Source organism: Phasianus colchicus, chromosome 1 (genome assembly GCF_987193195.1).
Source record: "Phasianus colchicus chromosome 1, bPhaCol1.hap1.1, whole genome shotgun sequence".
NCBI lineage: Eukaryota > Metazoa > Chordata > Aves > Galliformes > Phasianidae > Phasianus > Phasianus colchicus.
Window position 1 is genome coordinate 8,623,249 of NC_143436.1, and position 288,358 is coordinate 8,911,606.

Consider the following 288,358-nt stretch of genomic DNA (forward strand, 5'->3'; position numbering starts at 1 on the left):
AAATAGTACTGGGTTGAAGATGAGATTTGAAGGTGGGAATAGATGCCTTATTTCCACTGTAACCTAAGGGAGTGACTGTTTTGGCTTTGTTACACACAGGGTGTAGGGTGAAAGGGCAGGATTGCTATTATGTTTGTGAATTTAAAACATACTCAGATCCATATGCTTTTAAAATTACATAGCTGGAATTATCTAAAACTAATCTGATTTCAATTATCACTAAATATAGGTTAACAAATTCTAAGCAAAACCGTATGGCATTGCTTTTCACTGTAACTCATCTAAAAATGAATTTAATTTAGCTTTTCCTTAACTTGCTCTGGCTGGGTAAAGGTAATAAATTGCATTGTCTTCTTTTCTTTTACCTTTAGAAGCTTTATTTGTCCTTGAGTTGATTAGGAAACAAATGTTTGATTTTAACTCCTTATTTTTTTCAGACAACTACAGAAAAGTATATGAAAAAGGAACAGTGAAGTTTTGGGAAGCTGGGATTTTGGTAATTCAGAATGTGTTTTCTGAAGTCCTTTTAAATTTCAAATAAGGCATATAAGCAGAATTTACAGGACTTACTGAAGAAAAGAAGCTGTTTTCAACAGTAACAGAGAGGAATTCATTGTTGTGACAGCGATGTTCCCAGCTTCTATGGTACTCTATCGCTTTAATATATTTCTGTGTACACAGGAAAATTTGAATACATACAAATCTTGTCATTTTTAGTGGATACTTTGGACAGAGCTCACATGTATTGTTCCAGTAGAACTGAGATAAATAAGATTACATGGAAATGCGTGCCATTTTTGCCAGAATACCTTTTGGTACTTGCAATTTTGTTAGCTTTTCTGCCCATTGCTCTGTTCTTTTGGGGGAGTAAGTAGTGGATTTCTTGTTAGTAGTAAATTTTTAAAATCTATATTTCTTTGATAAAAGGACTACTCCCTATCAGAAAGGTCAAGGAGATCTGCCTGTTTCAGAAAACTGAGCTATATTCCTGCCCACACTGTAGAGACTTCCCATCTTGATGAGCTGGAGAAGCTTAGAAACCTGCAATTAAGACACAGTTCCATTTCAGAAGTGTTCTGCTCCTAGAAATATGGTTTGGTTTTTGGGTGGTTGTGTGTAATGCCAGAGCTGGAATCAATGATTCTTGTAGCTCCCTTCCAACTTGAGATATTCTGTGGTTCTATGTTGGTCTGCCTCACCTTCCTGCCCCTGCTGACGTACTGCCTCAGTTTTCTGAGTTGATTCTGAGCTTGTCTATTGTCATGGCCCAGCCTCAAGCAACACCTTGTTTGTCCTCTGGCTAAATCCTATCAAGGCTGGAGAAATTCCTGCTCAGCCACAGCAGTGCTTCTGCAGACAAGCATTGTCATTTATTTTGAAATGATTCAGATGGTATCTTAGATTCCTAATCTATTTTTTTTGGTGTGTCTTATTTCTGCTGTTTTAACTTTCTACTCACTCTTCATTTTGCAGGGTATTCATTTTGCAGTCCTACTATTTGGGATATTAACTTCCAATTTGCAGTCTATAGGAAGAGACTCTTAAACGCTCCTCAAGTAGACAGTTCAGAGCAAGAGCCATTTCTCTGGATCTGACCCAAATCTTCTCTTTATAACTGAATACACTCTGAGTACACTTCAGGGTTTTCTTCTGTGCTGGTAACAAACTCATCCCATTTGTGGGGAAGTCTCTTTTTATTGCTCTGAAAGAATGAAATATTGTGGGCTTTTTTTCCTTCTCAGTTACTATGGGAAAGAACTGAGGAGCAATTCTGGAACTGACAGCTTTCTGTGAGGCTGATCTGGATTCCTGATTCAAAACTCTTAAAGTCACATTAAACATTAGATCAAAGTGTTTTGGGTTCCATTATCATGGATTTCTTAAACAGAAACAGATGGCATTTTACTGTGTGGAAGCATTGAGATTGCTTGCAGTTCTGGTTTTACCTAGGGGAAATACTGTGCATGTGAATTCTTATGTAATTCCTAAAAAAAAAAATCCAAACAAACAAGAAAAAAATCCAACAAAACAACAACAACCCCCCAAACCCACTCTAACTTTGCAGATTTCTTCCTGCTATGATAACACATCCATCTCTGAATTACTCTTTATTGCATCTTCCAAAACAGAACTTGGAAGCCTCTGACTCCCTATGATTAAAACACTAACATTTATGAAGGTTTCATACAATTTCTATCTTTTGGTCCAGCAGTGTTCTCCTTACAATAAAATTTGAGCAAGAAATCATGGCTGTTCTTAAGGATTGCTGTAGAGAGAAAGTAGGTAGGAAGCAAAACAAAGTTGCCAGGGTCATGCTGAAGTCCATTCTCTTATAATTTTAATGATCACCTGAAATTAACCCCCTGAATTCTATGGAAAGTTGGGCTTCACCTGAATTCCAAGCTCTGCCCATGCAATCAGCTTGCTGAGAGAAGGCTTAAGTTCAATGTTTTCCTCCTGTAAAACACTCTTTTTTTTAATCAGACACAGGAACAACACTGCTTCCTCCCACCAACTCTGCTTCTGCTTTATTTATTCCTTACCATTGTGATTCACAGAACTACAACTCAATAGCTTTGCAGGTCTACGGGTTTGCTTCTCTGTTTTATGAAGGAATGTGTGCTCTGGGATTACAATACAGACTGAGAGCAATTTATGCCATTCTCTGTCCAAAGCCTCTCTCTAAGGCAGTGCAGGGCAGCTCCATGTTACCACAGATCTGTGAGGTGACTCTTGTAGGTGGTGTAATTAAAGACAGAACTTCAACGGGTGACAGAAGTGGAATGTCAAGGGAAGAATTTGAGTTAAGCAGGCAGGACTTGTTCTGTAAGCCAGGATTTGTCCCACCTGCTTTGAACGAAAACTGAATATTTTTCTTTTTGCTGTACAAAATAATTAGGAACACTTCAGGAGTGCCAGATTATTACCACGATGGATGTAAAGTGAATCCTGGCTCTTGATGCTCTCTGTGTCTATGCATTTTGTGTAGAACTCAAGAAAGATAATGCTCTTAGATAACGATCTTTGTAAAAGCAGCTGCCAGAACCATAGCATGAGGCTGAATGTCAGTGCCTGGAATGTGGATGAGGGCCCTGTGCTCTGGAGGTTGCTTCCACACCTGCCTTCGTAAGATTAGCAAGGGTTCTTTTAGCTTTGGCTATCCTGCAAAATGGCACTGTGTCAATGGGACGTGTTACTTTAATATAATTGTACGTAACAGTTTTGAATAAAAACAGAAGGGGCAATTTGTGGCCAAAAATCAAAGTGCTGTTAAAAATTACGAAGTATTTAAAATTCAATTTACTGTGGGGAAAGGTGCAGATTTTGCACTTAGGAGAACAAGGAGTTCCACCCTCAGCTGAAGGAGATGTTTTTCAGCTGCTTCAGCAATGTCCTGTTCTATGTGGTGGACCCTGACTTGGAGAAGCAATATCACATTTGGACAGCCTTGGTGAACACCACAGTCTTCACATGGGCTCAGTTATCCAAAGACTTTGTAGGATTTTGTAGGGTGGAACTATATGAAATTATATGAAATAGAAGTGGAAATAAGCTTAGCAATGTCAGTGATTTTCAATTAGCCTCTAAAACTAGCACTAGTTTGGGATTCACCTCAGCAAGCATACATATACAGCACAGACACCTGCATTCCAGCTAGCTGCCAGGTACTTCCAGTGGAGAGAGAGAGCCATTTACTGGACATCATTCATCCCATTTTAGTCCAGATATCTCAAACAAGCCATGTGAATCGGAATATGTACAGCAAATGACTCTGAAATGTTTGATATTCAGGCTGTTCCACCTTAAAAATCACAGACAGCTTTAGTCTATTTTTAGTAAATCACTGTAATGGGACAAAAATCCTTAGGAAACTCAGTGCATAATAATCATCCCACAATCTTTTTCAATCAAAACGATGGTTGACGCAAAACACTTGTCTTGCATAGTAAATATCTGTTATAATCTCAATGTTACCATTGCGTGGACACCCCCCACTCCTCTGCACTCTTCCCCTGCAGCCTTGTTGAACATTACAGCAGCTTTGGTTAACACTGCTGATGAGAGTCCTTTCTCCATCAGCTCAGCTGCCAGCTTTATAGCAGCTCTGCCAGAGCCAGCTTGGGGACTCCTGACACCGCTTCGGGATTTTTGGCATGGAAAGCTGGCTTTATTTAATATTGCTCTTCCTTGGGTGATGCTCTGCCAAGAATTTTTCAGATCTTTCTGAAATGATTAAGGAAGATTTAAGGTAAGAGTGAAATGAGCAGCACTAAAATGCAAAATAAGAAATCTGTTATTAGATTTAGTCATATATCTCATAGTTACCTATGTGCTAGCAATGGGATGTCTGAGTATTAGGTGGCAGAGCTTAGAGGCAGAGAAGGTCCTGTCCAGCTGTTTTGATCCAAAGCTTACAGTCTATTAGCATAAAACCCCACATTTGTAGGCCTGCAAAATGTGGCATTAGACTTTAAGGTAGCTGTGAGCTCTCTCTGTGATACATTAAACCTCTGGGGGATTTTTGAGCCTGTTGTGCTTCTGCTGCCTCCAGGTACCTGGGTTTGGTTGTTACTTTATTGATGTCTCACTCACCTGTGTTTGATGGAGTTTGCTGGGGACATGTAAAGGGATGCCCACGGAGAGTTGTCTTTTGGGAATGTGGGTCTTTGTGTAGATGTTCTCGTAGGGAGGAGAGCTTAAAACTGCCCATCCACAACTGGAATAGAAGGAAGGATGCAGTTCCTCTTCAATAAATGCCAACAAAATCTTTGTATTGTCTTTCTGTCAGGGGCTCAGTGACCTGAGGCTGGTTTTCCTTGTTTTCTTTCCAAGGGGAATTAATTATTTTTCTGAGACTTCCTGAGTAGAAGACAGGGAAAGACAGATGCATTGACTAGATGGGTATGTTGCATTTGGAAAAGAATTAAGCTTTCCTCATCCTATATTTCTGACATCAGGCTTCATGGTTTGGCTTCACGCATTTTTGACTCCTGTGCTTCCATCGTGCTCAGCACAGCAAAGACCCATCATCATCAGCCTCAAGCACTGCTGGATTCCCCACACAATAGCACACTCAACCCAACCCGTGCATCTGGAGGTGTTGTCTTTCTCAGCTGAGCTGCTGGATGAGGACTGAGTCATTCCTGTTGTCACTGATTCTTGAAGGTTGGATATTAGGCAAAATTTCTTCTCAGAAAGGGCGGTGAGTCATTGGCACAGGCTGCAAAGGGAGGTGGTGGAGTCACCATTCCTGGAGGTCTACAAGAAAAAGGGTAAACGTGGCATTGATGGACATGGTTAGTGGGCATGGTGGGGGTGGGATAACAGATGGACTAGATGATCTTAGTGGGCTTTTCCAACCTCCATGATTCCATGATCTTTGTCTGCCAGATTGTCTGGAGCATTTGGGGATCAGGTGGGCTGCTTCTCTTTCTTCAGCCACTTCAGCCACCAGAAAAATGGAGGGTAATTTTTATAGAGTTCATGTTAAAAGCATGTACCCAAAGATATCCCTCATCCCCTAGGCTGATTGCTTTTCTGTGTATTTGTTAAAAAACAGACCAAACCACATGTATACAGGTGTATGTTGTATAGTATATATATGTGTGTGTGTGTGTGCTAGTTAAAATAAATAAAAAATATATGTGTGTAGTTAATTAATGCTGACATTTAACTGAGATATGCTTGGAAATAAGAACCACCAGTGTTCAGGATTTGTTCCTGAGTTTTAAGTGAATTGTCCAGCTACTGCAAAAACATCCGGTGATTACTATGTGTGAGCTGAGCACAACCTCCCATCAGCTTTTGAAAATGCCTGTAGTATTTTCATTACTTTGATAAATATCAAGGGTCACTTTGAATCTTAAAACAGAGATTGCTTCAGCAAAGCTTTTAACTTAAGGCTGACATTTTACTGTACCTGAACGGTAAAGATTAATTCAAATGCACAATTCACTTTGCAAGGTTAATTTCAAATTCACTCAGGCTGATCTCTTTCAGGTCTGGTGGGTTTCTAATGATGCTAATATTTGTATTTGTTGAAGCCAGAGATACTAAAGATTCACCTTGCCCTCATCTTCACCATTTCTCTGTAATATCTAGGGATGAGTTAATACATGACCTCACAGAGGGGTTAAAAAACCTTTCAAGCCCTCAGTAAGTAATGAAATAGAAGTAAAACAGAAGCATAAATCTGCTATCTCTTCTGTTGGAGATGGTCACATTCTGGCTGTCTTCATCCCACCCTGAAATGCTTTGTTCTTCTCAAGGACCTGAGGTCTGGGGAGCTTTCACCAGGCTCGTGGTAGGTTGTCCTAGATCTCTCCTTAGGCAGGTAAAGGCTGGAATGATTATCCAAGTGCCAAGGGCAAGCACCCAAGGTCTCCAGCATGAGATTCTGTGGTCTTACAGAGACTTGAATTGAGGAGACTTGCACTCCAGCTTCACTTGCTAGGTACTGTGCTTTTTTGGCCACAGTCTCCAGGCAGAACAACCCTTCTGCTTCCTTGAGAAGAGTTCAGGAGTTCCTCCTGAATCCCTTCGGAGCAGCTCTGCTGAGGAAGGACTTGGGAGTCTAGGTAGATGAAAAACTTAACATGAGCCAACAGGGTGCACTTGTGGCCCAGAAGGCCAACAGCATTCCTGAACTGCATCAAAAGAGGTGGCCAGCAGGGCCAGGGATGTCAGGGGGAAATTTTTCACTGAAAGGGTGGTGAGGCACTGGCACAGCTGCCCAGAGAAGCTGTGAATGCCCCATCCCTGGAGGAACTCAAGGCCAGGTTGGATGGGGCTCTGGGCAGCTGAGCTGGTGGGGGGCAACAAGCCTACAGCAGGGCATTGGAGATGGGTGGGCTTTAAGGTCCCTTCCAAACCAAGCCATTCTATGATCATTCTATGATTCCATCACATGAACTCCTTCTCATCCCAGCATCTCAAAGGCTTGGTAAATACTAATTTACAGAAATTGAATTAAAGAAATGTAAAACAGCTTCCTAGAGACAGCAGAAGCCATGGTTCTGTCTGGAGAAGAACACCCATTAAAAGCATCTCTCAAGTCTATTGAAATCCCATCTTGGATTTTTAAGTAGAGACTAAATAATAAGGTATAGGATGAGAAGAATATGTTTTTTGGAATGAGCCAGTGGCACTGATGGGTGTGGAAAACACATCCCTATAGTGCTTGTGAAACCAGGCAGATACAGTTGTCTGCAGGGACTCCTCCTTACTGCACTGCTCTGCATCTCAGAACCGAGGGGTTGGCTATGAAGTTGAATCTCTACCAGGAATCAGGATTTAAGATAAACCAGAAGACCAGGTTTTTCATTCCAAACATTTTAAGTGAATTTGTAGGCAAAGAGGGCACTGGGAAAGTAAATATTTAGGTAAAGCAATACATTAAGCTGCAGTTTAAGGAAGGGAGTAATCTGACATCAAGAAAAGTAGTAAAGAGAAAAGCAAATATGTAAGGAAACAACTAATAATATAATAAAATGGTACCTACAAGTACTCTACTTAGCCTACTGCTAATATATTAATGGTGTAGGCTGCAATAAGTCACTTCACCCCTTACAATGCAAACTTACATTTGCGTATTATGAAGTATATACTGTGATGTGTTACTGAACTTAAAGAAGATGACAGAGCCATTGATATTTTGTGGAGCAAATCAAGCTGAGATTTGTGTCTAAGGAAGGTGGAAATGGTAAACAGGCACAGTCAATTCCCTCTATTCAAATACTGCCACATTTCCTGGGAGTGAAACATCTTTGTTCTCCTAAAGAGGTCAAAATATGCTTTAGACTGCAGGACTTACTGATCTGCTTAAGTGATGGTTTGTCCATGAATCATGTGTGGAGCATCTGACATTGATTCTGAGGCATCTATTGAAAGTGGGGACAGTATTGCAGAGTTACACCTGCATCTGCTCTCTCCTCCTGCAGAAAGCCCAGGTCCAGAACAATGAATCCTTCCTCAAATAAGCAGACCTCCCTCCTGAAAGGGATGAAAGCACCCATGGAGTAACAGCCCCCAAATGGGGGGCTACTCCTCTGCTGGATTGGCTCCAGGTCTCCCTTTTTCCATGTAGATCAATAGTGAACACAGAGAGAAAGGAGTTAATGAAGGAAAAAATGTGGAAGTTTCAGGACAGGAGGTCTGGAAATTCAGCCAGGTAGGCAAAGAGTTTATGCAATCTTTATTTTTGAACATGCACTATCTGAATGGCTGCAGAAGTTGTTTTCAGAAATTAAACTTAACTGGGTCCACTGCACTGGATAAATGCTCTGTGACTCATCCAAACTGCAGCAAACCTGCATGGTGACTGTAGCAGTGATAGGATGTAATAACCTCTCAAATATATGATACATGTGACAGTTAGATGCTCTCATCTAACTGCAATAAATAAAGAATAGGTCATTACGAAGGTTTTGCTTTTGTGAACACCTTTTATGGGATTTATTGCTTCCTGGACTGTTGATGATGGAGGTGAAAACAGCTTAGACACTGACAGAGTTGCTAAAAGTATTGTGCATTTTAAGATATGCCTACCATAGCTGCACCACCATCTAATACCATGTACTCTGCTTTAACCTGTGTGGATCTCTACACATAGAAGCACACTTTGCAGCATTACTTACATTTGCAGACACTTTATACACTTTGCAGCAGAGTCAGATGTTGATGATGGAATGTTTGTGGCTGCAGTCTCCTTCCTGCTGAAGTCCCTTAAGCATAAATGGGACTTCAGGTTGACTTGTAGGTCAGCTTATCAGGGTAGATCAGGCTGCTCAGTCCTGGCATCCCCTTGGAATCACCTTAAAAGGACGTTTTTGGGCTGCATGCTGGTGTAGAGTCATTGCAATTTCACATCCATGCATTTGAGATCCGAGTTGGCTTTTCACATCATAAATTATATCTCTGACTTCTATTCAAATGACTTTCTTACAATCTGTGACATTTAGTTGGGCGCTTATTATTTGGAAAAACTGTTCTATGAAAGTTTACAAAAGCTCTTCCAGGAGCAGAAAATCAATACTGATGTTAATACTGAGTTACAGTTGTTTGCTGCCGTTGTGTGTGTCAACACTATTGGCATGTTGGTGCAATTAATTTTGCTGCCAACCATAGCAACAATATGGTAATAAAATATGTCATATCTACAGAAGTTCCTGTTTATCAAGCAGGTGGGACTTTCAGAAGCATTTTAATGTTGGCTCATTGTGGCTCACACTGACTTCCTTGGCAGAGCCAGGCATTGCTTTCTTTAAAGATTCTGAAGAGCAACGAAATGTTGTCATTGATTCAAGGGGCAGAAAGACCTTTGAGAAGACCCTTGATGTACTGTTTTCATCACTAAAGTCTTGATCAAGATCAAATTATTCAATGGAAAATATGAGCACCTTTTCCTTCCAGGGGACACTATGACATGGATGTTCTGCCTTCTGCTCTTTCCTATGGCCAAGGAGATGCATTTGCAAAGCCCTCACTAACCTAAAAAGAAGATGATCAGCCTCAATATTCATAGAATCATAGAATCATCAAGGTTGGAAAAGACCACTAAGATCATCCAGTCCAACGATTAAACCCATCCCCACCATGCCCATGGACCCATGTCCCTCGATGCCACATCTCCTCTTTTCTTGAACACCTCCAGGGACGGCGACTCCACCATTTTCCTTCCCAATATCACTATGGAAATGGCTACACGACTAGTCCAGGTAACCTTTCCTTAAAAAGTTATTTATTCAGCATCATCCATCTCAACTTATTTCATGCACCAAATCCACAAAGCTGGAATGTATAGATTTTATCTTTTAGCTTTCTGAACAGAGCCCCACTGCTTTTCAGATGGCTCACCCAAACTCCCAGACCACGTGTTCTCTTTGGACATCACCATGCCAAGAGGGAGCCTCAAGTGTCATCTAATAAGGCTTGTTTTCACATGCAAAGTCAAGGGAATCATCATTACTCAAAACACTCCTACTAGCCGAGAGCAGATAAATAGGTCTGCTGGGAAAAGGCAGCTGTGGATGGATGACTGAGAAACTCTAATGGCAACAGCAAAAGAGTTTGAAAGCTGATCCTGCTGTTTGTCATCAGTCATCCTGGAAATATTTACCACTGCTGTTCTCCTTACTCAAAACAAACATGCTAACTGATTTTAATGCAGTGGTTGCTACTTTTTGTTCTAAATACACTGGGGGAAAAAAATAACCTGGCCTATATAGTTTAAAATGGAACATGAGTGTTTTCCCTTTAGTCTGGAAAGCAAAGAAGGTGCTGTCAAATCATGTTGATGTCTCGAAAGCAGAGAAATTCCTCTCTTCTAGCTGAATTTCTTCTGATTCAGATTCAAGAAAGGCAGCTTAGCTCTCTCACCTCTCTCTTTCAGGTCTATAAGATTAAACAGGCACTGAACACTTTGGATCTTTTGTGTTTAACCTTTAAAAACCCATATTAAATTGTATGCATTCAAGGAATTCTTCTAATGCCAAGAACGAGCATGATTTACCAGAAAATTCACCTAAAGTCACAAGGAGAGAAAGCATGAACAGATCACAACTGGAAGACACACGGGGAGATGCAAAAGGAGATGCAAAAGATGAAGTTTGCTGGAAAAGTAAAAGACAGGCATTCGGGGCATCTCTAGGGAGATGAGGTCAAAATGCAGTAATTGGAAATGTGGGCATTAAAAAAGGAGGGAAAGGGATAAGTGCTGAGTATTACACACCGGAGTGGCAATTAAAAAAAGGCAGCAGAAGCTGATCCTGATTTTTCTCTAGCCAAAAAGCCAGTGTTTTTGCAGGGTTTTGCAGGTGTGGGTTTACATAAGGACACCACAGCTACGTGATAAAGCCTGCACAACCCAGATCATGTAGCCCAGCAACCACACTGTGCTCTCCCTGGTCCATTTCAGTGTGCTGTGCTCTGGTTTGGATGCAAATGGGACTGTGGTTTGTGTTGTATAAGCCAGGCAGAGACGTGCCACGTAACACATACCCAAGTTGGAGAACACAGACCTCATCCAAGGAGCACCCTAAGCAGAAAAAGAATGGTGGGATTCATTTGACTATGTGTAGGTACCCGTGACTGGGTTAGGTGCAAGTTAATGGAGAGAAAAGACATTCCTAAGTGACATTCAGCCCCTCTTAAAATATGTGATTAAAGCATATCAGATGGGCACTATCGTTGCTTGCAGCCCTGGACACTTTGGGGTATCATTTAAAGCTGGTTCTAAATGTTTAAAACATGCTTTAAATTCCTCATCAGTGCTGACGGATGGGTAGCAGCTTCAGGTTGGGCACTCAAGGATGTGAGGAGCATCATGGACTGGGCAGGTGGCATCTTCTCCAAATGGGATTGGCAGATATGATCCCTCTGGTGCCCTGCCTTGGCTGCTGGGCTGTCCTAACTGCACCATACTGCTATATCTTACTGTCATTGAAGGGTCTCAATCTTACATTTGCTTCCAGGTTTGACGTGGCTGCTCTCTAGCTCAAGGGGAACCACATCTGGATCTAGCACTGAGCTCTCCATGTGTGCCCCTGCTGCAGTGTAGGACATACCCCAAACTTCTTCATTCTTCTGTGGTCTGGTTGCACTGGGAGACGGGTCCCAATGAAGAAAACCCATTCATATTGATCACCTTTCCACCAGCCACGAGTTTTATCAGGAGCAGGCAGAATGAAAAAGGGTTAACAGTTTCTTTTCCTCTGTGATATATTCCCACGCAAGCCAATGTCAGCCTACAGGCCTGACTAATCCCCAGTGTAGTTACTAATTGCTGTCTCCAAACAGTAGCTGGCAGCCATTTAATTTTCCCTTTCACTTGGTGTCATTAAAAGCAACGACATATGGCAGCTCCTCCACCACGGTAACTGGCTACGGGAGAAACCCATGGCTTAAGCTCTGTAAACACCAAAGTCCATCATTAACTTTAACATCTCATTGCTGGCAGGAAGAACTATTTATAGATTTTTGTGCTTAATGCTTAAAAATGATCAGGTTTCTCTAAGCACAGCTGTGACTGCAGTATGAAGGTGCACTTTTAAGAGCATCTTTAGCTTACACTGCGCTCATGGAGAGGCACAAGAAAGCTCAGGCAGTTCTGGAGATGGAGCTTGAAACAAATCTCACAGTGGCTGCAGTAGGAATTATTACTACTTGGCTTTCCTCCTTTTTTCTTTTTGTACTTTGAAATAGAAGAGCAAGGCAATTGTTTGTAACTCGACTGTGTGGTTCTTCTCTATTACTTTTGTATCCTCTCACTTGGATTAGGTTGAGATATTAGATATTAGATCACATTAGGTCAAGATTTTAGATACATTCTCTGAGCTCCCAGAGACATTTACTGCTATGTATTTTTACTAAATACAAAAAACCTTTAACTCTGCTCCTGTATACATACTTCTTACCTGTTAGTGTGTGTTAATTATGTCATGCTTCCTAAATCCAGCACAGCCTTCCTCTGCCTCATTAGTACAAGTCTACCTGAGTTGATTAATTTTTAAAATAGTATATATATATATATATACTATTGGGGTTATATATACATAGACATATATATAAATTCTTGCTGTCCTTGTGCTCAGTAGGCACTGCAGAGTTTTTGCCATGCTGCCCTCAGGTAAGATTTGCAGGATTTAACATCACAGGCATTTTGGATCCTATTCAAATAATGCAGCAACCAAAGTGACAACATTGCTGTTAAAGCTCAAGAAATTTCTGGATCTTCTGTCACTTTGAAACACAAAACAAGAAAAAAAACCCACCCTCTGATCTTACTGTTTTTTCTTGCTAGGAAGACAGCAAGTTTCAGAGAGGAGAGCAAATAGTTTTTGACATAATACTCGCCACTGGAAGTCTCCAGCCCTTTAGTTGTAAATTGGGTTTTTCTCTTTCTGAGTTTTAAAATTAAATAATTGAGTGAAACAAAAGGGTAACAGAGCAGCTGATAAAGCCCACTCGGGGACTCACTCCCTTTCCTGACCCATCCCGATATCGTTGTATGGGAAGGCTGACTCCTGCTGCTGCTACACTAGTGGCTCCATTGCCTTTCTGAGCATCCCATGGAATCAGCAGTACACTGGGGGCAGCAATTCCCCTGTTATTCCTCTGTGATTCTTAAGCACAGAATCAGAGAATTGCTCAGGTTGGAAAAGACCTTAAAGATCATCAAGTCCAACTGCAACCTAACCATACTACCCTAACTAATAACCCACAGCTAAATCACATCTCTGAGCACCACATCCAAATGGTTTTTAAACACACTCAGGGATGGTGAATAGGAAGCAATTCTGCATGCAAACCCCCAGACTGCCTCCCAGCCCAAACTTGGTCTCTAGGCCAACAACCGGAACAAGCTGAGCACTTTTCTGGATGTTAACCTTACACCCACTTTCCGGGTATGAAAGGCATGCTGAGTCCAACCAACATCATTTTCTTCTGTGTATTTCCTGCTTTACTCCAGTGCTACAGGCCTAGGAGTGCCTGCAGCTTTGTGCTTTGTTTCAGCAAATGTAATTGCTGAACTCTGCCTAAATGGCTGCTTTCAGACATCTCACCCCAGGATTCTATCCCACAGTTATGGGGAGCAGTGAATCTGTGGGACTGATTTTGTGATCTCCCCAAATCTGGAACAATGCAACACTCACAGAACAGAAAGCACCATCGCAGTTTCTCTCCTGCTCCTCACTTCATCTGGGGAGAAACATAATTTGTCATTTTGTGTAAGAGTGTACATAATGCTTTATTTGACATCCTGGCGAGGGATGAGGACCATCAGCCTGAGAAGCGATAATCTGTTTTCCTTCCAGCAGCCAGAGCTATAAGCAGAGCAAGGCAGGCTGAGAACAAAAGGAAATTTCAGATTCATTGACGTTAGCAGAGCATCACTGAGCTCCCTCCAGACTGCTCTGGCAAGATCCCCAAATGAATAAAATGAGCTAATGATACCATTTTGGTGTCAGCATGGAGTCGCAGTGATGACAGTGGGTAAGGATGGTGAGATGGGTCACACAGGTCTGCTCCTGATCTCTTTGCAACAGATGAATAAAGGCTGAGTCAAACATGCATCACAGTGAGCAGGACTTCCAGTGAAATTGCCAAAGGAAAAAAAAAAAAAAGTCACTCAACAAATTAGAAGTACAAAAAAAAAAAAAAAGGCATTATGTATTGGAGCAAGAAAAGGTAGATCAATAGGGACAGGAACGTACTGTGCTGGTGACGTGGAGTGTGCTGTGCTGTGCTGGGTTTGCTGTTAGGTAACAGGAGGCAGAAAGGAAGGGACAGAAGGGGGCAGGAAAATGTGCAAGCACAGCAGAGACGCCTGCCAGGGTGAGTAGCATTTAAAGCACTAAAACATGTCATGGGGAATGAGCAGTTGGGTATTTCTGGGGAAGGAGAAACAAAATCTGGCCTGAAATGCAACCAGAGAGAAGTCTGCATAATTTTGGGTATGCATTTGGGTCAGGCTTGAGTTGGAAGGGACCTCAAAGATCATCCAGTTCCAACCCCCTGCCCCACGCAGGGTTGCCAGCACTAGATCAGGCTGCCCAGGTCCCCGTCCAACCTGGATGAGCTGCTCTTCTCCCATCCCACAGAGAAGGGTCACAGTCACCATGTGGTGGGTAAGTGAGTGATTCACCACAGAGATCTACCACGCATCCACCACGTCCCACCGTGATCCATCATGATCAACTACGTGTCCCACCTGGACAAGCACCATGTGTCCCACCGGGTGGGATCCCAGCTTAAGAGAGGAAAACGGGTAACGCTAGGACAGAAGGAGCAAGGAGATGGGTGCCAGCTCTCACTTTGCATCCTGCAGCCAGGAGCAGGGCAGGCAGGCAGGCAGGCAGGCAGGGGCCGCAGGCTGGCATCCCACAGCAGGAATTTCATCCTTTGGAGATGGCGAAGGTGCAAGCAGGAGGTGCCCTCCGCTTCGCTCCAAGGCTGGCCGAGCCTCGGCAGCATGCGCCTGCGCTGCCTGCCCGCCTTCCTCCTCCTCCTCCTCCTCCTCCTTTTCCTCCCCGCCCCTCCTCCTGGCTGTGGCGGTGCCGGCTGCCGGCACGGGGCTGGCGGGGCCGCTGCGCTCCGTGCCAGCTCCGTGCGTCTCCCCGCTGGGTTATGCCCCGCTGCAGAAGCCGCAGCCGGGAGCGGGGCCGCTGAGCCCCGAGCGGCGGCTGCCGAGCGGGGAAAGGGGTGAGCGGCCGCTCCGCTGCGGGAGCGGAGGATGAAGCGGAGGATTTGGTGCCCGGGCACCGCCTGGGTGTGCTGCTGGCTGCTGGGCTGGCAGGCGGCCGCCCTCCAGCTGCCGCCCTGCGAAGAGGTGAGGTTTTTTTTCTTTTTTTTCTTTTTTTTTTTCTCCTCCTCGCTCTGGGGTTTTGGCCGTCGGTCGGGATGAGATGCGGGAGGGCACCCTATATGTGTGTGTATGGGAGATGGCTGGGTACTGCCGCGCCGTAGGGCTGCTCGTGGGGTCGGACTTGAGGAGATGGGACCCCCCGTGGTGCTGCCGCTGTAGCCATCGCGAAGTCCCTCCAGAGGTCATCCCTGCGAGGAAATAGCAGAGTACACAATCAAACAGGGAGATTCGGGTGGCCCTTGCTGCTTTTCTAAATACTGTGCTGAATCAGTGCAGATGAGGAGGAGATTAAAGCTTTTCTGACCCCCCTGTGCCAGCCGAGAGTGTCCATGCCTGTCAAATCAGGAGAGAAACTTTCTGCCTCTGTCCTGCTGTGACAACCCCAAAGAGAACTGCAGGGTTGCTGCTGGGATGCCCTGGCTCCAGTGCTGGCTCCAGTGGCCTAGATGGAGGGGCCCAAGGCTGCTCCTTTACTCCAAGGTTTCCATCCTCATCCCTACGTGCAGGCATATCCTCTCCAATACTTTTTGAGAGCGGCTGGGTCTGTGTCCTTTAAATCCAGGTGTAGGGGATGAGGAGGCTATGGGCCACCATCCCAAACGGTGCTCCATAGCTGGGAAGAAGGAAGCTGCTGGTGACTTGGCAGCAGTCAGTCCCCTTCTTCTGCCTCTCTGAGGATGCTCACAGTGCCTTCTGTGGTCGCAGTGTTTAGCAGGGAATAGTTGTATATCCTCAGACCAGGCTGCTCCGGGTGGCAGTTCTATTATAGGTGCTGCTCAGCAGGAGGTGCAGAAGCCCATGCACTGAGACACAATCCCAGGAATACTGCCTCTGTTAGATCTCTTGTTTTTTGAATCAGAGAGAAAATTTGATATTAGTCTGGTGTGGGGAATCTTGCAGTAAGGGGGATAACCATATATTGGCTGTTTTGGGAATGCTTCTCCTAAATGTTGATTGTCCCGAAAGAAGAAGCCATCTGCTTTGAATCACCCATCTCCTTTTTCAGTCCAGAGAAACGGGTCCTTTTAGAGCTGATCTCATCCCAAAGTCTTTGCTTGAAAGTTGGGTCTCTGCAGATGGCTAAAAGTGATGGCTGAACCTCACAGAGGGACCAAGAGGGTATGGGTGGAATTCTGAGCATTGCATCCTGCGATTTAGGTGCCCAAAATCCCAGCTGGGCTCCTTCTCTGTGCCAGTTTGAGTCTGGACCTGAGTGTTTTTCCTTTGTTCCTTTACAGAATGACAGATAACGTTGTTTACTAAGTTTCACTTAGTGCTTTTTGAGACAGAGACATCCCTCACTCATGTGGTTAAGGAGTTGTTTGATAGCTTGTGCTGGTGTGTGTGTGCTGCATGCAATGGAATATCCTAGGGAATACAATTACAAACATGTCTGGATGGAGGAGAAAAAAACACAAACAAAAACAGCTTGCAAAGAGCCAAGGTAGCAGAGCAGCTGCTTTGCAAAAGGGAAGAACAAAGTAGGTAGCTTATCTGAAATACAGCTAATGCCCAGCTATTACGTGTTGGTCTCAAAACTTTGTCCTTTGCTGTAATTCAGCCTGATTTCAATGATCCTGTTGTGATCAACTCTGGGTTGAGCAGACTCAGGGCCGAGGAGCTGCCTGTTACAGGGTATTATGGTCCTTTGAATACTTGGTGCAGGTCTTACTGGTTTATACCCAAAAGGCTTGAGAAGCACAAGGCTTAGTGCACTGGCAGGTAGTTAATTCTGAATCTACAAGGGATTTTGCCTTCTTCTTTGTTTGACAGCTTGTTTTTCTGTCTCCTCATTGTTCTGAGGAATACAGGCATCTGCCAATTTGTGGGATTTCTGCACTGGTACAGCATTTGGAGCGGTGGGATCTGGCTATGCCTGAGGCTCTGTGGCTCTCTGATAGCATAGACAGTAAAATAATAACGTATTGCAATGTGGCTTTCTGGAAACCTTTTTGACATTGGTTTCTTTCATCAGGGATGGTAGTAGTTCAGCACATTGCATTTAGGAAGAGTGTGTCTGTGCCGCAGACCAAACGAGCAGCAGCTCAAATGAATTTTCCCGTGGGTGGCTCTCATGATGTGCCCTGATGGAGCCACGGGCTTCTGGAGTAATGTGGTTCAATCCTGGCTGTGATACCCATTTGTACCATGAGGTCTCTCAGAGCCCTGCAATGCCAGCAGCTGCTCTGCAGGTGTGTTAGGTGCATCTCTAGGAGATGGGCTTGGTTGACTGAATTACCTTTGGGGTGCAGATGCTGGGGAGCCATTGCTGCACCCTGTGCTTCTGATGAGTTGGTAACTTAAATTAGGATGAGAATAACTGCTTGGTGATTTTTTTTTTTCTTCTGCTTTCAACATTTGCTAATGTTGAATGGGATACTAATGCACATGTTTCATGTGTTGCATAAATTCCGACTTTGAGTGGAGTTGATGACACCCATGTTTTTCACTGGCATTAAATACACATTCAGCTATCATGATGGAAATGATGAGATATTCATGCCCATCCCCCTGCCATCCCAGGGTGCAGTTTTATTATGCCTTGTATTCCAGTGCTTTCTTGATGCTTTTTCTGGACTTTCCAGCTGAATGAGTCTTTTTTGGTTTTCTCCTTAGAGACTCTTGCAAAAATGAACAGATTTCGCTTTAAGGAAATTTTAGCTGATACTCTGTCTAAATAGAACTTTTCTTCATGTAATCGTTCCTTTCCTTCTGTTGTTTTTGCATTTGCAGTAAAAAATCATGAGTGACTCTTCTGCTTTCCATTCAGTCAAACTGTTTGCAGAGAGATAAGAAGTATCAGAGCTGCTGTTTTCTTTCTTTTTTTTCTCTCAGTCACCGTGCAAGTTGAGAGCAAATATGTGTGCTTTTGAAATAATAGAATCATTAAGGTTGGAAAAGGCTGGACTGGATGATCTTAGATGTCATCACCCCATCCTCACCGTGCCCATTAACCTGTTCTGCAGTGCCCCATCTACACGTTTTTTGAATACCTCCAGGGGCTGTGACTCCACCACCTCCCTGTACAGTCTGTGCCAATAAATTTTGATGCACCTAATACATGTAATACTGCTATATTGGATATTTTACTTGTCTACTGGAAAAACAGCGAAATCAGATTCAGAATTATAAAATGAATAAGTGAATGGAAAGGGTGATTCTAAATTCTTTCTGTATGGGAAAGTATTTTTGTATGAATCTGCTGGGATAGTTCTGGAGAAGAGAGAAGTGATAGAATAATTTATCTGGACAGTGAAAAAGTCTTTTATGAAATTAGTTGCAAGACAAAGCCAAGAAAATCTTGAGGAGAGATGTGAAGCATGAACTTGAAACTGGGTCAAGTGCGTTATTTCAACCTAGTTGAAATAATGTCCATTTTTGTGATGAGAAAATGTTAAAAAAAAAAGTGGTGTGCCTAAGCTAAGTATGAAGTATTTTAAGAATATTAGTGTCTTGAATCAATATAATAGGTAGTAAGATGAACAGTTTGAAGAGAAGTGAAACTCTGTCCTTCTATGTAAGGATGGAGAGAAGATATGTGTCAGTCTTGGAAGGATGTTATGTAACAGAACCAGATGAAGTCAGCATACCTGTCACCAAAGATAGGCTGGCAGGAATAACAGGAACATCTGCTGGAAGAAATCTGAGTATCTTGTATGCTCCTGTTGTAAGTGAACTGTGCCTGCTTGGAGAAAGGTTTGGTGTCATTGTGGGGGACCATGTAGGGACAGCATCCAGTGTGTCATGGTGGAATAAGTTGAGTGGGTGATTTAAAAACAAACAAACAAACAAAAAGACACACACATTATATTTATACATACATACATATAATTATATGTATAATTAATATATATATATATTATATAATATAAAGTAAAAATATATATAATGTATAACTGTTCTTGTGTCTTATTAATACTCAGGAACTGAGGAACTGTATAAATGGTTAAGAAATGTACAGTGATCACAGAAGACGTTGAGGCTGTTGAGATAAGAAAAACATAACTTGAGGGAGGAAAAGAAGAACATTTGTTACGTACAAGGGGCAGAGAAAGCTAATGAGATGTGAGTCTGTAGGATAAGGTAGAAATGAAAATGTGCACTTGAATGGTTAAATACTATTACTGTTAAAAAGGTATGCTTTTATTTTCATTTAGCTTTCAACAACTTGTGGAACTTGATCTCTGGGACTTAGTCTCTGCTGGGTTTAAAGTCTCAGAAGGGATTACCTTGTTGCCAAATGTTTAGGAAGGAATACTTCTGGATAGGTTCTGTTGCTGTCCCTTCTTGCTATCCTTTTGTCTTTCCCTGAAGCATCTACACTGGCTATTTTGGCAGCAAAAGAGCAGCTATCTTTACCAGCTGCTGGGATGATCTAGTATTGTATTCCCTGATTTCTAAACACCCTAAAGGATTTTAGACCCTTAATTTATGAGTAATTCATATTCAGCAGAAGAAACTGTGGGAAGATTCCTAGACAGATCGTGTTATTTTTATCCCTTCCTGCTACAGAGACTTCTTTCTCTGAGATGAAATGAGAAATGGACAGCTACCATTTGCCAATGTGATGGAGGGTCGTAAAGATGAGGAAAGAAGAGTAATAACCATGCTATAAAACTGTTGACAATAAAGTCGATGGAGTGGAAACAGATGCATGAAAGGTGAGAAGACAGATGCCAAGGCATAGGTACTGCAGAAGAAAACATTACCATTTAGCACATAGGCAGACCAAGGGATTTGGAACCCAAAAGGAGGATGAATAGTAATTTGAAAAGTGGAAATTGAACCGTGGTCTTAACGACTCAAGAATAAGAAAACTAGATGCAGTGGAAGGTGCAACAAGACTATAAACTCAAAAGATGAGCAGACATTAAACAAAGTAAGGATTACACTCTTCTACCACCAAACACTACTTGATCATTCAGCACGAGTATTTATTGTAAAGAATGCTGAGATTTTCCCTTTTTTTAAAATAATTTTTCTTTTTTTACCCCTTTGTTCCTCCAACCTTTTGTAGGTTTAGAGAGGATGAGTAAGGACACGAGTTCTGCTGGTATTTCCAACACATCATAGAATCATATCAAAGAGCCATAGAATGGCCTGGGTTGAAAAGGACTGCAATAATCATCTAGTTTCAATCCTCTGCTGTGTGCAGGGTCACCAACCACCAGACCAGGTTGCCCAGAGCCACGTCCAACCTGGCCTTGAATGCCTCCAGGGATGGGGCATCCACAGCATCCTTGGGCAACCTGTTCCAGTGTGTCACCACCCTCTGTGTGAAAAACTGCTTGTCAGGGGAGTTGTGTTGGGAATCCTGGGTGCTGGGTCCAGTATGTGCAGAGATGTGGGTTGTGTTTTCCACTGGTCATCAACTTTGGCAGTACTGTGTACTGATTTGTGCCAGTTGAGGACCTGAATTGGACATCCTGGATTTTCTTGAAGGAAAATCTGTGTCTCTGTGTCTGACCCCTGAGCCACTGACAGGGTAGTTGAGTGCGGATTTGGGCATCACAATGTCAGAAGGGCATAAAACTGTTAGAGTGTTCAAAGGAGGGCTACGAAGATGGGGAAGGGCCTAGAGGGCGCGGTGTGTGAGGAGCAGCTGAGGTCCCCCAGAGCAGAGGAGCTGAGGGGAGGCCTGATGGCGGCTGCAGCTCCTCACAGGGAGCGGAGGGCAGCGCTGAGCTCTGCTCTGTGTGACAGCGACAGGGCCCAGGGAACGGCATGGAGCTGTGCCAGGGGAGGGGCAGGGGGTGTTAGGGAAAGGGTCTGCACCACAGGGCGGTGGGCATGGAACAGCCTGCCCAGGGCAGTGGGCACAGCACCGAGCTGCTCGAGTTCAAGGGGTGTTTGGACAGTGCTCTCAGATGAAGAGCTACAAATGTGCATTAGTCTCCACTGATGCTTGTTGAAGGAAGCAGTAATCACAAGTTAAGAGGTATGAAAGTAGTGAAGTGGAGGATAGATCAAAGTAAAAGCCTTGAGCCCTTCCTTCTTGAGATAGGAAAGGAACAGTGCTTGTTTGAGGAGTGTCAAGGAACATGTCCCCCCTGTCTCCCTGTTGTGGTTAAGGTCTTTCCATGGGCAGCTGTTGTGAAGGTGCTGTGCTGATATCCAACGTGGCTGTCTTTCCTGACTCTTCATCTAGAAAGGAGCATCCCTCATATTCCTGTTAGTAATATTTCAGCGATTACCCTTGACCTGAAAATCTGTTCAGGTTTTGGTTGCTGGCAATGAAAGCTTTTGGTTTTCAGTCTTTTGAAATTGAATTTGTGTCTGCATGAAGGAGAGAAATGGTTGGAAACCTTTTCTTTACAACCTTTTTACATTACAAATCATCAACCAAATCTAATAATGACCTTGTTTCAGAAACTTCGTGATGCTCAGTTTTATAAATTGTGCCAGACTGTAATCTCTGTGTATTTGGGAAAAGGGCTCGAAATATTTTAAGATGATTGAAGATGACACGTGAAACTGCCTTGTGTTGATGCTGGAGATCCCATTACTGAATCAGAGGGAATGCTGATAATGCTGATTCAGAGGAAAATGAAACTGCCAAAAAAAAAAAAAAAAAAAAAAAAAAAAAAAAGGAAAAAAGGAGTGTAAATCACAGAGATGACTCAGTGTTTAGCCTCTGGTGGGACAGAAGTAGTAGAGGAAGGAGCCTTTTGGACCCACCAGATTGGTTCCCTCTAGTTTCAGTTGTGGAATCTAAAATTGTGGTTGGGTAGATTTTGTGTGGATTCACTCCGAGCTAATGGCAAAGAGTGTATTTTCTGGTGAAAGAAGGAGAAGAAAATGAGATATTTGTCTGTTAATTTGTTAAAGGTCTGAAAGAACTGTATTGTAGTCCTCCATTGTGGAGCTGTGTGCTCTGGCTTCAGAGATGCAAGCACCTCTGCAAGGAAAGGGGTGTTGGCTATAAGGTGTGCTTTCATTAAAAAAAAACAAAAAAACAACAGAAAAAAAAAACAGGTGTTGAGCTGTTCCCAACTAGATTTCTTTGACAGAACATCTTTACTGCTACAAAAAGGAGGCAAATAACTCGTCTTATTTGGTATAGTATTTACCGTTCTTATCTGTTCATGTTTATTGCCAAGGAATACATCATATTGCAGAAATGGTTCGTGGTGGTATTTGAAGATTTTTGGAAGTATCTAAAACAACAACAAAAAAAGATAAGAACTTTTGTATTTGGTGGCGAAAATACTGGGAAGCTCAGCTTTTGTCTGTTTGGGTTATATTTGACTTTAGAGGTGCAAATATTTTCCAGGGATACCTACAGGAAAATGTCTTAGAATGTCTGGAACTGGATGAACGTCAGGCATTGGAGCAGGCTTCCTGGGGAGCTGGAGGAGTCCCTGGAGGTGTTCAAGAAAAGGATAAATTGGCACAGGGTTGTGGTTCGTAGGCATGGTAGGGATGGGTTGATGGTTGGACTAGGTGATCTTAGCGGTCTTTTTCAGCCTTCATGATCCTATCATTCTGTGAAAGCTTAGAGGTACTTTTATTATAGCAAATAAGGTTAGGAAACTAACTGTTACTGGTTAACCAAGCTCAAGCAAGAACCAACAGGGAGTGCAAAACCTTTGCATACCGCTAATATAACTGTTGCTCGCATGATAATGTATAATACACATTTAACAGTAGAGAAATCACTGCATATGCAGTGACTATGCACTCCTGGAAAATGAAAATGCACTGACATGGTGAATCCCAGCAGCAAACTCAAGGGTAAAAATGATTTAGACTTTAGCTGCTGACTCTTAAAGTGTTAAATTCTTGCAGTATTTCTTGCAGCATGTGACATCCTTCTGGTTTTGTACTTGCTCTCTGAAGTTTCTCAAAGGAGTATCTTCATATAGGCTGCCTGGGTTTAAAAAAACATGCAAGGATAGCTCTGTGTCTTTTGAGAGATGCATATTGGAAAAGGATGCCTTCTGATTTTTTCCCAGGCTTTTATATCCATGGCTCCCTCCTGCTGGCAGGTCAACAGTGCTGATCAAATGCTGCTTGTTTCTGGTTCGCTCCTTTTTATCCCCAGCACTGTTCCTTAAAGCAAATGAAGGAGAAGAAAGATTTCCCAAGACAATTCTTTTATTCTCCTTTTGTTTGGTCTTATTTCATCCCATTAAAAAAAAAAAAAAATCAGACATTTCTCGGAAAAAAAGCAGGGACCTTAATTAGACTCCTTTATAGCAGGATTTATACTTGCATCTCAAGGATGCTAGGGGGAGGCTTCTGAGTAGAACTGGAGTGGAAAAGTGATTCAGCTCTTAACACTGCACCTTTTCTGGCAAGCATCCACCCTGAAGGCCTGCAGATGAGCAACTCATCTTGCCTTGTGACTAACGTCAAGTGTCCTGGTTAGTAAAGTAATGGCTCTCTTCCCTAAAGCTGCTCAAATAACCCCTGAATCCAGGTCAACTCTTTCCTCTTCCCCTAGACCAGACAGGGTGACTGTCCATTGTTGCTGTTATTTGATGCTGAACATAGGATTCACCAGGATTCTGAATTTCTCTCTCTCTCTCTCTCTCTATTTTATTTTATTTTTTTTGTTAGAAACCCAGTGAGCATTGTTAATCCCTGCACTGAAAGAGGCAGGGGATCCAGAGGCACTGCTCAGTCCTGTGCCAAAATGACGTTCCCTGTTAGTGTTGAGGATCCTTATTGGGATGCACACATCAGTCATCATAAATAGTTCACCCTGCCCTCTTGATGCTTTACCTAAGAGGAGCTGTAATGTAATGAAAAAGAATAAATTTCCTTTTTTTTTTTTTTCTTTTGCACTATTTTTAACTGTGCTTGATGCCAACCCTGCTTAAATATTTGATATAGCTTCTCATTTTTAGTTCCTGCTTTTAAATAAACAAATAAAAACAAAAAGCTGTTTTGCAGCATTGTCCATTGTGGTACTGACCTGCTAATCTTTGGAACTGCTTTACTAAATGAGGGAAAAGATTGCTACAAAGCCTTGTCATGTGCTTATGCAAGAATCATAGCTTTCATTGAGAGGAGGAAGCAAAAAAAAAAAAAAAAAAAGCCTGCTCCTCAGGATTGCAGAGAGGTTGGAAAATGTGAATAGTTAAATGATCTGGAGCTAAGTTGCATAGTGTTTTAAAGATACTGTGGCACTTTAAGTTGCTTGGGTTTTATGGGGATGCAGGCAATGATGCTTGACTCAAGGTTTTGGAAGGCTTTGTGTGGCTGTTAATGAAAGCATGATTTTTGTTAACAAACTGTGCCATTACTCACCTTAAGTATTTACAGTGCAAAGTCTGATGGAGACTCAGTGACACCTCATTAAGAGCTGCAAGTACTGGGAATAAAAGTAAATTATTCAGACAATATCCTGCTTTCTTAGGCAGTCTCCATCCTGCTAAAAAAAAAAAAAAAAAAAAAAGCTGGCCTTTTTTGATTAGCATGTTCTCTAGCATGGCTTTTGTCCATGGAAGCTGGTGCAGTGGCTGAACTGCATTGTGTCCAAATCCCATCAGCACATCTCCTTGTGTTTAGCCCAGGACCTGCCACATGTCCACTGAGTATCACATAACATTGCTGTGATTCGACAGGTCTGCAACGTGGCCCTGTGGTTACTTCAAGCACTTGGACTAGAGAGAGTTACATCTGCAAACTGCTGTTGACCCAGGACCAGATGTTTATGTACATCTTTTACCATGAGCAAGACATATCTATTTTAATTGTGGAAGTCAGGTATCTAGCCTGACCTAAATGCCTAATTGTCAAAAGAGACGGTTGCCTTTCAAGGCTGTTTCCTTTTCCCCATCCTGAAAGGCTGGTGTGATTCTGTTGCTGAATGCACCCATATTTTTATATTGACTACAGAGGGACTCTGGTTAACATCAAGCAGACACCCTATTCTTAGTTAAGTAAAAAAAAATCATCTGGTCCCATCAGTGCAATTAATCTCTGCTGTACCAGAATTACAGCAGTTATTTAATAAGAACCAGTGTTGCTTACAAGCTGCAGAGACAGGCACGTTTTGATAAGGGTTGGACATCACTGTGATGGAGCTAGGTCCCCACAGTGGGCTAATTGCAATGGAGAAGGGACCTGAATTTTTTTGCCTGTGAACTGTTGAATTGAAATGGAAATGCAGCAGGAGTGCAGCCTTGTCTCTTGGTTCTGAGGGGCTGTTTGTTAACGAAGAGCTTTTTTTCTTCTGCGTTACAGAAGCTTCCTCCTAGTGATACATTATCACACAGCAGTGCCCCTTTTCTATGCAAAGAATAATTAATACTAAGCTCCAACCAGTATAAATTTTTGTTTATGACGTATACAGGACTAAAATTGCAATCACATGTATAAAGATCAGATTGTGATTTCTTTGTCAAATGGGCTTGACTTGTATTTGTTTTTTTGTTTTTTTTTTCCGGTGTGAAAAGGCAGGTGTTGAATTTATGGTTACAGAATTTATGGCTTACAGAGTACATAATTACAGGCTGACTGCATTACCAGGGCAGGAACACCAGCTATGAATGCATTTCTTAATGTTGTAGACTGTATTGTATCTTGCGGGCACAACTGATAACAAGGAACAGCTTGGGAACTGTGCTTGAGCAGAGCTCTAATCTCTTCCTTGTCCTGCCTTTCTTCTGAGTCACTGCTGATTGATTTGACTGATCCGGCTATCATGATAAGCTGTGACCCTGCCCCTTGAGGGATTTAATTGTGCTATGGCCTGAGTTGGGCCTACTGCTGTCACCTTCACCTCACACCTTCAGCCCAGCGTGATCCTGTGTGAGGGGGAGCTTGGAGCTCCTGGCATTGTCTGGGTGCTGGAACTGCTGCTGAATCTCTGTTTAAAGCTGCCCTAGCCCTAAGGGTAGATCTGCATTTAGAAGAGGTATGCAGTGAGCAGGGCTTGGCTGAGCCCGACTGAATGTCATCTGGACTGGGGTCAAATGATGTGGGTGCAGAAAGGAGGCTAGGAGCCAAACAGAACCTACAGCTGAGTTGAACCTGAGTTGCATTTTCACTGTTGGTGGCTTAACTCAAGCTGCCTTAGTTTGCTAGCTTGTCATTGGTTTTATTTATTAGTTATTCTCAAAGTGGGAATAGACTCTGGAGGCTTGGAGGCAACCCAAGATGGAGACATTAGATTAGATTTCTTTGTAAAAGTATGTGGCTGTGTGTTTTCCGTGTTAGATTGTGATTGAAAAATCTTGCTTTAGGCACTGCAGGAGGTAATTTCAGATACATAATGCAGTAGAGGACTACTACAATTGGTATGGTCCTGGGGCAATGGGTTGCAAGTCAGGCAGAAGTTCCTGAACTCCGGGTAACTATCCATTGGACAAGAGGTAATGGCTTTAAGTTGCACCGGGGGAGGTTTAGGTTGGATGTTAGGAACTCTGCCTTCTCAGAAAGGGAAGTTAGGCATTGGCACAGGCTGCCCAGGGAGGTGATGGAGTTGCTGTCCCTGGAGATGTTCAAGGAAAGGGTAGATGTGGCACTGAGGGATATAGTTAGTGGGCATGGTAGGGATAGGTGGATCATTGGTTTAGATGATCTTCATGGTTTTTCCAGTCTCCTACTGATTGATGCTACAGGTTGCCATTAGGCTCTTTTTTTCTTTTTAATTTAATTATTTTTAGGGGAGGACAAAGCAGGAATATTCATTAAAACATCCAATAATTCCGAAGTTCAGTACAGATGAAGATTCAGCTAAAAGATGCCTTAGTTGCTGTGAATTGCTTTTCTTCTGTGTCCCTGTTTCAAAATACGCAACCACTTGGTCAGTAAACAAACAAAATGCTGTGTGATACAGAGCAAAGTATACGTTGAAAACCAACTAACTGTGAAAGAGAATGGGTTTTGGTTTTGCATTCCTTCCCACCTTCTCGGAAGATTCCTGAGTGAAATTCACATTTGTAATAAGCAGAATCTGGTCTTAGTTTTCATATAAGTAAGTGCAGCTTTGGCAGTAAGAGTCAATAGAATGTTTCCATCTTTACTTCTCTGCAGGGATTTGTTAGGCTCTATAAGAGAAGACCATGTTTTCCCTCTCTGTCATTATCCTTAGCTGGCAATGTTATATATAGGCGTAACAATTAAAAGTCCTGGTTAGAAACAGGTTCCTTGTCAAAACAACTACTTTGCTTAAAATTCTGCTTTAAGGCAATATGCGAGTTTATATTAGTGCAAATCATTTGTATTGACACAGAAATGACTCACTTCTGTAGCTGTTATCCCTCTTCTTTTGGGACTGTAAGCTCTGGCTGGAGAGCCCTTGTAATGGGCTGATGCTGGGGCAATTCCATCCACGGTGAAGGTTCATTTCAGTGCATCTCTCTCTTCATGTACCTAGAACTCAACCTCTTAGGGAGCGAGAGAGTCTGAAAGTGAGAAACTGAGAGCACTGTAGTGAGCCAGATCTGTCCTTCCTCATAGCCTGAGTGAGGAATGCACCAAAAGTACATAAAACTGTGTAAATAGTGACAAGGAAATGAGGGCTGTAACCTGCTCCTGCTCTGCCTGAGTGAGCTGGCTGATGTTTTTCCATATAGTGACATTTCTCAGAGGAGAAAAGGAAATGTGAAGTGAATGCATTTGGTAGGAAATTGTAGAGGAGGTGACAGGGCATAAAAATGCTGCAAGATCAGATGAGGGAGCATCACCCAGACTTCCCTCTAATAATGGTGTTGTTCGTTTTCTAGTATTTTCCTGCTATCTAGTGCCCTATGAAAATCCACACATCTGATGGGAACAGATAAGCAACAGCAGAAGGGCAGAAGCGGAAGTTTTGCAGAATGCTCTTGCATCTAATTTTAAGTACATGAGTTATTTGACCAAAGTTTGAGGAACGGTGTCTTATTTAAAACGAAGTTTCTGCTTGAATAACTGTGCTGCATTAATGTCAGGGAATTCTGCAAATTTCAGAGTCAGTACTCTGACATAATCAAGGTATATTACTGAATTTAAACCTTTTCCTTCCATTGCACTTAAGGTGTGGTGCTGAAAAAATGCATTTACTGATGTTTAAAAATATCTACATTTTAAGTAGGTTTGATGGTAGTTTAATGCTGTCTCTCATAGATTTTCATACAAATACTACTTTCGTGCTGTATTTGTTCAATGAACATTTTCAGACTAACCGACGATGCCCTTTTATAAGCTTTTTAAAATTTAATTTGTGTAGCAGATTGGGCAGGATGCTGCCGTGGAACTCTGTTGCTGGAGAGGAGATGCAGTGAAATGGGATCCATTGATTTCTCAGATGATGAAACCTGGCCATAGTTCAGGTCCTCACTGGATGAGAGTGGACAACTTGTAACATTGGATTACTGCTCCGCATGAACCTGCCGTGAGTTCTGCCAGGATGAGATGGGTGGTTTGGTGTTAGTTGGTGAACTTGGTCCTTGGAGATTTATTTTCACCATGTTTGCAGTAACTATAGAAGTTAAACTAGGCTCAGTGATGCAGTGACCAGAAGGAAGGAGATGCGCAGGCTCTATGATGTGCTTGCGCATGCCCAAAGCCACTGATGTTGTCCTAAATGCTTCACTTAGATTGGAGAAGCCTTGCAGGTAAATATGCTGCAATGTTTACAGTTTGCTCCATCTGTCTTGCTTTTCTCATGTACATAGGGATATTTTTTCCTACTGAAATTATCAGCTCAGATCTTCATTTGAGGTAATAATTTACCCTACTCAGCTGTTTCATATCCAATTTATTTCTTGTTTGTTGACTGCACCCTTTCAGGACTGCACACAGTAAAGATTTTGCTGTGTCCTTTATGTTGAGAAGATCAAAATTGGGCCCAAGATTATAGTCTTTCCTTATATCTGATAAAGAAAGGGTGTGAATAGACACAATGAGATGTGTTCAGTTGGCTGGTGCTTGAGGAACTGCTGTCACTGGGCACAGCACAGGGAAAACTTGCAGATGTGTTGAATGGAGACTCTTCTCAGAACGTCTCACTGAATGCTGGGGGAAAAATATATGCACAGTTATCTTGAAGCAGTTGACATATCTGGTTTATGTCTCAGTTCTGCAATCTCCAGCTGACCTTTATTCCTTCACAAACAAAAGCTCACCAAGTTTCCCTGTGATTTTAAAACGTTAATTGTGATACTGTGGTACCTTAGCTAATGGCTTTCTTGGGATTTGCTTGTGGGCTGTTAAATAGTTGCAACCTGTACTCTTTATATGCAAATTGCCTTCTGAATAAGCAACAATCAGCAACATATATATGTACTTTAAAAAAATTAAAAAAAAAAAAATAGGAGCTTTTCTTTTCATTTACAAGTCTTAAATCTTGAATAGCTGGGTATAAAACATCAAGGTTGGAAAGGAGGAGGAATGAATAAAATCCAGCCTATTAAAAGTTATAATTAGAACTGTGATCAACTTTGTTATTGTCGGCCTTCTCAGCTGCAGTAACTCCACAGCTCTTTATGAAAAGCCTAACTGTATTTGCAGAGAAACAAATCTTGCTCTTGGAGAATGCTTTGCTTTGTTGTACCGTGCCAGCGTGTGTGGATTTCAGTATGCTGCACTGAGATCATGTAGGTGGCTTTATCTCGTATCCATATGCACGCAGTGTTTGCATAAGACATACCATGTAGGTGATGTTTGTGTTTAATAGGCAAGAAAATGTATTTTCCTGAAAACTAAAGCTGTTTTTTTTGTGTGGGAGTTGCTTTGTGACAGTAGATCTCTGCTGGTGTATCTGGAAGGTGCTCAGTACAGAGCAGCTGATGGCAGCTGGAGACTGATTGTCCTGGTGACACCACAGCACACAGGCAGTCTCTGAGCTAACCAAAGCCTTCCTTGCTGTCAGAGAAGACAGGTGTGTGTCATCAGCTGGGTGAGGTGCCTTCAGTAGACAGCATGGACATCAATGGCAGCTATTGGCTAAAGTGGGATTTGGAGACTCCTTGCAAACGTGGCACATGGAGTTGATATGTCATCATTCTTTCTGCAGGGCTGGCTGTTTGCTTTGTGCTGTGTTTGTTCAGTAGCAACATTTGAACAACGAAACATGAGGATTTTGTTTGTTTGTTTTTGAACCTAGAAATTTATGAGAGTGGGTGAATGATAATTCTTTATCTTTCAAACTAGTTGGAATTTTCTGTTGACTTCCATATTGCAAGCTTAAGTCCTGAGATTCTATTTTAACAAGGCTTTTAAGGGATTGCTCTTTTTGCCTTGAGGCACAAGTGTGCCCTGTACCACTATGTCCTTGTTCTCCATCACAGACTTGCACGTGCAGTTGCCTGAAAATGTCTTGGCACAAAGAAGAGCAAGCAAAAAAGTGTGCTTTTTGAAATACTTTTATTAAACATTGGAATAGGGCTTTCTGCTTTGGAAAAGAGAAGAAAAGAAAATACACTGTCACTGTAAAGGCTGGTTTGGAAACACTGGGTTCTTGTAACTCATGTGAGAGCTGATCCAGATTTACTAGCAGTGAAATGGTCACTGAAGAAGTTCAGCTAATTAAAAAGATGTGCGGGCTTGTTAAACTTAAAATATTACTACATTTGCATTAAAACGTTTGTAGTGAGACTCTCTTATAACAAAAACTCTTCATGGATAACCTTTAAATTGTAAAATTTTCTTGTTGCAAATAGTGCAGAACAGTTGTTATGTATTGGTTGGTAGCAATGCGCAGGGAGATGGTGGAGTAACCAACCCTGGAGGTGTTCAAGGAACATTTAGACGTGTTGAGGGACATGGTTGAGTGAGAGCTATTGGTGGTAGGAGGATGGTTGGACTGGGTGATCTTGTAGGTCTTTTCCCACCCTGGTGATTCTACAATTCTATAAATAAAGCCATTCTTTTATACTTGTGTACTGGCTGCAAGCATAAAAGAAAAATTACAGCTCATAGTAAGCTCATTACAGTTAATGGAAAAATCTTCACTTTATGGAACTGGATCAAATCTATCCAGATATTCCTACTGGATGACAAAGACTGAAAGACTCAATAACATAAGGACAATGAAGATCTGTTTATCACCATACTGTTTTCAGAAGATTTAAGAGCTTACTGGAAAAAAAAAAAGTACGATTTCCTGATCAGCCTTCTCTTAAATCTTTTTGAGTAACAGTAGAGATTTACAGGGACATTTTTAGGTTTTGAGACTGAAGAGAAGGGAAAAAAATCCACAACTCAGACCCTGAATTTCTGGGATCATTGGAAATGCCCTCCTGATTGCGAAGAGAGCTTGACATTCTTCACCTTTCTGTTGGCATTGGGCTTGATTTAAACTGTAACTTCTGTGTTAGACCTTAAGTCTAGTGTGTCTAGTCTACTAGTGTAGGAAACTTGGGTTTCATAAGAGGGAAACTAAAGCAGTGGGCACACACTGGTGCAGAGACATTTGAAGATGAAACATCACAGTACTAAGAAGTAATTAGGGTGTGCAATAAGCTTTCAGAGTAGGGCTTGAAAGAGTTGACTGCTTCCATTTATTCAGAATGCAATGGTCAGGTTTTCTGCTAAAGAAAACCCCAAACTGAATTAACACATGCAGACAGTGCTTGCTTTTTCTTTTATTCATTTTGTGGAATCGGAGTTGCCGGGTTTCTTTCTGTGGGTGAAATGGAGTGGGATTCATCCATTTGAGCTGTGTCTTGGAGATGCATGAAGTGTCAGAAGACTTGGTACAATGAAATCATTTTCACTGAGGTTAATTTTCAAGAGGAAAGATTCTGAACTCTCCTTTGGGCACTTTTAATATTTGTAGAGCGTTATTGGGATGAAAGACTGTGTTACAGTTTGTAGAGACAGAAGAGGACATACTGCTGCCCTGTACTAAGCCAATGTACTGCTGACAAGTCTGTTCCAAGTCTGACTCTGGCTTACTGCATCCAGTGCCTTTTTACAAAGGATTAAATGTTTTAAAGGGTTTTGTGGGAGAGCTGTCACAAAATGATTGCACCAGCTTCCTTGCGCTAAAGACGATGCTCATGTCAAAGTAGCTGACTCCTTCCAAAGCAGTTGTTACTGAAGGCCAGGAATTGTAAAATCTGGCCTCACAATCAAATCCAGTATGCTGTTTAGGCTGAAAGGTCATCCGGATCAGGATGAGCAAGACCCTGAGTGACTTAAGCATTATAGCTGGATGAGACTGTATCAAATACATGAGGTTAGTGCTGGGAATCCTGAAAGGTGAATTGCTACATCTCAGGTTGACAAAGGTTAGTGAAATATTACAAGTAGATCAGGCACTGGGGAGAGCAATAATTAAGTGTGTGGCAAAATCCTGACTGGTGAGAACTCACTACATCAAGGTTTGTCAGGGTGAGGAGATATAACGAAGTGGGTGAAGAGATGGGCAGTGGAGCCCACTGCAGCATTTGAACTGCTCCCTCATCCCAGAGACTGACTGGCTGTTGGATGGGCTGTTTCTCCCCCTCCACAAGTTGTATACATTTATATTGTAAGCTAAATTATATATATATAATTTCAATTTAATTATGTAAATAAGCTGTTACTCTATGCTCATAAGGTTTCTTTGTATTTATCCAATGAATGCTGTTGGGTTTCAAGGACTAGTTACTCAAGGAAGGACTGTGAAAAGCTTTGGGCTTGCACCTGTACAGGCTGGGAAGGACGTCTGCTCTTTGCTGCCAGCCCCTCTCCTTGTTGAGCTCAAAAGCATGAGAGCTGTGTTGGCAACCATCAATGATGCAGGGATGAGACTTGGTGGTCATGCTGCAGATGGAAGGAGGAGTGGAAAGGAGTGAACTAGGAAGTTTGGAAGGAATGGAATTTTTGAGCCATGGAGAAGCAGTTTTGTCCCACGTGGTGATGGACCTGTCCAAAACTTGGGGACAAAACTAGTGTTCCCTGAGCCTTGCAGCTAAAGGAAAAGATGACAACTTTGTACCTTATAGGTCCTCATTAAAGAATTAATTAGGTGGACTTTCAAAGAGATGTTGACAGTCTTGAGGTTCTTCATTTCAAGTTATTATGATCTCATGGTTTCATCTCCAGTATTTCACTCTAAAACATTGTTTTCCCAAGTTTGGGCAATTTCTGTGTCAAAGCTGTAATTTTCCTTTGCTGTCATGATCTGATATTACTTCTTCCTCCAATCCTTAAAAAGGGGAAAGTTGACATTTTCAGTAAAGTTTCTCAGTCTTCTATGCAAGGTCATGCAGTATTTGCCTTTTTTTCCCCCAGAGTAGCCAAGGGAGTTAACAAAAAGTGAAGTGTGGTCGTCACTTGTTATTGGAAAAGCATCCATGGTCATAAAAATGACAGGGGAAATTGCTGATTGTGTGCTGTTATTTTTCCTTTAGGATTAAGCAATGTACTACTGAAACTGGAGACTTAATGATGGCTTGTTCTATTGCCTTTTCAATCAATCTCTACTTATTTGAGATAGGGCAGTGCATAGGTGTTCCCTTCCCCCATGCAGGCTGCTCAAAGAGGAGGGACTTGCACAAAGTCCAGTATAAATCCTGGCACTATCTGAGTGAGTTAAATAGGAGCCGGAATTGCTGATAGGAGTGTTGAACTCCACAATCTTAACAAGAATGAACATTCAGATAAGAAGTGCTTTGGATACTAAGATGAATCCATAGTGAAATTTTAATTATGCCCTTTTGTGACTAATCCTAATTTGCTGCTTTAACAACCTTCCAGTCATTAAGGCTACATGAAATGATGTTAAATAACATTGCTTTGTGTTAGCAGTTTATCACTAACATTTCTTTGGAGCAAGGCTGCTCTGCATTAATTTTCCATAAGAGGCATATTGTATCATTTTTCTCCTTTAATCTAAGTGCTGTTGATGCCAGTAGGTTGTTGCTTGCCTGTGGGATCTGACACCAGCAGAGAGCTGCTGTCATGATTTGAGAACTTTGGGGTCATCTCCAGGAAAAAAAAAGCATGTTTTTTAATTTCTTAAAGGTGGAGAGATTTAAAAGAGTGGCCCAGGGATTCTCTCAAAGCCACACAACAGTTAAGGCTGGTGGCAGAACGAAAGTCAGAAGCTGTAAGCCCTATTCCCAGGGCTTGCTCTAGACACTAACAAATGTGTCTTTTCCTAATGCAAAGCCCAACTATAAAGTCTGCATTGTGAAATCTCCAAGGGAGTGAAACTCGGGAAGTTTATAAGTCTGTTCTCTTTAGCCCCTCCAGACGTTTAATATGGAGCCACAGCCCTGACTCACCCTTCTATACCATTATGAACAATCAAGCTGATGACGTGATGGAAATATCACTGAATACTCACAGTAGTTCTGGATGTTCAGGGGAAAACATACAGCTGATGTGCAATCTAAGGTGACTTCTACAGCCAGCTTCAGCTCAAAGAGCAACAGTGTGTTCTTATATTTACGTTTTGGTCATATTTACTCATGCAGGATGGAAAATAAACACCTGTGATTTGATTAGATGGGATTTTGGATAGAGTATGAGCTTGTTGAATCTGTAGTTGTTATGGTACCCAATGTGTGTTGGACAGGTCTGTAGTTTCATTTGAGTTCATGCTTGTGAGTAATTCCCTCTCCCCTTCTGCCATGCAGAAAGGAGCATATGTACTCTCATTTATTATTTATCTAGGAGCAATGTTTTTCATTTAATTAGAAATGTCAAGGTAAAATGATCTTTTCTGGGAATAGATTCGGCTTTTGTACTTAAAGGGTAATGTGTGCTTAGGAAATGTTAATACATTTTAATTAGTGAAAATCATGCTAAAACTAGTGTTCTGCAACAAACCTTGATAATGGTTTCGAGAAGTTTCATAAAAAAAAATCGAAAAAGCCTACATTAGTTTTGGTGAATCCACATGGTCACTTGTTGGTAATTAATCAGCATCCTTTTTATGCACACAGAATCACAGAATCACAGAATGACCTGGGTTGGAGGGGACCTCAAGGATCATGTAGTTCCAACCCCCCTGCCTAGCAGGGCCACCAAACATACACCTTTACTAGATCAGGTTGCCCAGAGCCTCGTCCAACCTGGTCTTGAACACCTCCAAGGACGGGGCATCCACAACATCCCTGGGCAGCCTGTTCCAGGACCTAACCACCCTCCTAGTAAAAAACTTCCCCCTAACATCCAACCTAAATCTTCCCTCTTTTAACTTAAAACCATTTCCCCGTGTCCTGCTATTATCAGCCCTTATGAAGAGTTTACTCCCCTCCTGGGAGTAAGTTCCCTTCAGATATTGAAAGGCTGCAATGAGGTCGCCCCGCAACCTTCTCTTCTCCAGGCTGAACAAACCCAACTCCCTCAGCCTGTCCTCATAGGGGAGGTGCTCCAGCCCCCTGATCATCTTCGTGGCCCTCCTCTGGACCCTTTCCAAAATCTCCATGTCTTTTTTGTACTGAGGGCTCCAGACCTGGACACAGTACTCCAGATGGGGCCTCACAAGAGCAGAGTAGAGAGGGACAATCACCTCCCTATCCCTGCTGACCACCCCTCTCCTGATGGAGCCCAGGATCCCATTTGCTTTCCGGGCTGCCAGAGCGCACTGCTGGCTCATGTTAAGTTTCTCATCTATCAGGACCCCTAGGTCTTTCTCTGCCGAGCTGCTCTCAAGGACAACTCCCCCCAGCCTGTACAGGTGCCTGGGGTTCTTCCGGCCCAAGTGCAAAACCTTGCACTTTGCCTTATTGAACCTCATTAGGTTCACCCGAGCCCAGCTTTCCAGCCTGTCAAGGTCCCTCTGAATGGCCTCCATTCCCTCCACCGTATCGACTGCACCACTCAGCTTGGTGTCATCAGCAAACTTGCTGAGGGTGCACTCCATTCCCTCATCGATGTCATTAATAAAGATGTTAAAGAGCACCGGTCCCAAGACAGACCCTTGAGGGACACCGCTCGTTACCGGCCTCCACCTGGACATAGAGCCATTGACCACCACCCTCTGTCTGCGGCCTTTCAACCAATTGCTTATCCATCTAGTTGTCCACCCGTCAAATCCACTTCCCTCCAGTTTGGAGATGAGGATGTGATGGGGGACCATGTCAAAGGCCTTGCTCAGGTCCAGGTAAACGACATCAGTTGCCTTCCCTTCGTCCACCAATGCCGTCACTCCATCATGCATCATATGCAGTACAGTATCACCTGTTTGTTATAAAGTGCTTCAGTTGTGTGGATTTATGAATGTGTAGGGAGACAACGTACGTTATACCCTTATATCCTGCCTATGCTTTGCAATTCCTTGTTTTGTCACATTTCACATCTGGTCATGTCCCAGTTTGCTGTTGCTGTCTGTAATTAATTCTCAGTGGCCAATTTCTGAATTTGTGTGGGGTTGAACATGTTCTTCCTGCATCTTCTTGAATGGTACCGCAAGAAAAGCAAGAGTGCACGGAAAATACATTGGTCGTCTCTAGTAGAAGTCAAGGAGGGAAGCATGGGTTGGGTAAGGACTGGTCTTGCCAGTCCTGCAGACATTAAGGAAAACACATTTTGATTCAAGGGAAGTGCAAGCATCAGTTGGGAATTGGTGCTTCTTCCCTTTCTCCAAGCAGCAGGAATCTGGGAAGGGAGATGCTGAGGACAGTCCTGTCAGTGGTTCCATGATAGATACTGGAGCAGAGCAGTGCCACGAGGGTTGTGCTTTTAGTGTTAAATATCACCTGGTGGCATTATCGCCTGGGGAAGCTCAGGCCCACCTGTGCTATAGGCAGGCCTTACCGCCTGGTTTCCGTTCTTTCATGTGTCCAAGGGGAATTCACAGGCTGTCAATCTTTGCTAGATAGCCCAGTTTCACCATCAGTAAATCTTTTAACAATTTTAAAACAGGAGAATCTATAGTAAGATTAATATGTTTGAAGGCGTCCGTTAATGAGAAATGGTGTTTTTCAGCACCTCTGGCTCACAAGGGCAATTTCACTGAAGTCAGTGGAATGACTTGCTTGAGGAGGGCCCATTAGTCAGTAAGCCTGGCTCCATACATTCTTAATGAAGTGTGTTGCTAAAGGAAGGTTGCTGCTTTGAAGAGAAAGACACAGCTTCAAATTCACCGAATAGACAGCAATCATCACGCTCAGTAGCTTCATCATTTTAGGAAACATGACTCAAGGAATTGTTTCAGTCAAAATTCCCATTATAGTTGTATTTGGATGAGATTAGATGGTAGTGATCAGATGGAAGAAGTCTCCATTAGCTGAAGAGCCGTGTGCTTTCTTGCCATGGATAATAATCTTTGCATTCTTCATTTGTCAGCCAGCGACTGGGTCCTGGATGGATATGGCAGCCTTACTCTGCTGGTTTCAGTAGTTGCAGCACATCTATCAGGTTAAAAAAATGAATACGGACTGGGACTTAGAGAAGCTACTAAGGAGAAGCAGGGCAAAACAAGCCATCCGGGTGATTGTAATGGTTCCAAATTTACCAGACATCTAAATGTGAATTTTCTTTGAGTTGCATTGCATTTTGCTTTGTTGGGAATGGCTGGAAATGAGTCTGCAGGCACAGTTGTGCTGCCTTTGTCATACAGAGCTTTTTTTATAGAGATCCAGTTCACTAGATATTTTAGTATGGGGCATTGCAACATGCAGTTAATAGCACTGATAGGATGCTTTCCTACAAGCTGTGTTTACAGCAAGACTTGGAAATTTGTAAAGAAAAAAAAGATTGACCATAGGAAAACTGGACTTCAGAGGCTGGAATGCTGATGGCTGTGCATGGAACCTGCATGTGAGCTTTGCACAGCTGGGACAATGTGATGGGACAACTCAGCTGGCTCTGGGGCTACACTGGGGATTCCTTTGCAGACACTTGTGCTCTTACTGGGAAGCTGGAGAGCAGCTAGAAAATTCGAGTAGTAGTGAAAGAATTCAAGTTTTTTTTTGTAAAATATCACAGACCAGCTATGCAGAGCTCTTGTGAATAAGAACTGAATAATAAGAGTAACGATATTAACAGAAGAGTGATGTTAAAAATATCCATGTTGGGAAAGGTTAACAACCAGATGAAGTTCTAGAGGCATCTCTGATTAATGGTAGAAAACCAGCAAACAAAAGGAGGAGTTTTATTATATAAAACAGCCAGTGCTGGGCAGGAATGTTGGCCCAAATATATCCAGGAAATTGAGCGAAATTTTACAGTCTCTTTGAGAAAAAAATAATGTTTACTTTACACTAACTCCATTACTGATAGTGTCTTAACTGTTTTATGTTGGAGAGATACTAACGTGTGAAATACCTTCATGGAGAATAGTTAGAGTGTGGTCTAGAGCTTGTAAAATAATTGAAAGGATGATTTGAACCTAGAAAAGAAATATTTGATTGAGGCATATAAAGAGTTTGGTACAATAATGAGTCAAGGATTTTCTGAGAAATAGGGAAAAAAATGCTTTACTATTTTTTTTTCAAGAAAAAAGAGACAGCTTTGGCTATCACTGGCTCATAATCCTGACTAAAACAGTGTAACAAATAATGGGGGAGAGAAAATCATTATCTAGTTAATAGCAAAAGCATGGATTTCACTGGAACAAATGATGTCAGATAAATTTCATTGCTTTTTTCTGATAAAGACAAATCAGGAGATGTGAGTGACTACAGCTCCCATTATTTACGTCTGGCATGTGATGAAGCACTTCGTATTGCATTGCATCGAAACCTGCTCATAAAAGAAATTGAGCCTGTGTTTTGAATCCCATCTCATGGATTGATAAGAGGCTGAGGAGCTATAAACAAAGCAGTGATGCATCCAGGCAGAGATTCATAGCAGGGCAATGGAGCAAAAAGCCATTTCTATTTAATATTTCTATTGGTAAGGCTAAGTTTAGGCTATCCTGAGAAACTGTGTATGGTGCTAAACTGATAGGTGTAGGAAACAATGAGGAGAAAGGAATAAGTCATAGCGTGGAGGTATTTGAGCGATGGATGGGGGGCTTAGTGACAGCATCCACTGAATTATTTTTACATCCTCAGCGTTTGCTCCATTTTTTGGTTTAGGATTTCAGGTGTATTCAAACAACAACCAGATGAAATGGTAGAAGAAGATAGATGCTTCGTTCAGAGACTGAGCTGGAAGAATATTGTATATACTGGAAAAATATATTATATTTTCAGTCTAAATGAGTGGAAATGTAGACATGTACTGGAATGCTCTACTGAGTAACTGAGTGTGAGAAAGCTTTCCAAAATGACTTGTTTTTTTTAATGCCAGCTGATATCAACCAATAGTAAGAAATGACTTTCTAATGACTTCTTAGAGAAGCAATGATTATATTAACCAGAAAAAAAGTGACCTCCAATGAATTATTCAAGTACCTGTAATAAAAATAATCCAAAAGTCCAGCTCAATGGAAAGCAGAAACCTGGAAATCTGGAATTTCAACTCAATTCAAATATTAAATCCCAAGTGAATTTAAAATAGGTTGCAGCTGTTTGTAATGGAGAAGGAAGACACAACATCTGTTTTCTTCTGGTGTTTATGGCCCCTTAGCAATGAGTTAAAGCCTTCACTACTGACAGCACAAGGCAAAGATGTCTCACTTCCAATAGTGTGACGTACTGGAGATGTAGAGGACGATCCAGAATGGCTGCTTTGCAAATGCAGGTGCTACTACTGAAACGACGTTGATACAACTTCCAAGTCTTTTCCATGTTGCCCTATCAAGGCACCTGTAGGTGCCATGGGAGCTCCGGGGGATGAGGTCTCCCTGTAGGCTCAGCTTTCGTGGCAGTCTGTTGCTAAGGCAGCCTGAGGGCTGAAAGATTTGTCCCTTCCTGACTCACATCTCATGTTTGAAGCTCTGCAGTCTTTAATGAGTCTGCCTATCACCATAGCTGAGATGAAGAGCCAATTATAGGAGGTGCTTGGGTGTCTGGATCATTAAATTCATCAGGAAAACTCATTTGAGGTCTTGTGAGGATGTTGTGCTTTGTAGCCAGATGAGTGACTGTGGAGACAGTTCTTCCTGCTGCTTTTGTCCATAGCTTAGGAACAGTGAGAAAAGCTTAAAAAAAAGTCTTGTTGAAGGAAAAAATCATGAATCGATGTAAAATTCAGTAATGTAGGATAAAGCCAACCAGAAATGTGGGCTGTGCTGTTGACTTTGCATGACCATGCTGCAGTAATATGTGTCTAGTTTTCTCTAGAATATAGAACATGATAGCTGATATTTCTCCCTTATAATGTGTTTTGTGCAGTTTAAACAACCCCTTACCTTCACTTTGGCAGTGAGGACTTTGCCTTCTGCCTGCATCTTCGTTCTTTTTTCCCTCTCCTTACAATCCTTCTGTTTATCTCCTTTGTCTCCTGGCCTCGTTTTCTCCCCTGCTATAGCACAGCTGAGTCTAGAAATTATTTCATGACTTTAACTTTACAGAGATAAAAAGCCAGCTCCTCTGCAAGTCCTCTGTACATAAAAGACCAATTAACCCTGAGAATCGATCCTGAGGGAAACCGGGGGAGATTTCTGCATTCATAAGCTTACATCTAGATTTTTCCCCTCTTTTCTTAAAGTTGAGTCATTTGACCAAACTGTAAAGAAATTCTGTCGATTTTCGTGGTGTAAATTAAATTGCATTTTAATAATGAATTTGACTGACAGTGGCTTTCTTTGAAGAACGCATGCTTAGGGAAAGAAAAGCCACTGTGATAAGTTCTGTAACAATGTAGCAGAGTGACTTTGGTCCAAAGAAATGTCAATTAATTTAATTAATCAAGGGAGTTACAGAAATATTTCTGATTTAACGTTTTCCACTGCTTGTTCTTTGGAGCTGAAATTTAGGCTTGGTGTAAATGCACCAAGGGTCATTTCGCAGTCTGCTACTGCAGATAGGAGCTATCAAAATAGAACAAGTCGTTTGTTTAAAGAACAAGAAAACAGGCAACGCAGACAGAAAGTAGCCAATATTTTTCTGAATTATGTTCTGTTGGAAGGATAACGTGATGAAAATACAAACAATTTAAATGATAAGTTGTTTCTGGATTTGTGATGAAACCTTTACGTCTGTACACAAGCTGTGGAACATACTGCAAGCTCCCTGTGCTTTCTCAGAGCCTTGCTGTTGTTGATGTACAAGTGTGTTTTATATATCTGTGTACATATATATATATGTGTGTGTGTGTATGTTCCTCATTTTGGAAAACAGTGGATTCTTGTTCTGGAGAGCACTTCCACCAGTCTAAATAAGACCTCAGTTCTGGCATGCTATAAATAGGGAAATCTATGGAGTTTATAATTTTCTGTCTCTTTAACTTTTACATGACTTCAATAAACTCAGCTGAACTATCAGAATTAACATTTGCATATTAAATCATATCAGGGAATTAAAGAAAAAGGTCACATTGGGGAAATCCAGGAAGGAAACTCTTGCTACTAACAGGAAGCTGATAAGAAAACACAAGTGAAGCCAATTTGTAGGAATCTGATAATTCATAGATATTTACAAACTGCAGTGTGACAATCCTGAAAAGCACTGAAGTTGTCCTTGAAGTTGACAGGAAATGAGAAAGTTCTCCTCAGTTGAACTCCAGGACAATTTCAAGCTCTGCAGCAAATATTTTTTTAGGTTTTATTAAAACATGAAATGCAAATCATCCTCAACTTATACAGAAGGAGGATGGATTCACAGTGTTTTGAAGAGGGATTTTTTTTTTGACTGATTGCAAGGTTTTCTGGCCTGTTCCATGTGCTCCCCCCATCTCTATCTCTCACATACAGCTCCTGCTCTCATTTCTGTAGCTGTCACAACTTCTTCACACTGGAAATGAAGAGCTGCTCTTTTTATAGCTGGCTTTGCAACTGTGTCATAAGATGCTCTAGGACTAACATAGATTAGAAAGAAGAGAATGTATGAACAGTTCAAAGCTGTAATAATAAACCTTGTCTTCAGTCTTTTCTTATGTATCTGGTCATTTTGTGTGTTTCCAGCTAAACACAGGAGTAGGGTGCCTGATATACCTGACATTTTCAGTAATTGGGATAGCATACAAATACTGTGAAATCACTGATGATTACTGCTATTAAACCTTTTCACCAGAGCATTTCAGGAGCTGTGAATGGGGACAGAGCTGTTTCTCCCCTTCATCTCTCTGGTCCTTTGGTTGTGGTTACTGTTGTGTGATGTCCCTTGGAGATTGTTTCTGCCCTGAAGGGTTTTTTTTTTTTTTTTTTGTGAGGATGAGGTGGGGACAAGTGGGTCCTACTGGTCCATTTTCTTGCACCTGCCTGGGGAGTGGACACCTATATCCCAGACACTACAATGATTCTCTCTCTTGTTTTACTCGTGCCCTGTACACAAGTCTTTGGTCTGTGTTTTACTGGGAAGAAGGATTCCTGCAGCTTTGGGAAGGATGGGAGACCATGATGCAGCAGGGCTGCTGATTTCTCAGTGTATAGATCTAGCAGCAGCAGTGTCCTTTCCCCATGCTGAGGTGATCCACTAGCCATGCCCATTATCAGGGGGACTGTCAGATACTGCAGGCGTAGCTGTGTAGCAAGATGTGGTGGAAAAGATGCTGGTCAAAATGACCAGGTGCAAGAGAAGGTCATTGGCAGTATTCACATTGGCAGTAACTGCACATATAATGTTGAATTTCTGGCTTGCTATGTCAGCCGAGGGGCTCCACTGCTTTTGTGCTTGACCACCCGTTTCCAGGAAGGATTTTTTTCCTTCTCCCATTTAATTTCTTTGTGGCAGTGCCTGCACTAGAAGTACACCTTCACAGAGCAGGGTTACTGCTCTCAACTTTCCTCTGCTCACTTTGGCTTCTTTATACTGATGTGGCAAATGCAGTCAGACAGAAAATAGCAAAGCAGAGGACTCTTCCAGACACATGAGCGCAGATAACACAGGTTTTGCAAACTGTTCCTCTGTTGAGAGATCACATTTCAGTCTTTCTAGGCTAATTTATAGAAGTGCCAAATCCCCGTTGGCAGGAAAGACATTGGGTCGGATCCCAGAGCTTCATCTTTGAAGAGTGCAGCTCTCTAACACCATGGAAATCATAGAATGGCTTGGGTTGGAATGGACCTCAAAGATCATCTGGTTCCAATCCTCTGCTGTGGGCTGGTTGCCCCCCATCAGCTGAGGCTGCCCAGGGCCCCATCCAACCTGGCCTTGAGCACCTCCAGGGATGGGGCATCCACAACCTCTCTGGGCAGCTGTGCCAGTGCCTCACCACTCTCCCAGTGAAAAATTTTCCTTGACCTTTAATCTAAATCTCTCTTGTTTTAGAGAATTTAGTGTGGTTTGGTCCTGAGTGCGAATTTATATATGGTTGGCCTGCTTGATATTGGTTGAAGTGTACTGACTTAGTGGATTTGGATGGTGGCCCTTTTCTGAGTCAGTTAAAAGCTGATCGTTTCTGGAGACAGTTGGTAAAAGCACTGAAAGCTCAGAAGGAGCACAGCCCAGTTCATTATGAAAGCAAGTTTCATTTTTGAAATAAAAGTGAAAAATCTGGAAATGATTAGATGTTAAAAGTTTATCTACTTAGATTTTAAATATTCTGTACCAGGTGACTGAAATGTAGATGACATATATATATAAAATACTAATATACATATATATAAAATACAATACTGATTTTTTTTTTTATGTATAAAATACAGTACTGATTTTTCTAAATTGCTGCAGTTTGAGAAGTTTACCAAAACGTGGTAATTTCCCACAAAAGATCTCGGCAAACTGATGCTTTTCCAAGTAGCAGTTTTCACACAGAAGCTGCTAGCTGGTTCCTCTCCATACATCCAACCTTCTGACAAACCAGAACTTGTGCCATGGTCCAGCATCAGATGAGGTCCTCCTGGGTAAGAGCCATGGCCATGCTGTGCTCTGGAGCATCTCAGAAGTGTTGCAGCTCCCATTCTGCCATTCTCCCATTCTTCCCAATTCTGGGAGCAGAGCAGAAGTGGTTTTGTGCATCCTGGATATATTTGCTGACTAAGAAAATGTTCCCTGAGAGGTGATAACGATCTCTGGTAAATAGTGCAAAGTGCTTCCCCTCTTAAGGTTAAAAATGATTGTTTTTCTTACAGTTTTCCTCCTGTTCCTGAAATAATTTATTTTCTACCTTTTTCTCTCTAGCATCTTAGCGTTAAGCTTACAAATGTGGTTGTGCTGAGTATGAACTATTTAAAATGAAATTATTGCCTGAGGCTGAAGATTTTAGCTGAGCATTGGGCGGGCCTAATTCAGTGACGGTGCCTGTTGGCCTGAAAAAACATTTCTCTTTTTTCCTTTTGTTTTTCTTCTTCTCCTTTTTGCTTTCCTGGCTGCGTAGATGTTCACAGAATCCTTGATCATGGAGTAGAGCTTATCAGTCCTCAGACAAGTCTTCCTCCTGTATGTGACTCTTCATGAAAGCATAGTCTAAACCCAGGAGAGTTTTCTTGAGAAGTTCGTAGCCTTCTGCTGAGGAAAGCACATTACTCCCCTAAAGGAAAGACCACCAGAGCTGCTGTTTTTTAATATTTTCCATATATATCCTAACTGTGATACAGACCTGATTGTCTTCACTTTGAAAAATTCAATTGTTTGATTGCTGGGATTCTACCTAAAACAGGGAATGCTGACCCACCTGCCTCCATCTTCCTGCACCTACACCCAACCTGAGCACTCTGAGCACTGATGGCTGAGAACTGCTGGGAGCTCCCTGACTTTTAGCACTGTTTGATATACCAATAAATCTGTTTCTCCCTCTTTTTGCTGCTTAAAATTCTTTTCATAAAGAATATGGTTTTAGCTGCTTGGGCTCGTGATAATTTGCACTCTGATTTGTCGGGATTGCAGGGGAAGGTTAGTTAAGTGTGACTGAACATACTTACAAAGAGCTTTTTTTTTTTTGCTTTTTTTTTTTTTTTCTTCCCTAAGGATGAAAGGATTGAGGTTCTGTGAATTGCAATATTGAATAATGAGACTATTTGTAGCAAGAAGAATTATATGTGAGATCCTGCTTGGTAAAAGGACAAATTGGCCTTGCATGCAAGTAGTAGGAAATCTTTGTACTTTTCAGATTTTCTGATTAGATCAGACATTTTCCTCCCCGAGCCACCCAGTTAGGGTTGTATTAAGAACATGAGCTCCAAACACAGGCAATTACAAGGCAAATGCTCCAATTGTGAGTGCAGAAGTGCCATCGCCTTCCTTAGAGAGCCTGTACAGACTCACTGTCCACTTTGTGACCCCAAGTACAGCTGTGTAGGTAACTTCTTCCCCTTCAGGTGTACCTGAAGCCTCCCAGATCACCTTCCCAAGGCCCTGTGCACCTTCTTCTATGCATTCACACCATCCTACAATTACTCTGATGCATAACACACAATAGATGAGTTTTGTCTGCTTTTCCCAAGTGCACTACTTTCTTGTTAGCTGAACAGGCTGCAGATTCACCTTCTTACTATATGAGTTGTCTTCAGATGATTTCCCCCTTGAGGAGCCCTACTACAGCTACAGGAGCAAGGGCATGTGAAGCATTGAGGATTGGGTGTACCCTAAATAGCCACAACTCCCTGAGGGGAGGTTGCAGCAAGGAGGGCATAAATGTCTTTTCTCAGGTGACAAGTCACCGGATGCAAAGAAATGATCTTAAATTGTGCTAGAGGAGGTTTAGATCTGATATTAGTCAGAATTTCTTCATGGAGATGAACGCTGAGCTGGAACGCTGAGTTGGAATGGGCTGCCCAGAAAGGTGGTGGAGTCTTCATCCCTGGAGATATTTGAGAGATGTGAGGATGTGGCAGTAAGGAACATGGCTTAGTGATGGGATTGATTCTGTAGGACAGGTTGATGATTCTGTAAAGGTCTTTTCCAACTAAGACGATTCTATTATTCTGTGATTCTTAATCAGCTGTGCTCTTGACTGTGTCTTGTAGGCTGTGGGTTTCTCCCTGGTGACCCAAAGGTAGGGCCTTTTGCTGGGTTCCCCATGGGTGAGGACACACTTGAAAAAACAGCTTTCTTTTTCTGTTGGCCATCACCTAACATTTGCAATTTGAGTAGCCTGTGTTTGGAGGAGAAAAAAGAAAAAGAATTTGCAACTGGCAGCATTATTTACATTGTTTTTTTCTTCCTTAAAAGTACTCAGAGTATGTGAGTGCAGTGCCATTCCTTGTGTACATTTTTGTCTGCAAGGGTCAATTAAATGGCTAATGCAATCATCTGTCTGCCTCGATGACTCCCGAGCTCCTGACATTTTGCTGCGTAATAACACAGAGGCACTTATTTCTTTAAGGCTGTCTCTGTGGATCACCGTAACGTATGTGAAGAGCAAAAGGGATTTGGAATTAATGTGGTGCAAATCACGGCTATTGATTTAGCCCTCCTTTCTGTTTGACAGCGTTGATGCTTTTTTATGGGGATCATATCAGCCATGCAGTTTGTGTTGTGCTGAATCATTGTTCATAAATCACCTGGTGAGATTTTTTTTTTTTTAATTTCAAGCACCCTGTCTTGTCGTTGGGATGGCCATGCTCCCTGGCAGCTTAACTAAGCCCTGAAGGGATTGGCTGTTCCTGCCTTTAATTTCATTGTGCTTTACTGCAGCATCACATAGTTTAAAAAAAATAAAATAAAAGCAAACCAAAGCCCCGAGCTCAGGCAGATGGCCTGTGCTTGTAATCCTTCATCGTAATGCCTCCTGACAGAGCAGCTGTAGCTCACTGCTTGCTGGTGTTTTCCATCAGAAGCAACAATTTTCCTGGGATATGTAACTTGGCTGTAGCAGTTTGTTTCGCTCAAGCATCTCTCATATGAAAGGACAAAGCAGGAGAGGGGAAATACTCTTTTGAAAAGGGAAGCAACCTCACTCACTTCAAGGTAACCTTCTGGCATATGATTTTTTTCTTTTACTCTGTACTTGTGTATTTTTGTCAAAAAAAAAACCTCTCAAAAAGTATCTTTTTAGAGGTTTAGATTGGATATCAGGAAGAATTTCTTCAAGGAGAGCATGGCCAAGCATTGATCAGGTTGTCTCCATCAGAGTCTCCATCTCTAGAGGTATTTAAGAGATGTGTGGACATGTCACTGAGGGACATGGTTTAGTGATTGGGTGCAGTAGGACAAGCTGATGGTTGGACTTGATGCTGAAGGCCTTTTGTAACCTCGATGATTCTGTAATTATATGAAAATACTCAGCCAGCAGCAGTGGATTCATAATTATCTTCCTCTGTGCCTCGTGGTGCATGGTTGGTTATTGCTTTGCTGTAGCTGACTAATTACAGCAATTCATTGTGAATGCTGAGTTATGGCAGGTCACACCAAGCACTGGGCAGGCAGGTGTTTTGTGTTTGACAAATCATGGACAGGTAGAACAGGGCATTGCACAAGGGAAGGCATATGGAAGGTGGCATGCTGGGAAGCACGGGGTGCCTTTCAGTGACTTACCTGGGCTGGGGCTGCCCTCCTTGGCATTTCCCAGGAAACTACAGGAAGTTCTCTCTTTATTGGGTGTCTTCCACATCAAAAGGATGCATTTTGGCAAGCACATTTTTAGCTGGAAAACAAACCATCTCCTGTTGAATTTATATTTCAGAATGAAATATTATCCTTTGATTTTCAACAGAAAAAAACCCGCAGTGTTCACAGTCCTCCGTCCGCCCTTCTTTCCTGCCTCTGTCTCTCTTTGCAGTCTTCATAGTGAATGACACTCAGAGTGGTTTCACCTTAAAAAACTTTGCATGGCAGAGACCAATGTGAAGTGACATATACTGTCCTCAGGAAGCCTTGCCTCTCACTGTGAGAAGAGACAGTTAGTCTCATTTAAATGAAGACAGCAATATTTCAGACTCCCAGGTCAGGGTAGATTTTATACTGTTGAAGTAGGTGTTTAAAAAAAAAAGGTGCAAACATGAGTATGCTGTGCCTGTGCTTAATTCTGTTTTTTCAAAGCCAAATAAGAATGCATTTGGTTGCCGTCTTAGAAACATCTGATGCCCATAGAACAGTGCTTCATTCCCACTTTCCTTCCTTGAGTGCTGAGTCTTGTATGACTCCAGTACTTGTGAAGTGCCCTGTGTTTGGTGGTGGGAAGATGGTGTGGAAACTCAGGTCAGCATTAGTCAGGGAAATGCAGAGTGTGTGAAAATCAGTTACTTTCTGTGCATGCTGCCTTTTGGTGTATTTTTTTCCCCCAACATCCAGTTTACGTTAACCTTGTGCTGGCTCCATCACACCGGATGACATGACTTAGATGCTGCAGTGGCCTGGAACAATGACCTGCATGCCAAGTGCCTTCCAACAGCCTCTGCTGCCTTCAAAGGGAGGAAATCCATCAGCATAATGCCAGCACGTTGAGCAGCACCATCTACTTAATTGGTTGGATAAGATCATGTCCCTGGTTTTATGTGATGAGTTTGCCTCAGTGAGAAGACAGATTGTTTATCAGGAAAGCTTCACAGAGCTACAGAAATTGAGCTAAACGCTCTGAATTTAGTCCTTGGAGCACTGCTAAAGCGCTGGTAGGATTGCTATAGCAGGGACTGCTCCATGAGATTGTCTTCTGCTGGGAAAGCACTCCTCTTCCTCTCTGCAGATTTAGAATGGTCTTGAGGAAGAGACTAACCCATTTAAACCCTCAGGAGACTTGCATTCAATTTTCTTATGTGCCACCTGACTTGGGGCATACCTGAAAGCTGGTCTGGAGCCAAGCTGCAGTGACAGTTGTTGCCTGGGTAAGGAGCAAAGCTTTTAAATACCTTTTCAAATAGGAGTATTAGGTCCTGGGCCTGAGCTTCTATGTGGCATTAAATTGGGAATAACAACACTCCCTTTGCCCAGGAAGGTGCTATGACAATATCTTAGAATGAGATATCTTAGAATCTTAGAACCATATTATGGCTTGGATTGAAAGGAGCCTTAAAGCCCATCCATTTACAACTCTGGGGCTGGTTGCTGTCCACCAGATCAGTCTGCCCAGGGCCCCATCCAACCTGGCCCTGAGCACACAGCTTCTCTGGGTAGCCTGTGCCAGTGCCAAGGTGTGCTTTGATATTCTCTATCATAAGGAAACATGCACACAAAATATTGAATTAAAAATTTTTTCATAATTTTTCACTTTAAATTTCAGATCTGGAAACTGAGAAGGGCAGGAATTGATGTCAAGAATTAGAGTAGGATGGGAAACTGCAGTAGCCTAGAGGAACATGAATGTATGTGCTGTGAGCTGGTCAAGAGCTTGACTGTTTATCTTAACTTGTGAGATAATGCACTGAGGGCCATGGTCAGTGGGCATGGTTGGGATGGGCTGATGGTTGGACTGTGTGATCATAGTGGTCCTCTCCAACCTTAATGATTCTCTGATTCTGTGGTGCTTTTTGGGGTTGATTCTTGTATTTGTTTTGGTGTTGAGATGCTGGCCCTGCAGTTCCTTCCACAGCTGTTCCCTGTGACGGTGAAGCATCCATCATCAGTGACCTGGAACAGCGCTGCAAGACCAAACCTTCAGCCTTGTAAATTCTTACAAAGCAAGAAGTTCTGTGGTTTTGATTTAGAGTAGGTAGTGTTAATTTACCTTCTTATGTGTTGAAAATGCTTGAAAAACTTAGAGGGAATCAGATGAAAATTCTGCAACCTCAGGACCAAATATGATGCCTGCTTTAGCTCTGCATGCAGTCAAGCATGTGTTTTACTGCAACAGTCCATGCAGTCTTGTTTCTATTTAGAGCCTTGACTGACTGAACTTTATTTGCTAAGGGCTGGATTTCAGCTCTTCCTCAGTGCTACCTGGGGAGGAACTGGGGGTGTGAGCAGTTTTCCTTGGCTATTGTTGCTGTCTGGGGGCAGGTCCAGCTGCTGGGTCATCCCACAGAGGTGGTCACAGCAAGAGGCAGGGTGGGGAGGCTGCGACCTGTACCATGCTGGGGAATGAGGCTGGCCTGGGTGTCAGGGACACAGGGCTGGGAAGTGTTTGGTATCTTGGATATGGAGGAGGAGGGAAGAAAGTCACTACCAGCCCAGGCAAATGCTTGTAATGTCATTCTTTCCTTGCTGAAATCTCTGTCCAAATCTTTTGTGACCTCCCCTGGGAGTTTTGTGTGTAAATATTAAAAAATAGTAATAAAAATAATAAAAAAAAATGAAAGGGGCAAAACAGTTATGCATTTAAGTGTTACTGCAGTTGTTTCAGCTGGAGCTTTAGGTTACTGACTTTAAAGGAAGAGGATGAGACTTTGGTTGCTCCTTCTGTCCTTGGCTCCCAGTTTCACATGCAGGTCTAAATGCCCTTCTGCCTTGTCCTGAGTTATGTTTCTGGAGCACTTGCAACCCTTTCAGCTCTTCAAAAACCTGATTTTGTCCTGGGACAGGGTAAGGTATTGTTCTGCTGGCAAACACCTGAATTCACAGCAGCACACACTTAAAGTGTGCTTTTAACCTTGTTGAGCACAAACTGAAGTACTCAGGGTGCCGCAGTGATGTGTTCTCACCTCAGTGTCCATCAGGATGCTCCATACCCAGCCCTGCAGACCTTAAATGCTTGGAAAACTATTTCCTTGCTGTTTGTAATCCCTTGGCAAAAGTAATGGGAGTCCAGCAAATTTGTGTTTATCTTATTTTTGTGTCATATATGTTGGAGTGCCACAGGGACAGCTCTGACAGAGGCTATAGGAGGAAAATAGGAAGCTAGGTTTGTGCAGGATGAGGAAAAAAAATCTGTAATCAAGAGGGAGCAGATGGATCTGGTTGTTATGTTTATATTATATTTATATTTAATGTTAAATTTCCTCCTGGAGCCCCAGCACTTCCATAATATGTAACACAGCACAGAATCATCTGGGGAAGGAAGGGATAAAGGAAATGTGTTTGTCAGGTGTTGGGAGGAAATCCAACTATGGACTTTGCTGTGTGCAAGTGAAGAAGGCAGAATTTTGTTGTAGCCCTCATCTGGAGCACTGTGGGCACTGCCTTAATGTGTTGTGCCACAAACCTTTAGGAACCATGATGGGACCCCATACAGGAGCAGCATTTGTGCCTGTGGTACCAACTGGAGTAAGCTCTTGCATTGTGGAAGGAGCAATTTCTGCTTTAGAGCTTTTCTTTTTATTCCAAGATAGGTAAACAAGTCCACGCTCTGCTGTCCTTGCCATCCATGTCCCTGTGGGAGCAATCCCATCCTGTCTGCTTATTCAAGGTCCATGGTAGGATTTACTGGCCTGTTTGGAGTTGCTTTCTGAATGCAATTAGTCAACAGCACACAGTTGGAAAAGTTAATTCTTTAGCATCTAATTAGCTGGTATTGCTGGAAGGATTAGAAAGCAGAGACAAAACATTGCAGTTCTGACTGTACATTCAGGGAATGCTATGGAGCAGCAGTGAGATATAGCCTGTTTCACCCAAGACCTATGTGTTATCTTTAACGACCTCCTTCTGTTTGGAGATAAGCAAGAAGCTTTAGTCTCTTCTGGCATAAATCAGTGGAGCTCTGTTGGATGCGGTGGAGCTCTACTCAATTTTATTGGCTAGGGAGAGATGGAATGCAAAAGTTGGTTGCTCACAGAATTACCTTCATGTTACTTTTGTGTGTGCCAATGAAAATGTCCATATAGGGATGTATGTGCCCACACACAAGTTAAAGGTAACTGTTTATTTATCTGTTTGTACTTAGTACACCTTGGAGGCCCTGCCTAATGTCGTAAAGGTAATGTCATCTGATTGTTAACATGTCCCCAGTTTGTTCACAAAATAACCTCATGGTTTGTAGTTAAAAAAGCCAATTAAAAGACTCGCTGAGTAATATTCCTTCCAGTCCCTTGGCACATGCATATATTAGAAATCTATCTAATGCAAAGCCTAGGACAAAAATGATCGATAGCAGGTTACAGTGCTCTTTATTACAATGAATTAATTGTTCATGTCTAGCAGATTTTCCTCCCAGAAGAAGCTCTGAGTATTGAACACGTTTCTCTCTTCTCTCATCTACCCTTGCTGTTGGAAACATTCCAGGCAGTTTTGTACCATCATTTAAATTTATTTATGACCTGAGAATGTTGTGTCACCCTTGAGACAGTTAACTTCTGACTAAAAAGTTTGGTGACATTGTACGGACATGTGGAGTTGGATATTACAAGAAGTTTTCTGATGATAAAGTGGAACTCCTTGATCTGGTCCTGCATCAGCAGGTGTCACCTGAGGATAATAAAATCATTAAAGTTAGGAAAGACCACTAAGATCATCTAGTCCAACTATCAAACCATCACCACTGACAGCTGGGTTCATTTTTTTCTTGATCTTTGATCTACTCTTACTTGACTGGCACAGGCTACCTAGAGAAGTTGTGGATGCCCCATTCTTGGAGGTGTTCAAGGCTAGGTTGGATGGGACCCTGGGCAACCTGATCTACTGCCTGATTTAGTGGTTGGCAACCCTGCCTATGCCAAGTCTTAAATGTTAAGAGAATAAATGTTTCAAGCCTTTCACTCTTCTGAAGCTACGCCAACAGTGGGTAAAATGTGGTGCCATTATATTAGCTAATTCAGATGTGTTGTGATTTTGCTCTTAACTTGTAGAGTAAAAAGTTTTACCTGTTCAAGAACTGAGCCCTTGGATGCTGCTCCTGACTTGTTTCATAAATTGACTTTAGGGAAGGCACTCAAAATTGTAGTCTAGCTCCCAGAATGATCTGTAGAGAAGTGCAAAAGGAGGTTAGACTTGTGGGGCAGGTAAGTGAGGTAATTTCTTTGTGACTCCACAGCAAGCCAGTAGTTGATATTAGAGAACTCAGACCTTTGGTCCAAACTAACCAGTGTATGCATTATAAAAGATCTGTAATCCTACTCTGTGCTTATAAATCTGGGCTTATAAATCCTACTGTTCCTCAAGGGTATTATTTACTACCTTCATCTCATATTCTTCATCTGGGATGTGTCTACATTCTTTACTCCTGCACCTCTGAATGATCCAAGTCAAGATATAGGGACGCAATGGAGTACGGTGTGAGTGTTTAACTCCTACTTTCTCCATTAGGAAATAAATATTTCAGGTCTGAAGATGTCATGCAAGCACATATCGCTGTGTTTGAATTCTTGAAAAAGGCTTTCCTGAGAGTTGCTTTACATAAAGAAGGAGGGAAAATAATAAAAGAAGAGTGAATTTCACAAAAAATGCAGTCAAAATATGAGATTATTCTTTAAGCTGCTATTCTTATCACCCAGTTGGCATGAACAAGTCTCTTTTTGATGAAGATTTGTATGGTTTTCTCTCTACGAATCAGAATATCAATTTGGAAATTTTGTTGACTGGCTGTGGATATAAGTACCCCAAAAGACTATTTTAATTTCCATATTTATTAAACTGTTCTGTGTCTGTGAGAGACCGAAACCAGAATTCCTCTACACCCTGAAGCTTTAGTGTTTAGGGTTTTGCTGCCTTAGCAATAGGATCTTCAGTTATACATAGCACCAGATGGCAGGGTAGCCACGTCTCACAGAAGATGTGTCAGGAAATGAGGTTTCATGTTGGAAAGAATAAAGGAGTCACAGATGACACGCACTTGCGTGTCTGTGACATATTTCTTCTGCTGCCCTTTGTCCTCTTCTTGCACATTCTTAGACTGCTCACAACCAGAAATTGCTATTCTCTTCCTTCTCTTTGCATCTTGTATGATGGGGGCTGCGTTCTTTACCACAGGGTATATCATCCTATCCTGTTAAGGGAATGGATTGAGGGAACTTACTCTGGCTGAAAACTGTTGAAAAAGAGTGGTTTTCTGATGGATAATGTTTTTTCCTAAGCACAAATGGTAATGCTGGCACCAGGCAGGAGTGTTGGGAGAGGAAAACTGCTCTATCCCTGTTACTATCAATAAGCTATCACTGGAGAATCTTTCACACATACAGTTTATCTGCTGAAGATAATCTTTTCCATCATACTGTAGAATTCTGTATTTGGTATCACCACCCATGAAATGCAGTGAGATGATCTTAAAAGTTAGCAAAGTTGGCAAGTTAGCAAAGTTGTCAAGTTAGCAAGTTACTTTTTCTAGAGTTTTATTTGCGAAGATGGCAATGCTTGTTGTCTGCTATTTAATGCTTAGTGTTGTGAGTACATGAACTGATCGACTGTGGCTCATCCTGTTGTTCTTTAGAATCAGTGGATACCTTTTATTGACTTAGCTGGGCAACAGATGAAGCCTGGATCAAAGAGCCACTGTTTTACTAAGAAGCACTTGTATCTTCAGGATTCAAAAGTAAGCAATCCCAGATGCTTGCAAAATGGCTGGACAGGTGCTACACACAGCTTGCTTGTGAAGTCTTGTTTAAAGGGAAAATAATGTTTTTCAGTCAAAGGGCTGCTGGCTGACCTGACCTTTACATGCTGCAAATGATCACTGAAAGGATAAATAAGATAATGATAATAAAACCTTCCCTAGTCATTACTGGGCTGATAATGAAAGGGATTTGGCAAAGGCTGAAGAAATGGCACTGTGTTATATGGACATGCACTGTCCTCAACAAACCATGTGCAGAACGCAGTAGATGGAGTTTCTTGGAGGGGCACAGCCAGCCTTGGGTGCCAGCCATTCTCTCTGAGTCTGCTTATGTGTTGAGATGATGCTGCCTACTGTCAGGTGTGTGCTTTTCAGCAAATAAATCCTTTGCTTTCATATCTGGCTCCTTGCTTTTGTGTTCAACTTCTTGGATGATGATAACTGAGTAGCTGCCTGATGAATGGCCCATGCACATTAGCACCATTTTATCTGAATGGTAACTGGGAGCTTTATTCTGGTAGGCTGCTAAACATCCACCACTGGAGGTTCTCTATCAGGTTAGGCAAACTTCTATCAGGAATGGTTTAGGTATGATAAAAAGATGGACTAAACAGCTTTGAAAATACCCTTCAAGCCTTACTGTCTTTTGTTTAAAGCTCTGCAATAGTAAAATCACTTATTTCTATGGCAGGTGTTTCTAGGAAGGATCTAGGAAGAGTGGATGTCTCTTGGACTGGAGGTTGGCCAGAGGCTGCACCAGTGCAGCTAAAACTGAAATGGTGTTCCAACATGTAACAGCTGAGTGAATAAGTATCTAAGGAAGGACTTGTCTCACCTGACTTCAGAAACTTTGTGGAAACATATGTGTCTAAGCTAGGCAAATAGCTCCTCCAAGTCTAGCTGACTTTCACTGAAGGGTGGTTGGGCAGTGGCACAGGCTTCCCTGGGCAGTGGTCAAGGCATGAAGCTGACTGCAATTCAACAAGAGCTTGTACAACACTCTCAAATTTGTTAATTTTGGGTGGTCTTGTGTGGAGCCAGGCGTTGGATTTGATGATCCTTATGAGTTCCTTCCAATTTGGGGCAGACTGTGAATTTATAATTCTCCAGATCCAGACATCAGAAATGTGTAGGAAGCACCTCGTCTGTCTGCTGACCATCACCCCATGGTGCAGTATCTTAGCCAAGAGCAGGGCAGTTCCTTTGACCTGGTTGGTATGAGAGCTCAGTACATTTCTCATTTCATCTAGGACAAAGTATTCACCCAAACATTTTTCTATCAGCTGTTTGTTTCTAAACATTGGTAAGAGTTGTCCCTGTTCTACTGACAGAGCTGCTTGTGGCTCTTTGAATGTACCCTGTTGTTCTGCAGAGGTCTGTCTATCTGTAAATATAGATAACGTCACTATACTCACTGGCCTAGGACTAGCCACTTGTGTTAACAGTTTTGGGCTGGAATCCTAGAAATGATGTTTAAACAAATTAAATAAAAATTTACCTAAAATATCATTTATTCTGATTGCTCACAAATATTGATGATATATTTTTGCTGAATTTTGGCTTTTATTCAGTAAATCTCTTCAGTTCATCTTTAATTTGCAGATGGCTTTGGCAGGATTTCAACCTAAGCTGGTTGTAGAAACCTGGTGCTTGAATTAGGCTCAAGATGCAAATAACCTGATTTTCAGAAAGTCTGAATCTCTGCAGCTGCCTTGTGGGGTTCTAAGTAATGCAATTAGGGCTGGGTTTCTCCCTGCCAAAAAAGCCACAAATAAATTGGGATTCTGGAAAGAGAAGTACAGCAGAACACACAGAAATGACTGTAGGAATTTCGGGATTTAGGAATAAAGGAGGAAATAATTAAAGCCCAAATCAAGTTTTCAGTTGAAAAACACCAATATAAGTAATTTCAAAGGAGATAAGGAAGGAGAAGCTTAGAGCTGGGCATTAAGTCTAAATGAGGTGAACCAGAGCCCTGCTAATGTGTGCTGCTCACTGATGGGCTTGGAATGGTAGGAGCATGGGGAAAGGTGGGAATATTCATTGCTGACAGAGGATATACTTAGAAATAATGAGTGCATTAAAAGAGGGGGATGGGCTCGATGCCTGAAACTAATAAGAAATTTGCATCTCCTCTTTCAAAACCTGAATTAGGAAAGGTGACTGATGGGCAACCCTTTAAACACTGGAGTAGTCTCAGTGTATTGAAGGTTTTATCCTTGAATATGGTTGACATTATGGAGGCTAGATGTGGGGAAGCACAGATTGGGAACTACAAGTGCCATGTTTCTGTGTCCTTTGGGATATCATGTTCTAGTGTACTCCCTTCTCCTGACTTCATTCTGTTGTTCAAGAGGCTTTCATTTCACAGAATCACAGAATCACAGAATCACTAAGGTTGGAAAAGACCTATAAGATCATCCAGTCCAACCATCCACCTGTCACCAATGGTTCTCATTAAACCATATCCCTCAGCACAACATCCAAACGTTCTTTGAACACCTCCAGGGTCGGTGACTCCACCACCTCCCTGGGCAGCCCATTCCAGTGCCTGACCACCCTTTCAGAGAAGTAGTATTTCCTAATATCCAGCCTGAATCTTCCCTGGCGAAGCTTGAAACCATTCCCTCTAGTCCTATCACCAGTTACACGAGAGAAGAGGCCGACCCCCAGCTCACTACAACCTCCCTTCAGGTAGTTATAGAGAGCAATAAGGTCTCCCCTGAGCCTCCTCTTCTCCAGACTGAACAATCCCAGCTCCCTCAGCCGCTCCTCATAAGGCCTGTGCTCCAGACCCCTCACCAGCTTTGTTGCCCTTCTCTGAACACGCTCCAGGGCCTCAATGTCTTTCTTGCAGTGAGGGGCCCAGAACTGGACACAATACTCAAGGTGCGGCCTCACCAGAGCTGAGTACAGGGGAACAATTACTTCCCTACTCCTGCTGGTCACACTGCTTCTGATACAAGCCAGAATGCCATTGGCCTTCTTGGCCACCCGGGCACACTGCTGGCTCATGTTTAGCCGAGCGTCAACCAACACCCCCAGGTCCATTTCCTCTACACAGTCTTCAAGCCATTCCACCCCAAGCCTGTAGCGTTGCTTGGGGTTGCTGTGGCCAAAGTGTAGGACCCGGCATTTGGTCTTATTAAACCTCATCCCATTGGCTTCAGCCCAGCTCTCCAGCCTGTCCAGATCTCTCTGTAGGGCCTCGCTACCCCCAGGCAGATCGACACTTCCAGCCAACTTGGTGTCATCTGCAAACTTACTGAGGGTGCACTCAATGCCCTCATCCAGGTCATCAATAAAAATATTGAAAAGGACAGGCCCCAGCACCGACCCCTGGGGAACACCACTCGTGACCGGTCGCCAGCTGGATTTAGCTCCATTGACCACCACTCTCTGGGCTCGACCCTCCAGCCAGTTCCTTACCCAGCCAAGAGTGAACTTGTCCAAGCCACGGGCTGCCAGCTTCTGCAGGAGAATACTGTGGGAGACAGTGTCAAAGGCCTTGCTGAAGTCTAGGTAGACTACATCAACAGCCTTTCCCTCATCCACCAGGCGGGTCACTAGATCATAGAAGGAGATCAGGTTGGTCAAGCAGGACCTACCCTTCGTGAACCCATGCTGGCTAGACCTGATGCTCCAGTTGTCCCGCACTTGCCGCGTGATCTCCCTCAAGACAATCTGCTCCATAACCTTCCCTGGCACCGAGGTCAGGCTAACAGGCCTGTAGTTCCCCGGGTCCTCCTTACAGCCCTTCTTGTAGATGGGAGTCACATTGGCAAGCCTCCAGTCTTCTGGTACCTCACCAGTCAACAAGGAGCGCTGAAAGATGATGGAAAGCGGCTCGGCTATCACCTCCGCCAGTTCCCTCAGCACTCTCGGGTGAATCTCATCCGGCCCCATGGACTTGTGACAGTCCAGTCGGAGTAGAAGGTCTCTGACCGTTTCCTTCTGAATCATGGGTGGTTTAGTCTGGTCTCCAGCCGAGACCACCTGGTCGAAAAGTGGAATATCCTGAGGATAACTGGTCTGACCTTTAAAGACAGACGTAAAGAAGGCATTCAGGACCTCTGCCTTTTCTTTATCCTCAGTAGTCACATTCCCGGCTTCATCCAGTAAAGAATGGAGATTCTCCTTAGTCCTCCTCTTACTGTTGATATATTTGTAAAAGGATTTCTTGTTTCTTTTTATTCCAGTGGCCAGGTCGAGCTCGAGCTGGGCTTTCGCCTTTCTGATTTTCTCCCTGCATATCTTAACAACTTCTCTGTATTCTTTCTGAGTTGCCCGTCCCTTCTTCCACAGGAGGTAGATTCTCTTTTTCTCCCGGAGCTTCAAGAATAGTTGCTTATTCATCCACGCCGGTCTCCTTCCCCGCCGGCTCATTTTGCAGCTCAGGGGGACAGCCCGCTCCTGCGCCTGTAAGACTACCTTCTTGAAGAGCAACCAGTTGTCTTGGACCCCTTTACCCTCTAAGACTGAATCCCAGGGGACTCCCCCTACTAGTCTTCTAAACAGTTCAAAGTCCGCCCTCCGGAAGTCCAAGGTAACAGTTTTGCTGTTCTTCCTCCTGGCTCCACCAAGAATCGAGAACTCTACCATCTCATGGTCACTCTGTCCAAGACAGCCCCCAACCTCCACATCTTCCACCAGACCTTCTCTGTTTGTGAACAGCAGGTCTAGCGGGGCAGCTCCTCTCGTAGGCTCTCTCACCAGCTGCATCAGAAAGTTATCCTCTATACACTCCAGAAACCTCCTAGACTGCTTCTTCTGCGCTGCGTTGAATTCCCAGCATATGTCAGGGAAGTTGAAGTCCCCCATGAGGACAAGGGCTGGCGACCTCGCAGCTTCTGCCAGCTGCTCATAGAACACCTCATCTGTCTCCTCATCCTGGTTCGGCGGTCTATAGCAGACACCCACCAATACATCTGCCTTGTCAGCCCTTCCCCTGATCTTTACCCATAGGGATTCAACCTTATCATCCCCAGCCACAAGCTCAGTAACATCAAAACACTCCCTAACATACAGAGCCACACCACCACCCCTTCTTTCTTGCCTATCCTTCCTGAAGAGCTTGTAGCCATCCATTGCAGCACTCCAGTCATGGGAGCAGTCCCACCATGTTTCCGTAATGGCGACTAGGTCATAGTTTGCCTGCCGCACCATGGCTTCCAACTCTTCTTGTTTGTTGCCCATGCTGCGTGCATTGGTGTAGATGCACTTCAGCCGAGCCCCTCGCCTCATCCCTAATCCCATTGCCGCTCCCCCAGGCTCATCTCTAGCAGGCCTGGTTTTATCCCCTACCCCCTTCATATCTAGTTTAAAGCCCTCTCTACAAGTCCTGCCAGCTCTTGGGCAAGGATCCGTTTCCCCCTTCGAGACAGGTGAGACCCATCAGCAGACCCCAGGCCAGGAGCCGAGTAGACCGCCCCATGATCAAAGAACCCAAAATTCTTACTTTTGCACCATCCTTTCAGCCATGTGTTTATAAGGTGTGTTCTTCTGGTCGTCTCAGCGTCCTTCCCTGCCACTGTAGGAATACAGGCAAATACTACCTGTACGCCTGTTCCTTCAACTAACCTCCCCAGTCTCCTGAAGTCATTTTTCATAGTTCTCAGGCTTCCGTCAGTGACCTCATCACTGCCAGCCTGGACTATCAATAAGGGATAATAATCGGAGTTGCGAATCAAACTAGGAAGTTTCCTGGAAATATCCCTGACTCGGGCCCCAGGGAGGCAGCACACTTCCCTGCGGGTGGGGGCAGGCCGACATATTGGGCCTTCTGTTCCTTCTAGAAGGGAGTCTCCTATGACTATTACCCTCCTTTCTTTTCTGGAGGAGGCAGTCATTAAGCGTGGAGCTGGATGCCTCTTCTTGGGAACACTTGGAGGCAGTTCTCCCACTTCACCCTCAACCACCGCACCCTCCAGTTTCAGGGCTTCAAACCTATTACATAGAGGCACCTGGGGAACCGAGGTAGGTCGGGATGGGGGTCGCCCGTATCGCCGAGCTGGGACCTGATGCCATTCCTCCTCTGCCCTCAAATTAGCTCTCTCATTTCGATCGTGGCAAGGGAGAGGGTCCACTGCTGTTTGGGGGGTGCAATCTCTCTGTCTTTCACGCAGAGAGTCACACCACCAGTCTATCTCCCGCTCGCACTCTCTGATGGCTCTTAATCTCCCTACCTCCTCCCTAAGCTCCACCACCAGGCTGAGAAGCTCGTCCACCTGCTCGCACCTTGCACAAGTGGCATCCTTCCCATTCTCCCCTGGCAGCAGCAGGCTCAGGCACTCCCTACAGCCAGAGACCTGAACTGCTACATTTCTTGGCAGGCCCTCTGTCTGGGTCGCCACAGTCCTCTTGGGGGAAGCCCGCCGCCTGGTAGAGACCATGTTTGAACCTGCGGTCTCGAGGTCTGTCAGTAGGAGAGCTGATCACCTGAACAAAGACAAGGACAAAGCACTGATGTGTCCTGCCACAAGTCACAACTCCCACACCAGCTACTGCAGTAATGTATGAGCAGTGTGGGCTGCGTTCACACTCTGACCACCCTCTCCAGTGTCAAAGGCGGGTAACACCTCGTTCTCACCTGGAGCCGGCTCCTGCCCTCCCAAGAGCTGCTTTTAAATTCCCAATGAGCAGTCAAGGTCAGGTACAAGAGATAAGGGCCAGCTGTTTAAATTATACCGCGATTTGGGCCAGCTCCACCCCTGCTGCCTCAGCAGCCCGCCCACAAGCTGCCAGCTCCCGGCGCCGACCACGTGCTTTTTGCTGCCTTCAAAACCAGCCCTAAAAAGAGCTTTTTCGTCGGCTTCTTTGCTATAGATCCCTTCCCCAGCGCAGTCTTACCTGCTCTGAAGCTGGTCTCCTCAGCAATTTGTGTGATGTTGCTTTTTTCCCCCCTTTAAAAAAAAAAAAAAAAAAAAAAAAAGAGCACAGATAATCTCTATTGCACATGTAGATATAGATAGCACATGGGTCTGTAAAGATTATGGGTGCTCCTTTTGGCAAACGATATCTTTTAATAGCATTGTATGCAGTTAATCGGTTTAAGCAAATGTATCAGTGGAACAAGCAGTGCAAGTTCAGGGAAGGAATAAATGACAAACCTGAGAACAGTTGTTCACTTACTTGGTGATATTATGGCTTTTTTTCAGTCTTTTTTTTTTTTTTTCCTTGGCTTATTGATGTCTGTGTTTGTAAAGCAACATGAGCAGAGCAAGCTGTTACATTACAAGAGACTTGCTGTTATTTCTGTTATTTCATAACAGTTCCTGGTATTCATCCACTCTTTGTACCCAGATCAAATGTTTGGCATCAGGAACTGGTTAGAAGGGTCAGTGCCCTCTCTGTGCTTCAATTTTGGTTAAGTGGAAAAGGCTACAGGACAGCTCCTATGTAGTTGAAAGGAGGGAGTTAGAAAATTTGTGCAGAAAAAATAGAAGATGCATTGAAATGAGTGTTTCTACTCATCCTGGAGAAAGCTCAGGTTGGAAGGGACCTCAAAGCTCATCCAGCTCCAATCCCTGCTGTGGGCTGGTTATCCTCTACCAGCTTAGATTGCCCAGGGTCCCATCCAACCTGGCCTTGAGCACCTCCAGGGATGGGGCATCCACAGCTTCTCCGGACAGCAGTGCCAGTGCCTCACCACCCTCTGAATAAATAATTTCTTTCTAATAGTTAACCTTAATATCCCCTCTTGTAGTTTAAAACTGTTCCTCCTTATCCTGTCACTATCTACCCATGTAAAAAGTTGATATTGCTTAGAAACTGGAAGGCCGTAATGAGATCTCCCTGCATCCTTCTCTTCTCCAGGCTGAACAAGCTGCATTCCCTCAGCCTGTCTTCATAAGAGAGGTTCTCCAGCCCTCTAATAATCTTCATGGCTTTTTCTGTACCCCCTACAACAGCTCCTCATCCTTCTTGTGCTGGGACCCCAGACCTGGATGCGGTACCACAGGTTGGGCCCCATGAGAGCAGACTCAGTCCTTGGAGAGGAAACCAATACTTCTAGAGTTTCAAAAATACTCTGAAACAGACTTTTACTTTTAGAACAGAGGAGTCTGTCAGCTGTCACAAAGGACTGTGAGGTGACAAGCCCAGATGTAGAAGTGTGTGCTGGAGACATCTAAGATGACATACACCAGGTCCCAGGAGCTCCTCACCAAGTTAAGCCCAGCATTGTACGACATGAGGGGCAGTGATGTGGGGTGGCACACAGAGAGGTATTGCAATGATGTGTCACTCAGAGAGCTCCGGGAAGCTGGTGGCCAGAAGAGAGCCTTTGAGTTAAGCCTGCAGGGCAGGAGATGTGGGTGCCCTGGCTGCAGGACTTTTGCACGGGAAGCGTGGGAGAGTGGTAGGCTCAGCCATTGATCTGGTACTGATGCGTTAGGAACATAACTCATTGGACCAATTCTGCTGTTTTTTCTCCCCTTGGAAGAGCTGTGATCAGTCCATTACCCCTTTGACGTCATGTGCATGCACAAGGGCATCTATTTTGGATGCAGTGTCCTTCAGAGTGAGTGTACGTACGTCAGAGGGTTTTTTCTTACAGCTTTGTGTGCAGTAGTGCACATGTGATTTCACTGATTCTCCAAAAACAACAAGGCAAAATTCAGCACAGAGTGAAATAAATGTTCCTGTCTGATTTGGAGACATTTTTCAGGTTACTATTAACCTTTTATTTGAAATTTAATGCTCAGGACTACAAATTGATTCTGAGTGGCTTCTTGGAAGAGCATCAATTTTCCATTTAGAAAATTATCCATTTATTTATTTATTTATTTACTTACTTATTTATTTATTTTTACCTTAACCCTATATGGAGTGTTCAGAGAGATATTTTCCTATGGAAACGAATTCTTTGGGCCTGAAATTCAAGCCAATTTCTTACATCCCAGGAATTCTGAGCACTAAACCAGAAATGTTATCAGAAATAACAGCTGAACTGGGGGAGGGACAAGTTAAATCATTAAGGGCAAGCCCATAAAAGTAATAAAGCAGTCAGACTTGTTAAAATTAAAACAGGCCAGTGGCCAAACTTAAAGATATTCTATGTCTGGATGAGAGTGGGGAAAAAAACATTAAAAGCAAAAACAGAGTAATAGGTGGCTACATCTGGCAATGGCTTTGCTGTGAAATGTTTTTCAGAGAACAGGTGGGAAGAAATTTCTCAATTGGAGAGGAGAAGAAATCACAGTGTAGCAGAACTGTGATTTTTAGAGGGATGCAAAGGAGTTGGAGGCTGCTCAGCACCATGGGGTGCTTACTTTATCAACCTGCTATATTTGGAAGCTCAGATTGCTGAGGCAGATTAGAAACTCTGAGCCTGGTAAGCCATTGCTAATGGGAGATTTCCAGTGCTCACCTATGTCACGTTGGCTTTGAGGATGTTTCTGCTGTAGCTGAGGTGTGCTTCCAGCTTGTAGGGATGTATCTGAGCTACTCTGGGTGCTGAGGATGGAAGCTAAAGCATCTCATGATGCTGGATTATTTGGTTGAACCTGAGCTCTATGCAGGTATATTCATCTTCTACAAGTAGCCCAGACTACTAGTTTAAACTACTAGTTTAAAGCTGGCCAATGGTGCAGATGGAGCTGTGAGCTGCAGTGGATGTCTGCAATACAGCTACCAAGAACTGTGCTTGTTCCTTGGTAGAACTGTGTTACAGGGGAGAGGATTTTGGTGATGGTAGCTAGCAGAGCTTGGGGGTACATGTGTGACCATGTGCAAAAATCCATCTGTAGAGTCTTCATTACAAGCAAATACCAGAAAAAGTGACAAATTCCGTGCAGTGGTTTTCAGTTGTACAGTAGAATTGAAAGTCAGGTAGAAAAGAAGTTAAAAAAAAAATAAAAAAAAATCCATCTCTTCCATGAAGGAACTTAGCACAGTAAGGGCAAAGACAATGGAAAAACTCTGTTCAAGAGCAAGGCCATGCTGCATAACCCCCTTGTGAGCCTTGAAGCTCCTCTGTTGACATGGCTACCCACACACAGGCTTAGGGCATTCAGGGGGAAAGACATCTATTGGGTCCATCTCTCCTGGAAACTTCATCTGGCTGCTTAAAGCTGGAAGGATTTACACAGAAGAAAAAGGGGAGATGGAGACTTGAGTCTTCTACCCAAATGCAGAAGGAGAGAACAAAACCACTACTTTTGAGGATCCCTCTGTCCCCTTCCTGCCTGCAAAGGGGTCTCATGCTGGGGCAGATCTCTGAAGTGCAGTTTGAGACGGTGGGTGTGAGAGCAACCTGAATTGCTGACACCAGGCTGCTCTCTATAATTTCAATCAGTTGTCCTGATACGAAATAGAAAAAAAAAGTTCTGCACGTGAGGCAGATTCAGAGGGTTTCAGTATTCTTTGCTTTGCTTTTCTCCAGCCTTGAGTAGATAATAGATAATTTTTATCTTATGTGATATGGATGATGGGATGGATCTGTTTCAGATTTGTTATTTATATATTCTGGTTGCTTTATAGGCGGATTTCAACATGACAATTAACGACTGTTTTTTTCTGTTCTTGAAGGTTGTGTAATGAGATGCAGAGGGGAAAACACAAATTTATTTGAGTATATTAGGGTTATTGAGAATGTGTTATATTTCGTGTATGGCTGTGGATTAGATAGCATCTTCTTAAGTTTGCTGTATTTCTGAGACAAGTAGTTTTTCTTTCCAGTGTTCTGTTAGTTGGGCTTCTAAACCACAAGTTGAGCCATAAAGACGTTTTTTGAACCATAAAGATATTAATTCCAATGCAATCAAGATGTTACTTGCAATTCCATGCAAAATACGAAAGGCTTTAATGATTTTTAGGTAGGACTTTATTAACATCCAAATGGAGAGCTATGGTTAGCAGTAAGAGAAATATTAATTCCATTGCTGTTAGTTTTTCTGTAAGTAGAGGAGAATTAAAAGTGTTCTCTTTGTGAGCCAGCAAAATATTTGCAGGGATGCACTAACCTGAGCCAGAGCCAGCGTGGGCCTCCCCTTAGCCTAAATTGACCAAGGTGGAAGTCTGTCTGGCTGCTGTAGGTCAGAGACAAAGCACTGGGACCAATCCTGCTAGTAAACAAAAGCATATTGGAATTTGTGCCCCCTTTCTTTTTCAAATCCCACCTTCTGCTTTTTTTGTGCTTGCTCTGCAATGATCCACAGTGATCATCAGAGCAGTAATAGTTCTTCATGTGGCAGCTACTTCCTTTCTCGTTTAATTATAACTGAGTTTGCTAATCACAGTCTTGATTAATGATCTTAATATGCAAATGCTATGATGAAACTGAAACTCTTTGTAATTGCTTGCAGACAGATTACCACTTCGAGTACACGGAGTGTGACAGCAGTGGTTCCAGATGGAGGGTGGCTGTCCCGAATCCGTCGGCAGAGTGCTCTGGACTACCTGACCCCGTGAAAGGGAAGGAATGCAGTATGTTGGCACTTTCCATATTACAGATCGCTCCTGTCTGTTTCTGCTAGTTTACCCTACATGGCAGTGATGCTAACAAAGCCCTCTTTGAAAAGGGAAGAGCTTTTAACTCATGATTCTACTTAACTCTGTCGCCAATGTCATGAGTTAGCCCTTCCCTTCTAGGCTTGTATGACCTTCCAACCCTTCCCCTTGTTTCTTGGAGCTGTTGAGCAGGAACTCTCCTTGCAGTGCAGTTCTACACCTCATTAATACCTGCTACAGGTACCCCTGTATGCTAATTTACAGAAAAACCACAACATCCATTGAAGAGTTGTTGTTGCTCGTCTTGAGCTGCGATACCTTTAACTGCTGCAGCTCTCCTGTTTATCTGTAGTAGCAGCCAAAATGGTGACCAACAGTGGCCAAATTGTATTTGCCATGTTCTCATGTCCATGTTCTCATCACCTGTATTATTTAACTGACAATAAGTTAAATGCGTAAGTAATGGTAAATGTCCTATTTTCCAGTGTTATTTTCGTGATGAAGCTCTTGCTTTTTTTATCTGTTTATTTATAACAAGTCGGAGGGTTTGCATATCACTTGGTCCTCTTCCTTTTCCAATACGTTAAGACACTTCATCTTTGCACCTGGGTACATAAATGAACTGCTGCTCTGTAAATACATGTGAACTATTCCTCGCTATTGCAGCTTCCCAAGCTGAATGCCCTTTCCCATCTCACATCCTTGCTCTAGCAATTCTCTTCACAACAAATCTTAGCAGTACTTTATTTTCTCAGTAATTTCTACCAAGGGCTGTAAATCATTATGTCTGACAAACGAGAAGAATGATGGCAGTGTCCTTTCAGTTCTGCTGTAGCAGAGATGACTTTTTATTCACTTCTGACTCTTCCTGTAAAGGTTTATTGCTTGTTTCATTACACGGTGTGCTCCAGCATTGGGCACATAAATGTTTTTTGTAGCACTGTTGACCACAGTAAGATTTCTGACTGCCTGCAAGCATCAGCTGAAAAGTTGCATGTGTCGTTCCTGGTGCTTGGGTTTTGTTTCTGAGGTTTTAAATGTGGAATCTCTGTAAACCTAAGGGATTTGTTATTCAATTACAGAACTGTAGAAGTCGGTAGCACTTCAGGGGAACCCATAATTCATCCCTCACCCCAAACAGCTGTAATACCTGTGATTGTGTAATTTGTGGCCAGGGTCCTCTGATGATGAAGTGCCCACGAACTCTCCAGATATTTACTCATATATTTTGTTCTATTCATTTTTCCCTCCAGTTACAGTTTTTTTCCTGCTTTTGAATCTCTCTTGCTGTACTTCAAGCCTTTTACTTTTTCTGTCTGGGCTGTAAGGAGCAGTTAGTGTTATCCCTCTTGACACACAGTCACTTCTGGTGTATGCTGAAGGATGTGGGCATAATTTGTTTTTTCTGATGTACACTATTTCTTTGTAAAAAACATTTTGATAAATGGTTTAAGGTCTAGAAGCATGACATTCTTCACAGCTTTCTGGTACAACTTTCAACAAAGGGTTCATATACTTTGTTTCATCTTCACTAATTTGTGTGTTGTTGCTCTTAAATCAACTCCAGAAAAAATTCGTCTGTTTTATAACCATGGATGAATCTTTGTCTGTTATATCTTTTTCTGTTAGACAGAGGAGATCTTTACTGTGTTGATCGGCTGTGATATAATATACAAAATACAGGATTCTGTTCAATACACTGGAAAACTCATCTCAGTAGATGCTTTTCCTCCCTATAGTGTTGCTTTTAAGTCCCATGGCAATTCAGCTGGTTTGAGAAGCAATTGGATAGTTCTGCTTTCAGGGCTTCTGGGAATGCAGCAGAATTAATGTAGGTTTTTTTTTTTTTTCCTCCTCTTTTCCCTGTAGTATATTATAGCTTCAGGAGATGTCTGGCTATATCCTGATTGCACAAGTCATTTTAGATTTCACATCTCTTAGTCTTTCACCTTTTGCTTTAAGGGCAGCTAATCTATCTGGCTGAAAACATGGTTCTACCAGCAGCAGTTAGTTACTGTCAGAGTACGCTTGGAATGTCCCTCCCATTTGGCCTGGCTAACCTGATGGGTTTTATTGCAAAATGTCTGAACCTTTTCTAAAATCATTTTGTCCTAAAGCACATCAAGAACTGCTGTAAGTTTGGCACATCCTTTGAAATGAGTCTTTCTGGCCTTTCTACATTCTTCAGATTCTGATGCATCTTGTAGATTCTCCCCTATGCCTGAGTGTCCTGATTGGTCTTCTACTGATGTTTGGTGGAGTCCTGGGCTCCCTTAGATACTTTTATCTTTCCTTTAGCCTACAGACCAAAGGTCTGCAGTATAATCACCACAGGTAAGATCATGTCCAGCTTTGGATATCCATTATTTTTAGAAGACGTAAAATCATTAGGGTTTTGGAAAGATTATCTAGTCCAACCATCAGACTATGCCTGTGACTGCTCTAGATCATGTCCCTCAGTGCCATATCTACCCTTTTCCTGAACACCTCCAGGGATGGTGACTTCACTACTCCCTGGGCAGCCTATGCCAATGCCTCACCACTCTGAGAAGAAGATTTTCCTAATATCCAACCTGAACCTCCCCTCGTGCAAACTTAAGGCCATTACTTCTCATCTTATCATGGTTAGCTGGGAAGGAACTATATAGGATCTAGTAGTCCTAAGATATAGTTGAGCCAACTATCCTACTACTTTTAAGAAGGGATTACAGTTGTAGAGTAGCATGAGTTCTGAGGGCCTTTTTTCTTTTTTTTTTTTTTTGTCTCCTTGAGGCTGGCAAAGCCCTCAATGGTCCCTGCTGGTGTTAAGACACAGTAGATATAGAGGAATGTGAGTGGGAATGTGTTTTTTTTTCGAACACATCTGCTGTTGCTGCTGATTTCATGATGTTTTGTTTGCAGTTGTTTTCATCTATTTGGAAATGCTTGCCACTTAAGAATATCTTCTACTGATCTTTGCTGCTCCCTGGAAACAGAATTGACTTGTAAGCTGTCATTAATTTTGGGAATACTGCATAAACCTCTCTAGTTTCCAACTGCTCAGCAGTCACTTTGTTTAAATTGTGCCTGAACCCGGAACTGGAAAGGTGATACAACAATATGTTAAACATCTCCAATCATCTCCATAAATATGCCTAGACTGTGGTCTCCAGTGGAGTGCAAAGACTCTTTGAGATTGCTAAAAATGTATTAGATCAGGCGTTCTGCATATCTGGAACAATCTAACTGTGGCACAGAGCTCAGCTGGTGTCTCAGGATGTGCTCATTTTCAGGATGTTGTGCTTTACTGCTTTTCATTCAAATGAACCCATTTAAAATTAGGTTGGGTGTCTCCGAGCTCTGCTGCGTTGTGAAGTGTATGCTGCCCTGTGGATGGTGACTCACTCACAGTGCCTGCCAGCATATCCTGGTGTGGCTCTTGTCACCAAATTGTGTCAGGATTGAGACTTTTTTTGGGTCTTCAGAAACTAATCATGACACTTAGCTGCAGAGAAGATGGGGCCCTCTGAGAGCTAGTCACAGGGTTTGGAGTAGGAAGGACTGTTATATTTTGACTGCTTTATGGTCTCAGTATTGGATGAAGGATTTTTGGCCTTTTTTTCTTGTTGTGAGAAGCATAATAACCCACCTTCCTCTCTGGCCATCCTTTCCTCTTCATCTTTACACTCAGTTAGAAAGGAGGAAGGACCCTCATGCACAAGGTGTTTGTGGTGCTGTAGGAGGTGCTGCTGTGCCATGACCCAGATGTGAGAGTGATGATGCAGGAGAAGCTCTGCAGGACAGAATCTCACTTGCAATAATGTGCTGGGACAACATGACCTCTCTAAGATTGACTCCTGCCTGGCAGGAAACCTTCCCCTCTTTTTTTTCTGATCTCCTTGCCCTGTGAGGCTGCAGTCATTGCTGTTTTCAGACTCTGCATTGGGACCAGCCTGCTTTTTGACATTCAGCACACCGTGTTACCTCCAGGCATGGCCACATTAGACTGCTAGGCCACCTCTCCCAGAGGGCACTGCTTTGCTCTTTCTTCCCTCCATGCTCATGCTTCAGAGATGACTCACACTTCTGACACCAGCTCATCACAGTTGCGAGAAATTCTGGAAAGATACAAATGAAATGTGTAACAAAGATTTTGGCTAGGTTAGAAGGCAATATGTGTTACTCCTGAAGCTAGTCTTCATGGATCTCTGCCTCATGCTTACCGTGTCCTCTGCAAGCACCTTGTTGAGGGCCTTTTGGATGATTCTGTGGTTCAGTGGTCATGGTGATGGTTGACTGACAGTTGAACTAGATAATCTTAATGGTCTTTTCCAACCTTTTATTTTTTCTATAGAAGAAAGTGGAAGGACAGAGAGCCTTCTTCTGTCAGTGAGGTTTGGAGTGTCTGAATCACTCCATTACTTCTTGATGATTGGTAGTGTGCTTAACTAATTTGGTCTCACTCATTTTTAATTACCAGAGGTCTCACTCTAATCTCCTTGTGGATCTGATAGCAGCAAAAGAATTTAACTGATAAGGATCACTGCCATCAGAGCAGTATACTTGGCTTTTTAAATGGAAAACCCTGGTGACAGTCAGTGGGAGGAGTTTGCTTTTGGGGCTAAGTCTGAAGACCCATAAGGCTGGTATCTCAGAAGGTGGTTCATTATGGTGTGTGGGCTGATGTAGTTTTTTATATGTACCTTTTGGCCTGATGGTAGGAGCAGAATTTGGTAGTGTTCCCACTGACTCTATGCTACAGTGTGCCATAGTTGTGCTTTTCTGCCAGCCTGAGTGTATGCTGCATGTTTTACACTCAAATTAAATGTCTGAACTCAGAGCCTTCCTTTTCTCCTTGTCTCCTTCCCTACGTCTCTTTGTCTCCTTTCATTCCAGTACAACCCAAATATCTGGTTCAGACAGTGCCCTTACTGTGTACTGGTGCACTGATTTACTCGTCAGAGCTGTTTTCATCAGCGGAAAGGGCTTACAGATTTCACATTTTGACCTCAAATTCTTTTTAACATTAACCCTCTTGTTGCACATCCAAATGCCGTATACAATTACAATGCTTTCATAAGAAAAGAGGCACAAAATTATTGATAATATGGAAGAACTCAGTCATGTTATCAAGAACTCAGTCATTCACAACTCATACAGTGCCATGCAGTTATTAAGGGTTCTGGTTAGAAAATTCCACCCTTACTTTGTACTACTAAGGCAAAAGAAACTTCTGAAATCAGAAATGTGCTTCCATTTTAAGGCAAGGTGTGCAAGTGTGCACTGAATGGTAATCATGTGAAAAGCTCCACTGGCTTTGGAAAACACAATATTCTTAATTACAATGGACTTTTACTGGGGCCTAGGAGCAAATTTTGTCCTGATTTATTGCTACTGAGCTGTTTGTTGAGTTTATTCAAACTTGTGTAATTTGCTTCTAGGAAACACAGGAGGAGATATGGATCTTTCTGCTAATTACAGTGTACTTTAAACACAATTAGGGCAACTGACCTCTTAAGACTTGCAAGTTTTATAACATTTTATGGCAACTGAGATCTGCAGAAATTTTTGTTTTACCATTCCGCTCTTGCAATAGAAGTGTAGAAGAAGTTTAAACTTAACAGAAACATTTAAAGTTCGATATCCTTTCCGTCTTTGTTAAAATTTGGTATCCTGAGCAAGTAAGGAGTGAGCCAGATTCCTATTCCGTAGAAATCAGTGGGCATGTGTGAATTTTATAATGTATGATATATGCACGTACACATCTGTGTGGATGGGTAATATAAACTGAATATGTTTATACTGGGAATACCAGTGTGCTTGTGTTACAGCCTTCTGACATAAAATGTTGGTTTGTAACTGTTCATTGTCAACTTGTGCTTGTATTCAAGCAAATTCTATGCAGTTCTCATGGTACATAATTTGTACTTCCAGGTTTTTACCTAGAATTTTGAAATTTGACTGATGAAGCCTTGAAAATAGCAACAAGAAGTTTTAGTAGTCTCTCCAATGTTTACGTTTTTGTATATGTAGATCATAGTACAATTGAATGATTTGTGTTAGAAAGGAATTTAAAGATCATCTGCTTCCACCTCCCTGCCATGAGCATCACATCAAGTTTCCAAGGGCTCCAATCCAAACTGGCCTTGAATGCCTGCAGGGATGGGACATCCACAGCTTCTCTGGGCAACAGTGCCAATGCCTCGCCACATATAGATGTGAATGTATATACAAATACCCTCAAGTGAATAATGATCCTTATTAATGGCATGTATTTATGTTATGTCAAAATCATTTATTATGGAATCAAAAAATTAATTATCACCACAGTGTTTTTGTCTTAATATGTGAATATAATACCTACTTTTTGAAAGACGTAAGGAAATCTAGAGTTATGACCTCTTGAAGCAAACATGTACATCCCACAAATCATCAGAGAGGTTATTTGCTTATTTGATATTAATTGAGGATTATTTTTTGGTCTCATTAAAGATATTTGAAATGACTGGGATATCTTTTTTTTTCAGCTGTGAAGAGCAAATATGGTAACATCAGCATAGCTCTGAGGACTAGGCATATATATTCTCATTTTTTCTCATGGCTTCAAAGCACTAGATCTCGCCTTCATCAACCTTGATGCACTAATTTTTTTTTTCTTCATTTTTCATGTCATTCAGATATTGCTGCTTTTGGTATTCACCTTGGAAGAAATAATGAGGTCAAGCTATTAATGGCTGCTGGTGTTTAACCATGTCATTTAGTTCTGACATATGCACTTAGATACTTATATGTGGTGACAGATGTTGTTGGGTATCCTGAGCTGTAGGAAAGTGCTATTTTGAGGCAATGTTCAAGTGAAGTATTCAGAAATTCTCTCATTCCTCCATCTTTGAGATCACTTATTCTAACACCTTCTCTTCTCCCCTCTCAGCTGAACAGCCTTCATGAAGCCGCTTGTCAACATATAAGAATCCATCCTTGCGTATGGAAGGTTGCTCTCTCAAACCTGAAAGCTAAAAATATGGATTATTTATGGGCATGATTATTGAGGAAATCTGGGTATTTTTCTGTATGCTTAAGATTTGTCCCTTTTCCTGTTGTGTTCTACCTAGCAGATAAAGATGCATGAGAGAGAAAGACAGTACATGATTCTGGCTTTACAGCTAACTCTGATATGAACAGCAAAGAATTAATACAATAATACCATGAAGTGAAGATGTTGAGTTGGCAGTGGCATGCATGGCAGCTTGAGGGCTGCTACTGAAAGCCTCCAACAGATGTGTATTTTCATTTCTTTTCAAGCATCACTGTTAATGAGCTAATTTCCTGTGTGCATGAGCAATACAGTGTCTCTGGGGAAAAAGTCACACTGTTGACTTTTCAAAGATCCTTTTAGATAATTGTTTTAAAAGTCTGAAGAATTTGCACTGAACTCACCGAGTTTAATTCCCAGGGAAGAGTTACTGAGAACTGTGTGTTGGTTTATGTATTGAGGCTTCCAAGGAGAAGATTGGTCTTAGAGTCTTCCGATGATTCCTTTGCTCTATTTTTGTACACAATACAATTCAATACGTTAGACACATAATCTACTGAATCTGATTTCTATTTTAAATGGAAAGAAACTAGCAAGACCTTAAGATTTGCTGAGGTTGAGGTATAAGAGGCAAACAGAATGTGTGTGTGAGGAAGAGACTGTGATCACATTGAAAATTTTTGCACATCAGCTGAATAGGATGGAGGTAGTTGAGTGTAGACATTTTCATGTGAGTCAATATTTGAGGCCCAGTTGCAATCCAGTCCCTGGATACCTCAAGCTCAAATATAGCTCTTTAGGATCCATTGAGATTTCTTAGTGTTTCCTATCGGTCTACAGTTGCTACACCAGAAGGACATAAATTTCTTCTCATACTTGGGTTGTGTTTGCTAGTCCACTGCAGAAGACATTTCAAATGTCATGAGAAGCCATTTGCACCAACTGCTTTGATTGATGGGCAATTGAAATGGGCCCAGTGGCATCAGTCAGTAGGGAATGGAGGGTTACTCACCTCTAGGTACATTTCCTCTTCTGTTCCCCAACTTTTCCAGTGCTGAGCCATTAGGGTGACTGTAACAGTAGCTCTGTTTGCTAACTTCCTGGGCATGACTGTCTTTCTTCTATGTTCTATTCCTTCATGAATTACCTGAATATTCCAATTCCAAAACCACAGCTGTAAGTATCCATTCGATGAAATAAAAGTGATAATAAACTCCCATATGCCAAGCCAGCTGGGGAAAGTGGTATTGCTCCTGTCAAAGAGGACAACTGGAGAGAACACTGATTTATTTTGTCATTTCTTGGATAAAAGGAAAAAATATTTACACTTAAGAAAAGGAAGTGTCACTTCCAAAGAAGTTACTCTTTTCCAGGTTACCTCCGATTTCAGTGTGATCACATTCCAAGCCCAAAGAAGGCTTGACAGAGTTTTTCTTTAAATTAAGATTCGGCCTGGTTCCTGATAACACATTGGGATATAATGACTGAAGAAAACCAACATCAATTATTCACAGTCTATTGGAGAAGCCTCATATAAATTATTCACGGAAGACATTCTGAAGCTGGCTGAGATTATAGGAAACATTAATAATAAAGCAATGAGTTGTTTCTTCCTTTGTTTTTTTTCTGCTCCTCCTGTACTGTGGTTGGGTGTTGGTTCCATGTTTTGTGGACTACAGTGTCCTAAAGTGGCACTGAACAGATGGCTCAGTTTGCTTTCCCTTGGTCACGTCTTCCCTTCTAGGCTTGTGGCATGCATCTGTTGAAGCCAGCAGCTGTTTGGAGGGACAAATGCTGCCAACCTTATATTGTTTTTCTCGCCTACAATTTTTTCCTTTGCCTATGGGAGGCTAAGATAACTGAGCTCAGTCTGCCTGCAGGAGGTGACAGCATTGCACCTGAAGCCCAGGGGTTTGGCCTCTGAATGAATAATAAAAAAATGGGGGGAGAGAGCTGGAAAGCCAGAGTTTGAGGTTATCTTTGTGTGTACTTTCCCTGATTTAGGTACTCACTGCAGCTCCACTGCTCCCCTTCTAATGTTGTAATCAAGCAAAATCCAGTCCTATATTGTTTTTGTTTTTTAATGGAATGTATTGTGAGCCAGGGGAAGGAAAGCATGCAAACATGCCCACGCTCAGAATAGCTGAAATAATTTTAATTATCACAACTAAGAAATGTCTGAAGGAGAATGTCTGCTGAGAAGGCTGATGGAGAGGGAATTACTGGGCCCGAGTGGTGTGGGGTCAAACTTGCTGAGGGAAGGGGTGACACAGGGCTGCATAAGGGAGGGCAACAGTTGAGTTATGTTGTGGATTTGGCGTTGGAGGATATTGGTCATTGAGATAGTTTTGATTTACCTTGAAGTCCCAAATATTCCTCTTACAGAATAGCAGTATCTGAGAGATATCTGACATGAGAAAACACTGCAGAGGCAAGTTTCGGACCTCAGAAGGAGCAATATATATGTGAGCATCTACTCTTGTTAGTCCAGCTTTGTTCAGTGACTAGCATCAGAAGACTAAGCAATGTGAAATTGTTAGGATCTCTCACTAGAACAAAAACACGCCAAGCAAATTTGACTTAGTCCATTGAAATCACTGGGAGGGCCACAGCTGTACTAAAATGCAGAACATGACCCTGGAGCCTGGCAGTCAAAGAGCATGTGAGGCAAGCCTGCTTATGCTTTCTTTTGCCCTCTGGGGAATCATTTCCATGTCTGCAAAATGATTCTAATGTTCTGTCAGATCTGAAAAAGTAATGTATTGTGTGCACTCCTTGGAAGCAGTTATGCAGGGGGCAGGGCTCCCAACTCAGCATTTCCCGTGTTCATGTCATGTCCCAGGAGGGGTACAATACCATCACTCTTGACTCACAGAGCTTAAGAGGAGGGGGATTAATTAGTTTCACTAGCTTGACCTCAAAGGTCATTAAAATGCATCCTGTTATGCCAATGGTGTGGCAGATAATTTGGTTTGTGTTTTTCTTCCTCATGATATCCATTTATGGTATAAAACACTTGACAGACAGAAGGTCCATCACATACCATGGCAGATTGTTAGAGTGATCAGTTATTCTTGCTATTAAAAATGTGCATTCTAATGTGCTTCCAGTTTGAATTTGTCTGGCTTTAGCTTCTAGAAGGTAGCTCTTCTTATGCAGTCCTCTGGTTAAAGGGTCTGGTGGGGTCCTATGCCTTCTTCCTCTAGAGTTATTTATTTTTATCAAATTGACTCTCAATCTTCTCTTGATAAACTAAACAGACTAACCACTTCAGATATCTCACTGCAACACATTATCCCTAATTTTGAAAGCATTTAAAGTTTTGTTTGTTTCTTTTTTCTTTTCCTTTTTTTTTCATGCATTAAAAATGCAGAAGCAGGACTGTATTTAGTATTGGAACAACCCTCTTGCCTCTGATACACAGGTTTCATTCTACACGTTACTTCTACCTGCAGACCTCATTAGCACCTTTCTGCACATAGTGAAAGCTCCTGATGAATGGTGGGTCCACTTCAGCCTTCAGATTTCTTCTCTCTGGGATGCATTTCTATCTTTTGAAAGCAGTGCTGGAGCTCCTTGACTTGGAGTTGGCTTGGGATCACCAGCAGACCCACTTGTGCTGCTTCTAGGCTTACCACTCAGTCTCTCGTAAGCCAATTTTAATCTGTTTTTTTTTCTGCAGACTGCTGATAAAAACGTGACTCAGTGCCGTGGCAGGCAGAACTGCTTCCATCCCCCCTGCTTGGCGGTGATCTCACACTGACAGCTCTGTTTGAGATCAGTTTCTCATGCATTTCTTAATCCATTTAAGCTGTGCTTTACTGGTATTGTGTGGTGCTACCTTTTTTTTTTTTTTTGTCAGAATGACATGCCAAACTTAGTTAAATGTTTTGGAAAGCTGAAGTCTATTATATCCACACAGTCACCTTTATCAAGTGACTTGTAATCCTTTTAAAGAATGGAGTGAGGTCTGTTTGCCAAGACTTACACAATGGTTTTGGTGAGTATTAGCACTGTAGCTCTCTTTAATTTTTCATGAAGTGAATTTGTGTCAGCTTTATTGCATACATGGATGGATGTACGTGGCTGCACGTGTCTACCTAACAGTACGTTGCAACACCCTTTGTGACTGAGGCTGGTTCCCTGTACAACCCACAACAAAACTTTTTCACTTTTTTTTTTTTTATTTCATAGACAGGCAAAAGATCAAATACGTTCTTCCCAATGTGCATTGCTTTGTCAGTCAGTGTGTTACACTCAGGCTGATATTTGAAAAGGTTAACAGAACAGGGAGGGATTAATATCAGGGAGAGAGAGGTGATTATCCCCCTCTACTCAGCTCTTGTGAGGCCCCATCTGCAGTACTGCATCCAGGCCTGGGGCTCCCAGCTCAGGAGGGTATGGATCTTTTGGAGAGGATACAGAGGAGGCCGCTAAGATGATCAGAGGGCTGGAGCACCTCTCCTATGAGGAAAGATTGAGGGAACTGGGATTGTTTAGCTTGGAGAAGAGAAGGCTCCATAGAGACCTCATTGCAGCCTTCCAGTACTTGAAGGGAGCGTATAAACAGGAGGGGGCATGGCTGTATACAAGGGCGGATAGTAATAGGACAAGGGGGAATGGCTTTAAACTGAGACAGGGGAGGGTGAGGTTAGATATTAGGAGGAAGTTTTTCACTCAGAGGATGGTGAAGCACTGGAACAGGTTGCCCAAGGAGGCTGTGGATGCCCCATCCCTGGAGGCATTCAAGGCCAGGCTGGATGTGGCTCTGGGCAGCCTGCTCTGCTGGTTGGCGACCCTGCACATAGCAGGGGGCTTGAGACTAGATGATCATTGTGGTCCTTTTCAACCCAGCCTGTTCTATGATTCTATGACAGCTTGCAGTTGGAGAGGGAGAGCAAGGATGTGCTTTACGGCAGCGATGTCCAAAGCTGATCAATTGATTGTGGAAAAAATTTTGAAAATTGCCAACGTGATTCAACAGCCGTAGTTTTATTTTCCAAAAAAAGTATACATCTAAGGAACTATTCAGTAGAGATATTGTCTCCAAAAAGAAAGTATCAAATGCTTAAGCAAAGTGTCCCTGGAGCCAGGGATGGGTGGTGGTCACCAAAGGTACATCTAAGCAGGAGGATTAATCTTCTCTGAAGCAAGAGAGGATGACAAGTGAGACAGTACACTCAGAACAGTTAGGTTGCTCTAAAAGTAATGCCTTCAATTTTTTCTTTGGAAACTACAACAGGTAGAAAGAGCATAACATTATTTGATAGAGCAAATTCTCGGCTGCAAAACGTTTTTCAACATAGTCACCACTATTAGCTGTGCATTTTCATCAGCAATGAACAAGAGCTTGCATGTCACGCTCGTAATAATCTGCACCAGCAGATGTGTCCCTCTGTTTCACAGCTGCTATGATTGCATCATTGCTAGGAAAATGTTGCCCACCAGTCCATCTTTCGTTAGCTTGAACAGAAGGAAGTCAGAAGGTGCCAAATCCAGACTATATGGTGGATGTAGATGACAGTCCAGACAAGATTGGCAGTGTGCTCCATAGTCTTCAAATTGATATGGGATCTGGTGTTATTGTGTTGCAAGAGAAAGACTGTCTTCTTCTCTGGTCTGACTCTGGAAGTGTGACCATCCAGCCTAGTCAGTGTTGTGATGTGGTCAGAGTGGATGGGTTGTTCCAGTTCCAAGAAATACAGCAGGATCACCCCTTTCCTATCCCAAAAGACAATGCACATCACTTTACCCACTGAGGGCTACATCTTGAACTTTTTCTTTGATGAGGAATTCACATATCACCCCTCTGTGAATAGCAGTTTGGACTCTTGCTTGTAGTGGTGACACCACAACTTATCACCAGTAATTATGTGATTGGGGAAACTGTCACTTTCAGCCTCGTATTGGTTCAATAAGTCCTGGCAAAGTTGTGTATGGTGTCCTTTCTGTTCCTATATGAGCACTCATGGGACCCACCTGACACAAACTATGATGCTTAATGTTTCCATCGTTGTTTCCAACTCACTGAAGTCACTGTGAGTGACATCTACTCTCTGGGATCCCTCTTGGCACGGGTACAGCATGCCCTCTTCCAGCTGAGATAGACTCCTGAATTGATGTTGCTGAGACAGCTCTTGGTCTCCCTGCTTGCTGGAAGTGCAAGCTGTAGAAGAGAACATCTCAGTGCTTGGCACACACTGTCTTTCCTCCCCATCCCCCTGCTACTGACCACCTGGAACGGGACCAAATGGTGCATCTGTTTCAGTGTCAAAAGTGGTTCTTGTTGCTATTAGCCACGTTCAGCCCCAAATTGAACCTGGCAAGCAGCTGGCATGCTCAGAGCTAGTTTGCTTGCAGATGTGTGTGTTTTGACAGGAAGTGCTGCAGCCTTTGAAGTGTGATGCTTAGAAAATAGAAAGAAGGTAATTTCCCACCTAAAAAGGTTCATCTCTCACATGGGAGGTGAGCAGTGGATGGCAGTGTAGTCTGCAGCAGCCAGTTTGATTTCTTGAACACTTTTTTACTCTCTCTAAAATGATCAAGCTGCAAGGAGTTAAAAGATCTTAATTCAGTTAAAGTAATAATCTCTGATCAACCTCACTACAATTGAGGAGGCTCTGCTGCCTGCTGCACCTCCTTCATGATAGCAAGATTCCCTTGATTACTGTCTTCTTATTCAAAATTCACAAATCTGGATGTGTGGTTAAGCAGCACTCAGTTTCCTGCAATTGAACTTTCTTTAAAAAACGCTGGAGCTGTTAAAAGATCTGAATGTCATAAAAGAGCTTGCTTTTTTATTTCCTTTCCTAATGGTTTATCTCTGGAACCTTCAAGAGAAAAATAAGGCAGGATTTATCAACAGTGCTAAAGCAGTGAGCAGGGACACCACTGCAAATGTAAAAAGCTGTACAGTCGGTGGTCTCACTTCAGGCAGACACATAGGAAAGTGCTTGCTGCTTTTCTCTGGGTGCTTGAAGAATGCATACATCCCAGCACCAGCTCTGCTGGCTCTTTCCTTCTTGGTGTGTCACTCATGAGTGATGGGTTAGGAGAACAGGTTTGTTGACTTGATTTTCACTAGTTGAGATTGAGAGCATGTCAATATGACCAAGAAGAGATAATGACCCTTTGGCAGAGCTTTCAATCAAAATGGACTTTTTATCTGCATTCCAGTGTTGCCTGTCAAGGGCAATTACACAAAGAAATGCATTGGGAGGCCAGCTCAGAAGTGGGAGCCTGAGCTGGAGGTTGGATTTGGGTAGAAATTGCTATTACGCAGCCACATCTTTATCAGTGTACTTAACAGTCAAACAAGTTTTTCTGCAGTTAGATAAACGTCAGCACATCCATAAAACCACATATGCTGCAGCTTCAGCTGGCGTCAGTTGTTTTGGGCCAGTTTCACCACTTCGGCTAGCAGTCCTACAGCTTTTCAGACTGTGAGTCTCTTAAAGTGAGTTTATGGAATGTCTGCCACTGCACAATGTAGCACACATGAAATATTCAGTAAGAGTTCCCAGCATTTCTTGGGCTGAGTTGTGTGATTTGCTCTGAGTCCTACTTTGGCTAGACTGGCAGAGTTGAGTTTATAAACCCAGCAACACAAGAGATAAATGCTGCAGAAAGTGCTCATTTGGTTTCCATCCAGGGCATTCAGTCTCAGAGAGGATGTGATGCACTGCAGGGCTGGAAGAGAGTGGGATTATCACTTTGTGAACGTGTTTTCTAAATTATACTTCCCCTACTTACATATGTTTAACTACTCTCTTTGCTACACTGGTAACCAGTATGTATTTTCTCAGCATCTTAATAGCACCACAGTCAACCTCATTTCTTAGATGTGGGCTATTTGTTGGTCTTGGCTGGTCTGTAGGATGAAAGGTAATGGCTTTAAGTTGCAGTAGGGGGTGGTTCAGGTTGGATATCTTCTCAGAAAGAGTGGTGAGGCATTGGAACAGGCTGCCCAGGGAGGTGATGAAGTCTTATCCATGAAGGTTTTCAAGAAGAGGGTAGATGTTGCATTGAGTGACATGGTTTAGTGGGCATGGTTGGTGGTAATGGGTTGGTGATTGGACTAGGTGATTCTGCTGCTCTTTTCCATCCTTAATGATTCTATGATCAGGCAAGATATTCAAGGGTTACTTGGCAGTCCATGAGAAGTGTAGAGAGTTGTGGATTAGGTGTTCAGCTCTCGGCCTGGATTTGTAGTGTTATATTATGCTCAATGGGACGCTGTGTTTCTTAGCTACCATAAAGTGGGTAATATGAGTCTGCTCTGTCTCTCAGGTGCCATAATTTTAACTGAGTTCAAGATGTAGCAAGTAAGTGAATGAGAGCGAGAAAAACTCTATTACAAGCTTTCACTTTCACAAATTGCTTTTGAGAGCAGTCTGTGGCTAGAGATTTCATTTCTAAACCTTGTTTTGCCAGTGGAGACAAGCTGTGAATCAGGAGCCATCAGGAGATTTGGTTCCAGTGCCACCATACTGGTGAAAAAGTACGTACAGGAGAGCATCTGAATTTTGTAGCCTTTGTTGAGGGATCACCTATTGTGTTCCTAAGATCTGGACATTCCCATTTGGTTCCCATCGGTTCACTCATAATTCATTAAGTAGCAAAGAATTAATGGAAATTAATTGGGATTTTTTTTTCTTATTAATATGTTGGTAATGACTGTCTCCCTAGCTTTCTCCTGTGCCTCTGGCGAATACTTGGAGATGAAGAACCAGGTGTGCAGCAAATGTGCTGAGGGGACCTACTCGCTGGGCAGTGGGATCAAGTTTGATGAGTGGGACGAGCTGCCAGCAGGATTTTCCAATGTGGCAACATTCATGGACACAGCAGTGGGCTCAGTTGAGAATAAAGCCAACAGCTGCAACAAGTAAGAAGTTCTGCGTGTGCCTGGGTTATGCAGCAGTCACGAGCCTGTGCTTAAAATGAGCTCCTGGCCCACATGCTGCAGATCTTTTCTCAGCACTTACTGTGCATTTGGAAGAGGGGTCCTACCTTGGGTGCAGGTGTGGTGTAGACACAGCTGGTGTGAGAGAGCATTTTGTCTTGCATGAATTTTAGGAGTGCTTTAAATGTCATTTGTCTTGTAGTAAATGGTTGATCTACCAGTGAAGTGGTGTGGCCTTTCCAAGGTGTTCTCTTGGGAACAGTATTCAGAGTCCTTAAGGTTTGGGATTTGACAAAAGCAATGTCATTACGAAAATCTCAGCTCCAGAAACATACAGGGAAATTACTTGTCTATCTGAAGTGAAAACCCATACCAAACCACACAATACAGTGGGAGGCATAGGTACAGGGAATGCTGCAGACACTGCAAAGCCCTGCTGTGGTTACCTTGTTCCTCTCAGCTGCACAAAGTCAGCTTAATGATTTACCTAAGCTCTCCAAGAGGGCAAACAGCCCCAGTAATGTCAGGACTGGGAAGGAAAAGTTTTAGCCATTTCTTTGCTGTAATTATGGTCTCCTTGGACTCATCAGCAGATCATGAGCCTAAGACCAGCCTGGAGCTGTGCTCTTTTGTAACTGGAAAGCTCCAAAGTTATGGTGTAGTAAATGTGGCTAAAAGGTACTTTCAAAGCCTATTTAGAGACCCACGATGGCTACAGAAGGCTGTTTCTGAATATGACTGAAAGTGTCTTGGACTGGTTGCTAACAAACCTTTCCTGTGCAGATTGGGTCCTAAATTTCAGTAGCATATCTGTCCTCATACACAGTTTTAATGATAAATATTATTTTTCAGTGAAAAACAAAAGGCTCCTCAGTAATAAAGCTATAAATCCACTGCATTTAGCTACTGTGGGATTTGGGGTTCTTTATTGTGTTAATACATTTTTGTACTGTATTGTAAGAAAAGTCTCCTCGGTGCCTACGATCTGAGCTCAGGCTTGTTTTGTTTGTACTTACCAGTTCCTCATGGACACCACGAGGGAATTACATCGAGTCAAACAGGGATGATTGTACAGTTTCTCTCATCTACGCCGTGCACCTGAAGAAGTCCGGTTCTGTCTTCTTTGAATACCAATATATTGACAACAACATCTTCTTTGAATTTTTCGTAAGGCCTTTTTTATGATGAACCCAACCTTGCATTGTAAGATTTCAGTCTGGAAAAGAACAGCAAAACTAGCTTTTTCATAGGTCTGAAATAGGAGCAGCCTGGCTGGGCTTTCACCATGTTGGATCCAAATTATTGAAATAATCTGATGGGACCTGTGTGGGAAAGGCATCCTCCTCTTCCCATGTGGATGGACTGGTTGGGGTATGGGAAACCAGGAGGTTCACAGCACTGGGCTATGTGGTGCAGCGTAGTTGCCCCAATCTTCCCTTCTTCTTGGTAAGGAAGTAACAAATATGCATTCTGTTGTCAGATGAATGTAACAAGATCGTGAATCTTAGATCCAGTTGCTTTAATGGCTGACTGATCTGCTCCCACAAAGGAACAAATGTATTGGTTCTCTGAATGCTAGATTTGAATATGGCTTTTTGTTACTTTTGGCCATGTCCCTCTGATTCACATCCTTACATTTGTCATTTCCTTCTCAGTGAAGCTGCAGCCTTTCACAGAAATGCCTAAGTAAATAACTTCTGGTGGTCCCCAGTATTTCAGGGAAACTATATTTGAACTCCTCTAAAAGCTCTTTTAGTTTTTTTTTTTTCTTTTTTCTTTTTTTTTTTTTTCTTTTTTTTTTTTTTCTCCAGCAGGTATTTTTGCTGAAATATATTTAAGGATGATATTCATCATCCTTAAGGGATGGGATGGAATGTAGGGAAGGAACGCCATCCAGAATGATTTTGGCTGGCTTGAGAGGTGGGCCTGTGCAAATCTCAAAGCCAAGTACAATGTTCTGCACCTAGGTCAGAGCAGTCCCAATCACAAATACAAACTGGGTGATGAGTAGATTGGGAGCAGCCAAGTGCTGCACTGCTGGTCTGAGGGTAAACAAGGAGATGTCCTCCAATATGGGATGCAAGTGTGGATACTTCTTGTTAAATACTCAATGCTTCCCTTCCCTTCCTAGGCCTTTTTACATAATAAAGCCCTTTGATTCTTGTGAAAAGATAATGTACTATCTCCATTTTCCATATAGGAAGTCAGACACAAAGATGCTGAGACTGAAACCGTGTAAGATAATTGGATCTCTGCCTTCTATTTAAGTGCTTCTCCCCATTTTGCTTCAGTGCAGTGAGTCTAGATGAGAATTAAGTGTGAAGATATGCAGTTATATGACTTACTTCAGGCAAGATGCGAAGTAACTTTGAGGAAGAGTCTTGACCTCAGATATACTGAATTTCAGCTGAAAGCATTGAAATGACCTTTCTCCCTGCTGGAAGAAAGGCTGAGTATTTGAACTCATGCCTAAAAGGGACTTAGTACCTTTTCTGTAGAGAAGATAGCTGTGAGAAGAAATGAGTGGAAAGCTTTGAGGCCACGTGCCAATCCCTGCTGTTATCCTCCCTGGATTTGGGGCCCACATCCACTGGATTTGAGAGAACTGGGAGTTTTAGGGCTTGGAAGAAGGGAGAAGCAGCCAAGACAAGATGAGCAGCATCCAAATCTGACCAGACAGTGAGAGGGCATGGCTCTTCCTGCCCTTTTTTCATCTGCATCGGGAATGCCATCAGTGGAGGCTGATAACAAGTTTTGAAAGTTTTTTTTCCCCTGTAAATAAGGCAGTTGCTGTCCTAAATATATAGCAACGGGAGCAAAGCTGAATCTTATCATTCCCAGCCAGCAATCGTTAGGCTGACTGAGAGACGTATCTGATTGTGGTCACTGATCTTGTGTTTTTAATTAACAGATACAGAATGACCAGTGCAAAGAGATGGAGTCCACAGCAGACAAATGGGTGAAGCTGACAGACAATGGGGAATGGGGCTCTCATTCTGTAAGTAAAAATTCGTTCACAAATATATATATTTTTTGCATTCATTAATGACTGTAATTTCCTCTGAACAAGCAAGGATCAGATCCTATGAATACATATGAGGCACAACTTGCCTGCTACTGTGGGCAAGGCCACTGCGATCTCTAAGGAGCTGATCCTGAAGCAAATGATAGACATGCAAGAATTTCTATTGATTTCCCTTAATCAAGTGCTGTGTTTATGAGGCTGAACAGATTTACGCAAATCCACATGCCATGGTCACTTGACACGATGGTAATTGAAATCTTCTGCAACATTTGTTTGCTCATAAGACCCTGCCATGCAGCCGTGGGCACAGTGTGTGATGTGCAGGCAGGCAGGGCTGGCTTTTTGTTCCTAAGTGCATGCAGCCAGCTTGTGCTTTCCAACTTACCCTGCTAAAAAACAAGCTGGAAGCACTGAGGTGGCTCCTGTAGCAAACATGAGTGCTCACGTTGGGAACAGCAGCCTTTTCCTTGGCCTATGGCCCGGCCAGCTGAGCTTGCTTAGTGCACAGACCACGTGCAGACTCATTAGCTCGTACTAATGCCTGATTTTCACTAGACTCTCATAGCCCAATTCCCAGAGCCATGGCAGCAAAGGCCCATTGTAGATGACGTGATGGCAGAACAAGAAGGCTTTTTATTGGCATGGAGAACACTCCGCTCTGTTTTCTGTTGTCTGCTTATCTTCCTGGAGGATAAACTGTGTTCCTGAGCCAGCTCTAGTTGGCAGTGCTTGGTACCTCAGGTGCAAGCCTCCCATGAGTCATGTTTGGAGGTGAGAGAGATGGATCAGAAGGAGTGAGTGACACAGACTGAGGAGTGGATCTGGGGCCAGGCCATTGGCTTAGGTGAACCAGAAGATCGACTGAGTTTAAATGGGAGATGGTGCCGTTTGAGCTCGTTGTCTGGAATGTGCACGTGCCTCCACTGACTGTGAGGGTGGCTTGAATGCCTGGCTGAAATGTAGACATGAGCCAGGTGAGATGGCTGTTCTGGCTCCCCTTGAGGCTTTTGTCTGTGCTGCAAATCCTGCCAGCTTCTCTGGTCCCAGTATTCCATTCGCTGCAGCCTCTGCTTTCAGCATGCTAGGTCTGTTACATCTCAACATCTCTATGCCACAACACGATGTTTGGTTCACGTGGTCCAACTTTGGCTGTTACCTGTGGTAACCTAGTTCTCCCCTGGATTGAGGTTGCCTGCGGAGTGGGGGATACAATGTGCTGTGTCTCCTTTTGCTGAGTTTTTGGACTCTCTATCCTGAGTGAAAAAAACTGTTGTCCTGCCAGGGCTGCGCTGCACTGCTGTAAATCTCAATATCCTAGACCCTTGTGCTGGTAGAGTTTATCCCTTTTCTTGGGTGAGGATTGTTGTACAAAAATACAGCACCTTTAGACCAACACTTGTGCTGGCAGAAAACAACTTGTAGAGTACTGGTAGGCATGGTAGAACTTTTCCCAGTTTACAACACAGTCAGAAGCAGCTCTTGGTGTTTTTCCATAAAATTGGAGCATTGAGCAGCTTTTTTAATTACACCCACTTTAGCACTTTTCAAAGATGTTTCCACAGCATCTGCCTAATTGTCTCTCCATTACTTGTCTCACTAAGCAGCTTAGGAAAAGCTTGAGTTGCTGCTTGGATGCGCAAAAACAGAGCAACAGAAGAGAGAAATAAGATGTTTCTTGGAGAGGAGATGCAAACTAACTGTTGTACGTATTGTTGCAGGTAACCTTGAAATCAGGTAGTAATATACTATACTGGAGAACAACAGGGATTCTCATGGGGTCCAAAGTGGTAAAACCAGTTCTGGTGAAAAACATCACAATTGAAGGTAAGAGATATCTGCCTTTTAGGTATTATCTCACTCCTTTGTCACGGTGCTTGACAAGTGCTATTTCTACTGGTGTGCCCTCAAAACCAAAGTGGCTTTTTTAGCCGCCTTGTCCCCTTCCTCTTATTTTAACGCACAGAAACAAAACATGAAAACTTCACTGTCCAAAGTGAAAAGGCTGAACAATGAATTTAGCTGGTACATGAGGCCATCTACTGGAGAAGACTAGCTTGGCAAGCAGAGAGAAAGGAGCAAGGAGGTTTTCTATCATAAAAAGGAGAGGAAAGGAGCAAGGAGGTTTTCTGTTATAAAAAAGGCTTATTGGTGAGCCTCTCAGCAGTGAGAAATAGGCTGACACTTTTATCATAACAGTGGTAGTTAAATTACTGTTTAAATAATTCGTTTAATCTGGAATTGCTCTTTGGTGCCTTTCTGTAAGGGTAATCAAGCTTGGAGTACTTTGTAAGATTCTTACACGGGTCAAGACTTGCACTGAGCAAAGATTGATCAAGATTCAGCACAACCAAAGTTTTTAGAGTGCTTGAAGACTGTGATTTTTAATCCGTGTAATGGCTTGTTTTCCCAGGTACACAGGTTGTTAGTAGTTGGTAGAGCACACATCTCTGTATTTTATTGTTTTACCTGCAAATTACCTTACAGGAGTTGCATATACATCTGAATGCTTCCCATGCAAGCCTGGTACTTACAGCGACAAACCTGGTTCATCTGGCTGCCAAGATTGTCCAAGAAATACTTATTCTGAGAAAGGAGCTAAAGAGTGCACCAAGTGTAAAGAAGAAATCTATTATGCAGGTACATAAATCAAATGGGATTGAGAGAGTGAATATGTGAGGTGTGTTTCTGTATACAGCTGTGAGAATTATCCAACAACAAAATTTAGTGTCCAGTTGATCTGAAGAATGGAAATTAATGTGGAGCTTCTCAAAGCTGCAGAGGACACGTGTGTACGTAACAGGCTACAATCTTGGGCAAAGCATCAAGTGCTAACATGAAGGGACGGAGATCTTTTTCGATCGCTAGGGGAGCCCACTTTCTGAAGGCTTGCTGTGCCCTCTCGTGGTAACTTGTGTTACTGGTCGGTGGTTCCTCTACTGCCTTCATCACTGCCTTCAGGCTTGTGTTTCTAGGAACCTCATTCCCAAATAATAATCTCCTGGCCCATTCCTGTCTCCCTTGTGGTTGGACGATGTGGTACATCTCAAGTCTTCCCAGCTGTGGTTAGCTGCTGATCATGAAACAACATGAGCAAAATCAATTTTTCATAGGCAAAATGTCTCCAGTTTTCTCTCTTGCAATTATCTTACAAGAAAGTTGTTGAAGAATCAGTTACCAACCATAACACCTGCTATAAGAGTATTTTTCTTTTTAGAAGAGGGATCCAGTGCGTGTATAGAGCGTCCTCCTTGCACAAACAAAGACTTTTTCCAGATCCACACTCCGTGCGATAAGGAAGGAAAAGTAAGTAAAAAGCTTGATCTTATTTATGATCTCACTGAGCTTTCTGTGATGTCTGAATTTGAAAACAAGGTTTTCTAGGAATCTCTTACTCAATTGCTATCCCAGTTTTGCTTCCAGAACTGAATCTCTCTGAGACTGCTGGCGTGCCCTTTAGCTGCTTTCTCTGTTTGTATCCATTTCCATTTTATCCTTCTGTAAGAATTTGTTTATGTCTGCTTTAAAGATCTGTTGTCATGAAATGCTAAGCTCCTTGCTTTTGTGATCAGTCTGACTGGGACCCTGGTGCTGCCTGTGTGCTCATAAAACTAAAGTTTGGAGCACAGGCTGAAGTGGTATCCTAAATCTTAATGTTATGTTGTTTGTTGTCTTTACTGGAAAAATTTAGGCTTATGTTAACATGCTCTGTCCCGACAGTGCTTAGGCATAATTCAGGTGCTGGCATGGCATAGGAGCACTGGATGTGGCCACATCAGTTTTGAGTGGAAGGGTGTTTAATATGTGATATGCCCCTTGGTTTTAGTGTCAAAGAAGAGTCCACAATCTGTTTAAATATCAGCTAGTTATTGTGTTCATGTACTGTGGCACAGTGCAGGTAATGTGCTTGCCTTATGGGATGCCTCGAAAAGCCTGAACTCTCAGTAGGTAATTCCCCCCAAATCTGATGAGTCTCTCATAGGAAGTCCTGTTGGTGGAGCAGCCTGGCTTTGGAGCTCTCCTGCCCTTTGTTCCAGCAGTTGCATAGGGATTTTGGAGGAATTTGGAGAAGAAACTCCCACTCTGGGATATGCCCACATGGGCATGTGGTCAAACCTGTTTTACCTCTTCATGTTTCTGTCTTTCTCAGATCTGCATGAGACAGAAAGTACACAAAACCTGTAGCACCTATGGGTTGTTGGCCTAATATTTGCTGGCATTGTGGACTATTTTGAGGTCTCCTGGTCAGACAGTTCCAAAATACAGCTGAGAGATGATGTGCTTTAATAAAGAAAGCATCTGTGAATTTAGTTCCAGAGCTCACAGACTCTCCAACCTGTTCTTGTCTCACTGATTCTTGCTCTTTTAACTTCTTGCAATGACTTGAGGAATTAGCAACAGTATTTAAGTGCAGCTTCCTACAGGTTACCCTGTACCTGCCATGTGCAATTCAAGGCTCCTTGGCACTGAGCAAACTTCCACCATTGGCTCTCTTAGTGCCTCCACAGTGGCCCTTCCCTTCACTGAACATCATCAGAATGCAAAGTGGGTCTTTCAGCAAACACCTTTCATCTTCAGGTTGGAATAAGAACATACCATTAAAGCAATGGCATACTGGTCTGCAGTTTTTGGCATCTCTGGAAATCAGTCAAGGTTTGCTTCACTCCCTAGTTTTTTCTTTTTGTGATGCTGTCCAATGAGGGCTTGACTCTGTGCCCATCTGCAGGTCAACAGTGGTTGTAAAGCATCAGCCTAAGGGCATATCGACCCATGTCTTACTACAACCATCCAGGTTTTTCACTGGATGTCTGATTGTTGTCTCCTCAGCATCTGTGGAAGTGGCCTTGGGAGATTCATGCACTTGTCTCCTATCGATTTTCACTCATTTTCTGCTTTGAAAATCCTGTGGTGGTCACTTTAGTCTCAGTCTTAGAAACCCTCACCACTGTGACTATGGGCACTGCCTGACCCCTTCCTCTCTGCTCAATTGCTGTAGTTTTATTTTAGTGTCTATGGTGTGTCTGGGTTCTGGACAACCACACAGGTACTTTGCTAGCTTCTAATCCTTTTTTATTTTAAATGCGGGCACTCATGATGCTGCTAAAATAGATAGCAGTACTCCAGAAAATCCTTTAAGTATTTGGGAGCAGCAAGAGAAGGCTGGAGACAGGAATAAGGAGACAGGAGCCAAGGAGGACAGCAAGGCAAGCAGAGAGACACTGGGAGCATTCCCACTGTACCATGTTCTCATGCTTCTGGCCTCGAGGATTCCTGGTTGCGCTGCTGGGTCTGAAGAGTAGAAGTACCCAGAGTGTGAGCTCTGACCAGATTAACTTATTAACACTTGCATTTCTCTGAAACTCAGCTAATATTCATCTTGAGATATTAAACCCTTTTAGGGATAGACCTAAAGTCAGATGAAAATTTGAAACTCAACTGTATGAGTGATTCATCTCACTTGTGTTGCCAACAAGAGAAGGTGGTGAGGCAACACCATTATATAGGTAATGGTACAGACTTACTCATATCAATGTTCACAAATTACTCCTTAAGTAAAGCAGAGGGACTAGAGAGGAGTTGGGGAAGTTCCTGTTTGTTTTTGGCTTTTGCTAATTGGATGAAGATGACCACTGAGAACTTGGGTTCTTTGCAAAGAATAGGCCACTTTGCAGAAAATGCAAAACTTACAATTTTCTGCTGACAAATGCCTTCCAGATAAAGGAAATTTTATAGTGGAAAAGTTGTGTCTAGGGATGCTATGGCCAAGATTATTTATTAACTTGTTAGAATTATTTACATAGCATTCCACAGAAACATTTCTATGGGAAAATTCTCTAGATAAATAGTAATGCACTGTAGTAATTGTTTTAAGCTTTACATTTTTTCCTTTGCTCTTTAAGACATGAGATCTTGAAATTGCTTGTGAATCCAATCATTTGTGTTTCCCTGCTTTGCCCTTATTATTCCAGATGTGCAAGGTCTGTATTTGGCATAAAACATTGGGAATACCCTAATTCAATATACAACCCTTGTATGGTGCATGCAGTCCTAAAGCTTTCTAACACATGATGTGAGCTCCGTGTCTTCTCATTCCAGACTCAGATCATGTACAAATGGATCGAACCCAAGATCTGCAGAGAGGATCTCCCTGATGCATTGACTCTACCTCCTTCTGGAGAGAGAAAGGAATGTCCACCCTGCAATCCTGGCTTTTACAGCAATGCCTCATCTTCCTGTACTCCTTGCCCACAGGGCACGTTTTCAGATGGGACACGGGGTAGGAGTCCTGAAAATGGCTTGTGTCTCCAGAATTAACTGTCTATTTGCGTGTGACTGAGTTTAATGACACATCATCATAAACCAGAGTTTATTTTCTGTAAAGTTCTTAGTATTTGCCATTGGTGAGAGTATATTGATTATCTACTTTTCCTCTGAAATCTTTTTTATTGGAGTTTGCTGCTCTAAATTGACCTGCTGTGTTCTGGATACATTTCTCAGCTGGTTTAAATATCCTAGGGGTAATTTCAGTGGTTTCTGAGGAAGAAATCAGAACTTTTGCAGTCAGTAATTCTTCATCTATGCTTCTGTCCATGCTATGATCTTCCCTGTGCAAATTTCGTTTCAAGCACTGTCAAATGAATATTCAGCCAGCATTTTCTGAGCACAAATTCTGGCTAGTTGATTCTAAGATGCATTGACCCAGTGATCACCTGCAGAATTTTATGGGGACTTGTGTTCACCAGCATGCTCAGTCTTTCAACTTAAGCCACTAAAAAGGAAGTGTGGCATGGGTCTCATTGCTACTCTTCTAATCCTGATGGTGAGGCACTGGAACTGTTTGCCCAGAGAGGTGGTGGGTGTCCCATCCCCAGAGACACTCATGGTCAGGCTGGACCAGGCTCAGGGCAACCTGATCTAGCTCTAGCTGTCCCTGTTCTTTGCAGGCGAGTTGGACTAGATGACATTTAAATGTCCCTTCTAACTGAAACAATTCTGTGATATGTCTTTTGTTATCTAGGTATAAAGAAACAAATGATGTTACTTGCTCATTATATGCTCATTATTTGAGATGTGTTTACACTGTGTGATTTCCTTTTCCTATCCTCTCTCTGTTTAGAGTGCAAAGCCTGCCCTGCTGGGACTGAACCTGCTCTTGGCTTTGAGTACAAGTGGTGGAACATCCTACCAAGCAACATGAAGACTTCTTGCTTTAATGTTGGCAACTCAAAATGCGATGGAATGAATGGTGAGCCAAACTCTCTTCACTGTTAAGTGCCTTTCTCCTCTGCAGGTTGCTGTTGTAGTGGAGCAGCCATCAAAATGGCTATCCTCTTTGCTGTGATTTGCAACACAGTTTCCCTCCTTTTCTTTAATTTCACCAGACTTGATAATTCCTGCAGGAAGCAGTCACTAAATATCTCTTTTATATCAGAAAAGGGCAGAAGATGCAGTTTACATCAGGTCCCTCAGCTGAAGACTTATACTGCCACATACACTTGGTAGCAGACTTTCAGTATCTAAAGGGAGTCTGTAAGAAAAAACAGGTCAGGCTCTTTAGTAGGGTCTGTTGTGATAAGATAAGGGGAAATGGTTTTAAACTGTAACAGGGGAGGTTTAGACTGGATATAAGAAAAAGGTTTTTTATAGTAAGGTTGGTGATGCACTGGAACAGGTTGTCCAGAGAAGTGGTGGGTGCACCATCCCTGGGGACATGCAGTCTGGAATGTCAGGCTGGACAGGGCTCTGAACAACCTGATCTAACTGTAGGTGTCCCTGTTCATTGTAGGGGAATTGGACTGGATGATGTATAAGGGTTCCTTCCACTCTAAATGAATCTGTGATTCAAGATTCTGTGATACTTTGAAGCATCTGAGTATTCCCATTGATAAAAACACTATTTGACTTCTCTCTAATTTATCTCTTTTCATGTTTTGTGACAACTGTGACTTTAAAAGACACACATAACTCTTTTGGAAAACGTAATTGAAGTGTATGGTCATTGTTCATTTAGTTCTCAGAGCTCTCTCTCTGCACATGTGCTAAGATTACAGCAGAGAGCAGTCACAGCTCACTTGTGAAAATGGTTCTGTTCTGGGTTTCTCTCAGCTCTAGTCTTCACTGAGAAATTCCACTCAGTTTGATCTGCCTTGTCAGTCTGATGCAACTCAAGCTTTGAATTATACGTGTTAAGCAGAGGTGTACTGAGGTATGTGCTTTATGTTTAATGCATAGATTTATTCATCAATTTTAAGGCTGGAAGAGGTCAGATGGATCATCTCATCTGATGGAATGATCAGCACAGGTCAAGGAATTTCAATTACTTTGCTGATTCCAAATTGACATTTGCCTATGAAGTCAGCAGCTAATATAATTACTAAAATTTTTCCTTCAAAAGCATTGTTATACCATCCTACAGTTTTCACCAGACATCTGGTGTGAAAGCACTGAATTGATTAAAAATGTATGGTAACGCAGATTTTTTGTTTGTTTGTTTGTTTGTTTTGTTATGTGACCTATTTCTTAAATACCTGCTTTTTTTTTTTGTCCTGTGAAGGTTGGGAAGTGGCTGGTGACCACATCCAGAGTGGAGCTGGAGGCTCTGACAATGACTATCTTATCTTGAACTTGCACATCCCGGGATTTAAGTAAGAAACAAGATTTTTTTCTATTTATTTTTCATTTATCTCTGTCTTACACCTGTGTCACATTAACCGAGGAATGAACAAAGTTTTCAGTTTTCCATTCTGAATTAACAAGCTAAAGATGCTATGGAATGGATACTGATCCCACGTGACTTTGCTATTCTAGGTAGGCTACAATGCTTCTCCTGGAGTCAATGGAGAGATGCAGGAACCTCAGGAGGACAGAGCGTCCCACCTCTCCTGGTCTCACAGATAGGATGAATTAACTGCTAGATGTGCTTGTATCTCTTCTTTTTCAAATGACTAACTTTAGGCTCCTAGCTCAGACCAGGTGCCTACTATTATTATTATCATAAATGATTATCATTATTTATTTTTTATTATTATTGTATTATTATAACATTATATATTGCACCTTGAATATTGTGTTCTGCTTTGGTCCCCTCACTACAAGAAGCATATTGAGTTGCTGAAGCATGTGCAGAGAAGATCCGTAAAGCTGATGGAGGGACTGTAAAACAAGAGTTATAAAGAGCAGATGGAAAGAGCAGAGGGAACTGGGATTGTTTAGTGTGGAGAAGAGGAGGCTGGGAGGAGACCCCATCACTCTCTACAACTACCTGTAATGAGGTTGTAGCAAGGAGGTTGTAGCAAGGAGGTTGTTAATCTCTTTTCTCAGGTGACAATTGATAGGATGCAAGGAAATGGTCTCAAGCTGCACTAAGGGAGGTTTTGATTAGACATTTAGAAGAAATTCTACTTGGAGGGGGATATCAAGCATTGGAATGGGCTGTCCAAGGAATGGTGGAGTCCCCATCCCTGGATGTATTTAAGTTGTATGTGGGAGTATTTAAGTGGACACAGCACTAGGGGATATGGTTTAGTGATGGGATTTGGTAGATCAGCTTGGTAGTTGTGCTTGATGATTTTGATGATCAACCTAGATGATTCTATGATTCTCTGATTTAGACGGGCAAGGAATGGTGTATCTCAGCTGAATAAAGTTGCTACTTTTTATAACAGATAAGCAAACCCTAATTTTTATTTTACAATATGTCCATACAACAAAGAAGATAAAAAAGAAGCAAGAAAAATACCAAGGGAATAGCCCAGAGTGTCCCCAAATTGCTCTACTGAAGTAATTCGTGAGCTGCAGTCATTTCCATTGCAGGTGTTTCTGACTATTGCTCCAGTGTAATCATGTGAAATTCTCCAAAGTGGTCCCTGCTATTGAGTACTAGGAGTGTCAAGGGTATTTTTAAGTGTTTAATAGATAGCACAAGAGCACCCTGGTTATTTAATGAAACTCCTGATTGCATCTTCCACCAGTAGATGCAGTTGAATCAGTGCAAATCACTTAAAGCTACTCCTGTGTAACACATTTAAGTAATAACATTCTCTACCAATGCATTCAAATTTGGGTATTGATGATAGTGAGGGAATTGTACCATAAAGAAATCACACACTTTAAAGTAGTTCTGCTGTGCTCAATAATGCAAAGCAGAGCTGCAGTGCAGGCCTATCCTCTGTAGTTCTGTAAGGGCAGGTTTTATGTGATAGTATTTTGGTAGTTCCCCTGCTGTATAGAAAGCAATTGTAAGGATTGACTGCCGTGTGTCTGGAGAGCACCTTGTAAATGTTTTATTCTTCCTCTCAAATAGACCTCCGACATCAGTGACAGGAGCATCTGGGTCAGAACTAGGACGGATCACTTTTGTTTTTGAGACCATCTGTTCAGCAGATTGTGTGCTGTATTTCATGGCGGTAAGTGAGACCCCTCTCTCCATGACTGACGACTGAGCCTGGTATTTCACATGTCACTTTAATACCTCTGCATAGGTGTGATTGGTTGCACTTGGTTTATTATGACTAAGATTAAGCATGATATTAGTTTTGTATCTGGGGTGCCCTTGCAGAAAGGATTTAATTAATAGCCCAGCAAATTTCCTCCACTGCTAGAATTCTGAGCTGTTGTTGATTATTTGTTTGCTTTAAAAGAGATTATTTGTCACCAAAAAGCCACATTTCCCTTCTTAGACCAACTGATAAATCTCTTGTTGGTTTTCCTCTATCAATTCCAAAGCATTGCATATGTGAAGGGATGATAAGAAAAGGGAAATCAGGAAATTAGTCTTAGTCTGGTCAGTGATTTGGGGAATGTACAGGGCAGCAGACATTTGTCAATGAAAACCAAGTGTCATGGTTTTTTACTTTTCTTGTCCATCAGCTGAGGAAGGTAACCAAATCTGTGACCACTCCCTTGTTCCTTCAATTACAGTGTGAAGCTGGTGCTTTTTTTTTGTATTGAGTGGTAATTTATAGGAATCTGTTCCATCTTGGAGTGGATCATATGCCACTGATGGAGCATAAGAAACACAAAGATAGGCTGGACAGGTTTTTCTTATGTAAATTTTAGAACTGTTTCACTAGAGACATCAACAAGCTGGATATACTGAGATGGTAGAAACTACAATATTTCTTTGAATTTTAATTTTCTTCTCTCCATGCTCTTGGACCCACATGTTTTATACATAAACAGAATTTGAAACCTCAGCCATTGTGCTGAATCTTCCTTGTTCATAATTAGCCATAGGACTTTAAACAACTACTGTGTGAATAAGAGCATCTTTTAGAATAGATGCCTGTTCTCAATTGGAATATTGCCAGTGATAGAAAGCAGGATAAATATGTTTACTTCCCTTTATTAAATGTTAAATGCAATTGTAAAATCCTTTATATATATTAATGACTATATTATAAAATGCTAATGTTTAGTATAGTATGACTCCACTTTTGTGTTTTTTTAAAAATAAATTATTATGACTTTTATAGGATATTAATCGAAAAAATACTAATGTGGTGGAGTCATGGGAAAGAAGTAAAGAGAAGCAATCCTACACTCATGTAATCTCTAAAAATGCTTCCTTCACGTTTACTTGGGCCTTTCAGAGAATAAATGAAGGCCAAGATGTAAGTATTGTTTTACAGCACAGTTTCCTTTGGACACTCACTGTCTGTGCTCTTACGTTCTGTTAAAGCTCACAGGCTTCTTGTGAGGGCTGAGTGGCTGTTACCATATAGGTTGTTGTGGTTTAAGTGGACAGGTGGCTCAGCACCACACAGTCATTTGCTCACTCCCCTCCTGCCCTTCCCAGTGGAATGGGGAGAGAACTGGGAATAAAAGAACTCATGGGCTGAGATATAACTTTTGATCCAGATAGAGAAAAGAAACAGGATAATAGTTATGATTATGTGTGTGTGTTTTTGTGTGTGTGTGAATGTATATAACAAGTGATACACAAGTGGTTGCTCACTGCCCCCTGACTGATGCCCAGCTAGCCCCCCGAGCAGTGGAAGAGAGAGAGGTGAACTCCCATCCACTTCAAAATGCCTTCTTCATGATGACATATGGTATGGAATATCCTTTTGTCCAGTTGAAGTCAGCTGTCCTAATTCTGTTCCCTCCCAGCTCCTTGGCTCTTTTTCTGAGAATGGCCTTGTCTCTGTACAACAACTGCTTAGCAGCAAATATAAACATCGGTGTGTTATCAACATTATTATTGTCCTAGAAACAAAACGTAGCATCACACCAGACACTCAGAAGAAAAAACTGCATCCCAGCTGAAACTAAGACATAGGGTAACTCAGAAAGGAGCTGTGGGTAAACCACCCATGCTGGAAGTGCATGCATAAATCAGTGTCCATGTGCAATGATGTGGTGGCACCAGGGTGGTTTCTTTGGGTCTCGTTCTAGAGCAGGCAGTTCATCAATGATGTGGCAAAGATCTACTCCATCACAGTGACTAACGCGGTGGATGGAGTTGCCTCCTCTTGCCGTGCCTGCGCCCTGGGCTCTGAGCAGTCTGGCTCATCCTGTGTGCCCTGCCCAGTGGGACACTACATCGAGAAGGAGACCAGCCAGTGCAAGGAGTGTCCAGCCAACACCTTCCTGTCCATCCACCAGGTCTACGGCAGGGAGGCCTGCATCCCATGTGGGCCTGGCAGCAAGAGCACCAAGGTATGGAAGCTGTGATTGTCTCAGTGAAGGGCAGACTGGGTAGGTTGGAACATAAGCACTCAAAGAGCCAGCTTGGCTGCTTTTACTGCAGGTATGTGTCTTGTTAGCGTGGGAGTATTATTGTAACCAATGAACCCATTCTTCCAGTTATGTCCTTAGTCTAGTTTTTGTTTCTACACATATGATAAAATGATAACATTGACCGCATTGGCTCAAAAAATGGTCCATTTCAAGAAGGTACACTGGGATAGTGTATGAATAAAGTAAACATTTAAGTTACTTGAACCTCCAAACTCTTGCCATTTTGAACTCATGGACTTCACCAGCTGGATGATGTTACCTTCCCTTTAGAACTTGCCTGTAAGCCTTGATAGATGTTTACCATGTGAGTATTGTTCAGCAAGGAATTGCACGGGGACTTGAACAGATCCGTTTTGTTCATATTCTTCCTGTTTTTGGTTGGGTTCATATTTTGTTACTGTTTCTTAAGCTCTGCTTCTTGGGTTTGCAAGATGGAAGTGTAAGCAAGGCTGTGGTTCTGGTCTATCTAGAGGGTTTTAAGCTTGGACAATGAGATCGTAAATATACCCACAACAAAACAAAGCAACTCTATATTTTCTTGGATAGCAGAAAGGCAAGGTTTAGGAACATCAAAGCCCTGCTGAGATTTGGTCGCAAAGAACTGAAGCAAGGATGGGAATTTTCTCAGGGGAAAGATGAATCATGCAAACAGGACAAATTCCCTTTTGTCCTTAGCAAGGAAAGTAGTCCTGTCTGCTCCTCCTTGCTTTAACTCACAGTTGCCAGCTATATGGTTTGCTGCTGGTCCTCCATAATTTCTCTTTTATGAATTTCTCTCTATCTCTGAAGGACCATTCTGCCTGCTTCAGTGACTGCTTGGTGTCATACGTCAAGGATAACCAGACCCTGAGTTATGATTTCAGCAACCTCAGCCAGGTGGGCTCCTTGATGAGTGGGCCAAGCTTCACTTCCCGTGGGACCAAGTTCTTTCACTTTTTTAACATCAGCCTGTGTGGAAATGAGGTGAGCTCAGTGGGTGTTGAGGGTTGAGTTAACCAATGTGCAGTCCATGTTGATTCTTGATGGGATCACACTGAGGCAGTGTGCATCATCACTGTGCAAATGCTTTCCTCTGTATCTTGCCCCCTGTCAGATTTGGAGTGTACCAGAGCATATTGCCATATACAACAGTTGACATTTTGGAGTAGTACCAGATGATTATCCCTTGAAAGCCAATGCATACAATTTACATCAGTGTTTATTCCTGTAAAGTTAGGAAATCTCTTCTCCTTATACCAAAGGGTTTGCATGAGATGAGATAAGCCAGTAATCGTATTTCTTTAAAGAATTTTGCATACTTTTGGGCTTAAATGTGTACATACCTATCTGGATTACAGCTGATGACAGATCCATAAAGATACTCCCCTGTAAATCTGGTCTTCATTTCTCAAACATTTTTCCTTGGTACTGCAGTACTATCAGACTCAGAGGACCAGGTCTGTGTGCTTGGCATTTTGGAGGGTCAAGCCTGCCAAATTCCTTGATTTGGCTTTCATTGCTGCTGTTCTGAGATTCTTACATTTGTCTCAGTATGTGACATTAATGCAGTCCTGAAGGCTGTGTATCTGCTTATGAATTTAATGTAGTCGTGCTTTGAGAATATTTTATCTGGTTTAAATTCCAAATAAAGAGGTATTCTACAGTGCATTATTTACAGGCAGTATGTTTTTTCCGTACAAGTCATTTTATTATGCTCTGCAAGTAAGCACTGTGCTGTCAAGATAAACAGAGAAAAGTGCTTCGTAGCACAAGTTTCTGATAAGACACATACTGGAGGTGACATCTTGTTTCTGAGTCTAAACGAGGCTTTAATCGGAGCCTTCAGAATGACACAGTTTATTGCTGCAATTTGTTTCTCTCATGCTGGAAACATCGAGTTCTTTCTAAGACGAATGAAGCTCATACAGTTTGCAGTGTCTCCCGAACTTTTCCACATCCTATCAACAACCAACAGCTTCCCCATTTTTCCTGATTGTCTGCAGGGTAAAAAGATGGCTATTTGCACTGACAATATCACAGATGTTACCCTGAAGGACATGGTTGCAGAATCAGAAGATTTTTCCAACTTTGTGGGAGCTTTTGTCTGTCAGTCCACCATCATCCCATCAGACAGCAAGGGCTTCCGAACAGCCCTGGCTCTTCAGTCCAATAGCCTTTCTGACAGGTTCTTAGGTACGTGGTTTGTGTTTTGCATATTGCTGCTAGTGAGTTATCTTAGGGCTGGTCAGCTCTTGTCTGTATTAGTATTTCTTCCCTGTGTTTGGTTTTGTGGGTTCCATGGTGCATAAAATTTCAGCATAAAAATCCGAAGAATGTAATTAAAAGGATTTCATTTGCTGTCATGTTTCCCACCCACCTTGTGTAGAGCAAGACCAGTCACTCTAGCAGTCCCATTAGTCCAAGTATCCCTGCCCATGCCAAGTCCCCACTCAGGCAATTTCAGAAGAAGGTGTTACTGGGACATAATTAGGTGAGGGCAGCATGAGGCAGTGTACACCATTATGTCTTGCATTGCTCTGGCTCACAAGTTTGCAGAGTCTAAGGCCAGAGCAGACAATGAAGTCATCTAGTCTGCTCACCTATCCATTACAGGCACAGAATGCTTGTACTTGCTCCCTGGCATTGAGCCCAGAAACTTGTTTTTGACAAAAGCACATCTTTGCAAGAGCATTCAAAACCTGAACTTCTAAGACTAATAGAAATGAAAGCTTTTCAGTGGTTGTTATTATTATACATTTCACTGGACAAACACCATCTCCATATTTTGTATTAAAGCAGCTATTTTTCCTGTTTGAATTTACCTGGCTTCAATTTTCAAAACTTATTTCCTGTGATTTTTTTTTTTTCTCCATTTCACAGCTACTTTCTCCTGCCTGGAGAATTTTTTTGCACTGGGCTCATCACACCTCCTCACACCATCACACCCTGCTCATCTGCTTTCTGATAAACTAAGCAGACCAAATTCTTCAAAGTCTCTTGCTAACATGTATTTCTCTCAAGCATCCAAATACCTTCTGAGGCTCTTTCTGTGGTATCTTGTTATTATCTTTTCTTAAAGTTTGGGCACTACAGCAGCATTTCATTCGCTATAAAGACAATGAGAATCACTTTCATGTTTGTATTTACATGCAACAATTGAATCTTTGAGCCCTTCCGAACTCATGGGATTTCATTATGTCCTCTTGGTTCTATTGTCCAGAACGTTTTCAGAGTTACAATTTTCAAGGGACAATCTCTCTTTTTTAGGACTGGCCTTCATCTCCTGCAGCACAGTGCTGCACTAAAAGATGTTACGTTTCAGTGGGACCAGCTTACCAAGTGCATGAAATCACCCTTATTTCTATTCTTCTTGATCTTTGTCTCATCTGCACTTTACCAATAGTGATTACATTGTTACCTGCAGATCACTGATGAAAATCTTGCATTCTGGGACATTTTGGGTCAATGCATAGAGAAACCTGGGGCCGTACCCCTTTTGATGACAATTTGCCATGGACAGATAATTTTGTAATTGATCAGCTAAATAACTTTTAATTCAGAGTATACGCTTAATTGATAGTACACTGCCAACTCTTTAATTAAAATCTGACATTAATTAGTGAAATACTTGATAAATGTACATAATTTTCTTTAGCAACCAAATTTATCAGCACTAAAGGAAAGAAATCAGATTTCTTGAACAGAAGCTGTTCTGCACAAATTCATGTTGTCTGCTTTTTTAAATGTATCTATGCATTAACCAAACCTCGCCTTTCCTTCCCATTCCTTTTGATCTGCCACATCATGTTAGCCACGTTTTCATCTGTGGTTCAGTTTTGTCCTTTCTGAATTTCTACACTGTATTCCCTTTCCATCAACCTTCTGACAGTTCACTATCGTTAAATGTTCTATTAAAACAGATATTTCTAAGTGGGAAATCTTGTTGGCCTGATTTACTCTTAGATACAGGTTTGCTAATTTATATGTGCATGCCAGGTAGTTGCCAAAATCCTCTCTTGCTAGTGAAAAAATAAGGTGTACAAACATTATCTTGGAAAGGATGCAGGTAATCCTGATTTTCTCTTTGTACAGAGAAAACGTATCAAGATCTTCTGCATTTTCTGTACTGCAACTTTTACATTTTAAAATGCTTGAAGTTTGCCTTTGACATCCATAAGGCATATTTCATTTCTAGTATTTTTTAACAGGTCTCAGACTTAAAATTTTTCTGGTGCTGCCAAACATGAGCTTTTCCCTGAAGTCTTTAGCATCCATTATCACTTTTTTTGTAACTGAAACTTTGGATTTAGATAGATTGCTATCTGATTCTCTATTCCCTCTCTATGAAACTTTTGCTGTTGTTTTTTTTTTCTTTAAAGGTTCTTTCCTGCTACTTTATTCCAAGTGGACTCCTAATCAAAACAGTTGTCTTTCAAGAGAGAGCCGTTGTGGCTTTTTAGCTATCTAGTTAATATCTTCTGAGAAATACCATCTTTTTTCCTCACACTTGATTTTGCTTCCAGTGTTTCTATTTTTAGAAATGGCATTTTGGGATGCCAGCTTTGCAGTACTACCTATGGGATAGGAATATTCTCTCATTACCTCTGGAATATATTAAAGTACCTAGGAGCTACATCTTCCAGTCTACTGAGTAATGAATGTTTGGTTGAGATCCAAATTTAAGATGCCCTGTGTTAGACACAATATCTTCGATTAGAGGAAATATTATTAAAGGGACTCTAGCCTGTGTTCTCAGGTTGGAGACTCCTCCACAACAATGGCGTCTCTCTGCATGTGTTCCCCATGGCTGCTGCAACAAGGTTCTTTGCTTTTTCTTTGTGTTGATGTGATGCTCTGTGGCCATTCCTCACCTGCATGACTAGGCAGTGTTACTGAGCACATTGATCCATGTACTTACACGATCACAGGCTTGGACAGACTAAAGAATGCAGCCAGGGTGTCTAAACTCTTGGAAGAACAAGGGGAAAACTCTTGTCTTCAGTCTTCCCATCAGTTGCTGGCTGCTTATCACTTTGCTTTTTACAGTTCTAGCAGTTTTTCACCTCAGTAAAAGGGTGCAACCTGCCCCATTTGTACAGCTCCCACTTCTGAAATGTTGTGGTGCAGGATCAGTGTTTTCCATCTTCTCTGGTTCATGGGATAAAAAGGATCTCAGAATTTGCATTACTTGAGTTTTCCTCTTTCTCAGGTCTTCTCCAAAGTCCATGCAGACCTGTGTAACCTTTATTGCTCCATGCATCCATCTGTTTGTTCCAAAATGTGCCATCAAGGCTTTCCTATGAATCCATAATCCTTCTGAATCTTTTAAATGAAGTTTTCTTCCTTCAGTAGTACGGATTGCTCTAGATGTTTTGATTATGTTGTGTTAGAGTTATACACAAAAGCATCACATGCAAGGCATATGGTTTTAGCAGTTGATAGTATCAGATTATTTCCAGAAGTCCTTTGCCAAACCGAGTTATTTTATTATTCTGTTATATCTCCTGATAGATGTAAATTCAGGCAAAAAGAGTATAATTCATGTCCACTGTTTTTATTAATATTTTCTGTATGACAAAATCAGACTGCATGAGGAACATACAAATCTGCAATCTCAGAATAAAGGAAAATGAATAATATATAACAATGCCATTAAATGCTATATTAAGTGAGAACCATACCTTGCAGACAGAAAATATTGCATATGAACCTCTCAGAAATCCATCCCTATCTTGTCCCTTTCATTTTTATTTTCCTAAATTTTAGGAGCTACTGTTGAAACAACGCTGGAAAATATCAGTGTCAAGACAGACATGTTCCCTCCCTCTCCAAGCAAAGTACCTGATGTGCATTTCTTTTACAAGTAGGTAAAGAGTCCTACTAACTGGTACCTCAACTTTATTTTGTTTAAAGGAAACTAAAGCTCTGAGGGAAGATCTTTAATGCACCTCTAATCTTTATTGCTTTAGCCAACATTTGGCTGATATGGGTTGACATATTGAAGAATATTTTATAAAATCAGCCAACACTGTTTGCTTAAGTCTAAATTATACTTGATGGATAGACAGTGATACCAGAACTTTGATTAATCCATGTGCCACTTCCACTGTAATGTTGCTTTCCATAATTTCTTGTATGTGACTTTGGTGTGTTCACTTTTCACTATGTATTTTCTTTCACAATCATTTGTATTTTATGATGTTACAAAAAAGAATGTATTAAAGTTAAAAATAATTGTTCCAAGTTGCTCAGTTGTTAGCATACTTTTCTTATTATTCACTCTCCTCCATAAAAAGAATTTGGGTAATAATTAGATCAAAAATCACCTCTATTAAGATGTCTGTGTGCTGGTAGACAACATGTGAACTGAGTTTCTGTGTTTGCTCTTTGGAGCTGTGGGACTATGCAGGTTATCCTAAGGCACGTACCTACATTTGCTGTACCAGTTGGCTCTCAGTGTTGACTTCAGTGATAGATCTTAATTTGCTATACCACTTTAGGTTTCAACACTTCATGAATACTCAAATACATTTTCTTGAAGGATATTGCAGACCAAACCCCACAGCAGTGACCCTACTTTGAGAATATTATAAACTTGACCAACAATGTTAGTTTTTTCAGAATAACATCCTCCTTACCTTCTGCTGTTTCAGGAACAGTGTAATATAGAGTTCCTGGACAAGGAAAAAGCTATCATGAACTCTCTGTCAGAGTAACACAGCAAGCACAACAGTGCCTGTAATTCTGTTTTTTAATCTTTCTTATTTTGTGGGTGGGTTTATTTCTTTGCTCAGCAGAAATCAAACTAGCTAGAAAAACAGAGCAGTTCCCCAGGTGCCATCTCAGAGTACTTTGAGATTTGAATGATGTGAAGAAGCCTAAGAAGCTTCTATTCCTCCTTTTTGTTTTTCCAGCTGACAATGGCAAAAGTGCCACAGCAAAGATTATTACATTATTATTGCAGGTTGATGAATGATGTAGACCTATGAAACAGCAGCATGTATTTACTGTAGTGGAAACATTCCTGACCGCACATTTTTCTTCCTGTTTCATATTAGATCTTCAACAGCAACAACCTCTTGTGAAGATGGTCGTGCAACTGTTGTGACAGTGAGATGCAACCCCAACAAGCCAGATCAGGGAGAGCTTTCAGTGCCCAGGTATTTAAGTGGTTGTGTCCCAGTGGTGCCTGAAAACTCGATAGGAAGTTTATACTTAACAGCAATGAAAAGTGCTGTTCTCCCTCATTTAACCTTCTGGGAAGTCTCACTCATTTCTCCTCCAGAGCTGTTAAAGCCCATCATATATAATATGATATACAATCTTTATATGATATTTTTACTTATATACTATATATACAGTAATGTCTGTCTGGACATTACTATTGTATTGATCATACATACCCTCACTCATCCTCCTTCCCAAAGCTAACATTGTGAGATGTGTGGGATCCTCTTTGGAATGGGTTATCCATGCCCACCTGAGCAAAGCCAAAGAGGCAGCTTCTTCACATGTGACAGGTGAGTGACTGATGTTTGAATGCCTTTGGAGATGTTTAACCAGTTTCTTAAGGCCTTGACACTCTGCAAATGACGCTAGGCAACAAGTTACCATCTATTAAATACTGTGTGAATCTCCTTCAGATGTGAGTCCTTGCTTTCTAGCATTTTGTGTTTAACACAGTGTGAGCTGTGATAACTTACCAGTAGTGAGAGGAGTACAATTCTGCTTTTAACAGCGTGGGCATAGACAGAAACATCACACAACTGACGCTGACATGACGTACTTTATTTCATTTCCCGTTGACATCTCCCTTCCTTGCCCCACTTTGATTAACTCAGCAGTCAGACAGCTATTTTCAAATAAGTAGTGAGGTAGCTGATAAATGTCAAGTAGTATTGCATGTAACTCTTTGATCTCCCAGACACAGCGTTTAGTATCACGTAAAGTTGCAGTACAAGGTGAAAGATATAAAAGAGGAGAAAGATCTGTCAATGATCATGTATGGCAAAAAGTATTACATTATCCAGAGATGATAGTTATCAGTTATTCAGATTAAGGTAAGCCAGAATTGGCTTTTAGTTCTTTAGATCAGAATAACAGATTTTTAGTCCTTTAGATCAGAATAACAGATTCCTGGATGGTACAATAAAAACGTTTACCTCAATTTTTCTGCATGGGTATATATCAGTTAAACAACCCAACTTCTTGCATGGACTGTGTGTCACTACTGCTGTTATTACTGCTGCAGTTGTCAGGAGGATAAACTGCACGAATGCCCTAGCATTGCCAGTACAACTCTGTTCTTCCAGTTGAATGCATAATGAACTCATTAGTCTCTCTTAGACAAAGAAAAACTGTTATCTCTTCATTAACTGGTGAACATCTTCCTAGTAATTAACCATGACAAGTCCATTCCACATGGATGACATCACCCAGGCATCATTTTAACAAGAGCAGGAACCAACTTGTGCCATTCATAGGGAACAGTCACACAGTGCAGGAGAAAGTGAGAGGCACGCACCAGTCTAGCTCATGCTGGTGAAACGCTAGAGTAGTTCTGCTGCCCCAGGGCTTCTTCTCTTCATTATAGGTGCATAGGTCGCAAACACTGCCAGGAACTGTACTGTTTTTTTAGACCTTTGTTAGCCCAACATCTGTTATTATTTGAGAGAGCATTTTGTAAACTGGGAAAAATTCTTCCCCCAGATTTATCCATCTGCTGACTTGATGGATGTTTATCTATTTGTATTTGTTGTACTTACCAACAATAATATAGTGAAGATGCAAACTCCAGAGTGTTTAATAAATGATAACGATGCTTTGCTCTCCTCCTAGCTCATGCCCTGCTGGCACCTGCGATGGATGCACTTTCTACTTTGTGTGGGAAAGTGCAGAAGCTTGCCCTCTGTGCACAGAGCAAGACTACCATGAGATTGAGGGAGCCTGCAAAAAAGGATTTCAGGTACAGCATCCCCAGCTCCGAGTCATGTGTGTTCATTTGGGTAAAACTTGAAAGCTGTTGAAATTGTTTGTGCAAGTGGACGTGTTAAGTGCATGTAGACTTGGGGATCTCCGGCTGTGTTGAGACTCAGGAATATTTGTGCCCATGGCAGCTTTCCTCTAACCTTTGTCTGTATGGGTAAGACCTAAACTCTAGATGCATTCCTACATGCAAGCATGCTGTTTGTAGAATGGAATGCCTAAAGGACATCAGTCCTTAGGTAGCCATAATCATCATGGCAGACTAGACAGATTTCAGCTTAGAAATTCATCTTTTCTTGTTTGCAAAGTTTTTGTTACTGCCTCGTCTAATCAAATATTAGGAAATCCTTTCACTTGTTTAGAACTGCCCTGTTGACAAACGTTTGCAAAGCAGGCACAGCCAATTTACAATGCCTGTACAAACTAAAGCATATTAAGTGAGGATCAGTAAAGAAGAGGAAACCCTTTTGCCACGTTTGAATCTACAGCTACAATCAAGGGGACGACTGAGTTGACAATATGACTGAAAACCAAGCACTTGCTTTGGTTTTCTTTTATTGAAAAGATGTCTAACCCATTTACCAAAAAGCAGCTTGTTTATTTCAACTTTAAATAGTTCTCTGTTTTCCTACAAACAGCTCATTTGCTGGTGTTCTATGATTTCTATTTGAAAGGAAACCTTGTATGTATGGAATGAACCGAAGCATTGCATTAGAGGGGTTCCCTTGCCAGAGAAAAGGACCAGCACTTGTGAAACGGTGGATTTTTGGCTAAAGGTTGGAGCTGGTGTTGGTGCTTTCACTGCTGTGCTACTGATAGCTTTGACCTGCTATTTTTGGAAGAAGAACCAGAAGTAAGTTCTGCAACTTGTGTTGCATATAAAAGTAAGCTTGAGGTATTGAACAAAAAGACGTTTCATGGATCTGACCTTATGACGGTGTTGATGAAAAATACGGTGCTCGATCAGTTTGTTGATTGACCAAGCTGAGTTTTCTGCTAGCAATGTTTTTCAAAATGCTAGATTGAAAAATATAGAAAATCCCCAATAATTTATTATGGGATGATTTCCTGACAGGAGCTGTCTTTTTAACCCCTAAGAGTTTGAGGTTGACTAAGTCCTGAAGCAATATGGTTTTCTCAAGGTATGAAGACCAAAAGGGTATTTCTTTAATCTAACTCATACCTTTCAGCAGGACTTCAGATAATCTAAATTATAAAATATTTGAATAGGGGACACTCATAAAAAAACAAAACAAAACAAAACAAAAAACAAACAAAAAAAAAACCCAACCCAAACAACAACAACAACAAAAACCCAACTAAATGAATACCTGTATGGCTTCCTGTCTTCAGGCTGGAGTATAAATATTCCAAATTAGTGATGACAGCGAACTCAAAAGAGTGTGAGCTGCCAGCTGCTGACAGTTGTGCTATAATGGAGGGGGAAGATAATGAAGAAGAAATAGTATATTCAAATAAGCAGTCACTGCTGGGGAAGCTGAAGTCCTTGGCAACAAAGGTAAGTGGTAATCAGTACTATTAATACTAAAAATAATTATTACCATTATTTATCACTGGACGCGATGAGGCTGCGATGCCAATTTGCACAGTGCTTTGTGTAGCCTCTGGCACACATATCGCCCAGTTTGCTCTCAACCTGCTGAAATCCACAGTGTGAGTAATGATAAGTGTTTCAGGGAATTAAAGAAATGCTTTCTCTTCTGCAGGGAGCTTCCCGAAGCATTCTTTATTGTATGGGCCATGCCTAAAAAGAGGCATGGGAAACCTCTCTTCCTGGATTCCTACCAGATACCTCCACTGAAGCAAACACAGCTATAATAGATACAGGAAATTAATATCAGGAACAGCCATCAGTCAGCTGCTTGTATACCTCATCTGGGCTGACTTCATGGCTGACTTGAGAGCCATAATTTTCAGGATTATAGTATTCAGATGAAGAGAAGCATCAGCTAAAGCCCATCACCCAATACAGCAACCTCCTCCATTTTGTTGGAGAGCAATAGCAGTAAGCATTTTTTTGCAGCATGTGATGCAGCATTGTTATATGCTTGAATTCCTAGCACAAAGGTCTTTTATGTCCTTTGATTATTTCTCATGGGGACAACAGAAGTCATGGTAGATACCATAAGCATTTTGATCTTTTTCCAAACGCTTTGCAGTCAGTGGGAAAGTTGGTGTTGTCTTTAAGGGGGTCCAGCTGGGGCATCTGTTATTACAGGAAAAAGGTGAATGACATTTTCCCTTTCACACAGTTCTGCTGAAGAGGGATGTTTCAAAATAAGAAGGTTTCTTCAACAATAATAATACATAGAAGCTTTTGAAAAGTGACTTCTTTGTTTCTTGTCTGAATAGTATTTCAGAAAGTTGAATTTTGAGATTTTTTTCTCATGTTCTTTGTTTTCCTTTCTGTTATTGAGTGCAATGCAATGTAACTGTGTGTCCTTTCTTTTCCCGTAGTTTTCCTTTCTCTTGGTTGTCTTATATTTTTATTAGAGTGCTTTCTTCTTTCCACATAACTGTTCCCCAGATCTTCCTCCTAGGACATGGCACACAGCTAATGTGCAGAACTTCCTCTTGCCCCTGCCTTGACTATTTGTCTTGTAAAGTCAGTCCCTTTCCTTGTGGAAAGGTGAAAAAATGTAATGCTAAGGATTTTGAAAATGTAAATAAAATGAAAGCACACAAAATTTTATGCAGCTTTCACAACAATGGATATAGATTCCATTTTGAATCCTATGGGAATAAGTTTCCAGTAGAACTTTGTAGGATATAGGGTGGTATTTTTTTGTACGTGAAGTGGCTTGGCTGGATGTGGCTGGGCGTGATGACCAGTGCTGCTGAGGGTTATGTTTTGCTGTACGCTTGATAACTGTAAAAGCTTTGCTGATTCAATCTGCAGCACCAACCACTGGCTTCTGCCTGATTAGAAGTATAGAAATGAGAGTGTGGGAGAAATGTTGGGTTTTTTTCCTTTCTTTTTTTTTTTTCTTAAAAGTAAGCATTAGTGCTATAGTATTAGACCACTCAAATGGAAAGAAACTCCAAAAGAGTTTTTTTAAAGTTTCTACATCCATTGTAACAGGTTCCCTGAGTATTCTCTCCTTTTTAAATAAGCCTGTCAGATATTTCTAAGCTGATTCCCTTTTTTCCTAGTAGATAATCATAGCTGGCAAAGTCAGCTTACAGTATTTCATTAGCTTACTGAAATCTGTGTCCTGTATCCCTGCAGATAACTGGAATTTAATATATATTTCTCCAAAACAAATGTTATAGGCACTATTTTTCATTTATGGAAGAGATGAAGAAATTCATCTCCTGATGTATTTGCATGTAAAATACAGAAAAATAATAGAGAAAAGCAGAGGAGAAAAAGAGAAGAAATTTAAATGGAAAAAACAAAGAAATAACTATCTTAACTATATGTTCAAGCTACGGGCAATGGCATTTCTTTGAGACAAAATATCTAATGAAGCTATTAATGGCTCTGAGAACCCAAGCAATTTAGGGCTAGGACTGTAATATAGTAAGAAATAACTATTATTTTTAATGAGAATATGGAAGTTAAAGAATCATGAAACTGCCTGAGGTTGGAGGCTGTTCTAGTTTCATCTGTTGTCTGTAGCATAACAATTTCGGATCCTTCAGAAGAAGAAATATATTCTCTGCTGTAGGCAAATGCAGGACAGTTTTCTCCTGCTCTTTCTCACACGTGCACCAGACTGTCCTGATCTCTGATGGAGACTGCTTTAAGGACCAGAACATGAGTTAATGTAGTTCCCATTGTGTTTGTGTACGTCAACTAATAGAAAAGATAGGTGCACAATGCAAGAGCCAGCACTTCCCAGTGAGTAGCTTTGGGATTTTCAGTAGCTCCAGTATGGACTGTCGGGTTGTCCTGACTTTGCACCCTAATACCTTCTGACAGAGAGGCTGGGCTGTCGCCCAGCAGGAAAAAGATAGGAACAAATCAATCTTCTGTCCCTGATTTTTGTATGGCAGAGAGTTTGCAGACTTTTTGTCTTGTCCAGAAGAGGATTAGGAATGGCGATCCAGGAGCGGGGCAGAAGTGTTCAGATTCACAGGCTTTACTCTAAACATTTTCTTTTAAGTATCAAACAAATTACTAAATAATCATAAACATAGATATGGTTATCTTACAATTCCTTAGCTCTGGCTGTCTTCTGCTATGAATATGAAATGCAAACCTTCCCTGTACCCTCTAAAGAAAATACCATGGAAAATTTTCTTTTTGTCTTCCTGGCAAAATTTTTTGCTTTTCTCTTCTTAGCATAACTTTGATAATTTTGCATTTTTTTTCACAGAATTAGTGGTGTTATTAAACAATAGTCAAACTGTGCTCTTCGTTACTGTGGTAGAAACAAAATCTTTGGCAAAGGCTGCTCTGAAGTTTTTAAGAGAAGTGACTGTAGCAACTGGTGCAGTGAATTTGAGAATCCCAGCTGATGGGAACCTGTCTTTTCCATTGCAGGAAAAAGAAGATCACTTTGAATCTGTTCAGCTGAAATCCTCAAGATCCCAGAATATATGAAGAATTAATGCTGCCTTCAAAGAAAGAAACCTGATTTCTATTTTTACAGGACCATATTTTAAACATATTCTGGCACACATTGCAGTAGTGATCTCGGTGAGAAATGCTCAGCCATTTAGGAAGAAAGAAGACAGGAAGCAAACCATAAAATTGGATTGCCTTATCACGTGATTGAGTACCTTGCCAAAAAAACCCAAACAGATGCTTGGATTCCATACTGGGAATGAAATTTAACTCAGGAAGAGATATACATACTGCAAATAACATTATTTTTTTGCATTCGCCTGGGCATTGCTCAGGCATGCCATGTGATTTATAGGTACCTTTCATTTCCTATCTCTCCTTCTACACATATTCGTAGGAAATGATTTTCAGACAGGCCTGAATCCTCCTGCAAAGGTTGTGCGTAGTCCTTTAGTTGCATACCTGTGAGTTCTCTTAAAATCAAAGTTGTGAATGGTATGGGGAACAAGCTGCAGATGAGTTCTGAGCTGAAGAGGATGCTTTTGATTTTAATGGTTTGGAGGGCTTGGTGGTCTGCCCTTGGCATCTAATGCAAGAGACATGCTTCTGCACCTGTAAGTTGAACCCATTCTGTTGCCTAATTCATGGCAAGCAGGGTTGAGGTAAAAGCTAATGTTATTGAGTTTAGACGTGCTAACTGCTGCTGTGTAAATTGCAGATCTGGGCTCATGAGTTTATAGGCAGAAGTAAGATCAAGCTCTTTAAAGACAGGGAAAATGATAGCTGCAGTACAGTTTGCACTCATCGCTCTCTGTGGAAGCTTGTCCTTTCAAGAGAGGTTGGTGGCAGTTTCACTCCCCTCCCTTGGGCTGCCAATATGCCACCTTCCCCTTGGGTGCAAGCCAGCAAAGCCTGAACTGTGGAAATAAAGCATGAAATCTCCACTTTTGGAGATCAGGCATCAGCTTTATCAGCTGATAGACTTATTAGAAACACTCAGCTGCATCTGTTCCTGGCCCCAGGCAAGGAATGAGGATGAATGCCCAGGGAAGCTGAGTGTGTGGTTGTGCACTTAGGCAGCTCAGCATCTAAATGTTTTCTACTGTCAATACAAGTACCTTCTTTGAAAGAAGGGCACAAAGTGGTTCCTTGAAAACTGGAAGCTAGATGGACTTCTTCATGAAATCAGTCACATTGTAAGCATGAGTTCTTCATAGAGCCAACCCCAATCATGTCCTGGAATTCTCACTGAAGTCAAACTCAAAGGAGTCTGAAAATAAGGCAAAAAATACTTAGGAAAAAATATGCAAGACTTGTATAGAGCCAGGAGAAAATGAGGAACCAGTTTTGTCCTGACCTCTGGTCAGACTCGTATTTCCATTCCAGTAAAATTATGTAAATGGTGGAATGCATCAAAGCCAGAAGAGACACATGGGCAGAAAAGGTCTTTTATTACGAGGAATATAGATTTTTTGGTTTTATATGACTGAGCTATATCTGTAAAAGAGGGCCTGCTTTTAAGTAAAATTTAAATTAAATTGAATTTTCTGCACTCTGAATACTTTATTATGCTACAAACGTGGACAAAAATTTATGAAGTTTAGATTTTTTGTTTCTTTAGGGAAAATTCAGCTCAGTTATTTTATATCTCCTGTCACGGAACACAGGCGTTGCTCTTTTGCTGGGAGATACTTCAGGCATCTTTACAGAAGCGGTGTACATTTTTTGTTCTTCTTGGAAAGGCACTTCACTTTCCCAACAAAGATTTTTATGGGGTATTGTTGAATGTATATTAAATACGCATTCTTTTTTGTATATTTTGTACCATGGCACACTTATTGTACATTGTATTTGTCGTCATGATGTCATTTATATATGGTTGTCAAAGATGATATGCTCACGGAGTAATTCGCTATGGCTTTGGGATTTCACTTCTTGGATCTTTTATGAAAAGGGTTTTTATGTTGTTGGTTTTTATTCAACCGGTGTGCTGTAGCATCAAAGATATATATCTGATGGGCATTCATAAAATAAAGTGAAAATATATTTGAAATTTTGGACTTGAGATATTTGATGGAACTAAAGCCTTTTCTGACCATTTGCAGCCTGCAGTAGTGACTAGAGCTTTTTGCTGCCACCAAATTGCTTGAGTCAACATCTCTTTTTTTCCCCCTTCTCATTTCGTATGTTTTCCAACCCATATTGCAGTGCATTCTCTAGAACAACATTTATTCTTTCAGATATCTGCTGTGTAAAAATGCCTTAATGTTTCTGAGCTGTACAAAATTTTACATAATAGCACAGGTTTGTTTGGTTCCTTTTCTCCTTCCCTTTTGTTTTCTGAATCAAGCAGAAAGTGGCTATTTTTTGTTCGCTCTGATAGACTTTGCTGGATGACCGTTTGCAGCTCTGCTTCCAAAAGGTTTGTCATGATATTGTTCAAAATTCTTCCAGGCAACTTTATAGTGTAGCTGATAACATAGTTAAAACTGTCATATTTTGCTGACCTTTATGATCTTTTCTTTTGGTTAAAGACATAGCAGGAAGGGGAAGTTTTTATTTTCCCATGAGAGATAAATTTTGGAGCCTTTAGCATTTCATTAAGAAATCATCTGTCTGTGACCTGTTCTAATACTTACAGCAACCTCCCTCTTTTCTCCCACATGGAATCACATTAGGATCTGTTATTTGATGCCATAAAACAATGTGAATTGGTCTGTTATGTGTTTAGTTGATTAAATGGAATGCATTTTATTGCTGCATTTGCATGCTTTTCTTTGAAATCTGGAGTCAAGCAACTGAATCTCTTTGAGGATTAAGCACATTTTATGGTGTCTCTTTATTAATTATTGGCAAATTAAGCATAATGTCATTGTTTTAGCTTTGACAGCACTTGCTAGGGGGTGAAATACACAGAGAATGTATTCTATCTGGGTTCTGATTATATTGTTTGATGTTTGTTGTATATAACAGGATTTATTTTAAATCTAGGTTTTGGGAAAATTAAATGTCTTAGAGCCACAAAGAGGGTTATTGAGTAGCTTCAAAGAGTTGCCATCTTTGTTGAAAAAGAAGATTACTCTTTAAAAGAAGTTTTTGGACCCTTCATTAGTAAAAGGGAATGTTTTCAGTGTTATGTTTGCTGTTCAAGCCAGAGTCAGTAAGGCCCATAAAACAGAGACAGCTGATTGTAATCACACAGGATAGGAGATGTTACTATTTAGGAAACCATGGTTGTTGACTCATCTCCAGTAGTGATCATAACATGTGCTTCAATGTAAGAGTAAAAACAGATGTGCCAATGGCAAAGACATTTCTTCTGAAGCAAGGAATGCTGCTGGTTGGTCCATGTGAAGAAGCATGAAGGACTTAAATTGATGTTCTAGGCAATGATAACCTTAAGAGAAAGCTTCAAAAGTTCTACTTATCTTCTAAGAGAGAGTGGTGCTTTCAAGTCTTTCCCCGTGTGTAACTTTCTCACAGAATCATTTGTTTCTGTTTCTCGCTGCTTCTGAATGCATGGGAACTGTGCTTCATGGGCAAATATGTAAGGAGATAGATGGAAATAGAGATAAGATTTGCAAGGTCAAACTCATCCTACCATATATATTGTATCACAAAAAGTGCTGACATCTCCAGACACCTTATTGACACTTCCCACACTGAGTATATGTAACAGGGAAGAGACCACCATGTTTTGGTATATATAAAGTTGGACCTTAACAGGAAGGTCCCATGTGCTGTGAAGCACAACTCTAACAGCACCTAAAAGCCTAATTGAGGTAGTGTGAGTGGGTGTTCTGTGTGTGTTTGCTTTAATAAAAGACAAACAGGAGAGACCTCTGCGAGTGTTGGTGTTATGTACAGCCCCAAATGGCCTCCAGTTGCACCAAGGAAGGTTTAGTTTGGATATCACGAAACACTTCTTTAGAGACGAGGTGGTTAAGCACTGGAATAGGCTCCCCAGGGAAGTGGTTGAGTCACCATCCCTGGATGTGTTTAAAAACCGTTTGGATGTGGTGCTCAGGGACATGACTTAGTGGAGGGTTGTTAGTTAGGGTAGTATGATTAGGTTGTGGTCGGACTTGATGATCTGGAAGGTCTTTTCCAACCTGAGCAATTCCAGGATTCTATGATTCTTGCCTATGCCATTTACTTACTGTCAGCAGAAGAAAGCAAATTGACCTTCCCAGCCTCCTCCCTGCCACTGATTCCTACCCATCCTCTTCCTATTGCAAGAAAAATCCAGCCTGGCTCTGACATCTTTAGTACTTAAAGTAACAACAATGAGTTTTTGTCTGGCTGTTGAGAAGCTTTGAGGGGGGCATACATCTCTCAGATTGCAGACTGCAAATGCTAATGGTAGACAATGTCATAATGTCAGCAAGCTCAGCACCTGCACTTGGCGCTGAGCTAAGGAGTTGTTTCCATCTCCCTTTTCTTAAGAGTGCTAGTCGTGAAGGGTTGCATCAGAAAAGTTCTTATCCAGAGCTCAGATTTCTGGGTGGAACAGTGTATTTTGGACTCTTTGCATGGATTTTTTTTTTTTTTAAATTATTATTATTTATTTTGTTCAAGGAGAACATGATATTTTTAAGTAGGATCTGGTCATTTGGAAACAAGTACTAGAGGTTTTTACTTTGAAAAAATGCTTCCTTTTGGAATTTCTTAAACTATATTTACTTTATAATTAATACCAGGAAAAATGACCACTGAGAGACAAAAGGATTATGTTTTTGCTTTCAAATTTTGGTCAGGACTTAACACTTCCCCTACCAACCTCCACCTTCTCCACCCAAAAAAAAAACCTACAGCCACCACTACCAAAAACACATAATTTCCTTTACTTCAGATAGAATTCTGATGGTTTTATTTCGTCTTATTTTTCTGCTCAGCCAACTGATTTTTCAGGTTCCCAGCTATGGTGCTTGGGACTCCCATACACCATGTAAGGAACAATGGCAGGATCCTCTGTGCTTTGAGGTGATTTACTTCCCTGTTTATATATGATAGGAGCACTGAAGAGAAGGGTTTTATACAACTGGAAACAAAATCTTTTTATTGTTTAAAATTGAGAAACACAAATGATGATGTGAAAAGACAGAAATAATAATTAGAAGAAATAACTAATAATAATATGATGTTTCTCCAAAGATTTTTTTGCTTGTCCAGTGTGCAAAGCTTTTGCCAGACTATGATATTTTCCTTTTTGTTTTGCTCTGTTTTGAAACTGGATTACTTGAAGTATGAGATAACCTGCATCCAGTAGAAAGCAGTGAAAACCTTGCAAAAAACAGATCTAAGTAAAATATAAGTCCAGAACATTCAGTAGGGATGGAGGTTCCTGTGTTTTTTGTTGTTGTTGTTTGTTGTTTTTTTTTTGGTATGTGTTAAAAACCCACAAGCTAATGGCTTTCCAACCACCTGTGTTAGAATTCAAAACATGTTCTAACACAGACATTGGGTCATTTTCTCAGTAGTGCTATCAGAATGAATGAAACCTTTGGGACAGTGAGATCCTCACCTGCTATAAATTGATGCCAATTTAGATTCTAGGGATGCTGTTGGTCTGACACAGTGCCTGTCATTTCAGTGTAAACTTTGTGATCTGAGAAAGCTTGTTTAGGGATATTTATCTTGCTTAGGGATATTTTTCTCAGTCTTAAGTAGCAGTCTAAGAAAACTCAGGAGACTCTCCACAAAATACAAAGGGAGTAGAGGTTGACTATCTCATAGCTCTATATTGCAGATAGTGAATCTGAAATAGATGATATAGATCTGACCCTGCTTGTTGCTTTCCATACAAATTGATAAGAAATTCTCTCTGGCTTGGGCACTTTTAAGATATTCGTAAAGATAATGTTGATAGAAGGACATTAATATTACAGTCAGATACTCTGACCTTTTGGCATACTTATAAACAGTTTCTTAGCACACAAAAGAGCTTACAAAAGTCACATGAATGTCACTGCGCAATCTGAGATGCTTTGAGAAGTCTTGATTGAGAAAACAGGACTCCCAGTGTGTCAAACTATGACCCCTGTGTCATGTATCAAGGTAGGAACCAAGCCTGAAGCACTTGGCACTTTGGAGCTTGTAGAGGGAAAGAAACTGACTCTGTGGGCTGTGCAATGTCTGTTCTGGGCAAGTCACAGAGATTTTGGTACTGACCAGCTCTATGATGCAGAACCTGAGGGTGTGTAGACATCAAAAGGTCTTTACTGGTGAACACATGGATCTGAAAAAAAAAATTATCTACCTACGAGTAGGGATTTTAAGAATCTATGTTTTGAATTTTGCATTCAAAACAGCTGCTTTCTTCACCAGTTCAGCCCTAACAACTTGCACCTTTCCAAAAGTATGTAAAAACATCTGAGATTGGGCTTGAGAGAACTTGTGCATCCAACAGCACGTATCTCTGGTATCTGCCTTTCAAGCCTCAGTGGTGTTGCCTTTGAAGTCAGTGAGAGTTTTGCTATTGACCTCAGCAGGAATGAGATCAACGGGAACAAGCCCTTAGGTAAATATGCCCAGGCACATTAATCAAAGGTGTATTTGTTTCCTTAATGTCTTACTGGACTGGGAAAATTGAGGATTTCAGATTGAGACAGACTCTGAGTGGCTCTCAGAGAGCAGTTACAAAATCAGGTATTTTGCAGTGGTCTGAGTAGCTGCTATGTGTGTATTGAATTGTTTGATTTGAATGCGAAGGTCACCCCAGAGACAGGTGTAGATGTCTCCTGGTTTGCTCTTTTGTTACTTTTTTAGCCTCTGTGTCTCTGCGGTGCTCCAATTCCTCTTACAGCACTGGTGATATGGAACCAGCTTTGTTTTGGCTGGAGGTATAAAACAGTCTAGGCTAATTTTCTGACACATCTCCTTCTATCTCTTTGCCAACATAATCTAAAATGTCTTAGCTTTTTATATGCTACCAGTCTGCCATGCACATGGCAAATTTAAATCATGCCAAATGGGTGAACCAGTGATGAAAGTTTTGTTGCTAATGTCTCACTGAGATGCAATTAGACTTTTTCGTGTTTGGAAATTATCCTGCATTTTATTAACAAGAGAAGCACTTGAGATGCTTTAACAACGTGCTTATTTTTTCAGTGAGAGGGAATTTATACTTGGCCCTGACAAAGCATTCATCATAATCACCTGCTTTGTGACGTGGATTTTGTAACACAGGCACACTCCCATACATGTATATGTGTATACATGCACACTATTCATGCAGGCTTTTTACCCTTTATACCTACCCTGGTGTTAAAGGAAAGGTTTCAAGGAGATAATGACCTTAAAGGAGGAAGAAGCAAAAATGAAACCATGCTGAAAAACTTTTATCTTTTTATTATTGGTGCCTTTACATTAATACTGCTGTTTTGTGCTGAGAAAACCAGTCTGTTACATGTAAGGTAACTGTAATATACAACATAGAAATGCAGTCTAAGTTAATTACAACAAGGAACTACAAAAAATATCGTAGGAAAGAAGTCACCTAACATTGCAACTGTGCTTGCAACAAATCACTCCCTTACTTTAGGACTATGCACATTGTGAACCATGGTTATTTACATGTCCCTTATGACCATTAACAACAGAAGGGCTAAAATCAGTCTAAAAAGTTCCAGAACGTCACTATATACTGTACAATCCTCAAAAATAATTTATTACACTGTTTCTAAAAAAAGGTACTAGTTTTCTTTTGATTTCTTTTGTTTTCTGGTGTTTTCCGAAGTGCACAACATGTGCAAAGTTTTGCCTAACAGTCTAAAAACTCAAGAACTGAACCGCATGTCACAATCACAGAGATGAAGTGGTGGAGTCCAGGACTTCCCTTCCGTTGCAGACGGTTGGTACGTACATACTGGCAGATGCTGAAAGAGAAAGAGGGGAATATCAACTGATGTCATGAGGGACAGAAAGTCACAGCAACACACAGGATTAGAATTTGGATGATCTCAACCACGTCACCCAATTTAACCAAGATGCCCTGTGGAAAAGTGAGTACAGGTGACACTGGCAGTGGAGCTGGCGGAGGTGTAGCACCTCTACAAGTCATTGCAGATCTGAGGCTGAAACCTCCTGGAGGAACCTGATTTCTATTTGCTGAGTGTTATGAGGGGTTGGGATGAGTAAGCATGTCTACGAAGTGCCTGAATAAAATGCATTTTGGGGAGGATTTTGGACCACTGAGCCTCACATAATAGCATTTGCATAGTAGTGTGAGCCAATGTAGCTAGAGTGATACAAAGATGCCTTTTTGGGTTAAAAAGTGAACCTTTGGATTTTTCATTCATTATTGGCAGAAAATGTAAGGTCTGATCCTACAAGCTTCCAAGTATTTGGAATGGCCATTCCTGAAATAAAACATATACATTTTTAAATCCAGGAGATAATCTACCTCTGCACATCAGGACTGTGTGCTAATCTAATTTTGAATTAAAAAAAATTAAAAATTGATGTGCATATTGGATGGATGGAATGATGAAACATTTAAATAACTGAATTTTAAAGCAAAATTATCTGTCACCTAATCCCAGATTACTTCCTGGCCATAATCCCCTGGATTTCTGGGAGCTCTGGATTAGGATTCAGTAGGTAGGCCCAGATTCTGTTACCCTTGTCTGCATTGCCTAAAATTTTATTCAACAAGTTTTCATTGCTTCATTGATATGACAATTGAATCTGAGTATCACAGTTTGCTTCTAAATGTGTTTGTGTTTTCACTGTAAGAGATATTACCATTCTGCCAAAGCCTTGTGGTTTCTAATTTAAAGGCAAGCTAGTTTATCCATCTTTGTAAAAATTATCCACTGGGCATCAGCAATGTGTTTTCCAATACTCCGTGACATATCTGCTTACAGCACCATAAAGCAGCTTTTTGAAAGACACATTAGGTTAATGATAACAGTGACCCAGAGAAATGTGATGCCTTCATCAAAGAAAACACACAGCAAGCAATGACTTGGTAAACCCAATCATCCACTGTAAAAAGCAATTTATGCAGCTGACAAGGGCATGCTCAGTCTTCCAAAACTGATGCTGGCTGCAGTCCCTGTTGCAAACTGGTTCTCTAAATACTCTTAGCATCATGTTCAAAATTGATCATTATTTCTTCAGATCAGATAGTATTTGCTTTTTTATTTTTTTTTCCTTGACTGATTAAATATTTCATATGGAAAATACAACTATTTTAACAAGATGAATTTAGAGGTATTCCTGGACTAACCTGTTAATCCAGGCAGCATATAATGCTAGTAAGCAGAAGAATCTAGAGTGAACTCTTGCTGTGAGTTAGGTAGATGGAGTTTCATCTTTCACAACCTATATACATGCTGAAATCTGATATTTTAAGGTGGAAAGGCTTCAAGTCATGATTTTATGAAGATTAACTGTCAAGTTCTACATTCAGTTTTCAGCTGGTTAGTAATCTGGCAATACATTGATCTGAAAGTTTTATTATCATGTTTTGTATTACCACTTACTGTTGGCAAATAGAAAAATCAGTACTACTTAGGAGACTTGTTTTGAGTCCTTGTTCTTCTGCAGTATGGCTACGGGCAAAAGCATTTTGCTGCTGTGAGCATCACACACCCAGAACTTTTTTAGCTTCTGGGGTTCTTTGAAGTCCAACCCACTGAAGGGTATGAGTAGCTTGAATACTGCAGGAACTGGATCAGGAGGATGCCAGAGTTGGACAAGAGGAATCTGGTGGTAGGTGAGGAGTGAGTGGCTTTGCCTTTGGAGTTCCCAGGCTCCCTCCTCAGCAATTACTTCTCTTGTAGTGCCGGGAGGCAGTGTTCACACTGAGAATCCAGCTCTCAGTTCTCTCAGAACAAAAGCTTTGACTTCTCGCTACAAAGCTGAGCAATGTTCAGCACTGGCACTGGACAGCTCTGAGTTTCTCTGTGTTGTAAAGCAGGAGCCTGAAAGACTGCTGGACCTCCTAGAGACACCTCAGCTGCATTTTGCCATGCACACCTGCACAGGCAGGCAGACTCAAACTTGGGCGCACAACTTTCTCTACTCATGCTCACAGCAAGACAGATGTGAGTTAATGATGTAGAAAAGCCATAGTTTGGAGTTAGGGCTGGGCAAAAGATGTACTGAGAGAAAATTAACCAGCTTGGCTGTAAACAGTTCTTTTTCTGACCCCGCTAGAGAACACCTGGAGGAGCTCACGTCTGTGTGCAGCTCTCCATGTGGACAGCACTTGAGTGAATGACACTGCAAAAATAAGCTAAAAGAGTGTAAAAGCTCAGCCCAAGTCATGCAGGTGCTTAAATCAGCCCTGAGCAATCTGGGAAGTTGTATAAGTGCTGATCTCCTGCCTTATGAGAACACCTCTCATGCCCATGGAACAGACCCCAGGAAAATGGGGCAAACATCTCAATAGGTGAAGCAGCAGTCTGCCAATGGTGAATTTTTAGACCCAAACAAATATGTATAGAAACAAGAATGTCATCTATCAAGGTATACATATATCCTGCCTCTCTTCAGCTTTGAAGCTTTGATCTTCTATAGTCCAAACTTCAGCTGTTCTGTGATCAAAGCTTGGTACTTTTAAGTCACGTTCCCTCACTCAGCAGCATTCACCTCTACTGCATTCTGCAGAGTTTGTAGCAAGACGAGGAGCTGAATTCAGGTAACTGCATTTGGTACTCCAATTAGCTCTAAATTTGACTACACTGATGCTTATGTGGCTCACTAGCTTCAGGCCCTCCCTCCATGTCATTGTGATACACATTTAGATCATAAAATGAATGATGTCCAAGAGTGGTTGTAAGATATTTTTGCTTTCCTCTCAGTGCTTAGCCAGTTTTCATGACTGACGAAAACACCATTGACACAAAAGGAAAACCAAGCTGACAGCTCTGGGACTGGTGAAAGGAATATTTTAGATTTCTTTTCTTTTTTTTTAATAGATGCAGTATGGTTATTGATATTCTCTCCCTGTTCTGCTGCCATTGAGGGAATGTACCACATAATAAAGTGGGTGCGGATAGATGTGGGCTTGTAGCAGTTTAAAAAGAAGAGAATGTATTTAAATTGTTTACAAATAAATGGAAGGGTGTGGAGGAAGGTTTTGCTGTGATTGACAGTGAGTTCTCAGTGTTATTTTTCTAAAATAATCTTCATAAATAGAAACAATGCTTTTGTTCCATTGTACTGCATGGGACTTTTACTCCCTCTTCTGTGTTCTTTCTGCATCTCATTGAGACCCAAAAAGGTCCCGAAGATCAGCATATTCAGTTTGGTGTAAGCAGGAAAAGTAAATGACTGAGGCCACCCTTCTAAACAGTGAAGTAGCAAGAGGTTGTCAGGCTTGATTTTTATGCTTCCCTTAATGCCTTAAAGACATTCATAAATTTGAAGAGGTAGACTTTTAATCAAAAGATATGCACTGAGGATGTCTTTCAGTTGCATACAGGCACACACCCAATGTGTTTCAGTTTATCATCCAGCCATTATAATACAAAAATTCAGTCCTGTACAGAAGTATCCATGAATCAAAATGGTTTCTGAGTTAGCTGATTTAATAGTAAGAAGCAATAAAAAAAAAAAAAAAAAAAAAAAAGGAAAGATTACCTTTTACAAAATTCATAAGGGACAAAATAATCCCATGAGACTTACCATTTTGTCAAAGGGCCAAGCTTCTAAAAGTTGTAGAGAAACCACAGATATTGGAAACCCAGCCCCTTTGGGAGTGCTCTGCATTTGGGACACTTCGAGTCATCTCATCTCTCTTCATCTAAGTGTTCCAAAATACCAAACAGTTTTGGTTTCTGGAGCGTACTCTGCAGCTCCCCTTTTCCCTCTTTTGTATTTCTTGCCTCTCTCTACCTGTAGCATGTATTTCAATTAGCTTCTAGGTTAGACTCTGTTGGCAGAGCTCCGTGAACAAGGTGCTGTATACTCCCATCAGCTCCCATCATTGCTTAGTTAAGCTTGACAAACAAAACTCTATGGGTGACCTTTTTTTTTTTTCCTTTTAATCCAAAAAAAAATCTTTGACCAGCTCACCCAGAAAATGAGCAGCAGCCACCTAACAAAATCACAGATGTGATTCTGCTTGGGATGAAGAGAATGACAATGCAGAGAAGGCAGAGCAAGTGAGCTGTGCTTGCCACGCAGCACTGTGTCGTCCCTGATGTGGCTCTTACAAAGAGTTTTGGTCACACTCCACATACAAAAATGGTTTATAGCATTCTCTCAGTGTGTTTGCTGTAGAACTGAGCTTTTTCTTTATAACTGGCATTGAGATAGAGGCGCATTTTGGCCCAGGTCCTGCCAGTGTGTCACTCTGACAGGAGTACTCCAGAGCAATCTGTTGCTGTGCTGCTGTCAGAGTGACAGCGAGTGGTGGGTCCTCCTTGCTTTGTGCTGAACAAGCTGGAGCCTGCTGCAAGCTTTCTGCTGGCTTAAATAAGCTTCAGAGCAGGCTCTGACCTCATTCCCATGGGAGGAGAATGAGTTTTTTCCTCTAGTCACAAACGAAGCGATGCTTCCATATCAGCCCAGCCTACAAAAGGGCTTTTTGTTGCTTGTAAAAAAAAAAACACCACCACAGCTTTGCCTTTATTTATCCAAATGCACTGCATCCCCACACCCTTACAAGGCAGCAGTTTTTCTACTTACACTGGGAGTACGTGGTTCCAGTCCCACTGACACTGAACCTGTTGAGATGGAGTCTGTGAGTGACCACGTTCTTCTGGGGCTGGAAGAGGATGATGTGCACCTTGGGTGCGAAGAGGCAGCCCAGCACCACGAAGCCGCTCAGACTCACAGAGATGCACATAGTAGTCGTCTGCACCTGGAAGAGAGCGTGTGCAAAGTGCTGTGTTTTTGGTATGGAATCTCTGAAATTCAGAATGTCAGAAGCATCAGAATATAACAGTAGGAACTGCAGTCCTGGGCTGCACTGATGCAAGTGGGTTTGAACATCTGTCTCATTCCTACCTTCCACATGGTCGTATGACAGATGTGTTATGTTGATGGTACACTCTGTTTCTCTGCGTATCATAGAACCATAGAATCATAGAATGGCTTGGGTTGGAAGGGACCTCAAGGATAACCTAGTTCCAACCCCCCTGCTGTGGGCAGGGTTGCTGACTGCTAAGTCAAGCATGTGATCAGGCTGCTCTGATCATCTTCATGCCCTCCTCTAGATCTTCTCCAAAAGCTCCACACCTTTCCTGAGCTGGGGCCCCCAGACCTGGATGCAGTACTCCAGACGGAGCCTCGTAAGGGCAGAGAAGAGGGACAATCCCCTCCCTCTCCCTGCTGGTCACCTCTCTTTTGATTCAGCCCAGGATACTGTTTGCCTTCTTGGCTGCAAAAGCACACTGCTGGCTCATGTTAAGTTTTTCATCTATGAGGATCTCTAAGCCCTTCTCAGCAGAGCTGCTCTCAAGAGATTATTTTCCCAGTCCATACACATACCTGGAATTGTCCTGATCCAGGTGCAACCTTGAACTTGGCCTCGTTAAACCTCATTGGTTTTACACTGGTTCACCTTTCGATTTTGTCAAGGTCCCTCTGCATGGCATCCCATCCTTCTGCCATATCAACTCTGCCACTCAACTTGGTGTTGTCAAGGGGTACTTGACTGAATATGATCTCCTTCAGCTTTACAGAGGAATGAGAGTGCTCTGTTTCTCTCACCCTCATATACTTGATTCCTAAATTGGTCAGGAAGTCCTCTGTAACACAGCAACTGAGCAAAGCCGGCTTCAGTGGAAACCAGGCTGCGTGTGGTGTGCTTTACATTGCAATTAATGCCTTAAAGCTTCCACGTGAAAACAAATTTAGCCTCCAGCTTCAACTCTAATCAAAGAACTTTAGCAATCTCGTGCAGAGGCATAGGTGTTATTTTGAGTAAACACAGCAGCTGGTGACATTTGTCAGATTGACCCTGAAAAGTGCCCTGACTTTGAGATAGAAGGACTGAGAAATGAATTGTTTGGAAGGTATAGGATTTTGGATTCATTGCCTTGGGCAATTTGTTAGTGCAGTTTTGCTGTCAATCTATCTTCCTCTTAGTTCACTCATGTAACTAGGCACCAGTTTACTGGCTCATTTTCAGTTTATATTCTTCCAAGCAGGTTCCTTAATTAAGATGTTGAATTAAACTGCCTTAAACTCTACTACTTAATTTAAATGATCATACATCCATGACTCGTTTTGCCTTAGATGCACTCCTGCAGTCCTTGGAGATCAGCCTTATTCCATGGAAATGCTTCTCACATCTCCTTGTCAGAAATAGTTATTGCAAAATGAAAACCGGAGTAAGGAATGGATTTTGTCTCTTTACATATCCTCAGAGTGCCAAATGCTTTGTCAACTGTAAGTGTAATTAAGGTGACCACGTAACTGGTAATCACTCTTTACCAAAGGTGGATGCAACAACTTTTGACACCTGACTTTGCTATGACCAGTTTAACACCCAGACTTTTCCCATGTTATCTGCATTTCTTGAGGTGATCAAGTGAAGAAAAAAAAAAATTCCTTAAATGTTCTGGGTGTTAGAGCTACTGTGAATTTATCTGTGCTTATTTAGTCACAACGGGTTTCATTTTATCTTTGATTCTAAAGAACTCCTCAGTGAAATCGGTGTGGACTCTATGTGAAAATTAACAGCATCAGAGAAGTCTGTATTATCCAGAAGCTCTCCTTTAAATTTTTGACAGTGCAACTAAGAGATACAGCTACCAAACACAGCAGTTTCTGGGCTCTGCTTCAAGATCCAGAATATCTGGGAACTAGTTCTCGGATCGCTGAAAGATTCAAGGGGACTCTCAGAGGAACATCAGGTTGTCCTGCTGCTCCTGGGAAAAGGATTGCTGTAGGAGGCTGTGACTTCTAGGAATCTACTTTCCCAACCTGATTGCCTCCTAGGAGGAAATAAATGGCACTGTCGATGATATGAGAGTAGCTGATATTTGACACTGTCTCCCACAACTTCCTTATTGACAAGCTGATGAAGTAAGAATGAGATAAGTGTACAATAAAGGTGAACTGAAGATTGACTGGACTTGTTCATATTCATTTTAGATAATCTTTCAGTTTTGGAGTGTGACTAGAGAAGGGCAGTGAAGCAGAAGTCTTATTGGGAGTGACTGAGGGAACTGAGGGAACTGGAAATGTTCAGTCTGGAGAAGAGGAGGCTCAGGGGAGACCTTATAGCTCTCTACAATCACCTGAAGAGTGGTTGTGGCGATTTGGGGATCAGCCTCCCCTCCCATGTAACTGAGAAGGAATGGCCTCAAGTTGTGCCAGGGGAGGGAGGTTCAGGTTGGATATTAGGAAGAATTTGGTCTCAGAAAGAGTGGTGAAGTATTGAAATAGGCTGCCCAAGATGGTGCTGGCGTCACTGTCCCTGAGGGTGTTCAAGAAGATAGATGTCACATTGAGTGACATGATTTAGTGGACATGGTTGTGATGGGTTGATGGTTGGACTAGATCATACTAGTGGTCTTTCCAACCTTAATGATTCTTTGAATCTATGCAAAGGCCATAAAGAGGATGAAAGTCTGGAGGAACTGTCATATAAAGAGATTCTGTGTTGCTCAGGGCAGAGAAGAGAAGGCCAAAATGGCTCTTATCAGTGTGTGTATGTACTTCATGGTGGGAGAAAGGAAGAAGGAGCTGGACCCTCCCCACTAGAGCCTAGTGACAGGACACTGGCAGAAATGATACATGGGGTATTGTTTATATACAAGGAAACCATGAAGATAGTCACACTGACACAGATTTCCCAGACAGATCGTGGATTCTTCACCCTTGGAAATATTCAACACCCCACAGGACACAGTCTTGAGCACTCTGCTGCAAGTAATACTGCCCTAAGCAAAGTTGAGTTAGAAATCCACAGAGATTCCTTCCAAAACTGGGGCTCATGGAAAGATGTGGGTAGAAAAACCCTACAGCTGACTTCATGACTGAACTCTGAACTCTTCCCCAGAATTCTATTCAGGGAGAAGTGATCCTGCCAATATGAGCAAGTTTAGTCTAAAAGAAAAAACGAATAGCTATACCATAAATTCTTCTCAGCGTAGAGAAGGCCCTAATTAAATAGCAGGATTGTTTAGTACATAGATTTGTAAGACATAGAGTTATATGGCATCCCAGCATATTTAAATGCTGCCTTCTCTTCTCTTCTCTTCTCTTCTCTTCTCTTCTCTTCTCTTCTCTTCTCTTCTCTTCTCTTCTCTTCTCTTCTCTTCTCTTCTCTTCTCTTCTCTTCTCTTCTCTTCTCTTCTCTTCTCTTCTCTTCTCTTCTCTTCTCTTCTCTTCCTTTTTCCTTCCTTCCTTCCTTCCTTCCTTCCTTCCTTCCTTCCTTCCTTCCTTCCTTCCTTCCTTCCTTCCTTCCTTCCTTCCTTCCTCCCTTCCTTCCTTCCTCCCTTCCTTCTTCCCTTCTTTCCTCCCTTCCCTCCTTCCTCCCTTCCTCCCTTCCTTATTATTAGTCCCTAATAATAAAATCTCAAGCTGATAACACTTTTTTTTTTCTTTTTTTTTAATTGCTAATTTATGTGTCTAAGATAGGTCATTAGTGATGCCTCCAGCGATGGAATACATGAGGATGGCACAAGTTGATGTCACAAGTTTTCATGTGACACTGGATGGAAACTAAATATAGGCTTTTCAAAAGAACACCAAAAGTGCAGACATATATGATGGGATTTTCAAAAAACTGCTAACATGTTATGAAAGTGTCAAAAAAGTGTCAAAATCTTTTTCTGTCCACTGAGTAGGACTCAGATTGGCTTATATGGAACTTTTTATTCAAATTAAATGCTCACAGTTGCTCCTGAAAATCTCCCTCAGGAGATGAGGCTTAAAATGTTACTTGAGCAATCAAGTCATGTCTCTTTTGGCCATTAGTGCCTGTGCTGCCCAGTGGTGTGAGCATGAACCAGTATTATCCTCCTTTGTGTATGGCTTCCTGATTACTTTGAGTGTCAGGAGCTTTTCCCCAGTGCCTACCTTAAGCTTTTCCTTCATTAGCTTCGAGCCATTACTCGCCATTCTAACTTCTCCTGAGACTGAATAATTCTTTTCTTTTTGTTGCCTTGAAATTATTTGTAGTCTGTGATCATGTCTCCTTGGGTTTGCACTTGTCTAGACTAAATATATTTAGCTCTTTTACTGTCACTCTCCATGTCTTACTGTGTCGTTTGTTATCTATTCTTGTTTTCTCAAGGTTTTCAGTACCTTTCCTATGCTGGGAAAACTGGTCCGGGATGGTCACACTAGAAGCATGTTAAGTGGTATTATTAGATGCCCAGTTTTCCATGCTAAATCTTAAGCATACTACTGCTGATAATACCACCCTAAGTCTCCTGTCTTTCTTCTGGGCAGACAGTTGAATTCAGTACAATTTACTGTAAGGGCCAACTCCAGCAATCACTTCTCACATCATAATAACTGTGAGATTTCCAGTTGAGTAGATCAGTCTTTTTCTGAGATAATTTTCTTTGGTCCAGAAGTACAATTTTATTTAATCTGAATCTTTTCAAAATTTTGTGACAATTAAAACAATTTAGTATTTTTGAGGTTATTTACTAATGTTGGCCAGTATTTTCTGTTTAGTGATATACTTATCTTCTACAAAATGGAGAGAGAATAAATTGTTCTATATTAAAGCATAACATCTGTTGGAAAGAAAAAAAAAAAAAGGAGACTAATTGCTTCAGTTTTTAATTTAAGGCCTACCTCCACCAAATAACTCTGTGACTCATGCATGCTCATGATCTACTATTTTTTTTTTTTTTAAAGACTATAGCTCCATATACTGATGTACTTGTATGAATACACCTCTGTCCTGGGGAAGATCATGGAGCAGACACTCCTGGAAGCTATGCTAAAGCATGTGGAAGAGACAGAGGGGATTCCAGACAAGCAGCATGGCTTCAGCAAAGGCAGGTCCCACTTGAACAACCAAATGGCCTTTTGTGATGGCAAAACTGCATTAATAGATAGGGGAAGAGACACTAATATAATCTGTCTGGACTTCAGTAAGGTCTTTAACACAGTACCCCCATAATATTTTTCTCTCTAAATTGGCACAATATGGATTTGGTGGGTGGAACTGGATGGATATGGATGGGTGGATATGTGAGTAACTGGTTGCAAGATCATATCCAGAGAGAAATCATCAATACATAAATGTTTGGATGGAGATCACTGATGAGTGATGTCCCTCTGGGTCAGTACTAGGACTGATATTCTTTAATGTCTTCATCAGTGACACTGACAGCAGGATTGGGTGCACCCTCATTAAGTTTGCAGATGACACCAGACTGTGTGGTATGGTCAGCACGCCCAAGGGATGGGGTGCCATCCAGAGGGACTTAGACAGGCTTGAGCAGTGGGCCCAGGTGAACATCACAAGGCTCAACAAATCCAAGTACAAGGTCTTGCACTTGGGTTGTGGCAACATCCACTATCAGTACAAGCTGGGGGATGTAAGGATGGAGTACAGCTCTGCTGAAAAGGACTTGGTGAGACTGGTGAATGGCAAGCTGGACATGAACCAGTAGTGTGCTCTCACAGCCCAGAAAGGCAACTGTATGCTAGGCTGCATCAAAAGAAGCATGGCCAGCAGGGTGAGGGAGGTGATTTCCTCTGCTCTGTACTGGTGAGACCTCACCTGGAGTACTGCATCCAGATGGGGAGTCCTCAGTACAGGAGAGATGTGGACCTATTGGAGCACATCCAGAGGAGGGCTTGATTCAAGTGATTGTGCACCTAGGGTGGGCTGAGAGAGCTGGGGCTGTTCAGCCTGGAGAAGAGAAGGCTGCAAGGAGACCTGAGAGCGGCCTTTCAGTTTCTAAAGGAGGGCTATAAGAAAGAAGGGAGCAGACTCTTTATCAGGATCTGTTGTGATAGAACAAGGAGACATTATTTCAAAACAAAAGAGGGGAGATTTAGAACAGATATAAGGAGAAAGACTTTTACAGTGAGGGAGATAAGGCACTGGAGCAGGTTGCCCATTGATGTGGTGGATGGTCTGTCCCTGGAAACTTTCAGGGCCAGGCTGTACAGGGCTCTGAGCAACATAATCTAGCTGTAGGTGTCCCTGTTCATTGCAGAAGAGATGGGCTATATGACATTTAATGGTGTTTTCTGACTCAAACAATTCTATAATTCTATGATTCCAGTACTTAAGCTATGTGATTTGCCTCTATCACAGTGAAGTTGACAGTATTAATCCCTTACACCTCCAGCTATACATTCACAGTCCACATTGAGAACATCTTTCTTAGAAATAAACTAAAATAAACTAATAAGCTTAGTTGGATGTTAACATTGAAACAGTTTGTGAGGGATCCAGGTGACAAAGGAAGTGAGAGAAGCTTTTAGTGAATGATGACAGGGTTCTTTAAAGTAATGCACATGATTTATGGAAACATATATCCAAAAACTTACTCTGTAGTCACTGGATGTCACATAAAATATGGGGAGAAAGGCCAGCCAAATGATGCACGTTGTGTACATTGTGAAACCGATAAACTTGGCCTCGTTGAAGTTCTCTGGGCATTTCCTTGTTTTGAAGGCATACACAGTACATAAGACTACGAGGATTACATCATATGTTAAGGAGATTAACATACTGGAATCTTTAACATTGCATTTCAATATGACAGTCTCTCTCTTCTCAGGAAGAGTGTACCTCCTGGTGCCAGGGGCCTCCAAGATGAGCCACACGGACACCATCACAATCTGTACCAGAATGAGACTCAGGCATATGAAGACCTGAGAGCTGGGGCTGATGAACTTAGGCCTTTGAGCACCGTTCTTTACGCCATCAAATATTCTAGCTATGCAGTTTGTTTTTGTCAGGAGGGCAGAATAGCAGACAGCAAAGGAACTTCCTAGCCCCAAACGACGCAGGGTGCAGATAGCAGGAGAAGGCTTGGCTATGAAGAAGAATGTCATGCTGTAAGACAGGAAGACCCCAAAGAGCAATATGTAGCATAGTTCACGGCCAGAGGCTTTAACTAGGGGAGTATTGTTGTGCTTGATAAACACTGCAATGACCAAAAAAGTACAAATAAAGCCCAGGCATGCAATAGTAACAGGACCTATTGCCCAAGCATCTTCCCACTTGATGTAATCTTCTGGTAGGTCATAGCAGCCAGTCAGGTCAGCCGTGGGCCATTTTCCTGGCCCACAGTCTGCACAAGTAAATTCATCAGCTAGGTACTCGTATGTTTCACAGGGAATACAAATCCAACAGCAGACGTCTCCTGGTTGCATATTCTTCATCTCATTGGGAGCACATGGGTCACTGCACTGAGAGACAGGGACAGAGCTCTTCGACCAGTGGATGGAGTCTACCTCCAGTGACAGAGTTTCTGCCCAGTGACCAACCTTCACGTAGGAGTATCTGTCTCCAGTGTACTGGAAATTAAACACATTGTAACGACCTATCCCATCTCCATAGGCATCAAACTTGACTGTGCTGTCTGCTGCATTGGGAGGATTGAATGGAGCTGTGAAAAAAACAGAAATAGAGAATATTATTATCAGAAGAGAAGATGACCTTTTTAACTCTTTGGGAAGCACAGCCTCCTGATGGCTTACACAGTCCAACTCAAGTGTCAACAGGTAAGTCAAGATGTCTGTATCTGTCCGACATATTTTTTGCCTTGTTCAGAGGCGGAAGACCAAAAAGGCTGAAATAATTGAACTTTATTTCACTTTACTGAATGAGAAATAGTTGTAAATGTGGAGAGCTGTGTTATCAGTATCCTTATCTTTTTACTCTAGGTACTAAAAAATTCTTTCCTGTTTTCTCACAGTGTTGATAGTTGTGAATTTTCACATTTTTTCTTGGAAGAAAGAGTTCCACTATTAACTCAGAATTTTTTTTGATGAAATTCAACTATTGTGAAATAAGAAAAAATTAATTGTTAGATCCATACACATCAGTGTTTAGTCCAACAGTCTGGAATGAAGCTGAATAGAGGATCCATTTTTATGATAATGAAGAAATCTGAGGTTTTCAACAATTTCTTATTATATCTCCTTAATATCTTCCTGTGCTTTAGGAATTTAAGAAACCCTACTGTTTTGCTTCAGTTTTCCCATTTTTTGTTCATTTTTAAAACCTGGTCTGATCTTCCTAGAATGTGCTGCTTTGGTCTTATATCTTGTTTGGGGAATAGATGAAAAAAACCACAGGCTGGATCTGTGACCTTCTGTGAGAAATCAATATTGTAACACTTCCAAATGGTAAGCTCTAGAGAGTTTTTGTTTTTCCTCTACCCGAGGTTCATGCAGGGAATGAAGAATTATTAAAAATGTGGAAGGAAATTGCATTTACTATGTGATTTATTGGTCGTTTGCTATAGCATTAAAGGTGAATGTCTTTAAAGGCGGAAAGAAAATTTTCCCTTTTTTTTTTTTTTACCATTGATGAGCAATAAAGGTGATTTCATTCCCTGTGTCTTTGGTTACAGAAGTGGTTCCATTGTCATTGCTGGAATAAATCTTTTCCCCTGCATCTGTGCCCATGCTGTGCTTGAGCACCAGCAATATTGTATAAGGATGTAATATATTCCTCCACTTCAATTTCCAGATACTCTGGATTTGTTGCAGTGGATTTATTTAGCTTCTATAAAGCACTGAGGCCAAATTCTCTCACCTCTTTTTTTTTTTTTTTCTGCAGAGCACATTGCAGCACTTCCACTAAGGTCAGCAAAAGGGACAGTGATTTTGGCACAGAAGCACTGGTTGGAGGGTTGATGCACAACCTGAACCTCTGCAGGAACTAGACCTGAAAGCACATTTCTTCTGCAAACTTTTTCTTACCTTAGGGCAAAGTAGGAAGATAATTTAGTTCTACATATAGTTTATCCTGGTTTTGAGCCAAGACTCTCTGTTCTTATCTCTGCCCTCTGCTGTGTTTTGCCCCCTCACCTGCATCAATTACAGTGGTAGACAGCCTTGGTTTGAAGGATTACAAGTTAAGTCTGTGTAGACAAGGAATGAACATTTTTCCCCCCTTTTTTCTTCAGTCTTGGCATCTAGTTGTACAACAGTCTCATCCAACAAGACCTCTGAGATCACAGAAATTAAGGGTAATGTAAGCCCTCCAAATGGCCAGTCCTCCTGGACATAGCATGCTCTAAATTAAACAAGTAGCTAGATTAAAAATATAGGCCAACAAGAAGAATACTAAGCAGCTCCCTTTCACTCCCTCTTCCTCCTCATACAATAGGCACGCAAGCTCTCTCAGCCAGAAACAGCATTAAAATGAAATCATAATGCAGCACTTAACAGTTCTTCAATAATGTGTTGTCATCACCAGTGTCTTATTTCATTATTCATAACACTTACATAGATTGTAGAAGTTGTTAACACAGCAGCACAGTTTGAAGAGCCAATTTATTCACTTCAGTGTTATACAGGCCAAGTTTTGAGGTGTGATGAGAACTTGTGACATCTACTGGGACCAGTGGTAAACAAGACAACCTGCAAACTGGTTGCAAGGCTTAATCTTTTGTCAAGTGCATAACTTCAATTACAGAAGTACCCCAGTGGAAATGAAATGAGGGTCAGAAATATCACCATTTTGAAGGAAAGAATTCCCTCCATGTAGCATGAATAGCATAGTTCTAATAGAGTATTTATCATTTATGTAGAACAAATTATTTGCCTTGGACTTTGCAGCTAAGTCCAGATGGCAAATAAGGTAAACTCACATATAGTTAGCTCAAAACTTATGTGTATATTACCTTCCATGAGGCTGTCCCCACACTACAAATATGACAGAAAGGTTTTTGTCAATTTGTTTTAAATCAACCACAGCTTGTAGTTGGAAACATCCAATTTTAGTAGTTGCTGATGGAGGAAAATAAATGGCACGCTTTCAAATGTAGAGGATGAAGTCATTTAGACAAACAATGATGTATTAAATTATACTATGATGAGCCAAAGCATACAGATGAGCCCAGTGGGTGGCAGCAATTAATATAAATACTGATCAAATACAAAATCACTGATGCATTTTAACACATATTCATCAATATACTTTAGACTCTGTAGCACCACACCCAAAAATCAGGTTTTCAGAAAAGGTGATCTAATGATAATAATGAATATAAGATGCTTATAGCCAAGAACATAGCATCATAAGAAAATAAGGCATTATTTTCTAGAGTAAAAAGAATAGTATTTGCCTATTGGTGGATGATTTTCCCAGAGATTAAATGTCAAATTTACGTCAAAAGACTCTGAGAATTTTATCACAGTTAAATTTCATTTTTGTAAATACACATATTCAGATTGGATATTAGGAAGAATTTCTTCTCAGAAAGAGTGGTAAGGCATAGGCATAGGCTGCCCAGGGAGGTGGTGGAGTCACCATTTCTGGAGATGTTTAAGGAAAGGGTAGATGTAGTACTTAGGGATATAATTTAGTGGGCAATAGTTGGTGGATAATTGGACTAAATGATCTAAGAGGTCTTTTCAAACCTTAATAATTCTCTGATTCTCTGGTTCTGTGATATGGTCTTTAAAACAAGTATTTCTGACTTGTGGCTATGCTGTTTTGGATTCTTCCCTCAGGAGATGACAGACAAGACTCTCTAGGTCTACCTGTGCTATGTGAATAGCTATATGAATGACAATGCATACTTCATCTCCTCTGAGCTGGATCTCTGAGTCTTTTCCTCTCCTTGCACTTCATGAAGTGAACTGTCCTTATGCAAAAGTTATCTGAAATTCTATAAAAGAAGTTACCGAGGAAAAGAAAGGGTAATTAAAAATTACTTTAACCAGCAATGATTTGCACTCCAGCTTTCAGCAGTTTAGCAAGGAAGATACAAGAGCAGTGCCATCTAAAAGTGGAGGACAAACTCCTCTTGGTTCAAATAACAAAAGAAAGACTGCAGCTTTATGACTATTTTAGTACCAGGAATAGATAAGAAGATAGCATAGTTTTCATGTAGTGAGTTATGTAATTTTGTTTCTGACTTCTTACAGTGGGATCATCTTTTCTAACAATCATATAAACCACTAGTATAAAGCTATTATATTTTTGCTTCTGTGCAGTTAGAAATAGGTGAGTTGCTTTATCATTTTTTTGTATCAGTGCTATGCAACTCTTGGTGACATGAAAGCATTCAGAAGGAAATTTCTGAAAGGAGAAATTATTGAACAAAAGAATTATTTTAAACAGTGATATAAGACATCCTTTTGGAAATCATTTGAATCCACACGTTGTGTCAGTTAGGAGAAAAATACTTAGAATCATAGAATCATAGAATCATGCAATCATTAAGGTTGGAAAAGACCATTTAGATCATCCAGTCCAAAAATCATCATGCTCTCACCATACCCACTAACCATGTCCCTCAGTGCAACATCTACACGTTTCTTGAACACCTCCAATATATCAACAGTAAAAGAAGAACCAGGGAGAATTTTCATCCTATACTTGATGCAGCAGGGAATGTGGCCACTGAGGATAAGGAGAAGGCTGAGGTCCTCAACGCCTTCTTTGCATCTGCCTTTGATAGTCAGACAAGTTATCCTCTGGGCGTTTTATGCCCTGATCTGGAAGTCTGGGATGCTACTCAGAATATATCCCCAGTGATTCAGGTGGAGACAGTCAGAGAGCTCCTGGACTATCACAAGTCCGTGGGACTGGATGGCCTACACCCTTGCGTGCTGAGGGAGCTGGCGGGGGTGACTGCTGCGCCGCTCCTGGTTATCTGGAGAGGTCCCAGAGGATTGGAGGCTTGCTGATGTGACTCCCATCTTCAAGAAGGGCCGTAGGGAGGATCCGGGGAACTACAGGCCTGTCAGCCTGACCTTGGTACCAGGGAAAGTTATGGAGCGAACCATCTTGGGTGAGATCACACGGCATGTGCGTGGTGTTCAGGGGATCAGGCCCAGCACAGGTTCATGAAAGGCAGGTCATGTTTGACCAACCTCATCTCCTTTTATGACTGGGTGACCAGACTGGTAGACGAGGGGAAGGCTGTTGATGTAGTCTACCTAGACTTCAGCAAAGCCTTTGGCACAGTCTTTCACAGTATTCTCCTGCGGAAACTGGCTACCCTTGGCCTGGACAGGTACACACTACTTTGGGTAAGAAACTAGCTAGAGGGCTGTGCTCAACAGGTGGTGGTTAATGGTCCAGCTGGCAACCTTGATATCAAGTGGTGTCCCCCAGGGGTCGGTACTGGGGCCTATCTTGTTTAATATCTTTATTGATGACCTAGATGAGGGCATTGAGTGTACCCTCAGTAAGTTTGCAGATGACACCAAGTTGGGAGATGGTGTTGATCTGCCTGAGGGTAAGGAGGCCCTTCAGAGGGATCTAGATAAGCTAGATCGCTTATTTGGCTGAGGTGAATGGGATGAGGTTCAACAAGGCCAAGTGTCAAGTCCTGCATTTTGGCCACAACAACCCCATGCAGCATTATAGGCTTGGGGACGAGTGGCTGGATGATTGTGACCTGGGGGTGCTGGTTGATGCTCGGCTGAACATGAGCCAACAGCGTGCCCAGGTGGCCAAGAGGGCCAACAGCATCCTGGCCTGCATTAGAAATAGTGTGGCCAGCAGGAGTAGGGAGGTGATCATCCCCCTGTACTCAGCACTGGTGAGGCCGCACCTTGAGTATTGTGTTCAGTTTTGGGCCCCTCACTACAGGAAAGACATTGAGGCCGTGGAGCGTGTCCAGAGAAGGGCAACTAAACTGGTGAGGGGTCTGGAGCACAAGTCTTATGAGGAGTGGCTGAGGGAGCTGGGATTGTTTAGTCTGGAGAAGAGGAGGCTCAGGGGAAATCTCACTGCACTCTACAACTTCCTGAAGGGGTGTTGTGGTGAAGAGCGGTTTGGTCTCTTCTCCCAGCAACGAACAGGACCCAGGGAAATGGCCGCAAGTTGTACCAGAGGATGTTTAGGTTGGACATGAGGAAAAACTTTTTCTCTCAAAGAGTGGTCAGGCACTGGAATGGCCTGCCAATGGAGGTGGTGGAGTCGCCGTCCCTGGCAATGTTCAAGAGGCGTCAGGATGAGGAACTACGAGATATGGTTTAGTTTGTGATAGCAATGGTAATGAGAAGACGATTGGACTAGATGATCTTACAGGTTGTTTCCAACCTTGTGATTCTATGATTCTATGATTCCAGAGACAGTGACTCCACTACCTCCCTGGGCAGCCTGTGCCAAAGCCTCACCACTCTTTCTGAGAAGAAATTCTTCCAAATATCCAGCCTGAACCTCCTCTAGCACAATTTGAGGCTGTTCCCTCTCATTCTATCACTGTTACCTGGAAGCAGAATCTGACCCCACCTCACCACAACCTTCTTTCAGGCAGTCTTCTTCTCCAGACTGAACAATCCCAGTTCCCTCAGGTGCTCCAGACCCTTCACAGCTTTGCTGTGTTCTCTGAACACTCTCCAGAGCCTCCATGTCTTTTAGGGAATATGTGCAGCCTCATCACTTCGGGATCTTTTAGACAGAGATGAATAGATGTAGAAACCAATGACGTTTAAATCCTATTTAGGCAGAGGGAAACTTTTAAAAGACAGGGAGAAAATGAGCATCATCTTACCAGGCTAGGAATCAGACAATTTTGTTTGCCAGCAATGTCTATTGGCCTGTTTCACATACAGAGCCTTGCATGTGCCTGGCATGGATTTGAGTGTATAGGTGTTATCTTATAAAAAACAACACTTCCTGGAAGCAACAATGACTTGCATGCCCACATCTGGGAACATCTTTCATACTCCATAAAACATGCATCTATGCTGTGCTAGCAGCATGCATTCTGTCAAAGCAAGGTACAGATCAGAGGCATTGTTTACTAGCTGTTGTTCACTAGAGGTTCACTGTTCACTAGAAGGCAATTCTAGTTCACTAGAAGGTATCAAAGCTTGATGAAGGTTTGGCAGCTAGTGAAGCTGTGGGATTTCATGAGGTAGAGAAAGGAATGTGAAAAGGAATATTGTGTGCTGTGTTTCAACAGTCTTAAAGATTTTCGGCCAGGAGATCATCGTGTTTTAAAAGAAACACAAGAGAGAAGGGTGAGAGTTACTGCAAAGTTCAGTAAAACCTCTTTGGTCACACTAGATGGTGCTGCAAAAACTCTGAACTTCTGATATAAGAAAAACAAGCTATTTGTTTATGTAATAAAAAAATATAGGTTTTTTTTTCAATACTCCCCACTCCTTCCTGTTACATATCCTAGGCAATGCCTTACTACAGCACTGTAAGGAAGAGCTGAGATAATAATATAAGAACAGGATACGTTGTGTTTTCCCAATAGACTCATCTATGTGTATGACGCCTTGTTTTGAAAAGTATCACAAAGAACCCTGAGTATTCACATATCTTTTCATTTTCTTTTCATTCTATTTTTTAGCAAGATGCTCTTTGCTGATGTCCAAGTGACTTATTTCTGCTTGGCTGAACATTCAGACCAGTTATGGAGACCTGATCCACCCACTCTTGTTTCTGTCTCAGTATAATGCTGATGGTTTCACACCTGATTGTCAGGAAGAACACTGAAATTTGGCAATTTGAAAGTTAGCATAAGGAATGCTTGGAGTGACGTGTTTCTGGATTGCACCTCTCCACAATTAATAACTAGTAAATGAACTTAAATTATCATCTTTCACACAGACAAGTAATCACTAATAAGCTCTGCACCATCATTTCTGGATGTGTTTGGGTCGTATGTAACACTGATTCTTCTCTTTCAAAAAATATGCACAAACATTTGAATAACTTATCTGTTGGCTCAGTTTTACTTGGAAACATCTTAGACAGGATGGAGAAGTGTACTACATGAAAATGTATAGAAACATGGGCAATGTAAGGATATTTTGTATGAGAGGGTTGTGGGATTGCATCTGGTTACAACAATCTCTGATTAGTTTTCTGCAAATCTCATTTTTCCCTATCTATGTCTATGTATTTTCCACTTAACTCTCTATTGTTCATCTCCCAGGTTAGAGTATTACTTGCTTTGGGGAATTTTAAGACCTCATATACCCTCATAAGGTTAGCAGTAGTCAGACAAAGAAAAGTTTCTCCAGGACTAGCTGCAAAGGTACTCCATGCAGCTATCTGGTTAGGTATCCAACACTCCAATCCTACAAAAAAGTGACATTTCTAGGGTTCATCTTAAAGTAAGATAGATCAGCTGAACTTTACCTGTGTTTTTGTTTTGGCCAACCGTAATGAGAGTAACTAGCTCAGATACATCTAATAAAATAAACTAAGGGTATAAAAGATTTGAGAATTTTATTCATTCTGCCATTCTTCTCAGTTTAACTGAGTAAAGAATTTCTTACCTACCTACCTGCCTTACAAAAGATTTGCCCTGAGAATAAAGTTTTACAGTTTTAGGTGTGTGCTGTTCCTTTTCTTGTGTAGCTCTTGGACATGTATGGGATCGTTAGGGTTTGGAGAAAATGAGTTAGATTCTAAGCTACAAACATTCATCAAGGAGATGTAATTTTCATTAGAAATTCATTGTTTCTTTTAGGTAAATGTGGAGAATTAAAAGGGGATTTCTGATTTATCAAAGGCTTTCGATTTTGAAAAAAAAAACCTGTGCATATTTTTCAACCATTCTATTTTACTATTAAAAATTACAAAAAATAATCCCCTGAAATTAAGAAGATTTCTTGAAGTTCTTTGCTAAAATTGCATTAGAAAAAACCTAACCATTTATGCAAAAGCATTCAAGCTTTTTATTCCCTCTTTTTTCTTTTTCTTTTTCCCATGTCTGTTTGGTTGATAATTGATATGAATGAACTGTGAGATTCCAACATAGCAATGCCTTTCAGTTGATACCACTCTTTTAATTTAAGATTACCCACTTTAGGAAATGGCTGGCACAAGACACAAAATGCATGCAAGGTAATTTATACCAGCAATCAACTTGTAATTGCAAAGGAAATTAAACTGTAACTTTAAACAGCCTAACTCCTCCCGCAGGCCAACTGGTTATTTCATAGACATAAGCAAAGATAACGCAATCCTATTATGAAGAATTATGGCCATTGTTATGGTGACAGTACAAAAGCTTGGGAGCTGGAACTGTAAATTCTGGGCTGGCCTTTGGTATTTTTTGAAATGCCTTTATCTGAAGAGCAGATAGGTTTCCTGGTGAGTTATCTGGCATTTGCTAGACCATTAACATTTGGGGGTCAGGGTTTCCCTGCTCCTGAATGGTATGAAGGACATTCTCATTTAACCTCAGCAATAGGAACCTGAGCTGTACCTTAAACATCAATTCATCTCTGATGTAGCTGAGGCTACATTTAATTTTTTTTTTTTTTTTTTTTTAATTCACTTCCTTCTGGACTAAGAGTCCAGAAGTACATTAAGTCACAGGGGCATAAATCTATCTTGTTTTGGAGGCACCATTTCATGACGTGTTGCATCCCCCAGATCGCGTATAGTAGCTGATGGCTAAGGAAATGTTGAACAGCTAGCAAATTCTTTTGTCGTTCCTCCTTTTGGCCTAAAGGAAACATGAATAGATTAAGTTTTTTTAAGATATTAAAGGATGTTGGTTAAAACATCCTACCTCTGTGGGGATTTGAGGATTAGAGAGGTGTTTCCAGACAGTGCTCTGAATAATTCAGTTAGATAGTTTGCCCTTAGAGATCAGAACCAAATGAACCTTGAAATAGACCCTCTGGCAGTTATTTCCTAATTGGCAAGATATGAAGACACTCCCAGATCAGGTGAGCTGACATAGATTTAACTACTTAAAATGTTAGCATCTAGTAGTAGTAACACTGTAGTTGGTCTAGAATTAAACAAATTCCAAGCTTGTAGACAAGGCATTACTTTTTATTAGACCAGTCTATGGATGGAAGAAGTGCACAAGCTTTCAGGTACAAGGCCATTTCATTAGGTCATCGGAAAATTTGCTTAATAATTTTGACCTTCAGTTGTTCTGAAGGAACAGCTCTGCTTGATCTTCAGTATATCAGATTTTTATTTCCTTCTGGAAACACAATTTCACTTTGCAAAAAGCCTCATTACTATCCATTTGCAGAGTGATTGCTGAGAGTTCTTTTCTTCTTCTTCTTTAAGGATACGTAGTTCGGAAACAGAAGGCCTGATAAAGATGCAAGACAAGATACAAAAAAGATGTATTATGCCAAAACTTTTTTCCCCCCCACCTATGTGGGCAGTTTAATAAAGGTATTGACTTGTCCTATGAATCCTATGACTCTATGCTATTATTTTTGTTAAGAAACTGCTGCAAATTCTCAGCAATCACCCCCAAAATTACTAATCATGAAGAAATTTGACAACTGAAATTGTGTTTCCAATAGGAGAAGAAAACTATGAAGTAGTGAATTCTAAGGAAAGCATCTTTCTGAAATAACCAAAGCTGAAATTTATTGAACCTTTTGTGGAAATAAAGGCATCATAAGATTGTTCAAAGCTTGAATAAAGAAATAATGCTGTAATGAAACACACATAGCAATCTTCAGCTCAGGCATATTATGCAGCTCAGTTATAGCATTTGGCACATTTTGTATAATGTTGATGGACGACAAAGAAAACTTGGAGTTCAGCTGGAAGCGTAAATGTTCCATGCATTTTATGTTATAAGATTCTGCAGAGGAGTATTTTTCCCTGTGAATACAATATGCATGCAAAAAAAGTGGCTGATATTTATTTAATTTAAATTTTGCCAGGGCGTCTATCCTAGGCTTGTACATTTCTTACAGAGGGAAGAAGTACAGTGGGAAGAAATAGGTTAAAGAAGCTGGCAGTGTTGAATTTTGGCCAGTGATGAAGAAATCATCAAAGTAGTACTTTCAGTTAGTCCCCTGCATACATTAAGTGTGACAACCTTTGCAAAGGGTTGAGTCTGGATTTTTCTTTTTCCTCATTTCCATACAATAATACAATAGCAAGAAATGTGTATCTAATAAAATGGCAGGTTAAGTCATATTCAATAGAGTATATCTTATGTCAGTCAATCCAGATGTGAAAGTGGGGTCTCCCAGCAACAAGTTTCAGTGAGGAGATAGTGAGATGAAGGGTAAGAACACTCCTCTTTTTAGGTTTTTCACACATTTCACACACCAGCTCTGAAAGCAGCAGATCACCTCTCCCAGCATCATCACTGTTTACTGGAGTGCGTTATTCTGCAACATGCATGCTGCATGTCCTATTAGTGCTTGCAAATTCTTGTGCTTTCAGGAGGAAAAGATAAAACTGGGAGAGCAAAATAATTTTTGCTCATGTTTTGCTCCAATGAATCAGTTCAGCAACAGCAGCAGCAATCACTGGACCTCAGGGAAAAATGTGAAAAGAAATGTTGATTTGTTTGCCTGTTTAAGCAGAGACTCATTGATAGGCTCAGACTGATAAAGTATTTCAGAGATCTAGAAAGTACACTAACAGCAGTGCCTCAAATCCTCTTCTGACTTTTCTAAAGTGCCCTCAGGATGATGTAAAAAAAAGTCTTTCAGTTACTGGATCGTTTATTAGCCTTGATGTATTTATTCATATACACATGCAAATGTGATAGGAGTTTAACATACTTATTTCAGAACTTTTTTTTTTTTTTTTTTTTTTTTTTTACAAATCCTGATAGCATCGTACCTGTCTTATTTGGCATCATCTGGTGGAGGTCTGTCATTGTCCAGTGGACCAATGTACTGAACTGGCATCAAGATCTCCGTGCAGAGATCAGCTGCTCCATCCATCGGGGCCATACACAAATATTACCAAAAAAATCAACTTCAGGAGATTTTATAGGTAAAATTTACTTGGTGCCATGTTTTTTGTTTTCAAGAGCATTAGGATGACAGGATGTATAGTTACTCATGTCATTGCTGCCTAGACTGGCAGAGGCCAGCAAGTCCACCTAATGCACTTCTGCCTATGACCAAATATTTTCTCATGTTTTGTTGTAAATTCAAGACCAACTGTGAAATGCGAAGAATCACAAAGACAGTATTCCCAAAGGAAGAGAGGAGGTGAGATCTGTAGCTGAAGCAGAGAAAGATGCTTGAGGCTCCTGATGTACAAGCACACACACAAAGAGTCAGTTACTGATCACTAAATGAATTCAACCTTGGAAACAAGAGAAGATTGATTCTAAGGCACAATCAAGGGAGAGAAGTACATGTATACAGCATATGCAAAACATCCTGTGTATGGTGAAATGATAAAGGAGATAACAAGTAGTTACAAGGACTTTAATGGCTTCTGCAAGAAAGGGAACAAAAGAAAAATGGAGAAAAGAAATACTCTCTCCTGTGGCTGTCTCCTGGCCATGGATGCTGTAACTGATCAGTGCTGCTGCCAAAACACTATGAGATTCTCCCTCCTTTTCTGTAGAAAAAAGATTACTGCTTTTTGATTTATTGTTCATCACATTCTGCTAATGCGAAATCAGCAATCATTCATCAAGTAATATTAATTAGGTGTAAAAACAGTGAGTGCTTTTGAGAGCATGCATGTATGTGTGCATTTTCTGATCCAATCTTCCCATACAAGAGTGTGGTTGATGATGTGGCACAGTGTTGAAGAAACATCAGATGCATCTATTACAAATCACAGTCCATTTTTAAAATCCGTATGTTCTCAGCCATGGCATTACACAGGATTTCTGTGACAGATACTTTCAGTGTGAGAAATTTCTTCAAGGCTGTGTTTCACCCTGTTTTCTCATTCTGATAGTTTCCCTGTTTCCACTCAGCACAACACTTTTCCTTCTCTGGCTAAATCTAATATATTTTCTTAATCAAGCCTCATATTTCAGCCACAGAAGTAGCATCTATTTCATATGTAGAAAGGAATTGTTGCATTAGCTTATTTTCTTGTGTGCCAAATTGTCAGGAGTCTGCAAATAGGAATATGTTCTTCATGAAACCTCTACTGAGCAGAAAAAGGATTGCACATTCACATTTAGTGAGAGTCTCAGCCTTCCGAAGTACTTTTGAATTACTTCTGTAGCAAAAGTGATAACTTTATGTGCCATTAGACTAGAAGAGGTACGATAATTCATGTATTGGCAAGTAGGAAGATGGACTCATAATGACAAAAGTAAAACTGTAGGAGATCAAAAGTGAATGCAAGACTGAGGGGCTTGGCACTTTGGAGCAGGAGGTATGTGAACCTCTGCTTTCTTTTTATTGAGTATCTGCAGCCATCATTCTCAATACCACCACTGAGCTCTATGTTGTTCTTGTGGGCTAAAGTGTAAGGGAGTTCTGCTGCATGGACTCTACAAGCCAACTTAATGATTTTAGTAATATTTTATGATTCATATACCTCAATTTTAAAGACTTATATTTGGAGAAATCACCATTGTGACTTGCTACTGAACCTCTTTATATCCCAGTGGTGGGCAGCTGAATGGCTTCTGACTGCTCCTGCATGGAGCAAGAAGTGAGAAAGCTAATCAAAGGATATCTCCTGTGACTGAGCCATGCTCTAGGCAGGGTTTTGTGGACAGTTTTTTATAAGTTTCTCTGATTCTGATATCCCTGTTCATGAATGTGTGTGCTCTTCCTGCTGCCTTGGAGAATTTTAACAATCTTTGTATTCATTTTGTATTCATCCTCAGACAAAATATGTTTTCATGGCAGGAAGAAAGGAACACAAGGAAATGACTCACCCAGATAACAGCATTGAAATATCTTTTTACATTATATCCTGTATCTGCTAACAAAATAGCCATAAATATTGCAGTGATGCCAAAGCAGACATTCTCTGAAATGTTTTTAGAGGTGTTTAGAAATGTGGATCTGATAGATGAGGAAGGGAAAGAAAGTCACCCATGAACACATCTCTCTGCCAAGTTCATCCAGTTTGCAGCTGATGGGAGTTATGTAGAAGGTCAATTTGTGAAGAATGCTGTTAGAGAGTTTTTTTGGTAAAAACATCTGAAAGGTATACTTCTGTTTGGATTTGCAAATCCTTGGCTCAGCCATTGTTTCTGCACTAGGAGTTAGAAATAGGCAGCGTCAAAGTTGAAGGCAATAGCAGAAAGCTGAAATAGGTTCACATGCTCATCTGGGCCACCGTTTAACAGGGACAAATACAGCAGTCATCTTGTGGCAGATTTGCTTGGAAATGTGTTATGTAGTGATTTAGAGTTCAAGATCTGCATCTAAATTTCTTCACTGGGGTGGGCTGAAGGCTGTGTCATGTTAGTGCAGCTATACTGATTTGGTATGAGATCCCATTAAGTCAGTGTTAGCCTGGGAATATCTTTGCAATGTGCTTTATTGGGTGAAGAAAATGTCTTCCAGGAATGAAATGATATGAAGGAGAAAAAATATTTTTCTATGCAAGATGCTTTCTAGCATAACTATTAGCTGCCAAGAGAAAGAGAGATTTGGTAAAAAATTACGTAGCATTGTGTTATTTTTGGAACTAGCTATTTGAGTGTATGATTTTTGTGGTTTTTTTTTTGTTGTTGTTGTTGTTGTTTATTTGTTAGTTTTTTGGTTTTTTTTTTTCCTTTTGTTTTTTCCCCATTTTCTCTGGGACACAGTGGAAGTCCCAGACACACCTGGACTGCTTAGAAGAGTATTTATTTTCCCAGTATGTCACACTGTCCTGTTGCATCCCTATGCAAAGTACTACCTGTGTCCTTGTCCTCATCCTTATTAATACTGAGTACAGCCTGAGCTTCTCACCACGTGAGTGAGACTAAATGAGAATACTTCTGGAACTGCTCTATAGAAATTAAGAGAACAGAATATGGCCATTCTGTTGGCTTTTCAGAGCCAGATTAGATATTAAAATATAAGAAGTAGGAATCCTGAACAAGACTCTTTCCTCACATGATATTTTGCCCTTCAAGGTCACAAGAATTAGCAGCCTTCCAGTTGTATGTATATTCTTGCACAGATCAAACTGTGTGAACAATAAGAATGGAATTCCATGGTATTTCCAGAGCTGTCCCCTGTAGAGACCCATGGGACAGGAAAAGTGAGTGTGCTTGGCTGGGGGATGAAAAAGCTGCCTGCATCCTTCTGCCCCTCCATGCGCTTTGACTGTGCCCAGGTGTTTGGGATTCACATGACATTTGCCAGTGGAACAAAAGATGAAATAATAACTATTATAAAACTAACAGCAGGCAAACACAGAAAGTCTGTGATTTAGAGAAATTAGGTTACCGAGCCTTCTGTCTCTCAAATATGTGATCTGAATGAAAATCACTGCTCAGTTTTTAAATCATGTGTTGTTCCATAAACATAATGTCTAATCTTATCCTTGTTTACACACCCCTGTGGCACTGTGTGATATATAGATTTGTGAGAGGTCTAGAGGCTACTTCATTAATATGAATGAAACTGACTAGAAGTCAGATGCAAGGCAGTGCAACAAGTTGCCTAAAGAAGCTGTGGATGCCCCATCCTGGTGCACACGGCCAGATTGGATGGGGCTCTGGGCAGCTTGAAGTGATGGGGAGCAACCAGTCCATAGCATAATTGGGACTGGATGGGCCTTAAGGTCCCTTCCAACCCAAGCCATTATATGATTCTAGGATTCTATGATTTGGTGACTGTTTATGTTCAGTTTTTCATAGTGAAGCTGAAGTGATTGTATAAATAACAGATTAGAAGAAACAAAAATGAAGAACTGCTTGTTATTTTAGGGATATGAGGGCACTTTCACCTAAGTATGCTGTTGTAATGATTTAGAGGCCGTTGCTGTACAGTGGTGTCTGCAGGCTTTCCAGAAATGGCACCCAGCTGGGAGATGGCCAAATGTAACATCCTTCCAGAGTCTTCCTGAAGACTATGGAAAGTTATTTCTTTGTGTCTGGCTAATGCTGCATTTCACTTCTTGTTCATGGAAGCTCATGGAAGCTCAATGCCCAGAATGGTGGCAACAGGCAGAAGTACTTTGTGCTTGAGTCAGCAGGGAAGGAATAGTCAGCAGAATTCAGCTTCTGCTCTTGGAGCTCATCTGAGTTCATCTCAGGAGGTGAGAATGGAATTCAACCTCTGCTCCTGACACTCAGGCCTATTAGTGTAATTAGTATGAAATAAAAGCATGAGAAGTGTTTTATGATGATCTCTGACTAGATAATATCTTCCATTAATAGGTAGGTTATTGGCCTACCATCATGGCAAGAGAAGTTACAATAAAAATTTTATTTGGATCAGAGAGCAGATCACATTGTTTTCCACTACAATACCTAAAATCTAAGATAGAGGATAAAATGGTTCCATATCAAAATGGTGATTTTTTTTTTTTTTTTAATTTTTTTATTTCAGCCCCTGTACATCTGTTAAGCCCTGAGAAATTTGGTCTGATCTTGCAAGTTACCCTGCTTTGAGTGAGAGTCTGGACTAAAGACCTCCAGAGATCTCTTCTGACTTGATTTATTGTTCAACTATATCAGTCTAAAAATTATGGGTCTGTATTGTACACTCATAATTATATACGCGTGTATTGTAGAATCATAGAATTACAGAGTCATTAAGGTAGAAAAGACCACTAAGATCATATAGTCCAACCACTGAATCATAGAATGGCTTAGGTTGGAGGGATTCTTAAAGATTGTCTAGTTCCAACACCCCTGTCATGGACAGGTTGCCAGCCATTAGATCTGGCCACCCGTCACTACTCATCCCCACCATGACCATTAAACCATATCCCTCAGTGCCACACCTACCCTTTTCTTGAGCACCTCCGTGGACAAAGAATCTTTAAGGTTGGAAAGATGCATGCATATACATGTATATAAACAAAATCCATACATATGTGAATATATAAACATATATATTGAAAGATTTAGGAAGAGCTAAGCAAAAGAGTTCTGCACAGATACCTCTTGGAATCATAAAGTTTCCCCAAAGAAAGACACTGCAGATCCACATGAGCAGCTACATCTGCAATGTGGCAGTTGGAGGAGGGAAAAAGCAGATAGGGATATCAGGAAAACCACTCTGTCAAAATCTCACTAGAGCTCCATGCATATGTACCAATCTAACTCTAATGTAGAAAAAAGAACTGATCTTCTACTCTGGAACAGCACATCTCAAATATGCTTTTAGAGACTTGGATGCTTTCAAGTTTTTAAATGCTATGACACCTTTGTGGTCCCACAAGGTGAGAGAAAAAACTAATTTTTCTTACAAATCCTAGACAACCTTTTCACATTTATTTTTAATGAGTATCTTGGGGAATTCACATTATTTCTGCTTTGATTTAATGACCACAAATCCATCATGTATTATACTTTGAAAACTTTTATGATTCAGAAGGAATTGGATGCTTTTTCCCATGAACAATTCATCTTCAAGTGTAAGTGTTGATTTGGTTTATATTACATATGAGCATCACAGGGAAGTTCAGCAGGACCTTACAGTTGACTGAATGCAAAGAGGATCTGACCTGATGAGCAGAAGCTCCCTGGGGAAGAGGACAGCAGGGCTGTCTGCTGCACAGCCTGGGATATCAGATCTAGCTTTATTCTGCATGTCTACCAATGGATATTCTATGCTGTAAATTTATATCTGGCCTTTGAAATTTCTGCATCTGTACTCTGCTGGTGACAGCAGTCACAGTCATTTGTTCATGCCAGCCTTGTAGGATACTGAGCTGTAGAGTGGACCATTTACAGGAAATATTTATGACTAAATACCAGAGCAGGGACCTTGCAGTGCCCTTGTGCTCAGAACTGAGGTGACATCAGCCTGTTGCAGAACATAAATTTTTAAGCTCTTTCCTACATAGGTGGGATGCATATTGCAGAAATGGCCTGTGAATGTATTTTCCCACTGCAGCAGTGTGCAAGAGAACCTGTGAAGCAAGTTCACTTTTTATTTTCATACTATGTGAATGCTGACTGAGGCAGAGAAAGAAAAATGAACCACACAAAGAAATGTAGGGCCAGAGGAATAAAAATGGTGTCATAAATTCCAGTGGGTGAAAGGGGACAAATCAGACCTGATTTTTTCAACCTCTTTTTCATATCAAATGATCATTCTGTTCACCCACAGGACAGAATTTTGCCGAATACGAGCAATGATGTAGACTTCAGACTGATGATGTAGACTTTACTACAGCAGAGTAACATGATTAATGTAATACGGGGAAGAACACAGAGTAATACAATCATTAAGATTGGAAATTATCTCTAAGATCATCTAGTCCAATCACCAACTCATCCCCACTATGCCCATTAACCACGTCTCTCTGAGCCACATCTACATATTTCTTGAATGCCTCCAGGGTTGGTGACTCCACCACCTCCCTGGGCAGGCTGTTCCAATGCCTCTCCACTCTTTTTGAAAAGAAATCCTTCCTAACATGCAACTTAAACCTCCTCTGGCAAAACTTGAGGCCACTGCCTCTCGTCCTATTACTGTCACCTAGGAAAAGAGGCTGATGGACTCTCCTTTAGCTGTGGAGGATTAAATAAGTAGGGCAAGACACTGAATGCTATAAATGTGGGTGTTGCCTAAAATTGGTACCGATCTGTTGTACTTCTTTTCTGTTTGATCCCAGTGGCTTAAAGGAGTTAAAACATTTAGCACTGGTTGCTGTACTGACATCTCCATCCATCAGAGAAGGGGGGTTCTGGATATGTGGAACTTTGCTGCTGGGGCTAATCCCCAGATTCACACCTTCCTTGAGAGTGCCCTCCGAGTTTATTCCTCACTCTTTTCTATGGAGCCCCTTGCTCTAGTTTGACACTTTGTTGTAGTGGCAATAAAAGCTAACAGCCTCTTGAACCACTGTCTCCTTATCAGCAGAGTAGCATCACTATTCCTAACATCAAATGCTGCACTTGTGCTCTCAGGAAGGAACAAAGAGCACAGGAAAGCCAAGTGGGTAAACCAGCATATAACTCCTTGAAAGCACTGAGATGGTGTGGGTATGTTTACTTGTTGGCAGGTCTTTGTATTCTCAGGTCCTGCTACTGGAACTGGGTACTGGGAATAAACAGCTTTCCCTTAGAGAAAAGATTCGGGATAACACATTTGTCATCTACATCTTATTGACTTGCAAGAAAAATATGTGCTCTGTGTATGTCACAGAAAATAAGGAAGGAAATTTCAACTTGCTTGCATGCCATGCTGCATTTCTATTCAGTTATTTCAGTTTAAGGAACATGGAGAATTAAGTAGCTCCCCAGAGGTGTTTATGAAATACCTGTCACACAGCATGTTAGTAGCAGCAGTGGCACAGGAGTGCACAAATCCTGACCAGTCCTCTTCTCCAACCATGCTATCAGCTGGTGCCTGAGTATTTCCCTACAGATCCCGTTACTGCTGTGCCTGGGAGGCTTACCTCAGGCTTTTAGCCAAACAGCAGGTGAGAATCTCAGTTGCTCAGCTCCTTCTGTTGTCAACAGAAACAGATATAGGGGCAAATCATATCTCACGTGGGCTGAATTGCCCTTTGTGAGTCCTGATACCCTCCATTAACTATAATTGATAAATGATTAGAACTAATTAACGTGTATAAGGTAAATGTCTGAAATTACACAATGTCACACTAATCACGTAATTGAATCCTGTCATTTGCCCAAACTGGTGTGTTTGAATGTATTGGGAAGACGGGAGAGCACATTCAGGACCATTTGTCAGATGTTTTCATGGTAAGTTGAAAGATGCTACCTGCTGCATGTTTATGCATGCAAAGATCAGCTGTCAATGTGTTTCAGAACTGAAGGCATCTATTAAATAACCAGTTGTGTATGTGAGCAAACATGGTTGTCACTTTTGTTTATTGCCTAATTCATCCATTGAGTGTGCTATCTAATGCTAAAGAAGTGATAGGTCAAGGGGAAATGGTTTCAAACCAAAAGAGGACAGATTTGCATCGGATATAAGGAAAATATTCTTCATGGTAAGGGTGGTGAGGCACTGGAAAAGGGTGCTGAGAAGTGGTTGGTGCTCTATCCCTGGAGACCTCAAGGTCAGACTGGATGGAGCTCTGAGCAACCTGATAAAGCTGTGGTACCTCTGTTCATTGCAGGGGAGTTGGGCTAGATGACCTTTAAAGGTCCCTTCCAACTCAAACTGTTCTATGATTCTAAGTGAGAAAAATCAGTCTGACTTGACTGAAGGGTAGCTGATGGGCTGGTGGCATCCATGCCATCATTACTCTGGACTGAAAACGTGTTCTCAGTTTTGGAGCTGGAACTATGAGAGCATGGTTGATTAAATGTTTGTTGCATTAGCAACATACCCAGAAAATTTCTTCAAGCAGAAAATAGCTAAAATGAGTCCTTGGTTCTGTGCAAATCAATGACAAAATTTGTATGTATTAAAATTTCACATGTTATTGAAAAGAAGTCATAGGAGACTTGCTCATTCTTTCACTACTTAAAAATCACTCATCTGGTTTCAAAGACTGCAGACAGTAAGAGCGTGAATTAACATCATAATGGGAGAACTGATAACAAGGCAACAGAGGATGAGCAAATCATGCTGTAAACTAGCAATAATACATATGGAACAAAGCCCTTGGAAAAGAACTCTCCATGATTTCTAACAGTTTAAACAGGAAATCAACTGAAAGCAGGGTTCTTTAGAGTTTGAAAGACTTCCACACTGACTTTTAAAACAGTTCATTCAATTCTAGAAAGCTTTCCATTTTGCAAAATGACAGGCTTTAAATGTTTGTTTTTTTTTTTCAGCTTGGCAGCTTCAATTTCTAATTCTTAAGAAGTATAAAATATATTTCAGTCAACATGATAGTGAAATTTTCTGTCTGTATCTAAATGATTTCTTTTCCTGGAGTTTTGGTCAAAGAAAAAGTAGATATCTTGGCTTTACATCTAAATGATGTGGGAAAATGTTTGAGTGCTTAAAAACTCTGCATGACAGAAAAATTTTTGGGAATCAAGCAATGGAGCCAAGAATATTTAACAATGGACTGAAGAAAGTATGTACTTAAATCCAGAAAAATCAGATTATGAGATTATGTTTTCAAATTATTGATGTTCAAGTTACTGATTTGAATGAATGCACTGGGTGAGTACATTGGGGTAGGTTGTTACTGTCCTAAGTAACCTCAAGATAGTCAAATATCTTTGGGGATGAATGTAAGCAAAATATTTTCTACGTTCTAAGTGTGATATGGAGAGGGAAGAGACATGGTGATTATTTCTAATTTTCCATGGCTCTACCGATGAAAAGGCTTTTATGCTGTTTTCTGTGAGACACAAAATTAATAGATAAATCAAATACAGTTACAGCACTTCATGTGATATATGTACATTGACTATACCTCCGCATATGAGATGGTATGTGACTGTTCTTACCGATGTAGCAGACTTTAGGAGGAGACAAAACAACATAACATAGACAAACATAATGTGGCTCTGGTCACGTGTGTTGCTTCATCTGAATCGCATGCAACACTCAAATGAGAGTTTTGAAACATTTCAAATTCCAGCTGCTCTTTCTGAGAACATTATTATTCCTTATGATTGAACCTATATTACCAGAGCGTGTCTAAGCTCTTGCCTTTTCCTGAATCACCTCCTGTGGAATAAGGTAAGATGCAGGAAATGACCAGTCCCTTCTGCCCTTCCTTGATTTCTATGGCAAAGAAATCAAGGCATGTGGGATTCATGAAGCCTGGAATACTCTAAACAAGTCAGCTAGTAAGATGCTGGGAGGCCATAGCATCTTACAGTGAATGAAATGCTGAGTTCCAAACTGACAGTTTCACATAATTTCTAATGATATTAATGTTGTACTTTTACTGGTGGTCTCTTGAGACTGAGCATGTTGTATGATGTGTATTTGCCCTTCTGTACCTCTTGGAGCTAGTTCTCATAGAAAGCACAGCGTGATGTTCCCTTATTAGCAGTTTGGTCAGCTAGGCATATATCAGTTTAATAATACATAGAAATGCAAGCTCAAAGAAAATGCTTCAGCAGAAAATTAGGCACACAACAACTAGAGGGCATGATGCTTATGACCTACTTAGCCTTGCTATGGTGTAACATAAAAAAAAAAAATGTAAACCCAGTCCTTTGTGACGGCCAAAACACAGACCTGTCTTGTGCTGCACAAACAGTCCTTGTGAAATTTGCTTATATCATTACCAGATCACCCACTCTATGACTATTTTGTGCACATTCAATCTAACTTTTTGTACTTGATCATAAAGTTTAAAGATCTTTAGCACAGATTATAACTCTGTCCCACAAATTTAGATATTTTTTTTTACCTGTCTGATTTTATAGCAGGAATCATTGTTTTACTATTTCAAGGGCATTGGCCATTGTTTAGGGCCCAAATACTATGTAAAGAAGGCAACTCTTGGCATAGTCACAGTAGGCAACTGCCTAGTGTAGCAAATGGTGAAATGACCGCTGATCCTGAGACATGCCCAGCAAAAGCCAAATTGGCTATGACTGAAATGGAGACGGGTGTCCAGAAGTGTATATGATGGATGGTAACATTTCCAAGACGTACTGTTGCCACCTCCATCTCATCCTACTGTTGAAAACACCAACCTGATTTATATTTTTAGGTTTCTCATCATGCTTTCTTCCTGCGACAGGAGTAGCCTTCCTTAAATATGACCCTAGTTTGAACCCTAATTACTGGCTATAGGGAATTTAGCTTGCTGTTACTGTGACCAATGAATATTTCATTAATTACAGTGATATTCTGTGTGCACTGAAAGCAAAGTTATTACCTGTAAAGTTTACTTTCAGGAGATAATCTTTGTACAGCTTCTTGCCATCCAGATGTTTCATAGCATCACACAGTTTGGTGGTGTTTGGACACAGAGTCCGCTGCATTTTATGCAAGGCATGGGCCATCGCATACACAGCATTCACAACAAACATGATCTTGGATTCTTGCTCATAATTGGAACTGTTGATGGTGAAGTGCTTGTCACAAGTTTTTTTGTGTGGTTTTCGATTCTGGAGATTACACTGGAATTTTTGCTCCCAAAAGTCCTTGAACCAGGGGTTTCGTCTGTTATTGTATGGACTGAGGCTTTGGAAATACCTGTCAAACTCTTTAACTGGATGGGAAGCAAGCTCCAAGGTTATTGCCCCAGAGGCTATATGCTCATTACCTTTGACAATACTCTCTTGTGCTCCCCATCCATCACTGGCAATCCAGGTGAAGGAAACATTAAAGCGGTTGGCAGCTGCAATGAGCTCCCGAGAGTCATCGCCTCTCATGAACAGCACCACCACTCTGGCATTGGGTTTCTGCAGCAACTCTCTGATCACGCCATCATAGGACTTTCTGATGTTGGACCGTCCCACTTTCTCAGAGGTGGCGATGCAGATGTTGCGGAGACGAGCTTCCTGCTCAAATGCTTCGATCCCCGTCTCCCCATAGTCTCCTTCTGAAGCAACCGTTGACACATAAGTCCAGTTGAAGAACCGTAAGATTTCAGCCATGGCTTTTGCTTGGTAGAAGTCAGGGGGCACTGTCCTTGCAAAATAGTCGTAGCGGGATTTGTCACTCAGCTTGGCACTGGTGGAGGCATAACTTATCTGGGGGATCTGGAAGAGTCTGAGCAAATTTGCCACCTGCAATAAAGGGGAATAAAATATTTTTAAAGGGTGATATTTATAAAAAATATATATAGGGGAAGTAATAAGTAGTGATTGTTAATAAGATGTGTTCGGACAACAAAAGGTTAAGGATGTTGATAGAGGATACTGGTAATATTCTCTTGTGACTGCAGTATACTGAGCATGTGCTAAATATCTGTTCTGCTGTCCAGCTGTCTCCTCAAAATCCTTCTTGGGCTGCATCTGCAACAGGTCCTTTATTTCTGTCAAGCTGAGTCTGTTTAAACCAACAGAGAATTAAATAAAAATGGCTGATAAACTTCTGTCTCAGTTTATGCTTCTTACTAAGGTGTAGACATTTGCATGTCTTTCCTGTTCAGAGGTGTGATTCTTCTTCTCCAAGAGTCAAGGCAGTTGATAAACAGATACACTTAAAAAGATGCAAATTTCTGATTTATGTAAATATTATGGATACATATGTACAGACCTCTTCTTTCACAACACTTTCTGACCTCATTTATTCATATATTGAGTCACTGCCTCTCCTACTTTTCACTTTTTAAACAGTCTTCTGAGCTGTTCTGACTGTAGTCCTTATGAGATGGCAGATTTGTTGTGTGCTAGTTCTCCTCTTGTGATGCACTATGTAATATTGAAAGTAACACTTCCAATTTTATGATGCTAGCCTACCATGACAGAAGTGGATGTCTGTGGTATGGAATAGAAGTTGAACCTTCCCACCAAAATTCCATTGCATTTTGTTGTGTATGACAAATGACAGCAGAGGGGCGGTCTGACAAAATGGTATCTGACACGGAAGTGTGGATGAAGCAAAGATATGTCACTGAGTTCCTCCATGTGGAAAAAATTGCACCCACTGACATTCACTGACACTTGCTGAATGTTTATGGAGTCCAAACAGTAGATGTGAGCACAGTGAGGTGGTGGATTGTTTGTTTCAGCACTAGTGACAGCAACACAAAAGACAACTCGTGTTCTGGATGGCCATGCATGGCTGTCATACCACAAAATGAAGAGCATCTTGATCAGCTATGCAAATCAGTGGAATATGACTAAGGGAACTGTGTACAGAGTTGAATATTGGCTTCAGTGCACTGGGAATGGTGGTGGCAACTTTGGAATATCTCAAAGTTTGTGCCCATCAATTCTCACACAGGAACAGGAGGAACACTGTACACAACTTTGTTGGGACTTATTGAAACAGCATGAAGCTGAAAGGGACAGTTTCTTGGATCACATCAATACTGATGACAAGATGTGGTGTCACCACTATGAGCTGAGCCAGACTAAAGATGGCAGTCCAAAGAATGACAACATGACAGTTCCTCAACAAAGATAAGTTAAAGATGCAGGTCTCAGTGGCTAAAGTGATCTGCACTGCTTTTGGAATAGGAAAGGAGCAATCCTTCTGGATTTCCTAGAACCTGAATGAACCATTCCCTCTGACCACTACATCACAATACTGACTAAGATGAAGTCTCAAAATCCCAGAGTCAGACCAGAGAAGAAGACAGTCTTTGGAACATGATAACTCCAGATCCCATACCTCCAGATCCCATATCAATTTGAAGCACATTGCCAATTGGAGCACATTGCCAATCTTGTCTCGACTGCCTTACCACACCCACTGTATAGTTGGATTTAATGCCTTCTTGTTTCTATTTGTTTGGTCCCATGATAGATGGGCTGAATAGGCAACATCTTCCTAACAACAGTGGGTCACCTTCACTGGTCCAGATTTTTGTGACTATGGCATGCAGTCTCTTGTTCATCACAGGAGAAAATGCATAGCTAATGGTGTCAACTAAGTTTAAGAATAATATTTAATAGCTGAGAATTTGCTCTACTGAATAGTGTTATTGTGCTCTTTGTAGATGTCGTTGTTTCCATGGAAATAAATAGGAGGCATTACTTTTGGAGCGACTTCCATAGAACAAGGCAAATTTTAAAGAATTAGTTGTCAGTAGCAAAACAGACAGCTCAGCAAAAATAGCCTCAATAATTGTATTGCTTTTTGGTGTCCCTTATCTCTTGAGATTTTGTAGATGTGGATTATCTTTTATTTTAAGATAACATTGCAGAAGTCAACCTCCTGCTGTATCTCAGACTCCCACTGCAAACTGATGTTTTCCAGATCAGAATCTGCTGCCTAACCATATGTGCACAGTGACTTTCACAACCCCCTGAGCTGTCTGAAACATGGGACCTAGGAAGACCTTGTCCTTGCCCCTCTTGGGGCAGTAGGAAGAAGTGGGCTCAGGTCTGTAGATGTCTGTGCCTGGGTTGCTGATCCATGCCTTAGTAAAATAGATATCTGAGAGAGGTTTTCTTTAGCTTAAACTAATATAAAACCTTGTCTACGCTGCTTGGATGGTTTATTCTCAAGGGAAACATGGGACAGTGCCCTGTGGTGTTGCCTAAGGGTGTAGGCACATATGGGAAATGCTGTGGCTGAATAAGTTACTGTCCTTCAGGTAACATCTGACACAGTCTTAACAACATTGCTGGATGGTAACAGGCAATTAACTGCCTTATACTAGAACAAAGGGATTTAATTTTCGTTGTGGACATTTAAAATAATAGATATAAAGCAACTGGGTGGGGCTGAGAGGCTTGGTTTTTTCACCAGTGTGCAATGGATGGTCTGAGTATTGTCTAGCCTCTGTGAGTCGTAACAATAATTATGTGCCCATATATTCAGATGCTCATATGTCCTCACTCAAAAAGAGCACTTTGATTTGGTGATAAGGATGTCCTCTGTGCAGCTATTCCAGAGCATTTATTGCAGAACTGTGTGGTCTGGCATTGCTATTCTTGTCTCAGTTTATCCTAGTAGGAATTATTTTGTTTGAACTAGACCATAATAAGAATATATACACATATTGTTCTGCATTTTTCCCCCCAAATTGGCCAATTTTGTACACAAAGCAATGTTATTCAGTGTGTAGTCAAGCCTTCACAGAAAGATAGTTCTAACAAAAATATAGCATGTTATCTATTTATTTATTCATTTCTATTAGTTTAAGCATCAAAGCTATTTCTATACAGGGAAACAGAACTACTGCCTCATTTCATAAGCAGTCTTGCACCCTAGAGGTCACTTTTCTAGCAATTCTGCTTCCTATGTTACAGGGACAGGAAAACTTCTCTAATGCAACACTCTTTGCTTTAAAGCTCTTCAGTGATGTCCAGATGGTAGATTTTTTATGAAAGAAAACAAACAAACAAACAAAGAATAAAAGAAGAGAAATTCTGACTATTCATAGAAGATGGTGACCCAGTGGTTCCCAAGACCTGTGACTGATGATGGAGCTCAAGGAAGCCATATCTGTTATTAATTCAGATCGAGAAACTCCTCTGGAAATTTTGAAGTTGCAATATTCCGACGTTTTGATTTTAAGGACTAATTTTTCAAAGGAACTCTGGTTTCAGGCTAGTTCCAGAATAGTCCTGATTTTTAAAGCTCTTTCTGTGCTGACCTGAACATGTTATTCTGAAAATCAGATCTTGACAAAATGAATAACAAGATCAAAGTGCAGGCAACAGGTTCAGAAAGAAGCTGATATTCTAAGGCTATGTTATGTTCCACAGTGTTCCAGTGTTGTGCTCTGCTGTGTTTAAGTGTAGTACAGGACAGTGTAATATGAACCTGGGTTGTGCGTACTATAGTACCAAGGTTGCACCACCTGAGGCTGCCTTGGGATGTGCACTATAGCTCGGAACTGCAGTGTAAATATAACTTTAGCTAAGTGAAATAATCTGTTTTGGCAAAGCTCCAGGCAGCACTTTAATCAAGACATAGGGCATGAAATTAGAGACTGAAATCCATATGTTGGCACTTAAATAGCTGTAGTAGCCTGCTTTTTTGGTTTTGTTTGTTGAAACCGACGGGTTTTGCAACCTTTGAAAATGAAGCTGGATACTCTGTTGTTGCAATCCTAAAGCAACTGCTTTGCGCAGTTTGCTGTGAACAAAGCAGAGTGACAGGAAACCTTTAACTGCCATCATGTTGCTGGATTTATTAGCATGGAGACTGTCCTGTGCTGAAGTGTCCAATGCCTGTGAAAAACTGGTTGCTCACTCCATTGTCATAAGAAGTTGCCCAACATGAGCAGGGCAGAAAGTCCCATCTGTGCCATGTCTCTTGGCAGGAGCAGACAGCTATGGAGCTACAACTGTAAGGACCCAGCTCTGCCCTTGTTTCATCTCTGTATTGCTACTACTCCATTCAGAGACCCTGCACATCAGGGACCATACAAATACTTATGGGAAATGGGCAATATAGTTTATAACACTGAAAAGGTCTTCGTAATAACTACATGCAAGGAGCAGTGAATTATGTGCAGCTCTCAATCACAAGAATTTGGCTTCCCAGTGTGTTTCTGGCCATTCACTAGTCCTGATGATAGACAGGATCAGGTAGGTAAGACCTGTGTGTATCAGAAACCCTGGTCTGTCTTTTCATTTGTTGAAGGAGATTTATGAAATTCCATCAAGCATTTTGTCTATCTCATGTAGGATTTTTTTTTTTTTTTTTTCCTGGTAATAGGATTTATTTCATTTTTTTTTTAAGTTGGAATTTCCCTTCTTCTTGGACTGTTTTAATGTGTATATACTTGGGGAACGCAGGGAACACTTCGGAAAAAGAAAAATCTCCGAAGTGCTAGGACAGAAAATGTTTCTTCACAAGCATGTATCACACGCTGGTTGGACAGAGGAGGTCACTTGTTAGATCGCAGTGCTCTGCACTTCTGAAATATTTTCCATGTGAGAATCTCATGATACTTAGCAAGGTTTAATAAATCTAGTTTCACAAAACTCCTTTGAGACAGACAAGTACTGCTGTTGTTGTTTCGAACAGATTGCAAATTAGGCTGCTGAGCAGAATGGGAGTGAGGTACAGGTAGATAGTGACTACTGAGACACTGAAGGAATCTCCAGTTCACCAACTGTTGGTCTGTCAGACTCATGGCTCTACCATATCTTTTGCTATTGTCTTGGCTCTCAGTAGGCTCAAGGTCATGTCTCTTATTTTGGGAACAGTTTGATCCATCCACACCAATACTTTCTAAACGCTGCTAAAATCTCTCATTGTCCAATTTCTTTCTTGCTGTTAACCATGGGCCAACATGCTGTAGCAGTCTATGACACTAAGGGAGGGAATGCCAGAAGCTAAAAGATGCAGGAGCTGCAACTTGATGCAGTCTTTCCAATCTCTCAGAACTAGGTAGAGGATAGACAGATGCCAACCTTCTTTAGCATAACAGCCCAAGAACTCACCCTGGTGAGTCCTTAACCAGCAGCTCAGATTGGCCATTTTATCACTTACATGATTTGAAACTATTTGAGTTGGGCAGGTTTCAGTGATGTAAATGTGGCTACCTAACTCAGAAATTATGTAACTCCAGATTCTGATATGTTTTCAATAGCAAATTAAGAGATTTAGTACTAGACTGATATTTGACTTGAAATGCCTCTATCAGTCATCTTCTCTACATTCTCCATTTAAAACTGGGTATTACAGTGGTCTGGAATAGTATAAAAGGCACTATGAAATACAAGTTTTATATGGGGGCCATGTCACAACCTACAGAAGAAAATATTTAGATTCATCAATAGTGCTGAGATCCCTGTCCTTTTAATCATTAAGGGTTAATAGCCAGAAGCTGAGCCAGAAGCAACCAACTTATTTCAGAGCACCATCCCAACTTGTATTTGTGTGTAATCTGATACATTACAGGACAGAAACAGTAGTTTTCTTCAGATTTCTCTCTTTTTGATACTAAGGGATCTGTTTTCCAGTGTTAGTTTTTTTTTTGTTTTCTAGCAAAATTCCTTCCAAAAAAGAGATAACACAGAAAAAAAAAACAACCATGAAATGCATTTTTTTTTTTTTTTTTTTTTTTTTTTCCAGTTAACAGGAGACAGGAAAACAGTTTCAGTGTAGCTCTTTGTTCTTCTGAATATTTTGGCAACAAAGATAGAGAATTGTAACTAAATATTTGCAGTGGACTCAATAGGTGTCACATCTAGAGAAGCAGTGTTTGAACAGTGAAATAATTGCATCTATGAGAAGAACACTAGATATTGGGAACACTGACAAAATAACGTTTAAGACGTGTATGGACAACCCAGGAATATCTTTCTATATGCTCGTCCTGTGTAATCAAAAATAAAGCAAGAAGGACATGCAGAGAGATGATGTCCTCTGAGCAAAGAATTGCTTGGAAATTGTTGTTCTTTCTGTACAGTGAGCTGTCACATATGCACTCCGCCTCTGTGCAGCATTAGCTGTTGAAGTGACGTAAGCTTAGCATTAAGCTGGCACTCTGTGAAGAGACTCTTGCAGAAGACCTTGATCTGTACAAGATGGGTATGATTCTACTTAGAGACCTTATAAACCTGACTATGAGTGACTCGTGTCATATTTACAGCTGATGACTGCCTTTGAGAAAAGCCTGACGGTTCAAAAAACACTAATGCTGCTGGTTCAAAAAGGATAAATGAGACCCTGGATTTAGAAGTGAATACCGTTATTTGAGGTGCGCCATCTGTTGCATAAGTCCTACTCAGAACGGGGAGAATGAGAGTTGGTTATACCAAGATGTCCTTAATGCATTCCTATTCAGTTTCTCCTGTAGTTACATCCTTCCTCACATGGAACACTGAAGGGCTCCCTTCTTACCTAGAAGTTCAGGGTCTACACATTTCCATTTGCAATAGGAGAAAATGCTCACACAGAAGGAAAAGAAACAAAAACAAATGAAAAACCAACCAACCAACCAACCGACCAACAAACTGACAACAAGCCAATGAATTAGCCTGTGATTTTCTAGGAAGCCAAGGAGAGGAAGGTACCTACATTTATTTGGAATCTTTAGGGAACACACATCTGGTGTTGTCTAGGCACTTTGAAAATCTTTGAGCATCTGAGTGGATGCTCATTTTCTGAACGTGGAACAGAAAAACAGAAAGGAGCAAACAACAAGAATCTGGCTGGGGGATGGAGGAGGGAGAGAAAGAACTAAGATAAAAGAGGGAAGAAGTTTGAAGGAGACACCAAAAAGTTAGAAAGTGCATATATAACTTAAGTATTAGTGGTAGATGGCCCATCTCACAGAATAGATCTTTTACTAAGGATTTAGCCTTACAAGCACAAAATCACCTCAGGCTATTGCACAGTTCAATGCAAAGCTCTTCTACACAGCACAAATGGCATATGTGCAGTGTAGTCCTTGATGACCCCAGCAGCCTCTAACACATGTCCTGCCCATATCCTTATCAAGTCCATATGCAGGGAGACTGGACTCCTTACATTATAAGATTTTTTCCTACATGTAGTTTTTCTAGTGCATTATTTTCCATATTGTGAAAATCACATGCTGTTCTCTGGGTTCTCTGGTTGGTAGATGGTTTATTCCTGAAGAAGGAAAACAGAGATGGCTCCAGGAGTCCCTGACAGAACAGTGTGGCTAAAGAGAAATGATAGCCGAGGAAAGATAGCCAGTAAATGAGTACATAATCTGAATTTCCCACCAGATGGTCACTCACTTTGGAGAGAGACTTTAGCTGTTTTAATAACAGTAATTTAACTTTAAATCTTCTCTTGTGGTAGTTAGTAGTTTGCTTGAGACACAGCAAGGATTCATAGGAAGACAGCTGGGCAGTGGTTTGTACTCTGACATTTTTTTCTAGACAAATCTTTAAATGGGAAATAACCTCCATGACTGTGATTTGGAGATCTGGTGTGTCAGCAGCATAAAGGAAACTTTGCACAGGGCTGAAGCTCTATATAAATATGAAGGCAGTGGATACACAGATACAAGGCCCTAAAGGAATGTCTTAAGGATTTTAAGAGAACTGGTTGTAGGGAGTGCAGCCTGATCTTTGCTTTCAGAAGACAAGACCAGGTTGCAGAAACAAAGTATTGTGTGTGGCCAAATCCAGGACTTGAGTACTCATATTGCTGCTTACACATGCGTATTCCCTACAGAGCTGACCTGAGTATTTTAAACGTGGCATATGGATTATCTGTGCAGGTGCTCCCCTATGCAAACAAACAGTGCTTTTTTCTCATCCTTTTTTACAATGTCATTGAACATCCCTAAGGAAAATGAGTTTGAAATTTCTGTTGTCAGATTGGAGATGGTGAATAATCAGACTTGATTAAAAAACTATTTTTAAGCAAAATTAAGTTCTCCAAACTTCAGAGAATGTACCTTCTGATCCCAGAATCAGCTCGGCTCAGAAATTTTTACTAGGAAAAAAGCTTTTTTACATGAGCCTTTTCAACAACTGAGAAGCCTGGCTTGGGTTTTGAGGGATCAAATGCTGTGCAGATTGGGCTCAGCGCTAATTTAAACACATCATCTAAAAACTAATTATCCAGATCGTCATTAACGATAATAGCCTAGTCTGACCAGAAAATAATTAAGCATTCTGCATTCTCTTGCTTTTCTCTCTGCAAAAAAGTGCCTATTGCGCATACCGACTCAGTGGGGAAGGTGTTCGTTGCTGATTTACCGATAAATTCTTTTTTCCTTGGTGAAAGGATAATGAAAGAAACAGAAATCTGACAGCAGGAGCATCATGAAGTGATTTTGCAGACAGCTGTCCAGACAGAAATCTGGTGAGGGAAGGTGAAAGAGGTGAAGAGAAGGTTTTGAAATACAATGACAAATTCACAGGAGGAAAAAAAAAAACAAAGAAAAATAACAGAAATAATTTCTTGTCTGAAGAGCTCAGCACGGTATATTTTCAGGCTGAGAAGATGTGCAGTGGACTCTGTGATGCTTACAGCTCTTGAGCAAATGAGAAGTACTTGCTAGGGCTACAATGGAAAGCACTCAGCACCCTGAGGACAGCCTGGAAGCATGGGAGTAGGGAGGGCTCATTCTCATGCTGCACCTTCTAGATGGAGGATTCTCATGTTTGGTAGGGGAATGATGGCAGCTGCTGTTGAAGCTACGGTGTAGAGGTGACAGTCAGAAAATGTGATAGTCTTCTGGCATACCATCAGAAGATTTGTTTTTAGTGCTCTGAAGTTCTTATATCTTCAGGCTTGAGTCTGCAGTGCCTGCTCTTTTTGATAGGGATTTTTTCTTTCGAAACAGAAGTCATGACTGGCTATCTTAACAAGATGAGCAGCATTATTAAATTTCTTCTAGGTAGTTTGAGTTCTAGAGGAAAGCTAGAAGAGATGGACCGGAGAGGATCCAACCTAATCTATGTCAAGGGGAAGTAATCTACTAAATAGTTCTTTTCTGGCTGGAAACTTTGGCATACTGAGTGATTTGTGGACCTATTTATTTTTCTGAAAAGATGTGCAAAAAAGATATTATGTTTGAATAACTATTGGCAAAGCTATGCACAGCATAGGTGTTACTGTTAGATATTTCTGTTGTCTCATCCTTCTTATTAAGTTTCAAAAATGGGGTGATACACAGATATGCATTGCTGTTTTTCATACGAACTGAATGAGACAGTCTCTTATCAAGACTTCTGATTTACATGTGACAGCTGTTCCAAACCCAAGCTTTTGGAATATGAGACATTGGTATATATATAATATATTCAATGTGCATCGCATCCAATCTGCCGCTTCAGATACGGATTTAATCTTATATCAGTGAGCACCAGGGACTGGCTTCAAAGAGACAGACTGACAGATGTTGTGTAAGAAGCCCCAGGACATTTTAGGAGTGTGGTGTGACCGCCTCGGGGCTTCTGGGAGGGAAGAAAATCTCTCTTCCATTCCCTCAATGGTAAATATTTCTATAGAGATGCTTTTTAGGCTACTTTATTTCCTTTTGACACTGTTGAATTTGGGGTGGACTGAGAAATACAGTCAGATGAAAGGTACAGTAAAGCCACTGCCACCTCTCTACCAGTGGGCTCATGCAAGATTATTATGTTTCTTCTTCAGAATTTTTTACCAGCCTTGAGATACTTGCATTCCTGGGAATTGATAAGCCAAGGGTGATATCTATGCAGAATTTCCTGGTTTTTCCTAGTCACTTCTTCTGTTAGTTTAGTTTTTAGCATCCATAACAGCCTGCAGTTTGCTGTTTCATTTCATGTACCCTCATCTGATTGTGAGAGACAATGAATAATGATGAACTCTGTGTTACTCAAGATTTAGTAGCCATCATTTCTCTTCTTCACATATCTCTTTTCCAGCCCTGGCTCTTTGCATTTGAAGCAATTGTGCCTATGTAACTGCTGACATACATTCCTGACACCCAACTGACCCACAGTGGGACAAAACCACTCCTACTGAAAAGAGGCTGAACTTTTTCTCTGCAAAAATGATTCCCCTGTAGTATGGCTAACCATCTTCCTACTTACTCCCTATTGTCTATGGATGCACAGACAAGTCATGCACTGGATCATCTGCCCTGATGGGAGGAGGTCTGGAAAAAACAAACAAACAAACAAACAAACAACAACAAAAATTAAGGCTAAGTTTTTATAAAGTTCAAAAAAAAGGGGAAAAAGGTGGTGTATGTTGAGATGCTCCTTCTGTAGTTATGCATATCCTATGGAAACAGGACATATTTTCAGGCTGATGGGAATTAATGCCTTGAAAACAGAAGCAGCCAATTTCTTAATGTAATTCTCACTGAAATGAACAATGACAGAAACATTGTCCTGGTTATGAAAGAGGTAAATCCTTGAGCTTTCTGTCACTGCTGAGATGGTCTGTAGCACTGAAGAACGTTTTATCTTCTTTGACACTGATACAGTAATTAGGTCTTTTACACAGACTGTTAAGTCACATTGCTCATAGTAGCCCAGTGGTCTATTTCTCTTGTGCCCTTCAGCCATAAGGTTTGTTGCCTTTCAAAACCTATAGGTGGCATTCAGAAAAAAAAATAGCTGCAGGGCTTAGCCTATATGAATCTGAGCTTAAGCCGTCATTCAAGATGGTTATGAGTGATTTGGTCTGGCTTATTTAATTTAATCAAAAGTAATCAGTTATATGTTGATTTGACATTGTCAGTGAAACTAGAGGATGTTTCTGCTTGTGACTAGCAATCACTGGCAGGGGTGGGGAACTTTAGAATATCTCTGGCTTCACTGCCATAGAAATTCCTGGGCTGGAGAGCAGAGATGCAGAATAAAAGGGGGCATATGCATTCTTTGTGTTTATTCAGTGGAACAAAATGCCAAAACGTTTAAGCTTTATCATGGGTTTCTAAAAAATTGGAAGAACAGGAGTAAAAAGAATCAACATTCATTGTGATTAGCTACTGGAGACTGAGGGCAAACATGAAAAGGAAGCATAATTTGAAGGATATGTAGATCATTTATCCCACCTGCAACCTTACACCATTCCAAGACATTAAATACCCTCCAACACCCTACTAAGAATCTATTTGAGATGAATATTATAATACCAAAAGCTGAAGATGCAGTGTGCCAGAAGAAGGGAGCAAAAGGTACTGAGGACATCTGTCTTCTGTGCTGGACTTCTGAAGTGCTTGCAGTGCATTCTGTCAGGCAACATTTCCTGGTAAAATTTATCTTAATGTGAACAATATATGAAAACAAAAGCAAAGAGGAAATTTGGAAGCCATTCAGAAACTGCTGTCTGTAAGCGATATTTGAGAATTTGTTCATTGAAGTCAGCAGAATATTTGTTACTGGCTTCAGCGTGCTTAATTAGATGCTAAATTCTTGTAATCCTTTGGGTCAGGTGTAATTTTAGTTTCTGGCAATATGTCATTTTCACTTTATTTCAGCCTGGAAGTAAGACAAGGATTTCTTCTTTTATTTTACATCTCTATTGTTTACATAACAAATAGCACATAAACTTGGCATGTCGAGCATATATATATATATATTCAGAAATATAGGTGGCATAATTTATTATTGATCTGAAAGTAAAGATCTGAACATAGGTTTATAAAAATCTCATGAAATCCACAGTTCAAAATAAACACTAAGACTTTTGGAAACTTCAGCTGCCCTCAGGATACACCATGACTAGAGGAAGTGAGCAGCTGGCAGAGATTAGAACTAAAGCAAGCGTTTTAAAGAATGAATAAAAGTAATACAAAAAAGACTACACAGTACAATTGATTAATTTAAGTCTTGATTTTTGTCCATCACATATGAACAGAATTTGCTTAACAGGAACTGCATTCTCATCTGATGGAACCACAGTGACTTACCTGTATGGAGACGCTGCTATAGGAACCACCTATAACTCCTGCGATGAGTAATGGTAAATTCTCTTGAATGGCATATGAGCCATCTGGGCACATATATTCTGTTTCATCCACTTTAGTCAAAGATGCCCTGACAAACTCCAAAGACTGTTCTAAGGCATATGTATCCCTGGAACATGTGTCCAAGATGTGAACTCCAAGTTTAATTCCTGGCAGCAAATAGTTGTCTCTGTTGATTTCATCAATGGCAAACAACATGGCCTCCAAGCGCTGGATGCCTCGATTCTCATTGATTCTCCCACATTCTTCTATCCCAGTGCCTTTTTCATTGATTGGGAATAAGCCACCTAAGACCAGGTCTCCTTCTATCTTAATTTCCTTCCTTACAAAGCTGTGGTCACTTAGGGAAAGGAAAACTCCTTTGGAAAACAAAGCTAGCGCAAGGACTTGCAGTCTGGTGAACATCTTCATTGGTCCTGTTTTAGCAGCTCTAAGAAACATTGGTGGGAGCAAAAGTGCTCTTCATTCCTTCTGATCCATTGCCAAAACTGAAGTGTTGTCCCACAAGTCAGTGAAGAACAAGCAAGTAAGACTTTCCACTGGATTTCTAAAGAAGAGATGAAAATAATTAAAAAAGGCAGAAGAAGTGAGTTACAAAGCTTTATCAATAAAACATTTGAAAACAGTGTTAACAGTGAATACAGATGGTATGGGTAATAAGAAATATATTTGTCTTGTGCTCTCATAGAGTACCTTATTCCGTTTGCTCCATAACTGATTACAGAGTAAGCATTTGCTATGACAGCTGTTTGAAGGCCACAGACATGCAGACTGATATACCTTATGTTGACTATTGTTTAGCAACGTTTTACATTTTACAAAGAGAGAGATCGCTGTGTTTTTCTTTTTTTCTTTTTTTCTCATAGCATCCTGTCTTATTCCATGATCTTTCTATTCTGGACTCAGTTTTATGTGTTATCATTCACTGCATCTCCAGTTGCTTCTAGCCTTCCCTTAGTAAGTTTTTTTTTCTTTTTGTTGATTGCACTCTACTTAAAATTCCTTCAGCTATAGCTCTATCACTGAGTTTTCTCCTTGCTGGTAGTTTTTGCTGCACCCACCACTTGGTCTTCACCTGGCCTTCACATCCGAAGTCTCTTGCTGAAGTCCACCTACCTTGCTTTCCCTTAGTGGACTGCTCACCCATTGCAGACAATGGAAGTATGGAAGAAATCCATTGTGGTTTCACGTCTATTTTTTTGCTGAGCAAGTTGTTAGGAACACAGGAAGTGCCTATTTAAACAGGTGGGAAACAAGGGCTTTGTCTATATTAAAAAAGTAAACAAGGCCATACCAGACCAGTTAACATATCCCTGCACAGATTATACTCAGATCAACTAACAGTCTTTTAAATAATGCCTGGGCAAGCAATGACCAGAAACTTTTCTCAGTAAATGATTTGGTTGTGTCCACAGAGGCTTGGTCATTTTGTACTGGTTTGCCTCATCAACAGAGAATGGCTTGTTGTCTGTTTTAGTTGTTAGCATTGCCGTTCTGCGTGGCACTTTTCTAAGTGACCTATCAAGAATATTTATTATGTGGAAGGCCTGGAAAGTGAACCTGAATCCCCTTAGCCTTAATCACAAAATCATCCCTCCTGGAGGCACAAAAGGTTCTCTTCCAAGCAAATTAAGTCAAAAAAGGGAGAAAAAAATGAGATGAAAGAGAAAAAGGAGAGACATGACAAGGAGGAATCTTGTACTCGATGCCTGCTTAGGGCATGGAAATGCCTACAGCTGGACTTGCTCTCTTTATTGTTAATCACAGTTCAATGCTCAGATCACAGAGAGAGCAGAGCAATGACGTATTTACTTGGAATATGATTTTACTCTCTCTAAGATCAAAATACTCTCTGATGACATTGAAAAGAGAAAAATCAGGCTTCTGAGTGATAATAATGATAACTGTGTGATCCATACATGATGTCTATCTATGGAGTACAGATACATGATTTATCTGTGGGCTCCCTGTCAATATCTCTTGAAATATGTCAAAGCTACTGCTTTGATCTCCAGCTTCTCATATAAATCAAATGTGATCATATTCAAATAGATCAGTTTAATAATTTATTTCTGTACTTACCTTTTTCTTAACAGAATATATATTATTGTAAGATTTGCAGGGTTATTAATAATTTAGAAACACTTACCACAAAGGAATTGGAATAAGCAACGATTAAGTTTTAACAGTGAATGATGGATGAGCAAGCTTACTTCAAGGCAGTTGTTTATCATGGTACAATTTCAATATTGTAAAATGATAGTATTTTATTCATATTTACACCAACATTGTTCTCTCATAAATCAGTAATGTGACATAAGAACAGTTAAAGATCTTTTACTCCAAACCTAGTAATACGTCTGTAGACTGAGCTGCAGGCTGTTTCAGAAGAATTTTCCATTCAGAAATAAGTGATTAATGGAAAACAAGCTTCATCATTCCTCAGTGATCTATATACAAGCCAGTCTTTTGATCACATGTGGTTTATTAACCACTTTCAGAAAAGACTTTTTATGCGTAATGTTAGGAGGAGTAATGAAGTAATTGTTCAGCAGTCATTTCTATTTCAGACTAAGTGCTATAATTTACCAAATAATACTCAAATGTATGTAGGACATAAAAATATTGAAAACATCCAATTGAAAGTAATTATCAGACAAAAGGGCAGCATTTTTCACATACATTTTTTGTATGATTAATAATTCAATAGGTCTGTTTTCCACTGTCATTAATACAACGCATGGATAAAAACAGACCTTTGGAGTCTGTTAGTTTGATTTCATTCTATTTGCTTCTGTAGCTTCTGTCATCAAGTCCAGATTTTTACAGAATCATAGAATTATAGGAAGCAACCTCTGCAGATCATCGAGTCCAATTCCCTGCTAAAGCAGCTTCCTTACAGCTGATCACACTGGAAGGACTCTAGAGGAGTCTTGAATATTTCCAGATGTGATTCCACAGTGTTTCTGGGCAGCCTGTTCCAGTGCTCTGTCACTGTAAAGAAGATCTTTCTTGTGTTAGTATGGAACTTCCTGTGTTTCAGACACATTTTCTTGGCACTCACTGTTGCTACCAGTGTTAGAAAAGGGCTTCACTTCTCTTTAGATATTAAAGAACATGGTTTTGGCACTGCCTTGAACACCCTGGTTCTCTTGTGAAACTCTGAGCTCTTCACAGAGGTAAGGCAGAGTTAAGTCAGGGACTTTCATCTTTATTTCTTTAACCTGAAAGGATCTCTGATAGCAAAGCAAAATTTTCCATCTTGGAACTGGAGTTTTCTATGGAGGTGTTCTATGGAGGTTAGATGGGGCCTTGGGCAACCTGATCTAGTGCCTGATTTGGTGGTTGGCAACACTGCCCACAGCAGCAGTATGGGAAACAGATGATCATTGAGGTCCCTTACAACTCAAGCCATTCTATGACACTATGAAACCATAGGAAGATGCTACATGCAGCATTCTGCTTTCCAGGGAAACACAATCATCCCATCTTATGTGTTCAGATTCTTCATTTATATACAGGAGACAGTTAAAAGAACACTGCACTAGCCACCAAATATAATTCTCTCTTTCTGAAGTCTCAGAAGTCTGTGCCCTGCTGCCCATTTAGTTGTGTTGCCAAAGAGCAGATCAGTGAGTGGAAGCTGTAGTGTGAAGGCTGATTGGGCTGGGAGCTTCTCCCTAGGGCTCTAATGGAATGATACTTCTAGGATGAACAGCTTCTCAGCAGTTTGAAGCAGATCAGGGTGGCTGGTGAGTAGCATCACTATGGTGACACAGAACAGACAGCTTGACGTGAAGAAGGGAGGATATTTTAAAGCAGCTCGCAAAGATGGGCTAGCATCACAGTTTCTCTCCTGTTCTTGCTGTTGTGCTCCTCCCACATGCAGCTTGCATAATTCACAAATATCTACAGGGACATTTTGTACCTACTCCAGGCTAATATGGAACATATTCCTCCCCTGAACCATTGTGAAGGTAGCACCCTGGGTCAACCTTTGCTATTTCCTAACAGGAGGGATTTCACCATGCTGATCATTGTATTTTGTCTTTGCAGTAATTCTCTCCTAAAACCACAGAATCATTAAGATTGGAAAAGACCACTATGATCATCTAGTCCAATCATCAACCTAACCCCTCCATGTTCCTCAGTGCCACATCTGCCCTTTCCCTGAATACCTTCCTGGGAAGCCTGTGCCAATGCCTCATAACTCTTTCTGAGATGAAATTTTTGCTAGTATCCAACCATATTTCTAGGAAGGTGAATTAACATTTCAGAAAGAAGTATTTGTTGCTCAAACTACAATTCCCTCATTTTTCATTTATGTTTAATATTTTAACTCCGGCCATGGACAGGGTTATATTTTTCTAGAGGTTCTGTTAATATAAAAAATATTAAAACCATATACAGCCAAATCGAGTTTGGATTCCTGGTGGAAATAGATGCAAAGACTAGGCACAGAAGTAATCCAAACATCAAAATGAAAAATAAACAGAAACAATCACAGAGAGAACAGTTTCCATGTCTGGATCAGAAAGCTTCTGCCAGCACTTCCCTGTGTGAATTCAGCCAGCAGCACTCTGCTTGTGAACTACTTTTCCTGGGCAGGCTGCCTTTGGAGCCCCTTCTTTTTCCACCAAAGGTCCACGGGGGAGAGTGACATCTGCTCTTGGAGGACACTGTCAGAACTTCGTTCAGAAAAAACAACTCACTTGTGTGTTAAGACAGCAGCTGTGCAGCTTTTGTTGAAAATACCCTTGCCTGTTGGTTTGGAAAATTGTTTTTTTTTTTTTTTTACACAACATTTCAGTGCTTGTAAAAAGTTGACTGCTCAATTCAGTACATGTACATGTTCATAGTCTTTCCCCCAAAACAGCAAGAATCAGGAAAAAAAAAGATGTCTGGGTTTTCCAAATTCAGTATTCCACTGCTATCATCTACAAAACAAAATGTCTTTCATGGCTTTCTTCCAGGGGTATATGCACATGACAGCTCTGGTTTACAGCAGGCTTTTTGCTTTCAGCTCACAGAATAGAATCACCAGTTCTATTGGTTCAGAAGTGAATTCTTGTTAGGCTTGAGGTGTCACTGCAATCTCTTTTTCTGAGTGTCAAACTCTGAAAAGAAGTGCAATTGCATGTTCCATTTAGCCCGATGACTTGTAAGTAGAGTATGATTGTTCACAGATCAATGAGAAATTTGCTGACACCTTCCACCATATCAACACCGATGTCTGGCATTAGCAGTCTATCTAACAGCAGTAGACTTTCCAATTTTCCACTTACGAGGTTAAGGATGGAATGAGAAATGTCATTGATTGCTGAGGCACCTGAGATCTACTAGTAGGTTCTAAAGCCAGTAGCTAACTAGCAAATGGGACAGTGTCCGTGGACAAGCTAAAACAATGAAGGTTTTTTTTCTTTTCCTTATTCTTTACCACTTGCTATCCTAAATTCCCTTACTTCCCCCCCCCCTCTCCCTACCCCTTCCTCTCTGCAGCATTTTGCAAGGCTTATCTGTTTATCCATCTTCCTGAGAAAAGATGCAACAGGAGCTGACGTGGGTGCTGGAGAAGATTATGTTTAGCTTTATTGTGGGTGGCTCCCTCTTGGCAGTCATGGATTTTTACTGCATTATTTGGGACTGTAATGTGATATTGTGATGCTGGAGCCATATGCCAACTCACTATCACCTACCACCCTTAATAAACTTTCTTTGAAGGCAGACTGCTCTCAGTGGAAAGTCACAGGACAGGTTCCCCATGCCTGTGCTCTTGATCCACATTATAATATTGAAGCTAGTGATTCCTTCAGTATCTGTCTCCAAGGGCACCCCAACAGAGATACATCTTTCCCTGAGCCCTTGCTGTGCCTTATAAATTTTATCTAGAGAAGTACGTTTCTAAAACAATTCCAATTTTGACTCAAAATTCTCTTTCATTTTAAAGACTGACACAAGTTAAATGCCAGGATGTCTTTCTCTCAGAGATCACTTACACAGCAGCATTGCTCATCCAACATATTTGGCACATTTATATGTGCTCTGCCAGAACATGACCTTAATGCCTGATGAGAACTGCACTGAAAGATGTCTCACATCATCAGAAAAGAATGATGGACAAGCTTGAGTCTCCTTACCAACTATAATTAGAGGTGTCATTACCTCTGGAAAAGAAATATCTCTGAGGGAATCCAAGCCTTACAGTGACAAGTATTTACCAGGTACACAAATTGCTCACATTTTGATTATGACTGGTTAAAATTTGGTAGGTTGTGGAAGCATTGCAATTCTATTGGAAAAGCCACAAAAGTTTTGGGGGTGATTTCAATAATAAAGACCAATGCAAGACATAAAATGTTTGTGTAAAGGGAAATCATTCCTCTTAAAATACAAATTTAAATTCCATTATATTGGAGGAAAAAGAAGAAAAGAAATCAGAACACTGCATTACTGTTTGTACTCTGTTAACATCAATGAGAGATGCTTTATGTTTTCTACAATGTCAACATAAAACAGATGCCCAGACCCTGCCTTAGAGATACGTGGCATATTCATCCCATTTCAAAAATAGAACTTAAAATATTCAGTGCACGGGAAAACAAATGTCTCTGACGTGATATTCTTGAAGTTTCTAGATATTAAAAGATTCTGTAGATTGCAGCAGGACCTATTAATTTAGCCCAGCAAAGAACAAGGAGACATCGAAAATTACAATACATTATTGTGATGTGAAAATATGAGTCTTTACTTCTTGTTAAATCAACTGAATGTATTTGGCATTGGCTGAGTCCTTCAGTAACAATTTGGTCTCAGAAGTTGGAGCAGACCCTGAGAACTGAAGATCCAGATTAGACAGTGCAGTCTCTTAACTCATCTGAGTTTCTTCAGTACTTTGACAATAAGAATATTCATGTATATCAGGAAAGCCAGCCATGAGCCTGAGGCTCTGCACCATCTGGACAATTTGTGGTGTAATGATCTTGGTGTAATGCAGGGTTAGACCTTTGCAAGTCCCACCATCTTCCCAACTGTCTTTTTTTCGATTGAACTGAATCCTACTGCTTTTTATCCATCTGCTTATTTCTTCCAGGCATTGGTGACAGCTGAAAGCACATCAGCAAAGACTGCAATGAACAGACAAGTGCTATCTGCGTACTGATTGTGTGCTATTCAGCTTTAGTCTCACTTCATCCTGTGTGGTCCTGGAAAGACACTGAAAAGGAAAAGAGGGAATACGAGGGCTTTGGGAACAATGGAGCAGCTGATTTATGTGACCTGTGGATGTCACAGCATTGTTCCTGTTAGGTAGTCCAGGACACCATTGCCATGCAAAGGTCAACAATGCTGAAGGCTGGATGAGAGACTTAAGGGCATAAATAGAGTTGTCTCAAAGCGAACAATGGAATATTCAGTATCAAGTCATTACATACAGCTTTTAGCCAAGTAGAGCTTTAACACTTGCGCTTAATGCAAGTGAATCTTAACTCAGTGAAGTCAGTTTCTGCTTAAGTGTAGTCCCTAAGGGATATCTGTATATTTAGCCTTTGGACAAATGCTAAGCCTTTCCTTCTTACTTGATTCTTAAGCATCAGATTTTTCCACCATCACAGAGCTCTGTTCTGTGCTCAGAGCCACTTTTCAGCTCTCAGGGCTTTTCCAGAACTCAGATCTCTCCATGAGTCCATGCTCTAGCTGAGGTTCTCTGCCTGTGCATTCCTGGCTCCCACCAAATGGTATTGGTTCTGCCTGCCGGATTCACTCTCATTGCTCCTCTGCCAAGACATTTCCATCACATTGTGGTAACAGGGCCAAAACATGGCTGAACCTCTGTATATGTGGAGGGCAGAGTGTCCTTTCTCATTATAGCTGATGTTGAGATTCAATTTGGCTGCTAACACAGCCAGAGTTAGTCACACAGGTCTTGTAGAGAAGTTGTGCATACCCTTTCTCTTTTGCATCTACATAAGGGATGACTTTTGCTGTCACCTAAGCTGTTCCAGTGGGAATTAATCTTGGCCAAAAGCCCCAGGTAAATGCATTCAAGTGTGTTCCAGTACCCCTCTATATCGCCAGGCAGTTTAGGAGAAACTTTCCTGGAACAGCAAAGGGGAAGGCTGGCAATAGGTGAAGCCCCCTCCTGGGATCCTTCTCATCCACCCATGGCTTGTTTACAAGCCAGCTAAAAGCCTTCCAAGGTTGGTGGTCCCATTTCTTCTTGGTCTGAGATGTATTTCCTTACTTACCACAGAGCTAAACACTCAGCTGGGAATTTTCCAAACTGAGATGGTTTCTCTCATTTGTCAAATGAGGCAACATTTCTCCTTCTGACATTTACACCAAAGCCCTTTGGAGGGGGAGCTGTTGCCTTACCCCTGGCTGTTCAGTGCTGCACTCTGTCTCATAACAACCAGCCATTTATTGATGAATTCAATCTGCCTAACTTGCATACTTAGCAGATGGCAACCTTTGAACTCTCTCAAGAGAATCTCCTGATCATTCTGACCCAGGGATCAAGTAAGAAATGCATGTGATGTCAACAGCAATGAAAATCGTGAAAAGAAAACTCAGGTACTTGCTTTAGGAGGACTAACTTAGGTGGCATCTACAGAATGAGATCAAGATAGGGGCTACGTGAGTAGGGTCTCACTGTTCACGTATGTTTTGTTATATGTTGTATGTTTTATGTCTCGTTATATTCTTGATAATGACAAGGACTACCAGAAGAGGACCAAAATGGGGAAAGATGCTGTTCAGGCTTGTAAAGAAAGGAAAGAACGGAAGTGTTTAACTATGAATTGTAGCATTTCATTGCTGACATTTTTTATTTTTTTTTTACAACATAAAAGGATTAAAAAAGTAACAACAATAGTGTTTCTCTAAATGATCCCTTCCCCCTCATATGGAGACACCAGAGCCCAGACTGGTAACTCTTCCATCACAGGAATGTTGCCTCCAGGCTACAGCATTCATTGAAGTGTGAAATCACAATTAACAGAGCAAGTGTTTTGTAAGTGAGCAGAGGCTGCTGCAAATTACATCCTGCTATTAGCTGATTTTAGAACAACATTGTTGAACAGCTTCATGATTACTGGGCTGTGGCGTGTATTAAAAAACCATTAATAAAATGTAATTGATTGTGAATTGTTCTTGCTGCGTTTATAGTTTTAATCGTAAATGTCACAGAAGTTTACTGGAAACAAAAGCTGCCTTCAGTTATTGATGGGAACTGGATTGTTCTAAAAAATTTAGATAACCTGATTTGCAGCTGCTGTAGATCAGTAAACTGCTGCAACCCATGTGTTCTGCTGACTTCAGAGTTCCTCTTCATGTTTTTGTTCTCCAGTCAGCAAAGAAAGGTGTGAGACTGCCTTGTCTCTGCCAAAAAGTACCTCTGGGAGCTTGATGGAAACAATATCCTCAGTCTCTCAGACCTGCCATTCACTCAGCTTGCCCTTAGAAGCAGGTATTGTCACTAACAGGGAGCAGGGCCTGGCGGCTTCCAATTACTGAGAAACAAGTAACAATACAGACATATACTTAGAAAATATTCACTTTTCTTTCCCTCTTTTGAGCCCAAATTATTTTCAATCCTCAAATCATGTTCTCTTACATGAAGACAGTATATAATTCTGATCCATGACCTCGTCTTGGCTCATGGGTGGACACGTTGTACCACTGTAGGTTTATGGCTACATTTTTCAAAGTTGGGTGCCCTTATGAATATAAGGGTTTTATAAAAGACCATTCACAGTCAGTCTAGTCTGGGACTTCGACAGAATTCGGGTCCCAGCCAGATGCAAACTGTCTGCTCTCTTACACCACTTAATGCTGCTCACCCTCATATTGAGAACCCCCAACCACATAACTCCAGGCATTGCCTGCACTTGCTGATTAAGTGAGAGGGAAACCTAGCTCCACTTATTAGCCAGCCTTAGTCAGAAGGAGATAGAACTGAGCCAAAATTCCCAGAGAAACATGCTTAGATATGTGGACTGCACTTTGCCTTAATTATTTTCTAGAGATATTTAAACTCAATGATTTTCATGAGTTTTCTGATTTCACAGAGAGGTGGGATAAAGAAAGAAATAAAAGCCTGGAGTTTTGACTGTAACCACCAGAAGTGCTAGCTGGAGGAGTGCAGAAAAATCTTAGAAGATGACCTAAAATGCAATAATAAAATATCTGCATTATTTATTGACTTTTTGGCACCCTTTGCCTTGGCAAATATTCTAATGTAAACAGGGAGTGGATTGCTGAAAAGCATTTCCTGCAGAAGAGCTAGCAGTAAGAGGTTTTATACATAGATATATATATACACACAAATAATAGCCAATATTTCATGTTTCTGGAAAGTTATATCCCTTAAAGAAAGCAACAAATGTGCCTAATGCTGACAGAAGGAGTGACTTGTACAAGCATAGATCTAAATATAAGTCACCACGCAGCTCATTTCTTTTATTGACACAGCTCTTTGTAGGCAAAGGTGAATCCTGGAGCAAACACCTCCAGACTGCACTGAGCTGCTCCTCTTTTCATCCTCTATCCGTCCCTCAGGTCTTGTGTAATCTGATTGATTCCTTTCATGCAGGCCCACAGCATTGTGTATACATGCACGCATATTTTTATGTGCAAAGCCAGAACCTTATATTCCAACACACCCACTACTTTCTCTCATTGTAAATGGCCATCACTATGGTAACAACTGCTTAACACAAAATATAGGGAGACAATCAGAAGAGATCATAATATGTGATATACAACTGTGTTCTGTGTAAAGCCACAGATTGATTCCCATCATGGCTCTTGTTGCCAACTGCTCCAGGACACCATGGGGACCTTGGCACCTGTGATCTGGTGTCTTCAGTTCAGTGCAGTATAGGCAATAGTTCTTTCTGACCCTGTCTTTGTCTTTACTCTTCCCTGCGTTTCAACCATCCGATCAGCCTCAGAATTGAATTCAGTGGCTGACCAACCTGAAACTTAATATCTTTGGAGTTAGTGTTCTGCAACAGTGTGCCTTGTGGCAGACAAAGGGACTGGCTGCATCACAGGACAAAGTACACCACATGGTTGTGACACTTCTCCTTCTGAGGAGCCTCTCTGTGGTGCCAAATCACAGACTTCAAAATTAAATGGATGATAAAACAGAGGAAGAGCCACCTTGAATAATCTGAAGAATTAAAGAATCACAGAATCGTAGGGGTTGGAAGGGAGCTCTAGAGATCACCGAGTCCAACCCCCCTGCAAAGCAGGCCCGCTACATCAGGCTGCACAGGTAGGCATCCAGATGGGCCTTGAGTATCTCCAGTGAAGGAGAATCCACAACCTGCCTGGGCAGCCTGTTCCAGTGCCCCATCACCCTTACTGTGAAGAAGTTCCTTCACGTTGGTGTGGAACTTCCTTTGCTCCAGTTTATGGCCATTTTCCCTTGTCCTGTCCCTACAGACTGCTGAAAAGAGGTTGGAAAATAAATTCCTAGTGAAGTTATGTGATAGCTGGTAATTTGATCTTTGACCTACTTCTTTCAAAACCTGTGCAAACTTTGTTTTTTGTTTTTACACTTAACTGCACATCTTAGTAAAGACCAGGTGAATGTATCCTTATTCATTCTTTACTCTTTCGATGAATCATGTTATTCTTATAAACAGTTCAGATGGATAAATTGTGGCCTCTGAGGTCCTTCTTCATAAAAAGTCCTTGGGAAATCCTTTTCTGAACTCCAGACAGACAAGAAAGTTAAGCAATTAAGAACACTAAAAAAGGTTCTGTTCTCAGCTGAGAATCTTAGAAGTGGATCTATCTTCAGAAAACAGAGGTTGTACACCATTGGTGGTATGGGAAAATGCAATTTGGGGATGAGTAAACCCACTTCTAAGAGGAGAGCAGTGAGGTGGTCCTCTAACTCCAGGGTAAAATATAGAATGACAAGAAGGCAAACATGTAAATGTGAAGCATTCATTGCTGGCTGGACAGAACTGAAAGTGATGCTGGTGATAATCTACTGCCATGATTGAAATGAGTAGGGTGTGGGTGATGACTGTTCACTGGTTTCTCTGCTTCAAGGATGACTGAGCATATAAGAAGGCTGTGAGCTGCATGCCCAGAACTGATGAGGGCAGGGGATTGTCCTGCCAAGACACCTCTGAGGTGCTCAGTTCAACTAGAAATAAACTGGGACACAAGGGGTTCTGTCTGAATGTCAGGAAATACTTGTTTACTGTGCACGTGTCGAAGCACTGGCATGGGTTGCCTAGAGAGGCTCTGGAGTCTCCTTGAAAATATTCAGAAGCTGTGTGGATGTGGTCCTGGTCAGTCTGCTCTGGGTGTCCCTGCTTGAGCAGGCGTTGGACAGAATGACCAAATGAGATTGCTTCCAACATCAACCATTCTGTGATTCCTGCAGGCCAATGTGAATGCTAATGCCTGCCTACACCCAGGGACAGTGGAAAAGTTCATAAGAAAGAAATCCTTGCTGGCTACTGAGCCTGAAGGCAACATACCTTCTTGAGACATTCTCTTATCCTTCCTATGAAAGAAGAGCTGTGAACTTGTTATGGGCATTAGTTGCACAGCAGGTTTGCTAGAGCCCTATGGAATGCTGTGTGAGATTGACCAGCCACTTACACTCTCTGTGCTTCATGGTCATTCCTTGCCTGATCCTCCCACCTTACAGCTTTGATGACCTCTCATGTTCATACTGGAAAGGTGATTTGTCTAGACAAACAGCAGAAAAGATAAGGCAATTTCCAAAGTTGTCCACTAAACACTGATTTTCATATTTAATTTTCAGCAACTAAAGTGAGGTTCTTCTTTTGTTTCCTTTACAATTAATGGTGGGAGACATGAACTTCCAAATGGAAATTTACCGTAGAGTCATAGAACTGTTTCAATTGGAAGGGACCCTTAAAGGTCATTTGGTCCAATTCCCCTACAATGAACAGGGACACCTACAGTTAGATCAGGTGCTCAGAGCCCCATCCAGCCGGACCTTGAGTGTCTCCAGGGATGGGGCATCCACCACCTCTCTGGACAACTTGTGCCAGTTGCTCACCACCCTCACTGTAAAAAATTTCCTCATTATATCCAATCCAAATATCCCCTCTTTTAGTTTGGGAACATTTCCCCTTGTCCTGTCACAAAAGACCCTTCAAGAAGCCTGTCCCCTTCTTTCTTACCCTTTAGATCCTGAAAGACTGCTATCAGATGACCCCAGAGCCTTCTCTTCTCCAGGCTGAACAGCCACAGCTCTCTTAGCTTGTCCTTGTAGTAGAGGTGTTCATCCCTTGGATCATTTATGTCTAGACTGGGTTGAAATACACTCTTCAGGTGCTGCCACCACTACAGAAGGTGAGTTTTAGTCAAGGTTAAAACTGTTTTGAGTAGCTTTTTGTATAGAGGTTTATTATTTCTTGAAAGGTACAATTCACATTAGGGATGTACTCTGTTTTCACTCCAAGAGGGGCTAGAACTGATTTATCTGGGGAGGTCAAGTGCTGAGTATCTTTCTGTGTGGCCTGTGTGCCTTGTAATAACAAGCTCTCTTGTTAATATAGTTCTTATTGCAACTTAAAATTATTACTTACATCCTGAATTTCACTGAGGTCGGCATGAATGAAAAATAATCCCATAAAGAATTCAGGAGCTTGCCAAGAGTCACTATATGTGTTTGCTAACAAAACTGAACCTGGGGTGAGGATTTCTTTTCTTTCCTTTCACTTCCTTGCTTTGATCAGGCAGAAGCTCCATGTCTGCCAAGATTTCTCCTGTCCACAGGAATGTCAGCAGAATGATCCGTGCTACAGGAGGAGTGAAAAGAATGCTCTGCTGTGATAACTGCCCCAGATTCTTCTGTGGAACACTGATCGATAAATGGGAGCTGGAAAACCACAAATTGAGGTGTGGACCAAGAAAGAAGGTTATAAAATGTACACGCCAGATTGTGACCCAGGTTGTGTTCCCCTCAAGGGCACATCCTTCTAAATCTACAGCTTGCTTTGTGAGGCAGGAACATAGCAGAGAAGGACAGGTGATCTTCCTATTGTACAGATGTATGGGGAGTGAATAGATGGAGACATGTTTGGTCTGTGATGTGATGTGATTGGGACATGGTCTAGAGCACGTGGTGATGGTTGGATTAGATGATTTTAATGGTCTTTCCAACTTTAATGATTCTGTGATTCTGTGATTCTATGAACTGCTGAGGTCTCTTTGGTGGAGTGAGAAGGGAGGCAAATGGCAGCCCTTTGCATTACTTTGCTTGAGGACTAGGGCAGCACCAGGCTTGTAGCCTAACCATTGCTGAGCCCTGGGACAGACTTTGGGATTCTCCTTGATGGTGACTGGAGAATTGCAGGAGAACAAACATGGAAAAGAAAAGAAATTTTGAAGGGAAACTTTGAAATTCCCTTTCTTTCTCGGGTATTGACAAAATCCTAGACTTTTAAGCGATGTGATGGTTTTGGAAAAAAAAAAAAAAAAAAAAAAAAAAAGAACTGTGGTTTAAATCAGATGATATTATGTGCTTTTAGAACTATCTGTTACCCTTCAGGGCTCAGACCCAGCTGCCTGGCTATGGAGTATGCTGGCAGACTTTTTCTTAGGAAAGAATAAGTGTGAACAAAATCCTCCGCCTTTTCCTATTACACACAGGAATGAAAAACTTTCATGCAAGACCAATGAGTGCTGTGAAAGCAGGTGACAATACTCAAATGATAAATCCTATCAACCAATTACATGAGAAACAGCCCACACTTGCTCCACCACAGGCTGCAGTTTTCAATGCATCGTAGTGGCTCAGAGAACAGACACCTTTGTCTGCAGTACAAAGTTATCTCAAGCAGAAGTAGCAACTGTCACAGATAGTCAATTGCTTGAATATAAAGATTTCTCACTGGTTTGAATACACTACCAAACTGTTAAGTGTGCCTATTTGTAGGCTTTCCTCTCTAAAGCACAACTACAAAGTGTGAAATCAAGATTCACTGAATTCAGAGCCAAGGTTTCTCTGACTTCACTCGAACCCTCAGCTTACATATTTTCTCCCTCACAAAATGCTGTAAGGCATTTTATTTTTCTCTGAGACAGATTCATTGTCTGGCATTTTCCAGCTGATGTCAGATAAATTACAGCACTGATATACCCCACCCATGCGAAGGAGGTTTATGGAAATTCTATTTTCCTGTAACTTTCTCTGTGGAGGATTCTCAGGTGTCTGCTGTTGTGGCTGAACTCACCCTTCAGCCCTTCTTTTTCAGTGGGATTTTAATCTTCTAATTCCTTTACTCAGACACCTTACATTCCTCAAAAGGATAACTGTAAAAAATTAATATCCTTGAGGTCTGCATTTCATACAGTTTTGTTGAAACTGGCTAGCATTCAGACTTTGCTAGTATTGACAGTTATTGTAATTGCATAAGCTGTATTTCCTTAGGAAACCAGCCTACAAAAGACCAGAGTACCCTATGAGGACTGTTCTATACTTGCAGTGTCCCAAGCTCTAACATTTAAATCTAGTCTATTGCTAGGTAAGTCCATTGCATAGTATTACTTCTGGAATTAATTAATTTGTAGTTAATTGTAGCATGCGATTCAACTAGCTATATTTTAGACGTTGGAATAAGGTGAAATAAATTGCACCCAACTGTATCTGTTTCTCTCCTCTGATAACAAAAAGGGCCTGTGGAGATGAACAATGGAGTTTTCTACATCGATTGAGCTCTTTAGATTCCTATTTAGTCAGTGAGATCAGTGTAGCCAAAAGAGTTTGGCTTGTGATTCATTTCATCAAATGCTTGCATGTATTTTAGGTTGAATCACACCCTCAACTCTATTGACTATATTGATGAAACCCACATTAAGGCAAGAGAGCTAGTTCAAATGCAGACATCTACAACAAAGATGTCTAGATAAGATGGATTTCCCCTTTATGCACTTTTAGCCTTTTTTGATATAGCTGAAGACCTGCCACTCTGTCACATAATTTGTATACTGTCAGACTCCTGTGTGCTTAATACTAAAACTCCCCCCTTTCTGAGTAGGAGCAATATCATATGAAATAGGAAGAATTCACATTCTGCAAATCTATTCTCTCTATGCGTAGTGTCTTAACTGCACTGTGAAATCATTGATTTGCTGGCTTTGAGCTGTTTTTTCATCAAGCCCAGAGGATAAGCTTTTTTTTTTGCACACCATATTTCTCTCTGGTATGGCTAATGCTGGCTTATTCTCCTTCAAATCTTATATATAAAGCTTTTACAGGAGAATGCATCTGTGATATGCTTTTCAATTTTTTATTTTTTCTTTTTATTTTTTTTAGAAAAAATATGAATAAAACAGTAAACTGGAAGACTGTCAGTGTCTGTTGCAGTTTATCTGTATTCTAACGCAACTCACAGGAAAATGCAAAGTCGATTAAAACCCACCAAGCGTAATAAATACGTTTTTTGATTCTGTCAGTATGGCTAAAGATGAAAGCTAATGGCAAATCCATATACAGTCACACAGATCAAATGATCTATCAGTCTGTAAGCTTGCATTCATGACAGATAAATGCTCTTATTATCTTCACAGTGTGCCCAAGTTGGACCAGCATAACTTGGTGAGTTAACTTGATGAGTTAACTTGGTACTCTATAACTACAGTGCTTATAAGTACAATGCTTGCTTTTTACAATTTTGCAAGTGCTAACAGTTTGATTTCCTCAGTCTGTCGATGGGGTCCTTCACTGATCACAGTTCATTTCTATCCCTCAGCAACTCTCAGTCTTTTCCCACACCTTATTCCCTGTCATAATCTTCTTGGGCTTTTCATATAATCACAGAGTATCTTAGGTTGGAAGGGAACATAGTGATCTTCCAGCTCCCCTGCCCTGGGCTGGTTGCCCCCCACCAGATCAAGCTACCTCAGATCTGATCCAACCTGGTCTTGAACATGTCCAGGGATGGGACATCTACAGCTTCTCTGGGTGACCTGTGCCAGTGTCTCATCAATCTCTAGGTGAAGAATTCTTCCCAACTTCTAACCTAAATCTCCCCTCTTTTAGTTTAAAGCCATTCCCCCTCGTCCTATCATGATCAGACAGAGGAAAAACTTGGTCCCCCTTCTGCTTGTAAGCTCCCTTCAAGTACTGGAATGTTGCAGTGAGATCTCCCCAGAACCTTCTCTCCTCCAAGCTAAACAGGCTCATCTCTCTCAGCCTTTTTTCATAGGAGAGATGATACATCCCTTTGAGCATCTCTGTGGCCCTGTTCTGTGGCTCCACTCCAACACCTTTCTTGCACTATGGATCCCTGGCCTGGACACAGTATTCCAGATCGGGCATCATGAAGGCAGAGCAGAAAAGGACAATCCTCTCCCTCTTCCTGCTGGTCACCCCTCTTTTGATGCAGCTCAGGATACAGTTGGCTTCCTCACTTCAAGAGCACACAGCTGGTTCATGTTCATCTTATCATTCACCCCAAGTCTTTCTTTACAGGGCTGCTCTCAGTGAGTTCTTCTCTCAGCCTGTACATATAACTGAGATTGCTCTGACCCAAGTGCAACACTCTGCACTTGGCCTTGTTAAACCTCACTGGGTTCACATAGCCCCACTTTTTGAGTCTGTGCAGGTGCCTTTGGATGTCAAGTCTTCCAGCTCCTCATGGTAGTAACCTTTTTATCTCAAGCTATTTATCCACTCTAAGATATTTTGGCTGCCTTTAGCATTTCAGTGACATGTTTTTTACTTCTACTTTACTGGACTGCATTGATGACAGAGATAAGACTACTGGTAGTCACCTCAGTTGTGACTGATAGATAAGAACAGTGATTGCAGTGAAATCCTGGCTTTGCTTTTGTGCTCTTGTCATTCTTTGATTATTTGTCCCAAGCAGAAACTGTGAAACAATGCAGGTTCCTTTTCTATTGTATGGAATTATTCTGGAGGGCACTAGAAAAGCTGAGAGATTCAAGTGTTTTGAATGAGGACAGACTCTTCAAAGGCTTTAGCTGCTGGATTCTTAAGAGGGTTTACCTGAGAACATGTAAGCAGTGGTTATTTTGAAGGGCTGGTAACAGAGCAGCTTTAGGATATTCTCAGAGGTTTAGCAACAGTCTTGACCAAGTGACTCTTGTCCTAACTCTCAATGCACTGTTTTAAACTATAAACAACTGAAAGTGCTACTCAAAGGAACACTTGCTATAGTTTTTTTTGAGCTGCCAAGCAACAGTCTCTTCACCTACATTTGTATCTCTTACAGAATTCCTATCTCGAACTTTCTCACCCTCAGTCCACTCTCAGCTTACCTTAAACTGAACCTCCATCTCAGACTGGGAGAAGAACTCACTGAGAGCAGCCCTGTAGATAAAGACTTGAGGCCATATCCTACATTTCCATTCAGCTTATGCTATACAGAGAGTCACATGGTGGGAAATGTTTTACAGATTTAGAGGCAGGTAACACTGGAAAGGTTACTTATGTTGGGATAAAATTCACAATTATTTTCATGCTGAATTTAATCATTTCTGTGTGTTGCTGATTCAGCATTCATTAGAGTCAAAGTGAGACCTTTGACTGACTTCTATCTCATAGATTCAGAAACATAATGAACTTGAACTATGAGTTCTGTTGTACCTACAGCTTGTTTTAAGCTAAGAATATAATCATGGGGAATAAAAGCTGGTGCAGCCCAAATAAAGTTCAGGTGAAACAGTCCATTTGTGTGAATGTAGTTATCTCATTATGCATCAAGACCACTGTTAACATTAAAATTATCATTCAGTTATTCCTGAATGAATAACAATATTTTGTACTTTAACTGAATCTCAGAATGTTATTTAGGACACCTCAGATCTTAAATTAAATATCAAAGTAATGTGGAAGGACACAGAAAAAAAAAAAAAAAAAAGATCCATAAGTGGAAAAAATAAAATCCTTCTCTCCCTTATTTGATGGATCTAGTAATAAGAGTATTGAATTAGAATAGGTATAGTAAGAAAGTCTTTTTCTGGAAAATCAGAGAATTTGCAAATATATTTGCAAGCATTGCAGAATTGGATCTTGGATCAGGTATATGGACACAATTGCTTTCAGTCTGGGACAACAGTTTTTCTGATACATATAGAAATGAAAAACAGCATTTGACAGATACGTGTTGGTGACCCTAGCATTAAGTGTACTTAAGTCTTCACTGTAAACAACTTTAGGAAAGGAACAAACTAATCTACAAAACAAGTACATGGACCGTGTTGACATGACTGTTAGAGCTCCATGTAAGTATACCAAATGATTATTTCTATTTCTGAGAGAAGGTGCAAACTTTCTCTATTAAAATGTAGAGATCAATGGGAGAACCTTCCAGATTTGATTGTGTTTACCTGTTGCATTACAGGAGCAACAGAGAAGAGATTAAAAGCTCATCAGCTGGTCAGTATGGAGGCTGGGAGCTGTCAAGCCTGCTGTTTCAAAGGACCCATTTTCAACTCCTGGATCTGCTGTTCAAATCAATATGTTGGTGTTTGGAAGCAATACAGTTCTGGACAGAGTAAGCAATTTGTATGTTTTCCATCAGCCAGAATATCAATGAACATAGATACTCCTGCATGCATGTGGACTTTCTGGCTGATTTCAATATTCAGGAAACAATTACAGCAGAGCATTAGCTATTCAGCTCATACTGTGAGTTTGAAGTAATAACATAATCTTTCCTTAAGGACTGCTTCTTTCCCAGTTGACTTAGCAAGACAACATGGAAGTAAATTTGCAGCACATCTCAATTTCCTTTAGTTACTTCTGCCTTGAACACCTGATCTTTCCATTCATAAATATACTTTTTTTCATGGAGCTGTGAACAGTTTCTTCCACTCCACTACCTGAACTGATACACAAGAATATCTTATATTTCTTCCCTACATAAAAATCTCTCTATAACAGAATAAGTACCATACCTTTTGTTTTACCAATGGGAGGCTGAGGAGGCAAAGCATGGTTATGAATTAATGGTAAAAGAAGCAAAGAAAAAGCTTCTCACTGACATTGAAGAACAATGAGGAGACCAAGAAGCTAGAGACAGTAAGGTGCTGCTTCCAGTCTAGTCCAGTCCATATGTAATACAGAGCTGTAGGACTGTGGGAAGTAGTTCCTGTTATAAGATCGATATTGTTAGAAAAAGTAGATAGTATTTCGGGTATGATCCTTTGTCAGGTCTTCATTATCTAAAGTTTCTCTGTTTTCTCATCAGAAACATTGATTTAACTCCTGTTGCTCTTTACAAATGCTTACTTAATCAGGCTGCTGTGGTCACTGTACCAACTCTTCATAAAACTGTTTTTCTGGATAGGTGCTGAATTTCAGCAGGGTATGTAGCCCATAGCAGAACCAAGAGGAGAGAGCTCTACAACAGAACAAAAGTGCCCCGAGTAACCATTTTATTTTTATGAGAAAGAGAAAATCCTGAAGCCATCCATGAAGGTGCCCTTCAGTAGCTTTTTACTTCATGACAGCCTCCAATTTAAGGACTGTCTTCCCCAAATCTCTTAGGAAAGCTCATGTATCCTCCACATTTTCTGCATTCAAGTCACTAAAATCCATGAAAATCTTTCTATTGGCTTTGGGTTTTGGATCACACTGTGACATAAAAATTCCTCCTCCATTCTTTGGAAGGACTCCAGCATAGTAAGTAAAGCAGTGCTCTGAAACTTGGTTCCAGTCTCATCTCTGCCTTTGGCTCACCTCTCTGTGCCTATATAAAATAGGGATACGATTACTTTCTGACCTTGTGGATATGTCCTAAGAATTAATGTTTGTAAGGTGCTATACACTTCTCCAGTGAATGGTGGCCTAGTCAGTGAATGCACTTTGTTCTTTGTCTGGAGGCAAATTAAGTAAGGCCCTAGGAACACCTGAAATTTGTTCCCACTGGATAGTAACATTAATCCCATCTTCTTCAGGCTTCAGCCCAATTTCATTCATCTGGTGACATGCCTCAGACCTAATTTCAACGCTGTGACATATTCTTCAAGGAAAGATATATTTTTCTGGGTTGTAAGGGAATATTTTGGTAGGTTGAGCATGAATGAAGAACAAGCATCATAGAAACACAGGAGGAGATACTCTCCAGAACATCACAGCTCCTCTATCCTCCAAATGGATCAAAGGAAGAGTAATTAAACAAGCCATGTAGAGTTATTCATGCTGCAGGCACGCAGAGGCAAAAATCATAACCCACCTATATTGCAAGGGATCCCTATCCTTTCTGGACATGGGCCTTCACAGTCCTTCACAGGACTTTTAGTGCCCCTGGGTTTGGATCTCGTTCAGACTTTCTGAAGAGTCTTCCTAATGACAGTGGAGGAGTGTAGGGTGGCTAGCTAAAATATAAGGATGTCGATAACTTCTATTGAGTTGAGTTTAAATTACCCCGGGAGAAAGTCACTGGCATAGACAGACAGCATTTAGGCAGTAATGCTTGGTGGGCTGACACTGCTTTCTGTAAACAGCCTTCACCTTGCAGCCGTAAGCAGAGAATTGCTGGGAAGTCCTCCCAGCACACTGAAAATAGCCAGCTGAGAGCTAACTGTGCAAACCAAAATATGTAGTGTCTGAAAGGACATCCAGGAAACCCTTTCTCTAAACAGCTCTTACCTATGACCCCAAATCATGACATGCATCAGCAAGAACCTCAGCACACACAACTCTGGCAAGCACCAGTTAATATTGGTATTCTTTATTCTCATACTTTACTTTTATTGAATAATCACCTTACAACTATGTTCACATTATCATCCCTTGCTCCAGCACTTACATACACTCAAAGGGCAGACTACAAATGCATGTAATAACTCTGCAAATGCAAGTGTTGTTTGTTTTCTGATGTTTACTTGCTTGACTGGAGCATTCCACTGAAGCCTCATACCCTAGATAGTTAGAACAGATTGTGAAGTGGGATTCATGCCTGGGTAAAGCTAGTTCGTTTGCTTTACAACACCAAGACAAATGCTGATGTGAAGCACCATCACAAAGTCAATCAGGTCTAAGAATTTAAACACCGAAAGATTTACAATTCCATTTTGACAGCTCCCTCCACTCTTTCTCTCCTTTCCCCTAGCAATAAGACTCATTTAAAGCTTTAAAATATGGGAAGCAGAAGAGGTGTCATTAATTTTACTTACACAACAGCATTTGCACTTGTAAGGTTTTGACAGCTTCTCTAAACCCAGAGGAATTCAGATAGCTAGAGCAAATGAATGTACACCAATACTTGTATGGAAAGGAGGTAGTTTTAGAACTGAACGCATATTTTCTTCCTGCAGGAAGATGACAGTGATGAGAGCATGTAAGATGATTAACTAGCACATTCATGTGGTGTTTATTTAATGTTATTTTTCCTCCTGTTCAGCATATTCTCTTTGTGTTTCCGAAATCAATACAGCTGCAGCAAGTGAAGAGATTATTTCAATATTTCTTAGGATACTGTGCCCTTATCACTGTGCTTGGTACACATTGTTTTTGATATGGCAGACAGAGTCTTTAAATGTTATGTTTGCTACTTAGAAAGTTCAGATGACTGTGTCTTTCTGGGGGGTGAGAAATCCAATTGCAGAAAGCTGAATGTATATGCATGCAACCAAATCCTTTTGGAAACACAAGTGGGATTTATTTTTTTATCACTGTCATGATTTTGGATGGAAAATGGAAAACTTGCAATGAATTCATAATAGGTCATTGCATTACCATCTGAAACAGAGGGAGTGTGCTTATTCGTTCAGAAGGGAAGACAGATGAAGGCAAGCAAACAGCAGAATAAAACATGAATTAAGTGATAGCCACTTGCTGATCATTGTTCTGCTATCTGTCCATTATCTGTCTGGATGTAGGTAGTAAATGCCATATGAATTTAAATAAAACCCATTACTCACACTCACTTACAGACGTGATGATAGGAGTTGCTTGACAGATCTTACATAGGGAACTTGGATGTAATTGAGCCCATTGCTGTGTTGATTCTCCTTCAGCAAAATCCTCTACCTGTGCAGGAATATTTTAAGACCTCACTAAATTTGAAATGGTGACAGAGCATTAGGGGTTTTTGCTTATTTGTTTTTTTTTCTCTCATTATTGGGTCTCTACAATAACAGATGGTGAAATCTCTCCTGAGTAAGCCAAATGCCAGTGCTTTTTTTACAGGATGTCATGCAAAGGCACCAACAGCTCAGCTCCTACTAGATCTAGAAATTGATGGGCTTGCTCTAGTGCCTTTTAAAGTTCCTGGGTGTCTTTAAAACACTTTTGATCACCTCCTTGAGACATGTGAATAAGGCAGGCAATGTGTTTTAAATACTTCCTTATTATTCCCACAGCTTAAATTGGACATGCTGGTAAACAAGGTAATAATCTCTGCTTTAACAACAACTCTTTTTTATAGCACTGAGTCCCCTTACACATGAGTGTAAGGTCAGGACATGTTGCAGATAGGTTTAAAACACTTTTTTTTTCCTTTCCTCATTGAGTGGGGGGCTTCCTATTTCTGAAATGGCCACAGCTGGCAATAAACACCTGCACAGTCAAACTGGCAGGGGTTAGATGAATGAAAATCATTTTGACCAAGCTTATATTTCCTTGGTCATTTTGCTATGCTTTATTAAGGGAACATGGTCTAGTGGTTGCCAAGGGATATTAAGTTATTTCATGCTCCCAGAACAGTCCCAGTTCACTCTTTTCTCCTCATGGTTAACTAGTGAGCTGATGGCCAGCAAATCTCAGCTGAATTCACAGTTCTATGTCAGTGTGTTGGTAGGGACATTTCTTCATCCCTCTAAGTCCCACATTCTCCATTGGTGATGTAAGACTAGTCAGATGAACTTTGAGACTAAGTTGGGGTATATTTATAAATGCAAAAAAAAGGCCAAAACTCAGATGTTGTTCTGTTTATATCTACGTTTTATTCCTTGCTAAATTTCTGTGTTGGTTTCAGCATATATATCAATCTATTAGGTTGCTTTCGTGACTTTTTATTCAAAAAGTCCTAGAAGATGCATTGCTTAGTTCAGAAAGACAAAATGAATCAGTTGGGTGTAGGAATATATCAAAGCTGTAAAAGATTGCTGCGTTTGGCATCTGGGGTTTGTAGGCTTGTGTGTTTCTAGCTACAAATAGTGGCTGTGGCTTGGGAAAAGAAGACTGTTTTTGCATTTTGTATGTTAACAGTTTCTGCTATCTTGTTCTGCTGGTTTGGGAATTCTGAGTGTAAGGATGAAAGGCTGGAAGAGACTCTTCTGTTTCTTTGTACTCCATGGCTTTAAACCCTCTCTATATGTGTTCTCACCACCTCAGAAGGCTTTCATGTTCTTCACTTATTTCTTCTTAGACACCATCAGAGGAGGAAGAACTGATGGTGGTCTCCAGACAAGATGGTTTTGTACTGTAGAAACTCAATTCAGAATACATCCCAAAGCTGGGACCAGGTCTGAGTCTTTCCTTTGCACTTAAAGAAAGGGATAGAGAGATGCTCCACCCCCCTTCCCTAACTCCTTGGTTAAGATAGCTAAATTTGTAAGAAATATTATGGTTTAAGCATTTTGTAAATACGAGTAGGAGTCTTATCCTGGCAAAACACTGCACTGGGATTTAACCAAACCTATTATGACCCTAGTTATGCACAGGTGTTTGTTGCTTTGGTTTTTCATTATTTGAGGCTCCCTTGCATTTCATAGGGATAAGCCCTGAATTTATCTGCTTTGGCACTTTGAGACAGAAGATAGGTTGCAGAGGGATAGAGGAAAAAGAGGGATTCATGTGAAAAATCTTGAAGGACAGTAAATGTCTTTTGACTGCTGCCTGTGGAGTTTTCATATTTATTGGGAGGGAAATCGTGCTCAGCAATTGTCATTGCCTCCCAGAGAAGTAGTGCATCTGTTTGAAGGTACATATTGTACTTTCAATGCTCACTGTCTCTCAGACAACATAGCCTGTGACAGCTGAAATCATTTGGGATGTTCCAGTTAAAGGGATACAGGACCAAATTCCCAGGGGCTATGAACGGCTTCTGCACATAAAACTGTCATTGAGTATGAAGAGGAATTTTCAAAAGCATTAAAAATGTTTTTTCCTTCTCTCATGAAATAAATTCTGCATTATCTTGATCACCCAAACAACTCTTTTCTGCATCTGATCTGGATTGGCCGTGATTATTTTAGCAAATAAGATAGGTTGGGGACCACTCTGGCCAGGACACCACTTGATTCAGCTGTTCTGTGCCCTTACAGCCAAAATCTCTGGCACTCCAGAACTGGGTAGCCACATCCCAGCAGTCTGTAGTGAATGCCATTAGGGCTGAGCCAGTTTTCAGCTTCTTCCCAGGAGCTGTTTTGGGAGACTTATCTTGGCCAAAAATCAAGAGCCAGGGAATGTGTTAGCAATTAAGTGATATGGATGATCACATTCAAGTGGATGTTCTGTCACTCTTGGCTTGAGAGCTGCAGTTGCATTCTTCAAGCTCCTCTGACGTGAATACAGATAATCATAGAATGAAATTAAAGAATCTTTTGAGTGAGAAGGGATCTTTAAAGGTCAGGTAGTCCAACTCCCCTCAGTGAACAGGGACACTTACAGCTAGATCAGGGCATGCAGAGCCAGGTCCATATCAGAACTGTGAATGGTCATTTCAATGAGAAGCTGTACACCAGCATCAACAGCTATATCTGATCTCATAAATTAAAATTACCTGGGGACATTCTTAAGCAGTGGGATCAGTAGGTACACAATGGTGTATCCTCATACAGCTAAGCTCTCTCAACAACTGAAACAGGGTACTCACACTGAGAATGCTTATGGTGAATGATCCTGACCATGCATGAAGTATAAAGGCATGTCTAGGAGTTAAATGGGACAGTACCATGTCTCTAAAGTCCTCAGTGACTCTTGTCAGAACCATTCCAGGAATCTTTTGATGTGGGTAGTCAGTTTATACTGTCTACACCTTTTCATTGGCACTGATTATTTTACTAGTAATACACAGCAGACTTCACTACTCCTCTGCTGGAGAAACCTTGCCTGATGCATTCTAGTACTAAAGACTAATGCAGTAATCAGGGGACAGGTGAGCCCCTTTTAAAGGAGGAGAGAAATGTGGCTTCACTTATTTAGGTGAGTAAAAGGAAAGCTTTTGGTAGAAGTTTTTGATAGCTCTCTGTATTTACCTCAGAGAGCTGAGTACTCAGTGGGGAGAAGAGACTTCAGAGATATTTTTGGCGCAAAAGCATGCACATATAACCTGGTCCTGAATAAATAGAGATTAGAAATTATGAAGAATTTTCTAAATAGTAGAGGAATGTGGTTTTGGAAAAGCCTTCTGACAACAGGAGTAATTGCCAAAATAATCAAAATCGAAGAGAAAGCTAAGAAATCCATGGAAGGGATTATATGATCTGATAGCACTTGGCAACACAAACTGAACTCAGTGACTGAAGAACTCCCTTCAAGTCCTATCTGTGATGATCTGTAAACCATAGAAGGAGACCATTTCCCTTTGATTTGCAATGACAGAGAAGGAAAAACCAAGTCTCAGTCCCTTCAGAGCTAAATGTGGAATGATGTCATTTAGCTACTGTTCTTCCTTTCTATTTAATAGCAAAAGAGCCCAGAACTATCTCCTGCAGAAACACACAAGGCAAGTTGATGTAACACAACTGGGGAAGAATGTACTGGAAGAGTTATTTATCCTAATCAGTGTTTGCAGTATCTTCCATCCTGCTATAAAAATGGAAAAGATAATAAAAAAAAAAAAGCAGATATCTAGATACTAACTATATATCCATCATATATTAAATTCGAGAACATTTATATCTAAATGGCTCCTTCATGTCCTAAATTCTCCCAGTTGTGCTTAATTCTTTGAGCACATAAAGGAAGTAAAAACCACCCACACACAACTTCAGAGCCATTTTTCTTCATCTAAATGAAATTTCTTTAGTTCCATTCATCTTTACAGCTCATTCAACAGGTCCCTCTGCAGCAGTGAAGGGAAGCGTGTTTCAATGTGCTAATCCAGCTCAGAGATGGATTAATTGACTCACAGGTCCCTCTGATCACTAGCCAGATGTCTTTCCCCAGCTGGCAAGCCTTACTAATTTTCCTGTTGTTGTTAATTCTGGGCTTCAGCCAACAGGGGCCCTTCTCCACTCAATCAAAGGCAACATGCCCTCTGCCGACATTTTGTATTCTTTGGCCTGTTTTCCCTTGGGCAAAGATATTCAGCTGTAAACCTCCTCCCCTGGCTCTTTTTCACCTGGCTGTTGGCCCCTCTACAGAAGTTTCTTGAGGCAATTGCACTGGTGTGTCTGCATGTTGGTCCACTGTGAACTGATGCTCTGCATACTCAAGGTGGTGCCTGGAGCATCATGTTCAAGAAATTTCAAGTGGGTGTATTGAATTTTGGAGGGAAAATAAAGATTCACAGACGGTAGAAGCTTTTCCTTCACTAGGGTATGTACTATGGAATGGCAAGAGAGAAAATCTTTCAAAGTTCTTAGAAGGACTGATCAATTAGATCTATTAGGAAAGTAAGTTGTGAAGAAGTGTGATAGAATGGATGTTTCAAAGATAGGATATATGAGGGGTCCAAGCTCCTCTACTAATTCTGTCACTGAACTCCTGAGCACATCACTTCTCTGGCACTTCTATTTTCTCATACCCAGCAGAGATTTAATTATAATATATTTTAAAGATATCTGCTAATGAGCAAGGCACTTAGTGAACATACAGCCATGTATTTTCAGTTTGAAGTCTTCTGCAGTGACTTGCAGTGATTTGGTTAAAACTTTATTGATATTGAGCACGTCAATTTTGGCCAGACAGTAAAACATTATTTGCTCTTTCCGAGTGTTTTGTTACACTATTGTGATCACATTGAGTTGAAATTTAATCTACAACCTACATTCATCTAAATTCATCTTTTCTCCTCTCCTCTCATTCTCCTTTCCCTCTCCTCCTATAATGAACTGAAAATAAAAAGTTCCCCAGAATAGAAAAAAGAAAAACAAAAACACTTCTCCTTGTCTGCACAGCTGTTTTATTTTTTCATTAGAATTGAAGTTGCAAAATACTTTTTTTTATGACAAGATCAAGAAGAACACAGCTTGAAGAGAGAGAAATAAAAAGTTCATCTAAGGTGTGAAAGAAGAGTTCAACTGCATTTGCTATGGATCAAAAGCTTCCTATTCCATCTAAAATTAGGGAGGAGGTCATTCGTTTAGTATCAGAGCTGTTGCTTACAGTTCATAGGGATATAAATAAGAAGAGAGTCTAATTTAGCATTTTGGTCTGTTTCAGCTTAGGCACATGTCTTGTATAAATCTCACCACTAATTTCTTCTCACATTAAGCATAGCCCCGAGGAATTTGTTTTACAGGGAATTTAAGGCTCTGAACTTTGATCACTGTAACCTGGCTTCTCACAACCCAGAAAACAAGTGTCTGAAAAAATGAAAAGTGAACAACACGCACCATCAATATCAATTACTGCATTGTTAGGTGGTGAATTTTCCCCACAGAGAGTGAGCAATTCACTTGATGTGGTTGGTACAGGGCTCAATCCTCCTCCCCAGCAGCAGTGATGCGAAGCTGACATCTCCCTACACTTCAGCGGTGAGCAGAGAGGAGTAACTGCATGCAGCGTCAGACCCAAAGCCTCTCTGAATGCAGGGAAAAGAGATCTCTGTCAAGAGAGGCTTTCTGTAGCTTGAACAGTGAGCTGCAGTCTTTGAAGAGAAGACTTCAAAGGAAACAGGAGAAAAGAAACAATGTCTAATCTTCATATAAATGCGCTCAAGGGTCTCTGAAACTCAGACGCTTCCAAGATTTAAGAATTAATTATCGCTTGCTAGAAACAAGCTTTATTCACAGGTAACTGGTACATCAGTCTGAGCCCTTTAGGTGCAAAATTCATGGTATTATATTGAACTGATTAAAACTTGACAAATCACCATATTTCCCTGCAGTATACTTGCACATTTTCCAAATGTTTGATGTTATCTTTCACATTGTTTATATGAAATATCTGACAGTAGCTCCCCAAATTTTATCTGTCAGAGGAGACACAGAAATAGCTTGGTATAATTGTGACTTGCAGGTTTTTATGCAGCACAGTGGGATGGATAGATTCTTGGTTTCTGTAGAGCAGTGCAGCTCAGTTGACTTCTACTTACTGTAGCAAAAAAGAAGACTCTAAACCATTTGTCAACTCCACAAACGTATAAATAGTGTGGAGCACTGTGAATGATTAAAAACAAAGCAATGCTTTCTGATTTCTCCTAGCAGAAAGCTGTGTGTAAAATGTCCTCCAAGCCAGATGAGGTACTCAGGATCATAGAATCATTAAGGTTCTGGGGAAAGAGCACTAAGATCACCTAGTCCAACCATCAACCCATTTCCACCATGCTCACTAACCATGGCGCTCAGTGCCACATTTAGCTTTGGTGGTGACTCCATCACCTCCCTTTGCAGCCTGTGCCAATGCCTCACAAGCTTTTTTGCACTTGTCCTATTTAACTATTCCTGTTACATCCATTTTACACCTGATGTTTGAAACCTGAAGAGGTGGTATGGCCCTGGGTTGCAGGGCAAGCTACTGGTGGAATTAGAAATTAAACATTTATGTATCTGGAGAACTCATGTGATGGAGTTATCATGCTCAACAAAGTGAATGATTTATTGTGAAAATCTGACCAGAAATCTTGCTAGTTCATGGTAGCATGTGAAGCTGTGCTGATCACACTGATAGCTGTGCTGATCAGCTGGTAGTTGATTTCTGTGCTTACAAGCTAAAAGTGTGAGCCGAGCTGGCTGCTGTGGCCCAGCTGCTGCACAGAAGCACATTCAAACCTGATAACTTGATTATGAGTCTCAGCCTTTGCATCTGTAAAACACTGTCTGCCTCTTGCCTTTAAACTTTCAATGAGAACAATTGCTGCAGAGCCTCCTGAGAGCTGCACAACCGAAAGGAAGCAGTTTTCTGTCACGAGCAAGGGTTTTCAGACCCACAGCAGCTCTGTCGGGTATACCATAAGAAAAATTTTCTTCTCTTATAAAGTCAGTGAACCAAGGTAACTGTACAGCAGAGAAAGAGAATGAAAGGCAGAGATCAGGTCAAACGCAGCCACTTTGAGAGAATGAATCTCACAGGCAGGATTGCAATTGCTTCATTTTCTGTTTGTAGCAGTATGACTTTTGAGGTTAGATGGAATTTGTCTTGATATTTGCCTGGTGGCAATCAGAAGGCATCAGAGACTGTTATCTCCCCATACATATGAATGTTTTGCATCTTGATAACAAACAGATTCAGGCACTGCTAACCAGCAGCACTTTCAGATTTGCTGCTGATGGGAGTCACTGGGGATCACAGAGAGTCCAAATAACACAGGGGCATTGCATTATCCCCTATTAGCATCCAGGGGGATGCAAAGGGCAGAGATTGACCCTGGTGTTGCATTATAACAGGGCTGTGGATGTTTGTTTTGCAAGGAAATATTCTTCTGCAAATATTCAGAAAAAACTCAGTTTCCTCTTACTGACTGTTGCAGCTCCCAAGACAACAAAACCTAATGTAACGGGTGCTGCCTCTCCCTCCCAGAATGGGAAATGTTGACATTTCAAGTATTTGTTTAACTGCAGTTAGTTGACACAGCTTGTGAGAAATTATGCTGGGAGGAAAGGAAACCTCCCAAATTCCTCTGCTTCCTTTGCGTTCCTGCTGAGTGCTCTGAGTGACCCCACCAGGAATGTCCCTGCCCCACAGCAGGTCCTCCAGATTTCCTTGGGGCTGGCACTGTCTTACAGACCTCCAAATTAAAGTACATACAGTGATGGGACTAGCAGAGGCTCTAAGGGGGTTCAGCTCAGGGTTTGAGTGGTGTCTTCCAGGGGTGCATCTTAGCACTGGTGCTCTTCAACGTCTTAATCGATGACATAGATAGCAGGATTGAGTGCACTCTCAGCAAGTTTGCTGATGACACCAAGTTGAGTGACACAGTTGACACAATGGAAGGAAGGGATGCCAACCAGAGGGACCTTGGACAGGCTCTAAAAGTGGGCACACAAAAACCTAATGAGGTTTAACTGGGACAAGTGAAAGGGGTTGCACTTAGGTTGGGGTAATCTCAAATATGAGTACAGAATGGGAGAAGTACTCACTGAGAGCAGATCTGTGGAGAAGGACTTGGGCGTTCTGGTGGATGAAAAGCTGGATATGAGCCAGCAGAGAGTGCTCTTGCAGCCCTAAAGGCCAACTGTATCCCGGGCTGCACCAACAGAGGGGTGGCCAGCGGGTAGAGGGAGCAGATTTTCCCTCTCTGCTCCGCCTCTATGAGGACCTATCTGGAGTACTGCATCCAGGTCTAGGTCCCCTGGCACAGGAAGGATGCAGAACTGTTGGAGTGGGTCCAGAGGAGGGCCACAAAGTTTATCAAAGAGATCACATCTCCTATGAAGAAAGGTTGAGGGAGCTGAGCTTGTTTGGCTTGGAGAAGAAAGGGCTCCAGGGAGATATCACTGCAGCCTTTCAGTTCTTGAAGGGAGATTATAAGCAGAAGGGGGACAGACTTTTTACATGGTCTGATAGTGATGGGGCAGTGAGGAATGTCTTTAAACTAAAAGAGGGGAGATTTAGGTTAGATATTGGGAAGAAATTCTTTACTCAGAGAGTGGTGAGGCACTGGCACAGGCTACCCAGAGAAGCTGTGGATGTCCCATCCTGCAGGTGCTCAAGGCCAGGTTGGATGGGGCACTGGACAGCCTGATCTGATGAGGGGCAACAGGGGGTTGGAGCTGGGTGATCTTTAAGGTTCCTTCCAAATTAAGCCATTCTATGATTTTATGATTCTATGATTTCTCTTGGCATCAGTGGGGTGGGTGGGGTAAAGCAGGCAGATGCTTGTACAAAAAGAATCAACCCTGCACCGAGTTATTTTTCCCTCCTGGAGATATTTTCTGTGTTTCTTGTAAGATTTTGGTGTCACTTACTGCATGCCTTGCTATAATGCATTGCCTGAGGCATAATTAAATTCAAAGGGCATGTCTGTGTTGAAAGGGAGGGTTGCAATTTGTTGGTGTTCAGATTTTTCATTAAAAACCAAGCAGATTTTCTGACTGGCAGGAACAATGGTTACAGAACAAAAATGCTATTAAAAAAAAAAGGGGAAAGCAAAGGCTTTTTCTCTTTCTTTCTCTCTCTTTTTTAACAGCTACCTACCTGACAGTCCCACACTGAATTGGAAGAAAGCCCGGCATTTAAAAATAGTGGGATTTTAACAGAAAAATAAGGCAAAGAGAAAAACCTTGGTGTGGAGAAAGGTGTGGCAGGTGTTAAGTAAATTCATATCTATCTATCTGTCTCTGTGCTCACAAATATCTACAGCTATACACTAGTGGATGTGTGTGCATGTATGTGTTTCATTATCAGATGAGAAATTTGCCTTTCTGCTGAAGTTCCCCTGAAAACTCAGCTAATTAGTTCTCATAATACCCATGGAGGCAGACGTTAGTATCATCCTTATCCGCAGATGAGGAGATAGCAAAGAGCACAGAGAGAACGGAGCACAGAGAGATTAAGGGATTTCTACTACAGCAAATTCAGGGTGGAGTTGGGAATTCAGTTCAGCAGGCAAAATCCTAACCCCATTAAAAGCAATGGGAGTTTTGCATAAGAGATGCCTGGATTTGGCAGTTCTGCTGCTTTGTTCAAACCGATTCATTCTGTAGAGCTATAAGTATCTTGATGCTTTCTGATGGAAACCACACCTCTGCCTGTTCCCAGGTCTCGATTAATCCCAGCTGAGTCCCTTTGTCCTAGAAGTTCAAAGCAGGGACTGAACCCTTCCATGAGGAACTCTGCACCATATACTTATGTAGCTAGAAAAATAGTCTGGAGTAAAAAGTGGAGTAATTTAAAATCTCCCCAGATTGAGTGCTATGTTCTCCCAGGCCACCAGGGTCACAGGAACTGAAATTTTACATTCCAAGCTGCTGTGTTCCACAGCTTGGTACTATCAAAAAAATAGCTGGAGGGTTTTAGACAGCAGATGAACTAGATTTAAAATAGATTGGACAAAGCCAGCTCATTAAGGAAAAAAAGGGTCCTCATTTGAAACGGTATTCTTGCCTTCTTGTTTATATTCTCATTCCAGGGGAACATTTCCACGTTATTGGGCATTTTCAGCTCTTATTTTTGAGCTTACTTTATTAATATTGGTAGAACACTTTGAAGTTGAAAATGTAAGTGCTAAGTGGTATCACTGACACACTTTCCAGCCAACGCTTTTTCCTTCCCAGAGGTCATGTGAAGCAAATGTGTCACACCTGCAAATGTGCATAAATTGCTGCTGGCAGCAGAGGGCCAGATTTCCCTCAAAACTGCTGTAGCAGCTGTGTGCAGGCTGAAAATGCCTAGAAGAAAATTCCTCTTTTTGTCAGGAAGATAATTTGCTGAGCAGGGGTTCACCGCTGGAGACCAAGTTCCAAACCTGGCAGTGAAGCATCTGTAAGGCACAATTTGACTGCAGGATAGAAATCCCTAGAAGTCACCCAATGACCTCCTGTTTGCTGTCTGTTCTTTCAAGTTTCTTATTCACAAGTGAATGCTATGGTTTGAGAAGGGCTGGGAGGAGTGCAACACGCTGGGCTATGTGGGGTGGGCAGCAAATGGACCCACTGTAGTGCTTTGAACACGGGGACTACTTCATGATGTTATCCAGTGCTGCAGTGCACTGAACTTCTAGCTTTGCTGCTTGCTTCCCTTCATCCTGCAGAATCTCAGGGAAGGAGAAGGGTCACCATGGGCTTATCCATGGAGGATAGTGCCTACAGAGTTTTATGGCCTGCTTGGGAAGTCAGTGACATCCAGGTTAATTTTGAAAATCTGCAGCTACGTCTGTGTCCCTGACACTTGCAACCCTTCCCCATCACTCCCAGGGCCTGTGAACACAGGAAGGATCCCACCTAGTAATCTCAGAGTATGTACCACAACTGCCTGTGGACAGCGAGGTGAAAAGCTGTCATCACACTATATGGCTGCCTTCCTGCTGAACCACAGCAATACAACCACCCCACTCACCCCGTGCTGTGATTTATTACCTTGTCATATTTTAAAAGCTAAAGCAGGTTGAGCTCAGTCAGTGTTTAGATGGAGAAGCCTCCAAGGAAAACTCAGGAGCTAGAGGAAATGTTTCCTGAGTCAGAGCTGGGGCAATAATACAGTGTGATGTTAAAGACGTTGCCTTTGGACTGATTGTAAAATCAAGGGATTGGCCACTGGTGGGTTGTGGGGGGAGGGAATGTACCTAACATGACTGGACAATGGCTGACAGGTATTTCTCTTCCTACAAGGGTCAGCCCTACAGCAGATGTGAATTGGATGAATAGAAGATGATGAATCTAGCTGATTGCTTTCTCTGCTGTGTCTTGTTATAGGGACTTAAAGGCTTGGTTATTTTCCTTTGTCTTCTTCCTCTGTATGTTACATAGTTCTTCAAGTCGTGCAAAAACATACAATAGCATTCAAAATACAAGAACACAGAAACATTTCATGGTATGTATATTTTTTCTAATAAATCCCCCACCCATCTTCTGGAAATCCACAGCTTGCCTATTCCATTAAATCAGTTTCTGCTTAACACTGGGGGTTTATACAGACTTGACTTCTCCCTCATCTTTCCCGCAGAATTACCTGGAACGCTCATGCTGTTCAAAGCTATCTGCAAGACTGGATCTATAATCTATCAGCTTCTTACATAATACAACAGCTCCATGTCCAGCCCTCAAAGGACAGCCAACCACATCTGTTCCCATTAGATCTGTAGATGTTGTGGTTGAAGTCCTGGATTCTGGGTGCTGGAGCCATGGGATGATATATTTTTTACCAGTAAAGCGCATTTGCTGATAGTTCATTACATAGTTCACATGAAACAATTCCAGTCAAAGAGTGTAAATGTTTCTCTTCTGCCACGTGAGCTATATGCATGTAATAAAATACATGATGTATTTGCTAAGTATGAAAAGTAAATCGAAAAAGCACTGATCTGAATTCAAAGAGATAAAAGAAAATGAACAATTTCATCCATGCACCAGTCTAACTCCTCTGGTTTCTAAGCAAATAACTTTTTCCTTCACCTGTAGCATGTTTTCCCATGAGACTGTGGAATTCAGATTCAAAAGCTTTGTTTTTGTGCCCCTGGTTTAACTTACTTGGTGTCCCAAGCTGCAGATTGAAGTAGGAAAGGTGATAAATAATTCCATAATAAAAGCAGAAAAGCAACTGGATTATTTCTACCAACTGTTATTTTAGGTGGCCATTTCAGGTGTGAACTAATTGGACAGAAGGTTGTTAGGAGACACTGCTGCAAATGCTCTGTGACTGTAATAATTAACTGTTAGTCTCAGCTAGGAGAGATTATGAAGAGAGCACTGGAAGGAATTTTCTTTAGAATACAAAGAAGTATGTAATGTGAGATTTCTTGAGGAAAAGATTATGATTTATTTGGACTTCTCTAGACAGAAGCAGAATGTGAGATCAGTTCACAACTTACTTAGGAACACGGACATTTGCAGGCTGGACTGCACCCAACCCAAGGTGCTGCAGGAGATGTTACAAGAGAATTTGTGGAGGTTGTTATGTTTTCACAAGTGGCACAAACATCGTCCTAATTTCTGTTTATTGTTGTTGCTGCTGTTATGGATAGATTTAGTTTCTATCATAAGCACAAAAAAATGAGCAAAGATGTATCTAGTTCAGACTCTGGATATCCTTGTCCAAAACATAAAATGCTTCCTCCTAATCTATGCTGAATGACAATAACCTAGAAAAAATCTGAATTCCACCCATGCTGTTAGTCATTCCAGTTCAATACAGACACACATTGTTTGCCTCAGCTTATTGTTGTAAAAATGATCACCTTTCTTCTGGCCACACAGCATGCAAGGGCTGAGGGAATCTGCCTGGTGGTTGTGAATGCAGTGCAGACCTTTTTCTGTCTATTGTGCCATCAGGCAGCACCAAAGCCCCCAGCAGGTTGTTTTGCCTTTGTGCAGTGATGCTGCATCTACAGAGCAGAGATACTGACACTCACCTTCTCTGAAAAGTAATTTGACTGATAGCAGTGGCTAAAAAATAACCATAGAAATAACAGGAAGGATTGTTTAGTAGGATTATCAGTTACACCACTGAAATTGTGTGAAACCACCCACAAATCTCTTCCTTAGACAGAGAACACATTCACCTTCATGAAAAGCTTCTCCTTATGTTCTGCTTGCAGAATTAGGTTGAGCGTTTTATTTTTATTTCTTGGCATTGGCATTTTCTTTATTGTTAAAAATAAAAGACACCCTCTAAAACAAAGCAAACATATTCACCTAAACATAACTGTGGTCATATCCCTCTTTGAGCTGCAGTGGGGACAAGTCTTTTGCACTGGAAATTACTATGGCTGGCATGTTTGCCTTGGCTTCAAGGATAGTGTTTTCATGTTCTTTTCCTTTCTTCATCAGCTTTCTTCTCTTTTGTGTCTGCCTGCCTCTTTCCCATTCCTTTCACAGTTGCTATTTTTGCTCTGAGCAAAGAACTCAGCAATGCTCTCACCCTCTCATGGGTTCTGTGTACCCTTGAGGTCAGGCTAGCAAACCTGACCATCTCTTTAGCCAAACTTTACATCCTCCCTGTGCTTCTCTTATACCCTCACTTCATCACACTTTGCTCTCTTCCACTTCTCAGGTATTCTCTACTCTTTCCACTACTTTGTCATGCTCTTAGCAGTACCCAGCAATAACACATCTGGAGTTACCTTGGGTGCTGTTTGTGGCTCTGATGCAGAGATCTCAATGGACATTATGTCAGTCATTCCTCTCCCCTCTGATTTATTCTATTCATTTCAACAAGATTTCGGGTGAAAGGGACAGTCCATTACCCTGTGCTATTACCCACTGTAGCACAACTAATGTCCCCGATGGCTCAAGACACCACATTCTTCTTTAATATGCACAGTCATTCCGATGTATCCTCACATTTCTCCGAACTCATTTCACTCTTCTGCCTCTCTTCCTCCCAGGTCTATTGTTCTTTTAATGCTATCTTTCTTTTAGGCTCTGTGGTCCTTCTTCCTTTTCCCCACGCTCTCCCTGCCCTCCTCCAGAGCTGTGCTGCCAAGACTTGGGCTGTTATACTGGGGCAGGAATGGGGCTGGGGGCCAGCAAGGGGCTGCCAGGAGGGGTCAAGACATTTTGCACCCTCTGCCTTTGTTGACTTTTCTATGCCTGATCTCAAAAGGGCAGAGAAATAAAAAGAAGAGGTAGAGCTGACTAAAGAGCTCAACAGAAGTGATGTTTTGTAGAAAAAGCTGCATGAGCAATGGGGAGAAAGCCTTGCATTTAACATCTGGCTTTCATAGCCTCTTTCCTTGGAGATCTACAGTTACTTTGTCACTTTTCCTGGCTTACGTTTTCATATCTGCCTATTTACTTGTTTGCCATTTTCTCATTCTCTGTTCAACTCTTCTTCCTACCAATCTCAACTGCGCGGCCTATGGGCTGCTTCAGTCCAACCAGTGCTCCCAAAATCCCTTGATTGGGGTGCTCCAATAAGGCAACAATTAATTCCTGTATTTGTAATTTGTTTATCTTCTTCTAAAGAGTCTCAGAACAAGCCTCAGGAGAGAGATATAAATGATGAATGCAAGATAATGGTATGGGAGTCTGTGGAAAATTACGTTAGGACGGCACAGCAATAATGGGTATAAAAACAACTGAAGCATGTGTGTGAAGTCCCTCCTATATCATAATATTTTCACTGGTATTATACATGGTAGTTTGTGCTAAAAAAATCTGAAACTTAAAGGTGGTAAAAAATTAATGTCTCCATACTGCTACTGAGAAGAAAGGTAGTTAGGCAAACTATTCCCAGTTGTTAAAAGGAAAGGCTGGGGGGTTGGGGAATACAAGCAGTATAGGTGAATTTAGTTCAATTTAATTTTAATTATGCAGAAAACTGGAACCTGGTGACATATACTAACTGGTATAGTCACTGTCTTTGCACTGTCACTAGTGCAAGGATGTAGAGCTCCCAAGAGAGAAAGATTCCCTCCTCTCAATGAAAACATTTAATAAGGGAGGAGCTAAAGAATCTGCCTCTCCTGAAGTGGAGAATGTTTTATCAAGACTCATTTAGGCAAGATGTCTAACCCTTCCAAAAGCTACACTTCGGAGGTTATTCCTTCAAGACATATTTTAAAACTTGCCCTAAAGCCATCATGACATGACTAGGAAGGAGTTGCAACTGTGGTTTCTGATACAATGAAATGCAGGTGAAACCATTTTTATTTGTTTAACGGAGATAACTGATAGATTTCACTAGATGTATTACAAAGTTTCTGACAGATATAAGATGGAAGCAGAGATACACAGTTGTACTAGCTGCTCAAGAAGCTCAAAAACCTATATATCATATTTGTAAATATTTTGTGTACCTGCATAAACCTAAGAAAATACCCACATGAGCTATTATCACACAGGGGTTTGAGAACAGGTGACATAAATTTTCCAGCATGCAAAAAAATAGGAGAAGCCTTAGCCTCTCATGAGCACCTTATCAATCTGTTTTAATATGCCAAAAAAACCTGTGAAGAAATGAAGTAGGAAGTGGCCATGCTGATACAAAAAGTGAGATCTGCTTCAATTTGTTCAATAACAAGCCAAAACAATGAGAGCTCAGTATCATATTCGGAGCATAAACTGGCCAAGGACATCACACCCAGCAGTCACAAACCAGAATAGCCCATATGTCAGAATGTTTTGGAAATACAGGCTGTATTTATCATCATGGGATATGTTTCTATGGGATGTGCTAAAATATTTTAGCATAAATTGTGCTAATGTTGTATTTGGGAAAGATTACGCAAATATGAATTGTGTAAATCCTTGGGTTAGATGTGCATTCCTAGGAAGTCAAGAGTACATAATCCCACTTCTATGAGCATGCATGGGATAACATAAAAGAAAGCTTTTATGTTATTTACACATAATAATAGAATCATGGAACAGTTTGGGTTGGAAGGGACCTTTAAGATCATCTAGTTCCAGACCCCTGCTATAGGCAGTGATACCTCTCAGTAGATCAGGTTGCTCAAAGATCCATCCAGCCCAGTCTCAAATGTCTCCATGTTGGTGGTATCTACAGCCTCTCTGGCTCTGGCTTCAGAGTCTCACAGTAAAGAATTTCTTCCTAATATCTTGTCTGAATCTACCTTCATCCAGTTTAAAACCATTTCCCCTTGTTCTATTACTATAAAACCGTAAAAAATCCCTTCCCAGATTTCCTATAGGCCCCCTTCAGGACTCCCCTTTCCAGCACAACTGGAAGGCTGCTATAATTTCCTCTGGTGTCTTCTCTTCTCGAAGCTGAAAAGCGCCAACTCTCTCAATCTGTCCCCATAGGAAAGGTCTGTAAGCCCTCTAATCATATTCATGGCCATCTTTCCCTTCTTCCTTCTTCCTTCCTTCCTTCCCTCCTTCTTTCCTTTTCCTTCCTTCCTTCCCTCCTTCTTTCCTTTTCCTTCCTCCTGTTTTCTTCCCTCCTTCCTAATTCTCAACAACAGTAAAATTTCAGCTTTCAACCTGTCTTCTCTAAATCCATATGGGTCTGAGAACTACTTTAATGACATTTATGCTTTCCTACTTTTCTGAGAAAAGCAACCGTAAAGCCAACACATTTACAGAAGAATCTGCACTCACAGTGGTCAGTATATAAAAGGTTTAGCGAAGAGAAAAATAGTGAAAACTACTGATGCCAAAAGAATATTTTTTAATTCAGGAAAAGAAAAAAAAAATTAAGATTCTCATGCCTTAAAAAAAAACCCAACAAAACAGAAGCACCCTGGTTGATGGAGGACCACCTACACATATGTCAAGAAAGACTGAAAAGCAGAGAAACTAGATGACAACAGACTGACACTGTCATTGCCCAAAGAAAGTAGCACACAAAGTGCTGAACTGAAGTCAGACTTGCTAAATTGATCACTGGGAATTGGATATTTTGACTGTGGCCTAAATCTCTAACCTGGTGCATGAGTCATGGCCCTTTGCTCTGAGAAATGGGAGACCTGAAATTCTATCATCACCCTTGATGACAGGGAGAAGAAATGGGGGCTGGAGGGAGGTAGCTAGAAAAGTGCTGAAGAAGCTGGGGGCTGGAGAGGGGCAGCTAGAAGGGGAAAGTGCTGATTATTTCTTATATTACAATAGAAATGAGCCCAGTAATAAGAATAGAAATAGCAAGAATCTCTGCAAATTGCTAGCTGGCATTTTTTAGATTACCACGGTATCTATTTTTGTATAATGTAAAATTTGGGGGTATTTTATTATACAACAAGATTACTGGTCCATAGAAGTAGGATTTGCTACAGCAATATGTCAGATACAACATCACCAGCTAAGTATTAAAAATATGAGCACATTAAAAGTATTGAGAATTCTGATTGATCCAGTATTCTATGCAGATAAGCCTGCAAAGTGCATTTTCTTTTACCTGACTTGAGTTTACTCAGTGAAATAACAGCCTGTGAGCTAAAAATAGCCTGTCAACAGCAAACAACAGCCAGCTTTCTGCTCAGCATTGTCTGTTCTCTTCAATTGCTCTGCACATTGAACTGCTCTTTGTTTCTGTGTCAGATATCCAGTGGAGGGTTATCAGGTGGATTGGAGATCAAAAGTTGTCTGCACTTCTTAATATCTGTGGCATTTCTCAGCTCACAGATCTGAACCAAATAAAATCAAATCATTCAGGAAAAAGATGTTGACAGAAGAAAACCATGACTGGCAGGAACTACTTTGGATTTTGGAAGGGGGCACTGAAACAACAGAGCTCAGATACATGCTAAAAGACAAAGACAAAACTTTACAAAATGACAATCTTTGATACTGTCTTAATTATATTTAGCTGCTTGTTCATTTGTATATTATAGAAAATATGGTCTTAACACTTTCAATTCTTCTGTTTCTTAAAAAGATCAGTAAAATCCTCAGTATTCTCTGAGGGCTGATTTTTTAAAATATGACATTCTTATTTGTCAAAAATAGGTGTCTATCATTACAAAATGTCTAGTCACACATTTTTTTTAAGCACAAGCTTGATACTGGAATGGGATGATTTTTAGGCCTGAGTTCTGTACCCCCACTGACGATTGGGTTTGATTTAACTCTGGACTGGAACAGTTCAAGAAATGTTTGGACCTAGTAATATATGTGTCATAAAAAGACTTGTATCTTTGAAGTGTAAAATATTTTTGATGGATTTAAGCCATAATGTGCAGCATTATGAGACATAAATGTTTATATAAGGAAACAGCCCCTTTGGTCTATTTAGATATATCTGTGACCATGAGACAGTTCACACTGATAGATTTGAGAATTCAAAGTATGCAAAAAGGTAAGCTGAACTGCTTTCTTGCTGTTTAAGGTGCTACAGCTCAGAAGCTTTTCAGTGATAATAAGTGGAAATTCTTCAAGTTTATGTTGGAGAGATAATTTTGGATGCAATGACATTAAAAAAAATGAACTCTCTGTAACACAGCAGAAATCTGCTAATACTAAATTCCAGTTTTTGTGATTATGTCCTAGAGGAGGAAAACTAAATCATCAAACCCACCAGTGCAATAGAATCATCCTTGAAGGTCAGTACTGGGGACCAGAACTAGCAAGGCAGGGCTATGTGCATTCCCAGTTGCAGGTCTAGTAATGTCATCAGTTTTCTGCTTCATTAGATGTTGGCTGAAAATTGTGTGTTTGTGTGTGTGTTACATATCCCTGTGTGCGTGTGTGTGTGCATGTGTGTGCATTACAGACTCTTGATACAAGAACAGAATATAGATAAGCCTAGAGAAAAGGAGAAAAAGTTCCCGAAATCTTGAACCTGAAAGTAGAGCTACAACCTAGTCCAAGAGAACTGAGTGATTATGCATCCTCTTGATGTTCATCAGGCAATTCACATGTAATTGTTGCTAATATCTGATTATGCCAACGTCAAAAGAAACATGTTGAACTAAAAAAAGTGGTGCCATTTGAATATATGTTACTGAACAATATTGATCCAAATTATGCAAAAGAAGTGATTCTATTTTTGACTCTGATGAAGGCACACCTAACTGATGATGGAATGGTTCAGTTCTGATCCTGCTTATAATCTTGTCCTCGTGATCTTAGTCAGTTTGCTTAGTTAGAGAAGTGAAAATCAAGTGGGTGAGATTTCTGCAAGATTACAGTATATGAGAATCTCCTAGAAGCCTTAAGAATCCCCAGAAAGACTTCTGCTAGCTCTGTATGAGCCAACATCAGAATGAGAGACACAGAGAAGTGCAGCAGGGGAGTAAGAATAAAAGGTAGCTTTGAGGAAAAAAAAGGTATACACAAGGGAAATCACAGTAATTCACTCTTGGGGTCAGTAAGACTCAGATTCAGCCTGTTTTATGCAGAAGGGGCAAAGCACAGTGTTTTATCAGAGAGTTTCAAATACACAACAGCTTTTAAAAGAGAAGACAGCAAAGGCTTAAGTTAAAAAAGGAAAGAATTCAACCCACCAGTCACTGAATTTAAACTAAACTAAACTCTCGTGAACCCTGTCAGGAAATTTGTGTTCAAAAATGAAAACAGGAGACCTGAGGTCTCTGGATCTTGTGACACAGGGAGGAAGAATATGTAGATATGATACCACAAACGCCTCTACATGAAAACCTTGAGTCTAGCAGAATTCACTCTCTGACAGCATTACTTGGAAGAAAGCGCATTTGCTTTAATTTGTGCAGGGTAGCCTCCTCCACACTCAAATCACAGAAACTCAGAGCCTAAATCAGCACTATGAACAGGAAGCAGTGTTTTAGTTAAAAACTATTAATTTTTTGGCTTATTGAATCATTGGTTTAGTCTTTATCATAACTAAAATGAAGGTTATCACAAAAGCGTAGTACTTAAACCGAGAAGAGATTTCATATTTGCATACTTTAATATTGGCCCAAAGTGTTGACAGCATGAGATTTTTGGAAAAATAACTTAATATTTTCAGAAAACGCTGAAATGAAATCCTTTCAAATTAACAAGATTGAGATGAAGAGTGTGCCTAGGCTTGAATACTTGCCAGGTTTTCTAATAATACCTCACTTCAACACAGTATTAATTTGGAAGCCCTGAAGATTATGAATATCTAATTCAGAGATCTAATGATTCTAAACGCATGCAGGCAATACTGACCTTCCAGCTGGATCATTTGTATACAGCAAGCAAAAGGACTTGCCTGTAGTAGTTCCTACTCCAAGTCTAACAGACTAGCACAAAGAACTTAACCTTTGGATGGGGTTAAAGCAAAGGTCTCTGTAGCCCATGTCTGACTATTCAGTCTCTGACAGAGGTCACCAGTGTACACATAGGGAAGCACAAGTTTAACAAGGGACATAGAGAGCGATCCTTTTGGTGACAACCTTTTGATGATGCTTTAGGAAGACATAACATCTCTATTTAGAAGTTTCAGAAGGTAGAAAATCTCCTTGATTAAGTTGTAGCTTACACATGTAGAAAAGTTAAATTTCAGTGGAAAGGCAGACTCTGAATTCAGGAATAGAAAGTTCTTTTTGCAAGACAAATGTATCTCCAAACAATAAAGATAATATCTTAAAGTATTTTGCCCTCGTTCTACTGAAGGTATTGTACTGCAGAGAGATTTGCTTTTTGGCAGAGATGTCGAGCAGTCTCTTGTGGAACTAAATGAGGGAGGACAACTTAGCAAAGATCAGAGGAAGAAAGAGCACACCAAGTTTTCCTCTCTCGCTGACATGGCACTTTGTATAAGGTCAGACACAGAGCAGACTGACCAAAATCGTGACTAAAGTTTCAAGCATGCAGAAATATGTATAAAACTAAACTTGATCTGCCAGAGTCCATACTAAACACCTAGGTGAGATTCTTTTAACCATACAGTCACATCATATATTTCTACTTCTGATTATTCAGATGGCCTGTTATAGTCAGTTTATAGACAAAAAACCCGCAATTTTGGACACAACTCCTATCTTCCTACAGTAGGTGTCTAAAGTAGGTCAGTTGAGTCACTCCTTAAAATGTAATTTTCCTTCTTATCACAGAATCATAGAAACATAGAATGGTCTGGGTTGAAAAGGACCTTAAAGATCATCTAGTTTCAATCCCCCCTGCTGTTACAAAATGTGATTATTTACAGATGTAGGTGCCTCCACATTGTGGCTGTCTGTCATCATTCTATGTCTACTGAGAAAAACCCCACTCCTAGATGCTTCCTGTCTTTGATTTCTACACAGGATGAGCTTGTGTAGTGAAGTGACTGAAGACTGATTCCCAGATAGCCATGGAAGTGGTGAAAGGCAAGCGCAACAAATGACTAAAGATATTCCTGTCCATAGGGAATACAGAAATACAGATATTTATTTACAGATATTTACAGAGATATTTATTTATTTTTCCCTACTTAGTCCTAAAGATCTGTGGGAACAAGGTTCCCAGCACTACTGACAGTGGGAGGCTTTTGGGCAAAAATGAGGAGGCAGTTGTCTACATGCAGATCCATATCATTTTGTACTCTCTGCAGGCCTAAATGTGCGGGGTAATTTTACTCCAGAGGAATGTATTTGAGCTGAGAAAATAAGCCTGTTCTGTAATTTCATGATGTCTCTGATGACATCCTGAAAGTTGCAATGGGGGTTATAAACTAGAAAGGATCAGCTCCTGACAATGAAGGAGACTGAAAAGAACTTGGTAAGCAATCTGTGTATAGATTAGAGGCTACTTCAAAATTTCAGGGAGGCAAGTGCTTTAGAAGCATCTGATAGATGTCTGTAAGCCATGTGCCTGATAAGTTTTTGATAAACAGTTTCAGGCCCTAAAACATGACTAACAGCCAGCAACGAAGGCCAGAGGTATAGAAAAGTCTGCACAAGTCTTTGTCCATCAAGTAGTGCAAAGGTCTTTCCCTTCCTCTCAGCAAAGAGAAGTGACTTATGAACCAATGGGAGGCTGAACATGGTCCAGGAAACTAATATATACATTAGTGAGGAAGTATCCAATGGCTTGAGGTTTAGTCAAGGCTTCTGCATCCAGCTTCTAAAGAATCATAGAATGGTTGATCTTGGAAGGGACCAGAGGGTCCATTTGGTCCAATCTTTTGCTCAGGCAGGAACACTCAGATCAGGGTGCCCTAGACCAAGGCCAAGCCTTAGTGAGGAACAGTGAACAAGGTGGAAGAACTGTTACCAGCAACTGTGTACTCATGAAAGTGTGAGCTGATTCATTTCCTTTTCAATAATCATCTTAAGGAAGAGCTGTAACTGTTAGACTATCTGAGTCAATCTTGGAGTATTAACTACAATTCTTCTTCAGATATTGACCATAGCAGCATAATCCATTCATAGAGAAAAGAGTCTCTGAAAAAATAGTTGTTTTTGCCATTCACACAACTTTTCTTAACACCCGCTTTTCACCAGTAATAACTTTTACTTCCACTCAATTTTCTTTTCAAGTCAGTGTTATTTCTTTGACTAAACATCGAGTCCTTAACTCTACTGGAATCTAAGTATTTTCTTTAATGAGCATGAAAGACAGCAATGAATCATACTAATCTTTTGTTTGAACCATCATGCAACTATTATTCTGTGCCATGCAAAAAGTATTTACTGCACAAGACGAAGTTTGTTATCTCATTAAGGAGCAGAAGATTATTTGGTGCTACAATTTAAAAAAAAAAAAATCTATCTCACCAGTGATGTTTCCAAAAAGCAGAAAGAAGTGCTTTACTTTGAAATGTGATTATTCTTGGTAGCACACTGCACTGATTGCACAAGTGGTTTAAAACATGTCTTGCTCTCAGATTTTCATTTCTTATGATAAAAGAAGTAAAAAAATGTCCCTTCTATAGATGACAAAGAAAAAAATATCTTTGGACTCTTTTCTTCCACAGTCATTACTTTGAGTCTTTCCAGGATCCAGTGGGAATGAATTTTTCATGGTTTAATGGACAATTCCGAAATTTGACCCTACTTCAGAAAACTGCCTGAAACTCAGTTTTCCAGAACACATCAGCAGTTTCGGATTCATCACAGATGTGGCCAGGCCAGATTGTAAACTGAACTGTTATCAAGCACAGGAGGTGAGAAATTAATTGGGATGAAAGGAGAACATTGGTTGCAGACATTAGCAAAAGAAGCAATGAACTTCAACTGAAAAAGAAAATTAAGTAGAGGGCAGATGTTACTGAAAACTTTCCAATCCTAAAGGTAATACAGCACTGTGACAGAGAATATTAATTAAACTATTTGTCAGAAATCACACAACAATTCTTACTTTAGACTGGAACAGGAGACAGATATCTGACTTTCTGTTGCCACTTCCAGCATTGTTTATGTTGCACACCCCCTGCATTTCCCATATTTACAATCTGTGTGCATGGAGCTTGTAGCAGTGCAGTTGCATTAATTTACACCAGTATGATGACTGGGATAGCATGCTGGTGTCTTATGTTCTCACACCAGCTCCTCGGCAGTTTACTGGTGGTGATGACCAAGCTCAAGTCAGAATGTGCTATCAGTCTCAATACAGAAAGATAGTGAACATGGCTGAAGGTAATACTTTATTGCAATGCAAGGATTTTGCTGTGAAGTCCCACTACTGCTTGAGTAAGCGTATGGAACACGAGTAAGCTGACATTTGAAAACCTGAAACTGCAGACCTTATTGATCTCTCGAAGCTATTAAATGATTGAAGCACAGTACACTTGACAAATTGAACAGCATTGCCAGTTGGTGTAACACAGAGCAGCTGTACTGTCTTTGTTGCTAATTCATCACAGTCTAAGGTCTGACCCACTGAATTCTGAATTAAATTTTTATGTATTTGTGAACTATTTATACTGCATGACAAATCAATATTTTTTTATTGTTCACCTGACTTAGGCTAGATACAAGCAATATCTTGGGAATATCTCAGTCTTCTCCAGGGTCAATGCAGGAGGGACTTAAATGATGAAAGATACAGTAGTTTTTGAATAGAAGAAAATTACAGGGCAGGAAATAGAGTGTAATTTAGGCTAAGTATTAATGATATGAATAATACATTTTTTCACAAACTGACGAAAAAAAATAATGTCCTTTTAGGAGAAGACATATAATTTTTCATCTCTCTTTAAGAAGGAGTTTTTTTAATTTTGAAAAATCTTCTCTTTCTGAATTTCTTTGCATTTTGTATGAGCTATAAAATCTCCAAGGAGTTATTTGAATTTCAATACTGTCTCACGATTTTATTAAAATATACTCTAACCCTGCTTTAATAATTAACATGAATATAGGGCCCTTATTCCTAACAACTAAAATCTCTCAGTAATTTCAAATTTTCCTTAAGTGCATTTTTGATTGAATAATTGCTGAGTAACAGTATTAACAATTCAATCACTATAGAGAATATATCAAAATTCTTTAACTATATTTTTGCAGCTTATGCTTTTGCCAGTGTGTTTTATGAGTATTTATTACAGATGATGCCTTGAATTAATAATATAAAATACCTACTAGTTTCATAATCATCACTGCAGTGCAGGAAGCATTAGAGTTACAGTAGTTCTGCACTGATGATGTCAATAGATTTACTGCATTCATTTCCTTATGCAAACATTCAAAAAACATACATTTCTTTATAACCTTATATAGTGTATTGCTTACTCATGAGGGTAGCAAAGCCTTTGAAAATGCATAGCTAAGCTTCAAAGTTTAGAGTGCAAGTTGTTGTTCCTCCCTTTCTTGCTTGTCTGTTGTCCTACTATTAGAACTCATTTCATGCTGTATTTTGTAGACATGTACACTTTTACATGGTTCTTACAGAAAGAACTAGGACTGCTCATGGACTTTACCTAAAAGACTAGGTTGCCATCTATAAAGAATATGATGCATCAAACTGCTGTTTCTGGTGTAGAGCAGGACTGAAGAAGCATTCATAATGGGTTTGTGTACAAATCAAGCAGAGATTTATTCTCTCTGCACATATGCATGCTCTTCCTCTGCATGAGGAACTTACTTCTCTCCTGCAGAACCTTGTTTGCTCCTAAAGTTTCTCCATTTTTCCTCTCTTCCCCAAGACAAACCTGTCACTCTTTGCTCTTGGGTTATCACCTAGGTAGAGAGATTTTTGTCATACAGAATGTTCTAATGTAAGATCCTGGAATAGGAACCTGGGGTAATGACTGGTCACCATCAGAAGAAGGTTGGAAAAGACACTGAAAGATCAACCTAATCTACCTTTACTATTATGCAAACATGGACCAACCTACACCTTTTTTAAGACAAATCTTGGCTATCTTATTTTTAAAAACTCTTTGGGGATGCACTTTCTAGTCATCCCAGCAATTAATTCTGGGATTGCACCCTGTTGTTTACCAATGAGAAATCAATATTTCCACTCCTCTTTTTCTTGCAATTCTCTGGACTCTATCTCAGTGCTTTGTGTTTCTTCTTGAAACGAAGTGCTCAAAACTGGGATATGTACTCCAAATGTATCCTTGACATTGAAGAGCATGATGTTTATACTCCATTTCTTACAGACAATATTCCTGCTAATTCAATACCAATATGAAAATCATGTTGGTAAGTGATCAATTGAACACCAAAATAAACAAAAAATATTGTGCAGTAGCAATCAATTTTAGAACAATTCTTCTGGGTCAGGTACAATCAGGGCTACTTTCACAGGACAATACACAGAACTTTGCATAATTTTGCAGAAGGATCTTAATTAATCATGGGGAGTATCTGGAATCAATATAGATGGATAATGTATTCACATTAACCTTATTGAAAGAACTTAAATTTTATTTTAGGAAAAGATCAGTACAGAGAGTTCCAGTCACATCTTGAAGTCCTTCTGCTACTGCTGTCATGAAAGTTTTGCTTGAGAATGGACTTAAGGATTCAAGACCTGCATTTCAAGCAAATTCTTTTATTAATAAATAAACTTAGGTGATTCAATACATGCAAAAGGATTTTGGCAGGGATAATAATGGAGAAAACTAGAAAAAATATTAAATGGATTAACACATTTTATCAGTCTTACGTTGGCTAATGAACAATTAGCTTAGTATTTAATCCTCCTCGATCCATTTATTTTTGCAGCTTTTACTCTCTAAAGATAAACATGGATGATTCCAAATGTACTTTTGTTTTCGAAACTACTCATATTAGCATTACATTGTAATCATTGGCATGGAAACTGTGTTACAAATGGAAAAGGACAAAAATGGGACATCTTAAAGCACTTATTACTTGGAGCTTTAAAAATGTTGTGTAAAAAACTTGCAGCACTCTAATATAGGACTGAGATGGCTACTGTTGATTAAATATGGATGACCCTTCAAATGAAAGCTGTTTTTTAAGGCCTTGGAAACACACATGACCATCTAATTAATGGCATTACAATGCCAGGATCACAATCAGACAATGAATTTTAGGTACTTAATGAACATAATCTATGTTCAAGAAACAACAAATCAGAAAAGTATCCAGGATTGCCAAACTCTGGAGGGAAACTGTATCAAGATGTGTCTCAGAGGTTGTTGCACTATGGCCCCCAGTGACTTTGTTTTCCAGATAGTAAAAAAGTCCCTCTTACCGAGAGGAAAAACTTTCCCTTAAGTCAGTATACACATGCAGTATTTATTTAGCATCCCCAGTGTGACTTGGTTAGATATAGGAAAATGTCTGCTCTCACATGTAATGGCTTGTAGTCTGGTATAAAGTCACGAGAGTTAAACCTTCAGAGCAGCTGCTTACATGTTCAACGAGAATTCAAGGTTTGGAAGCTAATAGACAGGAACTAATGAAATGGACAGAAAGTGTTTTAATTTACTGAGATGTATTAAAATATCATGTTGATTGGTTTGAAGGCTAGATGGGATATTTTTGTGGCACTGTTAAGGTACTCCATGAGTTGTTGCAGAAACTTGAGGTTTTTTTGGTAGTAATAACTACTCTCATATGCATGAACCTTGCAGTTGCAAAGGGTTCTCTAAGGAACCCTTGGGGTATGTACTTGTGGCAGCTTCATCAAAATCCACGTGATGCTATTTGCGTCCTAGATGGTTTGGGATATGTTCTAAGTTGGCTAGGGTAAAATCTGAGTCTTAATAACAGAAGAGAAATTAAAGAAAAGAGGCATAAATTGTGCCTAGGGGGCATGAGGATCTGGATTCTTACCTAATGCCACACTCATTAGGCTTAATGTAGAAGAACCCTGTGTGGGTTTGCCAGAAGCAAAGTTGAACTGCTCACATGAGGCTTCCTGATGCATTGCTCTGTAGTTAGGATCCTGAAAGCATGAGCAATTTCTGTCTTTTCATGGGTCTATAGTTGGAATGTCTAAATAATCACTGGCCCCATGTTTGTATTTATCACTCACCTCTGCTGAATTCATTGGTATATTTTATGCTTGAAGCTGGGTTGGAAACTTCCCTGGTACTAATGGCAGCAAAGCCCATTAGTACTAGGTCATCACCGAACCTCTGATTTTTCACAGTGCAGAAGCCCTGATGGAGTCTCTGACTTGCAGACAATCAGGCTGATATCTCGAGTCAGTGACCATGACAGCCACTTCATGCTAAACAACATTCTTGCTAGACAGTGCAACAGTTCAAAATCCTCCTGCCTGGTAATCATTGCATCAACATCACCCATATAGAGCCCTCCGGCAAAGATAAAAGAAGTAGTTCAAACTACCCAAGAAGCTTTTTCTGAAATATGTACGTAGTTGTGAGGGCTGACAATTGCTTTGTTGCATGTGTTCGTGAACTAGAAATGACTAGGAGCAGTCAAGAAAAAAATGTTATAATTAGGGAGATGACAAAACAAGGACATCATTACAGCCTGACAGACTGATTGGACTGAATGTTGTCTGGAGTGAGGCTTGGAACATGGAAAAAGAGATATCAGAAAGATTCTTAAGAAGTGAACAATACTAAAAGAAAGTTAGTTATTTCATGGAGTTAAGAGGTAAGAAGACTAAGAGGAACATGATATAAATGAAAATTAAAAAGCCAAAATCCAAACATTTTGCTGTGTAAAAAGCAGGAGTGGAAGGTACTACATTGCTTCTAATTTCCATGGTGGAAAGGATAGTGGTGTCAGACTCAGCCTACAGAAAGTAGGATTTAGTTTAATTTTGGAGAGTTTCATTTCATAAGGACACAGAAGCACTGGCATGTGCTGGTGCAGAAGCCTGTGAAATTTCTCTTGTTGCAGATTTGATGGGAAAGGTTCAACAAATACCTGCTAGGAAGGACTTGGAGTTTTATGCTGTCTTTGGAGGGGAAGGTGGATTAGATGAAGTCCCTGCCAGTGTCTTTATCTGTGGAAAAATGGTCAGGAAAATAAATGTTTTGTATAAGTCTTTGAAAATGAAGAATCTTACATCTAAAAGGCCTTTTCCTACCATTTCTATTGTAATGGATAGAGCTCCTGTTCAGGACAGGTTCTAATTGGGACCTTATACCCTTGCCAGGAAATTGTAGGAACTGAGAAGCACCACTATTCTCTGCAGCCACTCCCTCGGCATTGATTTAAGTTATCTCAGTCTAAATGAAGATATTTTTATACTTCCTTCCTTAAAACTGATGAATGCAAAATAGGTAAATTGAAAGGAGTATGTGGAGTCTTGGCTTTACTTCCTTACCTACTGCCTGAAACACTGGGATCAGAGAAATTTTAAGGAGCAGAAATATGCCCCAGAGATAAGCAGGGAAGAGGACATTGCTGGGTCACACCACTTCCTGCTGTTATGTCTGGATGCTGCAAATAACATTTCACCCTTTGGTCTAGAAATCTAAGCTGGTTTTCCCCTAGTTCCCAGGAACTGATATTATTTCCAGACTAAGATTCTTCATAATGAATAATGCCACTAGGAATGTGCTTGTCTGAGATTGATACTGAAAGGATTAAATCTCCACCTCTAAGCTTTATGTTGGATATCTGTTTTTGGGAAAGATCTTGATCAGATCGAGCGATGTTATTGAGAAATGCATAGTGCTTAGAAATCTTGAAAATGTCAATGAAATGATGAAAAGAAATCAATCTTTCCCTGTTCCTCAGAGGATTTATTACTGATGAAGTACTGATATTTCAAATAGACACCTTTCCCACATTTTCTTTCTCTGCCTTTCACAAATGATGTTTCTTTTAACATCCTTCTCTCCTCTTTGTTTGCTTAGAGGATCAAAGCTTTTTTTCTTTATTTCTTTTTTTTTTTTTTTTTTCTTCCAAACAGTTTCTGGAGTGTTAAAAAGCTCCACCAGTATACTGAGTTTACATTACAAACAAGTTAACATTCCCAGTCTGTCAGAGCTTTTCTCCTAGGATACCAAGGAAAGCAAAGTTCAGCTAAATGGTACAATTAATCTGAGATCACTTCTGAGTGAAGAAAAAAAGGTTGTTTTAAGCAGGGCTATTCTCTTCTTGGAGATTTAAAGTTCACTTCAGAAAGGAAAATTATTATTCTCTGAAAGTTATCTTGCTTTATTTGTATTCCAACAGCTATCCCATTAGATCATCTTCCCTTTTCACTCATAAAATCATCTTAATGAATCGACTGTGGGATTAGCTGTATGTAAATAGATCCTTATTGACAGCCCCACTGACAAGCAATCAGATGGGAAAGGGCACAGACCGCATGTTGCTTTGCTAAAACACTCATCTCTGTGCTGCTATGAAGACCCTGAGGCAGACAGCTTATTTTTGGGATACAAAGAAAGCACTCTTCTTCAAAGTAAATGTACCCTGTAACAATGGTTAGATAAAGAAGTGGAATTTTTGTTGACGTACCGTTCCCACAGAGGCAATTTCCACCCTGTTCTCAAGTTTTGAGAGCAAAGAGCATAACCAGATCACTCAGAGTCGTCCATCAGTCCTAAGCAGGAGGTGCTTGCACCTTCTTAGGAAAATGTTGTCTCTAGCTCTCATTACCTTTTAATGTCAGGGCTCTTCTGAAACCCTGAAGGTTTCGAGGAAGAAGAAAGTGAACAAACACAATTATAAGAGCCCAGGGGAATACACTGAAAAGAGTTGGAGGGTAGATTTGACAGATGCGTTCTTACAATGTAAAGAAAAATATACTGAAAATATTCCTATAAAACTTTGTAAATTTTCTATCTAAATGCTGTTCTCTGGTAACGATTTGCTATCAAGTGTTTCAAAATGAGGAAAATCAGCCCCTTATTACTATCTATGCAAATAATGTGCTGTATAGATTGAAATTGTAAGATACTATTTTCTCACCATTTTGCTAAATTTTAATCCAGTATTGCTACATTGATGTCACAAGCAGTTTTTGTTGTTGTTTCTAGATTTGTTCATTTTTCCTCTTGCTTCTTAAAAGGAAAAGGTTAAAACATTTGCAAAATAACCAAAACACCTGTTAGAAAGTAAAAGCATTCATCTGTTTTGTACTGAAAAGTCTGGACTATTTTACAATGGATCAAATTTAGTGTCAGGTGACATACAGTGAAGATGTCTTTTTGAATGACTGCACATTAGTAAAGATGCAATTAAAAGTTTATGACAAAAGCCAGAAAGCCTATGGCTATATTCCTAGATTTTGGCACTCAATACTCAGGTAATTACATATTCTCATAAAAATTTATAATGTGTTTTTTTTTAGGAAACTGCCTCATCATAGCAAAATAAATCATATTTTTGCATAAAATATCAATTTTAAAATACTCATATGGATATTTTGTTGCATCCTTTGGCCATGTTACTTGACCCAAGCAAACAAGCATGTTAACATATCAGAACTGAACCCACTACGTCTTATTACACAAAATGTAGTTTTCTCTTTGCTTCCACCATTTTGTCTATTTGCCTTCTCAAGAAAATACATAGAAACAGTGAGAAACTGAAAAAAAAATAAATAATTATATGTGTTCTGGAAACATATATAAATTTACTTTCTTTTTTTTAAATATTTTTTTTATTTTATAATCAGATCTCTTGGGTTATGTAATCCTAACAGTAGGACACTCAATTTCTGCTGAGCATCACTGTGGATTTAACTCACACTTATGGATATGTGACATTTTCAAACACTATCAGAGCAATGCCTTCTCATGCATCTCTAATAAATTCCTCATTGCATGATACAACCACTGTGAATGAAATTAAAAGCAACACTACAAATATATAATAATTGTAGAATTGCATAGAAATCGCTAGGCAAGAAGTAGCATATGAAGAAACAGTTAAGCCACAAACCTCTTATAAAACATACATGAAGAAACATTCACACAAACATCACTGCAAGTCTCCTACCAGAACAACATGGTCCATTCAAGCTGGAGCCAGTACGGAGTTTAAAGATCCCATAATGCCATTGCATGAAAGAGATGGCGACCAACTCAACTCCATGAGCTGAACATGGCGATCAGGAGCTGCAGTGTTTACCCTAAACAACTTAATGTCAGCAAGACCAAGGATGGACTAGGAGCTTCTCAAAGCTCACATTAGAATTGCATAAGGTTGTATTCCACATTAGAGAGGAGTCGTGCATCTGGCCCATGGTGTCCTTTTCTTCCCACAGCTGATGACTGGAGGTTACCCCATAGCGCCAGCACCACCACAGTTCTGCTGTTGTTTATGCATTAATGGAACAGGGAGCTACATTTGAATTGATGATGATATAAGCCACAAGTGGGTAAAAATCTCAGAATATTTACTTTTTACTCTCAACTAATGAAATAATATTTAGGGACGGGTTAGCAAACATCTCCCAGCCAGTGATTAAGTAACTATGGTAAGTAACTTTCAGTTGCAATTTATATAAATGCTTGATTTGCAGAAGTTAATAAGAAGTTAGCTTTTGAAGAAGGGGAGTTGTAAGATTTCCAAGCCCTTTTCAAATTATGTAGCACCCCATACTTCATACGTCACTGTAGAGATCACTGGTTTGATCTGATTGCAGAGTATTTGGTGACAGTCTGGTAGCACCAACATCCCTGAATGCTAGATTTGGCATCAAACACTTCAGTTTTGCTGGAAGAAGTATATGGGGTTGCACCATACAATCAGGCAGACTCTTGTTGCCCACATATCTCTAGACTCTGTACAAGGCTAACTGCAGGGAGAAGTCTCAGCACTGCCAAATCCCACACTCAGTAAATTGCCTGCAGCATACTCCTTCGCAGACTGCAAAAGTAAACTTTCAGTCCGCCTAACAACATGTGCTTCCGAGGACAAACAGTCACAAAAGCAGAGAGACTGAAGCTGATTATGCACTTTGTGAAATAGCTGATGGGCTGTTAACTTCCCCAAATGCATCATATAGGTAAAAATTATTGTCCCCAATTTGAGTGTTGACTAGTTAATGGAGATTTCCATGGGAATGGAAGTTAAGTGTAAGTATTATTATATTTCTCAGATGCGGGTGCACTCAGTCACCATATCCTGCACAACATCTTCTTGCTCTGCTTTCCACCAACATGTCATCTTCTAAGGAAAAGCTTTTCAGTTTTTAGGTTTCATTCAGTTCCTTTCTCCCGGCTAGCCTGCCATCTCCTCCTCCCTTCTGTACCAGTAGTAGGTCCGTTCTCTGTATCATCCAGTGCCCCTGCTGCTCTTTTCTTTCTTATTTGTGTAATTTCTGCTTTCCAACTTTGTGCTTTTCCTCTGTTTTCACCTCAGTCCCCCCTCTTTCACATTGCTTCCCTATTTTATTCTTCTCCTTCTCCTCTCCTCAAACACTTTCTCATTTTCATGAGGGAAATCCTGCTTCTCACCTGCAAACTTCGCCTACTTTTCTCAGCATGCTTCTTCTCTGCTTGCTCCTCAAGAAGATAGCCTAAGCTGATTAGGGTAGTTCAGTTTGAAGGGACCTAAAAAGATTGTCAAGTTAAAATGCTATTCATCATTCTCCTCCTGAATACCTTACTTTTATCACACTAATTCTCTTTATATAGTCTGATCCATGAATTGATTGACCTTGTGGTTGCCCATTGAACTTTTGTCTTTATTCTCCTTCATGTGGGCTTGCTTTGTTCTTCTCAGGGCTCTATTTCTCCCTTGAATTCCTAAGTGACCCAATCCATCTGCTTCAACTTTCTTTGTTTTTATGGCACTCTCTGGATTTTATCAAGAGCCCATATACAACTACAGGTTTTCCCTCCTTCCTTTTCTCAAGGATATACTGATTTGTTGATGTGCGTTCACCTATGGTCATTCCATGCTGATATCTTGTAAGACCTGTTGGTTACTGTGGACTCAAAAATTCTTTTACTTTGATTCTTTCTATCTTGCTTCTTTATTTTGTCCTAATACTTCAAATTACTGTGGGAAAAAAGTCACCTCTACAACATTTTCTTGATGAATCTACCCTACCCTACTCCAATGCTGTCACCTTCCTTAATCAATATGCTTGAATGCAATCCTCTGCTATACTAACTTTGCAATTCACTTCCATAACATGTGAAATATGTTTGTCCTGCTAGTTGGGTCACAGGATACTTTCTAAACTCATCAGTGTGAGTTTCTTTTTTATCACCTTAATCTACTTCCAAATCTCCTTAGCCCACAGTTGACTTACCAGTCCATTTACTTTTCTCACAGCTTGAATAGACCTCTGAATACCTTTCCTTAGAAGAAAGGAATTTTCTTTCCTTTCATATCAAGCTATTTTAATCTCTTAATTTTTTCCCATTTTGTCTCCTTGTCTCCTACAGCTCTATTTTTTTTTTTCTTCTCTACTCACCTTCCCATTGGAGCATTCAGAATCTAACAACATCCACCGAAATCTGCCCCAAGTTCCTGTTTCATCTATGAAAGATTCATAATCCATTCTCTCTGTACTCTCCATCCTTGATGCGTATTTTATATATTTCATATACTTAATCATGATCCTGTATTCCTTTGGATGTAGCAGGAAAATGACTATCAGGTTCAAGGTCATAAGCACTGTCAAGGTCAAGCCACATTCAGACTTAAATGTTCTCTGAGACAAAACTGCCTCAGTAATGGAGGTTAAGACTGTGTGTTTGCATCTGGTTAAACTGAGTCTTCGAAGTTTTGGAAAAGCTACTACATTGCTGCATAGTTTTTTTATATTGATTTACAAAAGGAGTCCATAAGAAGCAGTACAATCACTGACTATACAAATGCTCCCATAATCGCAGCAAGGCTATGAACAGTAGCATGATAATAGTCCCAGATACATCATTTTATGTTTGAGGAGACCAATACGAGATAAAAGCAATATGCAGCTTTTTTTTTTTTTTTCCTGTGTATAATTTTGTATAGCTCTTCTTTTTTACTTTGACAGGTTCATAGTGATTTACACCCATACGAAAATTTGTTGCATTGCTTAGAAAAGCAGCTAGATAGTATATTCCTTGGAGTACAATTTAAAAAATGAACATTTCTGAAATAAAATGCTAGAAAACCTTGTAGGACAATAGATAAGCCAGAAAATTCATTTAGGTCACCCACTGGATTCTGGGCTTACTTGAAAAAACAACCAATTGCACTAATCTGTAGTGGTTAAAACAAATCTAACAAAGAACTGTGTTTTCTCTCAGTGGAAGTATTTGACAGTTCCACTGAGGCTGTTCCCAGGCATCATTATATGAAGGAGAAATTCCTTTTTTTTTTTTTTTTTTTTTTTTTTTGTCATTTCACTCCTATTACTAAGATAAACTCATGATTTTCAAGCCAATTTGTATCTTCATGAAAAGAAATTTGTCCCAAATCCTTCTGCCAGTTCAGGGCTCAATTATCACATTGAAAATTGGCCTTAATAAGTTCAAAGAGTCAGCAATGGCCAAATCCAGAGATTTTGGAAGATGCTACCAACTGAAGACTACACTGCTTCCCTTCCATTTTTGGAGACCACATCCACCACCACTGAGTGCAGAGACAGAATGGCTGCTCATTCTCCTCCTTGCCCCTTGGATCTGGTTGTGGTATCATTCCTTTGCAAATCCAACCCACACAGGTGTAAAGTACAACCTTATTCTGTGCACTAAAGTGGAGAGCAAGAAGACAATCTTCTCTTTGACTCTCTGACCTGGAGCAAGTTCCACAGTGCTTTAAAACAGCTGCCAGCTGTATCAACAAGCAGAAAGAAAAGCTGGTCAAGATTGCAAGATCTTCATGGAAGTGAATGTAGCTTACTGTAGGTTGTACATATTCAAACATAAGAATAATACTTTCTGATCCTGTAGCATGTCAGTCATCTCTATTTTGTTCTGTGTCACCTTGAGACACAGATAGGATGCCTAACATTTTATCAAACAGAAAAATGCCAACTAATTGATCAATAGCTATGGAATAAGTTGTAAGAAACAAATGGCAGAAATCCTAATAAACATTCTATACAGCTTCGAAAATGGCTTTCAAAAGCTGAACTGAGTGAAGTCTGCTCTATATGAGGCTATTGACAGGTTCAATATCCTCATAGAGAGGATCCTGTGCCCCATAAAATCTTTAGGCTTGATTCTCCAATCACACTGCTAACCCAAACTCTATCTAATAGAGAATTTTGCCCACAAGGTTTAAAGGAAAGATTGCAGAATGACCCCACCATTAGGTGGTCGCTCATATCTTACAGTACTCTGCATGGGATTCTGTAATTTAGAATCCCATGCAGAGTATTGTAAGATAATTCGTCTTCTATGGGACACTTCCATGAGAAAATTATATTTTCACAGAGCGGCTGTTTAGCTCTGTTAAATGCCAGCATGTCTCCTTACACCTTGTCGATTTCCAAATTCAACTCCACTTGTGTAATTCAGATCTCTGAACTGAATGATGCCACTATTTCCAATGTATTTCTTTCCTTTTGTCTCTGCAGTCTGATTTACTACCTTTCTTCCTTATACTTTAAACAAGAATTAAAACATTAAGTGAATCCAGAAGGAAATATCACCCCCGTATCTTGCCTTAGATTCACTCTCTCAATGGCAAAATTAGAAACTTACTCTTAGATGAGGTGTCAACATTTGCCTAACTTTATTCATAGAAGCTTATAAGTAGGTCATCTGCACAAGTAACCAAAGATCAACTGCAATTGCCAAAGTGTCTCAGCTCAGGAATGAAATTCTTGTTTTAATGTACTTGACAGCATTGCAATTTTGCTTATTTTAAAGCTACTGAATGGTAGAACATTTGGTATGTTTTCAATTTTAAAGCACTTTTTATTTTTTATACATAATACAAGACTTTGGAAATGCAGAGAGCATTGGTGCACAGTGTCATTCTTAAAAGAAAACAGCAAGCTAAAGAGCTACAGAAAATAAAACACGAATTATTTTTACAGAAGACAAATTAATTTACATTCCTTAAATAACCAATTTATTAAGAATGATTAAAAGGGACTGTTAATAATTTCACCCAAAGGGTGAACAGGAATGTTACAAATGTATAATCTTCCCGTTACCCTAAGTGTGAATAGAAGTGGCTTAATGTGTAATTTTTTCCCAGTATACCTGAGAAAGTTCCATTCTTGTAATAGCTTGTGTTTATCAACATAAACAACAGCAGAAGAAGTCAGGAAGATTTAGATGTATTTGAAGAAAATGAGAAAAGTATCCTAAAATATGCATTTAATCAGGTGGGTTGTGTGCTTTTCAAATTGTTTTCATGCATATTTAATCGACCTGAGACACATACTTATGCAAGATGAAATAGGTACCAGTCTGTGTCCCAGGCTGTTCTGATTCACAATCTTCCAATAGAGATTTTTTTTTTTTACTTGAATGAATTATTTAAGAAGTTCTCTAAAACCATTTTCAGCAGGTGGCATAAACAAAGAAAAAGCCAAAGAACTCACAAACTATCAGCAAATCCTAAGCTCCGTTTGATTCAGTATCAATAAAATACCCAGTTTTTCAAGATTCTTTTTTTTGTTTGCTTGTTTGTTTATAGTCAAGACTGCTGAAATACATTGATAAAATTATTCATGGAAGTACAGGAATAACTTAGGGGAGAAGTCCCCTAGATTTTCACCGTTCTCCTAAACCCCATCTGCACAGTGATAGAGATACTCTTTCTCACACCCACATGTGTATATCTCAGTAGCTATGTATGCCTGACACACATACAGGTGAAATGTATGTACTCACACACCTATATAGGTTCTACACAGATGAATATCACGTAGAAATAAGCATACATTCCTATGGATCCATACATGGGTATGCCATTATGCACCTAAGCACACACAAGCACACAAGCATGGATACACACAAACAGAAACCCAAAGACACAGAAATATAGGCAAGGCACACACATAAGCACAATCAACTCCAGAAGCACACATATATACCCATACAGCTGGCTATGCATACTCACATGGACAGATAGATATACAGGCATATATATAGGAGAGTTTACACTGGTTCAATGATCCTTGCTTTCTCCTTTCGTTTTGAAGCCTCCCAGTTTTAGGATTCTGGGGTGAGCCAGATCTCTGTTGTGGACACACCTCTGGAGAAGACAAGCCTTTCCAGTTTCTTTAAGATTCTCCACCTCTCTCCCAGCATCAGATCCGAGAGATCAGCTGGGTACCAGCACGGCTCTCTCAGCTGCTGGCTTGGCACTTTCCACCAAACCTTAAGGAAGGGTAGAGGACAGCAAGATATCTTCCCTTCATTCCAAAATCCTGCCTTTCTGAGAGCAGAAACCTCTGAACAACATCTGGACACAGCTGCTTTATCCTGGACAAGCCAATCCCTTAATGCCCCCCTCTCTCCATCCATTTGCAGAGTACTGGGATCCCCCTGCACCCTACCTGCCATCCAACCATGACAGCTATAAGTCTCCCTCACACCTTCTCCTGCTCCCCAACTCCCATTAGCAAACCTCTTTGCAAAATGTCACTCTAAACTTTTTTTCTCCTGGCTGCACAGCCTGCAGTCACTTGGGCAGAAGCTGCATCTCCTTGGGAGGGCAGGGAATGGGATGCAGGAACTGGGATACAGGGACTAGGAGTGCGGGTATCTGGGATGAAGGACATGGGATGCAGAGATTGGGATGCAGGGAACCAGGATGAAGGGACCGGGATGCAGGGATTCAGAATGCAGGGACAATGGATGCAGGGATTGGGATGCAAGGATGTGAGAGCTGGGATGCAGGGATTGGAGAAATGGGATGCAGGGGTCAGGGTACGGAATGCAGGGGTCAGGATGCAGGATGCAGGGAGTGGGGGTTGAGGATGCCTAGCTCCTTACCGTATGGTGAAGGTAGGTCCCGGTGAGGGTCTCCAGCTGCTCCCGATCATCACGAGCCTCCCGATGTGCCTGTTCAACATCCACCGGGGAGTTTCACCCCCCGAAACTTGTGTGAGCCGTTTCCTTTGGGAACAGTCACTGCTCGTCACCCCCCACTTTGGATCGGATCCCGATGGAAACTCATCAAGGCCTCCTGGGCGGTCGGGGATGAGGCTGGGAGGGAGGAGGAGGAGAGAGGGACAACGGGAGGGAAACACTGCGATCACCAAGTAATCGTCCCCTTCCCTTCTCCTCTCTGGAGCACCTCCTTCCCATTCCTCCGAGCAACTTTACCTCTCCTCGGCCAGGCAGCACCCGGCACCAGCGCTGTTAACTGGGGTCTCTTTTGGCAGCCTGGCATCTTTCTAGAGCTCCTTTCCTCTCTGGGCAAAGGGGGGTCGATGCAAAGCTCTAAATTAGAAGGAGACCTAGAGTTGCACAGACACGGAGGGAGAGCCGGCTGGCATTTGCCGACTGCCTCTCCAGGCACTCGGGGCGTGCGCGGAGGGGTTGGCTGAGCCCTGTTCCTATCATTTATTCATTCGCTGCGTTTTCAGTTCTAACTTTGAAGCTGCCTAATCGCTCGCGGCGCGGCCGGGAGCGGGGCGGTGGCACTCAGCCCTCGGAAGGACCGATGTCCCCCGTGCTGCGGGGCTGCGCTGCCCGCGGCTGTTTAACGGCGGGCGGGAGCGCAGTCCGGTCTCGGGGGGATGACACGGAGTAAAGGAGGAGGGGGGGACACGGGGACGCTGCTGTCGCCTGGCAACCCCGCATCCCTGCCCCGAGCATCCCTCCCCCAGCGCCCGGATTGGTCGGGGCCGGAGGTGACGCCCCTCCGAAGATGCTGCGTTGTGATGCTGCGATTGTCGCATCCTTAGAGCTGGCAGCGGGCAGGGGGCTGCGAGCTGCCGGCTGAGAGCCGGAGCGGTCCGGGGGCTGTATCATCGTCCTCCTGCCTTCTGCTTTCCAGCTGGCTCCGTAGATTCGCTTCTGCTCTACATCTCATAGAAAAAATGCTTGTATGCATATAGATGCAGATACAAATATGCAAATGTATGCGTTTAAATATAGTTTATATAAGAAAGCATATTCTATGTATTCTATCTGCATTATCTATATTCTGTATGTTATCTATCTATATTCTCTCCCTATATTTTAGCTCTCCTACAAGGAAAGCAAAAAGAGAGATAGTTGAGATAGGGAAAGAACACTCCAGTGTGCAGCAAAGCTGGATGGAAAATGAATACAAAAATCACATTTTGTGGTTTATACGTTTGAAAAGCCACCTGGAGTGTTAATGGGAGGTCATGATCCGAAAGAAAGCATTGAACACCATGAGGTGAGTGTGCTGTAACAGGGAGGGTGGTGACTTCAGAGAGAGTGAGTTTAAGCCATGCTGCATGGGGCAGTGCTAGCAGTATTACATGTGGCTTCAGTGCTTTCTGCTGTGGGGAACAGTGAGCAGCTGCTTCCTGCTGCTTGGGTGAAATGGTGTCTGTAAAATCCCAATACCTCCTTCCCCATCTCAGCTTCAGTTGGGACACCACGCATTTCTCACCCCTAACTCTTTCAGCAGGGGGAAAATCACCACCTGCCTCTTCCTGAATGCTTCCCTGTGTTGGGATGTGCCCCCAGCCCAGCTCCCTGCTGGTGCACCATCAGTGCTCAGGTAGAGCATAAGAAGAGGCACTGCAGTCAGGAGCTGCAATCCCGCAGCTCACGTGGGGCCACTATTGTTCCAGCAGCCCTGGTTCCCGTGAGGAACTGAGTCGGTTCAAAAGAAAATGAAATAATGCAACAAATCTCATCCCTCTTCTTAATATTTTGTGTTGTTATTTCACATCTGTTTATTTTGTGCTCTGCCCATTACATTTCAGCCACATGGCTAATTTTATGAGTGCTTCTCTTGGAAGACAAGGACGTTTGCTAAGATGTGCAGGTTAAATAGCTTCATTAAGGACTCCAAAGTTAAACAGGGAGCATAATTAAAAAGTCCAGGTCCTCTCAGGCTTAGTCTACTGTATATTGCATTAGAAGTACATGAAGCATTGAAGTAACATCAGGGTAAACTGCAATGGATAAGAAATTGGTCTCCTATCTTTTAAATCACAGCACAATGTGACAAACAAGTTTGGAATACTATTATTCTTTCCCCACACTCTTGAAGGCTGATTGCCAGGAAAGTTGAGTGGAAAGGAAGGTCTGATTTTGAATTGTCTTGTACACATTAGCGAGGGTGCAAAGTGAGTAGGAAAGTAACTTTTTGGTTGAATAGAAAATAAAGCCCACTGTGTCTGAAATTGCTCACCATAGGCACCAAGCAGAATTTGGCTTAAAGATATGTGCAGCAGGTAACTTTTCTAGGGGCAAGACAACCTGTTTATTCATGCCTATGCTTTGAGAAGCATCTCTGGCACTGCTGGCTTATTCTTTTTCCATACCTGCTGCTGTGCAGTGTCTGATAAAGGTCCCTGATGCTGCTGCCCCTCTCATTTGCATCTGGCTACTGAGAAGCAAAGAAATGAACTGAATCAGCTAACTGAACTGTAATCGACAACGTATGGGTCACAGTCCTACTTTTTGCCAGTGCTCTTCCTTTGCTGGATCTACTGGCATAATAGGGTCACTTTTCAACCATGAAAGCACCTATCTCAGTCGTCCCCCTGATGGATTCTGGAGATCTTATTTCAATGTATGACTGGCAGAAAACACTTTATTTTTATTTATTCATTTATTTATTTTGTAGAGAAAATATGCGTACTGCAGTTCTCTTCTGGGAAAGAATGTGCTGTATGCAGGTGCTGTGAAGATGCAGTCCCATAGTAAGCATCCCATAGTAAGCATGTGTTATCAGGCAGTCACATACTGAGACTTACGAGTACACACAGCGATACAACACAAGGCAGTACAGAGTACTCAGAAAAGCTCTGTAATAAGCTGTGTTTTGGTGTTACTAGGCAAATTGCTCACTCGAGGCTAAATTGTGCACCCTACAGTACACTTGAATGTAGATATACCCGCAGTTAGACACAATGATTGGGCACTGCAAGGCTTCTCAGGAGGCAGCTTTGAGAAAACAATCAACAGATCTCAGTGCCTTTGACCTGGATGCAAAGAAGGAGTATTACTATGAAATGTATTTATGATTTGCCATATCTTGCTATATAGAGTTGAAAGGAAGTTTTGAGTTCTGTTCTGAGAATCTGTTTTTATAAAATTCATGAGCATATTTAATTAACAGGCTCACCACCACAAATAAGCAGGTGCATATCTTTTTTCTTACAAGGAATTACAGCACCAGCGTCAAAACTGCACACCTGGGAACTTTCCAATTTTACATTTGATAGCAAAGTACTGTTCCAGAAGAACACTTTGTAGGGTTCCCTAACTTGGTATAAGCATCTGCTTTCAGACACGCTCAAGTTATTTGCAGATTAAAGCCTAAAGCAGTGCTTTAGGAAAATTGCAAGTATGCATGTGTAGTCACTGAGTGATCTATGGATTGGACCCAGCCTACCTGAATAATTCATGAGACCTGTGATCTTTCCTGCTTTCCTGGGGACCTTACAGAAATGGACAGGGAATATGGCCACGGATCAATAATGAGCTATTCTGGCAAATTTCTCCCACTAGCAGGTTTCCAGCAGCTCTGCAGCTGCTTTATTTCTGTAAGACTGGGCATAATCTCATTCTTTGGCCAGTCACTCTGAGCTGAAAGTGATGGTCTTTGCTACAACACGAAGCTTGTCATATCTCAATTTCTTGGGGCACACATCAGCAGCACCTTGAAAACCCCTGAGAGTTTGTCAATCTCAGGGTGTAAAACAGCAGTTTGTTGAAGTAGGAATGTACTCTTCATTTGTGGGTAGCTGTAGGTGTCCAAATGTATCTTTGCAACAGTGTGGCCCAGCTGGTCTCCATTTCTGGAGATGCGAAGGCAACAAGCTCATGGTGGCTGAATGTATCTGCAAAGTCCCACACTATTTGGCTTATGTCTACCTGCCAATCTTAGGTGACACTGAGAGAGTGTAAAGGAGCAGATCAACAGCACAGGGCTTTCAGGGGGGCATATATTTGCATCTAGTTGTTTCAATGGGAGATCTGCAGATATGCCAAGTGTGAGGGATGCCACTCTGTCATACTTAAGGGCCTCGTGGATAACCAAGGACAGTTCTGCATAGTACCAAGAAGTGGCAATCTAAAATCCCAAGTTTTTCCAGGAACAAATATACATTTTCTTCTCACTTAAAAATACACGGTTGATTAACTTCATCATTAAGCTCATCTTCAAAATGTAATGCTTTCTTGTATTGTTAAGTGATTCTGAAGAAATTTTAGGTCAGTACACATACTGCTAAATGTATTCGTGAACATTACAGCTAACAGCACTTCTCCTCCCACTGCTGATTAGCATAATAGCCATTTGGACTTCAGTGACATTGTTACTTCCTGTTGTTTCCTGGGATACTGGCTGGATGACAATTTCCTCAAGAATATGCTATGACATGCTCAGGCATTTCTTGGACAGGATGAGCATCTTTCAGCCAAAACGACAGGGAAAACTTTGAGTATAAGGCTAACTCCAGCAATAACCTGGGTTTCAAGTTGTATGGCATATGAACGAATGCTATGTTCCACATAAATGCAGCAGGATCATCCTTTCTTCCTCTACTTCCCAGGATCATCAATGCCTCTACCAATGGCTGTCCTCAGCTTCTCTTTCTCCAGCCAAATTTCCTGTAGTCTTCAAAGGGTTTTTCTCTCTTTTTCTTACCTTCTTCCTTTCACTCTGCAGTGTTAGCCTATTTTATCAGCTGTCAGTGACGACACTTAATGTTCATGTCAGACACACAAGTGCACATCTCTCACTCGCATCCCACAGCCCTTCCATAGGCAAAATCCTACAGCAGATTGTGCAGGTGCAATGGTGAGAAGAATTTGCCTATTGTATGCCTGGTATATGCAGCACATGTTGAATCACTTCTGATGTCCATTTCTTATCAATCTGAAGTCAAATTCCATTGTCACTTTGCATCTCCTCCCCCGGTTTTCACTGAAATATGTGGTAAAAGAGGCAGTATTTGTATTCTGACAACACAGGAACAGGCTGAACAGGAAAGTGGAGGTATTTGAGAAATTTACACCATGGAGGTGTTTGAGAACCGTGTAGATGTGGCACTGAGAGCCATGGTTAGTGGGCTTGGTGCAGATGGGTGAATGGTTGGATTGCATGAACTTAGTGTTTTCCAAGCTTAATGATTCCATTCGATGATTCTACGACACAAACCTTTTCGAGAAAGAGCAGGGATCTTCCTCACAAGGGTGCAGGGCATGGCACAGTAGCGGATGTCAGTTTCTGTCATATGTATTATTAAATTACTCCAGGCAGCCTGCCCCATTCTACAAAATCCTGACTGTTACCTGTTTTCCTACCATGTGAGTAACAGGGTACTGAATCCCAGAACCGCCTAACATTTTGCTTTTGACATGAATCACTTTTACACTCCTGTGCCTATTTTTATTTTCCTTTTTAATTTTGCGAGCTGTTTGCAGTCGGACTTCTGCATACTATTTCTCCCTCCCCCCTCAAAATCCCCTAATAGCATCTCCTTTCTTCAGAAATATTGTCCCCTCCCCCATTTCCCTTCTCTGTAGGAATTACTGCATTTGCATATTTTGTTTAAGGTGCTTAGGAATTATTGACAAGTTTGCTTTCCCCCTAGGGGTTGTGCGACACAGTCAAGCTGTGAGCCACTTAAAGCATCAACTGGCTGATAGAAAGGATTGCTTGTGCTTCTGAATTAGGGCACGGGCCAAGAAATGCAGCACAGTGCTGTCAGGGACTATGGCACACAGATCCATTTCCTTTATAATCCTATCATATCTATGACCTACCACATACAGAGCAAGGCAAAAGAGCTACATTTTCCCATTAGCTCAAGGAATCAGCTTCCTGTGAAATAAATTTACTCACAGTCTCTATGCCACTGCATTGCAAGCCTGAAAACCTTGGTTTTATTATGTTGGTGAGTGTATTTCAGACTCCCTTCACACTGAGAATCCATCTGGATATACTACTGTCTAAATGTCCTGCTGAGATTCTACTTTGCCACTGGTTAAAAAAGGATGGTTAAATTTATAAATAGGAAGTTTATTGTGTTTGCCTGTCGAAAGATATTCTGGGTTTTATCACGGCTGGGATAATTGTTGGTAGTGGGTTTTCACTGAATTATTCATTTATTCCCCCCTGCCAACAACTTAATTTTACTAGCACTCCTGAAAGGAACAATGAGTCCATAGTTAGACAAAATAAAAGAACTAAAGTTCCTGGATATGAGATGGGGGGGAAAAATCATGGGCTAAGGACCTTGACTATCCCTTAATAAAGACAATACATTTCCCAAAAAGGAAGGCATACCTGTACCTGGAAAACTGCTGCCAGCACAAATACATAATTGTGCAAATGGTGACTAATGTAGTATTTGGGTTGTTTTAACACATTTGGAATACTTTTTTCTTTTCTGTAAGAACACTGTTATCCTCTCTAATTTAAAAAAAAAGAGAAAAATTGGAGACAAACTGAGAAAGCTGTATATTTTATTCAGCTTGTTCTATTTAAATTGAACATCAGTAAATGTGGTTAGGAGAATAACTTAAGGTTGCAAAGCAATCCAAATTTAGTAAATATGAGAATTAACATTGACAGTAGAAACTTAATTTGGCTCCCTTGTGCATAAGCATGTTGATACACTCTTTAATTGGTTTAATAGTCTTTCTTCTTTTGCAGAGAATTCTGACACATTCAAGCACCCTGATGAAATAGGACTTTGTCAGTAGTTTGATTTCTCTGCATTAGTCAGTGACTCTCTCTTGTATACTGTGTACTATCCACACCCTGAACTGTAGAAAGAATCATATATTCTCCAGCAAAACACTGAAGTGTTTTTCATATTTTGTTATCTCCATTTACTTTTATTCCATTCCTGACATTTTAATGGGGAGCGGGTTAGGTGACTTTCTTTCACTGTTCTCATACAAGTTCTTTTCCAAACACATGTTATTTTCTAACTTCAGAAGGACATGTATCTATATTTTTTAACTCCCTGCTCCCCATATAAGGGGGAGGCTGAGATCACCTCCAGATAGATGCTGGAGAAGCTGGTCTTTTCTCAGATTTTCTGTCTGAGGAGCTTGCCAGAGTTGGCTTCTACATAACCATAAGACTCAGGCTGTGGACCAGCACTACATGGTCTGACTGTGGATACACAACAGTCATTGCATTTGCACAACTTAATTTTCCATGCAAAGAGTTAAGGAAGGAAAAGCAAAATACCTTCAGTTTTCCAGCTAACAAATGATAACCAATCATATTAGTCCCTTTCATTGTAGGATGGCCTTATGACACCCAGCATGCTCTAAAATGTCTGAACTTCAGGCTATCAAGACTGGGGAGAGAGAGGGAAGAAAGAATAAGGAGATCCCCAAAGTGCATGTCCTCGATGGATAAAGGTATGGTATTGTTGGGACACTGAAGAAAAAGCACCTTAGGTGACAATGGTTATTGGAGCCTTGCCTCAGAACAGAGAGAACTTCCTAAGAACACTGTTATGGGATGACACCAAATATCCATCCAGGACAATATTTTACCTCTATTCATGGTTGGTAGTGGATGCTGAGAACGATATGGAGACTGGACAAAGCAGAACAAAAATGATCTCAACATATTTCTTATGGCTTGAGTAAACCATGCTTTAAAGAATTTCATCTTTTTATTCTGTTATACTATTCGACTTTACAAAATCCTATTGCATAGAATTCCCTTACTGAATCAGGTGGTGTGTGAATAGCACTTCCAATTTGTGTTTTAAGCTTGCCTCAGCAAGAGTATAGAATTCCCGCATTCTGAGAAACCATGAATGGTTTTCCTTCACATCCTCTTCACACTACTCATGGCTTTAGACATTTGCTATATTCCTCTTTTGCCTGATCGCATTTCTGCCAATTTCTGTTCTCCTTTTGATTCACAGCATCTTCTTCTCAAAGATGAAGGTTAGCATTTGTAGCCCTCAAAGAGTGGGAGAAATATCTGTTATTACAGTGTCATAATAATGCTATTGGTTTTCTTTCTTTTTTTTTTTGTTGTTCCTTTCTAATGACTCCTAACATTTTCTTTGTCATTTTGACAGAAGAGTTGGCTGTTTCAGAGAACCATCCTAAGCAATAACAGTTAATTTAGAGTTCACTGTATCATCTGCATAGCTGGAATTACTTTTCCTCTTTGCAGTGCTTTACATTCATTGATAATGACTTTCATCTGCAACTTTATAGGCCAGCCAGTCAATATTGTGAAATCATTTTGTATTTTGTAGCTATTAGCTTTGCTTTTTACTATTCTGAATACCTCTATACGAACAACAGTCATCTCTCTTTAGTCAATCTCTTTCAAGATCTTTCTGGACTATGTTAATGTTGATCCTAAAACAGGTATATGGGGAACTCACTGGGAGCCTTGATTCATCATGAAAATTGAACACAAATTCCTAACCCTTTAGTTCCTCATTTTCAGCTACTTTCCTACCCACTCACTTAGTTGCTAAGTCTTTTATGAGAATATTTGTCAAAAAAAAGTTGCAAAAATTCAAATACTTTTTCTTTTTTTCTAATGGGCTCCAAATTGCAATTGCAACATAGCTGTCTCTGTATCAAGAACTTATTCCCAACAGATTTTTCCATGTTTTAGTTAATATCATTCCTTGCCATAGTTTCCTTAGCAATTTTCCAGTCTGACAGACAGATATATTGAAATGTATTTCTCCAGATCACCCCCCAAATGCTTTTAAACAACATCTGATGGATTCTATTCCTTGGGTAACAGAGCTGATCTATGAAATAGGTTACAGACCACAGGCAGTAGGTCAGCAGTTTCATATCGAATTGCTTTATCACTTCAGTCTGACAATTTTTGTTATGGTTCATTTAATGTTTGTATTTTTTTTTTAAATATCTCTTCTCTTAACAAATAGATTTAAGACAGTTCTTCAGACTTGTCACCTGTAAAGTAAGACTGGCAAATACTGATGCAAAGCATTCATTTAGGTTTTCTGTTATATCCTTGAGTGCTTCTTCAATGCCTGGACTATTCGTAGACCTCACAAGTCTGACAGCTTTCTCCTGATGTAGTGAAGAAAAGAAATGCTATTTGCCTTTATGATTTTTTTTTTTTTTTTTACCTTGCCTCTCAAAGCATTTTTTGGCTTAACATATGGTGCTGAAGATTTTATAGTTCAGAAAGCAATTGCTTAAATCCTATCTGCAAGATCAATAGGCATCCACTGCCGAAAAAGGAAAACGTAAATAAACTATGGTAAAGATGATTTTCACAACTATTCATGAGGACTGACGGACTTTTGGCCATGTGTATGATACCTAAAGCCAACTTGTGAAAGTATGAGGTCAATTCAGAAGAATCTAAAAGCATGCTTCTATCTGCTTCTTCCACTGGTCCAACAACGTAGATTTACTCTATGAACTCTTTTCAGACTGTCAAAGGTGATTTTAGAAAGCTGCAGAGAAATAAATGGGAAATACTTTGCTGACCCTGCTCAAACTAATGCTCATTATTTGGATGGGCTATTTAATTTCTGACTCCCTGAACTTTCTGGTCATACTTATGAACATAAAGAGTGTCAGAGATCATACACTAACAGTAAAAAAAAAGTGGGTTTTTTTTTCCATATTTCCTGAATTGTTTTTATGAGAGAAGAAAAGAGAGTATGAAGTGAAACGGTCAGCTTATTACACAAGGTAGATCAATATATATACTATTTGTTCTACAGTAAAAAGATGGCTTGGTTAGTTTTATACCTTGCAACTAATTTTACTTGGGGCTAGGCAGACCCAAAGGAAACTTGTACGTGTTAATGAATAAAAAGGCTTCAAGATGCCTGCAAGAGAAAAGGCATTTCCCTCTGATTCCAGTACAACATGGATCTTGTTGATGTTGTTCAACTAGAGAAAGAGGAAATTGGTATCAGATGCTTACAAAAGGCCTGGCAGGATTTATTGCAAACAGTATCTTACAACTACCTATACATGGACAACAAGAACATTCTCCTATGTGCTTGAGATGGTCTTGTCTTGAGAGGTGACTGTTGATATAAGTCTGACTTTCTAGAAGATTAGTTATACTAACAAATAAGGTGCTTTTCAAACATCTAAATGCAAGTAAATACAAGGAGACTTAGAAAAATGATTTCTGAAGCACATACTGATACTCCTAAAACAGACAGGAATTTCTCCAGGTAGAAATTCATGCCAAAGAGTTGACATTATCTTCAAACAAAAGCATGTGAAAGGACAAAGTTGGAGTTAGATCTGCTGATATAATCCTGGATAAGGTTCACAATATTTCCCAAGCATTTGGTATTACAAACTTTGCTAAATATTTTAAATATATACATAATATGTAATGTCAGTGCAGTGCAAAGCAGTTTTAGCTGAGATGTGGTGCTCATGAAAGGCTTTATGTGTTACTGGGATTTGTCTTTTCTACATTTATTGTCAATCAAAGCATATCAATTCTACTGCGTAAAGCATTACTGTTTGTGTTCCAATTTTGATAGCTCCAAAGAGGGATAGACTGCAAAACATGTGAGTTCAACTCCATACATGGTGTCACAGCTTCTCAATATGCATAGGCACTGGCTTGTACTGCTAAAGCAAGTTAAGCAAGTCAAGGAATCTCCAGTTCCTTTGCAAGATTGCCTTCTGCTATTCCTAAAAAGTGCATTACACAAGTCATAAATCACATAGCAATGTTGAGAAGCAGGGCTTTTGGCTCTCAAAATGATAAGTGCACGCACCAGGAAAAAACAATGTAAAAATGTAAGTATCAAATCACGTATGGCATCTCCCATCTGCACAAGAAAGGTGCAGTTGCATCAGGTCAGCGCTGCAGACACCACGGCAGTGCATCCCTGCCACTGTCACTGATGAAGAAGGTAGACAAGCAGAAGAATTATTTGATTTATTATAGATTATAATCTGAGGAGCAGAGAATAGAGGTAGAAACAAAAAGGTCAGAATCTCAGCAGATGTGTTAGCTCTGAATTATAGTCACTAGATTAGTGTAGATCTCAAGACTGTGAAATACCTACGGCACAAATAGGTACTGTGGACAAGTCACTTTTGGATCAGTGGAGAGAAACAACACATAATTTTTAAAATTTTAAAGAGTATAATTGATTCTATTTATTTTAGGCATATCACTTCTTTGTGTAGTATGTTATGATTCACATCTTTCAACTGCTTATTACCCTATGTTAATTGTAAAATGAGTCTTAGGGCCAACTCAAATAGAATTGCACTCTGGGCATTTCATCAGGTGAATATTTCTTTAATTGCTGTAGTTGATGTGGTATCTCTGTCTGAATTATTAAGAAAGCCCTGAAATAGGTGGGAATGAATACAGTGAGGTAGCTGGGGAAGTCTTTAGTCTCTCTGCTGCAATGCTTGTCCTCTCTTCACATCATGCAATCACACTGTGGATGGGTCCAGGGGCACATCCACAGTACAGCCACAAAACCACGCCTTTCCTCTGCAGTGCTGCTAACACTAACACTGATGTTTAGAGGATTAGAAAAATTTAAAAAAATGAAAAAAAGAACACTCCTAGTGCTTTTTCACCTTGGGGCATCAGAGGACCACAGTAACAGGCATGGCAGGATCACCTGATTTATAGAGTGGCATCCTAGACAGTCTCATATATTTTATCGTTCTGTGCCAGCAGGAAGTTGAAAAGTCTGGACTGCAAAAAAGTTTAATTACACATTTTTAAGGCTACTTAAAAGAAGAAATGGCAACAATCAACAACAAAAAATCATTTTTAGGATTTATAAAACCTTACCAAGTCTAAAAATCGTTCCTGTGCAACTAAGGGCCTTCCTTTAGTAAATGTGAGGAAATAATACCAATGGGAGAAATAAAAAAAAAGTACAGATCATATGTTTTTTTTATTTTACATTTAATTTCACATTTATATGCTATTTGCCTTAGAGACAGAGCAGCAAATATTTTTGTAGCAGGCAAGTATACTGTTCTGCTCTGAATGATGCATTCATGTTTTTCAAATTTTAGTGTTGCTAACAGCTAATCTAACAGTGCAGGTTTATTTTTTTTTCTTTGTAAATAAATTCTGATTACCTTATGTTACTTCTTACAGTTCTAAAAGTTCTATATATAGACCTTTACTGAATACAAACCTGTGATGTGACACAATATGAATGGTATATAATATATTGCAAGGCCATTTGGTGACTGAATACAAAATGAACTTCACAGTCTTTCATTTGCACTGTTTCCTAATCCATTTCTCTCAGACACTCTATTACCATAAATCATTGAGATGCTTCTAATGAAATCATAACAAACAGAGCAACTTAAAAGCGATACACATTGTAGGTCAGTTGGGCTTTTTCATATATGTTTCTTTCTCCACATCCGTCTATTTTCATAGTTAGTCTCTTTTTGTGGAAGGGAAATTTATATCATGAGGAGGCTTTCAGCTTTTTTGAGATGTCTTACCACTTATTTTAATATAGGAGATTTCTAATCATTTCAGTTTTTAATGCCTTGTTTATTCAGACAAAGAGAATTCACTTAGGTGCTGTAGGGGCTTGGGGATCACACTCTCAAAATGGAAATGAAGAGCTTGAAGACATACGGAGATGCCATATACTGTTGATTCCTCTGTTATTAATAGAACATCTATCACATTGCACCTATAGAGCTCTCACATCTGCACTGAGCTTGGGAACCTACATTAATGCTGTTGCATGATGTGGAGCAATGCAGCACCCAACACATGACTGAGTCACACTGGATCAATGAGACAGTTATTTGTTTTCTAAGCACTGCTTGCCTTAACAATGAAGCATGATCCAAGACGACTTTGCACGTGACCTTTCGCAGATCCATTTCTCCAAAGCCTCTCACACCTGAAGCAAGTTGCACCGAGCTGGTGATGTGCTTGTGATGTGCTTGTTCTGCACCTCAGTTTCCTTCCTTCCTTCCTTCCTTCCTTCCTTCCTTCCTTCCTTCCTTCCTTCCTTCCTTCCTTCCTTCCTTCCTTCCTTCCTTCCTTCCTTCCTTCCTTCCTTCCTTCCTTCCTTCTTTTTCTCCTTCCCTCCCACTTTCCTTCTTTCCTCTCTTTCTTTCTCACTTACTCAGTAAACAGCATATCAATTCTCTGGATCACTCTTCGTTACCTTCCTTGCTCCAAGTGATAGCACAGTAGGCATAGCTTTCCAGTTAGAGTAGCTGCTGTTTTTTCTGTTTTGTTTTGTTTTGTTTTGTTTTGTTTTGTTTTCCCCTTCTTCCTTCTCCTCTTGCCCAAAGTTCCTTTATCTCATTTTCACAGAGACTATTCTGTAGCAATTCACTCTGTCCAAACATTGTTTAAAATCACTCATCTTCTTGGATACTTTTATTTGCAGACAAAAGGAGATAGAAGAACACAACTTAGTAAAGGATCTCAGAAGCTTGTTTTGATTCTGGGAACAATCATTCTTTCTTATGTTTTTGTGGGGGAAAAGCTTTTTTCTTCTCAGTCCTTTTTCCATTCCATGCTTTTATTTGGACAGATTTTCAATAGCATCACAAACACTTAAAAATAGGACTGCTTTTGAGGTGACACCTCATTTCCTTTTGATAAATGAACCAGTGTAATTAATCAATCCTCAAACACCCCAAGTTTTGTTTAATGATTTAAAAAAAAATTCTATGGAAATTGTTTCTCTAAAGTAAGGTTCTGCTGATTTGTTGCTTTGTTAACAGCAAAAAGAAGACCAGAAAGAACATTACTTTGTTACGTGAAGAAGATGATCATCTCTAAAATAGGGATATCTGTAAAACAGTCATGTAATGCCTTCTCTGTCTTTGACGGCAGTGAGACCCCAGGAGCCCTGATAGGTAGGACCATGACTGCAGGGATGATAAACTCCCAGCCAACCACAAACTTGTTCATGTATCACTATGAGGCCTGATAGAATTCATCCCAGTGTATCCAAAGAGCTGGCTGATATCATCGTGAGATTTATCTCAGTAATTTTTCTAGAGTTTTGGGAACCTGAAGAGGTCCCAGTCAAACAGAATGCTTGTCCCAGTAAGAAAGATCCTGGTAATTACATGCCTATCAGTCTCACTTTGGTGCTGGTAAAATTATGGAGAAGATTATTCTGGGAGTTACTGAAAAACACTTGAAAAAACAATACAATCTCCTTTCATGGAAAGGTTATTCATGTAACTGACCAGAGAAAGCCAACTGATGTAATTTTTTTGGTTTCAACAAAAACTTGTTACTGTTTTGCACAGCATCCTTCTGGATAATATGCCCTGCATACTGCTAAACAAATCTATAATATGGTAAGTGAACAACTGGCAGATAGATTGAGCTCAAAGTTGGTGATACGTGGAGTTCCACAGGGCAGGACTGACAGGACTCATGCATACTAAGAAAGTTTGCAGGTGATAGTTAGGAGGAGCTGTTGACTGCCTGGAGAGCAGAGAGACCTTCTAGAGACACCTTGAGAAGTTAGAGGGCTGGGCAGTCACCAACCACATGAAGATTTAAAAAGAGCAAGTGCCAGATTATGTGCCTGGGGTGGGACAGCCCTGAATATCTGTACAGAATGGGGGATGAGAGGCTGAAAAGCAGCCCTGTGAAAAAGCATTTGGGGGTCTGATTCATGGCAAGTTGAATGTGAGTCCCTGCAGTGTGCCCTGGAGTCAAAAGGGCCAACAGTACTCTGTGATTCTATAATTTCTTTTGTAGTTCCAGTACCAGTGTAATTATTCAGTCCTCAGATACCCTAATCTTTGTGTAATGGTATCTGATAATTCTATGTAACTTGTTTCTCTACAGAGGGTAAGAGGATAATTTCCTATTCCCTGTTGTATTACATCCTCCTTTGAAGAGTAATATGAAGTCATACATATAAAGTGTATTTATAAGCTGATATCTTCCCAAATAATTGTGTTTTCACCAGAAGGAAGTTCATCCAGTTTATTTTCTTTGCTGTGCAAGTTCACGCTGGTAATCAGCCAGACCACTGATAACAAGTACAGCAAAGAGTAGAACTGTAATATCTTATTATTTGCAATTTGTAGGATGTAGAGAAGTTACATTAAAATGACAGCTCTAGCTGGGTGAAGCATTAAAATACAACCATGTAGAAAAACAATTGCAGATGGCAATTACCTTACAAAACTACCTGGGGCAAATTTTCCTTTCTTTTCTTTCCCAAGATGATCCAACTTAACCTAGAAGTGCAGCTAGTGCCTTCAAGCTCTATTACTTTAAACTTAAACTTTGGAGGTTTGTGATTCAATTCTCAGAGGATTGTCTGAGAGTGAAGCATCAAGACAGGCAGCTTAAAATTAGTTCTAATATATAAATAAGACAAGGATGAGGTTATTGCTATCCATCTTATTTTAGCACCTTTATTTAGTCCAAATGCTAGAATGGAGAGTTTATGCCACCTACACTTACACTGTGGAGACAAACCTTGCTACTGCAAAATACAGTATATTTCTGTGCTGTCTTCTGCTTCCTTTGTAGTTAACAGCTTTCAGAGGCATACATTCCCCTCACTACCCAGAAAAAAAAAAAAAAAAGGAGGGGGGAGGGCTATATGCAAAAACCAGCACACCAGTTTAACTGTAGAATTCTTCACTGACACTTTTGACTCCAAAATTCTGTATATGGATAGTCCACTAATCTGTTAGATGAGTGATCTGTTGCATGCAAAGCTTGTGACAGAGCCAGACCTGAATGCGTATTTCCTGAGGTTCATTTCAAAGCCTGAACTATTATTTTTCCTAAGAATTGACCAATGTGATGCTCCATCATCTTCTTCACTCTTGAGATGAACTGCATGAGCAGGGATGGTACAATCTTTACAAATCAGCAACATTCCCAGAAGGAAGGGTAGGATCTTACAGGGTTCACAGCATGGATGGCTACACCTGACTGTGTAGTCTGTTTAAAGAGAGGAGATAAGCACTTGAAAGACATTTTTTTTTTTTTACCTGTTGCAGAACTTAGAATGAAGAAGTTTATCCTACAGACTTCATAGACTACTTTGATTTGACATCTTTTGACTAGTATGGGAATTCAGATAACTATACTGAATGTAGGCACCTAGCCTATTTCAGCTAACAAACCACAGGCTTGGAGAGTCATTTGAGTTATCTTGGAATATGTAACCTACCTGCATGCCATGAGAGACCAATGACTTTTTGAAGCAGCAGTTAGAGGTCAGTTAGCATACCAAAGAAACTTGTCTTCAGACAGTTCATTTACACTACTATAATGCAAACTCACCTTGTCTTGCATTTTGTTCAAGAGAAATCCCACCCACCACTCTGCAAGATAGCACTGAGATGCAAATAATTGCAGATAATTACAAAAATTATCTTTTGCAGTCCTATCATCGATGGAAGAGGTTTTTTTTTCTTTGCTTTGCTTCTGAACTGAACTGCAATTTTGTTTGCAAAACCCCAAGAAACCCCAGACAGAAGAGGTCTTCCTATCTTCTTCAACCCAAGGCTTCTATTGAATTCATCTTCAGGTGTATAAAGTGTTATGCCTTTGTTCAAAAGCAGTGAAATCATGCTAATTGTACTGACATGAACTTGCCCAAAATCATAACCAGATCACATAAAATATAATAAGAAAACGGGCTGCATTTATATCTTTAAACCTTATGTTTCCCAACTACTTATTTAATGCCTATAGTGGTTAAGAAATGTTGTGCCCTTAAAACTCATCAGAGTTAGTTAAAGCCCCAACTGCTAATCACCATTCAAATTCAAAATGAACTTCAAATTTATATGAAATTACAATACAATGCTTTTGATTGCCTCCTCCCCTCCCCTCCTGATGCCTTGTGGAGGAACAATGGAGTCTTGAGTGACTGAGCCTACTTTAGCTTCTACTACTTTGAAGTCAAAAGTAACTCTTAAGTATATGAATGGAATTACACAGGAAAGTTACATTTACATGGAAGTATGCCCTAGGCAGAACTATTTCCTAATTTACACCTGGACAGTGTTACTAAGGGTGAAAGTACTTTGCAGTTTTAACAAGGGAGAAGCTGGCTTAATAATTCATAATAAAAAGTGTATGATAGACACACTAGTGGATTCCTTATAAAATCAAAACACAAGCAAGGATCCCTCACTCTGTTCTCAGAGGGAAAACTTGTGGCACTTAATCTATATTATTTTAAATCTACCATGTAAACATCTTTTTAAAAGCCTTTAAATTTGGAATGTAATTTCCACTCGCTCTTGATTACACACAGGCTACACGATCTATCACTGAATCAAATAATCACTATTGCTGTTGGGAAACCAGGAATTATGCAAGAGCCTAAAGGAGAACACTTCATAGCATGCACGAAACAAACAAATCAGTGTTGGGTAATCAATCTCTGTACCATAAAATGCTAAAGGTGTCCTAAGAAATAAAAATTTTACTCCGTTGTTTGATATGCTCCCTACCAAGGATGTCAATTAGCCTGTGTTAGGCTTCAGTTTAGTTTAAAGTGGCACAACCATCAGTGCTTTAGCAAAATAATAATCGTTCCCTTTCATTTCCACGAAAGTAATTAAACTTATCAGTTTTCTTGTTAATGCAACAAGTCAACCAATAAATGGGCAAAAGAAGTTTCATTCATGGTGTTTTCAAATTAGCATCCACTGCACCAGGGATTATTCAGATATGAGGTTCTGAATTAATGATTTTATTTAAAAAAAAAAGAAAAAAAAAAGAAAAAAGAGGAATTAGAATTACATTGAAGGGAAACCATTCTTGCCAACTCCTGCACTGAGGAAGTTGTATTAATTATAGTATACCTTCTAATACTTCATTGCAAGCTCACAATTTCTTCAGATAAAGTTAACCTGACAGCTTCAAAATAATACAGAAATTTAAATTGCACTTAAATAATTGCAATATCTTCCCATGGTGAATTGCATGTTAGGAAGCACTTAGACTTTTCAAGGTAAGTTGAACCTAGAGGATGCGCTGGATGGAGGGATGCACTCTGCTCATGGAAAGCAAATTAAAGAGCTCTGAAAGCAATTGTGCCATTAAATCTGCTCAGAGATATGCCGTTGAGTAAGGAGAGGAAATAGCATTCCTGGAGGATTTACAATTTACATTGACCAAATTCCAGTTCCTCATAAAAAAAACCACTCAGTATATTTTAAAATAGATCTTAACATATTACTCAGACAGGAGTAGATGGCTGTGTTTGATTTACAAATTCAGAAAGGAGGCAGAAAGATTGGCAGTCCCTAAGGCTCTTTCTGATCACGTGATAAACTCCCTAGTCTCACTTATGATGTTTCATATGATGAGATTCCCTATGCCTTTGAAGGTCATTTATGACAGAACAAAGCTCCAGCAGGGACTTTCTGCAGATATTCTAGGCATAAGCTAGTACACAAAGGGGGACATCTACAAACTCAACTTCCTGACTATATAGTCAAGAGAAGAAAAAAAAACAGAAATGTGTGCTTGACTCAGTTGATTTCAATTCACTTCACTACACTTTCAGAAAAGGTGGTGTATCTGGTTTGTTAGCCTGTCCATTGGCTGGCAGACTGCAAACAGAAACAAGGAAGCTATCAAAAGGAAATCTATTTCTGATCTCCAGTTGTTGAGAGAAGGAAGGTTCACATGGATGTTGCCAGATTTTATTAGTAGCTTATTCACTGGAACAGGTTGCCCAAGGAGGTTGTGGAAGCATTCAAGGCCAGGCTGGATGAGGCTCTGGGCAGCCTGGTCTGGTGGTTGGTGACTCTGCACATAGCAGGGGGTTGAAACTAGATGATCATTGTGGTCCTTTTCAACCCAGGCCATTTTATGATTCTGTGATTCTTCAAGTCCTTTTGGTCCAGAAAAGGGTATAGGGAGGATTTGTTTTGTAACAAGAGCTTTACTTTTCTATTTCCTCCAAGGAAATGTTCTTCATAATGTTCTCTAACAAAATATTGCTATTATAGTCACTCTTTGATGGTCCTATGGATACTTGATGTGACACAGGATGCATGTATACATGCAGGCTTGGCTTTGCTGCAGACCCAGTCTTGGCTGTACCCTCTAAGGTGGCCAGACCCCTAGACGTAAGTATATGTATGTTCAAGCAAGATTTTCAGATTCACTAGCATAAAGGACTTTTTTCTCTCTTTGATTTCACTCAGACTTTGACATTAGGTGCCTATACAAAAGCACAGTTGAAAAATCTCACAAGATGTCTATCGTTAGCAGCCTGCTTTCCCCTTAATTTCTTTTTATAACAGCTGCTTTTAGCTGATCTCAGTTTCTAGAAAATTACCAGGGTAGATACTATCTTTCTCTTTTTTGCATACAGATACAGCCAGCACAGCACGAGCAGGCAACAGGGCTTCTGTAATAACAGTGAATGCTGTTTCAGTACTTAATTGGATGACCATAAGATTTGGGAGCAAGATTGTCTCCAATCAACACAATTTCCAAACAAATGTTTCCAATTGCACTTTCAGCTTTCATGAGTGGGAAATGAACAGAAGCTTCTCATCTGGAGACCCATGACTTTAGCAAGCAGTGGAATCAGAATGCACCGACCCTTAACTTTTGAAAACATGCCCAAATAGAGATTTGTTTTCACTATCTGGGCCCATCCGATGGCAAATTTGCATTTTTATTCTTTTATGTTCATTAAAATTGTGGCCAGAAACACAAAGTAATAGTCTCAGTAACTAAGCTCTTCAGTGAGAATTAAGATGAACAGATTTCACACCCAGAAGTTTTCATCATGATTATCTTATTTGCTTTCTTATTTAAGAGATGAAGTACAACTTCAGTCAGTAAAAGATGCTGACTTTTCAAAATTTGTAGATAACTCTCGAAGATACATGTTATGCTGTCTTGGAAAACTGTGGGGCAAAGTGAAATTAAACTTTAGAGTCTTTAAAATTATTACAATTGCTCAATACTTTAACTGAACCTTCAGGACTCATGCAAAGTAATACACAGGAATCACAGCTGGATTTTGGAGTCCTAATACAGTGTCCTCTATGAAAAAGTTCTTGATTTCTTGAGTTGGATTTTCCCTGTGGGCCTCTGACATCTTCCAGACCAGCTGGAAGAACGGTGCTAACTGTTGCCTATACACTAAAACAAAGCAATAGTTGGCTTTCAACACTGTATGTTTGCCAAAGAAACATTCAAATATTTTCCAGTATTTTAAGAGAGCAAACAAAATCTGTTTTTCAACAGCTGAGGTGATTACTCCCCCCACTACATGTTTTAAGGTCTATTTATGTGATACTCTCTGCTGCCTTGAAATACACAAAACAACAAAGAGCTGGTCTGGCTGATCAAATGCAGAAGCAAAATTGAGGTACTAATCTTTCATAGAAGGATTTTACTGGATCTGAATGCAAAGTCAATAGGGGGTTATTGTTGATGAAGAACAAACCATAATAAAGATAAGAAGAAATGTAGTTTCATACTCTGCCATTCAGAAATCTGATGGTGCTACTTCTGTAACAGCCATTTTGAGGATGTGCATGTCTGCATGGTTCTTGGGAGGGGTAATTTGTATTCACTTCCTAGACTTTACCATTCTGCATCATTTGGAAGAGCGTTTATATATTAGTTATGGTTTTCTACAACAAGCTTTGCTTTTCCTTTTGTCTCTCATTAATTATTTTTATTCTAGTCAGGGCTTGCTAAACCGGGAGAAGGAAAGTGTACAAGGAACATATGAAGAAATGGTTTGGAAAAGGAGAGAAATGTTTAGAATCAACAAGAAACCACGGACTTGCCCTGCCTGGACTCCACACTTAAGCAAATGTTATAAACCAGGCTTTATTCTGGCCTTATCCATTCTATTCCTTGTGCTGGCACCAACCCCATTTGAAATGGCAGAATAAGATCTATGGAAATTTATCATTAAGCAACAGCAATATTTCATAGCACTTAAACCAACAGCATTTAATGAGGAGGGTTAGTAAAAGGGGAGCATCCTCCTCTCCTAAATCTTCAAATATTGGTTGCCTGTTCTGGCAGTTTTTTTCTTTCAGGTCTCTTCCTTAGAAGTAGTCAGTCTTATTATAGGCATTCCTCTAGTATGAAAATTATATATAACAGATTTGGTGACTACCCCATGATGGCTTTTCCCCTTTGTTGCACTGAGCAGAAGCTGGATATGGAGAGGAATCTGTCTTCTGAATACCAAATGTGCAGTGGAGGTGAATTAAAAAAGGATGCCTGCTATTACTTAAGAATTATGAGCCTTTTTTTTTTTTTTTTTTTTTTTTTTTTAAGGAAGATATTTCACTTACACATCTTTAAAATCATGGATGTCTGATATATCCACAATGTATATTATATGCATTACATAGAGAAACAGATACTTTCTTTTAAGGTTAAAGTGAAAGTTTCATTTAAGAAAGCTCTGTGTGAATACTTAATACTCCTATTCCTAATGATTTCATTGAAAATAATTAAAACAGTGTAAAAAAGAAAACAAAAGCCAGGCTTCTTACGACCATCACTGAATATAAAAGATTGAGCAAATGCTGTCACACTGTAAGTTTTAACCAGGACTACAAACATTTCTTAATACATTGGCTCAAATACTTGGGCCAGAATCACAGATGCTGCAAGTTTGCAAGACTCAGTGGAGATCCAGCTATCAATACTTGAAATCTTTTAATATATGGATGCAAATGATAGAAGTGCTAAAAGCATAGTGCCCGATTTTCTTCTTGCTTATGTCAGTGTTAAACAAGAGTAACTTCACTGAATTTACTTAACATGCTTCTTTCTGACCTCTGACTTCCTTGTTGTTCTTCCTAATATGAAATGTACAAGTGGTTGTCTGGGTAGGGCAACAAAACATAAGATAAGGCCAAAAAAAAAAATACAAACATAAAATCCTAGTTTGAATAAGGGAATTAGATGTCATCCTTTGTGCTGAAAAAGTTTTGTCTTTTCTTGTAATAGGGAATATATTTATCCAAGATGCAAAGACACACCTTTCTTCAAGGCTTGAGCTGTAGATCTGCAGTTTACTGAGATCAAGGGCAGTCTTGTCCATACTCCAAGTCAGGTATGAAGGTCTTTGAACCTGGACCTGGGCTTTCCACATTTTCCAGTACTTGTATACACAAAAACTGTGAGCAGGCTCCACTGTTGCTACTAGTATCTATTTTTATAAATCTTACTTTGTAGATAATAATGTGATACTGTGGAAATGCCAAGTGAAAATATTTCACTGCTCTGAACATGATTTTTTTTTTCTCAGACGGAATATGTCAATGTTGAAAAACTGATGATTCAGCTGAAACATAAAGATGCCTTTCATGTAGAACAAATAAGTTATCTGCTAGCTTTTGTGTTTGTGGTTGTTGTTGTTGTTGTTGTTGTTTTGGTGTGTATGTTTTTTTTTTTGTTTGTTTGTTTTGTTTTATTTTGTTTCTGTTTTCTTCTAATAATTGCCTGGTGCAAGCAAGAAGCAAAACGGGAACTGGTGTGTCTAATGGAACCAATCTGCTCCTCTCAGCCCAAGTGAGAAAAGGTCTATTATTCCAGGGCTGCAACATCAGCAAAGCAATTAAATTAAGGAGTTCTACTGATTTACAACGTAGATAAAATGAATGAAAACAGATTGAATTTAGAGCTTTAATCACCAGGGGAGAAAAAAATAAGGAGGGTGGGGTTTGAAGATGAAAATGCCAGAGTTCAAAACAAAGAGAACTAGAATACTCAGCCATATAGACTGATTGTTATGCCGGTGAAAAAGAAATGTATTACTGCTTGCAGGATTTTGGTTCCATTTTTTGAACCCTGTTTTCTATTTATGACCTTTTGACATCTCTGTTGAGATAACCTTGCTCAATTCCCCATGTGCCATGAAGTGTTTTATTAGGCCATCTATACTTATCCTGATTGAATCTGATAACAGTTTCTAGAGAGGAGATGCAGAAATACCTAGATGCTCAACAAATAAATACTGTAAGCGTTGTCTGTGAGCTCTGACCACTATCAGCTTCTGTCTCATAGCTGTGAAGCTGCAAGCGCGTGCCTTGAAGTCGCGTGGCTCCTGGGACGTCTCTGAATCCAAGTAATCTCCCTGAGCTATGGATTCACTGACGTTTCGCAGTATTGCTGCCAAGAAGAGATTTGTCATATCTTTAGACTAAGAGGACAAATTCTGCAGTACTAGCTAGCTCCTCTCCACAGGGGAAATCAACATACACTTCTGGATACTCTGCAGTATTATGATCAATATATTTGCTCAAAATTAACACTACGAGTGGAAAACAGCTTTCGTATTTGGACGAGTTGCAAGCAAATACTTACCTACGTATATATGGGATTTGTATTCTTTCCAAATTAATTCTTTAGAGAGTATATCTGGAAATTAATTGGAAATAGCTGGATTTGAAAATATCTTGATTTTTGTGGAGGAAAGTTGACATTTAAGTTTTATTCTACCCAATAATAATGTTCTTAGCTTTTGGAATTGAACAGATTTATAGTTTCAGCATAATCTTCTTCACTGCCATTTTTAAATATGTATCACATACTTCATAGTGCTCCTCAGCCATGTTTTTTACTGAAGTGATTTAGAAGTCTAGACTATTTTTAAATGTGATAGAAGCATTTAGAAAAAACAAAAACAAAAACAAAACCAGTGACTTTCAGTAGGACTTAGACCATCCAGAAGATAATTTCCAAAATAGCACAAGTGCCTATATGAAAAATTACGAGGTGTTCTTATGTCTATGACCAAAATATTCACCAAAGGATCCCATTTTCTTTGAATGAGTGGATATTTCAAGTCATTGGTAACTCAACACCAAACTGGAAGAGTGGCAGGCACATATAAGTCAGACTGTGCAAATTCAGTAAAACCCAGACGGTGCTGAGATTAATGAATTCCATGCTGGAGCACAATCTATAGCAAAAAGCAAGAAAAATTTCCACACTCACCTAGGCTGGTGTGGCAGCCTATATATACTCCTATATATACTATATATATAAATATATATATAAATAAATAAATAAATATATATATATATATACACTATATATGCTAAATATGCAGATAAGCAGCAAGGGGTGCAGTGTTTCAGCTTACCCAGTAACTTGATTATATTCACATGAGGTGTAGAAAGTTTTTTTAGGTTCATATTTCATTGCTCTCCTAGAGAGAGATGAACTAACATCTGTCATATGAGGAATATATACAACAATCAAAGCTTCTACTTTTGGAGGAAAAAACATGAGAGAAGTATCAGGAAAGAGATTTCTGAATACTCCCTTCTGAAAATGCTTCACTGCATGCAGAAACACTAAAGGATGACTGAGAAGGAGATAAAAAGTTGGGAAAAGTCTTTGTCCTCTGTGTAATGTCATTCTTGTCTCATTTCATTCACATTCTGTTACTGACATTTAATCAAAGTTTAATTTGGGGATGGGGATCTGTATCTACTAATGAAGTAGAGGAATCCATGTTCAAATGTCAATCTTACTTCCATACATTCTTTCTAGACTGCTGGGTAAAAGTTCACTCCACAATGGTCACATTCAGGCCATTAGTCCCAGTGGGAACTGCTGCAAATAGTGAAATTTGGTTTCTGAAGAAGTAATTTTTTCCTTCTTTCATTTCTTTTTTTTTCTTGTTTAGGACTCTGTCAGACTCAAGGTAAGACAAAGTAGGGTACCTGATAATTTTCTCAGTTACAGAGCAGTAGAAGGAGAAGCAAATTGATAATGCCCAAATTTCCCCATCTCCACAATGGCTCCTAAGGCATGCAGCTCTCAAAGACTTTCAAGGACCTTTGGTGCTAATTCTGGAGATCCTGAAAATACTTGAATGGAGTTGGTTTTTTCTTTCTTTTTTTTTTTTTTTTTTTTTTTAAGATTAAAATGCTAAAAGCTACAGTTGCTACAAACCTATTTAAAGCTTACATGCCATTTTTTGCTGATTGGTCCAGACTTTCAGATCCTGGAAGCATTTTTCAGGGCTTGGAGCCACGAGACCACCTGAAAGTTTTAATTTTAACTGAGCTGGCTGCTCAGAAGATGCAAATTCTGGGAAGGCTGACATATTCAGACCTACAGACTTAATTTTTACAGCAGGATGCTTTGGGCAAAATTTCTGGACATCAGTGAATACTAAAACCTATTATGGTGCTGGACCCACAATTTCATGGTGAAATAAGACTGGAGGTTAAGAAGTTACAGTCATATTTAGAAATGTAGTCCAATATCTTTTAATATGTTTGCACTGCACTTACCTTAAAGGAAGTGAAAAGAGAAGAGATGATGTATGTACAATGTGGGACGAAACTACTATAAACACTAGGTCAACACATCCCCTCCACCTGCCTTTGTCGTATATTCCTGGTGCTAATTAGGTCTAACTCTTTCAAGTCTCATATTTTCAACTGAGATTTTTTGGAATTGTCCTTTCCTGTAGATATTTGAATTGGATGAATGCTGGAAATACATCACACGTAAGTCTCTGAACTATTTAGTGAAACTTCAGGATAACCGAACAGATAAAAGTGTTTTTATTACCAGTGCACTGGATTTTATTGAGAACAAAATGCTGAGGAAAAAAAAAAAAAAGAAAAGAAAGAAGAAAGATGCTTCATAGTCTGATTCACTAATAACTCAGATGTCTTAACCTATCTTGACTGGACTGTGGTCTCAGTCTCATTCCATAGTAGAACAACATATGTAGAGAGAGTTTTGACTTATGCTGATCCAAAGGACATGAGAATTCATTTAACTGAAAGGAGCAATGTAGCAACAGAAAATGTTCATTTTTTATTTCAAGCAATTCATTTCTATAATCATTTCAATACTAAAACTTAAATAAAATTGTTGTTCTAAGAATTTCAAGTTCTAAGTAGGTTAATATCATAAAGGAGATCAAGTGAATATCTTTTATTATCCAACATTTCCTTATTTTGAAACACTGGCAATTCCCAAATTACTTTTTACAAATGCAGATTTCCATTCAGGTGTTGAATATTAGTATAAGCTGGTTGCATTAAGACTTAGGCAGCATTTTCTGTACCAAATGTATTCAGTGAGCTAATAAATACTTTTTTTTTTTTTGTTTTGTTTTTTAATCTACAAAGTGAAAAGCTACACAGATTTAGATATCTAATATATATCTCAGTTTTCATGATGTAGGTGCAGACTTCGAGGACTGGGTGCCACTGTCAGTCTTCAAACTGAGTTAGTAAAGCACATCCCCATTGTTATAAACCCATTTTTTTTTCTATTACAGTTAATTCCTCTTCAGAATTATCAGAAGAGAATGCTAATTCTTAATAAGAAAATACTGATCTGAAAAACACATCATAATATTTTGTGTGGCAGGGCAATTTTGCCTAGTAGTGCTCCAAGGAGACTTGCTTTCCAGAAGGAAAAATCACTGTGCAGATCTGTCTCATAATCTAAAATCTAAAGACTATTTACATAAGGATAATCAGGAGAAAGAACAGACCGAGCAGGGCTGTAAATGTCTGAAAAGAAAGATAAGGCCGGATCTGCTGGTATAAGCTTTCTGCATGGTGCATCTCAGATGATGGAAAGCAGCTGTAAACTAGTCTAAGCTGCACTTGTGATTCTCTGCATCAGTGGAGCAATGCCAAAGTGCTCTGGTTTATCAACAAATCTGTCGCAAGTGGCAGCTGCATCTTTCCAGACAGACAAAGCTTTTTCTACTGAATGTAGTTTAAAGAAAACATTTGCATACATACAGTAGTGTATTTGTTTGTATGTGAGCATGCATGTGTGCTTACACGTACACCTAACTCTGTGAGTTTGTGGTGGGCCTGGTAAAACTATCTGGTATTAAATTTTACCACCATAACTTGAGGATCTGCACAAGGGAAGGAGAGACTGGAAGTGATTGAATATAAGTGGTTGCTGGGAATGGTAAGGTTTGTAAAATGGACAAAGAGCTGTGAAGGGATGGATGTTAGGGTAGTAAGCCAGTATGTAAATCGTTGCAAGCCAATTCACCAGAGCACAACATGGGTAAGCACGGGAATCTGGAATATGGACTACAGGTGGGACAGATAAGGACTACAGATCAAAGTGAGGAGTTAGCATCAAAGTACAAATAGGAAAGACTTTAGGACACTAGGAGAACAATGGAAATTGTCCATGAAAACAGGCTGACCCAAAACACTAGGATGGGATAATTCAGTAGTAGATGTATTTGTAGCCTGAGAAAAGGCTTGAGCTAGGACCTGGAGATGGGAGGAGTTAAAGACTCCCTTAAAGAGGGAGAAGAATGGGCCAAAGAGATGTGAACCAACTGGGGCATACTCATGCTGTAGATGACTAATATTGAACAGGAGTATTCTTGGCCATTTTGGTTCAAACAAACAATTCATGAGTCAGCCTGGATAAAACTAGCATGAAAAATAACCTAATGATTAGAATAGCTATGAGAAATTAATAAAAGATCCCAAACAATATTAATTATGGGAAATTCTGTAGTATTTATAGACACACACACATACTCACACATATTTGCAGAACAACCTTTAGGCTTTCTGCTTGCATGGATTAATCTCAGTGGAGGGACCCTTTCAAGCAGTAAAGACAATTTTTATTCAGTATCTTTATGAGAAATCCATTGATTTCCTTAAAAAAAAAAAAAAAGAGTCTTGATATAGTTGGGGTAATGACTGACTGGGGATCTTATTTATCAGACAGTATATTCTAAACGCATTTTCTATTTTTTTGGAAGAAACTGCACTTTGACTGTATGAATTCTTGAAGATAAGACTGATGCTAGTGTTTACAGTCACATTTTATTGTCTGCTAGCACTTTAACTAGTGAATAATCCAGTGATTGTTGAATGCATTTTTGGTTCAGAAAAAATTTGCTTTCTCCTATTACTAACAGTGTGGCACTTTGGTGAGTTCTTTAGTGGCAGAATCGGGAGAAACTCCATTAGAGCAAAGCTGCACTTGCTTTGTGTTCTTGAGCATTGGATATCCTGGATATATCCAGGATACTATGTATTGATGAACAAAGTCAAAACACATTCAAAACGTCTGTTGTTTATATTTAGCCTAAAAAACTGCACCAACAGTTTGGTGTATGGAAACACAAATCACTAGGCATGGGAATTCAGTGAGACTTGTGATATTTGAAAAGACATTCATAAGCATAGCTCTTATTTACAGGAACTACTTGCATTTTTCCAATTATAATACAACTGGAAAACTGTAGTCCTGAACATTAAAGTTTATTTTACATTCCTGACACTGTGGATGAAAATATTTTCTGTTTTATCTTCACACTCCCTTTGTCATTTGGAGATAAATGAAATAATGCTACTTACAAACACTTAAGACTTGATTATGATGTTCAGTTCCCAGAATTCAACTCAAACACAGGCAGAAACAAACATGTTGTGTTGCATATATCATCTAGCTGAAGGCAAGGGCTATGTTCCCTGCTCCTGTATTATGTTAGAGGGCATCATTTTTGCTGCACATCAGTTTCCACCCTGAGAACAAGCACTGCAGCATAAGCATATCTTTGGGCAAGTACTCAATAAAATGACATTTACTGCTCTGCTACCAGAAAATGAATATTTGGGACATGAAACCTAAGGATAGGAAAAAATATCCATAAGAAAAATGGCAAATTCTTGAAAGGTCTTAAACACTCCACTGAACATTAAGGAAATGCTCTTTTACTGCAGCTGAAATCTTGGACAGAAATATTTTAGAATATACATCAGTTTTTCTAAATTACTTGTCAAGAGGAAACACACCACTACATTCACTGTTACCTGGATAGAAACTGTGTATTTATCAAGATACTCTACTTCAGCTATCCTGTTAGCTGTCATCTTAATGACTCTTTTTAGTTAAGAAAAATAAGATTATGTCATCTCTGAGATTCACTTCTGACTCAAGTTGATAGGTGAAAGGAACACACCTTGAGAGCAAGCTTTCTAAAAACAAATGAAAGTACAACCTCAAAGCAACACAAAACAAAGTAAACAAGCAAGCAAGCAAACAAAAAATCTCTCCAGAATTGGAGTCTCAGAAGAAATTTATTAGAAGTGGTTAAAAATAATAACAGTAAAAATATTATATCTTGAGTATATTGCATGTCTCTCACTAGTCTTTAATTCAAACATATATAGGAAAGAAGTAGGCATTGGTGTCTCTTTTAACGTCTGCATGAGCAATAAAATAAACTGTTTGGAAAATACTGGTATTTAATGACAAATGCTGTAATATGGAGCACAAATGATGTTTTATTTATCAGCAGTGAAATTACACAGCCCAGCACTTTCAACTTCTGTATCAATCTGCCATTTTTTTTCCCCTGAACGATGGCTTTGGAGTAAATAAGATAATAAAATATTGCCTTAAAAACACTCAAATAATTTGTTTCAAGGCTCATAAAAAATCTTTTATGAACTACAGTCTGATAATATCTAATGTTAAGTAATAGCAGAGTTGCTGGAACAATTCTGGTCTACGGATACCAAAGAAATAGTGCTTTCAGGGCTTTACTAGCCTGATATAATTGAAGTACTACATCAACTTTGGGACACAGAAATCCTGTGAAGCCTGTCTATTTATTTTCCAAACTGATGTGATATTATTATTGCTTATAGCTCTTTGGGAAGCACACAAACACTGAAGGCATGCAAAAAGTCTTTGGATTTTTTGAGGCTTAACTCTTGGTTATTCAATATTTAGAAAGAATGATATTCAACTAGATAGAAAAAGCAAAATTGCCCTAAATTAGAGAGAGTAGGGATCCTGGTGTGGTTGAAATGGAACTCTGGAGGTCCTCTTAACCAAACCACTTGCTTAAATAAGGTGACCTAGTGCAAATTGCCTAGTCCATTTTACATATCTCCAAAGGTTGAGACTCCACAGCCTCATGTGCAACCTGTGCCCCTGCTGAGTCTCTTTATCATTGCTGAATGAACGCCTATCTGGTCACTTCCACATCCAAGTATTTCAGAGTCAGAACAAAGTTTAACATCACAATGTACATCTTAGGAAAAGAAAAATAGATGCTACCTCTCACCTGTTGGAAAGAATGAGTTTCAGAGAAATTAGAGGACTCATCTGAGGTTGCAGAGGAAAGTTCTGATGGAGCAGAGAATTATCCAGGGGTTTCCTTATTTCCAGGCTAACACTATTCTTAGGAAAGCAATCAGCTCTTATACCACTGCAAAAGGACCAGGCTGTGATATTAACCATAAAAATAAGCCACTTAAAATTCTCATGTGAATCAGTGGTGTAGTGACCTGAGGTGAGGCCTGTGAGTCAAAATTCAAAAAGGGAAGAATGGGAGCAAATAAAAGAAGGAACAGCCCATTATTTACTCATAAGATATATTTTCTGATATTGTCAAAAATATTAATCACAAGAAATGCTGAAATGATCTTCAGCAGGAGTAAAAGATAGGATACAGGGAGAGCCAGGAGAAAATTGAAAAAATCTGTGTCTCTACAGGCTTGCCTTCAGTTCCATGGGAAGTCTTATTCTCTAAACTTCATACAGTGAAGGCCTATGTAGCATTCAGTTCTACATGTTCCAGGCAAAATGACTGAAAATTCTCTTTTTACTTTGGTGTTCTCAGAGTTCTGAATGAGCAGGATTGGTAGATCAAGTGCCTTTACATCTGAAGGAGTATTTAGATACATTTGGGAAGTGATGTTTGAATGTCTGCTAAGCCATTTTACGAGACTTAAAAATGGTCTCCATCATGACACACACAAAATTTGTCTAGTTGTATTGCTCTTGTATTGTGATAACACGTTATCATATTAATTAATAGTTTCTTTTGCTACTCTGCATTCTCCTGTCCATCTACTGATTTATACATTACATTTTGTACTATATATTTGTAAGTATCTTTATAGTACTTACCACACTGAGATAATGTCCATGACTAGGTTTCCTACTGCTCTGATGAGAAAGAGACCTAGCACTGATATCAGAGCTATTTTGATGGCTCAGATACATACTGGAAACATACTGGAAAGCCTGAAGAAGTAAATAGAAATAATCATGCTATGAAGTCAGACAGACTGCTTACTTTGGGGATAGGATTCAGCTCACATCCTTAGATAGACATGTTTGGTCCAGAAGATGAATCACTCAGAATAGTCTTTTATTTTTCTTTTCTGAATATAAAATTTATCTAGATGTTTAAAATTAAGATAGATGTATGCTAGCTATTTTACATGTCTCTAGCACCTGGTTGTGTCTTGTCATTTACCATATAAAGAGCCAAATCTGTCAGCTCCAGGGAACCAGAGAAATAAACAACAACAAAAAATGCCTATCACTCTTCTCTGAAACATACTGGAAGTTTAAGTCAGATGTTTATATTATTGGTTTGAATGCAATTGCTGTGCATTATAGCAACAGAAACTGTAAGTGATAGCAATAACACTGGAAGGCTTTTATCAAATTAAAGTGAGTGTTTTGGATCAGCTCCCAGCAGCTACAGACTCATTTCTCAGAAACTAGCAACTGGTCATCTGCAGCACCTTTGCTTGCAATTTCCATAGAGTCCACATGGCCAGAAGAGCCTGTGGAAATTCCTTTCAGACTATGGTTAGTTCCATAGGTCAAAACAGCCTCACATAGCTGTGCATGAGTAGCGATTATTTCTTTCATTGAAACATTGTGATTTGAAATAACAGTTGATAATGTTGGTTGACAGGATCTTGGCAGAGAGTAGACAGACAGATCCCTTCTCCTCCCTCAGTAGTTCTTATATCTGCTGTTTTACTAAAACAGCTCATCATATTTGTAAGCTTCAGTGCGCCATTCTTCTTAACATACTCCCACTTAAAGATCCACTGAGGAACTTCCATTGTCTCAGCTATTTTTGAGGATAAACATTCCTGCAGGAGTGTTCAGGAACCTTATACTCACTAAAGCTTCAGAGATAGTAAATATCATCTTCTTCAGCCATTAAAAGAGGCGATTTCTCTTCTTGGAAACATAAAAGTTAGGAGAAATAACACTACTTTTAAGAAGAATGACAAAACACTACCATAGTATACTATGATCTTTGCTCAAGAGTGTGGCAACAGCTGTAAGTTTATGGTTGGAAGGGAGAAACTGGAGTTAAACCTGTGCTATATGAAACAAAAGAAACCTAATCATACTAGTAACCTTTAAAACCTTTCTCTAACCTCTTTTAGAGGTTATTTCTTTGCATGGTCTTTAATATCTAAACCAGACAAGGTGGGTGAAGAATTTTAGTGAATAATATAGTAATAATTTACTGAATAAAGATTGTATGGAGACCAGTTTCCTGAAGTGACCTGTTCACTTAGACTCATCCCTACTTTAAAACAGAGTTCAGGGACGATTTGGGCTTTTAAGTGTTGTGTCTCTTATCATTTGTGGGACTAAGGCTCTTCCATTCCTTACAGTTTATTTTATTCAAGATGCCTTAGGTAGTTCTAAAGTAATTTGCTTGGATACGAAAAGCAGTACGGTAGGTTTTCATGGCACTTCGCCCAGACTAATGTAGCTACATCTAGCTGTGTTAATTAGTCACAATGGAGCTCCACAATAAAGCTTGTTTGCTCAGTGCTTGCTTGGGTATCTTCGTGCTGTACAGCTTTATGTCTTATAGGTATAGTTTTGCCTAAGGGAAAGTTAAGATAAAAATATCCATGTGAATCCCATGTTCTTTAGCTCGTGATGACCTTAGTCTGGGCAAAACCTTCATAGTTACATGGGACAATGTCTATACTCCATCAGCAGAGAAGTTTCAGCGTCTTTGCCATGCTGTTAAAATGTGAGACATAAACTCTGTTTCTGACTTCCATGGCTCTGCTAAGGTTATACAGCTAACACAAATGAAGCATAACTTAAAAGTTTTTTTGAAGCAATAATACTCTGAGTAAATTATTCTCAGTAGAATCTGAAGAAAAAGATTTACCGTGTCCCTTGTGTCTGTATAATACTTTGAGGAATATCTGTAGTTTTCCTTCAGGGATGTATTCACTGTCCAGTTTAGAAGCAGGATTTTGAGTACTCTGGGAAGCTGAAGACACCAGACAACTTGCAGTTTTATTCTGGTTCCACTCTAATTAGGTTGGGACTATTGGGAATTCAGCTTCTACTCCACTGTGGTTGTGGTCAGTTACAAAATCAGAGAAGAAATAAATGACCCACAGGTCTCATGCCTTTCTGTAGCATTCTAAAGCCTCTTCTGCAGCCTTACCCCACTCTTAAATTAGGAATTACAACAGGAGAAGTGATTAAGATATCAGTATGTTAAGAAAGAGCACAATTTGTATTTGGCCTCTTGTTGAATGAGAATTATAATTCCATGTTTTTGTCTTTGTAGCAGTGGTGAAAGGTGCCAGATGTGTATGCTTAGTGAATGACTTTCTCTTTTAATACGCAATTGGAATCTGAGAACATCAGAGGTCTTGAGCCAGTGAATCTCCATAATCTCAAGAGGTAAATTCTTAATAGATACTGTTGGTAAATATTAATTCTTCTCCCTGAGATGGAGCTCAAAATCAGAAAGAAAGGAGAAAACAAGCATAGAAGCATGCCTGATAATTCTGAACACATTACCATGAACAGCTTCTCTGTCAAGATGATAAGGAAATATTCCGCTCACTCATCTTGTTTTGAACATTCCTACCAATTTCATGTCAAATGTCAGAGCCTTTGACCACTCTGGAATTGATCCACACAATATAAGCATAAGGCTACAAAGACAAAATTTTTAGTTTCTGTTGATTCATTTTCTTAAAGACAAAACAGCAGTGACAGATTTTCCTGAAATATGAATTTTCTACTCACAAAAAGCAGCAGTTCAGACTTCTAAATATAACAGATTTCTTTGCATGCCTGAGTGAAGAGGTCTAAAGGAATGTGCCAATTAATTGACTAGGGAACTTAAAAATGGAAACCTGTCAGACGGATGTGTCTGGACAGTAGATGGGAGTGAAATAAAGAAGGAGAGTAATGTGTGTGTTGGCACTGCTGCCCAATCTGGTGTCTTGGAGTACGCACAAGCCAGGTGATACTAATGGGAAGAGAGTTGTTTCTCCCCATCATCTCCTCATTGCCAATTTTAACTGACACATTGTTTTGGAAATATTTGGATAATATATTCTTTCTGCTACTGTTACAGAAACTAGAAATAAAGCAGAAGATGTCTAGAAATGATATCTCTATGAAGAACTCATAATGCATGACTTTGCATCTCTAAAATTTCAGAAAAGTGGAAGAAAGTTATAATTTATTCCTGTGATGGTTTCACACTTGTAGCTAGCTAAGCTCCATCATGCTGCTCTCTCACTTCTCCTCGATAGAATAGAGGGAGAAAATATAATGGAAAAAGATCACTAATTGAGATAAGGTAAAGGAGATCATTCACTAGTTACCACCATGAGCAAAACAAACTCATCATTTGTTGTTAACAGACTAGAACAGTGAGAACTAAAAGGAAACTAAAACCACTGCCCTCTAACATTGAGAAGTGCAAGGGAACGGAGAATAGGGTCAGTCCACAACATTTAATCACTGCTGATCCTTCATGGTCACTCTCTGCCTCTGCTCCATCTGGGATCCCTCCTACAGGATGCCATCCTTCCCAATATGATCCTGTGTGCGCTTCCCACAGGTTGCAGCCTTTCAAACACTGCTCCAACAAGGCTCCCATACCATGGGTCTGATCCTTCAGGAAGGCACAGCTCCGGCATGGGTACCTACGGCCAGCAGCTTCCCCTGATATCCTGCTCCATTGTGGGCTCCTCTTCTTGGTCTGCATCTCCAGCCTGGGGTCTGTTGCTGTGTGGACTCTCTATGGGCTGTGGCCTCCTTCAGTCCACATCCACTTGTTTCGTTTACAAGGGGCATAATGCTTGCAGATTCTCATCTTGATGGGGGATATCAACCACCTGGATGTCCACTGGGAAATCAACACAGAAGGCTCAAAGCAATCCTGAAGACTGCTGGAGTGCAATGTGGATAACTTCCTGATCCAGAATCTGATCAGAGGAGAAGCATTTCTGGACCCGGTGCTCACCAATGCAGAGGAACTCATTAAAGAGGTTAAGATTGGAGGCACTCTACCATCTCCTGGTGCAGTTTGTGACCTTGAGGAATATGGGACTCGCAAAGAATGGACTCAAGACCCTGAAATTCAGGAGAGTGAATCTGAGGTTGCTTAAGGAATTATTGGATTAAATTCCCTGGGAAGCTGTCCTTAGAGACAAAGGAATGGAGAAGAACTGGTAACTATGTAAGGATGCCTTTCTGAAAGGACAAGAATTCTCCATCCCTCAGTTTAGAAAAACAGAGGAGGAAGGAAATTGATGTGGCTGAGCAAGAACTTGCTGGTCAAACTGAGGGATAAGAAAGACACATAAAGGCAGTGGAAGCAGGACCCTGGCCAATCTGTGTAGTGACTGATTTAGTGGTTGGCAACCCTGCTCACAGCCCCTCCAACCCAAGCCATTCTATGATTGATCCACCTTGCTTTTGTAAAAATTAAGCTGCTTTTTCATGTGGAAGATATTTTGAGCAAATGAAAATGATTATTTTTTTTCATATTAAACACTCAGACAGTTTAAGAATATATTTGGTGCTGATACGTTGTCTTTCTGGACAAAAAATCTTCAGAAAAAGTGTTTTTCCTTGGAAAAAATGTGTATTTAACAGAAGTACTTACAAAATATGACTAAATTAGATGGATAATTTTCATACCAACTCTAAAACAAGCTCACAGCCAAACCAAAATATTTTAATTTTGAAAATCCTGTATGACAGTTATAGTTGATGATGTCTGAGTGCAATGTACTCTTCTTGTCTTGGTCTTCTGAATGATTGCATTGCTGACTGTCAGCTCCCATAATGCACAATCCTCAAGAGAACAGGTTTATGATACCTCGTGGGAGATACAGTTTTCTCAAAAAAGATTGTCTGCTGAGGAGAAATGAACCACGAAGAATCATAGAATCACCTGCCATAAGGCACTGTAGAAAAAATTCCAGAAAGCTTTTTTTGTTTTTTCACTTCACAAAAGTATTTTGAATTTTGGGGGTAGATCCAAATCAACCAACATATTTTTGGAAGATATTCTTATGAATTATTCAAGTTTCCTGTGCATCCTTCTTGCCAATAAAACTCTTAGGATGGAGACAGATATCTGAACACTCTTGCATGGACAGTCTGCTGTGACAGCATAGAGAAGATAAAGGAGTCAGCCAGCTGCCATAACACAGAGCTGTCCACAAACTCAAGAGGTTGTCAAAGATGGAATTATGATCACAGAGGTCTCAAAGTACATTGATTCATTTTCAAGGAGTAATGTATTTGATGCCACAGGTTGGAGCTAATCTTGTTTATCAGTGCTTCCCCATTCAGTTGGTTTGTAGTAGGGATTATCAGACAAACAGGTACTGCTGTCACTTTCTGCATAGCAGGAGACTGCTGTGAGGTCTGAGGAGATCTCAGCAAGACAGTGCCAGTCAGAGACTGAAATCCCAGAATCACAGAATGGCCTGGGTTGGAAGGGCAAACATCATGAATCTCCAACCCTCTGCCACAGGCAGGGCCATCAACCTCCCCATTTAATACTAGACAGGCTGCCCAGGACCCCATCCAATATGGCCTTGAACACCTCCAGGGATGGGGCATCCACAACCTCTCTGGGCAGCCTGTTCCAGCACCTCACCACTCTCATAGTAACTTCCTCCTGACATCTGACTTAACTCTTTCCTCCCTTAAAACCATTTTCCCTTGTCCTGCTGTTATCTTATCTACTCTTTCAAAGAGTTGATTCCCCTCCTGTTTGGAGGCTCCCTTTAGGTACTGAAAGGCTGCAATGAGGTCACCCTGCAGCCTTCTTTTCTCCAGGCTGAACAAGCCCAGCTCTCTCAGCCTGTCTTCATAGGGGAGGTGCTCCAGCCCTCTGATCATCTTTGTGGCCCTCCTCTGGACCTTCTCCAACAGCTCACTGTCTTTCTTGTACTGGGGGCTCCAGACCTGGATGCAGTACTCCAGATGGGGCCTCACAAGGGCAGAGTAGAGAGGGACAATCACCTCCCTGTCCCTGCTGGCCACCCCTCTTCTGATGGAAGACAAGAAAGAAACAGATATAAAAGACAGATGGACAAGAAATGAGACAAGCTCAGCTCCGACAAAGATTTCTAGTGGATCTAGAATTTTTTTTTTTTTTAATTTCAACTCTAGATTTCTATATTACTGTCAAAAGACTATTACCAAAGAGTTATTTATAATGAATTTGTTGGTAAATCCCTATATAGTTAAATATAGTATGCCTGGTCTAATTCTTTGTGTCTTGGAATTTAACACATAATTCACTTCACCTGTCACTGTAGTGCTTAATGCCATTTCATTGCTGACTTAGGATATCTGCATCTACGTAAACTCAGTATTTTCCTGAGAGAACAGAAACTGAGGATTATGAACACAGATATTGACTGCAGAAGTTTTGTGTCTTGAGCTATTGATTAATGGAAGAGATTCTAGAATGGGTGTGGAGATAAAATACCTTTTCCATTAGCCTTTACAAACCTTTGAAGATACTCAAAAGAGCCAAATATGCCCTTTGCTACCATCCTGAGTTGTCAGCAGAGTTTCACCCTCTGCAATTTTGCTGTCTCCTCTTTATTCTGATATATTTCAAGAGGTGTAGGATTGCTCTCAGAGTGAGCTTTGCCTCTCACTTGAATGAGGGCAGTCACTTTCTGCATTCAGCACCTACTGAAGGAGCATGCTAGAAGAGGGACACCAGCTATCAGCCAGACAATGTATACAGTGCTCTGGCAGGGACTATATGTTGTGGTAGTTAATTCACCACTTTAAGCTCATGATTCTAATGGGTGAGCTTGTATAATGACTTCCTTTTCACATACCAGCCTGAAACATGTTAGGATGGCTGCAGGGTGTCAGCTTTCAACTGCCTGTTCACACTTCTTGGTGCATTAGTCATTCAAATCCACCTGCAGTCTTTCTTCTGTCATATGTTTACTTATGCATGAGCAGCTAAGCTCAGAATAAGTTAGAATTTCATCTTGTAAAGAAATTGCTGTGTAAGGCATTTCTACAAGCTTTGTATTAAAAGTCCTGATGCTCAATGATGAGCATATCACTTCTATTTGTGGAATGTATCTTGAAGCAGGTGCTGTTTGTGTGCCTGGGATATATTTTTAAGAGGTTTTCTCTTCATCTTTCTTCTACAAGAGGGTGGTTCTCTCTACATTAGCAGGAAAAAAGTCAAAAGTTCAGCCATTCAAAGCCTTCCTCTGACTTCTGGTCTCTCTGATGTCATCCTGCATTTCATTCCTGAAGCTCTGTTACAGACTATTTAATATACCACTTGGAAGAAATCCTGAATAGCTGTTGTCATATGTCATGAGAAGGTGAGGGAAGAGAATGAAGAAACAAGAACTGCAAAGTTGGAAGAAAACATCTTACAGAGCCTGGTTGTCTCATGCCACATCGTAGCTAGAGAAAACACAGCAACAACTCTGTTAGCACAATCTGAGAAAAATAAATGCTGTAAAACTTGCCTGCATTACAATCATTCTCCACTCTATATATTAGGTATATGCATATATACGTATGTATGTGTGGTCTCAAGAGAGTCACCAACACACGCTATGAGAAGAGCCATCAAGGAGGACATCTCATTCTACATTGATTGAAATTAAACTGTTAAAGAGCAAGGAGTAAAATGGCTCTAGTCACCAATTCTAAAATCAGATTAAGTATATGAAATAATTTTTTCTCTGCCAGTACCAAAAAGTATAGAAAATTAAAGAATTGGGATTGGTATCCTGTGGAAAGTGCTTTGCCCCTCAGTCTAGTTTAGTGTTTGGAATAGAACAAAGAAAAGGGAGATTTATTTTCTCCAAAATTATCAGTATACTGCAGAAAGAGCAAGTGCTTTGGTGATCAGTCTAGTGTTTGGAACAGAACAAAGAAAGGGAGATTTATTTTCTCTGGAATTATCTGTTTTCCCCATACACAGTACCAGTAGGTATTTTGTGAACAGTAAACTCCTGACACAACATTAAAAATAAGCAACAGAAGAGCAAGTGCTATTATTTGGAATTAAGCAAGAAAAGAATCAATTGTATCTTCAGTCTTTCCAAATTTCTCTCCAAATGCAAGAAAGCAGACAACTCTTCAGCTATTCCTTCCTCCGCCCTCTTTCCAGCAGTAACATCCCAAAGTTATGCTGTCTCATAGACGAGGAGACTACACTGTCACCATGGCCTTCTCTTTCCTACCTCCAGGAGATTTGTCGTGTGGGCTGTCTCCCTTCTCATACCTACAGAGTTTTCCCCAGGACATCAGGGTCTATTAAACTGAATGAAAGTGTGCTCTCATTTTCTCAGAGACGTGTGATGCTGCTGGAGTCTGTTGTGCTAACTGCACCAAAGAGGCATTTGGTGGGAAAGAAACAGGCGGGAGCTGAATGATGCAGTGCCAGCCAGGCATCTTTCCTCAGCTAACAGCACCAGAGCAGTCTAAAAATGGGAAAAGACAACACACTACATCTCATAGCTCTGTAGTCCATGCTGATTGCCAGTCTTTATCCTGCTATTGATCACCCATACTTATGGCTCACACTTGGACATCAGATGTCTCTCACCAGGGAGGACCTGTTTTGCTTTCCAAAGCAATTCAATGATGAGCAGTTTTGTCTCATTCTCCTATATATCTGAGATACGAGAGTTTCTGCTAATATTGGGGTTTCAACCAGCATCAAGAAACCAAGCTCTGTCCTACTCTGGAATAAAATGTTTCTACATCAGTGTTTGAGTTTGAATGAGGAGAATTCTTCCTGAAGCTGATCTGCTTTTGCCCACTTACCATGCTTCACTTCACACTGATAGGTAGTAGGTGCTCAGTCTACAAGAACAAATGGGAGCTAATCCAGACACAGCCCTCATAAATGAGTCTAGACTAATAGGTCTGCAGCATTAGAAGTCTCTCTCCACAAATCTCTCTGCAGACTGCAATACTTATGGGCATAGACAGGACCGCCTCCCTGCTCACCATTCAGCCTTTCTGTCTTCCTTTTCTGCCTGCCTGTGTTAACAGGTAAATGAGGTAAAATTTGTGTTATCCCTCAAACAGGTCTCTCATCAACCCAGTCTCAGAGAAAGCTAGAACAAGATAACCATATTATTCAGAGGGAGTCCTCTGCAAAAGCACTGCCTCTTTCACCTAGGGTCTTTTTTCACCCCTCTTTGAAATGTGTCTAAACTAAAGCAGTCCTCTTAGCGCCCTTTCTACTAAGAGGAGAAGGTGAGAAATATCTCTAAAGAGTGATTCATCTAATGTCATTTCAATCTTGCACTGATACGAATTGCCCTCAGGATGTTGCTACATCTCTCCCTTGATTGCTGAGGAAATCCACACAGGCTTAGTAGAAAAGTTTTGGCAGAGGAAAATCAGGTTTCTGAGATGCCCATGAAGGGTTAAAAGCAGTGGCTGTTTTGACTCTGAGAAAAGCCTAGGATAGATCCCAACACGTCTAGTATGAAACTGGCAGATATCTACTTCTGTCATGGTATGTAATGTTGTCCTGTTCAAAAAGCCATGGCTTGTTATTGTAAAATAATTATTCTCTGAACATGTAAAGAGAAATTCTGAAGAATGCAAATACATGGGAATTTTTTGTTTCACCTTAACTCTGTCACTTCATTGTTTACTACAGGTAGTAAAGCTAAATCTACATTGGAAACATTCAATCCTACAATGTGTTATGGATTTCCAGTGGTGAACTGTTAGGTGTTCTGCAATTAACACAGCGTGAAAGAACCATCACTTCTATGGATTTGTGAGTTCATGCTTTGCTCTAATGAGGCTCAAGCTAAATTGTTCCAGTTTTGATGTATTGGCTACTAAATTGACCCTAGTCCATAGCTCACAGACATCTGTAATTCCAATTATCTTGCATTATATGAAGATCCACTGACTGCAGATGTCTAAGCCCCAGTCATTTTACTCCAAGAGCTAAATGCAGAAGGAAAACCAAATATATTTCACTCAGGTTTATATTTTTCCCTACTTATTCCCCTGTGAAATATAACATTTGCACTGACATTTTCTCCCAAGATACAGTAGGGCAGAATTTGATCCAGAGTCTTAACTGTAAGTACTGGAATTATTATTAGTGACAGATGACACCATGTACTCATTTTCATGTGAAAAATGCAAAGCAAAGAGGGGCGAGAGAAAACAGACAACTTTTGTTATGTCTGTACCATGTTTAGTAAACCTTGTCTGCAGAGGGCTCTAACAGCTCTCTTTCTGTCCTGGATCCATTAGTACACATCTTTTATAAGAAGCAGCACATGAATGAGGCTGCTAATTGTTTCTGCACCATACAGGTGATGCCAGAAGGGTGAATGTAACAAAAAAATGTAGGAAGACGTTTCCCTGTGCATCAGTATTTACCGAAGCTCACCTCAGTGACTGCACTCTAAAATTTAAGTGTTTATGCTGAATACGTAGTAAAGTGTTTGAAATTCTTTTCCAGATATCCCTGTTAACAGTTTTGTGGATGAGATCATGAGAGTTTTTGAGGAGATGGGTCATGAATTTCACAGATCCTGCGGAGTAACAGGGTATAGCTGGATCCTGCAGTAGTGACCATGATAAAAAGTTAGGTAATCCTATATGAGATTCTAGTTCTGATGGGAACACATGAACTGTGAGTACCATTCATATGTCAAGAACTGTGAGCAGTGATTAACCTAGGTCTGCTTGTGCTCTCCAGAGTTCCCTAGGAGTTCTTCAATAGGACCTAACTTGATCTTCAACAGTAATAGGTGCTGAAGAGCTGCTTGGCCATTAGCACTGTGTTGCTCTATATGATTATTGCAGCAGTGTTATGCTGGTGAGTTTTGGTCATATCAGGAAAAACCTGGTAAAGTGCTGGAAGAAGGGAATGGTAGGTTAATCCATCAGAGGTATTTACTACTTGATGTTTGTTTAATATCCTTTTATAAAAGCCTTTAAGGGCTCTGAAAGCATCCTTGGCTCTCTGACCAAGCTACTGAGGTTCAGGTGTCTTATACTTCTGAAGACTGTGGGGTGTGGCCTTTAGCTCTTGAGATACTTGTGCATTTTCTATCTATGTTGTATACAAGGAGTAAAGAAGTGGTGGAGAGATTTGTGTGCAACATCCTATCCTCTATTTCAGATGGGAGGCTTCACTCAGGGGAGAAAGAAGAATGGTGGAGGTGACTGGATTCCTAGCTACTGCAGTAGAAATCATTTGCAGCCTTCTCTCCTTTCTGTGAACTGCATTTTTCCCATGCATTCAGGCAGAAATGTCAGTTGAAACAGGTAGGACCCTTTTGCAGAATATACTCATGTTAGTAATGATACTCCATTGATTTGTAGCTTCCTGCTGAGTCAAAAGACTTTTGACTTCTGACAGGCTGTTGGGTCTCTGTGGGGATTTGTAAAATGTCTGATCATGCTTGTTGATGTTAATGTTAATGTCTACTTAATGTTCTAACACAACAGGCAGATACTGGCATTTGAGTTTCTAGGAACCGAACCAGCCACTATGTCACTGTCCTTTACACAGTAGGTTTCCAATAGAAAGGGAGTCAAATCCACACAAATCGAAGTTTGAATATTGCTTCTTGGATCACACATAGTAAGTTTTTTGTACAACTATAAAGGTTAGATGCTGGCTTAATGAAAAAAAGAATGAAAACAGCAACAAAAATAAAGCAAAAAACTCAATTTTCTTATAGGCCCTTAAGAAAAAGATCTGTATATCACAGCCCATGATCATGGATATAATAATTCTTCAAAATTAATACAGAGGATCTTAATTAGACCTCTAAAGCCATGCTCTGCACTGTAAAAAAGCAAGTCACATGTTGTTAAACCACCTCTAACAAATGCTTACTTTAAAATCTTCAAAAAAATTAAGTCTGCAACCTCTCCACATAACCCGTTAGAAAAACATTTCTGTTATCTAACCTAAATCTTTGCTCACTGCAAATTAAACCAATTACTTTTTGTCTGGCTCCTGCTGGACTTTCTGAACAATTGATCACTTTTCTCTTCTTGATATCCTTTGTTCTTACAGTATAAACAAAAAAACATTGGAAGATTGTTATCGTGTATTCCTTTAATCTTTTCTATATCAAATACACCCAACTCGTTTAAACTTTTATTTACGATGTGCTTCTTACTCTTTTCCAGTCTCCTTTGGAATTTCTCTAGTTTGTTACATTCTTTCCTAAAATCTGATGCATAAGATCATTACAGGAAACATATTTTCCTTCCATAAATGTCTTCTAATAAAATATTTCATATTGCAGTATGAATTTTTAAAGACAAATTAAATTTGTTTCCTAATCTGTTTGTTATTTCCTGTGTTCCTTTAGGTTTGATACTGCCCTGTGGCAGTAGAATCATCTATTTCTTTGCTGGATTTTCTTCTCTTATATGTGGCATCTTTCATTTTTTATTAAATTTCACGTGCTGATTTCAAAGCAAATCTCCACTTTGTTGAGGTAAGTCTTTATTTTGACATCTGAGAAGACTATTTCACAGATGAAATGCCTTCATATACCTCTATGAAGCTCCAGTGACCTTAATTTCAAAGACTTTATTGAGATTCTGTATCTGGCCCAGGTATTAAGTCATTACATGGTCAATTATATGTCAATCTGCCGCAAAAATTTTTCAACATACACTGGCACTTTCTTGTGAGGGAAATAGGATGAAGAGAAACAACTCAAAAATACCTAGATAGGCATTTTTGCATTTCTGTAGTGCTCTAGAAGAGTGTTTCTAATTTTTCTTCTTAGTCAATATGTAAAAATGAACTTATACAACATACATGTACAGTCAAACAAGCAAACAAACAAAAAAGGAAAAAAAGGGAGAAAATCACTTCCATGCACAGCAGGGTTTTCTCCAGATTGATGATAAAACCAAGAAACACCTTGAAGAGTGGAAATTGATGGAAATGTTACCAGGAAAATGTCATCAATAATAATAATAATAATAATAATAATAATAATAATAATAATAATCTGCTGAATTTTTAAATGTGTGATTCTTTTTCAGATTATTAAGGCAAGAAATGTACTCTCTCCCCATTTTTTGTATCTCTCACTCTCTCTCTCATCCTGGCTTTAGAAACACTTCCATACACATAACACTGTGGAAGTTCTCATGTTTGGTAAGCTTTCTCATTTCCAAGCAGCTGAACTGGAGAGGGGAGCTGTATGTCTCCTCCTCTCTTTAAATGTCAAAAAGTCATAAATCATCATCTTTTCCTGTCATCTTAGTATCTGAATCACAGGAAAGTTTTCTTCTGAATATTTTTTTTCTAGAAAATCTATGCAAAAATGATTGATTTAAAAGAAATGAGAAATACTCAGATAATGGAAGGCAGACAGTTTTGAGAACTTTGATCATTATAAATTCGGCTGACAATTTTAAAGTGCCTTCTAAAAGATCCTGATGTATGGAAAATTCAATAACAAAATAAATGAACCTTCAGACAGCTCAAATTAAAAATACTGAATTGAAGCAGTGAAAATCTGAAGTTGTGTTCAATATCCTTCCTTCAGTATAAGCTTTCAGTCATGTCCTTTCTGTCACCAAAGTCCTAAGACACACGTAACCACTGATCAAAATCATTGATCATGGGGTATGTGTCCATTGATGCCAGCCCCGTTTTCTTGTCAACTGAACCATTTTTTCAAGGAATTAATCAGCAGTATGAAATTCAACATAAGCTTTTCAGCCTAAAATGAGGACAACAAGTATCAAACAGGAAATCCATTCGAAGTTGTATTTAAGCTGATTTAGATTAATCAAATTGTTTTTTTACTTTGATCTAATTTAAATTGGTTCATGTTAGTGACAGAGCCAAAGTTTATGTCAAAGTGTGTATCACATATTCAGAAATACATACAGTGGAAACATAAATTACTGTTGATTGACTAATCCATTTATTATGAAGCAGAAGTTTCTACATTCATCTTTTCTGGATTAAATGAAGATAGTCTTTGTTATGGTGGGCCCCCTAAGCAATCAAAAAAATCAAATGCTAAAATTTAGAGATGGAAGTTGCAGGAGTAAGTCAAGCAATACAAGGAAGAATAAAACTAAAAAAAAAGTTAAGTAATGTGCATAGAGTATTTTTCAAAATCTAAATCAAATATTTCAGAATCAAAATGGTGAGAAAGAAATTAGGTCTGCTCAAATACCATTTTCTGAACAGATTTGAGACTTAAGAGGCTTGAATCTTGTTTTAGGTTATTCTAATTTAAGCAACTGAAGGGAAAAATCCCATTCTCATTGTATGTTTTTCTGGCTTCAGAAGTGATAGAGTTAATTACATTATCATAAAATCGCAGATTCATAGGGACTGGATGGTACCTCTGTACACCCAAATGCAAGGTCCTGAATCTGTGTCAGGGCAATCCCAAGCACAGATATAGGTTGAGCAGAGAATAGCTTGTGAGCATGCCAGAGAAGGATTTGAGAATGTCAACAGATGAAAGATTCAACATGAGCTGGCAGTGTGTGCTTGCAGCCCAGAATGCCAACTCTGTCCTGGGTTGCATCAAGGGAAGCATGACCAGCAGGTCAAGGGAGCTGATTCTGCCCCTCTATTCTGCTCTCATGAGATCCCATCTGGAGTATTGCATCCAGTTGTGTGGACCTCAACACAAGATGAATGTGGAGTTGTAGGAGCAGGTCCAGAGGAGGGTCACAAAAATGATCAGTTGATTCAAACTGGCCAGAGGGATATTCCATATCACAATAAAACTGTTTGCCATGGTTTTATTATTTTTGATCACTTTTCCACTTCATAACATCATGTAGTACACTGAGAGTTAAAGAATTAATGGTGCAGTGTCTGTGGATTGTCAGTATTTCTGGTTTCCTGATCTCAGCAAAGAACGAACTACAACTTCCAGAAGACTTCTTTGTTCCATTTCCATTTTCTGTTCAGAGGGAAAGATAAAATTGATAGGGAGTCATGAGGCTGCCTCTTTGAGCTCTTCGTTCTCTGTGTGCTCCTGACATTCTCGCCTACAGCCTTAGTGTAAGGACTCCGGTTTCAGAAACTCTCACTCATTTCACTTGATTTATTAGCTTAAATTCCAATCATACCACATTGTCTCACATTCCACTATTATATTTACTAAATTAAGTTCTTCCCTTAACTCGTTGCCCCTGTTTTCCTCATCTAGACTCATCTCCATCTCCCTATCTTTATTCTTATTCTCCTTTCCTCCTTTCCCCCTGTCACGGGCATAAACTGATCCAGTTGCATTTGACTAGTCTTTTTTTCCCGACTCCAGAATCCCAGGGGTCGGCCTCGGGTCTCTCCTGAGGCTCTCTGCTACAAGGGGTCGGAAGAGGGCTACACTCCAACTGAGAAGGAGATCTTAGCTGCGTATGAGGGGGTTCGGGCTGCTTCTGAAGTGGTCGGTACTGAAACACAGTTCCTTCTAGCACCTCGACTACCAGTGTTGAACTGGATGTTTAAAGGAAAGAAAAGGCACTACCCAGACTAAGCAGTGCTCAAAGTTTACAAATATCCCAGAATACTGGCAGTACGCCTGGTCTTTCAAGGTCAAGTTTCCCAGCACAAAACCTGAACTACTGATAATGCTCCCTAACGAAGCTCTCTAAGAGCAGAGAGCGAGATTCGTTCTAAGAGCCAAAAAGCAAAAACCAAAAACAAAAGGCAGCTATGCCCGCATTCTCCACCAAAATCTGTCACGGAATTAACTGGATCAGTTTATGCCCGTGACAGGGGGCAGTATGCCCCTGCCCTCCCCACCCCCCACCTGGGCCCACAAAATGGGAAGGAAGGGGGAAAAGGAAAGAAACAGCGGCAACAATCTATGGAGGTAAACTTATTTTACTAACTATGATATCGGAATACAAAATAATACAATATAATACAATCTAATTGAAATTGAGACTAATGAATGAAATAAGATATGAGAGAGAGTTCCCGAGACCGAGTCAAACCTGAAAAAGCTTGGAACGGCTAGGAAAGCACCCTCCAGCACCCACTGCCAGGCAGTAAGAGACCACCCCCCGGAAGGGTCAGATCCCGTGACTTCCGCAATGTATAGGGATAGGTACGTAGAGTTAGAATATTAACACTTCCAGTACACGATGTTTTGATGTTGAATACTGAAAGTCAAATAAGCAAAAACCAAAACCATGACACCCCCCTTTCCCAGGGTGTGGGTCCATGGGTACCGTCACCCCCTGTTACAGAACCAGGCTGAACCAGGCTGAGCTGTGACATTGCTGGCTGTTGGGGCTGCTGCTGCTCAGGGATTCACTTGGCATCAGTTGACAGGTGGTGAGAAATTGCATCATATATAACATTTTGTGTATATTTATGATTATTTTCAATTGCATTTCTCTCCAATTAAACTGTCTTTATCTCAACCCACAGATTCTACCTTTTTCTTATTCTTCCCCCATCCTCCTGTGGGGGCATAAGCAAACTGCTGTGTGTGCTGATCTATCTGCGGGCATAATCTGTAACACCTGCACATCCTAACACATAGAAACGGGAAATCCAGGCTCCTCTGTGATATTTCACAGTTACTCAGACAGCTTTATTTTGCCCAAGGTTGCTTGCATGTTACCGCAGACATTTTACACCTTTGACAAGGGTCTTTGGGAAGGACCAGATGAGTTTGAGCTGAAAGACACTGATGCATGACAGCATGTCAGGTACTTCACCCAACTGGAATTTATTGCACCGTGGAATAAGTGGGCATCTGGAACATGTATGGCAGCAACAGTCCTCTAGATCATCAATTAAAATAGTCTCAATTTGTTCCTAAGTGATTAGCGTTTTCAGTCATGTAGGTGTCAAATAACTTTGAATCATATTTTGTTCAGTGATATTTCCAGTATTGATTTAGTAAATACTAATCAACTATGATTAAAAGTATGGGAATAGAGTTTCTGGTGGATTAATTCTAATTGCTAGTTCTAGTTTATAGACAGTATTTCTTTTATTGCAGTCAGTAATGAAATCAAAAGTTGCTTAGCCAAAGAAGAACAGCAATTTACAAAAGACATTTTAAAGAAGGCAATTATGGACTTATCTATTTACCCTGGGGTCTTTATGTGTTGGTATAGCCTTAGCACAGAGACTATAAATGACATTTATTTTAATTCACATTTATAATATTATTTTGATATACAATAATTATTAGATCTGAGGTTTCCCATATGCAAGAAAATAACACAGCAAATTTAATTTACTTTCTCAAATGTTTTTTATGATGTCCATTTAGAATTATTTTGATAAAACAGTCCTGGGAGGCAGTCCTAGTTGTAATTGCATGCAGGAGACTTTGTTACCTTATCTAGTGTGAAGCAGAGTGGGTTCTAATGATACGATGATTTCTTCTGTCACAGATCTAGGTAAGGCTTACATTGTTTTGCTACTCATTAAATGAAGAACAGATCTTCCTGAGTCTAGATGGTGCAGCAACATGTTTGGAATTTCCAGGCTTCAAGTACTCATACTATTTATCTTCGGATACTGGTGAATTTCCATGATCAGAAGGTATCTTCTTTGAATCTCCAGTATCTTGAAAAGGCTTTTGAGCAGGTGAACTGAGCAGAGTTTCAGTCTGTTGTATTTAGAACACTGTGGCTGAGGGAATGACACAGAGTGAAGAAATAAAAATAAGCAAGGAACAGATCATACTGACTTGGAGAAATGCGCAGAAAGTTTAAAACAAAAAGCAGCAGCGCTTACGCATCAAGAGGGGAAAAGAACCCAAGACAAATACCTTGTATGGGTGGGAGGTGTCTAGAAGCTCTTGAGAATGATGGTAGACAGCATATTGTATGTGGGTGTCAACTGTGATCTGATTATCCCAGCAACACACGAACTGTACCTAGTCTCAAAGTTATATTTCCTCGTAGTTACAGATCTTGTGCTTGTTCGTTATTTTTATGCTTCATGTCCTCCTGAAATGTAGCATTTGAAACACTTTATGGTCTGTTCTGAGCATCTGATTCCTAGAAGGAGGGAATTCCAAGAGGAGTAAGAAAGAAAAGTTGTGGAACTTATCTGCAGCAAGCGAAAATATGTGCAACAGTTAACAGTAGATAACTGTAGTAAATGTGATAGATGCCCATTTCCCAGCAGGAATTTCAACATGTCCTCAGAAAAATCCCTAAAGATACTTAGATTTTATTACACATTCTGATTTGTGCAATGGTATGCTTGAGTATTTGCTCAAGCAACAGTAATTTACTGTTAAAGCTTTGAGAGGAGGCAGAGGGATAGATGAACTTTTTGTTTTAAATCCAAATGTTCAAGATTCATACAAAAGGAAGAAACTGTAAAAAGAAATAATTTAAGAAAAAAAAACACTCCATTACAGAGAAATGATGTACTGCAACCAAATAAAAAGTACTGGGTAAAATAAACCCTGAACTTCATATCTGCAGCAGAAAAGATTTTGGTTCCTTTTCTCACTCCCATATTCATTTAGGTCAATCAGTCTGATGGTTATTTGCCCTGGTGTCACTGAGATCGCATTTTGAAAACAATGGTAGAATTAAGAGCAGATTAGGTCACAGTTTGGCTTACTGAACATGTTATCACTGATGTTTTGTCAGAGAGAAAGGCCTACTGTCATGCATCAAAGAAACTCTGGATGTGTTTATGGGTTAAGAAACATGAATTCTATTTGTATAATGAGAACATCAAACCCAGAAGTGAGCAAAGTGCAATAAATAGAGAGAACACCAAATGACAAACCTTTGTTTTTGTAGACTATCTATGGTAGGTGCTAAAATCCAAGACTGAATAACAGCCATTCTTCAAATCTTTCTTGCTTAGCTTTTTAGGTCCCTATAATTAGAAGTCATCAGTGAACAGATATGCTTTCATTCCAAGTGTTCAAGTAGAAACAAAGACATTTTCATACAATAAGGAGCACAATACCTCAGAGCATTTTTACAGCAAGATGTTTTGATTTGGACATTCAAAGATTAAATTTCTCATAAAGCTGTCAAGAGATAGCTTTAATTCTCTCTTAACACTAATTTCCTTTTTATAAAGATTTAGGAAAAAAAATAATTTTGATGAATTGATTTTTACTTCAGGTGATACAGCTAACACCAAGATATAACAAGATATTGGCTCCCTTCTTCTTCATTTATACATGAAAGTACCACCAGTTTGCTGAGGTGATTCAAATTGTATGTGCAGCTACAGAAAGCACCAAACAGTCTTTCAAAATGTGCCTTCACTACGAATGAATTTTGAAGCCTTTCTTTTAGCATTTCATCAAATCTTGACTTTAAGTTCCATCAGTGCCCACTAAACAAAGAATGTCATTTGTAGGCAAAACTTACTAAAACACTCATTTAGCATTATCATCATATATTAGAAGATGAACTTTAATTTGTCAGGTAGAAAACCTGTTTAGGAAGATAATAACATAATGAGTGTGGAAAACAATTTCTGTTAAATGATATGCACAGCCTCATGACCACATGCTGTGTTAGCACTGGGTACTTTTTTCCTTTGTAAAATTTTGAATCCTGAGAAGATGCAGCCTGTAGCTTGGCAGGTTGTACACATTGATGTGTAGGACATTTGGATGTCAAAAACAATCAACTGTGACAATCAGCCAGTCAGCAAACTTGAACACATTCCAGCTTTGCTCCATTTATGGTCATCCATAAATAAAGCAGTGTTCTTAAAGCTGTGTTTTCATTTATTTTGTTCTGCCAGCTAGTGCCAGGCAATTTAATGGAGCCTGTCAACATTGCTCCCCAGTGGAAATAATTTGAATCCACATTGTATTATTTTTCTCCCAATATAAAATGTTCCTTATTTCTTTCATTCTCCTTTTACTTTGTGAGAAAACATCCTCATGATAAAGAAGTATAGGTCTCTTGTAATCTTAATGTTTAGTTATCTGGATTTGTTGCTGCTTTTTAAAAACATATCCATATTTTTAAATAGGGAAGGAAGAAGAAAGTCTGCTTCTGTAGATGATGGTCCTCAGTTCATACTCAGAAGAAAATCAATGGTCCCTAGTTAAGTATTGCAGCTGTTGAACTTTTGAAATGAAATGTGCTTCATTCTGATGCTTAGAACTTGAACAGTGATTTGGCCATAGTTGTTTTCCTGATAGCTTTTTAATACTTTCTTCTGTGACACACATCTTTTATAAGTGGGTTCTGAAAATATATATGTTTAATTTAGACTCTCTTAAAGAGTTTGAAAAATAAATACAAATTTTCCTCTGGAGCCCCAAATTAAAAATAATATGCTTATTTTTTTTTTTTTTTTTTGCAACTGGAGACTTAATTTCTCAGTCTCTCTCTCTCCTTTAATTTTTTAATTTTTTTATTTTTTTGCTTGGGCTGGGAAGAGTGCAGCAAAGCAAAATAGAAAAGAGAAGTACTTCCTGCCTCAGATTCTTGGCTCCTTTCTGGGCAGTGGGTTCACCACTTTGAGACCCAAAAAAACCCATTCAGTTACAAAATGCCATGAAAACTGTTCTTGTTGTCCCAGAGAGGCTTCACTTCGTCTTGGGTAAGAAGGAACAATCACTACACCCCATTGCAAGCGAAATGAAAGAGTGTAAATTCAAATTGGAGGAGGAAGATGTGGAGATCAGGGTCACCAGTAGCCGAATAGCATTTAGAAAGGATTTTTGCATTTGTGACAAGGACCAAGAACACCCATTCTTGCCAGTAGCTATGCTTACTAGTCATGCTAGCTCTTTTGTACCATGGCATAATAAGTTATATAATAAGTTTGTTAAGACTAGAGGAAAATTGTCCCAAATTCAAGAAACTGCTGACTACTACTGAAAATAAACCTTGTTTCTCCCTGGCATATCTGCCTCAGCTGCTCTCACTGCTTCATATCCTCAGCAGAGGAAACAGCATTTTTACACAACACTGTTTATCTGAATGTCAAGAATACTTTCCTCCTCCTTTTCTTCTGTTTCCAGTTCTGTCAGAAAAAAGAAATAAAAAGCATTTTCCATCCTTAAAGATGAATGTTGTTGAAAGAATCTTGACAGCTGTAGCCAAAAAACGGAAAAAAAACCCAACACCTAAAGACACTGAGGAAAATGTGCTGGGGTGTGAGAAAGAAACTCTGTAGCTCAAGCTTGGCCTTTTGTATGTACACATATGACTGTAGGCAAATGACTTGATCTCTCCACTTCTATATCTTTATTGGATGCACAACCCCCAGTTTTATTACTGCTGCATTGTTACAGTTTAGGTAAAACTATCATTATAAGGTTTAATAGCATTTAATACAAAATCAATGTTATATACAAGTTAAATTTAATTCAGGAAAACACATGGAAAGAGAAAATATCTATGAATTTTCAGCTTATCTGGACAAAGACTTTTATTAGCTGTTTCCTTGGTAACTTTTGGCGAGAAATCTTTAAAGATAATTCTGCACTTGGGAGTAGAAGATGCTGAAATAAGACAAAGGCTATTGAGAAGTCTTAGTACAAAGGCACAATACATCCCAGGAAAGCATTCATGATGTAGCTTTTCTATCTAAATCTCCTAGGAAAGAATTTTCTACAAAGAAAGGCCCAGCATGGGAGCAAAGATGGTGAGATGAATTAAACACAGATAACAACATAAAAGCAGGAAGGACCCGTTTTATTTTTCTGGTTTATTGCTAGTATTATTATTTACTTTTTAATATTTTTCTTTCATGACATACTGAACTGAGCTCAATAGTACCTCTCCAGATGGGAGAAGCTGGGGTAAGAGGGAATGTTCTGTCTTCCTTCAAAAGAGCATTTCCCAATTAGATTAGATGTGCTATGAGAGATGATAAAGGGTAATTTGTAGAAGGAGATGATGTAATTAAAATGCTTGTATAAAAGGCAGAAGTAGTCGATAAATATTTCTGTTCTGTAAGTGGAAACATGCAAGAATAATGTACTTGTACAACATAAAGATGATGAAGTACCTTTCAGTTCACATAACAATGTCATATAAGGAAAAATATTAAGGAATTTTAATGGCTGAGATGACTTACACATCAAGTTGAAATTGTTGATAAATGTTTTGACAAATCCTGAGGAAACCCCAGAATAAACCCAGAAGAGTGACAATAATCTGTAAATATTTGGAAAGGATATTTGGTTTAAAATATTGATATTTTTCTTGGCTAAGAGGAAAGCAATGGGATTTTGAAGATCAAGAGTTGGAATATAAGTAATGTGAATATATTTTATATTTTTTTAGTTGAGGAGATTAAAATTTTGTTGTCAAAATTACCTGAATTATTCAAGTCATTATTAATTGGTACATTACTTAAACTTTTGTAAGGATTTAGAACCATGTGACATTCTAATTAAAAATATATCATTATGCCTCACCAAGGAGCTGATGAATGGTAAGAATGACAAATATTAAGGTGTTATTCATGGGAAATTGTCCTTATAGATTTTTAGTAGAAATTTATTGAGATTGAAAACATACTTGATATATTCTACATTTTTATTGGTGACATGGCAGTAAATATATCATAATTATCAATAAAATCTGTGGCTAACACAAAGACTTGGGGAGCAGCAGAAATGATGAATTGGTTGAATACAATGAGGAGAACTGTCTTGTGAACTGGCTTATTTAATTAAGATGCCTTTTCTGTCCTGATAACTGGAAAGTGTTGTCCATGTAAGTATGAAGAACAGAGATCCCTAGAGCAGTAAAAGTACTCCAGAAAATAATATTTTAAAAAATTTTAGGGAGTAAGCAGGACAAGAAATAGTGGATGTTTCAGTGGCTTTCTACTTCAAAAAAGACTCATGTCTTGTATGTAGCAGCAGTTTACATTAAAAACATCTCCTTCTATAGGATAAATAAAATTATATATCCTTCTATACAACTAATGAGAAGGATACTACTATACTACATAGTCTTCTAAAATCTAGAATTTAAAAAAAATACTGCAAAATCTAAAAAGAAATATATTGTAGCTAAGATCTGGGAAATATGCATTGCTGTGAATCATACTGGTTTTGTTGTTTTTGTTTTCAGTCTAACAGGGAAGAGCCCACTGGAAAGGCTGGACACTAAATGTCTTTCCAATGGGAAGGAAAGGGTTTTAACACAGTAATTAAGTTGAATGCACTTAAGAATTAAAAAAAAAAAAAAAAAAGGATTATCCTCTCCTGATAACATTTTATCCAAGATCTTTGATGAGAATGTGTGTTTGTCACAAATAAATCCTTGAAGGAATACATAACAACATCATAGCTATCATATGAAGAAGTTTAGACCCGAGGATGAACAGGGGCCACCTATGAAAAGAAAGTTATGGGAAGCTGAAGCCTAACATTCCCGACCAGAATCCAAGATCTTTGGATCAGATCTTGGCTGTGCCAGCTTTCATCTCAGTTTGATTAGCTTTGGACTTGCATTTAGGCCAGATTTAAGACTAAGTAGCAGGGTAATAATTGTCAATGGCCTATAATCAGCATTAATGCGTGACTGTCATATAAATATGTATTAAATTATAGATATGAGTTACACTTGCAGAAAATGTACATTACAGGTTCCTCTCTTTCTACCCATTCTGTCAGGATGAGAATTGCTAGTAGCAAAGCTTTACAGCTATACCAACTGATTATTTTCTCTGTAGAGGTAGCGGGTTAAACCTGGCAATACCAGCCACCACAATTGCTGTCACAACAACTTCCATGTTGGTAACTAGACAATTCTCTTTACAGCACTCCTGAGTATATATTTTATGTACTACTGCTAAAAAGATCAACTTAATTCTTTCTTTAGTAACCTCTTCCAGAGATCATGCATCAAATTACACATCGTATTTCATAAATAATTGTCTTACAAGGAAAATTTAGCTTGGTGTAAAAATAGAATGTCAATCCAATTTTTCTTTTGCAAAAATGTCCTTATGCCAAAACAAAATGAATCTTTCACCATATGGCCATAAATAAAAACAGAAAATAAGTGATCTAATAGTATTATGTTAGCAAACTATTCTAATTGATTTATTTTTCCTAGCAACTATATTGCTAGAAATTATCCGTGCTTATACTGCCACCAGCTTGGTCTAACATCTATTTTAAACAGCGGGCAATGAATGTGAAGAATTTGTCATACTGCCATAGCTGATGCATTAAGAGTTTATTAAGACTTTATATTTCTAATACTGCCTCAAAATGCATACATTTTCTTGTCCATCTGTCTTTTATGTCTTTGTCTTTCTTGTCTTCCATCAGAAGAGGGGTGGGTGGCCAGCAGGTACAGGGAGGTCCCTGTCCCTCTCTACTCTGCCCTTGTGAGGCCCCATCTGGAGTACTGCGTCCAGGTCTGGAGCCCCCAGTACAAAAAAGACAGGGAGCTGTTGGAGAAGGTCCAGAGGAGGGCCACAAGGATAATCAGAGGGCTGGAGCACCTACCTTACGAAGACAGGCTGAGAGAGCTGGGCTTGTTCAGCCTGGAGAAAAGAAGGCTGCAGGGTGACCTTATGGCAGCCTTTCAGAACCTGAAAGGAGCCTACAAACAGGAGGGAGTCAAATCTTTGAAAGAGTAGACAACAGCAGGACAAAGGGAAATAGTTTTAAATTGAAGAAGGGAAGATTTAGTTTGGATGTCAGGGGGGCGTTCTTTACAGAGAGAGTGGGGAGGTACTGGACAGGCTGCCCAGAGAGGTTGTGGATGCCCCGTCCCTGGAGGTGTTCAAGGCCAGATTGGATGGGGTCCTAGGCAGCCTGGTCTAGCATTAAGTGGGGAGGTTGGTGGCCCTGCCTGTGGCAGGGGTGTTGGAGATTCATGATCTTTGAGGTCCCTGGCCGTTCTGTGATTCTGTGATATTTGAAACTGGTTACAAATTCATAAGAGTGAAGTAATAAAGAGCAAAAATAAACCATTTGTTTTTTATGTTATTATAATTTTTTTTTAACTCTTTGGATTTCCCTGAATTTAGAAGCATATGTAGAGAACTCTGATATTTCAGGTTTTCCTAATATTTTTATTTCAAAGCTGTTTGGAATTTTTGTTTGTTTGCTTGTTTTTTACTGGCATTCTCCACCACAAGAGATAAAATGCAGGACATAATGGAAAAACAAAAGAAGAGGCAAAAAAGGAGAAAGAGACAAATGAAGTAACTAAGCAGGAGGCTTTGCTTTCAAATCACTAATAATATATTTGTGGGGTCACTGGCCACTAGAATTTGTACTAGAGACTGTCCTTTCAAATGTTTCATGTGAGCATCCATTGTTTATAAAACCACCAAGACTTCTCTTTAAAATGAAAAATGAAATTTTACAAGTTCCATCAGAGCAAACACTGACAGAGCAGTTTTTTTGTTATACCAGAAGTTTGTTTCTGGGATTTGTGGAGGAGAGAGTGACATGTCACAATTTCATTGCTCTATCCTTTCTGCTGTTAGCATCCAACTTTCTGATCTTGGTCTACAGAGCATTGTCACCCGCAGGGTTGAAAGAGTAATTAGTCAGCAATGTAAACAGTTACGCAATGCCCCAACTTCATCATAAAGCATCTCTCAGCAAATGAGTTGTGAATGTGAACGATGAGAAAAATGACCTCTTGCTGAGTACGGCCATCATCCTGTGTGTGTAAAAGTTAGTCTCCATGGACTTTCATCAAAAATTTTTACTATGGCTGAATTATACTGAACCTATTTCCTATTCAGAATTTTGCTTACTAGAAAGAAAATTATTGATGGTCTTCTGTGGGAAATGTTAAGGCATGTATTCCCATGTACCTTTTATTGATTATTAGAATCATAGAATGGTTTGAGTTGGAAAGATCACCTACTGCAACATCTGCCACAGACAGATACACATTACACTAAACTGCCCTCCATCTAGCCTAGCCTTAAATGATTCCAGGGATGGAGAATCTATGAGTTCTCAAGACTATCTGTTCCATTGTCTCTTCACCTTCATAATAAAGAATTTATTTCTTTATATAAGCTAAACCTAGCTTAACTCAATTTAAAATCATCAACCCTTTCCTTATCACTAGATGCCCTTATAAAAAGTCCCTCTCCAGCTTTCTTGTAGGCTCTCTTTAGGTAAAGGAAGGTGCTATAAGATCTCCTTGGAACCTACTCTTCTCCAGGCAGAACAAAATCAAGGTTGTTGGGGGATTAATGGCTAGCCAAGGACTAGCTGTGATTTTTTAACATATAGTTTGCAAGAATAAGTCAAGTCTGTGGTCTAGCATCCTGTGCAAAGCCAGGCTAATGGAAAAATTAGACAAGGCTGTTTGGAGACTTATCCTTACTGTGCCCCAGTATCAAGCACTGAGGAATATCATTCTTGTTAGGTTGATTAGTAGGGCCACAAGGATGATCAGAGGGCTGGAGCACCTCTCCTATGAAAAGAAAGTTGGGATTGTTCATCTTGAAGAAGAAGAAGGTCCTGGAAGACCTGATAGCAACAGTCCTGTATCTGAGGAGAGCCTACAAGAAAAGAACAGGAGAAGTTTTTACAAGGGCATGCAGTGATAGGAAAAGGGTTGGTGGTTTTAAGTTGAAAGATGATATATTTAGAATATATATAAAGAAGAAATTCTTCATTATGAGAGTAGTGTGGAATGGAACAAGTTGACCCAGAGAGTTTGTGGATGCCTCGTCACTGGAAATGTTCAAAGTCAGGCTGGATAGGGCTCAAAGCTCTATCTAGCAGATATTTCTACCCATAGTTTGGAGCTAGATGCTTTTTAAAGTCTCTTCCAATCCAAATCATTCTGTGATTCTATGATTAACTAGACTTGGATTTGCTGACCATCATCCTTTGAGCCCAGCATACCACTTGGTTTCTTTACATCTTCTGGTCCTACCATACAGACTTTAATTCCTACAATTGCTTACTAGATTACTGGATACTGTTTGAAGCTCTACTTAATTTGAAATGAACAATGCCAATTCATAATTCCTTATGTACAGCCTGACTTTTCATTATGTAAGGCACTCAGATTGATCAAACTGACTAGTCCTTGTAAGTCCACAGTAGCTATTACCAATCACATTATTGTCTTTCATGTGCTTTTTGCAAATAATTTCTCTTTCAATGCAGTGATATTCTGTCCTTTTGACTCTCTTCCTTCCCTCTTCCAAGTTTTTACATAGTCCAAAATTTTACAAAATTATCATAAAAATAGTGATGTCATTATTATTTCTTCATACAATACAAATAGTTTTCCAAGTCTTTGCTCATTACATCTGAGTGTTTTGAAACATTCATTTAGGACAGAACATAATAATATCTAAGTCAGAAAGACCTATTAATCACTGAAACTTATTAATTTGAAATTGAAATTGATTAAGCAATACATAAATATTTGATATTTGGGAATCTAGCTTTAAATGTGTTTAAAGTATATTTAAATTCTCAGATAATTTTTGTGTATTAATTAAGCTCAAAAATTAAGTTATGCTCTCTCGTTCCCATTTTACATAGACTTGGCAAGATATCAAGTGCAATTAAGATTTTTAATCCACTTTTTCCAGACCGGGACATTAAAAGCTTACCACCCTTATTCATGTTCACTGTTCAGAAAGCAAGCTGATTTCCAGACATTCAGCGGTTCACTTTCAATGATATTGTCTTTAATTTCTCTGTGTCTCAGACAGTTAATTCTCCTTGATTTAGTAGGAAGCAGACTGAAACTAACAGTGGTTTTCATATAGCTTATACAACAGCCAGCAGACAGAAATAATATCTTTACACCATGAAAAACTCAGGCCTGACATTGAATGTGTAATTTAGCAGTGAAAAGCTCCGTATTTCATTAGTAATCTCCAGCAACATTCAGTTCCCCATGCTATTACCAAAATGCTAGAAATGACAAGGATGATGAGTAGTGCAGAAGAGATGAACACTATAAAAGGCAGTATTTAGAAAGTGAGAAGTGGAAGTGCTCACGGCTCAGTATTTGTATAAAAAACTCTTGAAGATGAGGAGAATAGAAAGAAGCATTCTTTTTTTGTTTTTAAATTCACTGGTGTGTTGCATATTCTAATTGAAACTTGTGGAACAGAAAGCTGATCTTGCAGTAATGTTTGTGGATACAATTATGGAAATCCTTTGAGCACGATTAACTTATACAGTGTCTGGATATGGAAGTCATTTTGATACTTATGGCTGAAGTAGAGTCAGTGGCAATGCATGAGGTGGCACTGTCCTGATTATTGTACTTAGGAAGGATGGAATTTTTTAAAGTTCACAGATTATTCGGAGGTTTTTTCAGTGATAAATACTAACCATTATAATGGCAATTATTCATGGTCACCATACAAATGAAAACACAGATGTTTTCAGGCTCATCTTAAAAGTTCACTGAAAAGCAACAATCAATATAAATTGCATGATGCAGAAGAAGGACTGAGATGGCTTTATTTTAATTATAATTTAAAGTCCAATTACTTTTTAGTCAATCGGTCATAGTTAGTTTTAGGCCTTTTAAGTTCATTTTATGTACTTAGGCTTTGGATCTTGGTACAGTTATTTGTTTCAGATATTGAAGTTTATTGACCATTACAAAAACATAGGTTATGTTCTTATTTATCTTAAAGAAGCTGTTATATTTCCTTAGGTGGGTAAAGAGTTTTTTATCTGCTATCTGTCCTGAACGTTTGGACAAGTGTTCAAAGGTCCAGAAATTGTTAACAAACAAATTTTGAGAACAGAAGAAGAATATTTTTGCACAGAAAAATAATTTTTAAGTAATATTCATGTTTTTTAATAGTGTTTCCTGTGAGGAAAAAAAAAAAATAAATCTGTTCTATGCAAAATGTTAAAATTTAAATGCTTAAAGGATTCTGGTTTTAAGAAAAATCATAGAACTTCATTCTAATGTTGGTTTTATGTAAATAGTTGAGCTCCTACAATTCAGAGACAATCTTCATATTAAATTCTGGTTTCCCATAATTCAAATATGTTCTACCTGCTTCCTCATTAGTAAGAACATGAATTTGAAGGCTATTTTCAGTTTGACCTTCTCCATGACTCGGGACTAGATTTCAGTCAGAAGCTGCCTGACAATCTCTAGTTCATTGAGAA

General features: G+C 40.3%; 3 protein-coding genes and 1 long non-coding RNA gene across 7 annotated transcripts; 2 read left to right on the forward strand and 2 right to left on the reverse strand.

Annotated features, from left to right (window-relative positions):
* Nucleotides 1–15,039: 15,039 nt before the first annotated feature.
* Nucleotides 15,040–113,345, forward strand: ELAPOR2 (endosome-lysosome associated apoptosis and autophagy regulator family member 2). The gene is made up of 22 exons (XM_031590603.2): nucleotides 15,040–15,328; nucleotides 65,767–65,887; nucleotides 81,612–81,807; nucleotides 82,845–82,992; nucleotides 84,737–84,823; nucleotides 86,569–86,674; nucleotides 87,335–87,487; nucleotides 88,065–88,153; nucleotides 90,944–91,124; nucleotides 91,965–92,093; nucleotides 93,402–93,492; nucleotides 95,151–95,253; nucleotides 96,322–96,459; nucleotides 97,244–97,507; nucleotides 98,378–98,551; nucleotides 99,571–99,760; nucleotides 103,334–103,430; nucleotides 104,626–104,727; nucleotides 106,406–106,532; nucleotides 107,227–107,405; nucleotides 107,906–108,071; nucleotides 111,063–113,345. The coding sequence occupies exons 1-22, from the start codon at nucleotides 15,233–15,235 to the stop codon at nucleotides 111,120–111,122; spliced, it is 2,997 nt and encodes a 998-aa protein (XP_031446463.2). The 5' UTR covers nucleotides 15,040–15,232; the 3' UTR covers nucleotides 111,123–113,345.
* Nucleotides 59,776–61,030, reverse strand: LOC149919383 (uncharacterized). Its single transcript, XM_090135153.1, has one exon. It carries the CDS (start codon nucleotides 60,850–60,852, stop codon nucleotides 59,776–59,778), a length of 1,077 nt encoding a protein of 358 aa, XP_089991279.1. The 5' UTR covers nucleotides 60,853–61,030.
* A 5,108-nt stretch (nucleotides 113,346–118,453) lies between the features above and the next one.
* Nucleotides 118,454–228,921, reverse strand: GRM3 (glutamate metabotropic receptor 3). 3 transcript variants are annotated; one of them, XM_090135174.1, is made up of 7 exons: nucleotides 228,425–228,921; nucleotides 228,092–228,160; nucleotides 166,774–167,377; nucleotides 153,736–154,591; nucleotides 130,521–131,587; nucleotides 123,729–123,903; nucleotides 118,454–118,963 (listed from the first exon to the last, which is right to left on the reverse strand). In XM_090135174.1, exons 3-7 carry the CDS (start codon nucleotides 167,269–167,271, stop codon nucleotides 118,890–118,892), a joined length of 2,670 nt encoding a protein of 889 aa, XP_089991300.1. In that variant the 5' UTR covers nucleotides 167,272–167,377; nucleotides 228,092–228,160; nucleotides 228,425–228,921; the 3' UTR covers nucleotides 118,454–118,889. The 3 variants fall into 3 exon arrangements, with proteins under 3 accessions (XP_089991300.1, XP_089991298.1, XP_031459968.1); XM_090135172.1 differs by having other exon boundaries at nucleotides 228,092–228,304; XM_031604108.2 differs by having other exon boundaries at nucleotides 228,092–228,347.
* Nucleotides 228,922–228,960: 39 nt separating this feature from the next.
* LOC149919384 (uncharacterized) lies at nucleotides 228,961–235,829 on the forward strand. 2 transcript variants are annotated; one of them, XR_016464072.1, is made up of 3 exons: nucleotides 228,961–229,183; nucleotides 229,290–229,469; nucleotides 235,520–235,829. It is a non-coding gene; the product is annotated as an uncharacterized LOC149919384 (long non-coding RNA). The 2 variants fall into 2 exon arrangements; XR_016464077.1 differs by lacking the exon at nucleotides 235,520–235,829 and adding an exon at nucleotides 229,704–229,851.
* Nucleotides 235,830–288,358: the final 52,529 nt, after the last annotated feature.

What these genes read in the sequence shown, in the direction of transcription:
- ELAPOR2 (XM_031590603.2), top strand. Translation starts at nt 15,233, where the DNA reads ATGAAGCGGAGGATTTGGTGCCCGGGCACCGCCTGGGTGTGCTGCTGG. An exon ending in CGTGAAAGGGAAGGAATGCA is followed by an intron (nt 65,888 to 81,611) that starts GTATGTTGGCAC and finishes CTGTCTCCCTAG; the next exon opens with CTTTCTCCTGTGCCTCTGGC. An exon ending in GTTTTCAGATGGGACACGGG is followed by an intron (nt 91,125 to 91,964) that starts GTAGGAGTCCTG and finishes CTCTCTGTTTAG; the next exon opens with AGTGCAAAGCCTGCCCTGCT.
- LOC149919383 (XM_090135153.1), bottom strand. Translation starts at nt 60,852, where the DNA reads ATGGTCTCTACCAGGCGGCGGGCTTCCCCCAAGAGGACTGTGGCGACC.
- GRM3 (XM_090135174.1), bottom strand. Translation starts at nt 167,271, where the DNA reads ATGTTTCTTAGAGCTGCTAAAACAGGACCAATGAAGATGTTCACCAGA. An exon ending in ATAGCAGCGTCTCCATACAG is followed by an intron (nt 154,592 to 166,773) that starts GTAAGTCACTGT and finishes CCTTTATTGCAG; the next exon opens with GTGGCAAATTTGCTCAGACT. An exon ending in CCTGAAAGTAAACTTTACAG is followed by an intron (nt 131,588 to 153,735) that starts GTAATAACTTTG and finishes TTTTTTTCACAG; the next exon opens with CTCCATTCAATCCTCCCAAT.